The 288,358-nt window shown below is 37.4% G+C and overlaps 23 protein-coding genes and 2 pseudogenes across 30 annotated transcripts; 15 read left to right on the top strand and 10 right to left on the bottom strand.

The window, feature by feature from the left end:
- Positions 1-1,934: 1,934 nt before the first annotated feature.
- On the top strand, positions 1,935-2,903 carry LOC135739278 (trace amine-associated receptor 13c-like). Its single transcript, XM_065257512.1, has one exon. It carries the CDS (start codon positions 1,935-1,937, stop codon positions 2,901-2,903), a length of 969 nt encoding a protein of 322 aa, XP_065113584.1.
- Positions 2,904-12,979: 10,076 nt separating this feature from the next.
- On the top strand, positions 12,980-13,933 carry LOC135746931 (trace amine-associated receptor 13c-like). The gene has a single exon (XM_065265566.1). It carries the CDS (start codon positions 12,980-12,982, stop codon positions 13,931-13,933), a length of 954 nt encoding a protein of 317 aa, XP_065121638.1.
- A 7,067-nt stretch (positions 13,934-21,000) lies between these two features.
- Positions 21,001-21,969, top strand: LOC135739287 (trace amine-associated receptor 13c-like). The gene has a single exon (XM_073815924.1). It carries the CDS (start codon positions 21,001-21,003, stop codon positions 21,967-21,969), a length of 969 nt encoding a protein of 322 aa, XP_073672025.1.
- A 3,781-nt stretch (positions 21,970-25,750) lies between these two features.
- LOC135739291 (trace amine-associated receptor 13c-like) lies at positions 25,751-26,746 on the top strand. Its single transcript, XM_065257520.1, has one exon. The coding sequence runs from the start codon at positions 25,751-25,753 to the stop codon at positions 26,744-26,746; it is 996 nt and encodes a 331-aa protein (XP_065113592.1).
- Positions 26,747-33,056: 6,310 nt separating this feature from the next.
- LOC135739301 (uncharacterized) lies at positions 33,057-44,932 on the top strand (annotated as a pseudogene).
- A 4,250-nt stretch (positions 44,933-49,182) lies between these two features.
- Positions 49,183-50,151, top strand: LOC141282893 (trace amine-associated receptor 13c-like). The gene has a single exon (XM_073815975.1). It carries the CDS (start codon positions 49,183-49,185, stop codon positions 50,149-50,151), a length of 969 nt encoding a protein of 322 aa, XP_073672076.1.
- Positions 50,152-51,208: 1,057 nt separating this feature from the next.
- Positions 51,209-51,324, bottom strand: LOC135747047 (5S ribosomal RNA; annotated as a pseudogene).
- Positions 51,325-79,177: 27,853 nt separating this feature from the next.
- Positions 79,178-80,188, top strand: LOC135739304 (trace amine-associated receptor 13c-like). Its single transcript, XM_065257526.2, has one exon. It carries the CDS (start codon positions 79,178-79,180, stop codon positions 80,186-80,188), a length of 1,011 nt encoding a protein of 336 aa, XP_065113598.1.
- A 15,116-nt stretch (positions 80,189-95,304) lies between these two features.
- On the top strand, positions 95,305-96,295 carry LOC135739309 (trace amine-associated receptor 13c-like). The gene has a single exon (XM_065257532.2). It carries the CDS (start codon positions 95,327-95,329, stop codon positions 96,293-96,295), a length of 969 nt encoding a protein of 322 aa, XP_065113604.1. The 5' UTR covers positions 95,305-95,326.
- Positions 96,296-99,833: 3,538 nt separating this feature from the next.
- LOC135739318 (trace amine-associated receptor 13c-like) lies at positions 99,834-100,884 on the top strand. Its single transcript, XM_065257539.2, has one exon. The coding sequence runs from the start codon at positions 99,883-99,885 to the stop codon at positions 100,882-100,884; it is 1,002 nt and encodes a 333-aa protein (XP_065113611.1). The 5' UTR covers positions 99,834-99,882.
- Positions 100,885-105,886: 5,002 nt separating this feature from the next.
- LOC135739325 (trace amine-associated receptor 13c-like) lies at positions 105,887-106,888 on the top strand. The gene has a single exon (XM_065257553.2). The coding sequence runs from the start codon at positions 105,887-105,889 to the stop codon at positions 106,886-106,888; it is 1,002 nt and encodes a 333-aa protein (XP_065113625.1).
- Positions 106,889-110,295: 3,407 nt separating this feature from the next.
- LOC135739332 (trace amine-associated receptor 13c-like) lies at positions 110,296-111,291 on the bottom strand. The gene has a single exon (XM_065257564.1). It carries the CDS (start codon positions 111,289-111,291, stop codon positions 110,296-110,298), a length of 996 nt encoding a protein of 331 aa, XP_065113636.1.
- An 8,682-nt stretch (positions 111,292-119,973) lies between these two features.
- LOC135739338 (uncharacterized) lies at positions 119,974-123,170 on the top strand. Its single transcript, XM_065257576.2, has 4 exons — positions 119,974-120,052; positions 120,427-120,964; positions 121,213-121,319; positions 121,416-123,170. The coding sequence occupies exons 1-4, from the start codon at positions 120,043-120,045 to the stop codon at positions 122,063-122,065; spliced, it is 1,305 nt and encodes a 434-aa protein (XP_065113648.2). The 5' UTR covers positions 119,974-120,042; the 3' UTR covers positions 122,066-123,170.
- A 4,089-nt stretch (positions 123,171-127,259) lies between these two features.
- Positions 127,260-129,058, bottom strand: LOC135739346 (GTPase IMAP family member 9-like). The gene is made up of 2 exons (XM_065257590.2): positions 128,728-129,058; positions 127,260-128,589 (listed from the first exon to the last, which is right to left on the bottom strand). The coding sequence occupies exons 1-2, from the start codon at positions 128,780-128,782 to the stop codon at positions 127,820-127,822; spliced, it is 825 nt and encodes a 274-aa protein (XP_065113662.1). The 5' UTR covers positions 128,783-129,058; the 3' UTR covers positions 127,260-127,819.
- A 5,995-nt stretch (positions 129,059-135,053) lies between these two features.
- Positions 135,054-137,411, bottom strand: LOC135739354 (GTPase IMAP family member 9-like). Its single transcript, XM_065257601.1, has 2 exons — positions 137,272-137,411; positions 135,054-137,128 (listed from the first exon to the last, which is right to left on the bottom strand). Exons 1-2 carry the CDS (start codon positions 137,324-137,326, stop codon positions 136,374-136,376), a joined length of 810 nt encoding a protein of 269 aa, XP_065113673.1. The 5' UTR covers positions 137,327-137,411; the 3' UTR covers positions 135,054-136,373.
- Positions 137,412-140,868: 3,457 nt separating this feature from the next.
- LOC135739364 (GTPase IMAP family member 7-like) lies at positions 140,869-142,336 on the bottom strand. The gene is made up of 3 exons (XM_065257614.2): positions 142,147-142,336; positions 142,010-142,054; positions 140,869-141,880 (listed from the first exon to the last, which is right to left on the bottom strand). The coding sequence occupies exons 1-3, from the start codon at positions 142,196-142,198 to the stop codon at positions 141,105-141,107; spliced, it is 873 nt and encodes a 290-aa protein (XP_065113686.1). The 5' UTR covers positions 142,199-142,336; the 3' UTR covers positions 140,869-141,104.
- A 2,152-nt stretch (positions 142,337-144,488) lies between these two features.
- On the bottom strand, positions 144,489-145,871 carry LOC135739371 (GTPase IMAP family member 7). The gene is made up of 2 exons (XM_065257626.1): positions 145,734-145,871; positions 144,489-145,626 (listed from the first exon to the last, which is right to left on the bottom strand). Exons 1-2 carry the CDS (start codon positions 145,789-145,791, stop codon positions 144,866-144,868), a joined length of 819 nt encoding a protein of 272 aa, XP_065113698.1. The 5' UTR covers positions 145,792-145,871; the 3' UTR covers positions 144,489-144,865.
- Positions 145,872-147,237: 1,366 nt separating this feature from the next.
- Positions 147,238-163,738, top strand: LOC135743635 (GTPase IMAP family member 8-like). 3 transcript variants are annotated; one of them, XM_065261417.2, is made up of 8 exons: positions 147,238-147,338; positions 147,515-148,097; positions 148,244-148,290; positions 150,612-151,176; positions 151,578-151,633; positions 152,973-153,546; positions 153,661-153,725; positions 162,857-163,738. In XM_065261417.2, exons 1-8 carry the CDS (start codon positions 147,329-147,331, stop codon positions 163,531-163,533), a joined length of 2,577 nt encoding a protein of 858 aa, XP_065117489.1. In that variant the 5' UTR covers positions 147,238-147,328; the 3' UTR covers positions 163,534-163,738. The 3 variants fall into 3 exon arrangements, with proteins under 3 accessions (XP_065117489.1, XP_065117483.1, XP_065117495.1); XM_065261411.1 differs by lacking the exon at positions 162,857-163,738 and adding an exon at positions 153,841-154,718; XM_065261423.1 differs by lacking the exon at positions 162,857-163,738 and adding an exon at positions 153,841-154,718 and having other exon boundaries at positions 147,252-147,338; positions 147,518-148,097.
- On the top strand, positions 156,140-162,582 carry LOC135746542 (GTPase IMAP family member 8-like). The gene is made up of 8 exons (XM_065265153.1): positions 156,140-156,240; positions 156,967-157,552; positions 157,766-157,821; positions 159,014-159,590; positions 159,679-159,752; positions 160,303-160,882; positions 160,997-161,052; positions 162,005-162,582. Exons 1-8 carry the CDS (start codon positions 156,231-156,233, stop codon positions 162,580-162,582), a joined length of 2,517 nt encoding a protein of 838 aa, XP_065121225.1. The 5' UTR covers positions 156,140-156,230.
- A 1,447-nt stretch (positions 163,739-165,185) lies between the features above and the next one.
- pcna (proliferating cell nuclear antigen) lies at positions 165,186-167,966 on the bottom strand. Its single transcript, XM_065261448.1, has 6 exons — positions 167,482-167,966; positions 166,537-166,634; positions 166,319-166,386; positions 166,030-166,224; positions 165,746-165,869; positions 165,186-165,652 (listed from the first exon to the last, which is right to left on the bottom strand). The coding sequence occupies exons 1-6, from the start codon at positions 167,700-167,702 to the stop codon at positions 165,576-165,578; spliced, it is 783 nt and encodes a 260-aa protein (XP_065117520.1). The 5' UTR covers positions 167,703-167,966; the 3' UTR covers positions 165,186-165,575.
- A 571-nt stretch (positions 167,967-168,537) lies between these two features.
- On the top strand, positions 168,538-175,923 carry trim69 (tripartite motif containing 69). 2 transcript variants are annotated; one of them, XM_065261431.2, is made up of 6 exons: positions 168,538-171,765; positions 171,865-171,960; positions 172,203-172,436; positions 172,973-172,995; positions 173,095-173,210; positions 174,429-175,921. In XM_065261431.2, the coding sequence occupies exons 1-6, from the start codon at positions 171,238-171,240 to the stop codon at positions 174,971-174,973; spliced, it is 1,542 nt and encodes a 513-aa protein (XP_065117503.1). In that variant the 5' UTR covers positions 168,538-171,237; the 3' UTR covers positions 174,974-175,921. The 2 variants fall into 2 exon arrangements, with proteins under 2 accessions (XP_065117503.1, XP_065117509.1); XM_065261437.2 differs by having other exon boundaries at positions 171,019-171,765; positions 173,092-173,210; positions 174,429-175,923.
- Positions 175,924-176,762: 839 nt separating this feature from the next.
- bmp1b (bone morphogenetic protein 1b) lies at positions 176,763-207,791 on the bottom strand. Of its 2 annotated transcripts, none has more exons than XM_065261459.2 (20): positions 207,580-207,791; positions 203,002-203,106; positions 201,435-201,584; positions 199,042-199,159; positions 195,490-195,668; positions 195,241-195,346; positions 190,741-190,865; positions 190,268-190,383; positions 187,993-188,095; positions 186,868-186,984; positions 186,531-186,676; positions 184,399-184,594; positions 183,891-184,016; positions 180,734-180,897; positions 180,168-180,348; positions 179,273-179,398; positions 178,584-178,711; positions 177,989-178,202; positions 177,650-177,900; positions 176,763-177,452 (listed from the first exon to the last, which is right to left on the bottom strand). In XM_065261459.2, exons 1-20 carry the CDS (start codon positions 207,707-207,709, stop codon positions 177,318-177,320), a joined length of 2,916 nt encoding a protein of 971 aa, XP_065117531.1. In that variant the 5' UTR covers positions 207,710-207,791; the 3' UTR covers positions 176,763-177,317. The 2 variants fall into 2 exon arrangements, with proteins under 2 accessions (XP_065117531.1, XP_065117539.1); XM_065261467.2 differs by having other exon boundaries at positions 180,734-180,894.
- A 3,066-nt stretch (positions 207,792-210,857) lies between these two features.
- npffr1l1 (neuropeptide FF receptor 1 like 1) lies at positions 210,858-214,042 on the bottom strand. The gene is made up of 3 exons (XM_065261485.1): positions 213,771-214,042; positions 212,587-212,686; positions 210,858-211,627 (listed from the first exon to the last, which is right to left on the bottom strand). The coding sequence occupies exons 1-3, from the start codon at positions 213,937-213,939 to the stop codon at positions 210,859-210,861; spliced, it is 1,038 nt and encodes a 345-aa protein (XP_065117557.1). The 5' UTR covers positions 213,940-214,042; the 3' UTR covers position 210,858.
- A 1,631-nt stretch (positions 214,043-215,673) lies between these two features.
- antxr1b (ANTXR cell adhesion molecule 1b) lies at positions 215,674-249,625 on the top strand. Its single transcript, XM_065261476.2, has 18 exons — positions 215,674-216,240; positions 223,608-223,679; positions 224,369-224,440; positions 224,982-225,063; positions 225,993-226,026; positions 227,929-228,008; positions 228,571-228,639; positions 228,757-228,837; positions 229,414-229,474; positions 231,147-231,245; positions 234,410-234,479; positions 234,912-234,990; positions 237,277-237,372; positions 237,638-237,682; positions 240,702-240,797; positions 240,888-241,055; positions 244,653-244,733; positions 245,894-249,625. The coding sequence occupies exons 1-18, from the start codon at positions 216,086-216,088 to the stop codon at positions 246,296-246,298; spliced, it is 1,845 nt and encodes a 614-aa protein (XP_065117548.1). The 5' UTR covers positions 215,674-216,085; the 3' UTR covers positions 246,299-249,625.
- Positions 249,626-255,197: 5,572 nt separating this feature from the next.
- aak1b (AP2 associated kinase 1b) lies at positions 255,198-286,179 on the bottom strand. Of its 4 annotated transcripts, none has more exons than XM_065261499.2 (21): positions 285,260-286,179; positions 282,693-282,811; positions 282,437-282,545; positions 280,156-280,298; positions 279,798-279,919; positions 279,485-279,566; positions 278,902-279,034; positions 278,225-278,328; positions 278,004-278,089; positions 277,752-277,918; positions 275,614-275,690; positions 274,945-275,250; positions 271,919-272,094; positions 271,581-271,795; positions 271,415-271,492; positions 270,106-270,165; positions 269,718-269,822; positions 269,155-269,256; positions 268,701-268,814; positions 268,468-268,572; positions 255,198-256,599 (listed from the first exon to the last, which is right to left on the bottom strand). In XM_065261499.2, the coding sequence occupies exons 1-21, from the start codon at positions 285,423-285,425 to the stop codon at positions 255,938-255,940; spliced, it is 3,231 nt and encodes a 1,076-aa protein (XP_065117571.1). In that variant the 5' UTR covers positions 285,426-286,179; the 3' UTR covers positions 255,198-255,937. The 4 variants fall into 4 exon arrangements, with proteins under 4 accessions (XP_065117571.1, XP_065117590.1, XP_065117593.1 ...); XM_065261526.2 differs by lacking the exon at positions 255,198-256,599 and adding an exon at positions 261,281-265,970; XM_065261518.2 differs by lacking the exon at positions 269,718-269,822.
- Positions 286,180-288,358: the final 2,179 nt, after the last annotated feature.

Raw genomic sequence — 288,358 nt, 5'->3', positions numbered from 1 at the left:
AGGCACAAGCCAACATTATAGTGAAGCCGTCTGATTACGTCATAATTTTTTAATTATTATATACGGTAATACCGTATACCGGGGTAAAATAGGGAGGCGGTTTGATGGTATCAAAATTTGGATACCGCCCAAGCCTATTATACACTTTATACACTCTTTGAGTGATCCCTGTATTTAATATGGTCTGGGCTAAGCCCCGAATGTCCTTCAATGCTGGATACGCCTCTGCTTAAGCATATAACTAACTTAATGATTCTTTAATTGATTTATTAAAATAATTTATGAATGACAGGCAACACTGGCTGTGACAAGGCAATCTTTATTTGAACGAATCATGTCATTTATTTATTTATGTAAAGTGTGAAATAAAACCAGCGCACTTTAAAGAGAGACGCACTTACGTCTCTCTCTCTTGCTCGCTCTGTCTCTCTCGCTCTCTCTGCAAGTGTAACTGTGTTACTATGGTTACCAATGTTTATAGTAGCGGATTAATTTCTAACTGTAATCAAACTGACTGGAACTACCTGTGCATTAAACGGTTTTGATGCACACCTTCCAGCCAATCAGAATCAAGTATTTAAAGAGACCATGGTATAAGGGATCTTTAAGGTATGTGTATGAATGCACGCAGATAATGTAATGCATAGGTAAAATAATACAATGTATAGTGTTATAAATCTACATACATAAAAAGAAAATATAAAGGTCTTTGGAGGATTTAAGATGCTGATGACAGTAATGATCAAAGTCTTGTGAAGAGTTACGGTAGATAACATTAAGCCTGAACATTAACAAACCCAGGCACAGATCAATTGAAACAGTCCAAGTCCAATAGAAACAGAAACAATTCCTCACGTCCTCACGACCCTTTTCTTTAAAAAACAGAAGATTTTAAAAGTTCTGTCTAAAAGGATGAGTTGACGAAAAACAACTTACGGTAGCTTTGCCGGCGGCTCATCGGCGGCTAATCTAAAGTACTACAATACTTTAGACCAATTCGGCCTTTGAAAACTTTTGCAAACTAACTCATATGACATTGCACTAGACCCCGCTACATCCATCATCTTGAAAACAGCGGACTTTAGAGACGTGACAGAGATAAGGTTTGTGGCTACTAGTGGTGTGGAGGAAACAGTTGTTATTTTAGTGTGCAAACAAAATTTAAAAGCGACAGCTCAACTTCAAATATTTATTTTAATAAGATAGTTATCTATCATTTTCTATGTAAACATGCTCTAGATGGACGTGTTTGACCATACGCCTGCGTCTCGCGTCTTTTGCAGCGTCTTGCGTGCGGCTCATCAATGGCATTTTACAGCAGTGGACCAATCAGAGGTCCCCAAAGGCAGGGCAAGTGTTGCAAGCATTTGTTTATCGTAGAAAATTGACATGGCTCCCTCACAAATCTGTTCTTTGTTTTCTTGATGTTCGTGCTAAACTTTGTTTGCAATGGTAGATCCGAAACTTTTCCTCATTTATTGTAAATTTGTGAATGTCCTGTAAATGACGTGAAGCAGTGGTGCCCTGGCTGCCTAGTAACCATTTGTACAGCGCACAGGTATGTGTTGAATGCATCTATCTGTGCATAAGCACGTTTGAATATACTGAAGCGGTGCGGACATGTGCGTATGCGAGACGGACGCAGAAAGAAAGTATACACGGAGACGGACTCATGTGTCAGCCAAGGTACCAAAACAACCAAAACATGAACATTATGACAATTTTGGTTGCAGTCTAGAGTCATGCTTAGAGGGGTTTGCATCTGAGCTCATAATTTACAAACATATAAAAAGGAAAATGTTAAAAAAGGTTGAAAAACAATGTTGCATCAGAATGGGTGGTGAATGGGTTGGTCAGTCTGATTCAGATACTGTATAAAAGTACAGAACAGTAAGGAGATCAAATCAAACTCTTAACAGGAGGAGACTTTACTCATGGCCTATAAGACAGAAAATCCTGAGACTCAATACTGCTTTCCTGACATTAACTCATCATGCATCAAGACAAAACGCTCCACACATGAATACAATATCATGTATGTGTTTTTTTCATTGCTGTCAGTATGGACTGTGATTCTGAATCTGCTGGTGATCATCTCCATCTCTCACTTCAAGAAGCTTCACACTCCAACCAACATGCTCATTCTCTCTCTGGCTGTGACCGACCTGCTCGTAGGACTTATTGGCATGCCCTTGGAGGCAATTAAGTTGATTGAAACATGCTGGTACTTTGGAAACACTATCTGTAGACTGTTTTTAACAATCATGGGATTGCTCCTCAATACATCTCTGGGTAATTTAGCTTTAATAGCTGTTGACCGTTATGTGGCTGTGTGTCACCCTCTGCTGTACCCACAGAAAATAACAACGACCAGAACAATAATTATTATCTGTGTTTGCTGGTTCTGCTCTTCAGCTTATAACATTTCAATTATTATAACTACCTCACAAAGAAAATTCACATGTTATGGAGAATGTACAATTATCATTACTTTTGCCTTGACAATCATTGACTTGTTCCTGTCTTTCCTGTTTCCTTGTACCATCATTATAACTTTATATTTGAAAATCTTCTATGTCGCACATCATCAAGTGAAAGTTATAAACTCTCTGATGAGGAGTGGAAAACATCTAACAGAAGGTTCAGTGAGGAGGAAATCTGAGAGTAAAGCCGCTCTGACATTAGGAATCATTGTGATGGTATATCTGTTTTGCTGGATTCCCTTTTTTATTTTAACTCTAATACCAAACACAAGCATGACATCTGTTATAGCCTATTTTATATTATGGATGTTGTATATTAATTCAGCTCTGAATCCTCTCATCTACGCTATATTTTACCCCTGGTTTAGAAAATCAGTTAAACACATCTTAAATCTATCCAAAATATTTAAGCCTGCATAACTTCTATTGGTCTTGTTCATTATAATAATAATAAAGCTTTTAGATTTACTAGCATGGTTCAAATCAGTCAATGGGGTTCAACAAAAAATATTACGCTTACATTTGGCAGGGCTTAAAAGAGTGGTTTGCCATATTATTATTAAATGTATAGTTCAGTGGTAGAGCATTGCATTAATGTATAAGGGGATGTTTGGGCACATCCATGCAAATTTCAACCTTATTATGAAAGTAAAGTTTTTAACTCACAGCTTTTATCCATAATGAAATCTCAGAATATTAGTTGGTTTAATTACCCATGCAAAGTTCCTGCTACAGTTTTTCAAAGCATTTTACATATACATATATATACATATATATATATATATATATATATATATATATATATATATATATATATATATATATATATATATATATATATACATATATATATATATATACATATACATATATATATATATATATATATATATATATATATATATATATATATATATATATATATATACATATATATATATATATACATATACATATACATATATATATATATATATATATATATATATATATATATATATATATATATATATATATATATATATATATATATATATATATATATATATATATATATATATATATATATATATATATTTCAGTTAATTAAGTGTAAATTTCAGAATTGTCACATTCATAATGTTGCTTTTTCCTCAATAATGCATATACAAAAATTAAAATAAACATGAAATTTTATCTTTGAAGATCCATCCTTTTTTCATTTGCTAGGTATAACTGCATCTGGTTGCCTTTTACACAGAAATTCACAGAATTATGATTAAGAATTATGTCTGCCAAAAGGTAGTGTCCGTTTTTTTCATCATCTAAAAAAGAAAACATGAGTATAGACTGATATTTTTCTGCTAGGGTTAAAAAAACAAAGTTCAATATTGGTATCAGCGCTCTTGGATGTAAACTTAAGTGCAATGATGTCACATCGCGTGGATGAGTAACACACACTTACAACATTTCATATAAACTATGAAAACAATAATTTTCTATGAAGCGATCTCTCTCCTCCCATTAATAGTATGCGAAACCACCATGGAATTGCAGGTAAGCACTGCAGTTTTTACATTTGGACACTTGATAATTTATTTTCGCGTGACGTGACTAATAAAACACGTTGTGAGATATCGCCATTGATATATTTATAAGCAGCATGTAAAAAACATCTCTCTGACACTTATAAAAAACTGTTTTATGTTGTAGTGACAAGAATGAAGTCCAATAAGTGCTCGTACCGCAAAATTGGAGAACAGTATATAAATTCATTTTTATTAACTTTTACCTCGCACCAAAACAATAACAACACAAAAGACATTAAATATAAATAAGAAAACAAGTAATAGTTTTTCATGACATCAAATACTGCTGTTGATCTCAGTTTTGAACATCAAACACAGATAGGGCTACATCAGAGCTAGGGAATCCCTGTAAGAGGTGTAGCCAAGATCAGGCGCTGGTCAGTGGGGTGAGTGAACACTGATGTCTGATGTCTGGTGCGTTTGGGTCTTGTCCGAATCCTTCTAAGCAAACATTCAAATAGGGGCTATCTTTAATATTCGACTGTAAGGTTTAACTTTCCTAATATTGTAGGGGATGAATCTACAAGAGCGGGTGGTGCTGCCAACATGCTCCGTGAAGCTAAGCTGATCATCAATGACCACTCCCAGGTTTCTGGCTGTCCTGGATGGTGTGATGTCGAGGAACCTACCTGAATGGAAAGGTTGTGATGAATCTTTGGTTCAGATGATATGACAAGCAGTTCTGTCTTCGCAAGGTTAAGCTGGAGATGGTGATCCTTCATCCAGGTTTAGATGTCCCTCAGGCATGCTGAGATGCGGGCAGAAACCGTGGGATTATCAGGGTGGAATGACAAGCAGAGTTGAGTGTCATCCGCGTGGCAGTGGTAGGAAAAGCCATATTTTCGAATGACAGAACGGTTCTGTCATGTATATCGAGAAGAGCAGTGGTCCGGCACGGAGCCTTGAGGTACCCCGGTATCGAGACATTGGGGTTCCGATACGTCACCTCTCCAGGATACCCTAAATGACCAACCTAAGAGGTACGGCTTAACCATAAAAGCGCTGTGTCAGAGACCCCCATAGACATGAGGGTCAACAGGAAGATGTGGTGATTGACCATGTCAAAAGCGGAAGATAGATCCAGTAAGATCAGCACAGATGATTTGGAGGCTGCCCTTGCCTGCCTTAGGGCTTCAATGAGTGAGAGCAGCACAGTCTTCAGCACAACTGGATTAGTGTTGTAGTCAAGACCACCTAAACCGAGACCAAATCATGACCAAGACCAAGACAGGCCGAGACCGAGACAAGACCAAGACTTTAAAGGTTTGAGACCAAGTCAAGACCAAGACCAAGACAGGCCGAGACCAGGTCAAGACCAAGACCATTGCAAGTCACTGCATTAAAACACTTATGATAAAATGTGTAATATGCAAATGATTAGGCACTTCTTGTCTGTTTGTGTGTGTGTGTGTGTGTGTGTGCGCGCGTGTGTGTGTGTGTGTGTGTGTGTGTGTGTGTGTGTGTATGCCATCAGAGAAGTTGATCAAACAATCAAAGGCATTGCAGATATGTGGGAATTTATCTTTGTCTATAAGCAAATAAAAGTGAACAAACACTAAAGAGCTGAAATCAACTTAACCATTTAATCTGAACTGTCTTTCCATGGCTTGCCATCTACTTAACACAATGCAGGTGTTTTTAGTAATAAAATTAGAAAACTGTCATTTGGAGAAACTAAAACAATCCTTAAACAATGGAAACATCATATGCCAAACCTGAATAAACTGCATAAAATTAATGATAAAAATTAAATTTTTGATGTGCCATCAGTTGTGGTCTTGAAATAAAATTCCGAATCCTCTTTGTCTGAGACCGAGACAAGACCGAACAAAAATGCGGTCGATTCCAAGACGAGACCAAAACCTTTAAAAATTGGTCTTGAGACTGAGACTGGTCTCGAGAACTACAGTACAACACTACAGTGGATTGACCACTTTTGAAACCAAACTGATTGATATCCAGGAGGTTATTTTGTTTGAAGAAGAGGAGAGCTGGTCAAACACCACACGTTTAAGAGTCTTAGCAATGAAGGGAAGAAGAGAAACATGTCTGTAGTTCTCTAGCATAGCAGGATTGAGAATGGATTTCTTCAGCAGTGGGGTTATCCAGGGTTCTTTAAATGCTGCGGGGAAGGTACCAGTGGAAAGACATGAATTAAAAATGTGGGTGAGAGCAGGGATAACCAATGGAGAGATGGCCTGAAGGAGATGGGTGGGTATGGGTTCTAGCGGGCAGGTAGGCGGATGGTTAGAAGCAAAGACCTTGACCTTGAAAGACCTTTAAAACGTCCGCTTCTTAAAGTCGCAATGAAATTGAAATGAAAAACTATATATGTATTTTTAATAGTGTGGTATTATTAACAAATGACTTATCTGTGAGCTTCATTATTTTTTAAAAATTCGTGTGTGCTCGTAATCTTTAATCAAAAATGCAAATCTCCTCCCCTCCTCAAAACGATCTCTCTTCACTTCCGGTCAAAAGTATGGCAGGTGGGCGGGGTCCGGGAGAAGATCGCAGTGATTAGCAATTGGCAACACGACCCAACTTCAAACGATCCAATCAGATCTCGATGGACAAATTCAAATCCAGCCCTGCCTTATTTCATCTCAAAAGCCGTTTCATTCGGATATACGTCACCACGGGGAAAATAAGGCAATCGCTACTTCCGTTTCATGGCGACTTTAAAGGAGAGTAGGGGGAAGCGAGCATGCCTCAGAGGTTTGAGCATGCACAAGAAGTGGAGGCTAGGAGAACTGACTGCTGTTATTTATTTGCAGCGATTAGTAAACAACAACATGACCCAACTTCCAACGATCCAATCAATTCTCGATAGACAAAGTCCAGCCCTAACTTTTTCATTACAGAAGCGTTTGACTCTGATTATGTCATCACGTGGAAAATAAGTCAATCACTTCTTCCATTTCATGGCGACTTTAGCGCTTCTAAATATCAGTTCACTAAAGAACGATGCATTTTTAGTTAATAATCTCATCACCACTAAAAAACCTGGGGTCTCATTTATAAAGCACAGGTTGTGAGTCGGGCAAACTACCAAAACACACTTTTAGCCAATCAGCAGTAAGGTGCATGTCTACTAAACGACATCATTGCCTGGGTTGCGTATGTGTGGGGCGGTCTATCAAAAGAAGGTCCATATAGATTCTATTGGGGTAGGTGGGTGTTTGATTAGGTGATTTCACATGTCAACATTGGCTTTCAGAGATCATGGACCCTGCCTTTAAACCTCAAGAAATCTGCATATGTTTGTGTCATTATGTTAATCAAACAACAGAAGACACAATGAAAATCACTTCTTTAGCTTTTAAAAGATTAATTATATTTCATTTATAGAATGAAGACGACAGTAGCTGCGTTTACATGGACATTTGTAATCGGTTTAAATGTTCAATCGGAATAAAATTGCTCCATGTAAACACCCCAATCGGACTAAAAAGACCCAAGCCTATTACGTAAAAATATAATCCGCTTGATAGGGATGGTTTACACCTTTTGTAATCCGCTCAAAAGGACATGTAAACACTTGATCGGATGGATAACTGAAACTGGGACGCTCTGCGCATGTGCAATCTTCTTCTTCTTTTCTTTTTTAACTCTTTCCCCGCCATTGACGAGATATCTCGTCAATTAAGAGAAAACGCTTCCCCGCCAATGACGAGATTTTCCGTCTTTCCGCAATACCGCTATTATCCACCAGGTGCCCTTCCAAACTTTTTAAAACCGGAAGTATTGCCCTATGGCAAGCTGCTGCATGTCCGTGTCTGTTTTAAAGATCGCTCTGAATGGGATCTCTATGAAAAGTCTGTCACAAAAATGGATTTATCTTATTTTTTGCAAAAACCTACCCATATTCAAAAGCTGATTGCAAAAGAAACACTAAAGGTAGGATGAAACGTTTTTTTTTTGTTTGTTTGAAAGCAGAGGGTCTGTTCTTTCATTTGGTATATTGTATGTTTATATATTTATAGGAGAACATTTTCTGGAAGGCATTAAACTTTGGTGAAAATCATGAAAAACGCTGGCGCTGGCTGGCAACTTTTTTTAAAAACGCTGGCGGTGAAAGAGTTAATGGCGGTTGGCAAACCCACTGAAAGGTTTCTGCCACCTACAGGATGGGAGTGTGAACCATATGCAACATGTGCAATTACGTAGAATTGCCGTAATGACGTGTGACGCAAATAACTCGAGTTTTGTTGAAGGAAGTCACATGAAGTGATTGTCTTGTCTATCTTAAAATGTTCCTATTCTCCTTACAATCCCCCATAAAGTGATACGAGACAGTGTTGTGCGGTCAGTCCATTATTTATACTTTTATCCACAAACGCGTGTGTTTGGACTCGCTCTCACAAACAGTCTCTGCAGCACCGGATGAAGTAAAATACGCTTTTTGGGCACAAGTTAATGGGTGTTTTTGCTGCTGCTTGATAATCAAGAAGCACAAAGTTTCGTGGGCTCGTCGTTTATTGATTATGACCTGAAATAGATGCACAATGATTTTAGGAGGATGATTTGTATGCGTATCTTGAAACAGCGCAAAACTATATTTTATTTGAACTAAGGAAACACATAGATGCATCATATAGTGTAGTTATTAACAGGACCCTCAAGAACCTGTATACATTTTTAATAGCAAAGGATATCAAATATAATAACTGGCCTTCAGAGCATACTCAGGGTTCCTACAGGTTTCTTCAAGTTAAATTCAAGTCTTTTTAAGACCTTTTTAAGACCATTTGTATAAAAAATTAATACCCATTTCACGTCCCTACCAGCAAAGAAAAATTAAAATACTTAAACTTGTGTTCATTTATTTTTCCGATGTAAAATGGGTAAAAAGATGATAAGCCAAGCAAGTGTGAAAATTTTTTTTCAGTAGGCCACAAGAAAGTTTGCCAAACAATGTTAAGTTGTTAAGGAATTTCTGAGATTTTCTTTGATTTTTCCCGCTTCTCATTTGCCTGTTGCTGTGTTGTGTTGCAGTCTATGGTTGTGGTGATCTTCATTTACTGAAGGTATCACGTGTTCGCAGTATTTTGTACTGTGACCCGGGACTGTGTTGCGATCTCAATTATTGGATCCGCCACTCTTTATTTATACTACTTTATTAAACAAACAGAGATGCAAACACATGTATGTTCAAAAAAGAGAAAGGTGATCTAAGCCCTCACACCCAGGCAAATATCCAGATACTTAGGCTACATTGCCACAGACCCCTGCCATCCCTACCAACCTAGGTATATACTGTAGAGAAAAATGAAATTCGAAAATCAAAAGACGCCGACATTAATTTGGAATATTCAATTTCATTTTTTATGTTAAACCAAAACTCTTATTGAACTATCTAGCACTTCTTCTTGCTTTACTCCTTCTTCCTCTTCTTCCTGGCCACCTCCTGCAACGTATCCAGGGCCTTCCATCTGGCTGCATTCATTTATATTAATTTCACATTATATTTCATAAATCCAACCATAAATGAACAAAGCTGACAATGTTTGTCAAAGCATCACAAAACACTTTACTGTTTTTGCACTGACATATGAAGCAATACTTGTGTAGATGACCCCTTTTATCAAACTCTTTTGAATACAATAATATGTATAGTATATTAATGATAGAAAGTGCAGGTCTAGAGATTATAAATGTAATCGGTGTGTTATGGTTTATGTAGTTTTCTTTCCTTTTTTAGATAGAGCAGAAGCAGTAAAAGTGCCTCTTTTAATTCCTCTCTTGCAGATTAAAAGAGCTTAATCCACTTATTATTTTAGATTCAAAAGTCTACTTGCTGTCCCAGTGACTGGTGACTTTATATTAGAGCTTTGCGTTTTTTTTATATCTAGAGTCAGCTTGAGCTTTGCTCGTGCAATGGGCTTAATTAACATTCACATTGCTTTTTTGCTACCATCTTTGTGATCTTTGAGCAAACTTTTTAGATATAAAAAGATGGTTCATTAATAAGAATATTATTAAACAAAGGGACGGAGAAAGAAAGTGCAGCGCGTGGTCGTGACTTTCAAACCAAGCCAGTTGTTATCGCAATAGAAACGGAGGCACGCAGCTTGAAACTGCACGTGAACATTAGCGCTGACTGACTCTGATCACGGCCGTTTTCCTATCGACTCGGGTTTTACACATAATGTTAATCGGACCCGGTCCTCCGGGAAAACCTCTATGCATACAACTCTGCTCAAGTTCAGAAACATGTGACGCTGAACTCGCTTCATGTTGCACCCAATTCATCGAAAAACAGAGAGCATGTGAACGTACAGCAGACTCATCGGGAGAGACACGATGTGCTCGCAACCAAAATGCCATTAATAATAAAAAGGCGCAGGCGCCGAAAAGCGATGTGTTTGCATCCCTGATTTAATCAAAATGTGGTTGACAAAGAAACTTTTAAGGAAAAATACAATATGGAGAAGTTACATACAGCACAATTTTTAAGACCCAGACATCAAAATTTAAGACCTCCCTTTTTGACCCAACACAGGGCTGAAACCAAACATTTTTTAGAGTGTAACTGATTTCTTAGATGGATAATTTCTAAAAAAAAAAAAAAAAAACTTAATTTAAGGACATCTATGGTTTGGTATCTTTGAATATGTGGATTGCATGGGTTGTTACCAACTTTATGGCCAAAGCTGACACTACACTGTCAGAAAAAAATGGTCAGATATGTACCACTCCAGCTGTTACTGGGGCTATACCCTACCAAAAAGTACAGATTTGCACCTAAACAGTACATCATATCATTAGTACATAATTAGTACAAATTAATACATCAAACACAGATACTGTATAGTATATATTGGTACATACTGGAACATATTATGACCTTTTAAAAGGGTACTGCCCCAGTGAGAGCTGAGGTGCAAGTTTCACCATAACAGTGTATAGTAAATGCTAATTTCTATTATATGCTCTTCTACAGCACCAGCTCATCTGAAAAAACATTTGTTTTTTACACAAAGCATAAAATGAATTACATAGGAAATACAAAACACTAGGGCTGTAATGATTAATCGTGCAATTGTGCGTTTTTATCAATGAATTTATTTGAATGAATTACGGTGAAATCCCGGCACACCCCAAAGCCAGGGGGCGCTCTCGTGCAGAAACTCCCTTTGTGCAACAGAAGAAGTAGCATTACAAACGCTTTTCCAAACAATGTCAATAGGAATATTTATATCCTTGTTCTTCAAATTGTTTCAGGTATTTTCATGATAATAAAGAATATTTTGAATGATTTTGTTTAAAGAGTTTTGTTTTTTTAAAATGCACGTTATAAACGACTCCGACTCATAATGATTTTAGACTGATAAGCACGTCTTACTGACCAAATGCCGCAGTACACGCACAAGCTGTGCATGAAACACAGAATCGATTCAAAATCGATTCTGAATTTAAAATCGATTCTGAATCGATTTCAAAGGCATTTTTTATGGGACAGTGATTAATTGTTACAGCCCTACAAAACACGTTATCATGTATTAGAAGAGTTGGCAGTAATATCGGTTGGGAAGCCTGAAGTCTGCGCATCACACGCTCCTTATGATGCGACAGAGGTTAGGTTCGTGCCTACTAGTGGTGTTGAGGAAACGGTTGTTATTTTAGCGTGAGAACAAAATTTTAACGGAAAAATAATGGAATCGATTAAAAATATTGATCGACTAATTATCAGCATAAACGCAGTTGATTGTGTCAATCAATCGCGACAGCTTAACATCAAAATATTTTAATCTATCTTTTTCTATGTAAACATGCTTTAGATAGACGTGTTTGACCATACGCCTGCGTCTTGCGTCTTTTGCAGTGTCTTGCACATTAACTCTTTCACCGCCATTGACAAGATATCTCGTCAATTAAGATAAAACGCTTCCCCGCCAATGACGAGATTTTCCGTCTTTCCGCAATACCGCTATTATCCACCAGGTGGCGCAACTTATACAACCCGGAAGTAGCGCCTCATGTGAAAGAGAAAGAACTCCGTGTATGTTTTAAAGATCGCTCTGCATCTGATCTCTATCAAAAGTCCTTCACAAAAATGGAATTATCTCAGCTTTTTGATCAAAATTGGGTGTTTTTGAAGAAACCTTCCCATGTTTGAGAGGTGATTACAAGAGAACTAATGAAGGTAGGATGAAACTTTTTTGTTGTTGTTTGAAAGCAGAGGGTCTGTTCTTTCATCTGATATATTGTTTGTTTATATATTTAAAGAAGAACATTTTCTGGAAGCCATTAAACTTTTGTGAAAATCATGAAAAATGCTGGCCCTGGCTGGCAACTTAAAAAAAAAATGCTGGCGGGGAAAGAGTTAAAGAATATTAACTTTTATGTGCGGCTCAATAGCATTTTACAGCAGTGGACCAATTAAAAGTCCCTAAAGGCAGGGCAAGTGTTGCAAGCTTTTGTTTATAGTAGTCCGAAACTTTTCCTCATTTATCCTACATTTGTGAATGCCCTGTAAAAGCAGTGGTGCCCTGGCTGCCTAGTAACCATTTGTACAGTATACCATTTGCATCTATCTGTGCATAAGCACGCTTGAATATACGGAAAGCGGTGCGGACATGTGCGTATGCGAGCCGGATGCAGAAAAAAGTATACCTGGATACGAACTCATGTGCCAGCCAAGGTACCAAAACAACCTGAACATTATGCACATTATCAAAAAATTATCGCATTTGCGACACTTTTAGTCGCAGTCTAGAGTCATGCTTTGAGGGGTTTGCATCTGAGCTTATCATTTCCAAACAAATAAAAAGGAAAATGTAAAAAAAGGCTTAATAATGTCAGTTGAAAAGCAATGTTGCATCACAGTGGGTGGTAAATGGGTTGAGTCAGTCTGATTCAGATACTGTATAAAAGTACAGAACAGCAAGGAGATCAAACTCTTAACAGGAGGAGACTTTACTCATGGCCTATAAGACTCAATACTGCTTTCCTGACATTAACTCATCATGCATCAAGACAATACGCTCCACACATGAATACAATATCATGTATGTGTTTTTTTCAGTGCTGTCCGTATGGACTGTGTTTCTGAATCTGCTGGTGATCATCTCCATCTCTCACTTCAAGAAGCTTCACACTCCAACCAACATGCTCATTTTCTCTCTGGCTGTGGCCGACCTGCTCATAGGACTTATTGGCATGCCTTTGGAGGCGATAAGGTTGATTGAAACATGTTGGTACTTCGGAGACACTATCTGTAGACTGTTTTTAACAATCATGGGATTGCTCCTCAATACATCTCTAGGAAATTTAGTTTTAATAGCTGTTGACCGTTATGTGGCTGTGTGTCACCCTCTGCTGTACCCACAGAAAATAACAATGACAAGAACAATAATTATTATCTGTGTTTGCTGGTTCTGCTCTTCAGCTTATAACATTTCAGTTGTTATAACTACCTCACAAAGAAAATACACATGTTATGGAGAATGTACAATTACCATTACTTTTGCCTTGAAAACCATTGACCTATTCCTGTCTTTCCTGAATCCTTGTACTGTCATTATAACGTTATATTTTAAAATCTTCTATGTCGCACATCAGCAAGTGAAAGTTATAAACTCTCTGATGAGGAGTGGAAAACATCTAACAGAAGGTTCAGTGAGGAGGAAATCTGAGAGCAAAGCCGCTCTGACATTAGGATTCGTTGTGACGGTTTATCTGTTTTGCTGGATTCCCTTTTTTATTTTAACTCTTACACCAAACACAAGAATGACTTCTGTTATAGCCTATTTTATATTATGGATGTTATATATTAATTCAGCTCTGAATCCTCTCATCTATGCTATATTTTACCCTTGGTTTAGAACGTCAGTTAAACACATCCTAAATCTATCCAAAATATTTAAGCCAGCATAACATCTTTTTGTCTTGCTCATTATAATAATAAGTAAGGTTCTGGATTTACTAGCATTGATCAAATCAGTCAATAGGGTTCAACAAAAAAAATATTACGCTTACATTTGGCAGGGCTTAAAAGAGTGGTTTGTCATATTTCTAATTAATGTATAGTTCAGTGGTAGAGCATTGCATTAATGTATAAGGTCATGTTTGGGCACTTCCATGCAAATGTCAACCTTATTATGAAAAGTAAAGTTTTTAACTCAAAACTTTTATCCATACTGAAATCTCAGAATATGTGTTGGTTTAATTACCCATGCAAAGTCTCTGCTTCAGTTTTATAATATTTTTTTTCAGTTAATCAAGTGTAAATTTCAGAATTGTCACATCCATAATGTTGCTTCTTGCTCATTAATGCACATACAAAGATTTAAATAAAATAAACATGAAATGTTCTTTGAAGATCCATCCTTTCTTCATTTGCTGGGTATAACTGCATCTGATTTCCTTTTACACACCATTTCACAGAATTATGATTATGAATTATGTCTCCCAAAAGCTTGTGTTTGTTTTTTTGTCACATCCAGAATGTTTGCCTCATCTAAAAAAGATAACATGAGTATAGACTGATATTTTTCTTTCTATTTATAGATAGATATTTTTCTATCATCGAGGGTTTAAGACAACAAAGATCAATATATTGATATTAAAGGCATTCTCTGTAAATTTATATTTGAAGTTTTAAAGGGACAGTAAGTATGATTTTAAGTGTTTCATTAATCAAAATCAATGTGTTTATTCATAAATATGTCGTCATTGACAACATGACCTCTGCCAATGATCTGACTTTACTTTTTAAGCTTAGAATTTCTTCTCTTTACTTACATTGAACGGGTAAGTCCAAGGAGGCTTCCACGTCGTTCATTCATATTGATAAACTATAATAGCAGAGAGGGACAAAAAGCACTAGCCTACCAACGCGTTTCCAACAACACATTTTCCTTCAGAACACGTGAACCAGCTGAAACCGACAAGGAGATCAGTGAGAACATAACGGCTACCATAGTTGCAACACGCATTTGGAAAAGCATGGCGCTAGAAAGCAATATTCGTTTTAATTCAAAATACAATTTCACCACTCATTTTCTTTTGCATTGTACATATTATGATGACCTAAGAGAATCTTTGTTTCTGGAAGTTACACAACAAATTTCTGAAATATTTTGGTATGATGATGAACAAAAATTACTATGTTTGTTTAATTATGATGACGTATTTAAGTTTGCAAATTTTGTTTCAAAGGCTTGGAAAAGACGACAAGCTAGCCTGTTTAATTAGATTTAATTGTAAGTGAGGTAATGGCAGAAGAGATGGATTTTTAGCCAATTCTTTAAGACAGCTACAGAGTAAGCAGATCGTGTCGCGACCAGCAGATCATTCCACAGTTGTGGAACAGCTCCAGCGAAGGTACGTGTCACAAGGTGACGATCTTTTAGGGGCGGAACCAAAGTTGGTTTGGTTCCGCCCGGAAGGTTTCCGCCCGGACCGGAAAGGAAGAACACCGGACTTCCGGTAGCGCCGTAAGAGGGAAAATCGGCGAATTGGATGCACCTGTGCCTAGTTAAGAAGAGCGGTTGGCGATTGGAGGACACGCTAAACAGGGCAGTACTTAAGACCAGTTGTAATCACAGTTTGGGAAGCTTTTGGTGTGTGTTGAAGCGCTGTGTTGTGCTCGTCTGGTGCGTTGCTGGTGGCTGTCTAAACTCTCTCTCTCTCAGGCTGAAGTTGCATGGTTGTGAAGACATCGTGAACCTTAAAGGTTGAAAAGTGAACGGAGCACGTTGTAAACTGAGACAAAGTTAAAGGAGTCGAAAAACGGCGTTGATGTGAGTACCAAGATTTAATTGGAAACGTATTGTATACTGACCTGCCTTTATACTAGATACCTCCAGGAGAAGGAGGGCGGCCCTACCCCTAGGATAGCGTGGTGGGTGAGCCGAAGGAACACATACCGAAGCAGTCACAACGACGACACTATCAACTAGGCCGTATTATTCATCGTCAGATCCGATCAAAGCGAAGTGGAGGAAGACGGGCGTCCTTTGTGTACACTTGTGTGGTGGGTGAGTCCTTGTGCTGTGGAAACTTTTATTTTGAGGTGGTGCTGTATATTGCTGTGGATTGCTGTGTATTGCTGTGTGTCTTGTCAGACAAACCCCCGCCTTCACACACTTTGTCGAGGGAGGACGAAGAAGCTGCCGGTCCTAAACTCAGTACATCATATGTTGTGAACGTGCTTCAGGTCTAAAGAAACGGTGCGGTGAAGAGCAGAAGAACTGGCAGGTGTGTGAGTACGATCAGGGGCCATCATTGTTGATGTTTTCAACTGTATGGTAATTGTTGTTGCAGAGAGAGAGGTGTAGGAACTCCACCGTCCCGAGGCCTCTACAAAGGGGCGCCCCTGTCCAGTGTTCGATTGCCTAACGGTAGTGAGGAGAGGGCAGCACTCGGCCCGGCGAGACGGTGTGACGTTTCACCCCTCTGTAACCATCGAGCTAGTCGAGAGGGTTCGCCCCCGACGCCCCGTAGGAACTACTTACCCCATCTGACACATCGCAAAGACAAATTGTCGTAAGTCCGCCACCTTTGTTATAATTAAGTACCAACCTCTTAGGCCCGTTGATTGAAAGAGACGGAGAACGCACCGTACCCGATCGGCACGGGAGGAGCAACACGAGAAGGAACTGAGTGAAACCTGTACTTATGGTACGCTGTGTCCAGTAGAGAGGTGAGAGCCATTCAAATTGAATTAACTGTGCCTTGATGTCCCATTCACTGCCTGCGGAGAGAGAAAGAGAGAGAGTGAATGACCTAAGAAGGAACTAAGTGGATCCGGTAACTTACCGTGAGCTGTAGTCAGCGAAGAGGTGAGAACGAACCCAGTCTAATTAACTGTGCCTCTGTGTCTCAGCTGCTGCCTGTGGAGAAATAGAGAGAAAGAGTGAGCACCGCGAAAACGAGCCGTGTGGATCCTGTAACTTACCGTGAGCTGTAGTCAGCGAAGAGGTGAGTACGAACCCAGTCTAATTAACTGTGCCTCTGTGTCTCAGCTGCTGCCTGTGAAGAAATAGAGAGAAAGAGTGAGCACCACGAAACAAGCCGTGTGGATCCTGTAACTTACCGTGAGCTGTAGTCAGCGAAGAGGTGAGAACGAACCCAGTCTAATTAACTGTGCCTCTGTGTCCCAGCTGCTGCCTGTGGAGAAATAGAGAGAAAGAGTGAGCACCACGAGAACGAGCCGTGTGGATCCTGTAACTTACCATGAGCTGTAGTCAGCGAAGAGGTGAGAACGAACCCAGTCTAATTGACTGTGCCTCTGTGTCTCAGCTGCTGCCTGTGGGGAAATAGAGAGAAAGAGTGAGCACCACGAAACCGAGTGGTGTGGATCCTGTACTTACCGTGGGCTGTAGCCGGCGACGAGGTGAGAGTAAACCAGGTCCCATTTAACTGCGTCTCTGTGTCCGTATTGTTGCCTGTAGAGGAAGAGAGAGGAAGAGTGAGGGACACGACAAGGAACTGTGTGAGCACGAGTGGAGAAGACTTCATAAGGAGAGCCAAGGTATGCAAAAAGGACATTAATTCCCACACTCATCTTGCTTTGATTTCTGCCTCCAGGAGGAAGAAGGAGGGCGCCACGGATAGTTAAGACCAGGCCGGAGCCTGAGTCCCACGCCCCCTGGTCTACAGTGTCCCGGACCCCCCGTCGCCCCCCTACTCCCTGTCATTCTCTTGGCCGTGGCCTACCTGGAGGGCAGAGCCAGATATATTAGTTTTAATTCCCCCCCTTTCCCATTCCCCAAGTTATTTTAAATATTTAAATAAATAAAGATTGTTTTATACGTACCTGTCCTCGTTGTTCTCTGGTCATTGGGTTGGCTTTGGGGACCTCCTCGAGGTGGAAGTTGAGAAGGGGCGTGGCTTTAGCCAAATAGCAGCCAGCCTCTGGGTGTGACATACGCAATAGTGTTTTTTCCCCTTTTTGAAAAGGCACCACAAGCCATCACTCGGTGACAGAGCGCAGGGATCCAGAGGGTACGTAAGGCTGTATAAGCAAGTAAAGGTAAGGGGTTGCTGACCCAGTGGTGGTTTTAAAGGCAAGGAGCAGAGCTTAAATTTGATGCAAGCTGCTATAGGGGGCTAAGTGACGTGCACACTCTTTGGCTCATTGAAGACCACTCTTGCCGCTGCATTCTGAATCATCTGTAGGGGTTTGGTTGTTCAGGCTGGAAGTCCAGCCTGTAGCGCATTGCACTAGTCCAGCATGGACATGACAAGAGCTTGAACTAGGACCTGCGTAGCATGCTCATTTGGAAAAGGTCTAACTTTCCTAATAATGTAGAGGATGAATCTACATGAGCGGGTGGTGCTGCCAACATGCTCTGTGAAGCTAAGCTGATCATCAATGACCATTCCCGGGTTTCTGGCTGTCCTGGACGGTGTGATGTCGAGGAACCTACCTGAATCGAAAGGTTGTGATGAATCTTTGGTTCAGATAATATGACAAGCAGTTCTGTTTTCGCAAGGTTAAGCTGGAGATGGTGATCCTTCATCCAGAATGAGATGTCCCTCAGGCATAATGAGATGCGGGCAGGAACCATGGGATTGTTAGGGTCAAATGACAAGTGCAGTTGAGTGTCATCCACATAGCAGTGGTAGAAAAAGCCATGTTTTTAAATGACATAACCCAAAGATGTCATGTATATTGAGAGGAGCAGTGGTCCAAGCACAGAGCCTTGAGGTATGCCGATATGAGACATTGGGGTTCGAAGATGTCACATCTACAGGACACCCTAAATGACCTACCTGAGAGATACGACGTGAACCATAGAAGCGCCGTGTCAAAGACGCCTATAGCCATGAGGGTTGACAGGAGGATGTGTTGGTTGACCATGTCAAAAGCATCAGATAGATCTAGTAAGATCAGCACAGAACATTTGGAGATCAAACTCACATCAGGAAGAGACTTTACTCATGGCCTATGAGACAGAAGATCATGAGACTCAGTACTGCTTTCCTGCCATTAACTCATCATGCATCAAGACAAAACGCTCCACACATGAAAACAAAATCATGTATGTGTTTTTCTCATTGCTGTCAGTATGGACTGTGTTTCTGAATCTGCAGGTGATCATCTCCATCTCTAACTACAACAAGCTTCACACTCCAACCAACATGCTAATTCTCTCTCTGGCTGTGTCTGACCTGCTCGTAGGACTTATTGGCATGCCCTTGGAGCAGCGCAGTCTCAGTGGTTTGCTATCCAGGCGGTTATTTTGTGTGAAGAAAGAGGAGAGCTGGTCAAACAACATGTGTTCAAGACTCTTGGCAATGAAGCGAAGAAAAGAAACTGGTCTGTAGTTCTCTAGCAAAGCAGGATTGGTGTGGGTTTCTTCAGCAGTGGGGTTATCCAGGCCTCGTTAAATGCTGCGAGGAAAGTACCAGCGGAAAGAGATTAAATGAAAATGTGGGTGAGAGCAGGGATAAACGATGAAGAGATGGCTTGAAGGAGATGAGTGGGTATGGGATCTAGCGGGCAGGTAGTTGGATGGTTAGAAGCAAAGACCTTGACCTTGAAAGACCTTGGAAACATTCGCTTCAAAAAGGAGAGAAGGCCGGAAGCGAGCATGCCTCAGAGCAGGGAACTACACTAACCTTTTCCACTGGTGGCACTTGCGCTACTAACTTTTTCAGTTACTGTCCCAAAACATGATTTGGTCAAACTAATTAGTTATATTAAGCCACTCCGTATAATAATGAACAATAATGAAACCGTACTGCATACAGATGTGCTTTTTATTTTACTTGCCATCTTTTAAACCACATGCCTTCTTGTTTTAACGTTGCTGTGTTTCCCACAGATCTGAAATTTACTTGTGGTGGTAGCCGGTGAAAAGGGCAATAACTAATAATGTGTGACACAACACAATACTTTGATTTACTGAACATTAATATTAATTTCACATTATATTTCATTAATCTAACCACCCCAAACTTTCTTTGCCATAAACAAAGCTGACACTGTTTGTCAAAGCACCACGAAAACACTTATTGTTTTTGCACTGATATATGAAGCAATTAGATGACCCCTTTTATCAAACTCAATATAATACAATACTATGTTTAGTATATTAATAGACAGTGCAGGACTATTGATTATAAATGTGACTGATGTTCTAATGGTCATAATTTCTATTAGATAGGCACTTTTACTGCTTTCTATTTCTCTCTTGCCGATTAAAAAAGCTTAATCCACTCATTATTTCAGGTTTAAAAGTCTACTTTCTGTCCCAAGGACAGGTAATGTAAAACTTTACATTACAGCTTTGCGTATTTTATATCTTGATTTAGCTTGAGCTTTGCTCGTTCAGTGCAATGGGCTTGGCATTAGCATTGCTTTATTGCTACCATCTCTGTGCAAACCTTTTAGATTTTAGAAAAGATGTGGTTTATTAATAAGATTATAAAAAAAAAATGGGACGCTGAAACTGCACTCGAGCTTTAGCACGGAAGCGATCACGGCCATTCTCCGATCGACTCGGATTTTACACACACTATTAATCAGACTTGGGACGTTAAGTAATTAAACTAGGACCGACCCCGACTGACCATTTAAAATATAAACCAGGAACCGTACAGGTCCTGAGTCTTCAGTGACAAACTCTAATGGTAAAACTCTGCTCAAGTTCAGAAACATGGAAGGATACAATGTGACATTGAGCTTGCTTTGCGTAAATTCGCCCCATTAAAAATTAGGTTTTGCAATGGCATTTCAAAAGGTCGCACATGCGACCATTTTGGTCGCAGTGTAGTCCCCTGCCTCAGAGGTTTGAGCTTGCGCAAGAAGTGGCGTCTAGGAGAACTGACTGCTTGCCATATATAATTGAGCTAATCATTTTCAAATATCTAAAAAGGAAAATTATCCACAGTGTTGCATCAGTGAATGGGTTGGGTAGATCTTGACAATGTATAAATGAAAGAACATTAAGGAGATCAGATCAAACTCCTATCAGGAGGATACTTCACTCATGGCCTATGAGACAGAAGATCATGAGACTCAATACTGCTTTCCTGCCATTAACTCATCATGCATCAAGACAAAACGCTCCACACATGAATACAATATCATGTATGTGTTTTTTTCAGTGCTGTCAGTATGGACTGTGTTTCTGAATCTGCTGGTGATCATCTCCATCTCTCACTTCAAGAAGCTTCACACTCCAACCAACATGCTCATTCTCTCTCTGGCTGTAGCCGACCTGCTTGTGGGACTCATTATCATGCCCTTGGAGGCGATTAGGTTGATTGAAACATGTTGGTACTTTGGAAACACTATCTGTAGACTGTTTATATTAATCTTAGGTTTGCTCCTCAATACATCTCTGAGTAATTTAGTTTTTATAGCTGTTGACCGATATGTGGCTGTGTGTCACCCTCTGCTGTACCCACAGAAAATAACAATGACTAGAACAATAATTATTATCTGTGTTTCCTGGTTCTGCTCTTCAGCTTATAACATTTCAATTATTATAACTACCTCACAAAGAAAATACAAATGTTATGGAGAATGTACAATTATCGTTACTTTCGCCTGGACAATCATTGACCTGTTTGTGTCTTTTCTGCTTCCTTGTACCATCATTATATCCTTATATTTGAGAATCTTTTATGTTGCACATCATCAAGTGAAGGTTATAAACTCTCTGATGAGGAGTGGAAAACATCTAACAGAAGCTTCAGTGAGAAGGAAATCTGAGAGCAAAGCCGCTCTGACATTAGGAATCATTGTGACGGTTTATCTGTTTTGCTGGATTCCCTATTTTGTTTTAACTCTAACACCAAACACAAGAATGACTTCTGTTATAGCCTATTTTATATTATGGATGATGTATATTAATTCAGGTCTGAATCCTCTCATCTATGCTATATTTTACCCCTGGTTTAGAACGTCAGTTAAACACATCCTAAATCTATCCAAAATATTTAAACCAGCATAACGTCTATTGGTGTTGTTCATCATAATAAAAATTAGGGTTTGTCATATTAGTAAAAAGTAATCACCGCTATGTGAAGGGAGGTTTGGCAGCTGATTTGTAGTTAACATTGTATAAATTATATTATAATGTTAGCTCAGTGTAATTTATGATACGCTTTAGCTATAATTTGAACTAAGGTAATCTACTTGCTGTTTATTTTGTTTGTTATCAGAAATAAAGACTTTTTTGTTATTGATTCTTTGCAGAGTTTACAGGAAGTTATGTTTGTTCCACGAAAGCTGTTTGTTTATGGTATTACTGCTGAAACTATAGTTTAGTGGTAGAGAATTGCATTAATGTATAAGGTCATGTTTGGGCCATTCCATGCAAATGTGAACCTAATTATGAAAAGTAAAGTTTTTAACCATACTGAAATTATGTCAATATTTTGTGGTTTAATTACCCATGCAAAGTCTTTGTTACAGTTTTTAAAACATTTTTTCCAATTCAATTCAATTCAATTCAATTTTATTTATATAGCGCTTTTCACAAAAGTCAATTGTTTCAAAGCAGCTTTACATAAATAGAAGCAGTGAAAAGCACAGAAAACGACAGATAGCACAACAGAATACATGATAGCATGAGCAGTTAAATTTGCTGCGGCTATGACTCAATATTATAATTGCACGTATTACTAAAGCAACGTATAGAAGAGGAAGCTAGGTAAAGCCCAAAAAGGCTGCCTCCCCGGGGTGAAAAACCCCCTAGGAGAAAAAAAAAAACATTAAACATTAAATGTTCTTTGTAGAGCCATTCTTTCTTCATTTGCTGGGTATAATTGCATCTGGTTTGTGCCAGAGAGAACCCACATACTGATACTAATGTAAACATGTACCTTGTAATGCCAACTGTGTAAATATTTATGGAAACTGCAGGCCAAAAATGTAAAAAAAAAAAACGTAAGTACTGAGATTTTTAGTATTAAATCCATCATAATCAATATTGCAGATAGATGAAACAAGCAAACATGCACACTCACTACTCAGGCACGATGATACAATTCTATAAAATGTTTAGATAAATTAATAACTAAGTTGATGAATTATTTTAATGAGTTATTATTATGTGCACATTTCTCAAATGAACGTGCAAGACAAGACACTGACCTGCATGAATAGCAACTATTGCATCAGTCTGTCAATCTACTTACATGTGAGTTTGTTTCACACTTTTAATGAAACTTTGGAGAATTTAATGCAGCAGGTAGGTGTTAACAGGACCCTCAAGACCCTGCAGACATTTTGAATAGCAAAGCATAACAAATATAATTGCCCTTCAGAGTTTACTGTAATTGATTTCTCAGATGGTTATTTCTGTCTTGATCCTATCAGTATAAGAAAAAAAGAGGTCAAAATGAGCAAAGATATTATTACTGCGTCTAGGGCAAATCAGCCCACGTAACCTATCTTTCTATGTGGCCAATTTTTATTATTGATCAAAATCCAGCCTCATTGCCTTCTTGAAATTAAGAAAATAATTTAAATCAGATTAACAACATGCAGGGGGCTCCACTAGCAATTTTGGGCCCCATGAAAGAATACAAGGATGGGCGCCCTACTACACCCATTTTGCACCAAAAATACAAGCCAACTTAGCTTTCCAAAATCTTTGTCTGCAATTTAATAAAACTATTTAGTCTTTAGGCAGAAATCTGAAATTTCTGTAGCTACAGTATAAGATGATTTATTGTGCAGTTATATATTTAAAAGAAAAATACAGTACAGTAATCAAATATTCAGAAAAAAATGCAACCTTCATTAAACAAAGATTAAACATACGTGATATGGTGTATATGAACCTTAACCAAAAATCTGTAGCTTAATTTTCTAAATAAATTTGATCCTGTCTGTGAAAATCGAGCTAAAGTATTTGTGGTGTACTGTTTTCAACATAAAATCACCATACATAATGTAAAGAACATTCTGTGAAAATATAAACGTATTATCTTTAACCTCCTAAGACCCGAGTTTTGGTTTGTCTTTTTTCATATTTCTACCATTTTGGGGTTAGGAAGAACCAATAAATATCATATCCATTTTTTTTTCTTAAAACATAAAGCAGTGTATTTGTCCATGTTTGTGTACAACAGGTTCCAGTTACACATAATCAAGTATTATGGTGCAAACATAAAAAAATTGATGTCCACATATGTGGACATCCAGGTTTTAGGAGGTTAAATTCTGAACAAAAATGTAAATTAAAAAAGTCTTGTATCATGGCCTTGTATCGGGATACGTATCGTATCGGGAAAATGTTGGCGATACACAGCCCTAATATTTACCCATCAGTTATGTATGTAAGCTTATGTGGTAGTTCTGTGGACAATATATGCTAACAGTTGTTTATAACTTTCTTACAGGTCTGAATCACTCTCATCAGTACAAAACCATGAAGTTAAAAAACATATTCACACTTTTTTGGACTTTAAATATTTAAAATTAACATTACGTATATTTACTAACTGCTGAATCAATATGCTAAATATGAACGGAATATGAGAATTAATGTGAATTACTGCAAAAAAAAAAATACTTCACATTGTCACAACACAAACCAAGAAAGGACTTTTTTAAGACAGCCAGAATGGTAGGGTGGACATTTCGGTAGCTTGATTTTGCGAGCCACAGCAGGTTTTGTCTGGAAGGGATACAGCAATCGCCGAAACATTTAGGATTAGATGTGGAGGTGGTTTGGAATAGTATTATGATGAAAACAGTGGTCCTGAATAGATGGGATAAGGCTACAGCCTTAATCCCATGAAATGTTGTGTTTAAGGTTAAGTTTGGGTGTAGGATTAGTATAAAACAGTATGTGCCGAGATTTTGTTTGCTGTATCCCTTCTAGCTACAACCGCAGGCATGGCAGCCCAAAAAAACGGGTGAAATAGTAATATTAATGTCATTTGAGGTTTAGATGCAGGTCAGAAATCAATAGGCAAGAGTGGACTGTAGGTCTAACATCTAAGATCATTTTGACTTGATTACAATAGGCAGCATTTTTTTAAATGGCCCTTATTTGTGTTCATGCTCTGTCAAAAGACTGTTAAAGGTTACTACTAACTGTGTAATTTTTGTTGCGGTCTTTATGTCAAACAGGCCAGGTATTGAATAAAATTGATGCTAATGTCGGATAAAGAGTCGGGATGTGTGTTATCACTGGGTGTGCGGATTATCAAACAGGATCGTGCATGACTCCGCAACAGCGAACTGTAGCCTAACGTTAAACATGCCACAAACTTGCACAAAACATTAAAGCTACAATGAAAGATGCGAATGAAGCTATGTAGTTAAACGCATTTAAAAAATATACATTTTAGAACAAACATAAAAAAGAAATAGGCTTTAAATATAAGGAAAAGACAGCATGAAAATGATAAAATGCATGTTAATTCATATTCTACATTAAAGTAATATGTACATTTAACCACCATGGGCGCCCCCGGTGCCACAGTGGGAAAATATCCTACAAGGAAACACTGTATTTTGACCTAAATAGTGTGCATGCATGGTGATTTCTATTATGAGCACCTTGCCCATCGGAAAAAACATGGTAGACATAAAAAATTAGGCAGAGAATTTACAGTATTTAGATTTTTTTAAAACTTCAGCATAAAATGTATCACAAGGGAAACAAAAAACACGTCATCATGTATCAGATAGCTGGGCGGTAGTGTGGGCTGGGAAGCCTCAACCTATAACTATAAAGGACTAAAACCAAAAGCATATTCCACACTTAAGAACTCATGGCCCATTTGACAGAAGATCATGAGACTCAATACTGCTTTCCTGCGATTAATTCTTCATGTATCAAGGGAAAACGCTCCACACATGAATACAATTTCATGTATGTGTTTTTTTCATTGCAGTCGGGATGTACTGTGTTTCTGAATCTGCTGGTTATCATCTCCATCTCTCACTTCAAGAAGCTTCACACTCCAACCAACTTGCTCATTCTCTCTCTGGCTGTGGCCGACCTGCTTATAGGACTTATTGTCATGCCCTTGGAGGCCATCAAACTTATTGAGACGTGTTGGTACTTTGGAGACAATTTATGTGAATTGTATTCAATGTTTATTGGACTGCTTCTCTCAGCATCGCTGAGTCATTTAATTTTAATCGCTGTTGATCGCTATGTCGCTGTGTGTTACCCTTTGCATTACCCACAGAAAATAACTACCACTAAAACCATAATGAGCATCTGTATCTGCTGGTTTTGTTCTACAGCTTATAATATTGCCCTTATTAGAAGCAGTAGACATTCTGACTTACACAAAACAGATGTGTGTTATGGAGAGTGTACTTTTACAGTTAGTTATGCATGGAAAGTCACTGATCTGATCATGTCCCTGCTGTTTCCTTGTACTGTAATCATAACTTTATATATGAGGATTTTCTATGTCGTACATCAGCAAGTGAAAGTTATAAACTCTCAGTTAAAGGGTGGAAAGCATATAATGAAAGGTTCACTGAAGAGAAAATCTGAGGGCAAAGCGGCTCTGACATTAGGACTCATTGTCATGGTTTATCTGCTTTGCTGGATTCCGTACTTCATTTTGTTTCCAATAGAAAACACAGAAATGGTTTCTACCACGTTAGTTTTATTATGGATTATATATTCAAACTCTGCTGTAAATCCTCTAATCTATGCTTTATTCTACCCCTGGTTTAAAATGTCAGTTAAACTTATCATAACTCTTAAAATATTTCAACCAGCATCCTCTCTCGTGGACATTTTTTAGATTATCAGTCATAATTTTTGTAGGGAGGAGGGTTGGTTTTAGTTTTAGTTGAATTTTATAATAAATAGGGTACCCAAAGCCCTTTATCATGTTATATACTTTTCCTTTTAATGGATAGATGCATGTGTTTGTAAACATATCATAAATATAAATATATAAGGAAAACTGTTGTACCATTTAAGCCCACCTTTTTTTCATTTAAAAGGTCAGATTTAACAGTCTCCAATCTAAGAGAGCAGTACATACTAATATACTGATATACTGTACTGTTATACCCACAGTGGGATTGAATGTATTTTTTGGCAAGTTTTACACTTTACATAAATAGTTCTGTGGAGGTTTATCAATTCTTCATACAGCTAGTGGGGGCAGTTGTGGTCTCACGATTAAAAAGTCTTGTTACCCAAAGGTTGCGAATTTGATTTTTAATGCCGACATGAAACGACGTGCTCACAACCAAGACTCACTGGATGGGTTAAATTCCAATATGGGTTAAAATACTTGGTAATTAAATCCCTTTAAAAAGGAGCAAAGGTTTTAACAGCACTCCACATGTATACATTTCTTAAATTACACATAATAACTATAATTGGGCCCAAGTAAATAAGCTAACTTTTACAATTTACACTTAAGGGGGTACTACACCTGGCGAGAAACGGCACGTCGCGCCATGTATCTAAAATCAAACAAATTTTTTATGATTGTACACACACCAGGGGTGTCCGACGATTGGCTGTCCGCTGTGACTCTGGACGCTGCTCTAATCCCTGACACACTACAAAGTGCCATTAACGTTGTATACCATTAAATAAGATTATATTTGTGTCCCAAATCATTACGTTTAACGTAGGCTGCCAATGCATATTTTGCAACTAAAAGTATACTCTGTCTGACAGATAAGTTTGCGCTATTGAATATACGTCTGGTGTGCGTAACCTGCAAGTTGTCCCACATCTTACAGACAGGTTTAATAAAAAAAAATTTTCATTGCATGCATATTAGGGCCCTGACATTAAACTGACATTAACTCATTAACTCCGCAAACTCTTCATTTTTTAATCATTGCGCAGAGACTTAGATAACTCTGCTGATTTTGGGAATCCATTTGTGATTTTTACATCATTTAAAATGTTAAAGTGTCAAGTTTTTGTGTGTCCACTCTCAATAAAAAAGAATGTTGTGCTTTTCCCAAAATAAAAATAAAATAAACAAATGAATGTTTTTTTCTCTCTCCCTCTGTGAAGTCCTTTCAAAAACGCGTCACAAAATAACTGTAACGTAATGAATAATTGTCATACAAACAAATGAAACATGTTTGCATAATGCTTGGGATGCCTACTCTTAAATGATGTAAGGGAAAACGAAAACAAATATTTTCATTCAGTTTAAACTGTATTAATTGCATTACTCTTTTTACTTAAAAACTGTTTTTAATAAAATTGTATTAGCAAGACATTGAATCTGTTAAAATCATGTAATTTTTGTATTAGAGTACTGTGTGTTTACTAGGGCTGGGTATCGATTAAGATGTTCCAGATCGATTCGATTTCGATTCACAAGCTATCGTATCAATTCGATTCTTGGGTCAGTTTTTATACTCGATTTTCGATTCAAATCAATGAATATAATTTAATAAAAAAAATATATAAATATATATATATTAATAAAAAAGAACAGTGAACAGCAGTTTACAAGTTGGTAATTAATAAAAAGAAATTAAAACACTATCGTCGTCATCTTGCTTGCAAAGTCTAAAATGCTTCCATACCTCTGACTTTTTATGTGAAGGTGGCATCAAAGTAGATGAAGCACCTGAAACTGCCATTTTAAGCACTGAATGAATGAATGACAGGCTCGCCTCTCGCTTCTTGGTTACATCGCGCAAGGCAAAAAAGAGGGTGACATCTAGTGAAGAAGACTAGTAATTAGATTAACATTAATCTTATGTTCAATCTTTGTGGAAATACATATTTTTAAAAAAATGATTTAGCTCTTTGAGAATCGATTTTGAATCAACCGCGTAAAAAAAACAATTAATCGAAAAATCTTTTGTTTTACACCAGTTGATTTACTACTACGGAGCCACTTTCCTCCTCTTAAAGCACGTGGGCACTCCAGAGCGTCTTTCATTGCTAAGTAACCTAAGCATTGCTTGACGTTGTGACAAGCACCCACCGGCAGAGAAAGAATTTGGCAGCTTCAAACATGCATGTTTGTTAAGAACTGTATATTTGTTCCTTGTTTACGTTTTCATATTTCAAAATATATGTATGCATTATATATAAGACCTATATGCATCAATGTGCGCTTGCACATACGTGCATGCACACCCCCTCACACACACAATCTATAACCAATTGGTGCGTTACCATTGCGGTGGTAAAACACTGCCACTGTCACAGCCCTAGCTCTGGGTAGATTTGAGGAGCTCAGATGCAAAACCTGCTGATAACCATCTCTGCTGACGCCACCCCGCTGGGCGAGTACCAAAAGCAGTACATGTGCTGCCCTAAGTAGCTTTTTGCTTCAGAGCAGAGCAGTTGTCTGCAGGCTAAAAAAGCTTCTTGTGTTTGGAAGAACCTTTGACTATCCCATGAGCCCCCGAGAGAGAAGTAATCTAAAGAAGAAGGAGAGCCGCTGATTCATTCAAAAATGTCAGAAAGTGGCCTTTTTTCAAATGCAAATACATATAATAAACATATGTCCCTTGTGGTAAAATTGGAAAACCACAAAAGACGTTGGGTGCTTTGAGGCTGCCAAAAACGCATGTCTGTAATCAGCCCCTTAGAGGGTTTTCCATCTGAGCTCATTTAGAAACATCAAAAAGGAAAAAAGCCAAATAATATCCATTGAAAAACCATGTTGCATCAGAGTGGGTGGTGAATGGGTTGAGTCAGACTAATTCAGAAACTGTATAAATGAAAGAACGTTAAAGAGATCAGATCAAACTTCTATCTCCTATCAAACTCCAGTAGGAAACTTCATTCATGGCCTATAAGACAGATGATCACCAGACTCAATACTGCTTTCCTGCCATTAACTCATCATGCATCAGGACAAAACGCTCCACACATGAATACAAAATCATCTATGTATGTGTTTTTTTCATTGCTGTCAGTATGGACTGTGTTTCTGAATCTGCTGGTGATCATCTCCATCTCTCACTTCAAGAAGCTTCACACTCCAACCAACATGCTCATTCTCTCTCTGGCTGTGGCTGACCTGCTCGTAGGACTTATTATCATGCCCTTGGAGGCGATTAGGTTTATTGAAACATGTTGGTACTTTGGAGACACTATCTGCAGACTGTTTCTATTAATCATGGGGCTGCTTATCTGTACATCTCTGATTAATTTAGTTTTAATAGCTGTTGACCGTTATGTGGCTGTGTGTCACCCTCTGCTGTACCCACAGAAAATAACAACGACTAGAACAATAATTATTATCTGTGTTTCCTGGATCTATTCTTCAGCTTATAACATTTCAGTTCTTATTAATACCTCAGAAAAAAATTTCACATGTTTTGGAGAATGTACAGTTATCATTACTTTTGTCTGGACAATCACTGACCTGTTCCTGTTTTTTCTGCTTCCTTGTACCTTTATTATAACTTTATATTTGAGAATCTTCTATGTTGCATATCAGCAAGTGAAAGTTATAAACTCTCTGATGAGGAGTGAAAAACATCTAACAGAAGGTTCAGTGAGGAGGAAATCTGAGAGCAAAGCCGCTCTGACATTAGGAATCATTGTGATGGTTTATCTGTTTTGCTTGATTCCCTATTATAGTTTATCTCTAACACCAAACACAAGCATGACTTCTGCTATAGCCTATTTTATGTTATGGATGTTGTATATTAATTCAGCTCTGAATCCTCTCATCTATGCAATATTTTACCCCTGGTTTAGAACATCAGTTAAACACATCCTACATCTATCCATATTTAAGCCAGCATAACTGCTACTGTATTGGTCTTGTTCATTATAATAATAATTAAGGTTCTGATTTACTAGCATTGTTTGAATCGGTTAATGATGTAATCGCTTTGAATAAAAGCATCTGGCAACTGCGTTAATGTTTATGGAAACCACAGACCAAATACATAAATTATAGGCTACATGTGTTAAGGTGTATACTAATAATAAAAAAAGAATTCTATGAAAAATGACTTATTTAGCTTAATTAGTAACAAAGATGATAACTGACTGTTGGCTAACTGAATATTTCTCACATGAACATGCAAGACATGACACTGACCTGCATGAAAAGCAACTATTGCACAAGTCTGTCAATCAGGGTTCTTGCAGGTTTCAGCAAGTTAAATTTAAGACCTTTAAAGACCATTATGAGTAAAATTTAAGACCAACACAACACATTCCTAGAAGCATTCGAATGATCTCATAAATTCTCAAAACGTTCTACTGTTATTGATTCAGTTATAGAAAAATATAAAATAAACACGGTATTAAAACAGATAATCAAAATACATGGAAATACATTATGCTTAATTATTGCCCTATTAGACTGCAGGTGTTGGCGCAGACAAATTCTACCCATAGCCCTTTATGAAGAGACTTCTGACAATGGAAGCCCAAAAAAAGCTCGGCCGTCATGTGATTCATAGAGACTTTAGTTAGTTTATGGAAGCTCATAGTGAGCCATTGAAATACATTGAGTTAGAGGCAAAGCTGTGATGTTTCTTAATTAAAAGTCAAGAAATACATTGATTTACCATATTTATATATCACACGAATATGTGCAAGTAGTTTTTTATAAAATTCTATAAACAATGTTTTTTGACAAATAAAATCCACTAATATCAGATAACTTAGTATGGTCAGCTGCTGGTTTGTGACTGGTTTTACACTGCCTCATACAACTTTAAAGCTTTAAAGTACATAAGCTTATAGGGGCAGTTTCCCTGACAGGGATTAGAGACTAGTTCTGACTAGTTACACTGAAAACAACTTGCCCGGACATATCTTAAAATACATCAAAATGCACAAAAGTAATGTTTTTAGTAAGGCATGTTTGTTTAAACTAGTTATATTTCCTAATAAAACTAATGTCTAGCCCTGGCTTAAGCTAATCCCTGTCTTGGAAACCATCCCCATAATGTTTATGTGACAGAAGACCAGACCACCAAATGCAAAACACTATAGAGACCGAAGGGAACCCGATTCGCGATCCCTTCGCGGAGTTGGTACAAGCTGTCCGTTTGTCGTTACTTCCATCACCACCCAGTCACCCTCCTGCCGTACCCGAAGATATCCTTCACTCAGCCTGACTTTACTTCCTCAAAACCCTGCCGCCTCTTCAGGTGCCTCTGCAAATCCCATGGCTCGACCAGCGACATACTTAGATGAGTCGGAGGATTACAGCGGATTTCTACTGCAGGTATCTCTGTATTTCCAAATGCAATCTCATCTATTTTCCAATCATAATGCACAAGTGTCATTTATAGTTTCCTTGCTGTCTGGACGAGCACTCATTTGGGCTCAATCCATATCGAATTCTAATTCTGCAGTAATCCAATCTCTATCCAGTTTTCTCCAGCATTTTAAGAAAGTGTTTGGCCAAACTATGTCCAATCTCTCCGTCCATGATTCTTTCTTCAATTTACGCCAAGGATAATTATCTGTGAGTACTTATGCTTTACAATTCCGAACCCTAGCAGCTGCAAGCGGAGGGAATGAAACTGCCCTTGTCACAGCTTTTCGTCACGAATTAAACCCTCATGTCCGACAGCTCATTGTGGTTTATGAAGACTCCATGGGTTTAGAAACCCTCATTCAAAAAACCATCCGTGTCTTTCAGCTTCTGACAGCCTGTGACGAAGTGACTGCCGCTGAAAATCCTCCGCCTCCAATATCACCCCCGGATCCTCCAGCACCTGAACCCATGCAAGTGGATTCCACACATCTCTTCCTCTCTGAACGACAACGATGTATTCGCAACAAGCTGTCTATATTGTGTTGGAGAATAACATCATCGCGACTGTTCCGGTTCGACCACCTCGCCCAACAGTAAGCTCAGTTCAGCTTACCCCAAACGTTGAAGCTTGAAATCACCCTCCTGTACTCCTGTTTACCTCTTGTATTTGTGTCCCAGCGAAAGCTCTTATTGACTTGGGATCAGCAGGGAACTTCCTTTCCTCTTTCAAAAACTGAACATACAAAGACGCAGATACCCACAAGATTTAACAGTGCACACCATCCAAGGCAAACCGTTGGGCAAAGGTCACATTCGGTACTACACACCCAATTTAACCCTTTGTGTTGGATGTCTTTATGTTGAAGAAATATTATTTATGGTGCTAGAGGAATACACTGCAGAGTTCATCCTGGGATGCCCCTGGCTTGTGAAACATCTACCCAGCATCGGCTGGCGCAGTGGAGAAATCGTCGCCTGGGGTTAGAAGTGTTTTCAATCCTGCTTTTTACCCGTCCAAAGGACTCTCCATCCTTTTCATTCTTCTTCATTCGAATCAGTGTCTTCTCTCCCAGTCGGATCTAAAATGGTTGAAAGCCCTCCGGTTTCCAAAGAGGTGGAGATACCTGAAGAATATCGGGCATTCCAGAATGTCTTCAGCAAGCAACTGGCTACTCAACTTCCCCCACAACGGCAATGGGACTGTGCTATCAACCTGCTACCTGGAGCCTCACTACCCAAAAGATTCATCTACCCCCTGTCCATTCCTGAACAGAAGGCCATGGAGGAGTAAGTGGAGGAAGCTTTTAACCAGCAGTTCATTCGACCATCTACATCACCTGCCGCTTCAAGTTTTTTCTTTGTGGCCAAAAAGAATGGAGGCTTGAGACCCTGTATTGATTATCGTCATCTCAACTCTCAGACTGTAAAATTCTGATACCCCCTTCCTCTGGTTTCTGCTGCCTTGGAAAAGCTACAAGGAGCCCGCATATTCTCGAAATTGGACTTAAGAAGTGCAAACTATTTAATCTGCATCTGTTGAGGTGACGAATGGAAAACTGCCTTTGTGACTCCCTCTAGCCACTATGAATACCAGGTCATGCCCTTTGGATTATCCAACTCACCCTCCGTGTTCCAGGGATACATGAACGAGATCTTTTGTGAGTACCTGAATAAATTCGTCATCGTCTACAAAGATGATATATTGATCTACTCAAATACTCTTACCCAACACCAACATCATGTAAGTCTTGTTTTGGAGAAGTTACGAGAGCATAACTGTACCTTAAGCTTGAAATGTGAGTTCCATACTTCTATCCAGTTTTTGGGGTACATCGTCGATCAACAGGGTGTACAAATGGACCAGAGGAAGGTGGACATCATTCATAACTGGCTCTTGCCCATCACTGTAAAGTACTGTAGTACATGATTAATTCATACTATACATATTCATACTACTTAGCACCTATAATTTTATCAGTCAATAAGTAGGTACTTCATCTAATACAGTACCAGCACAGTATGTGGTTTAGGATGCAGTCCACGAGTGAGTGCAGTCTTTAGTTATTCCGAGCAACTGTAAACTTCTGTCATCACAATGGAAGGCCTGTCTCTTCCCCCATTTAATAAGACAATGGAAAAACACAAATGATGTTGGGTGCTTTTAGGCTGCCAAAAATGCATGTCTGTTATCAGCCTCTTAGAAGGTTTTGCATCTGAGCTCATTTACAAACATCTAAAAAGAAAAAAGGAAAAAAAGGAAAATAATATCCACTGAAAAACAATGTTGCATCAGAGTGGGTGGTGAATGGGTTGAGTCAGACTGATTCAGAAACTGTATAAATGAAAGAACAGTAAAGAGATCAGATCAAACTCTTATCAGGAGGAGACTTTACTCATGGCCTTTAAGACAGAAGATCATGAGACTCAATACTGCTTTCCTGCCATTAACTCATCATGCATCAAGACAAAACGCTCCACACATGAATATAATATCATGTATGTGTTTTTTTCATTGCTGTCAGCATGTACTGTGTTTCTGAATCTGCTGGTGATCATCTCCATCTCTCACTTCAAGAAGCTTCACACTCCAACCAACATGCTCATTCTCTCTTTGGCTGTGGCCGACCTGCTCGTAGGACTTACTATTATGCCCTTGGAGGCAATTAGGTTTATTGAAACATGTTGGTACTTTGGAGACCCTCTCTGTAGACTGCTTCTATTAATCATGGGATTGCTCATCTGTACATCTCTGATTAATTTAGTTTTAATAGCTGTTGACCGTTATGTGGCTGTGTGTCACCCTCTGCTGTACCCACAGAAAATAACAACAACTAGAACAATAACTATTATCTGTGTTTCCTGGATCTATTCTTCAGCTTATAACATTTCACTTATTATTAATACCTCAGAAAAAAAATTCACATGTTACGGAGAATGTACAATTATCATTACTTTTGTCTGGTCAACCGCTGACCTGTTCCTGTTTTTTCTGCTTCCTTGTACCATCATTTTAACTTTATATTTGAGAATCTTTTATGTTGCACATCATCAAGTGAAAGTTATAAACTCTCTGATGAGGAGTGGAAAACATCTAACAGAAGGTTCAGTGAGGAGGAAATCTGAGAGCAAAGCCGCTCTGACATTAGGAATCATTGTGACGGTTTATCTGTTTTGCTTGATTCCCTATTATAGTTTATCTCTAGCACCAAACACAAGCATGACTTCTGCTATAGCCTATTTTATGTTATGGATGATGTATATTAATTCAGGTCTTAATCCTCTCATCTATGCTATATTTTACCCCTGGTTTAGAACATCAGTTAAACACATCCTAAATCTATCCAAAATATTTAAGCCAGCATAACTTCTGCTGGTCTTGTTCATTATAATAATAATTAAGGTTCTGATTTACTAGCATTGTTTGAATCGGTCAATGATGGGGATCAACACAATATATTATGCATACATTTGATAGGGCTTAAGAGAGTGGTTTGCTGTTTCAATGTATTGGTAGTAAATGCATTCTTTGTGAATCTATATTTCAAGTTTTACATGTTAAATTCATAATGATGGGATCGCTCGGTTCGAACGGAGGCAACACACATACTGATAATAATGTATAATGTACCCTGTACTGCAATGTAATCACTTTGAATAAAAGCGTCTGCCATCTGTGTAAATGTTTATGGAAACTGCAAGCCAAAAATATAAATTATAGGCTACATGTGTTAAGGTGTAAACTATAAAAAAAAACATACAATGTGTAGTCTTAAATACACCAGAACCATCAGCAGTTTAATGTTTAGATAAAACAAGCAAACATGCACACTTACTACTCAGGCATAACAATGTCATTCCATAAAAAATGTCTTATTTAGCTTGATTAGTAACTAAGTTGATTTTTTATTTATAATGAATTATTTTTATGTGCATAATTGACTGTTGGCTAACTGAACATTTCTCACATTGACGAGCAGAGCTTTTCACTCCAAGTTGAATATTTTCGAACGCTGGTTTTCAGCGCGGAAAAAAACCCGCTAGCTGCTTGCTTATTTGAAAAACGCCATTGGAATCAATTGAAAACATGCGCCGACCACAGGCGTAAAAGCTTTGGTGTGTCCAGCCCCTTACACTGCCTCATACGACTTAAAAGCTTTAAAGTCTATAAGCAAAACAACTTGCACTGACATGTCTTAAAATACATTAAAATACACACAAGTAATGTTTTTAGGAAGACATGTTTGTTAAAACTAGTTAGATTTCGTAATTAAACTAAGGCCAAGTCCTGGCTTAAGATAATCCCTGTCGGGAAACCACCCCATAATGTTTATGGATGTTTACAATGTACAACTGACTGTGTGTTGTGTATATATTTTGTGCCCGTTTCATTTATGAATACAAAGAACAAAAGATCACTTACAACTACTGTTAATCCCTAAAAAGCTTTAATATATGCATTCTATTAATACAAGTTATTAATAAATTAATTTATTGCATTTAATTGAATAAACCAGAAGAAGCACAGAGCCAAAAACACTCCACCCATACATTTTATGCATAAATATGCACTATATACAGCCGTCACGTTTAATAGCCTCTCTAATTACACAATAATGAATGACTCTGCATTAAGAAAATGAAATGTACCATTTAAAGGCTGTTCATGGTTTGTTCAACGTTTTCCACTAAGAGGATGTAGCCTCCGGAGGTCGCACTAGGCTGCATACGTCATAAAGACTATCTTATTTCAGAATATTAACTTTGAAATTACCTATTGATTTTTATTCTTAGTTAATCGTAAATTGTTGTTATATGCTTATGACTTGCGAATGTAATTCTCAGTTAACTTAAATAATCTAGGCTTGTGACGTATGCAACAGCCTGTATATGGGATCCCCAGAGGCTACAGCCTTCGGATTGAAAAACGGCCTCAAGGGCTCTGATTCTACCGCTATTTATTTTAAGGAGCATTTCACCCGTAGAAACATTAATCTTTATTGAAAGTGCATCATATTTGTAGTTGAAATGTAACATACATTTCGAAATTGGTGCCTATTAGACAGAGAAAAGGGGTGTTTGTAGTCTCACCCCCTCAACAAAGATATTGGACTTCCTGCTTTCAATGATGCAAAATTATGATTTTTACATCATTGAAAGAAGGAAGTGCAACAGTGAAATTTGTATTTCTCGTGTCTCTGCGGCAACTGAGGAAATGATGCACGACCATTCAAAAACATGACTGGGATTCTAACTATACAAAGCTTAATGCAAATGGGTGAAGTGTTTCTTTAACCGTAACTGCTCAACCATTTGCGCGATCAAAAAAAGTTTGAAATGTTCCTAATAGGGCTGTCACGGGGCTCCAGACTAAGATTTGAGAGAGGTGGCAACCCATAAGTTGTACTGGGTCACTGGGTGGTGTAAAAACATGTTTAATGCATTACTAAATTCATTACAAATATAGATAATTTTCTTCTTTATATTAAATATTTTTTTAACTTTACCATACTCTTAACACATATTTGCCTTACTGAAAACCATTAAACTTACAATCAACTTTTTCTTACTTTGTTGTAAGAGCTTTAGGCTACTTAAACACAGACTTGAGTAAAGAAATCACATTCGTATGCTGTAATCACTACAAAATGTCTCCATATCATTTGGCCAGGACTTGAAATTTCGCCTTTGTTTTTGTGGGTTAAAAATGACCCAATGTTGGGTTGTTGTTATGCAACCATGGGTTATAATAACCAAAAAGTTGGGTTTAACAACACAGCATTGGGTAAATTTTAACCCAGCATGGAGTCATTTTTAACCCAGCACATTTTCTGTCCAATATTTACCCATTATGGGTTAAAAAATAACCCAGCTGTTTTTAGAGTGTACTACTATTCTTGCGTAGTAGGGCGGTGTTATGCAAATGTTCCCGGCAGTGTGACATCAGACTGCAGGGGTGTGTTTGAATAAGCCTTTTTTAGGAAGGCCTGGATGAGGCTTAGGCATGTTGCGATATACTGTGTAACCGCTGAAACGTGGTGCTTGTAAACGTGGTAACTTGATTTTTGCTTGTAATAAAATTATTTAGTTTTGTTACAGAGCAGACACTAAACAATAAATGTGTCTGCTGCCCGAATTCAGTGATAACTGAACGCGCATCACATCACAAAGCACCAGGTGTACATATTTGATTTATTACTGTCAGAGTGTGTGAGGTGAGCTGACTGACAATGATGATGGCGTTTAGCAACTCGTTTTGTTGTTGTGAACTTCATTAAAGGGGGGGTTCAATGGTATTTCAAGCATTCTGACTTATTAACACAGTTATAGAGTTGTTTCCTCATGCTAAACGTAGGCAAAGTGTCAAAAAAGCGTGTGGACGTGTTACAGAGTATTTCTGTGCCGAATGCACTTCGCCGGGGTTCGTACAAGTTTTGGAAAGCTTTTTTCGATTACTGGTCCAACTGACGTATCAGGGGTTTTCTAAACGTATCACTTCTTTATATGGGCACTTCCCCCGGAAAACCCCGCCCACCCGTCAATCAGCGGGAGACGCTAGAACTTACAAACATTCACATCACGTGACAGCTTTGTTTAATTTCAAAACTCAACAATGGCACGAATGAAGAAGTGTGTTTTTGGATGTAAGGAGAAGAAATCCAGCCTTATGAAAACAATGGATATAGTTTATTATCTGGAGTAGCAGCGAGTTTTGCGTGTGTGTTTGATGCACTGGATTTCCCCAACCGGGTCACGAGTTGCATGCGGTAAGTAAGACTTTGGTCTTATTTTGTAAATATGCGCGTGCATATTATATAAATGACACGAACATGTATAGTGTTGCATAACTCGTACTCGCTCCACCCGCAGTAGTAACTCCTCCTTCATTTTTTCGTACGTTATCGGAAAGATTCGGTAAAGCTCATCTTTCTTTTATAAATCTGATTAAACTAAAGACTCTTCGGAGATATAAAGGATGTCCTACTACTCTATAGGTACTCCAGATTAACATCAGAAATGCAGAAACAGCGTGTTACGTGAGCTTTAAGAATAAATAATAAACCAATCATTCAAGCAGCGCTTTGTGCACACTGGTTGAAGCACTTCATTAAAATAATTGTTGTTCTTATACTGAAACATGATGGGTAGATTAAGGAGCTCAGATGCAAAACCTGCTAAATGCCACCTCGGATGCCCTCAGCACGCATTATATTTTCATTTCAAACTTGCTTAATTCTGGCCTAAGGCCATTTTGAAATATCTGTTTATTGGCAGAATCCATTAAGAGTGCAATAAAAAAGTTAATTTACAAGAAAACATGTCAGAACATCTGACATCTGAACAAACAAAATAATATCCATTCATAAATAATAATCCATAATAAATGTTGCATCAGAGTGGGTGGTGAATGGGTGTCATTCTGATCCTGACAATGTATAAATGAAAGAACAGTTAGGAGATCAGATCAAACTCCTATCCGGAGGAAACTTTTGTCATGGCCTATGAGACAGAAGATCATGAGACTCAATACTGCTTCCCTGCCATTAACTCATCGTGCATCAAGACAAAACGCCCCACACATGAATACAATATCATGTATGTGTTTTTTTTATTGCTGTCAGTATGGAGTGTGTTTCTGAATCTGCTGGTGATCATCTCCATCTCTCACTTCAAGAAGCTTCACACTCCAACCAACATGCTCATTCTCTCTCTGGCTGTGGCCGACCTGCTCGTAGGACTTATTATCATGCCCTTGGAGGCGATTACATTGATTGAAACATGTTGGTACTTTGGAGACACTATCTGTAGACTGTTTTTATTAATCATCGCATTACTCCTTATTACATCTCTGAGTAATTTAGTTTTAATAGCTGTTGACCGTTATGTGGCTGTGTGTCACCCTCTGCTGTACCCACAGAAAATAAAAATGACTAGAACAATAACTATTATCTGTGTTTCCTGGTTCTGCTCTTTAAATGTACTGGCATAGTTCGAATTGATCAACGTGGTTCAACACGAGATGCAAACATGCACACTTACTCTTCAGACACAATGATACCATTCTATAAAAATGTCTTATTTAACTTGATTAGTAACTAAAAAGATTAAATATTTTATTGAATTATTTTTATGTGCATAATTGACTGTTGGCTAACTGAACATTTCTCACATAAACGTGCAAGACACTGACCTTCATGAAGAGCAACTATTGCATCAGTCTGTCAATCTTCTTCCATGTGAGTTTGTTTCACACTTTTAATGAATCTTTGGTGGATAAGATGCAGCATATAGGTGTTAACAGGACCCTCAAGACCATGCAGACATTTTGAATAGCAAAGCATAACAAATATAATTGGCCTTTAGAGTTTACTGTAATTGATTTCTTGGATGGTTCATTTCTGTCTTAATCCTGTCAGTTTAGGAGTAAATAACCAAAAGGTTGCAAATTAGCAAAGATATTGTTACTGCATCTAAGAAGAATCAGTCCACCTTACCTTTCTTTCTAGAAAAAGATTTTTTATTATTAAGATCAAAATCCAGCCTCATTGCTCTGTCAAACTGACAACATGTATAAGACAATAAGCATTAAAAATTAAGATTAGAAGTAGATAATGAGCCATTATGTTCCAGACTCAGAAAGGTTTGCCAGCCTAAAGCAGATGCGAAAAAACACAAAGTAAAACACATCTATAAGTTAGCAAATATTTATCCCAGGCATGAAAAGAGAAAGAAAATCTATTCTTTCTGTCTAAATGTAAAATTTACAACGAATTGTCAACCTTTGTGTGAACAGTTTAGACACAAGCATTCATGTGCAGAAAATACACTGAACCTGTATCTTCATTGGCCTAATGTAAATAAAATTACTTTACACAATTATTATACACATAACTTGTATCTGTCTGTCTGTCTGTACTTGTTTTTTAATATGTAGCTGTCACTGGGGCTTTGCCCTTTCAAAAAGGTACAGATTTGACCTAAATCAGTGTTTCCACTACAATCGTTCTACTAGACACTAATCGATTTACCTCAATTATCTTGTTTTTGCAATCGAAATGTGCAAAAAAAAAAAAAAATCGAAATTGAAAAACTATTAATAGGGCCCTATTTTAACGATCTGAAACGCAAGTGTGAAGCGCAACGCGCAAGTGAGGTTGTGGGCGGATCTTGGGCACTGTTGCTATTTTCCCAGCGTGAGAAATAACTCTTGCGCTGGGCGCAAATCAATAAGGGGTTGGTCTGAAGTAAGTTCATTATTCATAGGTGTGGTTTGGGCGTAACGTCAAATAAACCAATCAGAACGTTATCCAACATTCCCTTTAAACGCAAGGGCGCAAGTTCCATGGCGGGTTGCTATTATTATGACGGATTTACCAGGCGCACGCCAGGAGCGGTTTACAGCCGAGGAGATCAACGTTCTTGTTAGAGCAGTCAAAGACAGATAAGTTGTTTTGTATGGGGATAGGAGAAACCCGCCCAAATCAGCGTCGGTCAAACAGGCGTGAGAGGAAATAGCCACAGTCTCATCAGCTGGCATACCCATCGTTGCGCCAAGCGCTACAATGATGTCAGGAGACAAGGAAATCCCAAGCTTGCCAGCATAAATCGGGCACGCCATGTAACGGGAGGTGGATCTGCCTCAGGACCTGACGCCAGCAGAGGACATCGCTGCGTCCCCCTCACCGCTGAAAGGGTTTGGGGGCTTTGAAATCGGACCTAAGAAACGCAAGGTCCAACCCCAAAGTACACTTACAAATCAAGTTCACATACATTAAGGTTTCTTATGAAAACATTTTAATTATTATTTACATAAAATAAACGTAATACAGCCACACAACAAACTTATGAAAATATTTTAATCGTTATTTGCATGAGAATTTTTTAACGCAGCCACACAATAAATAAAAACTATCACCACAATGCTCACCACTATGATTCCCCTTATCTCATGTATTAATATTTTTAAGTGTACAATTTATGATTTGCAAAAATAAACAGTTGCATCTGTGTAGATTAGATGCAAAGTGTATTCGCGTTGTGCACGCTATACATTATGGTCAAGCATGCGCCCTTAAAATAGCATAATGAACAACGCGCAACGCGCCACTGACTTTAAACTTTTTTTCTCTGGTCAGTGGCGCAATTGTTTTTTGAAACTGCAAAATAGCATCAGGGATGGTTTGCGCCGGAACGTGCCTCTTTTTTTGCGCTGAACCGCCCAGGGAGCGCAAGTTCATTTCCTAGTTTGCCGACGTGCGTCTGTGGAAGGAAAAACCCGCTGTGCACCGGAGCAAAATACGAATGATACATGCGTCACTGACAAAGTCAATTGCGCTGGGTGCAAGATAGGGCCCCTAATGTCTAAATAACATGCTAGTGGGACTGTTTCTTTATCATCAAGTGTTATTTTTCTAGTTGTTCACCTCACTTTCTGAATCGTTGATACACTGTTGTAATTATATCCAAAAAGCATATAAAGGGCAATTTTCCTGTCGTCACCTCCAGCTTCGATCTGTGACGCACTTTCAGCAAGGACACTTCTTTTGCAGAAGCATGTAGTTCTTCAGCCAGTCAATAATGATCAGTGATATCTAATGCGGGGATTCAGAGTGTTACGGCAGTCAGTTGCAGTTTACATTTTACAGTTTCTTGCCAGAATTTAAGATTACATTTTAGTCTCTTCATTAAAAAACGGCCTCTGGTCTCCTTCCCTGTGTATACCAAGTTAGCAGCATTGCAATGCAAATCTTGGATCCTTCACTAGAGAGGTCTTTGCTTTCAGTATGCTAAATGTATTAGCATTTTCTGTATCGGAGCCTATCAGATCCTCTGCGGATGCCATTTCTTGCGTTACCAGCCAGCCTAGTCTCACATGATGTTAAAAATCTCACGTGTTTGCTTGGCATTGAGCATTGTTGCGATCATGGCTAGTTTAACTTCTGTGCGATCGTTTCATTTTTTTCTACTGCTTTATGTGTTTTGCACAGGCGCTGCAGATACGTGCAGACAAGCAAATTCAACAAACCTTAAGTTTTATCTTGGGTTATCTTGGGTTTATGGGTTAAAATCTCTTGCACATGAATTAAGTCTCTTGAAATAAAACAACAAAGAACTAAATCATTGTTACAAAATCAGTCTTTTGATGCAATGTACGTTATTTACAGCAATAATCTGACATTAAACAGATAATTTAGTACTCAACCTCCCACGTGACATCATCAACTATATTGTTGAACAACCATGGTTCAAAAGACGAATGTGTGACAAAGATGCTATGATTTGGAAAACAATGGTTTTGACAAGGTAGTTAGTTTCTCCAACTATGCATCTTCTTATGGTGGTTCAACAGTGAGTTACGTCGTTGTTCGAGAAACAAACCCCTGTGCAGTTTCATTTCAAATTCGCTTAATCTCGGCCTAAGGTTTGTAGGAAGAATCAATTAAGCGTCTAACAAAAAAAAATGCTCATTTACATGAAAACATGACATACTTAGAGGGATTTAAATTTGAGCTCATCATTTACAAATATCTAAAAATAAATATGTTTAAAAAGGTCAAAATAATATACACAATGTTGCATCAGAGTGGGTGGTGAATGGGTTGAGTCAGTCTGGCAATGTATAAATGAAAGAACAGTAAAGAGAATCAGATCAGATCAAACTCTTTACAAGAGGAGACTTTACTCATGGCCTATGAGACAGAAGATCCTAAGACTCAATACTGCTTTCCTGCCATTAACTCATCGTGCATCAAGACAAAACTCTCATCCCGTGAAAACAAAATCATGTATGTGTTTTTTTCATTGCTGTCAGTATGGACTGTGTTTCTGAATCTGCTGGTGATCATCTCCATCTCTCACTTCAAGAAGCTTCACACCCCAACCAACATGCTCATTCTCTCTCTGGCTGTGACCGACCTGCTCGTAGGACTTATTGTCATGCCCTTGGAGGCAATAAGGTTTATTGAAACATGTTGGTACTTTGGAGACACTATCTGTAGACTGTTTATATTAATCATGGGATTGCTCATCTCTACATCTCTGAGTAATTTAGTTTTAATAGCTGTTGACCGTTATGTGGCTGTGTGTCACCCTCTGCTGTACCCACAGAAAATGACAATGACTAGAACAATAATTATGATCTATGTTTCCTGGTTCTGGTCTTCAGCTTATAACATTTCAGTTTTTATAACTACCTCACAAAGAAAATACATGTGTTACGGTGAATGTACATTTATGTATACTTTTGCCTGGACAATCACTGACCTGTTCCTGTTTTTCCTGTTTCCTTGTACCTTCATTATAACTTTATATTTGAGAATCTTTTATGTAGCATATCATCAAGTGAAAGTTATAAACTCTCTGATGAGGAGTGGAAAACATCTAACAGAAGGTTCAGTGAGGAGGAAATCTGAGAGCAAAGCCGCTCTGACATTAGGAATCATTGTGACGGTTTATCTGTGTTGCTGGATTCCCTATTTTATTTTGTCTCTAATACCAAACACAAGCATGACTTCTGTTATAGCCTATTTTATGTTATGGATGGTGTATATTAATTCAGGTCTGAATCCTCTTATCTATGCTATATTTTACCCCTGGTTTAGAGCATCAGTTAAACACATCCTAAATCTATCCAAAATATTTAAGGCAGCATAACTACTATTGGTCTTGTTCATTATAACAATAATAATAATTAAGGTTCTGGATTTCCTAGCATTGTTCGAATCAGTCAATGATGGGGTTCAACACAAGAAATAACACTTAAATTTGGCCATTTTTGTCACATTTATAACACATGAATCATCTAAAATAGAAAACATGAGACTGACTTTTTTCTGATGTCTGAACTTTAGAAAAACATAGAGTTGGTTTAATATATTGGTAATAAAGACATTCTCTGTGAATTTATTTTTATGTTTTAACTACAAATGTCACAGCCATAATGCTGGGATTGCTCGGTTCGAACTGAGGCAACACACATACTGGTAACAATGTATAATATATCTTGTAATGCACAAAGTCGCTTTGGAAAAAGGTGTCTGCTAACTGTGCAAATGTTTATAGAAATTGCAGGCCAAATATATAAATTATAAGTTAAATCTGTAAATATGTATACTAATAAAAACAACACAAGTACTTAGATTTTTTGTATCATACCATCAGAATCAACATTGCAGTTATATATGAAACAAGCAAACATGCACACTTACTACTCAGACACAATGATACAATAAAAAAAAACTTATTAAGTTTGATTATAATAATTTTTATAATTTGTTACATTTATATAGTGCTTTTCTGCAGCACTCAAAGCGCTTTACATATGAATGGGGGATTCTTCTCAATCACCTCCAATGTGCAACATCCAGCTGGATAATGCGACGGCAGCCATACTGCACCAGAACACCCACCACACACTAGGGCTGTCACTTTTTATTCGATATTCGAATATGCATTCGAACATGACGTGAAATATCCGTATTCGAACTATAAATAAACCATCTGATTTTTTAAATGCCATGTGTAGTGCATTTTTTACAGTAACACCTCGTAATAGGAAGGAGGCTGAGAGTGAGACCGACGGCAACTGTGCGCAAGAGAGGGAATCAAATGGGACCAAAATGAACCTCATGTGCATGTCAAGATAGAATTATAGTTTGTATATAAAATGACATATTGTTTATAAGGTTAAATATTATAGCAGAATAAAAAGCTTGTGTTAATACGTTCGCATTATGAAATTAGCATGTATGAAGATATTTTCATAATTTTTACAACGCATTGTAAACTTTATATTAAACAACAACAGCATTTGTCTTGTAAACGGATTTGAAATTATCATGTGCTGACTGTTGCGCGTCACATTGACGACAAGTGAGATCTGCTTAAAGCGGTAAGTTTAATTTCATCTCAAGTAGGGTTTGTGCTCTCTATCATTGAAAACGGGCAAGCAAACAGCACGCGCAGGGTTAATGTACTTGTGAATGACGGCTCACAAACGCGCGGGATAGGCTTTGTATGTGTGCCTGTTGTCAATGACAGTTCTGGTCACAAACACGCGCAAGCGCGGGATATGTGTGCTTGTCAATTACGGGCATTAAATCCGCGGAATTCCGCGGAGTTTTCTGCCGAAATCTGCGGGCGCGAATTCCGTTTGCGTCTGCCTATATACTCCAGCTGCTATTTAAGTTGTCACGTTATTGTTTGTAACTGTTCTGAATCTTTTTTTTATACACATATATATATATATATATATATATATATATATATATATATATATATATATATATATATATATATATATATATATATAAAAGTTTGTTATTCATAAGTTGATAACCTGCTGTTTCAAACATTAAAGGTGCTCTAAGCGAATTGAAGCGTTTTAGACCATAAAACATTTTTTGTTACATACCGGAAACATCTCCTCACTATCTGCTTGCTGCCTGTCCGCTGATCAAACTGTAAAAAAACGCGATCTCTGTAGAAAGCCCAGGCTTCACAAACGGCAATATCAACAAATGGCCAAACCTAGCATCACATAACAAAACAAAGTATTCCAGCCAATAAACGACAAAAAGGATTTGGGGGTGGGGGTTGGGCGCGTTCATGAAAGCACGGAAGGGAGGGGGAGGGGGAGGAGTTAGCTACGCTCCGTCTGTTTGAAAACAGTTTCAAACGTCAACAATAACTAACGTCTCGCAGATTCGCTTAGAGAGCCTTTAAGTAAAAAGTAATCCAGACAACCCTGTTTATGACTGTCACTGTTAATAATGTTGTGATTGAATCTCCATTACGGTGGGTTTTTGATGCGGGTTGGGGGGGTGCCTAGATATTCGAATATATTCGGATACATTGCATGATATTCGAAATCCGTTCGAATTTGATTTTTTCTCAAAAGTGACAGCCCTACCACACACCAGCTTATTAGTGGAGAGGAGACAGAGTGATATAGCTCTCGATGATTTGTATATATGGGGATGATTAGTAGTCCAATGGGCAAGTTTGGCTAGGATGCCGGGGCACACCCCTACTCTTTATAGAATGACATCCTGGGATTTTTAATGACCACAGAGAGTCAGGACCTCTGTTTATCGTCTCATCTGAAAGACGGTGTCCCCATCACTATACTGGGGTGTAAGGACCCACACAGACCACAGGGTGAGCACCCCCTGCTGGTCTCACTAACACCTCTACCAGCAGCAACCTGGTTTTCTCAGGAGGTCTCCCATTCAAGTAGGTAGGTAGGTAGGTAGGTAAACTTTATTATCCCTCAGGGGGAAATTTGTTGTACAGCCAGCAGTAAAACACATAATCACACAACAAGCAAACAACCGCACTCACCCACAAAACCTTAATAAATAATTACCTAAAATTATTTAAAAAACCAATGGCAGCAGGTACAAAAGAATTTTTAAATCTGTTTGTACGACAAAGGGGCACATAGTATCTGCGTGTAGATGGGAGCAGTTTAAAAGCCTTCTGCAAAGGATGGCTCAAATCCATGGTAATTAACTCTGCCTTCCTCAGTGTCCGAGTTATGTACACATTAATTAACACATTAACATGATTGCTGGCAAGTACTGACCAGCCTCAACCCTACTTAGCTTCAGTGGGCAAGCTGTCTTGGGCTACAGGGTGATATGGCTGCTGGCGATTAATAATGAAGTTGAGGAATAATTTTTTATGAGTTATTTTTATTTCTCACATGAACATTCAAGATATAACACTGGCCTTCATGAAGAGCAACTATTGCATCAGTTTGTCAATCTACTTGCATGTGCATTTGTTTCACACTTTTAATGATGCTTTGGTGGATTAGCGGAAAAAAAACGTGTTGAGTGCTGTGAGTCAACTTCCTCTAACTTAGCTAGCTACAGCCAGTCAAAAGATAGCATGGCAGATGTAGGAGACATTTTAGTCTCTTCATTAAAAAACGGCCTCTGGTCTCCTTCCCTGTGTATACCAAGTTAGCAGCATTGCTATGCACAGCTTGGAGCCTTCACTAGAGAGGGTCTTTGCTTTCAGTATGCTAAATGTATTAGCATTTTCTGTATCGGACCCTATCAGATCCACTGCGAATGCCATTTCGTTGCGTTAGCAGCCAGCCTTGTCCGTGTGACGTTAAAAAGCCCAGGTGTTTGCTTGCCATCAAGCATTGTTGCAATCATGGCTAGTTTAACTTCTGTGCGATCGCTTCATTTTTTATGCCAAGTTTTACACATTAAATGAACAGTTTAGTGGAGCCTTATCAATTCCACATATGGGAAGTGGGGATAGCTGTGGTCTTATGATTAAAAAGTCTGACTTGTAACTCAAAGGTTGCAGATTTGATTGCTGGCAAGGAAAGACCGTAGAGCTTATGACCAAGACTCACTGGATGGGTTAAAATCTCTTGCACATGAATTAAATCTCTTGAAATAAAACAACAAAGAACTAAATCACTGTAACAAAATCAGTCTTTTGATGCAATGCACGTTATTAACAGCAATAATCTGACATTAAACAGATTATTAGTACTCCACCTCCCATGTGACATTATCAACTATATTGTTGAACAACCATGGTTCGAACGACGAATGTGTGACAAAGTTGCTATGCTTTTGGAGAACGTTGGTTTTGACAAGGTAGTTCATTTCTCCAACTATGCATCTTACTATGGTGGTTCAACAGTGAGTTACCCTGTTGTTCGGGAAACAAACCCCTGTGCAGTTTAGTTTCAAATTCGCGTAATCTCGGCCTCAGGTTTGTAGGAAGAATCAATTAAGCGTCTAACAAAAAAAAATGCACATTTACATGAAAACATGACGTACTTAGAGGGATTTAAATTTGAGCTCATCATTTACAAATATCTAAAAAGAAAAATGTTTAAAAAGGTCAAAATAATATTCACAATGTTGCATCAGAGTGGGTGGTGAATGGGTTGAGTCAGTCTGACAATGTATAAATGAAAGAACAATAAAGAGAATCAGATCAGATCACACTCTTAACAAGAGGAGACTTTACTCATGGCCTATGAGACAGAAGATCCTGAGACTCAATACTGCTTTCCTGCCATTAACTCATCGTGCATCAAGACAAAACTCTCAACACCTGAATACAATATCGTGTATGTGTTTTTTTCAGTGCTGTCAGTATGGACTGTGTTTCTGAATCTGCTGGTGATCATCTCCATCTCTCACTTCAAGAAGCTTCACACTCCAACCAACATGCTCATTCTCTCTCTGGCTGTGGCCGACCTGCTCGTAGGACTTATTATCATGCCCTTGGAGGCGATAAGGTTTATTGAAACATGTTGGTACTTTGGAGACACTATCTGTAGACTGTTTATATTAATCATGGGATTGCTCCTCTCTACATCTTTGAGTAATTTAGTTTTAATAGCTGTTGACCGTTATGTGGCTGTGTGTCACCCTCTGCTGTACCCACAGAAAATAACAATGACTAGAACAGTAATTATGATCCATGTTTCCTGGTTCTGGTCTTTAGCTTATAGCATTTCAGTTTTTATAACTACCTCACAAAGAAAATACACATGTTATGGAGAATGTTCATTTATGTATACTTTTGCCTTGAAAATCACTGACCTGTTACTGTCTTTCCTGCTTCCTTGTATCAACATTATAACTTTATATTTGAGAATCTTCTATGTCGCACATCATCAAGTGAAAGTTATAAACTCTCTGATGAGGAGTGGAAAACATCTAACAGAAGGTTCAATGAGGAGGAAATCTGAGAGCAAAGCCGCTCTGACATTAGGAATCATTGTGATGGTTTATCTGTTTTGCTGGATTCCCTATTACAGCTTAACTCTAACACCAAACACAAGCATGACTTCTGTTATAGCCTACATTATGTTATGGATGATGTATATTAATTCAGGTCTGAATCCTCTCATCTATGCTATATTTTACCCCTGGTTTAGAGCGTCAGTTAAACACATCCTAAATCTATCCAAAATATTTAAGGCAGCATAACTTCTATTGGTCTTGTTCATTATAATAATAATTAAGGTTCTGGATTTCCTAGCATTGTTCAAATCAGTCAATGATGGGGTTCAGCACAAGATATTACACTTACATTTGGCAATTTTTTTGTCACATTTATGACACATGAATGTTTCCCTCATCTAAAATAGAAAACAGTATAGACTGACATTTTTCTAATGTCTGCACTTTGGAAAAACATACAGTTGGGTTAAAATATTGGTAATAAATGCATTCTCTGTGAATTTATATTTCATGTTTTAACTACAAATGTCACATCCATAATGCTGGAATTGCTCTGTTCAAACTGATGCAACACACATACTGATAATAATGTATAATGTACCTTGTAATGCACAAAGTCGCTTTGGGTAAAAGTGTCTGGTAACTGTGCAAATGTTTATAGAAATTGCAGGCCAAATATATAAATTATAAGTTAAATCTGTAAATATGTATACTAATAAAAACAACACAAGTACTGAGATTTTTAGTATCATACCATCAGAATCAACATTGCAGTTGTATATGAAACAAGCCAACATGCACACTTACTACTCAGACACAATGATACAATTCTAAAAAAGTCTTAAGTTTGATTATAATAATTTTTATAATTTGTTACATTTATATAGTGCTTTTCTGCAGCGCTCAAAGCGCTTTACATATGAATGGGTGAATCTCCTCAACCACCACCAATGTGCATCATCCAGCTGAATAATGCGACGGCAGCCATATTGCGCCAGAATGCCCACTACACACCAGCTTATTAGTGGAGAGGAGACAGAGTGAAATAGTCGATGATTTGTATATATGGGGATGATTAGTAGGCCAATGGGCAAGTTTGGCCAGGATGCCGGGGAACACCCCTACTCTTTATAGAATGACATTCTGGGATTTTTAATGACCACAGAGAGTCAGGACCTCGGTTTAAGGTCTCATCCAAAAGACGGTGCCTTTTGACAGAATAGTGTCCCCATCACTATTCTGGGGTGTAAGGACCCACACAGACCACAGGGTGAGCACCCCCTGCTGGTCTCACTAACACCTCTACCAGCAGCACCTGGTTTTCTCAGGAGGTCTCCCATCCAAGTACTGACCAGGCTCAACCCTACTTAGCTTCAGTGGGCAAGCTTTCTTGGGCTACAGGGTGATATGGCTGCTGGCGATTAATAACTAAGTTGAGGAATTATTTTTTATGAGTTATTTTTATTTCTCACATGAACATTCAAGATATGACACTGGCCTTCATGAAGAGCAACTATTGCATCAGTCTGTCAATCAAATCAAATCAAATCACTTTTATTGTCACATCATCATAGCACATGTGCCTTGGTGAGTGAAATTCTTGGGAGCGTGCTCCAGAAATTGCAGAATTAGTTAACATATAACCAAAAAGAAAACAGGTAAAAAATGTGCAATATGCACATACAAATAGTCAGTCCACACGGTGTACTATTAGACATACATACAGTTAGCACTACACATTATACACAGAATGTACACAAAATGTACACAGAATTATACATTATACACAGAATGTACGCTTGCATTATGTAGACATAATTACGCATGAAAATGAAATTCTGCTTAGGTGCAACAGAGTGTACTTGAGCTGGACACAGAAATGTTATGTCCAGTCTACTTGCATGAGCATTTGTTTCACACTTTAAATTTTGCTTTGGTGGATTAGCGGAAAAAAAACGTGTTGAGTGCTGTGAGTCAACCTCCTCTAACTTAGCTAGCACAGCCAGTCAAAAGATAGCATGGCAGATGTAGGAGACACCACACGAGCTGCTCTTTATGTTAGAAACAAAAAATAGCAACTCAATAAGAACAGAGCACGTACACGTACACAGCAGAACGGCGTCTGTGCCAGGACCGGTTGTTTTCTGAACTGAGATCTGTTTAAGTTTCACAACAACTTATTTCAGTTACTTAAGAGTTATAAAAACAGCATTTAAACATGATTTATTAAAGTATAGTCTCACAATCTCATCTGATGGTAATAAAAGCTAGTTTTTAAAGTGCAAAGTACTGACAAGAATGTTCATCTGACAGGAAGTTTCATAAGGTATGTTCGTGTACCATATTTTTCCACTGGCAGCGCAACTAACATGGCAGTAGGGGTGGCACGGTTCATGAAAAAAATCCAAACCGTTTGTCTCGGTTCGGAGCGCGTGTGTGCCGTACAGTTCAACGGTTCATGGCATGCGCAATGTAGCCTCATGCCCTGTATGTGACCCCAGATAGCATGTTTCCCTTTCGCGAATAGCGCGAAAGAAGAGGTGACTGCTGTGGAGAGTGAGTGCTGAGGTGACTGCTGTGGAGAGTGAGTGCTGCCGGTCATGTTACGTGTAGAAATGGCAAGAGGGAGAGAAAAGGAAGTCTGCCCGGAGTTGGAGGATGCCCCAGCGTCGTATAAGTTTGGTGTGTGGAAACATTTTTTATTTCATGTTACCTATGATGACAGCGGAAATAAAACAATAGATAGAACTGCAGGCTATGGGTTGAATGTGTTCAAGCAGCCACAGGAGATCGCCTTCTCTCCGACCATTTAATCTGAGGTAATGAACACTGTTTTACGTCTTTTCGTATTCAGCGCTATTTTTAGCCTTTCGTTGATAAAACGAAAGCGGCTGATTTCCGCATAGTTTCATTTTGCTAGCGTGTGAGAGTTGCGCGATCTTATTTCATAAACTGCCCCTTAAAGTAATCAGGACAGAAGTAGTCAAAATTGGACAAAAGAGACGGATTTAAATATAACAGGTGTACACGTTATGTTTCTCTCTCGTCCACATATACTCTCTGCAGTAAATAAGCAGCCTCTCAGTAATAAATCTTAGAGCTACACTGAAGTTGGCATTTTGATAAATGCAAGTTATCTTTGTGTGCTAAAAAGGCACATGAGTTCATGTAGATGGCAATACACATTCTCTTTTTTGCCAAATAAATGAAAAGCATGTTGAAATCATCAATGTCTTCCCTCTTGCTGTATCAAAATCTCACCTGGCTTTCCTCAGGGATGGTCCCAATAATGTGCTTAAAGTCAAATTCAGTTTGTGCATGATTACATGATATAACTTTTTTAATAATGTATCCTAAATTATGGATAATTAATACATTAATAAGATAATACATTTCTGGAGTGTTAAAAATTAAAAGAAAAAATCACAACAAGAACTGTACTGAACCGAGAACCGTGACCATAGAACCGTGATACGAACCGAACCGAGGGTTTTGTGAACCGTGCCATCCCTACATGGCAGGGCATCTCCGAGTTCAAGGTCAGATATTATTTTTCATAAAAGTCTAGTCTAAAAATGTCATAGCATTTTTTTGTGCTAAAAAGGAAGTAAAAATAGATAATCTAATTGAATCCTGTTCTTAAAATCAAAACTAATTTTATCGACTTGAGAATTTGGAGAATCGTGACACCCCTAGATTAATGTGAGACAAAATTGAAATTAGGGATGCCAATTATGCAATTCCCAATATTCGAAGATCGTTTAAATTAATGATTAATCAATCGAATAATCATTAACTGTAATAGTGCAATAAGCCTTTTCTGCAGTGGCATTTAGCCAATGACATGACAGTGTGCGCAAAATGCCTAACGTCTAAATAACATGCTAGTGGGATTGTAAAATGAGTCAATGTAGTTGGTATTTTGATAAAATCATCAATTTAAACTCAACAGTCGCATAAAAGTCCATGTCAAAATAAAGGTTTCTTTATCATCAAGTGTTATTTTTCTAGTCGTTCACCTCGCTTTCCGAATCGTTGATACACTGTTTGTTGTAATCATATCTAAGAAGCATATGAAGGGCAATTTTCCTCTCGTCACCTCCAGCTTAGATCTGTGATGCACTTTCAGCAAAGACACTTATTTTGGAGATGACAACCTTCCATTGCATGTAGTGCGTCAGCCAGTCAATAATGATCAGTGAAATCTATTGCGGACATTCAGAGTGTTACGACAGTCGGTTACATTTTACATTTTACAGTTTCTTGCCAGAATTTAAGATTACATTTTAGTCTCTTCATTAAAAAACGGCATCTGGTCTCCTTCCCTGTGTATACCAAGTTAGCAGGATTGCTATGCACAGCTTGGAGCCTTCACTAGAGAGGGTCTTTGCTTTCAGTATGCTAAATGTATTAGCATTTTCTGTATCGGACCCTATCAGATCCACTGCGGATGCCATTTCGTTGCGTTAGCAGCCAGCCTTGTCCGCGCATGACGTTAAAAAGCCCAGGTGTTTGCTTGGCATCGAGCATTGTTGCAATCATGGCTAGTTTAACTTCTGTGCGATCGCTTCATTTTTTTATGCCAAGTTTTACACATTAAATGAACAGTTTAGTGGAGCCTTATCAATTCCACATATGAGAAGTGGGGATAGCTGTGGTCTTAAGATTAAAAAGTCTGACTTGTAACTCAAAGGTTGCAGATTCAATTGCTGGCAAGGAAAGACTGTAGAGCTTATGACCAAGACTCACTGGATGGGTTAAAATCTCTTGCACATGAATTAAATCTCTTGAAATAAAACAACAAAGAACTAAATCACTGTAACAAAATCAGTCTTTTGATGCAATGTACGTTATTAACAGCAATAATCTGACATTAAACAGATTATTTAAGTACTCCATCTCCCACGTGACATAATCAACTATATTGTTGAACAACCATGGTTCGAACGACGAATGTGTGACAAAGTTGCTATGCTGTTGGAAAATGTTGGTTTTGACAAGGTAGTTAGTTTCTCCAACTATGCATCTTACTATGGTGGTTCAACAGTGAGTTACGCTGTTGTTCGGGAAACAAACCCCTGTGCAGTTTAGTTTCAAATTCGCGTAATCTCGGCCTAAGGTTTGTAGGAAGAATCAATTAAGCGTCTAACAAAAAATAGCATTTTCATGAAAACATGTCATACTTAGAGGGATTTAAATGTGAGCTCATTTACAAATATCTAAAAAGAAAAATGTTTAAAAAGGTCAAAATAATATTCACAATGTTGCATCAGAGTGGGTGGTGAATGGGTTGAGTCAGTCTGACAATGTATAAATGAAAGAACAGTAAAGAGAATCAGATCAGATCACACTCTTAACAAGAGGAGACTTTATTCATGGCCTATGAGACAGAAGATCCTGAGACTCAATACTGCTTTCCTGCCATTAACTCATCATGCATCAAGACAAAACTCTCAACACCTGAATACAATATCGTGTATGTGTTTTTTTCATTGCTGTCAGTATGGACTGTGTTTATGAATCTGCTGGTGATCATCTCCATCTCTCACTTCAAGAAGCTTCACACTCCAACCAACATGCTCATTCTCTCTCTGGCTGTGGCCGACCTGCTCGTAGGACTTATTGTCATGCCCTTGGAGGCGATAAGGTTTATTGAAACATGTTGGTACTTTGGAGACACTATCTGTAGACTGTTTATAATAATCATGGGATTGCTCGTCTCTACATCTCTGAGTATTTTAGTTTTAATAGCTGTTGACCGTTATGTGGCTGTGTGTCACCCTCTGCTGTACCCACAGAAAATAACAATGACAAGAACAATAATTATGATCCATGTTTCCTGGTTCTGGTCTTTAGCTTATTACATTTCAGTTTTTATAACTACCTCACAAAGAAAATACACATGTTATGGAGAATGTTCATTTATGTATACTTTTGCCTTGAAAATCACTGACCTGTTACTGTCTTTCCTGCTTCCTTGTATCACCATTATAACTTTATATTTGAGAATCTTCTATGTCGCACATCAGCAAGTGAAAGTTATAAACTCTCTGATGAGGAGTGGAAAACATCTAACAGAAGGTTCAGTGAGGAGGAAATCTGAGAGTAAAGCCGCTCTGACATTAGGAATCATTATGACGGTTTATCTGTTTTGCTGGATTCCCTATTACAGCTTAACTCTAACACCAAACACAAGCATGACTTCTATTATAGCCTATATTATGTTATGGATGTTGTATCTTAATTCAGGTCTGAATCCTCTCATCTATGCTATATTTTACCCCTGGTTTAGAGCGTCAGTTAAACACATACTAAATCTATCCAAAATATTTAAGGCAGCATAACTTCTATTGGTCTTGTTCATTATAATAATAATTAAGGTTCTAGATTTCCTAGCATTGTTCAAATCAGTCAATGATGGGGTTCAGCACAAGATATTACACTTACATTTGGCAATTTTTTTTGTCACATTTAGAACACATGAATAAGTTTCCCTCATCTAAAATAGAAAACATGAGTATAGACTGACATTTTTCTAATGTCTGAACTTTAGAAAAACATACAGTTGGGTTAAAATATTGGTAATAAATGCATTCTCTGTGAATTTATATTTCATGTTTTAACTACATAATGCTGGGATTGCTCTGTTCAAACTGAGGCAACACACATACTGATAATAATGTATAATATACCTTGTACTGCACTGTAAGTCGCTTTGGATAAAAGTGTCTGCTAACTGTGCAAATGTTTATAGAAACTGCAGGCCAAATATATAAATTATAAGTTAAATCTGTAAATATGTATACTAATAAAAACAAAAGTACTACATAGTATCAAACCTTCAGAATCAACATTGCAGTTATAGATGAAACAAGCAAACATGCACACTTAATACTCAAGCAATGATACAATTCTATAAAATGTCTTATAAAAAAATTCATCAACTTATTTATTAATCAAACTAAATGAGTTATTTTTATTCCTTATTTCTCACATGAACGTGCAAGACACGACACAGACCTGCATGTCAATCTACTTCCATGTGAGTTTGTTTCACACTTTTAATGATGCTTTGGTGAATTAGATGCAGCATATTAACAGGACCCTCAAGAACCTGCACACATTTTGAATAGCAAAGCATAACAAAATACATTTAACCTTCAGAGTTTACTGTAATTGATTTATCAGATGGTTATTTCTGTCTTGATCCTATCAGTATAGGAGAACATAACCAAAAGTTCAAAGAGCAAGATATTGTTACTGTGTCTAGGACGAATCTGCCCATGTTACCTTTCTTTCTAGGAGCAGGGCTCCAGACTAACTTTTTCACTAGGAGCACAGTGGCCCCCAACTGAAAATTTTAGGGGCGCAAACAGAAAATGTAGGTGCACACACCGTAAATCAACATGCTAACCAAATAATCACATTTCTACTAATTTCCACTGTATTACTAATAAATACTTTGATGATAGATGCAGAAAGTACCATGTGCCGTTTCAAATTCAGTGTCACATCATAAAAAATTTACTGGTTGCACATATGCAACTGGATGTAAAATTCAGTGGCACTCTCAAATTTTGGTGGCAAAACAGTCTGGAGCCCTGAGAAGGCCAATTTTTATTATTAAGATCAAAAACCAGCCTCATTGCTCTCATGAAATTAAGAAATTCATTTATATTAGATTGACAACATGCAGGGGCGATATTAGCAATTTTAGGCCCTATGTAAGAATACGAGTTTGGGCCCCCTACCACACCCATTTCACGCCAAAAATACAAGCCAACCTAGCTATCCAAAATCTTTGTCTGCAATTTAATAATACAGACCTATTACTTTTGCTATTGCTTTTGACCACTATTATTAGTCTTTAGTCATGTCTATAGCTATAAGATGATTTATTGTGCAATTGTTCAGAAAAAATTCAACTTTTATTAAACAAAGATTAAAAATACATGATATGGTGTATTGAACCTTAACCAAAAATCTTTAGCTTCATATAATAAGTAATTGTGACCCTACCTGTGAAAACCCAGCTGAAGTATTTGTGGTTTACTGTTTTCTACATAAAATCACCATACATAATGTAAAGAACATTCTGTGAAAAATAAACGTATTATCTTTAATATCAACTTAATATCGACTAAGTTTATGTCAGCAATTGAAATCATAATGAAGATGCAACAGTAAGAAGCACAATAGAAGAAATTCCCCTCATTGTCTGAACTATTATTTGTGGTTTAAACACAACACGAGATGAGTGTGGTCAACTTATCAATACTTAGTGTTTGTTAACAGATGCCATTACTCAGTCACGTGTTGATTGTGAAAGCAACACAAAGGAATGCCTTCCCATGCGTGTGATCCTGCGTTGAATAAACTAAGGGGGCGTGCACACCAACGCTTTTACGCCCGCGGCCGGCGCATGTTTTCAATTGTTTCCAATGGAAGCTCGCCGTTTTTCAAATAAGCCAGCAGCTAGCGGGTTTTTTCTGCGCTGAAAACCGGCGCTCGCCGTTTTTTCCGCGCTCGGCGCTGAGCGTCGAGAGTTGAAAGAGATTCAACTTTGGGAGAAAAGCTCCGCTCGTCAATGTCAGTTCTCACGCGGCCATCCAATCACAGTGGAGGTGGTGCGGGACAAGTATCACAGCAACCAACCATCTCACAGATGACGTATCAGAGCTACCAAAGCGCTTAGCTGAATAAAGCTGGCATTCGGCGTCCTCAAGGCGTTTTCAGCCGCGTTTAAAAGTTTTGGTGTGTCCAGCCCCTTACTGTGCAGAGATATACGCAAATAAACGAGGTTTTACATGTTCTGTTTGCAATCATGTCTTATATGAGATTACCACAAAGCATGTTAAATATGAGGCATTGTGTGTTTGTGTGCACATATGGCCATCGCGTCACACTGTCTGACGGAAGCACAAAAAAAACACTCGCGTATGGAGAGAACTTTTAGTTACAGCCGTGAGTAAACAAGGATTTAGATGTCATGTTTCTTGCATTTAGAATAAAAAACAGCACTTGAATGCAGAGATCAGGGATTGTGTGTCCACTGAGTGAGGGGTTGAGTAATGCATATGGATCATCTCTGTTTTTCTACTTCAATGGAGCGTGGTGATCTCAGCTCATTACAGATAATGAGGTAACAGGAGAAAGACGGTACCTCTCCTCCTCCTCCTACAGTTTACACCAAATGAGAATATTTGTTTTCACTTACATCATTTAAAAGTAGACATTCCAAGCATTATATGGACATTTATGTGTTGTTTGTGTGATACTGTAGATTTCAGCAAGTTACAGTTTATTTTTCTGACGCGTTGCTGAAAGGACTTCACTGAGGGAGAGAGAACAGAACGTGTGTTTATTTTCTTAATTTTGTGAAAAGCACAACATTTTGTTTTTATTGGGAGTGGACAAAAAAAGAGCGCATGCTGGTGACGTTGCACTAACATGTGACGCAGCCACCGAAGTTTCAATGTCATCATTATGCAGTCTACATGCTTGTTGTACCCAAGTTTAAACGATCCATGTCACACAGTGTGATAAGGTAATGATCTTATAGTGCAAAAATCCTGCAGTGTATTCCTGGCTTTAGACGCGTTTTCCCTGTGTTTTTGCTGATTTTACACTGTACATTAAATCTGCCTTTTGCCACTCAGTGGGCATAACCGCAGTCACTTTCGCCAAAGGCATCAAGTAAGTAAATGTGTACTGGCATTTCTAACAAAACACACTGGACTCGTATTGAATCTAAAGATTTGGACTGGAGTGTGATTAAATGCATTGCATGGTAAGTCAATACCAAGTAGGAATTTAAAACATTAATGTGTTCTTAATCTTTTTACTTCCCCGCATGGCACATTGTCTTTTCTGCTCCAGACGGAGAGCTTGTTCAAAAACCATATCATGTCAATGTGTGTTAAACTCAACGGAGTTGCACAGACTTACCGACAAATGAAATGAAATTAAAGTATTTATATAAATTAAAGGGCTCTCGCTGCACAATAATGGGTGCATCCCAACTTGAAGGCTGCGTCCTCCGCAGGACATATTTAAAGGTCAATGACCTCCTGCGCAGCAACGAAAGCTTTCCCATTTCCTGTAAAAATTAAGGATCCATCAGATGGATCTGTAGTTAACTGTAGTATAATAAAAGTGTATATTTTGCAAATTTAAGGTCTTTGGCACTGTTTTACTATTATGATATTTTAATGATGTGAATTAAAATTATTGCTGCCATACTGTGCATGTTGCTTTTTAAGTATATTTCTGCTGCGGTTGTTAAATTTGATATAGTGTTGGGTAGTTTAATCTGCATCAATGCATCATATTCTCTAAAATCAAATAGTATAACTCTTGCTCTATATTTGTTTTAACAAGTGAAACGTCTCTGCTGTTGTGTCCCGCTGACAGGCGTGGTGGGCGGGAACAGGTGGTGACGTAACTTCCTCATTTTGCATCTCAGCTCATCATGTACAAACATCTAAAATCAAAAATGTTAAAAAACCAAAATAACATCCATTGAAAAACAATGTTGCATCAGAGTGGGTGGTGAATGGGTTGAGTCAGTCTGACAATGTATAAATGAAAGAACAGTAAAAAGAATCAGATCAGATCAAACTCCTATAAGGAGGAGACTTTACTCATGGCCTATGAGACAGAAGATCATGAGACTCAATACTGCTTTCCTGCCATTAACTCATCATGCATCAAGACAAAACGCTCCAAACATGAATACAATATCATGTATGTGTTTTTTTCATTGCTGTCAGTATGGACTGTGTTTCTGAATCTGCTGGTGATCATCTCCATCTCTCACTTCAAGAAGCTTCACACTCCAACCAACATGCTCATTCTCTCTCTGGCTGTGGCCGACCTGCTCGTAGGACTTACTATCATGCCCTTGGAGGCAATTAGGTTTATTGAAACATGTTGGTACTTTGGAGACACTATCTGCAGACTGTTTATTTTAATCATGGGATTGCTCATCTGTACATCTCTGAGTAATTTAGTTTTAATAGCTGTTGACCGTTGTGTGGCTGTGTGTCACCCTTTACTGTACCAACAGAAAATAACAATGACAAGAACAATAATTATGATCTATGTTTCCTGGTTCTGGTCTTCAGCTTATAACATTTCAGTTTTTATAACTACCTCACAAAGTAATTTTTTATGTTATGGAGAATGTACATTTATGTATACTTTTGCCTTGACAATCATTGACCTGTTCCTGTCTTTCCTGCTTCCTTGTATCGTCATTATAACTTTATATTTGAGAATCTTCTATGTCGCCCATCAGCAAGTGAAAGTTATAAACTCTCTGATGAGGAGTGGAAAACATCTAACAGAAGGTTCAGTGAGGAGGAAATCTGAAAGCAAAGCCGCTCGGACATTAGGAATCATTGTGACGGTTTATCTGTTTTGCTGGATTCCCTATTATAGCTTAACTCTAACACCAAACACTAGAATGACTTCTATTATAGCCTATGTTATGTTATGGATGTTGTATATTAATTCAGGTGTGAATCCTCTCATCTATGCAATATTTTACCCCTGGTTTAGAACATCAGTTAAACACATCCTAAATCTATCCAAAATATTTAAGGCAGCATAAGTTCTACTGGTCTTGTTCATTATAATATTAATAAAGGTTCTGGATTTACAAGTGTTGTTCAAATCAGTCAATGATGGGGTTTTAACACAAAATATAACACTTACGATTTGGCCATTTTTTTGTCAAATTTTTTACGCATAAATGTTTCCCTCATGTAAAATAGAAAACATGTATAGAGTGATATTGTTCTGATGTCTGGACCTTAGAAAAACAAAGTTGGTTTGATATACTAAATTTTAAGTTAGATCTGTAAATGTGTATGCAAACATCCACACTTAATGCTCAGGCACAATGATACCACTCTATAAAATGTCTTATTTAGTTTGATTAATAACTAAGTTGATTAATTATTTTTATAAGTTATTTTTATTTCTCACATGAACGTGCCAAACATGACACTGACCTGCATGAAGAGCAACTATTGCATCAGTCTGTCAATCTACTTGAGTTTGTTTTACACTTTTAATGATGCTTTGGTGGATTAGATGCAGCATATAGGTGTTAACCTGACCCTCAAGAACCTGCACACATTTTGAATAGCAAAGCATACCAAATATAATTAACCTTCAGAGTTTACTGTAATTGATTTCTCAGCTGTATTTCTGTCTTGATCCTGTCAGTATAGACCTTTTGCGTGTTTGAGACGACGTTTATTGTGTGCGGAGCCCAACTGGTGGCAGAAAGTGACAGCTCCGCAATAGGGGTGTGAAGTGTTTTAGCATTAAACTGTGATTTTTAAGGATCCGGTGTTCTGTAGAAGTCTGTTTCCCCTATATTTCTCTTAAGTGTAATGTTTCTTATAACTTTTTCACCAAGTTACGTTTATTTTTTAAATAAACGAAAAGTTTAAATGGCTTGGCTACTGATATGTGTGCATGTATGTAATGTATATGTATTGTTCTTTATTGGTAAATCAATTATTTTTACAGTATGAATCGCTGAAGTACTTATAAGAGCAATACTATCATGTATTCTGTATGTATCATTTCTTTGAATATTTCATCATTTCCTGTTTGCAATTTCTTCCTTATATTTTTAGCCTACGTGTTTGTTCTAAAACTATGATGTTTACTTACAAATAAATTTGAATAGGCCTGTTTATATATTATTAACACTTTACATCGTGTGTGTGTGTGTGTGTGTGTGCTATGTTTATATATTTATTAGTAAACATCACAAACAGGAAGAAGACATAGGCTAAGATAGAAGGTAAAAAGAAGTAATAGAAAATGAAAATAAAAATATGAAAACTTTAATAAATGGTAATATTGATAACAATCTTTAATCTTTCGAAATAAATTATAAACGTAATGTGATAAAACGCTATAAGAGACACATAGAGGGAACAGAGAAGTTGGAGAGCACGGTGGGGTTATGAGCCCGTGCGTTGCTCTCGTACTCCTCTGATGAGTCGGAGAACGAAGGGGGGTTATGAGCCCGCTCGTATCTCCGGCGCTCATCTAAAGACCTAGAGATGGAAGTGGAATTCGCTCTTTCTGTGATTGTGTTCGTGCCGACTGAAAAGTCGGCAGAACAGAAAAATGAAATAAAGGATTCCCCAGCCGGCCCTCCTCCGGTGGGGGGGTGGTGCCTTCACCATCTCCCGAAGAGCAATCCCCTCCATCTCTAGGTCGCCCGTCTCAGGGCCGCTTCAATCTCCTCTTTCCACCCTTCGAAGCGGGCTGAGCGGGCGGGGCAGGCTGCTGACGACCGGTTCCTCGCTTCTTAGAAGAGCCCCGGGGAGGAACGGAGGCGGCCGCCGCAGGACGCCATCGGCGAGGAGCAGGCTGAGGCGTCGACGTGGACGGGGCAGGCGCAAGATGCTTCAGACCTGACATGATCTGAGCGATGGCCTCAGTCTGCTTATTGGCCGCGGAGAATTGCTGCGCAAACTCCTCGACCGTCTCGCCGAACAGGCCGGTCTGGGAAACCGGAGCATTTAGGAGCCGGGTCTTATCAGCATCCTTCATGTCTGCCAGACACAGCCAGAGATGGCGTTCCTGGACTACCAGGGTAGACATCGCACGCCCGACGACCCGTGCGGTGACCTTGGTCGCACGAAGCGCCAGATCAGTAGCCGCATGGAGTTCAGAGAACTCCGCCGAGTCGTGACCTCCCGCGTGCAGGTCCCTCAGAGCCTTAGCCTGGTGAACCTGCAGCAATGCCATCGCATGCAGGGCTGAAGCTGCCTCCCCACAGGCTTTGTAAGCAACACCGGTTAACGCGGAAGACTGCTTACAGGCCCGTGAGGGGAGAGTAGGCTGGTCCCGCCAGGAGGAAGCGACACCGGCCGGACACAATTGCATCGCGACCGGCCGCCCCACTGACGGGATACCAGTATACCCCCTGGCATCTCCACCCTCGAGAGAGGTGAGGGGTGAAGGCTGAAACAGCCGGTTCCGGGTTCCGAAGGCGGGAGCGGGTCTGGATCGACGTCCGAGGCTGACAACCCCCCTCCGACGTTACGTATACATGCATGCATACATTACATATTCTATTAAAATATTCTGTTATAATTTCATAAGTATACCTTATAAAAACCTTATGGTTTTACTACAGAAGAAGTGCAACCATGTTTTTGTCTACGAATACTATAGTAATCATGGTAAATTTAGTACGGGATGTAGTGTACTTAGTTGTTATTGAACTCTATTGAACGTTATTGTTTGGCCAACGTAAAAATGAACACAGGGTAAGTGTCTGGTTGGCCAGCGAGAGTTTTTATTTTTGCACAGTACGAAGCACAATAGAAGAACTTCCCCTCATTGTCTGAACTATTATTTGTGGTTTAAACACAACAGGAGATGAGTATGGTCAACTTATCAATACTTAGTGTTTGTTAACAGATGCCATTACTCAGTCACGTGTTGATTGTGAAAGCAACACAAAGGAATGCCTTCCCATGCGTGTGATGCTGCGTTGAATAAACTTACTGTGCAGAGATATACGCAAATAAACAAGGTTTTACATGTGCTCACGTCTTTTATGAGATTACTACAAAGCATGTTAAATATGAGTCATTGTGTGTTTGTGTGCACATTTGGCCATCACGTCACACTGTCTGACAGAAGCACAAATAAAACACTCGAGTATGGAGAGAACTTTTAGTTACAGCCGTGAGTAAACAAGGATTTAGATGTCATGTTTCTTGCATTTAGAAAAAAAAACATCACTTGAATGCAAAGATCAGGGGTTGTGTGTCCACTGACTGTGGGGTTGAGTAATGCATATGGATCATCTCTGTTTTTCTACTTCAATGGAGCGGGGCGTGGTGATCTCAGCTCATTACAGATAATGAGGTAACAGGAGAAAGACGGTACCTCTCCTCCTCCTCATACAGTTTACACCAAATGAGAATATTTGTTTTCACTTACATCATTTAAAAGTAGACATTCCAAGCATTATATAGACATTTATGTTTTGTTTATGTGATAGATTTCGGCAAGTTACAGTTTATTTTTCTGACGTGTTGCTAAAAGGACTTCACTGAGGGAGAGAGAACAGAACGTGTGTTTATTTTCTTAAAGGACAAGTTCGGTATTTTAGACTTAAAGCCCTGTTTTCAGATTGTTTATGGTCAAATAGAATGGTTTTGACTGAAATTTCGACATTTTCGGCTGCCCTGAGAATTTTCGCGTGTTTGTGTTTCAGCTCAGACCTCTACAATGGGTTTATAGGTGCACTGGAACAATCCTTCCTAAAATGCATTAAACTTTCGTTTACAAAGACGTGAAACTCACCGAGTGGTCAGGGGTGTTCACTGATATGCTCACACAAAAATCGCTGCAAAAGATGCTTTCCAACAGCTGTTTTAGCATTCGTTGTTAACTTGTGGACCTATTTCCCCAAACGCCTCACACCCGTACATTCTTCCGCTTAGAGCTTGAATAATAAACACTCCAGCCCAGGTGGTGGCGCTAATCCGCCTTTGCCAATTGCAAGAATAGAAACAAAGTTCCCGGCGCGGAGTAATACCGTACCTCACAGGACGTCTAATACAGTCAATGGAGTTGGTAAAAACTACGATAAAACCTGTTGGAATGCGTCTTTTGGAGCGATTTTTGTGTGAGCATACCAGTGAACACCCCTGACCACTCGGTGAGTTTCACGTCTTTGTAAACGAAAGTTTAATGCATTTTAGGAAGGATTGTTCCAGTGCACCTATAAACCCATTGTAGAGGTCTGAGCTGAAACACAAACACGCGAAAATTCTCAGGGCAGCCGAAAATGTCGAAATTTCAGTCAAAACCATTCTATTTGACCATAAACAATCTGAAAACAGGGCTTTAAGTCTAAAATACCGAACTTGTCCTTTAATTTTGCGAAAAGCACAACATTTTGTTTTTATTGGGAGTGGACAAAAAAAGAGCGCATGCTGGTGACGTTGCACTAACATGTGACGCAGCCACCGAAAGTTTCAATGTCATCATTATGCAGTCTACATGCTTGTCGTACCCAAGTTTAAACGATCCATGTCACACAGTGTGATAAGGTAATGATCTTATAGTGCAAAAATCCTGCAGTGTATTCCTGGCTTTAGACGCGTTTTCCCTGTGTTTTTGCTGATTTTACACTGTACACTAAATCTGCCTTTTGCCACTCAGTGGGCATAACCGCAGTCACATTCGCCAAAGGCATCAAGTAAGTAGCATCAAAAGCTCAAAACTCACACAAGACATTTGCTGTAAGTAGTGCTGCACAATTAATCGCATCGCAATCGCGATGTCAGCCTGTGCGATTATATGACAGCAAAATGTTGCAATTATATTAAATAAATAAATGTGTGGACTTGTTAACACAAACCTTCTGATAACAGTTTGATGATTTTTCTTGCTGTTTAAAAAAAGAAAGAAAAACGAACAGAAAAGGCAGTGAACGTGTGGCATGCACGTGTGTGGCGTGCGTTGTTACTTGTGTGTCCGCAGGACGGAAATAACAGAGCGAAGATGGATGCAGAGGAGATTGACAGTGATCTGGTAGCTGAAAAAAAACTCTACGTCTGTTGTATGGCAGTATTTTGGATTTAGGATTACTGACACTGAGCAGATGCTACATCACGTGGCAATACGAAAACATTTCTAGTTTTACAAATACACATTATCCCTAAACTGTGTGTGGATTTTCCTTAAAACCAATCAAGTTGACTCATGATACCATTTATAATAATCGCAATCGCACATCGCAATATTAGCATCAATAACAGCAATGGGAAAAATTACCCAAATTGTGCAGCCCTACTGTAATGTTAGCTTAGCAGCCTTTAGACTACATTTTTATCTTGCTATACATTAATTTGTTATTAAAACACATTTGAAAAGATTTTGATTATGATGCGTACTGGCATTTGTAACAAAACACACTGGACTCGTATTGAAACTAAACATTTGGACTGGAGTGTGATTAAATGCATTGCATGGTAAGTCAATACCAAGTAGGAATTTAAAACATTAATGTGTTCTTAATCTTTTCACTTCCCCGCATGGCACATCTTTTCTGCTCCAGACGGAGAGCTTGTTCAAAAACAATATCATGTCAATGTGTGTTAAACTCAACGGAGTTGCACAGACTTACCGACAAATGAAATGAAATTAAAGTATTTATATAAATTAAAAGGCTCTCGGGGCACAATAATGGGTGCATCCCAACTTGAAGGCTGCGTCCTCCGCAGGACATATTTAAAGGTCAATGACCTCCTACGCAGCAACGAAGGCTTTCCCATTTCCTGTAAAAATGAAGGATCCATCAGATGGATCTGTAGTTAACTGTAGTATAATAAAAGTGTATTTTGCAAATTTAAGGTCCATGTCACTGTTTTACTATTTTGGTATTTTAATAATGTAAATTAAAATTATTGCTGCCATACCAGGGAACTACACTAACATTTGACTGGTGGCACTTGCGCTACCAACTTTTTCAGTTACTGGCGCAAAATATGATTTGGTCGCACATATTTTTTCAAGTTATATTAAGGCGCTCTGGATAATAATGAACAATAATGAAACTGTATTGCAGATATGCTTTTTATTTTACTTGCCATCTTTTAAACCACATGCCTTCTTGTTTTCTTAAACGTTGCAGTGTTTCCCACAGATCTGAAATTTACTTGGTGGTGGTAGCCGGTGAAAAGGGCAATTATTACCCACTGACAAATTATGGTCTACTATACATGTGACGAAGAACTAATAATGTGTGACACAACACAATACTTTGATTTATTGAAAATTAATATTAATTTCACATTATATTTCATCAATCTAACCACCCCAAACTTTCTTTGCCATTAACAAAGCTGACACTGTTTGTCAAAGCACCACGAAAAGACTTACTGTTTTTGCACTGATATATGAAGCAATTAGACCCCTTTTATCAAACTCAATATAATACAATACTATGTATACTATATTAATAGACAGTGCAGGTCTATTATAAATGTAACTGATGTTATGACTAATGTTATAATGGTAATAATTTCTATTAGATAGAGCAGAAGCAGTAAAAGTGCCTATCTTTCTATTTCTCTCTTGCCGATTTAAAAAGCTTAATCCACTCATTATTTCAGATTTAAAAGTCTACTTGCTGTCCCGGTGAGAAACTTTACATTGCTTTGCTCGTTCAGTGCAATTGGCTTGACATTAGCATTGCTTTTTGCTACAATCTCTGTCCAAACTTAATATGGATATGGTTTCAGAAAAGATATGGTTTATTAATAATAAGATTATTAAAAAAATGTGAGAAAGAAAATGCAGCGCGTGGTCGTAACAAGAACCATCGCCATAGAAACCGAAGGCATGCTGAAACTGCACTTGAGCTTTAGCGCGGTAGCGCTCATGGCCGTTTTCCGATCGACTCGGGTTATAAACACAACATTAATCATACTTGAGACCCAAAGTAATTAAACTAGGACCTAACCGGACCCGACAGACCATTAAAAATATAAACCCGGAACCATACGGTAACGGGTCCCGTGCCTCAGTGAAGAAAGACCTCTGCTCAAGTTCAGAAACATGGAAGACACTGCGCTTGCGTCGCGTCCCATCCAATTCATTGAGAAACAGCTGAGCACGCAAACGCTGATAAGGAGAGACACGACGTGTCACGCAAAATGAAGCCAATGTGTTGATGCGGCTCAGAGCACGTTATAAAACGTATTCTTAAAATCCACATTTCTGTTTTAATAAATGCTCATAGTAAATCATAGCATATTGTCTAAAACATTAGGTAGCACATTTGCGACCCATTAAAAATTAGGGTCGCAACGGCAGTTCAAAAAGTCGCATATGCGACCATTTTGGTCACAGTGTAGCTCCCTGCATACTGTGCTTGTTGCTTTTTTAGTATATTTCTACGGTCGTTAAATTTGATATAGAGTTGGGTAGTTTAATCTGCATCAATGCATCATATTCTCTAAAATAAAATAGTATAAATCTTGCTCTATGTGTGTTTTAACAAGCAAAACGTCTCTGCTGTTGTGTCCCGCTGACAGGCGTGGTGGGTGGGAACAGGAGGTGACGTACTTCCTCGTTTTTGCAGCTCAGCTCATCATGTACAAATATCTAAAATCAAAAATGTTAAAAAAACCAAAATAACATCCATTGAAAAACAATGTTGCATCAGAGTGGGTGGTGAATGGGTTGAGTCAGTCTGACCTTGTATAAATGAAAGAACAGTAAAAAGAATCAGATCAGATCAAACTCCTATCAGGAGGAGACTTTACTCATGGCCTATGAGACAGAAGATCATGAGACTCAATACTGCTTTCCTGCCATTAACTCATCATGCATCAAGACAAAACGCTCCGAACATGAGTACAATATCATGTATGTGTTTTTTTCATTGCTGTCAGTATGGACTGTGTTTCTGAATCTGCTGGTGATCATCTCCATCTCTCACTTCAAGAAGCTTCACACTCCAACCAACATGCTCATTCTCTCTCTGGCTGTGGCCGACCTGCTTATAGGACTTATTGTCATGCCCTTGGAGGCATTTAAGTTAATTGAAACATGTTGGTACTTTGGATACACTATCTGTAGGCTGTTTATATCAATCATGGGATTTCTCCTTTTTACATCTCTAAGTAATTTAGTTTTAATAGCTGTTGACCGTTATGTGGCTGTGTGTCACCCTCTGCTGTACCCACAGAAAATAACAATGACTAGAACAATAACTATGATCTGTGTTTCCTGGTTCTACTCTTCAGCTTATAACATTTTAATTATTATAACTACCTTAAAAAGTAAATACACATGTTATGGAGAATGTACATTTATCATTACTTTTGCCTTGACAATCATTGACCTGTTCCTGTCTTTCCTGTTTCCTTGTATTGTCATTATAACTTTATATTTGAGAATCTTCTATGTCGCAAATCATCAAGTGAAAGTTATAAACTCTCTGATGAGGAGTGGAAAACATCTAACAGAAGGTTCAGTGAGTAGGAAATCTGAGAGCAAAGCCGCTCTGACATTAGGAATCATTGTGACGGTTTATCTGTTTTGCTGGATTCCTTATTATATCTTAACTCTAACACCAAACACAAGAATGACTTCTGCTACAGCCTATTTTATGTTATGGATGTTGTATATTAATTCAGGTGTGAATCCTCTCATCTATGCAATATTTTACCCCTGGTTTAGAACGTCAGTTAAACACATCCTAAATCTATCCAAAATATTTAAGGCAGCATAAGTTCTACTGGTCTTGTTCATTATAATATTAATAAAGGCTCTGGATTTACTAGTGTTGTTCAAATCAGTCAATGATGGCGTTCAACACAAAATATTACACTTACGATTTGGCAATTTTTTGTCAAATTTATAATGCTTAAATGTTTCCCTCATGTAAAATAGAAAACATGAGTATAGAGTGATATTGTTCTGATATCTGGACCTTAGAAAAACAAAGTTGGTTTGATATACTAGTAATAAATGCATTTTCTGTGAATTTATATTTCATGTTTTAACTAGAAATATCACATCCATAATGCTAGGACTGCTCGATTTGAACAAAGGCAACACACATACTGTTACTAATGTAAAATGTACCTTGTAATGCACAAAATCGCTTTGGACAAAAGTGTCTGCTAACTGTGTAAGTGTTTATGGAAACTGCAGGACAAATATATAAATTATAAGTTAGATCTGTAAATGTGTATGCAAACATGCACACTTAATACTCAGGCACAATGATACCATTCTATACAATGTCTTATTTAGTTTGATTAATAACTAAGTTGATTTTATTTCTCACATGAACGTGCAACACATGACACTGACCTGCATGAAGAGCAACTATTGCATCAGTCTGTCAATCTACTTGCATGTGAGTTTGTTTCACACTTTTAATGATGCTTTGGTGGATTAGATGCAGCATATAGGTGTTAACCTGACCCCCAAGAACCTGCACACATTTTGAATAGCAAAGCATAACAAATATAATTAACCCTTAGAGTTTAATGTAATTGATTTCTCAGCTGGTTATTTCTGTCTTGATCCTGTCAGTATAGGAGAACATAACCAAAAGGTCAAATGAGCAAAGATATTGTTACTGCATCTAGTACGAATCAGGCCACGATACCTTTCTTTCTAGGAGGCCTCTCATGAAATTAAGAAATTCATTTATATTAGATAGACAACATGCAGGGGTACTAGCAATTTTAGGCCCTATGAAAGAATACGAGCCTCCGTTTATGGAGGTATTTATACTCGCACAGACTGGGTGTCGGCGTGATGAGACGTCATGCTCGGCTAGATTCACCTGGAACTCGTGCTTCTTGGGTTGCGGAGCGGCGCGCAAAGTTATTTGACGTGCACACCGCCAAGCAAAATGGGGTCTCGCGCACTCGACCTGCACTACCGCCCACTCAGCATTGATGTCATTTTTGCAGCGCGCACCCCTGTGCTCTTGTGAACACTTCGAGTAAACAAGGCTTAAAGCTACATTGAAGTTGGCAGTTTGATAAATGCAAGTTAATTCTTTAGTTTATTCTTTGTATGCTTCAAGTTCAATCTTTGTGTGCTAAAAAGGCACATAAGTTCCTGTAGAGATAGCAATACACATTCTCTTTTTTTGCCAAATAAAACAAATGACTCGTTACAAGTAGGGGTGTGACGGTCATTATATAACCGTGAGACCGACGGTTATAGTTGAACACTGTCATTAGAACTCTATAACCGCCAAAACCGTGTTATTAAAATATATATATAAAAAAATTATCATAAAGAATTTTTAAATACTAATTAAAAACAACTGTTAACAGTCTGTGTTATACGCCCCCTCGCGTTCTCACGCAGTGAAAAATACAGAGCGGAGCAGACACTGACAACGCGCTGACATACAGGACAGACCAGGTTTACTTTTCGGTTACTTTTGAGATTTAACATATTAAACAAAGTCTTACCTTTCAAATCATATCTTCCTTCTAGTTAATTTATAGCATCAAATAAACATGAATGACCATGAGAAGGAATGTTGTTTTAACCGCGGAAAGGCGTCAGTACACTCCGCTTTTCAATTTCAAATCCTCCCATGCTAATCTACTAACTCTCTTGAACGCACATTCACTGCTAGTTGTCTTGGTGTTATTTTTAAAGAAACGTAGAGCAAGTAGCTAATCAGTGTCTAGTTTATTCAAACGCCGGGTGAGCACTGTGCAGCGCGTCTGCGGAGAGCGTTTGCTGCGCTTGGCCATTGTGCTTTTACACCGGCTGCGTTTAATAACAATCTCAAGTTCACATTACTTTCTTTTACCTGCATTTATGAGCAAAACCTCTTCAATATGCTTTTAATCCACATTGTTTTCGTGCTGTTCTGGTCCGTGTAATGACAGATATTACAGACATAAAAAGCCCAATGCACAAATCTGTTTCTCTGTAGATTATTAAAATAGATGATAGATAGAGGATTCATTTATGCTGGGCAGAGAGTGACAGCGCAGTCTTCTGGCAACAGTGTGTTTTTTAAATATTTCATTGCTTTCTGTTAAATCGTTCAAAGTTATTACTGTTTAAAACACACTTGGCATCACATTCATGATTTTATGGTAAAATGACACTTTCCTGTCAATCCACGAGTATTTAAACGAGCAAAACGCCCCCCACCGACGGTTATGTGACGAACCGTCACATTTGACTCACGTCATAACCGTCATCACCAATTCTGAAACCGGCACAGCCCTAGTTACAAGTTTATATTCTACTAGGGCTGTGCGATTTTGGCAAAACATCTAATTGCAATGTTTTTGATCAACATTATCGATGCAGGCTCCTCTAATGGGGCTTTCACAAATAATGTGGTGTGCGCTGCACTATGAAACCCATTCATTTTAATGGCTTGCGGCGTGCGAGGGCGGTTTGTTGTTGCGTCGAACAAAGTGCAAGCGCAGTGGTCAAAGTTCAAAATAGTTTAACTTTTGCACTGCGCTCTGTGACGATCACCCCCGCACGTCCATTAGAAACGGGGCATCCAAACAAGCAAATCAAAATCAAAATGGACGAAAAGCTTATACTGTGTGTTTCGGAATTCCCGGAGCTTTATAATACAGGTTTATGATCCTACAGAGACATCGGAAGCAAAGCTGTGTCATGAAAACACGTAGCAATTCAAGTTGGTATGTCAGGTGTGTTTTAGGTCCGGTAGCTTGTTGTAGTTAGGCAGCTTAAAGTTACGTGAAATGGAGACGGGCAACACCAATCTCTGTATTCCTTATCCACTATTTAACACAAATATAAACACTGTAGGGCTGTCAAAATGGCTGAACAAGTACATTCGAAATTCGTCCTTGAAAAATAATAAAATTCGAATTATATTCGAATTATAAAGACCTACTTTATCTTGGAGAAAATACTCCTAAAAGCCCACAAGAGGGCGCAGCACAAAGCCCCAATAATATAATCATGCACAGCATATTTTTTGTTAAAACGAATGTTATAAACACTACTAATGAAATCAAAATTAACCAGTATAGTTGTGCACCTGTAAATGTACAAAACGAATGCCATACATAGACAATGCATATTAATATAGGGCATTTTATATAAGTAGATAAATTAACGTGTTTCTAATAAAGTATGAAAACGAATTAATCTTTATTTAAGCCAAAATAAGTGGGAAAGATCATTAGTCATTTAAATTTTGTCAAGCTTAAACGCTATTCACAACAACTTATATTATATTTTGTGTGTTCCTTGGTTGAAAATATGTAGAAATATATGCGAGTAATAAAGTACAGAACAGAAATGTTTAACTTACGCGCAGAGTGAAGCCGTTAATAAAGCAGACTCTCCGTAATTAATAGAGGACGTGCTGAAACAGTCAAGTTGGCAGATGATCACCATGTTTATATTTCACGCAGATAATGTTGATGAAAAACTTGCATATCAAATGTCCAGGTGAAAGTCAAGTTTCCAGTCAGTTAAAATAAAGCCAACGCGGCGTTACATTGCAACTCTCTCATATGCGGTGTGGACTCTGTATATGCACATATGGTTTTAATGTTGCTAAACAAGCAGCTGTATTATGGCACTTTCGTGTTGATCAGTTACGTAAACTTTAAAACTGCATTTAGAAGCAGACGACAATAACCCATCTCAGTTAGTTTCACTTTGCGGTTGAATTCCAGTTGATGCTCCAAAAACCAAAGCGGCATCACACAGCCCTTTTAATATGTATTCTGTCCGACTCGTAATCCCCACTGTCTTTTCTTGCTATTTTTCAAATGAATAACGCTGGCTTGCTCCGCATAGTTGGCTGAGCCGCTCTGTATAACAATCCGCGTCAGTTATGCATTATCACGTTGCGTGAGCTTCCTGACACAGGTAAAATTCGAATGCAAAGTTTTATGTTCGAATATGCATATTTTTTTTACATTCGACGAATATTTGAAATTCGAATTAAAATTTGACAGCCCTAAAACACTGTAGTAATTTATTGAAAACCCTGCCTACTTTGGTCTGGCCATCAGAGCACAAATCGCTTGGCTTCGTTCAACCCAGCAGCGAGCACAGCGCACACCACATCCTTTAAATACGTTTACAAACTGTACATTTTCGTGATGCCATTATCACACTCTGCGTGTTTCTGTTGTTGTTTTAAGGTGGGCGTTTACACAGTTGACTATGGCAGTGCTGATTGGAGAAAACGCTTACTCAGTTGAAGCCCGTTCGTAGCCTGGGCCACACTTATACAGCAGAACCTCTCTGATAGGCAGATGGGAGAAACAGTGAGGAAGCAGCTAGCAGATGGCCTCGCGAGGATCAATCAGAGCCTGCTCCCCGGCAAGTATAAAGTGTGGAGCTACCAGATCATACTGTACCCAAGGATGATGTGGCCTCTGAAGATGAACTAAGTTCCCCCCTCGGTGGCAGATTAGATGGATGGGCTGGTAAACTCATTCATCAGGATGTGGTTGGGTCTGCCGAGATGCCTATCAGATGTAGGCCTCTTTGGCAGGAACACACTACAGTTTCACTGCGATCCATTGGCCTAGGATATAAGCAGGAGAAGGCTCGGATGGTGCTGGAGCTGAAGGAATCCACTGACCAACTAGTGAGAGCAGCTGGCCCTACCATACAAACAGGGAGGAAGTGGAAAGCCCAGGAAGAAATGGACATGGCAATTAGCAGGCTGAAACATCATGAAGTAGTTGGCAGAGTCCAGGAGGGACGAGCAGGCCTTGGAAGGAGCAAGACCTCCCTCTTCTGGTCAAAGGCCTCCAAGGAAGAGCGGAGAGCCATGGTGGTGGCAGAAGTGACAAGGACCGAGCAGGAGCGCCTTAACATCAAGGCGGTGTCTCAGAGTTGGCAAGCACGTTGGATGTCATGGGAAAGTGTCACGGACAGGCATTTGTCATGGTCTGATCTGTGAAAGATCCCCCAAGCCAGGCTCAGTTTCCTGATTAGATCCACCTATGACACCCTACCTTGTCCCAGAAACCTCCACCAATGGTTCGGCACCGAGGAACTTTGTCCCCTTTGCAGCACAAGCAACGCAAGCCTCCAACACATCCTGTCGGGCTGCAAGACGGCATTTTCTCAAGGCCGCTACATGTGGCGACACGATCTTGTGTTGAACAAATTAGCAGAGGTGGCAGAGTCATGCAGACAGGAGGCCAATAGGAGACCTTCCGTGCCAACGAGTAGATCCATCCAGTTCGCAAGGGCCGGAGAAAGAATCAACCAACCTTACCAGAGAGCAACATCTGGAGTTCTCTTATCTGGCAGGGAGTGGAACATGAGGGTTGATCTGGGGAGGCAGCTTCAATTCCTCAGAAAGATCACAGAAACTTTGCTCCGGCCAGACCTCATCCTGTGGTCAAAGCCAACTAAGACCATCTTGTTGGTGGAGCTCACCGTCCCATGGGAGAAGGGAATGGAGGCTGCTAATGAGCAGAAACGTGCCAAGTATGCAGACCTGGTAGAAGACTGTAGAGAGGCTGAGTGGAAAGCCACCACGTATCCTGTTGAAGTAGGATGCAGGGGCTTTGTAGGGTTCTCAACGGTTCGCCTGCTCTGCGAGATGGGATGTACAGGAGCAGGGTGTTGAAAAGCCATTAAAGAACTGGCAGAGGAGGCAGAGAGGGGCAGCTTTTGGCTGTGGCTAAGGAGGAAGCATAGGAGTTGGGGGCCAAGAAACACCTAGGGCATCAGCAGGGGGTGGCAGGGAGTGATCCCTGCTATTGCTCCGCCACCAGGAGATGTACTGGGGTTAAAGGAGCGAAACATCCATGACTGGTGGTCCCCAGCTGATGACCCGTTTTATGCCCTAAAGAGGTGGAGCACAACTGCACAAAGGCACCGGTGGAAGTGCGTCAGGCAGCAATGCCCAGCAGGTCGACCATCAGCCTGTTTTTTGATAAGAAGGTACACACACTCAATTGGTTAGTAAGACTGCGACACAAAAAGGACAATCACGCGTTTGCCATCAGACAAACTTGCATTGTATGCTTGATAATGCAGTATTTTGCGACTAGCAAATCACAACGTTTCAAATTGCGATTGGGATTTCAGCCCTATATTGTACAATAAAAAATATGTACATTTAACCACCATGGGCACCCCCTTCCCCCACAGCTGGAAAAAGAGTTCATGTATGTCCCAATAAGACCTTTTGAAAGGGTATTGTCCCATAGTGCTGTGTTCAAAATATCAATACATCATCGTGAACGCCTGACGATGTGTGCATCGATACAGCACCTTCCGTATTGCAGTGTTTCCCATACATTGATTTACTCGTGGCGCATCGCCACGGAATCAGCACTGGCCGCCACAAATAGATTTTTCATGATCCCCATTTACACTTATATTTTACTGTTTAAAAACGTCTTAATTCATTGTTGCAAGCACCCAGCGCGCCACCTCCCTTTCTCTAATGTTGCATGCAGCGCGCGCCGACCTCTCTCACATAACAGTGAAAAGGTGGCGGTGTTTTCAATGTCCGTTCCTCCGTATACTTTCTTTTTCGCGTAAACGTCAACAGTCACAGATTTTACTGACAGAGAAGACGACTGATCGAGTTTACCAGACTTGACGAAAGGTAAGCATTAATGTGTTTCCCACACACACACACGTTCTCTCCCTCTCTATGATGTGGTATGCCTGCGCACGTGTTTTGTAGTAACTTTGTGTAACAGTTACTGTGTATTCTCTCATATTTCTGAATTTGCACACAATTGTCTGCGCTATACGCGACAATAAAACTCACATTTAAATAAAAAAAGGGCTCATAACAAGACATTGATGAGAAGAGCAACAGCAGTAAGACTTCAATGTAAATGTATGGTGATTTATAGAACAGCTGTAAATATACACATACATTTCATAATTTCCTGTTATTTTGTGGGTTTCTTTCAAATATAAAAGCCCTTAAGAATTTACTTGCATTCTATGCGAAAAAACAAGTCAGTGGCAAGTCAGTTCCTGAATACCACGACACAAACTTTAAAAAGTCAAATTCACATCTCATGTTGATATCAGGAAGCAAGGTAACGTGCACATGACGTCGAGAGAGGTGACCAACTGCGCAATCAAGTTACCCCTCCCACTTCTGAATGTTTTACTGAGATTTCTAATCCCATCCGAATTGACCATCAATATTACAGACGTCCTGTGATAAAATTACATTACGCCATCTACAACCGTAAAACTAATCCCATCCGAATAGGGCTATAGTCTACTCATTTTATGTCTGACAACAGAACTGATAATATGTAAAAATAGCAATCAGTTGTGTTAAAATGCAATATAACGTGAAAGATCAAAGAGTAGAAGTTAAACATATTTCAGGTGCCAAAACTCAATCAAACGCAAACACGTGATGACGTCACATATATGCTAATTAGCGTGTGATGTCATCACCGCCACAAGTCTCTCAAAATCCTGTGGGAAACACTGGTATCGATTCAGATACACTTTTAAAAGTAGCGTGACAAATCGCTGATTATCCGTGATTCATTGGAAACGACTCGCGGAGTACGTAGAGTGAAAGGTAGCGGGGTATACTTTCACTTTCTGTGTCCGTCTCGCGGGCGCACGAGTATGCACAACTTGCACGCTGCATACTCTCCGTCTCTCTCTCTCTCTCTCTCTCTCTCTCTCTCTCTCTCTCTCTCTCTCTCTCTCTCTCTCATGCATGTGCGTATTAAAAATCAATGAGTTCAGTACAAAAGGGCAGATATCTAAGCTCAGGGGTCACCAACCCTGCTCCTGGAGAGCTACCGTCCTGCAGATTTTAGCTCCAACCCCAATCAAACACAGCTGAAGCAGCTAATGAAGGTGTTCAGGGTTTCTTGATAATTACAGACAGGTGTGTTGGAGCTGTGTTGGAACTAAAGTCTTCATGACAGTATCTCTCCAGGAGCAGGGTTGGTGACACCTGTCTTAGCCTATACTACTGCAAAGGGCTTTATTAGCCGCTCTTTTATAAAACAGTACTAACGCATTTGAGAAGAAACACGACAGAGCTGCATGTGAAAAGTGTACTGTACGTCTAGAGAAGAGATACAGAGCTAATTCAAACTATAGCTGTCACATTAATGATCTGATTTCTATTAAATAATATTAAGTCTTACTGCATGTTTATACATATATTCATAGATTTAGAAAAATTAAATGAGAGACAATAATGTCTAGATTAAGGCACTATCTTTGTAAAACTGCTTTGAAAAAAAGTTAAGTACTAACTTAATTTTAAGTATTTCTATTTTTTTTACTCCAAAAACTAATAAATGAATTGCAAAAACACAACTGTTACAACACTGCTTATTCAATGTACAATCATCAGATAATAATAATGTTACTAAATTCTGGATAAAAATGTAATTCAAAATATTCTTGTATCGTGATGTGCATTGTATCGTAGATGAATCGGGATACGTATCGTATCGGGAAATTGTTGGCAGACACAGCCCTACTGTCCCAGTGACAGCTGGGGTGCATATTTTGACAATTTTTTGGTCAAAGCCATTTATTGGAGCTATTAAAAACAGGCAGAGAATTTACAGTATTTAGAAAAAAAAATTTACACAAGCATAAAATGAATCACATAGGAAATTAAATACACGTCATTATGTGTCAGAAAAGTGGGAGGAAGTGTGGGCTGGGAAGCCTGATCCTGAAACTACATAAAAGGACTTAAACCAGAAGCAAATTCCAAACTGAAGAACTCATGGCCTATAAGACAGAGGATCATAAGACTGAATACTGCTTTCCTGCCATTAACTCATCATGCATCAAGACAAAACGCTCCACACATGAATACAATATCATGTATGTGTTTTTTTCATTGCTGTCAGCATGTACTGTGTTTCTGAATCTGCTGGTGATCATCTCCATCTCTCACTTCAAGAAGCTTCACACTCCAACCAACTTGCTCATTCTCTCTCTGGCTGTGGCCGACCTGCTCGTAGGACTTATTGTCATGCCTTTAGAGGCCAGCAAACTAATTGAGACGTGTTGGTACTTTGGAGACAATTTCTGTGGATTGTATTCAATTTTCGTTGGACTGCTCCTTGCAGCATCACTGAGTCATTTAATTTTAATCGCTGTTGATCGCTATGTGGCTGTGTGTCAACCTTTGCATTACCCACGGACAATAACTACAACTAAAACCATAATGAGCATCTGTATCTGCTGGTTTTGTTCAACAGCTTATAATACTGCCCTTATTAGCAGCAGTAGACATTCTGACTTACACAAAACAAATGTGTGTTATGGAGTGTGCACTTTTACAGTTAGCTATGCATGGAGAGTCACTGATCTGGTTGTGTCCCTGTTGCTTCCTTGTACTGTAATCATAACTTTATATATGAGGATTTTCTATGTCGCACATCAACAGGTGAAAGTTATAAACTCTCTGTTAAAGGGTGGAAAACATGTAATGAAAGGTTCACTGAGAAGAAAAACTGAGAGCAAAGTGGCTCTGACATTAGGAATCATTGTCACAGTTTATCTGCTTTGCTGGATTCCGTACTTCATTTTGTTTCCAATAGAAAACACAGAAATGATTTCTACCACATCCGTTCTATTATGGATGTTATACATAAACTCTGCTGTAAATCCTATAATCTATGCTTTATTTTACCCCTGGTTTAAAATGTCAGTTAAACACATCATAACTCTGAAAATATTTCAACCAGCATCCTCTCTAATAGACATTTTTACAGATTATCAGTCATAATTTTTGTAGAAAGGAGGGTTGGTTTTAGTTGTATTTTTTAACAAATAAAACTTACAGAGTACTCTCACACAGATATTTTTTCTGAAATGTTTTGCACTGTTAATTTCACCATTCATAAAACACTGAACTAAAGCTAAAAAAAAACACTCATCATAATAGACATGAGACTAGCTCTTTTCTTTTTCATTTGAAGGTCAGATATAACAGTTCTCAATGTATGAGAGAAGAACATACTAATAAACTGATATTACTAACATCCGCAGTCCGTCTTGAATGTTTTTATGGCAAGTTTTACACATTAAAAGAACAGTTCACTGGGGGTTATCGATTCTGCATATAGCAAGTGGGGGCAGTTGTGGCCTCATGATTACAAAGTCTGACTTGTAACCCAAAGATTGCAGATTCGATTGTTGGCAGAAAATGACCAGGACTTACTAGATGGAGGATGCAGTGAGTATTTTAAAATTGGTTAAAATACTTGGCAATCCAATCCCTTTTGAAAGAAGCAAGGTGTTAACAGCGCTGTGTACATTTCTTAACACATAATACCTACACTTGGGCCTAAGTAAATGGCTAGCTTTTACAAAAAACAGCCTTATTCAAACTGCATTCTATGAAAGATAGCTACAGCTTAATAAGTAAGAATTGTATATACACTGTATTTTTTTCTTATAGACATGTTAAATAAATAAAAAATATAATTGCATGCCTTTGCCATGAAGTAAACTATAGTACACAGAATAGCAGTTTGTCACTGACTCATTGGAGGCTTTAGCCATCTTTTAACCTTAAATTACTATTTTTACTAAGCCACTATTTTTACTTTAATTGTATAAGCAAAACATTGCATCAGTTTGCAATCATGTAGTTATTGTATCAGCCTACTGTATGTTTAACTGTGCTTGTTTTACACCAGTAGTTTTTTTTAACTACTAAGGATGTCACATTTGTTGCAAAACCCTGCGTGAGGTACAGGTGTTAAAGGAATAGTTAACCTAAAACTGGAAATTCACTCATCATTTGCTCACTCTAATGTTGTAACAAACCTTTATAAATTTATTTGGTCTGATAAACATGAAGAAAGATATTTTCAAAAACCGTTCATGAGCCCCATTCACTTCCATAATATAATTTTTTCCTACTATGAAAGTGAACTAGGGATGGGCACGAGTACTCGATTGATCGATCACAAAAACGATGATCATGTGGGTTTATTTATTTATTGTGGTTATGGCAGCATATTGATGTCTGGTTAGCGTTACAAGCGCCTGTAGACTGGGTCTGGAGATGCGTGTTTGACGTCGTGTTGAGCTACACAGATCGGCGTATGACATAACATTACCATGCATGATTAAAAAACAAACAGATAATTCAGCATAACATAAATCTGTACATAACTTAGTTGAAGTCTTGCATTTTGTGCAGATATATGTTGTATAATCCATTTATGTTGTATAAAAGCTTAATATTATGTAGAGTGCGTCATATAGAAAGCGCTTCAGTTTGTGTTTATTATTACCCTTTGGTTTCACTTCATCACGCAGATTTTCCTGTTAGAGGTTTCTGTTAAAAACATTTAATTAATTAAGAATCTAATATGTGTTCATTGTTCTGTCATAGTTTCTTCAAAATTAAGATTTATTTGAGTGTTTTTAATAAAAATATTTTCATTTTCACCATGACGTATACGCCCCGCCCCTTTGATTGCCCCGCCCCCAGTTAATTGAGTACTCGTTCTTCAGACCTATGGATTAATCGAAATGAAAAAATGAAATAAATGCCCATCCCTAAAGTTAACGGTGCTTATAATTCCTCAAAATTTATCTTTAATTTATACAGGTTTGTAATAACATGAGATTAAGAAAAAGTCAGAATTTTAAGTGAACTATCCCTTTAAAAAATAACTAAAAGGTGCACTGTAAAAAAAAGCAGCATGAGGTTAAAACAACTTGGTTTTGCAAGTCAATTAAACGTATTATTTTAAGTTTTGAAATTAAAAAAAGTTGACATAACTTTAAAAAAATATATTTTTATAATTAGTTAATTTAAAGTAACATAAAAATATATGGTGATCTGATAAAAATGCTGCACGTTTTTTACAATGTGCATTGTGTAACTGTTAGAAGAATCTTTTGAGAGAAATGCAATAATATACATAAGTACAGTATATTATCATTGATGTATAAAGACTTTACAGCTGTATTGTTTTTATGACCTTAAAATGAGACGTTCTTATCTACAGAGCGACAAACAGAGCGTGTTTCGTCTCGTCTTTGTGAAACGACGAAATGTCCTATGGCAGCTACCATATGTGACCAGTCACGGAAAGTAGGGACACAAGTCGGATCTGGGCATTTTGAGTTATTCACAGATTCTGAAAGTGCAGTTTCTAAGCTTTCCAACGATGTGTAACACATGGAAATCTGATAAGATTTGGAGAAGTTGTGGCCATTTGAATATAGGAACTCAGAAATACTCAAACCGAGAAAATCGAGACGAAAGGGACTCTTCTTTTCAGCTGGGGGAGACAATAGGGCTCATTTACATCTCATTTAGCTAAGCCATGCCCCCTGTAAAACCATTTTTGAGATGTTCTAGCATCATATGTAGTATTTTATGACCAAATGACAACCCGCAAAAATAAACATGACTCTTTTACCTTTGTGGGGATCACAAGTCGAATCCAGTCTGTTTCAGATTATCCAATGACCATATTTGTCCACAAATGCGTATAATCCGTGAAATATAGATTGTTTACATCAGATTTCGCATGAATGTCTGGTAATACAATATAATATATATTCTGAAGACTATTTAAATCGTAACATTCCGTTAAACACATGAACACTCCGTTAAACACATGAACCCGCCTTCAAAGTTTGTATTTAAAATAGGGAAGTAAGTTAGTATAATAGATCATCCAAACAGCGCCGTCGAAAACGTGACATCCTTTAGAGAGGTTACCAATGGCTCGCTCGTTTCTCCATCAGCCAATGACTTCATGGAAAATATTGATAGACAAAACATGTAGCCAATTATATGAAGAATACAACTATATCTGTGTAACTTCTGTGTGTTTGGACTCATGCTGCGCTGCAAGAACTGACATACAGATGACGTCAAAGTACCGCGAGAGCGAGTCGAAATTAAACTACTCCGTAAGATTTCTTGAAGAGCTCTCGCGGTACTTTGACGTCATCCGACTGCGGCGCCGCAGTCAGTGACGCGGCTGACGTACGATGCGGCTGACTGTTATTTGTTCCGCCCCAGCTTCTTTTATTTTTCTTTTGTTTTGTGCGCCCGAGCTTTACAGTCTGGGGAGACGCAGGCTATAAGTTTGAAAAAAAAAAACTTAGCAAACATGTCTGAGGAACAGGGCAGCGCGTCACTACTAGGGTTGGGTACCGAAACGCGGTGCCATTATGGCACCGGAACCTACATGGGCGGTACCTACCGGACCGAATCAGAACACAGATTTCGGTGCCTCATTTCGGTGCCTCTTTAATGCATGAACAGTTGACTGAAGTATTTTGCTCTCTGTAGCGCAAAAAGCATAATCACACAAGCACAGCACAATCGCTAGTTAAATTATAGTACACTCATATTAGGGTTGGGCGATGTCGACCAATTTGGCATCGTACGATGTTTAATGTGAAACATCGCGATGGACGATGGCATCGTCGTCGGTGGGCGGGGCGTAAATAATTAATTTATAACGAATTAATTAATTGTATCGTTTCCACTACCTGACCCGCATGATCTTTGTTTTAACCAAACCCATAACCATAAATAAAGATAAGTTACACAGAAATTAACACCTGTCAATCACTTTTCCGCGGGACTCTGGCATGAAGTAGGCAGCACAGTGATCTGCGTCGTTATAATGGCGTCGCCGTCGACAAACTTGGTCGTTAAAAAAGGTACAAATTCACCTATCTGGCAGTACTTTGGCTTTAGACCTAATGAAAGAGGACAGCCACGAGACACGTCTGAAGTGGTGTGCAGGATTTGCGGTCAAGTTATCCGCGCAAAAGATGCGCAGACGACAAATTTACATGACCATTTGCGTGTGCACCATCCCGCACAATACAGTTCATTGCCAGTGTCATCATCACGCACAACTGAACTTCGCAGGAACCAACCAACCCTATCTGAGGCTTTCGCTAAAGTTACTAAGTACAAGCGTGACAGCGAAAGATGGAAGCAGTGTACTGATGCTGTGACCCGCTACCTAGCAAAAGAAATGGTTTCTTTTAATACGGTAGAGAAGAGCGCGTTTAAGGCCATGCTGCAAATATTTGACAAGCAGTATGAGCTGCCAGGTCGGAAGTTCTTCTCGAAGACCGCAGTCCCAAAGTTGTACAACGACATCAGAGCAAATATTTTAGCAGAGCTGGATGATGTGGAATATTTGGCACTGACAACTGACATGTGGTCCAGCTGCAACATGATGCCTTACATGTCAGTGACCGCACATTATGTCAGCAAAGAGTGGACACTAAAATCGAAATGCCTACAAACAAGCTTCATGCCAGAAAGCCATACAGCCGACAACCTGGAAGAGGCATTGCAGGAAAGTGTACACGAATGGAAAATAGAAGAAAAGAAAATTTCCTGCATAACTACTGATAATGGGGCAAACGTTGTTGCTGCCATCAGACAGTTAAAATGGCCTTGGTTAAGTTGCTTTGGCCACAATCTGAACATTGCTATAAACAACTCACTCAAGAAGCAGCAAGCCAGCACTGATCGGGCTTTCGGGGTTTGCCGGGCAGTCAACACTGCTTTTTCCCACAGCTGGTGGAGGAGACGAGAGCTAAGCAAAGCACAAGAGGAGCTAAAACTCCCTCATCACTCCTTGATCACGGTAATCTTTAAAAATCTTTAATAAGTTTTCAATTAAACCATAAATGTGCATACAAAAATGCAAGCATGCGATCAGACAGACGCACAATCCACGTATCATTCGTTCAATTAATGTATAATTAATAATTATCATAATTTCGTTACAAAACTAAAACAAAAAACAACGATTTGACATTGGTATTTTCGATTCTATGCATAAATTATTATCATATCAATATATTAGGACTACCAATATCAAACTCATTCCGTACCCATTATTCTTATTACCATTTTTAATTTGTGCATAGAAATGAAATTATGAATATCAAGTCGTTGTTTGTTTTTCGTTTGGGTTTCGTAAACAAGTTTCTTAATTGAAAATTAAGAAAACGAATGATGCACGGATTTTACATAGCCTATAACTTATATTTTAAGCTGATTTGATGTTGTGTGCTCACCACATTGAAGGCGATGTACCTTTTTTGTCAGCCTGGTTAGCAAAACGATCTTAAAAGCTGGACGAATAGCATATATATTTTTTTCGGACAGGACTGTGCAACACGATGGGGCTCCAAACAGCGAATGGTGGAGAGAATTCTGGAGCAGGTTCAAGCCATCAAACGAGTGTTTGCTCAGGATAAAAGCCGCCGCCCGCTCCCGCAACTTACATGGCAGGACATAAGTGTTCTGGAAGCAGTTAATAGTGGATTGAAGCCAGTGGCAGAGTTTACAGATATTCTTTCTGGAGAAAACTATGTCACGGTTTCCTCACTTTTGCCGATGTTGGCACACCTGGAAAGTGTGCTGGAGAGCTCGGAGCAAGATGCGAAACTTACAGCCGACCTGAAGCGTGTCATCTTGGAGCAGATGGAAGGCAAATATAGAAATGATGCCACCCTGAGTATGATGCGCAAAGCTGCCTTGCTTGACCCCAGATACAGAGGGGATCACATGAAACCACCTGAGCTAAGTGCCACAAAAACTGAACTGGTTGCAGAAATGGCGGCAGCAGCAGCAACTCGCGCAAGCCCATCATTCGACCCCGCACGAGAAAGAGAAGAGGCAGAGGAATCAGGTGCTGGCACCGCGCCTAAGAAGAAAAAGGGACTGGGCAGCCTTCTTGGTAAAAGAGCAGCTACAGCAGTGCTCACCGCTGATCAAAAGAGTGAAGCTGAGATGTCACTGTATCTACAGGAAATGGTTATTGACGGAGAAGAAGACCCACTAACTTGGTGGAAAGCTAACCAAGGACGGTTTCCTCTTATGGCCAACATCGCTCGTAAATATTTGTGCATATGTGCTACCAGTGCTCCATCTGAACGTGTGTTCAGCACAGCGGGTAATGTTGTTACTCCACTTCGCAGCTTATTAAAGCCAGAAAAGGTGAACATGTTAGTATTTCTGGCCAGAAACCTTGATATTTAAAGTTGTTTTTTTTTCCCAACCTCTGTTCGTCATGGTAAAACCATGAAAAAGCAGATTTTTTTTCTGCTGTTTTTGTATGCCTCATTTAGTTATTATGTAAACGAACTAGTTCGTTTAATTCGTTTGGCGTTTACTGTATAAAGTGTGTACTCTTTTGAATATAAGTTGACTGTGAACAACTTACTTGTTATTTCCTCATAAGTATACAAAAATAAAGACGCGGAAATTGAAAGCATGCATTAAGTGTGTGTTTTCGCGAGCGGGATGCTGCGAGAGGCTGCAGTGTTTTTATTTTGGGGGGGTGGGCGGGGTATCGCGATGCCGACTCTGCATCGTCATGTCTATCGGCCATCGGCGATGGACGATGCCATCGTCTATCGGTCCAACCCTAACTCATATGGTGTAAATAATTTCCTGACTTACTAAATTCACGGGAATGTGAAAGTCGGAAAGCTTGATATAATACATAGGATTCAAGTTTGATTTCTTCGCTTAACTTAGGTGAGTTTGTTCATATTTTACATTATTGTAGCTTTATATTGATAAAAAAATGTAAACCAATCATGTGTTTTGAAAAATCTAAGGGTCTTAGATTTATTTATGTTATAGGGCCGGTAAAATGTTTTCCGTCTATTCGTTTTTGTTAAATGTTTTGTTTAATATAAGCAAGTCATTTTACTAATTTATTGTTGTTCTGTTTTAATAAAAAAAAATGAACAAATAAGCATTCGCAGTAATGAAAAATTATGTCAATTAAATTTTACATTTATTTGTGTTTTAACACAGATACCATCCGTTGACTTCGTTTTATTAATAAACAAGCAATATAAGCAAGTTTGTAATTGGAGCTACTATTTTATTGGAGTTGAGTTTTTCGTCAAGAGTAATAATGAACAAACATTAAAAAAATAGTTTATTAATAAATGTAAATATTAAATAATCTAATGTTAAAGATTAAATGTAGCCAACTTTTGAACTTTGCCAAATAAATTTTCATTTAAAATACGCGCTGTGTTTAATAAGTTTAAAATGTGAAAAAATCCTCATCTGCACATCCCTAATAATACAAAACGAACAAATTTTGTAAAAACATAACGTTATGTCCAGGTTATTTTTATATTCTGACTTTAAAGAACAATTTGGAAAATGAGATCCTCTGAGGAGCGCGTGAATGCCGCAATTGATCTGACGGCAGCTTATTTTGCTAATATGGTAACATTTCTTCATTTCTTCATTTGCTAAAACGTATTACCTCACTAATGTTTTATTAGTACTTCGGCTTATATCGGCCTGAGATGGACCGCGGCAGTCACGGGTGTCAAGTTCATCGGAGACAAGCAGAAAGCGTCAAAACGTGAATGGTTTCACAAGCCGAGAAAATATTTGGGGTGAATGCCAAATGCCGTTTTGCGTCAAGGCACTTCACGAAGAGGATGTCACATGAACAGTCGATCCAAATAAAAAGAAAAAGACGCTGTATTTTATTGCTCTATTTGCCAAGTGTGTTTAATTAGCCACACTATGAGACACAATTGCGCAACTTTCTCTAGAGTTCAAGAGATCTGATCTACGAAGGGAATAATAATAATAATAATAAGTTTAATTTATATAGCGCCTTTCCATAGCTCAAGTACGCTTCACAATAACAGTTAGGAGTAAACAGGAAATACATACAGTAGCAGACAATAGACAATAGGGAGGATCACTTTCGATTAGAACTCGCCCTTTATCTTTTTGTGAGCGGCAGCCGCTTTAACCAATCATTGAACAGATTATTAACAACCAATCATAGAACATTTTTCTGAGCTCAAAGTGGAGTGTTGAGAAGATTTTATTTAATTCACAAATCAAAAATCTTACAAAGAAGAAATCAAGAATGCAGGTCTTAAAAGATGATGGTGCTTTAGGCAAATCATTAATAAACAAATTATGACAAACAGATAAGAATTTTCATTGTGTTTTATGCTGTACTTTCATCTACCATCTTTTTGTGACTCTTTTTTTCAAAGTATCGCTTTAGGCACCGTTTAGGCACCAGAACCGTTTTAAAAGTATCGATTTGGCACCGGTATCGAAAAAAACCCAAACAATACCCATCCCTAGTCACTACAGTCACGTGACTTCACGCTCGAGCCGGAAGAGAAGACAATGCTGAATAAAGTCGTAATTCTGCTATTTTTGGACCAAACTGTCTTTTCGATGCATCAACACAATCTTACTGACCCACTGATGTCACATGGACTACTTTGATGATGTTTTTATTAACTTTCTGGACATGGAAACCATACATAGATTTTCAATGAAGGGGAAAGCTCTCGGACTAAATCTAACGATAAAACATCTTAAACTGGGTTCCGAAGATGAACGGAGGTCTTCCAAATTTAGAACGACATAAGGGTGAGTTATTAATTACATTATTTTCATTTTTGGGCGAACTATCCTTATTAAGTAGTCACGCTGTTCCCTTTGGGGGCGGAGGCGAAAACACAAGCTTATACAGTATGTAAATATACACACAGACAATGACGCCCCCCGCTGCACGCTAGAATCTCCGGAAAAACAAGCCTATTTTAACCGCAAAATGTACGCTTTTAAATATACAAAAACTGCTATCTCAAACATGGAGAGGCTTCTTCGTGATCTCAACTAACAGATTCTGCAATAAAACGAAAATCACAAATTTCGAAAAAAAAACTTTGTTTCTCATTTTCTCGAAACTTGTGCTGCCGACTTGAGTCCCTGGTTTCCGTGACGGGTCACATATGCGTTTTCAAAATGAGGGATGAGCTGCTGGTTGCAATTCACAATCTCACCAAGAGATGCCGCTACAATGTCAAGCTCATTGACATTAGGTTAGATGTCCAAATATCAGTTGGACAGCTGTGGTTAGAAGCATAGTTCCTAGTTAGTATAACATGTAGACTTAGATTGATCATGTTTTTGAACAAAATAAGCAAGCAAAATGTAGTGCATTCTATATCCGCCATTCTAAATATATACAAAATTCAATTTCATGTCTTTTAAACAGAATTAAAGCACTGTTTAAAGAGAAATCCCTTGGATGAGTGACGTAGAAGGACACGTGCGAAGGAGTGAAATATTGTGAAATTAAACAACAGAGAACTAAAACACAACAACAAAATCTTTAGATTTTTAGTTGCAATGTACATAGGCTTGTTGCGATATTATGTGTAACCAGTGATACAACGTGCTTTAGCCTTTCACTGATTAGATCACTTGCCCACCGCGGCACCGTCATTCACCGTCATTTTGATATTTTTCTTGTAATTAAATAATTTAGTTTCTTTAGAGCTAAATGTGTCTGAATGCGCATCACATCACACAGAAGCAGGTGTCAGATTTCATTTATTACTGTCAGAGTGTGTGAGGTGAACTGACTGACAATGACAATGGTAGAAGCCGCATGCGAGGTGAGACCAAAACAGCACACATTGCCTTCTGTGTTTAAACGTTAATAAACTGATCTTCTTGGAAAAAACCTGAAGATAGTGGCATAGACTATAAAAAGTAACCCAGTGTTCTAAGCTATTTTATGTTCAAAGTGCACAGTAATGTTGGTACATGTAGTATAATAATGCAAGTGCTCTTAAGTGAAATGTTGATTTTGGCAGAGGTTAAAAACTACTAAGATTTTTATTTTTGTAAAAAAGCCTGTTGTGTTAGGTGTTTGTAACCTAATAAATAATTTTATTTTATTTAAATTTAACAGTAGCCTTTTTGTCTGCATAAAAATACACACACACAAAACGTTTAGAAACCGTGGACCTAAAAAAGTGACACGCACCGAACCGTGAGTAATTTGAACCCGTTACACCCCAGTTGATATACTGTTTGTTGTAATCATATCCAAGCAGCATATGAAGGGCAATTTTCCTGTTGTCACCTCCAGCTTAGATCTGCAACGCACTTTCAGCAAAGACACTTATTTTGGAGATGACAATCTTCCATTAGAAATCCCGAAACGGTACACTTGGCTAGCATGTAGTGCCTCAGCCAGTCAATAATGATCAGTGATATCTGTTGCAGGCATTCAGAGTGTTATGACAGTCAGTTACAGTGTACATTTTACAGCTTCTTGCCCAAATGTAAGATTACATTTAAATCTCTTCATTACCCTCAGGGGTCCAAAAACGCGGGGACGCGTTTTGACCTGTTTTCTCCTTATCATAGCAGAATCAACTTAAAATACTCCATCATTAATAATCATACACTTACGTGTTTGACATCATTTGAAACTGTGAAGGGTCTTCTTTAATATGTGTACATTCACAATAACAACAGATCTTTGTGTTTTTGTCAAATACTTAAAATAAACAGGGTGCGCATCCAGACATTTCTGTCTCCGCCAGCTGTCTCTCAAAACACGTTACACAAATCAGTTGAAACTCCGCGAATACTCGTCATACAAACCTGATACACATATCCAAAGAAATCCTGAAATGTTGTTTTTTAAACAAGCTAATTATAATCGAAAATAAATAATGCCTGTTTATATAATCTGCATTGAAGTAAAGAGAGTACAGTTTTTCCTGGCTGACTTCATTATCTTTAATGCGGTCACACCCACAGGCGGTACACGCTGTTGACATGGTAATGAGGAGCAGCTCAACACAATAACAAACCGACGAAGTAAAGTTTGATCAGATTTAAAGACTTTACCACATGTTTGGATTATAAACTTTATACACACACGTGAGGAAGATCTTCATTTATGTCTGGACATTGAGAAAGAGAAGCCAGGGCTCCAGACTAACTTTTTTCACTAGGAGCACAGTGGCCCCAACTGAAAATTTTAGGGGCACACACCGTAAAGCAACATACTAACCAAATATTCAAATTTCTACTAATTTCCACTGTATTACTAATAAATACTTGATGATAGATGCAGAAATTACAATGTTCTGTTTCAAATTCAGGGTCACATTTTACTGTGCACTTTTGGAAAAAAGGTCAAATTTACTGGTTGCTCATGTGCGACTGGATGTAAAATTCAGTGGCACACTCTCAAATTTTAGGGGCAAAATCCCACCATTTGGGGGCAGTCTGGAGCCCTGGAAGCGTTTATCTTTAACGTTACCTAAGAAGAAGAACAATGGAGGACGCACTGGAGGAGGATATTTGAAGTAAGTAACAGTTACTTTATACCATTTATATTTGCTATCATGTAACATGGCTTGTGCAGTTCAGCCTACATAAGCAACCTCAGCAGACTGCACGCTTCGGATTGAAAACTTTCGCATTGTTTACAAACGAGGACGTGTGATTTCACATAATGGCAGATTTCATGCTGTACAGTGTTAAACACAGTTATTTACTTATGTCCTTCATGGCAACTTTCAGTAAACCTGCACTGCTGTATCTTTTAAGTGTGTGCTGTAATATGATTCCATGTTTACATGCTTATTTACAAACGAGTACGCGTGACCTCCCGTAATGGCGGATATCTGTGACATGTTGTACAATGTACAGTGTTAGACACAGTTATTTACTTTCGTATCCTTCATGGCAACTTTGAGTAATGCTGCACTGCGGGATCTGCTGTAATATGATTCCATATTCTTTACATGCAAGGCAATTCCATAAATTGCCTTTACACGTGACACCGTTTTTATGAGCATCTCCGTGTACGCGGCGCGAGCTCGCGCACATGGACGCCATATGCGATGTGTTTTTAAACTTCATACTCACTTACAGAAACGCGTTATAAACAGAAGCTAGACGATAAGGGGATGGGCATCTGAAAACAGTCATCTGAAAACAGATTTTTTTATATAACTAATTACTGCATATGTTTATCTGAGATGTTCTGAATTTAGTTTATGTACATGATAGTTTATCTGAATGTAGTGCTATCATTTACCCATCAGTTATGTATGTAAGGGTTTTTATGTGGACAATTTATGCTAACAGCTGTTCATAACTCTCTTACAGGTCTGCATCCCTCTCATCAGTACAAAACTATGAAGTGAAAAAACACTTTTTGGACATATAGTTATATGGTAACATGAGCCACATGAAGTTTACAGCTCTGTTGTTTATCAGTTTCTTATAAATTAAGAGTTTGTTTCCAAATAAACTGAATATGTCCTACTGAGCTTAATTTTTTATTTTGATTATATTGTTAACTTCTTAAACCTCAAATAAACATGTATACATTTATTTGTCCTCACATTCTTTACTGTAGTTTCCTCTCACATTCCTGCCTCATTATGCAGCTCATTATGCAGCTCATTGTTTGCTAGCTGTCAATCAATCCTTCTCGCATACGGCCCCTCTAAACAAAAAGTGTCTTACAATTTCTAAATCAATATATTGTTTTATGTGAATGAGTAGGCAGGATGATTTTCACATCATTTTAAAGAAAAAACTCTAGACTACTAGATTCTGTTTAGAAAAGTCTTGTTAAAACATGTTTAGTATGGGTTTTGTGGACTTATATCAGTGTTTTAAAAATTTTGCTTTTTTTAAAAACCACGCATAAACATTTTTCTCTCAAAAATACAAACATGTACATACATGTACCTCATATAATATTTTAGCCCAGTTTGTGCTGAACGCGGTGTTATGAGACACTTGCCATTAATATGTTTTAAAGCAACTGGAAAAAGACCAAATGTAAGAGCATGTCAGAACCTCTGACAGTGTCCCAAAATGGTCGGATCCCAGAGGGTTAAAAAACAGCCTTTGGTCTCCTCCCCTGTGTATAGCAAGTTAGCAGCATTGCTATGCAAAGCTTGGAGTCTTCACTAGAGAGTGTCTTTGCTGTCAGTATGCTAAATGTATTTGCATTTTCTGTATCGGACCCTCAGATCCACTGGGGTTGCCATTTTGTTGCGTTAGCAGCCAGCCTCGTCTCGCATGACATTAAAAAGCCCAGGTGTTTGCTTGGCATCGAGCATTGTTGTGATCATGACTAGTTTCTGTGTGATCGCTTCATTTTTTTCTACGGCTGTATGTGTTTTGCGCAGGCACCGCACACATGTGCATGACCTTGCTTATTTGACAATCGTTAAGTTTATCAATTTTATTTTTATCGACAATTAATCTTAGATCGATTGATTGTTAACATTCCTAATTGAAATTACAAATTTCTATTTTTTCTGGGTTACAAATACTGGACCTCTGGCGCTTCATCGGTTATTTGCTAATGGAACTTATGGGAGCTCCCTGACGAGAAGTCCGCTGAGACTGTAACATCTCTCAAGCCGGTCATCATAAAGCCATCGCGTAGTTCACGTAGCCGGAGGAGGAAGAAAATAACAAGTGTCAACCACTCCTTGAGACCAGGAGAACATTCCCGAGCAAACCATTGTTGTCCAGGACGATGTTGTGTGTAATCCTGTAATCCTGACTGTCACCACATCTGAGTCAGTACATGAGTCGATTGTCACTCCAGCATGTCCATCTGAAGGCCGGATTAACCGGTTAACCTCCAGTTTAGCGGATACCTCAGTGTTTTTGTCCAGTGAATCTCGCGAGCCCAGTGAATCTCCCGAGTCCTGTGAATCTCCCGAGCCCTGTGACTCTCCCGAGCCCTGTGACTCTCCCGAGCCCTGTGACTCTCCCGAGCCCTGTGACTCTCCCGAGCCCTGTGACTCTCCCGAGCCCTGTGACTCTCCCGAGCCCTGTGACTCTCCCGAGCCCTGTGACTCTCCCGAGCCCTGTGACTCTCCCGAGCCCTGTGACTCTCCCGAGTCCTGTGAATCTCCCGAGTCCTGTGAATCTCCCGAGTCCTGTGAATCTCCCGAGCCCTGTGAATCTCCCGAGCCCTGTGAATCTCCCGAGCCCTGTGAATTCTCCAAATGGCTCTGGAGGTATATCCTGTTTCATGTGAAGATTCATAAACCCATAAAACAGTCATGTGAATCCCCAGAACTAAGTGAATCACCAAAGTCTCCTGGATCACGTGAGTTTTCTGCACTTTCTGCTTCGGCTAGGAAGTTTGAACCTGAATCCTCTGTAACGTCTGTTTTAGCCAAACCATATGAATGTGAGTCCCTTGTGCTTTTTGTGTTTACCAAGCTAATCAAATCTGCGTTTCCTGAAGTTTTTGCCCAGACTATAAAATCTGTTTCTGATTTTCCTGAGTTCCCTGTTAAAGCTGAGATGGTCACTTCCGAGTCCCCTGTGTTCAGTAGGTTATCATAGAGCTTCATAGACTCTCAACCCTTGCTAAAATGACTGTTCAGAATCCACAAAGACTTTTTGCCCTCACAAAAATGGCCACACATGATTCCAAAAGTCTCTCCGCTTGGCCCAAGATGGCCAATTTTGAACTCTCTGTCCTGCCGAAAATGGCCAATTATGAACTTTATGCCTGGCCCAAGATGGCTATTCCTGAGCTCCATGAACTCTCGGCCTGGCCCAAATTGCCAATGACTGAACTGTGTGTTTATTCTGTGTGGTCTGTCTTGCCAGCCTCTCTCTCCTCTGTCTCTGTTCACAGGCCCAGAATTACCCCAGCACCACTATGGGTTGCAGCTCCATCCTGGTCTCTAGTCCTGCTCTGCCGGCCCCGCCGTGGTCCCAGCCTCCGCCCGCGGCCCCGCCTTGGCCTTGAGAGTGAGAGTACATAATAATATACTGATATACTTAACACTTATACCCACACTGGCAGTACATCTTAAATGTTTTTATGGCAAGCTTTACACATTAAATGAACAGTTCAGTGGAGGCTTAGCAATTCTGCATATGGAAAGTGGGGACAGCTGTGGTATTATGATTACAAAGTCTATTGTTGCATCAGAGTGGGTGGTGAATGGGTTGGTCAGTCTGACAATGTATAAATAAAAGAACAGTAAAAAGAATCATATCAGATCAAACTCGTATTAGGAGGAGACTATACTCATGGCCTATGAGACAGAGGATTCTGAGACTCAATACTGCTTTCCTGCCATTAACTCATCATGCATCAAGACAAAACGCTCCACACATGATTACAATATCATGTATGTGTTTTTTTCATTGCTGTCAGTATGGACTGTGTTTCTGAATCTGCTAGTGATCATCTCCATCTCTCACTTCAAGAAGCTTCACAATCCAACCAACATGCTCATTCTCTCTCTGGCTGTGGCCGACCTGCTCGTAGGACTTATTGTCATGCCATTGGAGGCGATTAGGCTGATTGAAACATGTTGGTTCTTTGGAGACACTATCTGTAGACTGTTTATATTAATCATGGGATTGCTCCTCTCTGCATCTCTAAGTAATTTAGTTTTAATAGCTGTTGACCGTTATGTGGCTGTGTGTCACCCTCTGCTGTACCCACAGAAAATAACAATGACAAGAACAATAATTATTATCTGTGTATCCTGGTTCTACTCTTCAGCTTATAACATTTCAGTTATTATAACTACCTCACAAAGAAAATACACATGTTATGGAGAATGTACATTTATGATTACTTTTGCCTTGACAATCATTGACCTGTTTCTGTCTTTCCTATTTCCTTGTACCTTCATTATAACTTTATATTTGAGAATCTTCTATGTCGCACATCATCAAGTGAAAGTTATAAACTCTCTGATGAGGAGTGGAAAACATCTAACAGAAGGTTCAGTGAGGAGGAAATCTGAGAGTAAAGCCGCTCTGACATTAGGAATCATTGTGACGGTTTATCTGCTTTGCTGGATTCCCTTTTTTATTTTAACTCTAATACCAAACACAAGCATGACTTCTGCTATAGCCTATTTTATGTTATGGATGTTGTATATTAATTCAGGTGTGAATCCTCTCATCTATGCAATATTTTACCCCTGGTTTAGAGCGTCAGTTAAACACATCCTAAATCTATCCAAAATATTTATACCAGCATAACTTCAATTGGTCTTGTTTATTATAATAATAATTAAGGTTCTGGATTTACTAGCATTGTTCAAATCAGTCAATGATGGGGTTCAACCCAAAATATTACACTAGAAAAACAAAGTTAGTTTGAAATACTAGCAATAAATGCATTCTCTGAGAATTTATATTCATGTTTTAACTACAAATGTCACATTCATAATGCTGGGATTGCCCGGTTTGAACAAAGGTAAAACATGCACTGTTACTAATGTACAATGTACATTTTAATGCACAAAGTAGCTTTGGATAAAAGTATCTGCTAACTGTGTAAATGTTTATGGAAACTGGGGGCCAAATATATAAATAATAAGTTAGATCTGTAAATGTGTATGCAAACATGCACACTTACTACTCAGGCACAATGATATCTTTCTATAAATTGTCTTATTTAGTTTGAATAATAATTAAGTTGATGATTTTTTTATTTGAGTTATTTTTATTTCTAATTTCTCACATGAACATGCAAGACATGACACTGACCTGCATGAAGAGCAACTATTGCATCAGTCTGTCAATCTACTTACATGTGAGTTTGTTTCACACTTTTAATGAAGTTTTGGTGGATTAGATGCAGCACATAGGTGTTAACAGGACTCTCAAAACCCTGCACAGATTTTGAATAGCAAAGGATAACAAAATATTATGAGCAAAGATATTGTTACTGCGTCTAGGACGAATCAGCCCACGTTACCTTTCTTTCTAGAAGGCCAATTTTTATTATTGAGATCAAAAACCAGCCTCATTGCTCTCATGAAATTAATAAATGCATTTCTATTAGATTGACAACATGAAGGCAATACTAGCAATTTTAGGCCCTAGGCCCTATGTAAGAAAACAAGTTTGGGCCCCCTACCACACCCATTTCGCACCAAAAATACAAGCCAACTTAGCTATCCAAAATCTTTGTCTGCATTTTAATAATACAAACCTTTTTACTTCATTACTTTTGCTATTGCTTTTGACTATTATTAGTCTTTAGTCAATGACCTGCCATGTCTGAAGCTATAATATGATTTATTGTGCAATTGTAAATGTAAAAGAAAAATACAGTACAGTAATTATGTATGTAATAATTAAGTAATTGTGACCCTGCCTGTGAAAACCCATTTAACATATACATTTATCCAGATTGAGTTAAAAAACAGCCTTATTCGAACTTCCTGCTATGAAAGATAGCTAGAGCTTAATAAGTAAAAATTGTATGTACACTGTATTTTTTGCATGCCTTTGCCATGAAGTAAACCACAGTACACAGTATAGCAGTTTGTCACTGAGTTTGTTTACATGCACAGTCTTACGCCGATTATGCTTAATAAACTAATAACACGTGGGGTCAATGTAAACGTGTAAAACGTTTTTCTTTAATCAAGAAAAAGCCCATAAACGGCGTAAGCAAAAACCGATCGGCACAGGTAGAGTTTTGCTCATTACCCTGATTTCGCGTGGCATGTAAACACCCTTAACTGGCTTTCTCACGGTTTTGTCCATGTGCGCCTGTGAAAGATAAATGTCAGACGCGGAAGCGCAAAGTAACGCATAAAAGTCTCTGCTCTACTAAAGCAGTTGGCAGAGAAACTGCAAAAATAAAAACTTAAAAAAATAATTTATAGGTTCTGAAGACACGAAACGAGATAAACCAATATAGCTTAAAGCGCAAGTGATTTCAATGTTAAGTCAATGTGAAGACGCGTTGACGCATTCCCATTTATAAGCCCCCTGTCACACACTGATTAACTCTTTCACCGCCAGCGTTTTAAAAAAAAAGTTGCCAGCCATCGCCAGCGTTTTTCATGATTTTCACCAAAGTTTAATGCCTTCCAGAAAATGTTCTTCTTTAAATATATAAACATACAATATACCAAATGAAAGAACAGACCCTCTGCTTTCAAACAAAAAAAACGTTTTATCCTACCTTCAGTGGTTCTTTTGTAATCAGCTTTTGAATATGGGTAGGTTTCTGCAAAAACACCACAATTTGAGCAAAAAGCAGAGATAATTCAATTTTTGTGACGGACTTTTCATAGAGATCCCATTCAGAGCGATTTTTAAAACAGACACGGACATGCAGCCGCTTGCCATAGGGCAATACTTCCGGTTTTAAAAGGTTGCGGAAGGGCGCCACCTGGTGGATAATAGCGGTATTGCGGAAAGACGAAAAATCTCGTCGTTGGCGGGGAAGCGTTTTCTCTTAATTGACGAGATATCTCGTCAATGGCGGTGAAAGAGTTAACCAATGGGAATATTCTGTCACCGCAACATCCTTAAATGTACGTTGTTTACAGCAATAATCTGATATTAAATCGAATCGATCTGAACAGATTAATTAGTACTCCACTCCCTACATGTCTTTACATCATTAACTATATTGTTGAACCAACATGGCTAAAACAACAAATGTGCAACAAATTACTATGCTTTTCGGGAAACAGTCGTGACAAGCTAGTTAGTTTGTCCAACTATTGTGGTTCAGCAGCGAGCTATGTCGTTGTTAAAGTCCTGCACACAGGCGAGTGAACTGGTGGAATAATGGCGCTTCTCTTTATACAACCTCGTAAATATGGATAGGTTTCTTCAAAAATACACAAATTTAAGCAAAAAGCTGAAATAATTGCAAATACACTTCTCAATCCAAAGGCTGCAGCCCGCGGAGCTTGCATTGCAGACTGCATACGTCATCAAGCCTGGTTTATTTAAGTTAACTGAGCATTACATTCACAAGTCATAAAATGTACGATTAACTAAGAATAATAAAACCTTGGAAGGCTGTAGGCTTCGGATTGAGAAACGGCAAATATCAACGTGTCATTTGGGGATGTAGGTGATGAAAATCTCCTTAATAGTAGTTAAAAAGTGTCCCAGGAGATAAAAAAGATTAGCATGTTTTGTCGCTGATGTGGAAGCACAAGACAATCAGTTATTTAAAGCAGTAGCATGCTATTTTATTTCAGTCTTACACTTTTTTTTCCTATCATGACTGATGACATTGCAAATATTCAAAGAAGAGTGTTAAGCCAAGGTTTAGGAATACACATTGTGAAAGTCCAATTATAAAATCCCAGGATTAACCCCTGTTTAACTCTTTCCCCGCCAATGACGAGTCTTCTCGTAAATTAAGAGAAAACATTTCCCTGCCAATAACGCTTTCCTGATGAGTTTTAATGGTAATCTGTAATTCCGCTATTATCCACTTATAAAATTATAAAAAAAACTAAAGCAAAAACAAAATTTTCAACATTTAAAACTCTGTGTTTGTTTTGATAACCATTCTGAATTTGATCTTTTACAAAAAACAATTATTTCAGCTTTTTGCTCAAATGTGTGTATTTTTTAAGAAGCCTATCCATATTTAAGAGGTTATAAAAAGAAAACAAATAAAGAATTAATGCAGGAGGTGACATGTATTAAAAATGTGTTTATTACATCGCGCTAAATAAGGTTTTGCAGCCACCCACTATGCAGCAGGGGTGGTAGATGGGCTGGTCTAATCCAGACACTGTATAAATTAAAAGGACAGTAAGGAGATCAGATCAAACTCCTATCAGGAGGATACTATACTAATGGCCTATGAGACAGAAGATCATGAGACTCAATACTGCTTTCCTGCCATTAACTCATCGTGCATCAAGACAAAACGCTCCACAAATGAATACAATATCATGTATGTGTTTTTTTCATTGCTGTCAGTATGGACTGTGTTTATGAATCTGCTGGTGATCATCTCAGTTTCTCACTACAAGAAGCTTCACACCCCAACCAACATGCTCATTCTCTCTCTGGCTGTGACCGACCTGCTCGTAGGACTTATAATTATGCCCTTGGAAGCCATCAGGTTGATTGAGACATGTTGGTACTTTGGAGACACTTTCTGTAGACTTTTTTTAATAATCATGGGATTGCTCCTCTTTACATCTCTAAGCAATTTAGTTTTAATAGCTGTTGACCGTTATGTGGCTGTGTGTCACCCTCTGCTGTACACACAGAAAATAACAACAACTAAAACATTAATTATTATCTGCCTTTGCTGGTTATGCTCTTTAGTTTATAACATTGCTATAGTAGCAAGTATCTCACAGAGAACAGATGTGTGTTATGGTGAATGCATTGTTATGCTTAGTTTTGAAGGGAGAGCTGTCGATTTATTCTTTTCCTTCGTATTTCCTTGTTCCCTGCTCATAATTTTGCACTTGAGGATATTTTATGTTGCACATCAGCAAGTGAAAGTTATAAACTCTCTGCTGAAGAGAGGAAAAGATCTAACAGAAGGTTCAGTGAAGAGGAAATCTGAGCACAAAGCCGCACTGACATTAGGAATTATTGTGGCAATTCATTTGCTTTGCTGGATTCCCTATTATATCTTAACTTTAACAGAAAACACATTTATCTCACCCACTGTAGCACAATTTCTAGTATGGGTCTTGTATGTTAACTCATGCCTGAATCCGGTAATTTATGCTTTATTTTACTCCTGGTTTAGAACGTCTGTTAAACACATATTAACTCTCAGAATATTTCAGCAAGCAAACTATCGAGACAACATATTCTCAGATCATCATTCATGATTTGTTTTTTCTACCTAATTTGGGCTTCTACTGTGCAATTCTTAAAACATATTAGATGTTTTACAATAAGATGGCAATTTTATGTTCTACAGTGTCAGCATGAAATATCAGTTTTGGATTTCTAAAGCAATCAAAATTATTTGATAGTAAAAAAAAAGAAATCCTGCAATGCAATGTATGAGCCCAAAAGAGCCCCGATCTTAGCATCATCAGATCAGTCTGGGATAGTGCTGCACAATTAATCGCATCGCAATCGCAATCGCGATGTCAGCCTGTGCAATTATATGACAGCAAAATGTTGCAATTATATTAAATAAATAAATGTGTGGACTTGTTAACACAAACTTTCTGATAACAGTTTGATGATTTTCCTTGCTGTTTAAAAAAAAAGAAAGAAAAATGAACAAAAAAGGCAGTGCACGTGTGGCATGCACGTGTGTGGTGTGCTTCGTCACTTATACCAGAGCGAAGATGGATGCAGAGGAGGTTGACAGTGATCTGGTAGCTAAAAAAAAACTCTATGTCTGTTGTATGGCGGTATTTTGGATTTAGGATTACTGACACTGAGCAGTTGCTACATCACGTGGCAATACGAAAAAATTTCTAGTTTTACAAATACAAATTTTAGCTAAACTGTGTATGGATTTTCTTTAAAACCCATCAAGTTGACTCATGATACCATTTAGTATAATCGCAATCGCACATCGCAATTTTAGCATCAATAACCGCAATGGGAAAAATTACCCAAATCGTGCAGCCCTAGTCTGGGATTAAGTAAAGAGACAGAAGCAGCTTTCTGCCAGTCACAAAAAACTGTGTGCAAGTGTGTATGGGGGAACTGGTTCTGTTTACAAGACAAACGGTAGTGATGTACATTTTTGGATTCACTTTGTAAAAAAAAGATTTATATTCATATAATAAATTCAAATTCAAATACAGTAATAATTTCTGAAAACATACATTTAACAGCATTTGTCACACATATTTGTACAATACTGTGAAAGGTGAATGCAGTTTTAATATTTATTTCTAGTAAATTAGTTTATTTATAACAAATTTTGATCTGAGTTTGCTGTGTTCCTCTGTCAATGTTAGGATGCTAAAGGATATACAGTTCAGGTTTAGTCAAAAGAAGCCCCTGAGATCAAGAAAGCGAAGCCATGGTTGTTAAATGGCAATTATGAATTAAACTCACGAGTATCAATACTAACCCATCTCCTATCTATTTGGGGTATAAAATGAACCCCATGCCTATACAATTTTCTCGTTTAACATTTTGCTCACCAGTCATAGCATCTTATTCTACCTGCCATATTCCCACTAAAACACTAAGGGGCAGTTTCCAGGACAGGGTTTAGATTAATCCAAGACTAGGGGCCCTATCTTGCACCCAGCGCAATTGACTTTGTCAGTGACGCATGTATCATTCGTATCTTGCACCGGCGCACAACGGGTTTTTCCCTCCACAGACGCTCGTTGGCAAACTAGGGAATGAAATGGCGCTCCCTGGGCGGTTCAGCACAAAAAAGGAGGCGTGTTCCGGCGCAAACCATCCCTGATGCTATTTTGCAGTTTCAAAAAACAATTGCGCCACTGACCAGAAAAAAATAGTCTAAAGTCATTGGCGCGTTGTGCGTTGTTTATTATGCTATTTTAAGGGCGCATGCTTGACCATAATGTATAACGTGCACAACGCGCACACACTTTGCTTATCTAATCTACACAGATGCAACAGTTATTTTTGCAAATCATAAATTGTTACAATAAAAAATATTAACACATGAGATAAGTGAAATCATTGTGGTGAGCATTGTGGTGATAGTTTGTATTTATTTCGTGTGGCTGCATTAAAAAATTATCATGCAAATAACGATTAAAATTTTTCATAAGTTTGTTGTGTGGCTGTATTAAGTTTATTTTATGTAAATAATAATTAAAATGTTTTCATAAGAAACCTTAATGTATATGAACTTGATTTGTAAGTGTACTTTGGGGTTGGACTGCTTGTGTTTCTTGGCTTTCAGCGGTGAGGGTGGACGCAGCGATGTCCTCTGCTGGCGCCAGGTCCTGTTTAGAGGCAGATCCACCTCCCGTTACACGGCGTGCCCAATTTATGCTGGTAAGCTTGCAGCTATTTCCTCCAATGCCTGTTTAACCAACGCTGATTTGGGCAGGATTCTCCCATCCCCATACAAAACAAATTCTCTGCCTTTGACTGCTCTTACAAGAACGTTGGTTTCCTCTGCTGTGAACTGCTCCTGGCGTGGGCCTGGTAAATCCGGGTAACACTTTAGTATAGGGACCAATTCTCACTTTTAACTAGTGTCTTATTAGCTTACATATTAGCGATTTATTAGTGCTTATAAACGACATATTAATGCCTTGTTCTGCATGACCATATTTTACATCCCTTAACCCAATCCAATACCTAAACCTAACGTCTACAACAACTACCTTATAAGCTATTAATTAGCAGTAAATTGGAGTTTACTAAGGCAAATGTCATAATTAATAATCAATAAGTGTTCCCCATACTAAAGTGTTACCTAAATCCGTCATAATAATAGCAACCCGCCATGGAACTTGCGCACTTGCGTTTAAAGGGAATGTTGGATGACGTTCTGATTGGTTTATTTGACGTTACGGCCAAACCACACCTATGAATAAAGAACCTACTTCAGACCAACCCCTTATTGATTTGCGCCTGGTGCAAGAGTTATTTCTCCCGCCGGGAAAATAGCAACAGCTCCCAAGATCCACCCACAAAGTCACTTGCGCTTTGCGCTTCGCACTTGCATTTCAGATCGTTAAACTAGGGCCCTAGGTGTCAGTTATACAACTACATTTAAGCAGTTTTTACAAACTTTATACAAACATGGCTTTTAATAAACATTACTGGTGTGCATCTTGAGACAAAAAAATGGCACTGATATATGTTCAGATATGTCATTGCAAAAGGTTTTTAAATAAGGCAGCTCAAACATGGATTTTGGGACTAGGATAAGCCCTGTCTGAGAAACCACATCAGTTGGAATATAAATTTGCTTCTCATCTTATAACACTGTTATTGTAAATAATAATGATTATTTTTAAAATTCAAATAAACAGAGTTGTGTTATGTAACGTGTGCTTATATGATGACTTTCATTTGGTGAGACACTGCCCTGATCTTGTCCTTTGGGCACGTTATGTTATCAATTTACTCATAAAAACTGGAAAAGGTGCAAAAGTAAAAACATTAAATAAAACATCTGAGAACAAGGCTGTGTTAACACAATAATAACATTATTGTGACAGTCAATCTCCTTTGATGTATTCTCTTCTATGTTGTTTCTCTATTAAAAAACACAGTCACCACCGCCATCATGTGGACATTTCTAACATGGATGTATACCAATTCAGGTTTTACCCCTGGTTTCAAAAGTCGTTTAAAACACATTTCGTGTAGGCTTGTTTATTTTATAATTTTTTCACAAAGAAAGACGTAAACGTCATGTTCTATTGATTTTAATGCAATTTGCGCATGAAACAAAACCCTTGGGGGGGGGATTATTTATAAATGAGTCAACAACGCAAATCAAGGAATGAACTTATTTCTCTATTTAAGACAGCCAGTCTGGCAGGGCAGTAATAGCGATACAGCAAACGCCGAAAAGTTTATAGGATTAGATTTCGAAGTAAGATTATGATGAAAACAGCGGTCCTGGCTTTTTTTCTATAAATTGGGCGCATGCTACTGTCGCCTGCCTGTTGTCCCCCAGCTGGCTCTGCTAAACAATGCAGATGTTAGTTGGACAACAGGTGCATTCTATTTGTAATTAACCCTCTTATATGGCGTGGGTATAAAAGATCGGTGGCGCCTGAGTCTCGCTCTCTCTATATTTTTTCTGCATTATATATATATCATTTTCCCCTTTTAAATAGATCTTCTTTTTTAATTGTTTGTGTCAGAGTTTATGCATATTTAGTTACCACACGCACGTGTTTTCCCCTTAGACATATATTGTTTAATAATAGTTTCTTTGATTTGTAAATAAATTGGTTTATTGTTTGAACCATTTGTTGTTTGCCTCTTCTATGTTGCGGTATATGAGCCAGCCGTAACAGCTACATAATTGCTGTTAGGGTTTACATTCAAATAATTTATCTTCATAAGAATTAACGTTATGCTCTGGCTCTGACTCGATTGTTAGAGGCTCATTACCTAATGCCATCTTCAGACTAGGGCTGATGTGACTGGAGGTTGATATCAGAGCATTGGTTTATAATCTTTGGACAGATCAGGCCTTAACTTACAATCTTAACGAAAAAGTTGTCAATCATTCTTTTCCTCTTCTCTTATCATCCGCAGCTGCATCCACTCTGTTTATCTGACGGACCAAGGCTGCTCACCTCTCTGTCTGACTGGAGCGCACACGCATGTTTAAACGTACACACACGTTCATCTGGACCACGGCTTTTTCCCTCGAACCGGTGCAACCTGAGATTTTTTTAAGTAGCACAAGTTTTCGAAATGCAAAAAATGCTGGCGGGCAACTTTTTTTAAAACGGCTGGCAGTGAATGAGTTAAGTATGAACAGTGTGAAACATTCTAATTGTGCAAGAGTGCTGCAGACAGCGAAAATACCTTTAAAAAATGGTGCAGCCTAATCACAGTAGAAGCTTTTAGCATAATGCACAATGACACATCAGAGCTATTTTGGGAATTCATGATATTAGGTGGTTTTCATTTCACGGCTAATCAGTGTTTTATATTATCATTATTAGATTATTATCAGATCGAAACAGCACAGTTCTCCAAACTATGTATATATATCGCTGTACTGTGTATTAATGCAGGAGGTCTGTATTAAAAATGTGTTTATTACATCTCGCTAAACAAGGTTTGCATCCCATTATGCAGCATGGGTGGAAGATGGGCTGGTCTAATCCAGACACTGTATAAATTAAAAGGGCAGTAAGGAGATCAGATCAAACCTCCTATTAGGAGGAGACTTTACTCATGGCCTATGAGAAAGAAGATCATGAGACTCAATACTGCTTTCCTGCCATTAACTCATCATGCATCAAGACAAAACGCTCCACACATGAATACAATATCATGTATGTGTTTTTTTCATTGCTGTCAGTATGGACTGTGTTTATGAATCTGCTTGTGATCATCTCCATCTCTCACTTCAAGAAGCTTCACACTCCAACCAACATGCTCATTCTCTCTCTGGCTGTGACCGACCTGCTCATAGGACTTATTATCATGCCCTTGGAAACCATCAGGCTGATTGAGACATGTTGGTATTTTGGAGACACTTACTGTAGACTTTTTGTAATAATCATGGGATTGCTCCTCTTTACATCTCTAAGCAATTTAGTTTTAATAGCTGTTGACCGTTATGTGGCTGTGTGTCACCCTCTGCTGTACACACAGAAAATAACAACAACTAAAACATTAATTATTATCTGCCTTTGCTGGTTATGCTCTTTAGTTTATAACATTGCCATAGTAGTATGTATCTCACCGAGAACCGAGTGTTATGGTGAATGCATTGTTATGGTGAATAGTTTTGAAGGGAGAGCTGTCGATTTATTCTTATCCTTCGTATTTCCTTGTTCCCTGCTCATAATTTTGCACTTGAGGATATTTTATGTTGCACATCAGCAAGTGAAAGTTATAAACTCTCTGCTGAAGAGAGGAAAAGATCTAACAGAAGGTTCAGTGAGGAGGAAATCTGAGCACAAAGCCGCACTGACATTAGGAATCATTGTGGCAATTCATTTGCTTTGCTGGATTCCCTACTATATCTTAACTTTAACAGAAAACACATTTATCTCACCCACTGTAGCACAATTTCTAATATGGGTCTTGTATGTTAACTCATGCTTGAATCCGGTAATTTATGCTTTATTTTATTCCTGGTTTAGAAAGTCTGTTAAACACATATTAACTCTCAGAATATTTATGCAGGCAAACTCTCGAGACAACATATTCTCAGATCATCATTCATGATTTGTTTTCTTCTACATAATTTGGGCTTCTACTGTGCAATTCTTAAAACATATTAGATGTTATATAATAAGATATTAATTTTGATGATCTACTGTGTCAGCATGAAACATCAGTTTTGGATTTCCAAAGCAATAGAAATTATTTGTTAGTAAAAAAAAGAAATCCGGCAATGTATGAGCCCCAAAGAGCCCCGATCTTAGCATCATCAGATCAGTCTGGAATTAAGTAAAGAGACAGAAGCAGCTTTCTGCCAGATACCAAAAACTGTGTGCATGTGTGTATGGGGGTACTGCTTCTGTTTACAAGACAAAGGGTAGTGATGTGCATTTTTGATTCACTTTAAAAAAAATCATATTATAATTTCTGAAAACATACATTTAACAGCATTTGTCAAACATATGTTTACAATACTGTGAAAAAGTTAAAGTGAATGCATTTTTAATATTTATATCTAGTTCTCTTTTTCACAAATTAGTTTGTTATTTATTTATTACAAATTTTGAGCTGAGTTTCCTGTGTTCCTCTGTCAATGTTAGAATGTTAAAGGATATACAGTTCAGGTTTAGTCAAAAGAAGACCCTGAGATCAAGAAAGCGGAGCCGTATAAAATTAAACCCGTCTATGCAATTTTCTCATTAACATTTTTGCCATATTACCACTTAACACTAAGGGGTGGTTTCCCGGACAGGGTTTAGATTAATCCAAGACTATTTCTAAGTTATGTATAACTAACTACATTTAAGCCGTTTTTACAAACTTGGCTTTTAATAAACATTACTGATCTGCATCTTGCGACAAAACAATGGCACTGATATGTTCAGATATGTCAGTGCAAGAGGTTTTTAATTTAAAGCAGCTCAAACATGTATTTTGGGACTAGGATAAGCCCTGTCTGAGAAACCACAACAATATGAGTTTTGACTTTGATGGTTTTGCTCCTCATCTTACAACACTGCTATTGTAATTAACAATGATTGTTTTTACAATTCAAACAAAACAGAGTTGCGTTATGTAAAGTGTGCTTATATGATGAATTTCATTTGGTGAGACACTGCCCTGATCTTGTCTTTTGGGCACTTTATGTTATCAATTCACTCATAAAAACTGGAAAAAGTGCAAAACATTAAATAAAAAATCTGAGAACAAGGCTTTGTTAACACAATACTAACATTATTGTGACAGTCAATCTCCTTTGATGTATTCTCGTCTATATTGTTTCTTTATTACAAAACACAGTCACCACTGCCATCATGTGGACATTTCTAACATGGACGTATGCCAATTCAGGTTTTACCCCTGGTTTCAAAAGAGATTAAACTTATCCTAACTCTTACAATATAGAGCACTGTCAGAAAAAAGGTACAAAACTGTACCTTTTTTGTCGCTGGGGTGGTATCCCAAGGTACTGTTTTGTACCTTTACAGGTATTTAAACATAATACAATGTTGTACCTTTTGGGGTACATTACTGTTCCTTAAGGATCTATTTTGTACCTTTAAAGGTACAGTTAACTGTTTTGTCCCCCTAATATTTAACAGGTACAAAACTGTTCCTTAAGGTACACAATTGGTCCTTAGAGTATAATATTGTACCCCATAAGGTACAACATTTCAATGTGTTTTACTCCCATAAAGGTTCAAAAAGGTAACTTTATACCTTTTTTTCTGACAGTGAGCCCAGCATCTCCGGTGGACATTTTTAACAGTAAAACCTTTTTCACTTTTATGTCCTTTTATGTCCTTTTTTCATACTTTTATGATTGTTAACAAACAAGCAGTTTTGAACTAGGAAAGTGATGAAATTTCAGCTACTAAATATTCTGAGGCCGACAGAGAAAATTTAGGTTAAAACACTAGTACCTAATCAGATCACTTTCACATGGCCCCATGCATTATATTAGCTATGCAACGCATGTAGTTTTGAGAAAAACTACAAAATTCAGTCTGAGATTTCTGAGGTTATCTTCTCTGCAAATAATATATGTGTTTGACAAATGAATTAATTTCACACCCACAAAGTGAATACGTGTAATAACTTTTTTAACATTAATCACTATTTAGTTATGTATTTTATACATACTACTGGTATGTGATTTAAACTAAAGGTTTGTATATTAATTTGATGTGTAAACAAGTGTAGCATGCAGAACTACATTCACATATTTTCCTGAGTCTGTGTATGTGCAAATAATAATAAAATCCCCCAAGTTACACCCAGCCCTATTGTTCCTTATTGATTCATAAATATTATGCAAATAATCTATAATAATTATCTAAACATTTTTATTTATAAATTCCATAATATTAAAAGAGGAGGTAATTATAAAACAACAATAGTGTTTTTCCTCAATTTTTTTATATTACATGTTGCTGCCACTTAATGTACTGTCAATATTATGTAGCTTATTGATTATATTAAATAAAATAAAATGCATATATCTAAAAAGACATTTAGTGTTTTGACATTTAGTGTAAAAAACAATGTGTGTCATTGATAATCTATAATGATGAAACTATCATTTCCCATGACTTTCAGGAGAGTGAAAAGTAGGCCTCCATATTTAACACAGAATAACTTTTGTTTAGGACCATATAAATTACAAGTTGTCCAACTATCCTGATTTGTTTGATTATAGTGACTCTGCCCACGCAATACAAAACATCTTTCTGTTGTTCTGGTTAGAGTTACTATCTTTGGAACAAAACCCACCACATTTATATTTACATAATTTCCTTAGTGACAAAACACAGACAAAGGATTTAAAATCATTTATTTTTTGACCAAACCATATGTGGTCATTTGCCAAGTTCAGAAACATTCCCAAAGTAAGGGCTGCTAACAGGATAAAGAGAAAGGGAGAAAATAGTTTTAAGTTTAGTTGAAAAATATACAGTTTTACATTTCCTTAAAATAGTTTTGTTTAAATTAAAGAAACTTTAAAATAAGGTTTAATTTGGCAAGTCAACTACATTAGTGAGCCTTAACTAACAACGATCAATACTTATACAACATTTATTTATCTCAGCATGCCAATTTGAACATTTGGTATAACAGTAAATATTTAACATCAAATGATCTCTTAACATTAGTTAATGCACAATGAACTAACATGAATAAATAATTGTATAGGTATAATTTAAGATTAACAAATATTAATACATGCTGCAAAATACGTTCATTGTTATTTCATGTTAGCCAATACATCAACTAATGTTACAATAAATCTTTATGAGTTATCAAATAACCATTTTAGCATAAAAATGTTACATTTCCTCTTAGTCGTTTGTGCTTAACCAGGTAAATAAATTTGACAGTATGGTTTTGGTTCTTCAAATAGTAACACTTACAAATATAGATGGACTTTTGAAAAGAGATGTGGTCTACATTATAGTAATGAAGTAAAATGATCATTTTTCTTCTAGGAACAGATTAAAGTATTCTGATGAAGGTTGAAATATTTTCAGAGTTAAAATGTATTTTGCTGATATTCTAAACCAGCGATAAAACATTGCATAGATAATAGGGTTCATACAGGAATTCGTGCACAATACCCAATACATTATATTAATTACAAGAGAGTCACTTGTTTCTTGGCCAAGAATAAGAGCAGCTATATAGTACGGTATCCAACACAGAATATAAACCATTACAACAATGCCTAAGGTTTTTGCTGCTTTTTTTTCTGACATGGCCTTTTTGTCTGAGACCGAATTTAAATGCTGTGCCTGCTGTCTTGCCACAAAGCAGATTTTCATATATAAAGAAATGATTACAGAACAAGGTGTCACTAAAGTAACTAAAACATCTGTTATTATATATCCCAACTTAATATAAAGTATACATTCTCCAACACACCTGTGGTTTTTCTCTGGAGAGATAAAAGACTCATACAAGAGAATAAAACAATATACAAAAGAAAATAACCAGTTTACAATAATGGCAATAACAGCTCTATTAATATTTAACCTTGTTGGGTATCGCAAAGGGTCATTCACAGCAATGTAACGATCCACAGAAACAATAATCAAGTTGCCAAGAGACGCTGTGACGACCACATAGAAAATAAGAGGAAATATTGCACAAAATATTTCTCCAAAATACCAGCACGGCTCAATTAATTTGATGCCCTGTACTGGCATGAGAATGAGTCCCACAAGCAGATCAGCAATAGCCAGAGACAGAATGAGCACATTGGTTGGAGTGTGAAGCTGCTTGAAGTGAGAGATGGAGATGATCACCAGCAGATTCAGAAACACAGTGAAGACTGATGTTACAGAAATAAAAGCGTACACAAAAATGTACTCAGCCTCAGATTTGATATTTCTGGTACATGACAAATTATTGTTTGGAAAGCAGTATTGAATTGTTTGATTGTCCGCATTTGCCTCTCCCAAATTAGACATTTCCACAGTGGCTCAATCTTGAAGAGTATACTTCATCAACACATGCTTCATCTGCGTGAGGATGCTTGTCAGTTTGGCCTCCTAGTTCTCATCACTGACTTGTTTACTTTTATACCTTTGTAAAACGCAGTAACCACCCCATTCAACGCAAGTTGTCATAAGTCAGCTTTAAGCCCACCCCCAAGATAAATATTCAAAGAGCTGATTAATCTAATCGATACAGTAATCAATAAGTGAATCCAACAAACCTTAAGTATAGTAAGTATTTTAAACTTACATTTTGCACATTATAATGTTTAGACTGATACTTGATTTTGTTTTAAATAATAATTTGATGAAAAAACTAAAGCTATCAAATTAGTTCACATGCCCAAATTCCACTGAAACCTTAATGCATATTAACATTAGCTGGAAGTAGTGTTTTTTTTCCTTAAAAAAAACCTTTCCACATTGTCTTTATTTAAATAGTATCATTTAAAGTCGCAATGAAAGTAAAATAAAAAAACTGTAATTTGTTTTGTAATGTTGTGGTATTTTTTACAAATTATTTGTCTGTGAGCTTCATTAATTTTAAAAAATTCATGTGCCCCCATAATCTTTAATCAAAAATGCGAATCTCCTTCCCTCCTAAAAATGATCTCTTTTTACTTCCGGTCATAATGTATTGAAGGTGGGTGGGGTCCGGGAGAATATCGCTGCGATTAGCAATTAGCAACACGACCCAACTTCAAATGATCCAATCAGATCTCGATGGACAAATTCAAATACAGCCCTGCCTTATTTTATTTCAGAGGCCGGTTTTAATCGGATACATGTCACCACGGGAAAAATAAGGCAATTGATACTTCCGTTTCATGGCGACTTTAAGGAAATGAATGAGTTCCTGGAATAAATAAGCTCATACCTATCCCAGTAACCAAAACAGTGGACAGCTATCACTGCAGCACCCAGGGAGCAATTTGGCAAAGGGTTCCTTGCACAGACAACCTACCACCAGTGACATTCAAATAGACGACCTTTGGGTCACAAACCCGACTCTTTAACCATTAGGCTATGATTGCCCTACCATTTTACCGAAATGGAAATCAAAATTATGCAAAAATGACAATAAGACATATCCAACACAAGTGCATAAACACATTGCAAAACTTTGAAACTGCATATAAAGCAGTATACCGTAAAACTTCAAATAATAGCCGGGTCCCAAATAGACGCCTGTCTCTTTTAGACGCCTGGTGTGACGACAGGTTTGGGTAAATAAACGCCTGTCTCAAATAAAGGCCTGGTCTGTTTTTTAGTTTCGGGTTGTATTTAATCTTCTAAAACCCGTCAGATAGTCTGTTTAAGACAGTTCTATGGTGCAGATTACACACGCTAAAGTTTTGATTACCTGTAGATGTCACGTGACAGACGCAGTCGTTCCGTTACTCATCACTATGACAACACAACGAGCTTCGTCGCCAGGATTGAGGTGATGATGACAGTAGCGAAGAGGCAATCGGGAGTCGGGACTTTTCCCTTTGGGCCAGTAGTGTTTTGAGGCCGCTGATAATAGCCGGGCTTTCAGTCTTTTGTCATGCATGCACTCCCGCCACACATTGTATTTCTCGCGCGGAAACACTATTTATCATATTTAATATGCTGCAGCGCCAAAATGTATCTGGCCGCACTGCTCTCTCTCTCTCTATCAAGCCCGTCTTCCCTAGAGTTCTAGTCGAGCGAGCCAATACAAAAAAAGAGAAAGAGGCTACACAATAGCCAATCAGAAAATAGCACTGTTGTATCTAGGGGTGGCACGGTCCACAAAACCCTCGGTTCGGTTCGTATCACGGTTCAATGGTCACGGTTCACGGTTCAGTACGGTTCTTGTTGTTATTTTTTCTTTAAATTTTTAACACTCCAGAAATGTATTATCTTATTAATGTATTAATTATCCATAATTTAGGATACAGTATTAAAAAAAAGTTGTATCATGTAATCATGCACAAACTGAATTGGACTTTAACTCTTTCCCCGCCATTGACGAGATTTCTCGTCAATTAAGAGAAAACGCTTCCCCGCCAATGACGAGATATTCCGTCTTTCCGCAATACCGCTATTATCCACCAGGTGGCGCCCTTCCGCAACTTTTTAAAACCGGAAGTATTGCCCTATGCCAAGCTGCTGCATGTCCGTGTCTGTTTTAAAGATCGCTCTGAATCGGATCTCTATGAAAAGTCCGTCATAAAAATGGAATTATTTCTGCTTTTTGCTCAAAATATGGTGTTTTTGCAAAAACCTACCCATATTCAAAAGCTGATTGCAAAAGAACCACTAAAGGTAGGATGAAACGGTTTTTTTTGTTTGAAAGCAGAGGGTCTGTTCTTTCATTTGGTATATTGTATGTTTATATATTTAAAGAAGAACATTTTCTGGAAGGCATTAAACTTTGGTGAAAATCATGAAAAACGCTGGCGCTGGCTGGCAACTTTTTTTAAAAACGCTGGCGGTGAAAGAGTTAAGCACATTATTGGGACCATCCCTGAGGAAAGCCCGATGAGATTTTGATAGAGCAAGAGGGAAGACATTGATGATTTCAACATGCTTTTCATATATTTGGCAAAAAAGAGAATGTGTATTGGCATCTACATGAACTTTATGTGCATTTTTAGCACACAAAGATAACTTGCATTTATTAAAATGCCAACTTCAGTGTAGCTCTTAGATTTATCACTGAGAGGCTGCTTTAATACTGAGAGTTTATGTGGACGAGAGAGAAACATAACCTTAACACTTGTAATATTTAAATCCGTCTCTTTTGTCCACTTTTGACCACTTCTGTCCTGATTACTTTGAGGGGCAATTTATGAAATAAGATCGCGCAACTTTCACACGCTAGCAAAATGAAACTACGCGGAAATCAGCCGCTTTAATTTTATCAATGAAAGGCTAAAAATAGCGCTAAAGACGTAAAACAGTACCTCAGATTAGATAAATGGTCGGAGAGAAGGCGATCTCCTGTGGCTGTTAGAGCACATTCAACCCATAGACTGCAGTTCAATCTATTGTTTTATTTCCGCTGTCATCATAAGTAACATGAAATAAAAATATGTTTCCACACACCAAACTTATACGACGCTGGCGCATCTTCCAACTGCGGGCAGACTTCCTTTTCTCTCCCACTTGCCATTTCTACACGTAACATAACCTGCAGTACTTATACTCCAAACCAGTCACCTCTTCTTTCGCGCGAAAGGGAAACACGCTATCTGAGGTCACATACAGGGCATGAGACTACATTGCGCATGCCATGAACCGTTGAACCGTGCGGTACACACGCGCTCCGAACCGAGACAAGCGGACCGAACGGTTCGGATTTTTTTCATGGACCGTGCCACCCCTAGTTGTATCTGGGTAAGATTTCACGCAACAACCAATAAAAAAAACATATCCTTGTTTGCTATATTTATACTGCCAATAATTTAAGACTGTTGTTATTACACAAACTAATTTGTTAAACACATTCAAATTAAAAATAAAACGTAATATGTGGTAACCTCCTGATGTCATGCTGGAACAATTAAATTAAAAGCCTGTCTCTTATAGACGCCTGTCTCTTTTAGACGCCTGGTGTGATGATAGGTTTGGGAAAATAAAAGCCCGGGCTATTATTTGAAGTTTTACGGTATTTAAAAACCGTAAATGGTGGCTGAGGCAGCTGACTACAACTGTATATGATATTTACAACTAGTTACTGAAAATAAAACATCAAACAACTTTTTAACACCGGTAGCTGGACACCAAACAGATAATTTGGCTTTAGCCAATTTTGCTGCAAAATTAGGCAGATTAATAGCAGGGCACCTAAACGTTGTTGTAGAACTCGTGATGCCGCCTCTTGCAGCAGATCTCTCCCTCTGCAGCTGTACCTTGTTTACAAACAGCTTTAGTAAACCATTGCGGAATCACGCGAATTAAGCAGCCAGTACAACAGCGGGACGAGCCTATGTCTCGGTTCACCGTCCATGCGGTCACAACGATTGGGCTCATTTAATGTGATGAAAGAGTGATGATATTTGTTTGAGTGACAGAGTAAGCAGAGCTGCGCACGCACTTACAATGACGTGCGTGCCAAATGGAAGATCAATTAAAGGTGCCGTGTGTAATTTTTAAAAGAATCTCTTGACAAGAATGCTAAATAATATACAAAACTATATTATAAGGGGTGTATAAAGACCTTTTAATAAGGAACAATTATGTTTTTACTACCTAAGAATGGGACGTTTTTGTCTACACACACCGAGGGTCCCTTTATGTGGAAGTCGCCATTTTGTGCTGCCATGTTTCTACAGAAGCCCTTAATGTACAAACTTTTTTACTAAATTGTCTCAGTCAATGACATGTTTTTCTGGTGGCGGCTACTGTAGCATCTCTATGCGTTTCAAAAGCAAGGGAAGAGCAGTTGACTGAGCCATGGGTTGCAATTCGCAACCTCACCATTAGATGTCGCAAAAATTTACACACTGCACCTTTAAAAAAACGTATATAATTGTGCAGGCCGATGCAAGTGCGCAGCAGGCCTTGTACTTGACACATGTGTTCTTGATTGTAGCAATAAGGCCCAAGATACCAGTCATACAATAGCTACTACTGAATGGGTTTTTTTTGTCACGGTCTGTTCCTGTTACCCGTTTCTATAACCCACCACATTAATGTCTTCTCTCAATTTATCAAAAGATATCTAAATGCCCATTGTGGCACTAAAACGTTCCAGTCTAACACTAGCAACACTTTGTTTCCATATGTAGACATTGAATCTACATTGAGTATACAATGAAATTGCATTGCATCTACGGCCTGTGCATAATAAATATAATAAATAAATAAGGAAATTATAAAATCAATAAAAAGGAAAGATAAAAGAAAAATAAACAATATATACTACAATTGCACATGCTTTAGAGATTTTAAGAGTTCAGTGACCTAATGACCCAAGGATAAAAACTGTTTACCAGACTGTTTGTCCTGCTCTTAGTGCACTTGTACCGTCTTCCAGAGGGCATAAGGATGAACAGGTGCTGTCCTGGATGTGAGCGGTATGGGCAGTGATTGCCTTGCTAACTAAGACATGCTAACTAATTATAGCTAAAACCACAAAACTACTGTCACATGTGATTGTTTAGCATTTTATTATTCTAAAAAAGCTGTCATCACAAGGCACTACCACTAAGCACAAAAATCCCATCTTTCGCCATGTTCTTTATCTGCTGAGACAATGATGTCATGTAATAAAATGATGCTTATCTTTGTTTTACCCAAATTTTGGTAAAACTCTAAGCATTTTGGATGGGAAAGGATAATTAAGATTTTCCCAAGGGGAATAGATCTATGTAAGCATGGTTGCATCAGCTCAGTTTACCTCTGTTTACCTCACACCTTTCATTATTAGGCTTCAACAGCTTGTTTAATGAGACATCATTACAGATGACAAAAGCTTGTGAAAAGTGTTAATAGAGTCTCTGGTGATACATTTCATCAGAAAAACAACTTAGTTGGGTAGAAGTGCTGATTGGCCACAAAAGACTTGAGGACATTGAACCTTTGACCTGATGCATTTTTGTGACTGCTTTAACTTCAACAGGGCCTGTTAAAATAATGTTTTTTCTCCCATTTTAATGTACATAAAAACGAAACTTTGCTCTTACTTGTTTCTGTGGTCTTCGGAGCTGTGAATCACACTCTGAAAATCTGAAGATGGCTTTATTCGGAGACCACTGACTTGAATTTGAAGCTTTTTCTCTTTAGATCTCATGCAGGGCTTCTACTGCACCCCCTAAAAATGAAAAATAGTTATTAATACATTTGACAATCTAATTAAATCAATTTCCTTAACAATACTGGTTATAAAACAGCACTGTTTAACAGTATCTCCTCCATCTTCTGGAGTCAAAGCAAATACCTTTAACGATTACCAAATTACCCATTTCTTATTAAAATATATGTTTAATGTACTACATTTACTACATTTATCTAGGGTACATAATATTTATATATTTTCGCTAAAAACTTTTGACCATTTTAGGTCCTAGACACACATTTGGTTTCAATCCACACAGCTCCATTAATTAAGTTACAAAGCTTAACCCTGGTTTCATTAAAAAGTGTAGCAATCGTGTTTTTTGGCGATTTGTTAACTTATTCGTAAAACCAAAAACATGCTTATACTATGGTTCCTGTAGCAAAACCATAGTTAATTTGTGGTAACCATGATTTTTTGTGTGTACTTTAGTAGTGAAACCAGTGTTAATGTGGGATATATCACATTTATCACTTTATCACAGTTACTGACGAAATCATTAAAATATTAACTTTAAAACATTTACAATATCTTTTTAACATTAACTTCATGATTAATAAATTATTATTCATAATTTTACATAAAAGACCACCGTTGTTAATCCTCAGGTGCACATTTTACATGGAGCTCGTGACCAATGCAACGGTCATAAATACAGACATAAATTGACAAAATTCAGAAATTAACGTTATTAAAACATTTAGAGTAAAAGTACACACCATCGTTGACTTTAGATGTTGTGACAAAATGATTTTGTCCCGTGAAAAGCGATATTATTTAAACCGTAAACTCTGAGGCGATTTTCCCTCGCAAACGTTGTTCTCGCCCTCGCGCATGATGATGAACATAAACCTGGCGCGAGGCTAAACTAATCGATTACAATGCAATTCCACAAATGACCTTAAAGGTGCACTGTCGTCCTGTCCATGGAAAAAAAAGGTCTGCTTTTAATCTTACTAATCATACTTCATGTCATTAAAAAAACAAGATTTAAACAAATAAAACAAATAAAGTTTACACAATTATACCCTATGTTGTTTATTGTAATTTGTGGTAAAGGTCAATATCACTATAAAGTAGCTTTGAGAATGCAACATTTTTTATGACAGGGTTGACATTTTTAGCAAAATTTAGCATTTTATGAACACGTGATGTAGCTGCAGTTAGCTAACGTTAACTTAAGTGGTTCACTGTTGAAGCTGACTGTGCACTGTTTAAAATACATTATACACAAGTTTTATGTTAATTAATATTTCACAATGACAGGGGTGGACGTTTTCTTGACAACACGCAACTACAAACCCAATATGATGAAAATAAGGAAAAATAAGTGTAGATACTTACTGTGTGTTCGATATATGTTTTAACCTCCACTGAATGAAGACCAAATGGGGGACGGGATGTCACTGACTAAATCAGTTGGTTTCTTAAAGGGGCGTTTACCCCCAAAATGACAGGGTGAACAGCAATGTTAGGGACACGTGCAAAATGCTTAATATTATTTTGTAAATTATATATAAATTATAAAAATGACTTGTTTTGTCAAATAACTTGTTGAGGACAATAAGAAAAATCTAAAAGTTTTAGAATTTTATGTAATCTATTCACTTTTTACACTCACTACAGTTAGCTGAACAGTGTCTGGGACATGACAAAAATTGCATACATCCATTCAAAGAAAATTAAATAAAATGGGGAAAACACATTTCAAGAGACTTATCATTGAACTTGTATGTGTGTGTGAATATTTGGTCATTTATAATAAAACCTCAGATATTCATTATTTTGGATTATATTCACGATGACAGCAAAAGGCACTTTAAAGTGATATTGACTCAAAAACATGTTGGTTTATTATAACCATGTGTTTATTTGAAGGAAAACTGTGGTTAATTTTGAAAAGATTATTTTATTTTATTCTATATTAAAGAGTAACTGAACCCTAAACCAAAAATTGTACACCCTTAAAAAAATTGGTGCTAAATAGCACTTAAAGCTCGTAATCATATGGGAACCATTTTTAGTGCTATATAGCACCTAGATGGCACCCATGAAGAACCATACGTGGTAATATAGCACCCTAATAGCACCACATATTCTACAGAGCACTATATAATAATTATTTTGTTACATTTATATAGCGCTTTTCTGCAGCACTTAAAGCGCTTTACATATTCTCCTCAACCACCACCAATGTGCAGCATCCACCTGGATGATGCGACAGCAGCCATATTGCCCCAAAACGCCCACCACACACCAGCTTATTAGTGGAGAGGAGACAGAGTAATATAGCCAATTAGTATGAGGGGATGATTAGTAGGCCAACGGGTGAGTTGGATGCACACCCCTACTCTTTTTCGAAGGACATCCTGAGATTTTTAATGACCAAAGAGAGTCAGGACCTCGGTTTAACATCTCATCTGAAGGACGGTGCTTTTGACAGTATAAGGTCCCCATCACTATACTGGGGTGTTAGGACCCACACAGACCACAGGGTGAGCACCCCCTGCTGGTCTCACTAACACCTATATGGTTCTACATATATGTGCTACATAAAATCCCAGTGAACCAGTAAGCCAGTTTTAGTGCTAGCACTGTTTAAAAAAAAAAAAAAGGAAAATGTTTTATAAATAAAAACCCACATTTTTTTATTATGAGTTAAAATAAAATAAAATAATAATCAGCATACAGTATGTACACATGGAACAAAAACAGACTGATTTAAGGTAACTTTAAGTGTTGAGTGTGCCCTTATTCAAAGATGATTTACAGAGCTGTAAAAATGCCTTATGTGATCCACCCCTTCACTATAACAAATACACAATCATATCAGAGTTTCACTTTCATCTACTTCAGACGATATACTGCACTTTTTCAAGAGCTCTTCCAAGAAAAGCATTCATGTTGATTTCAGTATGTCAAAAGGTACGTTTTCTGATCGTTTACTGTGTTGTTCATGTACATTGCCATGCAGTGATCAAGAGTGAAAAATATGTAAAACAAAGCTGTGTTTCAGGCTAACAAACACTATCTGTACAAGATTACCTTACATGTACACTCAGCAAGCAGCAGGTGTTGTCATCAGAAAGTGGGTTAAATTACCAGCCAGTATTAAGTAATAAAATATGTTTTTGTTTTGAATGCTTTGTAAGTTTTGAGACATAAGTTTGCAGAATTTTAAATTAGTCAACTTTAAAATGTAAACTAAAATGGAGGGCATCCAAGTTGCTTACACACATGGGCTTAAATGTTCAGACTTATGGGGTCTTTTTTAAATGTTTATGTGGGCTTCATTACAGGGCATGAAAACCTTGAGCTTCATGAGGATGGCTATTTCACAATTTTCCTGCTGGGGACAGACAACAGACGTATGTGTTTGGTGGGGAATAAAATAGTTGATTATGAACATTTCACGCCAGGACCGGGCAGATTTGAAGAGGTATCACTGGAGATAGAGGGCAAGTGGTTTACTGTTCTGAATTACCAGGAGTTAACACAGATTCAGGAACGCATGGTTTCATACTCTGGTTCTCCATGTATGATGGTATTTGTCCTGCAGCCTGATCATGTTTCTCAGAGGGATATGGACATACTTAGAGCATTTCACCAGAGGTTTGGTAAAAAGATGGCAGAAAACACTGTGGTACTTCTGGTCAGTAATGAAAACCAGAAATCGGCAAAGCCAAAACATATAGATGAGAACCTGAAACGCATTCTGTATTACTGCCAAATGAAAGTGTGTCATTTTAACAGAAATATGAATCAAAGTGAACTAATCAAACAACTGAAGAAATGTTGGAAAAATGTTCCTGATGTGCAAAAAAACAAGGTTGAAAGGTAGGATCTGGCAACATCTCACACTCAAAAAATGTCTGGGTTATTTTTTTGACCCACGTTGGGTAAATATTGGACGAAACACATGCTGGGTTAAAAATTACTCAATGAGTTTAAATGACCCAATCTTGGTTTACAATAATCAAGCAGTTGGGTTAAAAAACCCAGTATTAGGTCAATTTGAACACAGCCGTGTTCTGTCCAATATTTACCCAACATTGGTGTCATATGTCACACTTCTTGAGCTGAAGCAAGATCTTAATATCTTTTCTGTTTTATTGCAGATCACATATGCCATATTTGGAAAAGAATGAGACTTTACAACCACAGAAGGCAATGCAACAAGAGCATAAATCAGGTTAAGTCCATTTTAATTTCAAAATCATCATAAGAAAAACAAAATATCTTTTCACATTTTACATACTCTTTTCTATTCCATTATATTATATTATAGAAGAAGATCAAACGGCTATCAATAAGAAAAACACCCTGACCATTTTGTTGCTGGGACAGACCGGAAGTGGGAAAAGCGCTACAGGAAACACCATACTAAGAAAACAACATTTTGAATCTTACGCCAGTTCTCTCCCAGTAACCGAGGCATGTCAGATGGCAGAGGAAACCATTTGTGGAATAAAGATCAGGGTCATAGACACTCCAGATTTTTTTGATGAGGCACTAAAAAACCAAGACAAACAGATAAAAAGGTGCAAAGAGCTCATTCAGCCTGGGCCTGATGCGTATGTACTGGTTATGGAGCTCGGTCGTTTCACGGATGGAGAGAGAGAGATAATTGACAATATACAGAGAACGTTTGGTGAGGACGTGGTGAGAGAAACCATTATTGTGTTCACTGGCAAAGAGAAGCTAAGAGGAAAAACATTATCAGAGTACATTGAAAATACGGACACCCACCTGCAGCAGCTTATACGCACCTGCGGGACGAGATGTCTTGCATTTAACAACAATGATCCCAATGATCGACAGTTTCAAAAACTTTTAGAAATGATTTTGGAAATGAAGAAACAAAATGGTAATACTGACATTTTGGAATACCCTACGTTTTATAAGACATCTGAGAAAAAAGACTGCAGAATCCAGTAAACAAAAAGGAGAGTACTTAAAGGTTACATATCACGAAAATCTGACTTTTATTATGTTTAAGTGCTATAATTGTGTCCCCAGTGCTGCTATCAACCTAGGGTCAACCCAGTAACTTAGTTTTGATAAACCACTCTCTGAAAGCATGTGAAAAAATAGGTCATTGAAATTTGGCCCCCTTGTGATGTCAGAAGGGGATAATACCACCCCTTAATCTGCACTATCCAACCAAGGCCCTGTCATTTAGTGTAGAGATCAGCTCATTTGCATTTATGGGACACACCCAAAAACAGCACATTTTTGCTCACACCTACAAAGTGGCAATTTTAACATGTTATAATAAATTATCTGTGGGGTATTTTACACTAGAACTTTACATACGTATTCTGAGGACACCAAAAACTTATTTGGCATCTTATAAAATTCTTGTGAAATGCCCCCTTTAAAGGAATGATACTGTCATCATTTACTCATATTCATGTTGTTCTAAAACTGTACGACTTTCCTTATTTTGCTGAATACAAAAGAAGATATATTGATAATTTATGGTATAAAGAAACTCATACATCAGGTTTAAAATAACATTTACGAGTTTACACGAACATTAATTTGTATATAAACGTATGTGTATTTGGCGTGCTGTCAGGGGATGGCTCCTAGCTGGGAATTTGACCCAAAGTACTCCTACTATTTACTGAGAAAGAAACCAACCAAGAGTGAGGTGATGCGGTGGGGAAGGGATGAAACTTGCCGCGGGGTGAGAAATGGCTTTATATACCAGCTTTCACTTGAACTGATAAGTTAAATTTCATCCTGGGCCACATCAGCATTACGGTTGCTCTCAAAGGGCCAGTTGTATTTGTAAGACTATATGAATCTATCAGTTCTTTTATTACATTGCATAATTACCTCTGCATAATAACTCAAGCTTTGAAAGTAGAAGGCCAGAACAAATATTAAAAAAGTATAAGTGCAACCTACATCCTATTAAATGTGGTAACAAAAACACATGTTGTATGTGAGCACACACTTTGATTTCTCTGTTATCCTTTATTGTGCAGGTAATATAATGAGAGGAATTTTCAGATACCAATAAAGAGCTTTACAACCTCCACCACATTATATATAGGCAGTGCATTTATAAAACAGATACCTGTCTCTCTTGCTGTCATCATTTCTTGGCCTCTTTTCAAAAAAGCTGTGATTTTTTTACCTGGCTTTGATTGACTGATTGACAGACATCCAAACTGAAAACAACTTGCACTGACATGTTTTTAAATACATCAGTGCCCTTCAGGGCCGTGCACAGACCTTTTCAGGGGCATGTGCTGAAACTGAAAAAGGGCACCCCCTCCAAATAAATATCACTTAATAATCATCTTAATAGCTTTATATTTATTCGCTATTAATGATTGAAAAAAATCACTATTAATGAATGAAAAATGACATTTTATGATAGCTTGGCATTATACAGTGCAAACGATATCTGCCCTTTTAAGTTGGCTTTAACAATTTACATCCTGGGTGTTTGTCTGTATTAGGCCTATTTGTAGTCATGTGTTTGTGAAGTGCTCTTGTGAACTCACTCTTATTTAATTGTAGAATATATTAATTTAAATTTTTTCCTCTGCTTACATAAAGTTACATTAAAATATGTTTGAAGAAAAAAAAAGGTATTCTGTTTGTTTTATAAGCTAATTTTTATTATTTGGTTAACATGTTTGTGTGATTGATATGTGATTGAGAAGAGGGGAAATAGGAGATTAAAGATCAAAATAGGAGATTATACTATACTATAGCCATACCATTAGCATATTCAACATGTATCTCTGCCTACCTGGCAAAAACTGTGCTGAGGACCAGGAACCTTGGTCTTTTGAAGGTGCAAATAACTGCATTACTAAAAAATATACTAAATACTAAGTAGACTTAACTCTATGCAGTTGATTTCAGAATAAAAAGTTATGAACCAAATAATCATACAACTCCCTTGACTAATTCAAGGCATAAGATAAATTATAATTTAAATATAAATTATATCCAGATTGCATACTGTAATGAGTGACAGGGCAATATAATGTACATAGTTGTATCCTTTACACGTTTTTCGTCTCTATCCAGTTTTCCCAACTGGGCATCTGATGTCTAGACCTTTCTAATCTGATATGTTTTTGATGTTAATGTAGGCTAGACATTTACCCGCGCGGGCGCGTCTTCTCGCGTGAGATGTGTTGACTTTAGTTTAATGATTGAGACGCGTCATGCAAAAAAAGCGGTAAAATCCCGACCGTGCATTCCGTATTGTTGTCACGGGTGCCCTTCACATGGGTGAACACTTGTTTAAAAACCGCTCGCGCTTTGTCAAAAACTCAATTTGGTCGCAGTTTGGAGCTCTTAGTGCCCCCTGATTGCCCACTCGACCAATCCCGTCTATGGATAATTCGGCTCTGCTCAAATTTATAAAACATGCGCCGTTATATACTAGTGTTTCTTTCGTAATGACACAGCATTGAACTCAAACAACAAGATACTTATTTACCGTTGCAAGACGTTCAGCTGCCTCTGACTGCTGTGGAACTTCAGCTCGCTGCACTCAGGGGGCGGAGTTAAGATGTTTGACAAACAGTTTGAGCGGATCCAAAAATATTTAGTTTTTTAATAATTTTATTTGATAAATATATTTGTAAAACACACAGACAGAGGTAAATGTTTAACAATAGCATTAATTTATATATATAAAATAATAATAATAAAACACCTCCAAAAAAGGGCACTTCGGCGAGTAAGGACAAAAAGGGCATGTGTTCTGCACAGGTTGAGCCCTATCTGTGCACGTGCCTGGTGCCCTTTGTATTGCCTCAAAATGCACAAAAGTATTGTTTTTAGGAAGTCATGTTTGTTAAAATAATTATATTTCCTAATTAAACTGAGGCCTAGTTCTGGTTTAAGCTAATCCCTGTCCGGGAAACCACCTGTTTTTGTTTTTGCTCAGAGTTAAAATGCAAGAAAACCGGTCTACATTTTTGTGGTGATCCAAATTCACATTCTGCTGGTAAACTGAGAACAAAAATGCAGTATCATTATTTATTATTAGCATCCCCTTTCTGAAAAACATTTCACAGATTTTCTTCCTTCTGAGAACTATTAAGAGAATGTTTTTAATTAGAGAGCACATTCACAGGTATACTGATCTTGGTTCAGCTGAGTGCAGATGTAATTCCAGTGGGCGCATGAAGCGACGCTCGTCACAGCATGTATGTAGCCTGTCATGTGTGTGATTTTCCGGAATCTGTGTATGCATTCACACATATGCCTTAAAGATCCAGTAAAGACATGTGATGTGTTCAAAGTCCTGCACTTGGTCCTGCAATTTTGCTTAAAATATGTGATTTCTCTCTCGAGAAACCATGCACATGCTTTTTCTTTTTATTATAAGATTATAAAGGAGTGCTTGATGCACCATTCTAGTATGCTGGTGAATGATCTCAGCTTCAGAGTGAATATTTGACAAGCCTGCTGATCTCTGCATCATTCCAGTTTGCTGACATTTCTCATCGTGAATGTTAAAGGAACAGTGTGTAGGATTGTGGCCAAAACTGGTCACAAAACTTGTGGCTAAAACTGGTAAGGCAATCACACAACTGGTGGCCAATACACAACATGAAAACATAAACATCAGTGGAGGGCTGCAACTCCACTTTTTAAATGACAATATCCTAGCTCGACCACTGTTGTGAGTGATAAGTATTTGAAATGAAAATGATTTCTTAATGTCTAGTGACATATCAGGGCCATTTTATGATTAATTGATATACATTTCTTACATACTGTTCCTTTAATGTGCATGTAAACCCCTCATTATAAAGAGCTGAACCATAATGTTGCATGGACATGCTTCTCCTCACTACGGCACGCCACTTACGGCATTGTTTCTGATTCTTGTTTACACAGAAAACTTTCTGGAAATTTTACAGCAATCCCAGAACATTTAGGGTTAGATTTACATAATGACATCCCTACCCAAACCTGACTCTAACCCCAACGCCAGGTGACAACTGTTTCATTTCGCGTACCTAACTCTCTAACCCCAACGCCAGGTGACAACTGTTTAATTTCGCGTAGACTGTTTAATTTCGCGTAATCTAACCCTAAACCGACGCGAAAATGGTAAGAAAATAGGAAAGAGAATGCAACGGACGTAATAGTATTGAAGTCCCCAGTTCGTCAAAAAATGACGCGAAAGGTATACCCTTCGCGTCAACATATGACGAATGGTCAAGTGTCGTCAAATATTGACGACATGGGGTGAGACTGTGTTAGCTCAGTTACTGGGATTTTCACGCACAACCATTTCTAGCGTTTACAACGAATGGTGTGAAAAGGGAAAAACATCCAGTATGCGGCAGTCCTGTGGGCGAAAATGCCTTGTTGATGCTAGAGGTCAGAGGAGAATGGGCCGACTGATTCAAGCTGAAAGAAAAGCAACTTTAACTGAAATAACCACTCGTTACAATTGAGGTATGCAGCAAAGCATTTGTGAAGCCACAACATGCACAACCTTGAGGCGGATGGGCTACAACAGCAGAAGACCCCACCGGGTACCACTCATCTCCACTACAAATAGGAAAAAGAGGCTACAATTTGCATGAGCTCTCCAAAATTGGACAGTTGAAAACTGGAAAAATGTTGCCTGGTCTGATGATTCTCGATTTCTGTTGAGACATTCATATGGTAGAGTCGAAATTTGGCATAAACAGAATGAGAACATGGATCCATCATGCCTTGTTACCACTGTGCAGGCTGGTGGTGTAATGGTGTGGGGTATGTTTTCTTGGCACACTTTATGCCCCTTAATTGGGCATCGTTGAATCAATGCCACATATAATTAAGGCAGTTCTGAAGGCGAAAGGGGGTCAAACACAGTATTAGTATGGTTTTCCTAATAATCCTGAAGGTGAGTGTATAAGCTCACAAAGTGATTGACGTGCCTGAATGTTTAGGCTCTTCCCGAAGCTACATTTAGAACTTCATTATTGTTTAAAAACAAAACACTTGGATTGATTTATGATGTTATCTGATGTGAAACTATAAGAAGCCATATTTGGCAGTGAATATTTAAGATATGTTCACAAGCAACATAGTTCTTTATTTTACAAATTATTTATTTGAGAAAGGTAAGAGTGTGTCTGATCATACATTTTAAAACAAATACATAGATCTTTTGTCATATATTCTTATTCATTATTTACATAAATAATGCAAATTTCAGTGTGAAAGACTGGTAATACATAAAGAATACATTTTCCTATTACAGACTACAAATGTATCATAGACAGTTTATCTTTGTTAAATGTGTAAATCTTTCATGCATCAATAGAGCATAGTAGCAACACAAGGTCATGGGTTTAAACATCTGGCAATGCAATGTAATGATAAAATGCATAGCTTGAATGTGCTGTAAACTAATTGCTTCAGACAAAATGCATAATCCAAATATTCTGTACTATTTAATTTATAAACATTTGTACAAGCTTGAATAACTTGGTGTAGTTTAACTGACTGCATTGAAAACAACAAACTAAAACAACTAAGGTAAACTTAGGCATACAAATTTAGGCATTTTGTTTCTGAATTTGATCATTTTTCAAAATTACTCTAATGATTTTAAAGAATGAAAATACATACATTTATTATGAAAACTTAATGTAAAATAATACAAGAGGCTGAATGTCACTCTGACACTGTTATATATAATATTTAGAACATTCGATCATCAAACCCAAGATTTTGGAAATAGTTCCCAAGCAATATTTGATGGAACAAAGGAATTCTAGCATCCAATATATCAAGAAAGTTAAAATCATACTCCAGAAGCTCGGCAAGCTCTCTGTTTATTTTTCTTCTTCGTTGTTGTTGTTGAATCAACTCTTCTGCTTCTTTATACATTTCTTGAGAAAAGCAACCTCCTCCATTGGCTGTCACCATCTCATCTATTTTCTCAATTAATATTTTCACCTGAGATCGATTCCTCATGTTAGTGGTATCAAAAACAACATATCTACTTCCACAGCTCTGGATGACTCTTCGGAGTTCATCGTGGCCTTTTTGGACATATTCTTGAATTGTTTCATCTTTGAGCAAATCTCCATGAGTGAAGACCACTATCATGTATTTTGAAGCTTCTTCACCAAAGAGCTCTTGTAAAGCCCGAACAGAATTTTGCTCCTCGTTTGTGAAACGGCCAATTTGGATCACCAGCAGGAACACATGAGGACCTGGTGCTGACACCTGAATGCATCTCACGATTTCTGGTTTGATCTTATCTAGCGATTTATTGGTGTCCAAGATGCCAGGGGTATCAATAACATAAATGTCTCTTCCGACATTCACCTTTTCTTTTCTGCATACATGAGTAACAGAATTTGCAGAAGGGGATGATTCAAAAGCTTTTCTACCGAGAATGCAGTTTCCAACTGCACTTTTCCCAACTCCAGTTTTTCCAATCATTACAATGCGAAGCGGTGTGTCTAGAATATCAAACAATTTTTCAAATAAATTATAGTTACTATAAGCTCATTGACTTGTATACAGAATATAATACTAAATAAGGTCATGAAATTTAATCAGTTTAGCAGAAACCTTGGAAAAAAACCAAATCAACTTACTTGGTTGATGTGCTATAGGACAATAACAACACAGACAATTTAGACGCGCAAACATTTTTTCTCCTGCAGCAGTTCACCTCAAATGCAACTGAATTTTTAGTCGGACAGCATTGTTGTACCTGCTGTGTTATCCACACCCCTTGCACTTTATTTTGTGAAATGCATTTTAGAAAACTAGCTTTTACTTTCACTTGTACCATCAGTATACTTTACACACAGGCAGATATAAAAATAAATGTTTCTTGTAACTAGTGGAGCAGCTTGAAATTCAACATCTTGATCGTTCATTAAATCTTAGACTAATGTGAACTATTCTTTCAACTCACAGTATTTTAATCATCACCTTAAATTTGTCAAAAGAGTTTCCTGTACAGATTGCAGTGGGGTTTTTACTAAAGGTGGATTACGCAGGATTTTCAAAAAAAAAAAATGCAAACTAAAAAAAACGTTAAGTAGGTGTCAGAAAAGAGCAATTTTTGAAAAGAAAGCAGGAAGTGTAAAAAGCAATTCATCAATACATTAAAAGGAAGTAAACGCGATAAAATTTAGATTCTGTGCTTTTTTGTCATTGTTTGCTTTTAATGTTGTGTACAATTAATTACATTTTGGAATTAACTTCCTTCATGTCGTTTTATTTATACACTGTAAAAAATATTTTCTGAATTTGTAAGTAAAGTTAGCATTAAATATGTTTTACAAACAATTGGTTTACAAACTCTGGGATGTTTGTGATTATCATCATTCAGAAAAGTGGTGCTTGTGTTTAGACTTGTGTTTTACGTGATTAAATCAGGAAGATTACATTAGTTTCCTAGATTTTTTAAGTAGCCTAAATCCTACTCCAATTTATTTCAGTGTAGGTTTCTCATTTTTTCAGCTTTCTTTTGCTTTTCAAAGGGCCGTCTACCTTTGCTACCGCCAGTGCTTTAAGTGGGCCGGTAGGCGCCAGTACTCAGTACCGCCACTTCCAAATATAGCTCTTGAGCGTATCACCACCTCTCCCTGCGCCCAGAACGTACGTTTAGCGTACCGGAACGCTCATTTGCACATCTGTTTAAATCAGAGGCTTAATTTAATCCTTTGGCTGCGCTGCCACTTTTCAAAGTGCCCTTCACAATGCACGCTTCCAAATTCGTCCCACCGAGAGCAGAGACTACATTACCCATACATCTTTGAGTTTACAAGTTAAAAGCGAATGCGTAGCTTTTGCTGTTGTCAATAGGCTTGTTCGACTTCATGCGGCGCCGCAAGAATCGACAGCCGGAAGATGTCACAGTATCGCGAGAGCGAGGCAAAATATGATTTCTTGAATCATTCTCGCGGTACTCTGACGTCATCCGGCTGTCGGTTCTAACGGCGTCCTAACAAGCATAGTGTTAACAATGTGGTTTGGAGAGGTGTGTGAAATGCGCAGCCATAGCTGCTCTGTTAAAATGAAAATACAATGAACACTTAACTCTTTCACCGCCAGCGTTTTTAAAAAAAGTTGCCAGCCAGCGCCAGCGTTTTTCATGATTTTCATCAAAGTTTAATGCCTTCCAGAAAATGTTCTTCTTTAAATATATAAACATACAATATACCAAATGAAAGAACAGACCCTCTGCTTTCAAACAAAAAAACCGTTTCATCCTACCTTCAGTGGTTCTTTTGTAATCAGCTTTTGAATATGGGTAGGTTTCTGCAAAAACACCACATTTTGAGCAAAAAGCAGAGATAATTCCATTTTTGTGATGGACTTTTCATAGAGATCCCATTCAGAGCGATCTTTAAAACAGACACGGACATGCAGCCGCTTGCCATAGGGCAATACTTCCGGTTTTAAAAAGTTGCGGTATTGCGGAAAGACGGAAAATCTCGTCATTGGCGGGGAAGCGTTTTCTCTTAATTGACGAGATATCTCATCAATGGCGGGGAAAGAGTTAATATGCCCTCCTGGTTTTAGACTCCGAGGAGTAAAAGAACAAGGTCAGAATGATATCGCTGCAGGTCAGATGCAAGCTTTTTCCAATACCCTTTAGGTACGTGACAGTCTCTGCTGTCGCGGCTGTCAGCTTGGTTCCCCTCGACGCAACTTCGGATTTCCTCAGACGATGTGCAGTGTAAAAACATTATTGAAATTGTATTATACATACTTGCTAAACTACAAGTGAACGAAATTTCAATGAATTTGAACGACGCGCACAGGAGTTTTACCACCCGCAAAATGGAAAACAATGGGACAAAATAAAGTGATGACTTTCGAGTTTCAAATGGCCAATATTTTGTTATTCTTGAACCCATAGACATGGTCTTGGTGTCCAGAGAGTATCTTTGCCCGACAGCAACAATATGTTATTAAAAAATAAATTACATCATTATGGATAAATGAGTGCCTGCAGAATATATATATTTGAGAATGCTTATCAGTACATTACTTTTTTGTTTCTTCAACTTTAAAGATAAATATTCTCCTTTAGAGATGGGCAATTTTCAGCAATAGCACATTATATTCAAAATTTTGAGCTCATAAAAAAGATTTTTCGCTTATTTAAATGACTTTTTTATGTTTTTATGCATGTTTAGTTTTGGGCCATTCACCGAAAGCTTGTAATTAGGAAATACACACAACACGCTTAAAGTATATTTTCTATATGTTAAAAATGTTGTAAAAATACGTATTCTTATATAATAAGAATAACAATATGATACATTTATATTGCGCTCAAAATGATTTAGAAATGGAAAGAGGAATTCTTCTCAACTACCACCAATAAAGTTTTAAAATTCTTCTTTAGAAAAACAGCATTTACGTGGACCGAACAAGAAAACGTATTTTTAACACTGTTAAAAATGATTCAGTGGCTTTGTAAATATCTCTAAAATAAATTATTAAAGTAACTTAATAAAATCTCTTAATGCAGTTGTGTGATTTTTTTTAGTTGGAAAATAAATTAATAAAAATAGAACAGATATTTTGTGTAAAATGTACATATGTTATTTGATGTATATATTATTAAGTTTTACATTTACAGATTATTTAAATCAATATATTTAAAAAGGTCAGAGTATATATTTAAGTTTTTAAAACTGTAATAATTGCATATTTCAAATTATTATTATTTCTATTTGACATAAAAATTTGTAAGTTTTACGCCTAACTTGAAATATGATTTACTTATATTTTCACATTGATATTATTTGAGTAAATGTAGGCAAAAAATAAATTAATAATAAGTAGAACAAATGTCAATTTTAAACAATCACATAGCCAACGGTTTTTAATCAGCAACAAAGAAACTGCGCATTTTGCCGATGACAAACACCTCAGAAACTCCTTGAATTTATGAATATTTACACTCACAATATGATTTTATTTCCTTACTACAAAAGTATAACATATTATACAAATTCTCAGTGAAATTTATTCAACACCATTGCATACTTTTTATCGTGTTTCATACCATGTAAAGGGAAACATGATAATATAAAAAGTAGCCTACTGTTCAGTAATGCAGAAAAGCGCAACACAACCATGTTAAAGCTATTAAAACGTTCAGATGCAAAAATGAAATAAATGTAAAATTAGATAAACTAGTTAATGATATTGCGTAAATGCGCTCGGTCTCTTCAAAGGTCTTCGCAAATTATTTTGTTATAAGACTCGATTATCATACATCACGTCTCTGTAAGTACACGGAAAAAATAAGACAAATGATGCGCGTTTGAATCAGATTTCTATGAAGAATATGTGTTTATGTAACTGGCAAAAGAAAAATTCGCCAACGAAATGTTTGCCAAAAAGTGTGCATTTGTATGACATCAAAGTCTATTGCCTAAACATCGACAATCGGTGTCATGTTACTTCAATATCATACAGTATACGCTCAGCATGAAGTCGAGCACACACATTGTCGTCAGTATGGCCTACATGAAACACGACTGCCCTGAGTATTTGTATTTCCTGCGTCCCCCACCGAACCTTCTGCGGGATCTCGCAGAATTTCGGAAGTGCTCGCGGCATTCTGCTCTCAGAGACGCGCATTTTTAAAGGCCACATCTGTACATCACAATGAATCTGGGAATACCAGATTATGCCAGTATCATACTGGTTCAGGCTATTGTATCCTAGGTATAGCTGGTGGATTAGCAGTGTAAAACTTTGTTAATGAAGCTTGGTTGATTAAAGAGTTAACTAGTTGACATAAACTCCTCTCACACAGATATTCCAAAAAATACACTGATAATATGTCTGGGAATTTGTCCCGGGATGGTTTGATCTCAGCTTCAAGAGCTAATATTAAAAATGTGAACATTGATCTGCACTTACTGTAAAATGTGCTTTCACAAGTTCACATTACCATGTAATCAATAGGGAATGAGCTAAAGCATATTTGGCGTGCTGTCTGAAGGATGGGGTGGAGGAGGGATGTTGCACGGGACAGAGGTGAGGCCCATTTCAAAAAGGAGGTTAAGTGAAAACTCTGAGTATGTTAACCCTGAAATGAAAGAAACTCAGAGTTTCCAATCTCGGGGTAAATCAACTCAGAGTTCAAGTTTTAACTCAGAGTTGGTTGAACCGCCTTATTGAAACGGGCCCCTAAAGTGTAAAGTCAATGGCGCGATATTGTTTTTATTATTTAACCTCCCGTTTGGGGTTAGGAAGAACCAATAAATATAACAACCAAATAATTTTCTTTGAACATGAAGCAGTGTAATTGTCCACGTTTTTGTACAACAGGTTCCAGTTACACAGAATTAAGTATTATGGTGCAAACAACAAAAAATGTGATGTCCACGTATATGGACACACAAGGTCTTAAGGGGATCGCACACCGGCCACGTCGCTCAGCGCTGCGCCGTTCTAAAAAAATCTAACACATTGTTTTCTATGAGTATACGCACACCGGCGCCACCAGCTGTTACTCAGGAAGTTGCTCAAATCCCTGTCGCGCCACACAGCGCCACTCACATAGTTTAACATTAATTAACATCATATTTGTCACAAATCATTAACGATTAACACTGGCTGCTAACGTATATTTTGCATTTTGAAGTAGAGGCTATCTGACGAAGCTTGCGATATTTAATGTGCACTTCCGGTTTACAAAACCTCCGAGTTGTCCTAGACGCGACTCGACGTAGCGCGACGCTGAGCTGCGCAGCTGGTGTGCGATCCCCTTTAGAAGGTTAAATGGCGTGTTAGTAATATGCACCTATAAACGGGACGACATCGCGCATTTGCTTTTTACACACATGGATGTGCAGCAAGCGTTTTTAAATATGAAAAAAATATGTATTTAAATGTCTCTGGGATGTAAATAAAGACAGATCACAGGACTTTAGAAGACATGAAGAGCTGCTTCACCTGTAGTAAGTATAGTTTACCTTGTTAGTATTTTTTTTTAAGTGCTAATATTAAGATTTTTTTAGACACTACCACACAGATTTATTAGATACTGTATAATGACCCTGTACCTTTGGATATGCTGAGATGAGAACCATTAAAAAAAAAAAATTTTTCAAAACGCACAGCTGAGTGCTGAAACGCCTCTCCTCACGTTTGTAAATTCGTATCTCCTGTTTGTTACAAATAAATTATTTTTACTTTTTTTAAACTTTTTTTGTTGCATATTCGTAAATTATTCTTATAAAAACTTTGTAAGATTACAGTGATCATGCATCATACTTTATCAGCAATTAAAACATAGTTTATTTTACTTATTACTCAATTACTGAAATAACGATGTTTAAAGAGAACCAATTACAAAATAACCATTTCAATAAATAAAACACAACGCAATATTTTAACATCAATATTAACCTGGTGGTCTTCTTCCTCTGGTTACAGTTTGCTTACAAACTCCACTATGTAAATGGGGAATTCGCAGGAAGAAGATGAAGACACAAGAGGAACATGATGCTAATCTACCCATGTGGGTGACTGATAATAGTGAGATAAATAATGAATGCAATGCTTTTTAGCAAAAGTGAAAATAAGATGTTTTACTATATTCATTTATTTAACTGATGATTTGTTTAGCAGGTGACTTACAAATGAGGAATTTTCACAAGCAATTTACAGTAACACAAGAGCTAACAATAACCTGCAGTACACAATTATTACAATATTTCCTTCATATTCTTTGGCTAAAATGCAGCATCTTTAGCACTGTGGCACATATTTCCTAAAGAAACTGTATATTATTATTTAAATTATTTACACAACTCCAAATGTAAAAAGGTATACATTTTACAACAGTGTTGTTTATAACATTTAATCAACAAAGTTATCTAAGATTAACCCATCATAATTTCAGCAACCGTTTGGAAGGACCCAAAAACAGTCAGTGATCCTAACCCTACAGTCACATTAGCTACAAAAGTGAATGACACTTGGGCGTTTCTTGGCTAGTTTCTAAAATCGGTATCAAAAGTCACTTTAGAGGTATTGTTAAGTTACAAGAACGGTGTTTTTGGATTTAAAAGTATTTATTTCTCAATAAGAGTAACAAAATATATGAGATAAAATGCCAAACTTATCAGATATATACATAAATACGCATTTTCCGCCATCTTGAATTATTTTCTCAGACTCGACCACAGACCTACGTCACGCTGCTCCTTCACTCCGATTGGCAGTCGCTTTGTCGCATCGCTCATCATTTGCATAAAATAGCCTGCTTTTCTATTTTGGCCCTGCCTTGCTCGCGCAGCGGCGAGCTCGTCGCTTGTCGCTGGCAAACGGCCACTTCCATTGAAAATGAATAGCAGACTGTCGCTCTGTCTCTGTCGCTTGTAGCTAATGTGACTGGGGGGTCAAGGGGAACCTGTCAGAGACTGTATGCTGCTCCAACTTAAATAAAATTTCCTACCATGGTGTAATAAAACATTAAATTATCACACTCTCAGGGCCGGCGTCAAGGGGGGGCATTCGCGGGCAGTGCCCCCCCAAACAGGTTGTTGTGCCCCCCCTAAAAAGTTTTTTATTAATTTAATATATATCAAGAATAATTAAAATAAATTAAACATTGAATGTTTCATGACTTGTTATGTAATCAAATGAGGAAAATATAGTTGGTATATGTTTTCTTTAATTAAAATAGACCAGTTTCTCTGATTGGATATATTGGTGCAAACACAGACTGGCTCAAACTCAGAGATTAGAGGTCGAGGTGGAATTTACAAATCTACAGGACACTGTTTTAATGTTTAATGTTTAAAAGTTTAATGTTCGTACACGCCGTCTTCAGCTATTTTAAAGGTAAGTTAGCGTTGTTTTAAATTACGTAAGCTTAAATGTGAACTGTGGCTATAGACCGTTAACAGCATTACGATGTGACTATGGTAAAGCTGCTTTTTTAAGCTAGGACGTGGTGTGCGCTGCGCTATGAAACCCATTCATTTCAATGGCTTGCGGCGCGCGAGGGCGGTTTGTTGTTGTGTCGAGCAAAGCGCAGCGGAGCTCAGCTTGCGCTCACGCCACAGTCAAAGTTCAATAGTCTTGCGCATAGTTTGTGGTCTTTTGCACTTTATACGGGAAATGAGCTGACAGTCTGTACCAGTTGTATGAGTGTGTGCTTGCACTGTATTTGTTGTTTTAATGTCTTGTTTTTGCAAGTTATTGTTGCTATTGCGTGCCCCCCCATTGGAAGCCAAGTGCTCCCCTGTTAGTCATGATCTGGCGCCGGCTCTGCACACTCTAAAATGTTAATGAGTCCGGCCTCAAGCAATGTTTGTTGGAAGGCAGGGATTTTATCATACTCCAGAAGCTCTGCCAACTCTCTCTCTATCTGCTGCTGTTGTTGTTGTTGTTTCATCAGTTCTTCTGCTTCTTCATACATTTCTTGAGTAAAGCAACCTCCTCCATTAGCTGCCACCATCTCATCTATTTTCTCAATTAATAATTTCACCTGAGATCGATTCCTCATGTTAGTGGCATCAAAAACAACATATCTGCTTCCACAGCTCTGGATGACTCTTCGGAGTTCATTGTGGCCTTTTTGGACATATTCTTGAATTGTTTCATCTTTGAGCAAATCTCCATGAGTGAAGACCACTATCATGTATTTTGAAGCTTCTTCACCAAAGAGCTCTTGTAAAGCCCGAACAGAATTTTGCTCCTCGTTTGTGAAACGGTAAATTTGGAACACCAGCAGGAACACATGAGGACCTGGTGCTGACACCTGAATGCACCTCACAATTTCTGGTTTGATCTCATCTAGCGATTTACTGGTGTGCAAAATGCCAGGCGTATCAATAACATAAATGTCTCTTCCGACATTCACCCTTTCCTTTCTGCATACATGAGTAACAGAATTTACAAAAGGGGATGATTCAAAAGCTTTTCTACCGAGAATGCAATTTCCAACTGCACTTTTCCCAACTCCAGTTTTTCCAATCAGTACAATGCGAAGTGGTATGTCTAGAATATCAAACAATTTTTCAAATAAATTATAGTTACTATAAGCTCATTGACTTGTATGTAGAATATAATACTAAATAAGGCCATGAACTTTAATCAGTTTAGCAGAAACCTTGCAAAAAAACAAAACAAAATCAACTTACTTGGTTGATGTACTATAGGACAATAACAACACAGACAATTTAGACAGCAAGTCATTTTTTCTCCTGCAGCAGTTTGGCTCAAATGCAACTGAATTTTTAGGCAGACCGCATTGTTGTATCCGCAGTGTTATCCATATCCCTTGTACTGTATTTTGTGCATTTTAGAAAACTATCTTTTACTTTCACTTGTATCAGCACACAGGCAGATATAAAAATAAGTGTTTCTCGTAACTAGTGGAGCAACTGGAAATTCAACATCCTGATCATTCATTGAATCTAAGACTGATGTGAACTATTCTTTCCACTCACAAAATTTTGATCATCACCTTAAATTTGTCAAAAGAGTTTACAGTACAGATTGCATTGGGGTTTTTACTAAAGGTGGATTAGGCAGGATTTTCAAAAAAAAAAAAAAAAAAAATGAAATCAAAAAACATTTAAAATGTGTCAGAAAGGAGCAATCTTTGAAAAGAAAGCAGGAAGTGTAAAAAGCAACACTGTAAAAAAATTCCGTAGAAATTGCAGCTGGGTTGCCGGTAATTTACCGTAGATTTACATTTATGTTTTTTACTGGCAACATTTTGTTCAAAGTTAAATGAAAATTAAACATTTACAAGTCTTTATCTTTACAGAGTAAAACTAAAAAACAGCATCAAGCAAAACATTCTGGGAAACAAAATCTGGACCAAAAAACAGAAAAAGGTTGATGATGATTTCTGGTTCCCAGAATGCTTTGCATGAGGCTGTTTTTGTATAGTTTTATTCTGTAAAGATAAAGACTTGTTAATATTTGAAATTTATTTAACTTTGAACAAACTCTTGCCAGTAAATAACATAAATGTAAATCTACAGTAAATTACCGGCAACCCAGCTGCAATAACATTGAAATTTCTACGGATTTTTTTTACAGTGAATTCATCATTTCATTAAAAGGAATAGCTTATTTTACATATTACTCAATTACTGAAATAATAACGTTTAAAGAGAACCAAAGCTTTACAAAATAACCATTTCAATAAATAAAACACGTAGTTTTAAATTGATGGGCTTCTTCCTCTGCTTTCTGTTTTTCTGCTTACAAACTACAAAATAGGGAATTCGTCTTGGCGCAAGCACAACTGACTTTTAAAGGGAATGAGAGATGAGACTCTTATTGGTTTATTGCATGTTACGCCAAAGACACACCCATTACTCATTAAAAGATTTTCTAACATCAATATTAAATTGGTGGTCTTCTTCCTCTGCTTACAGTTTTTTCGCTTACAAACTCCACCATGTAAATATGGAATTCACAGGAAGAAGATGAACACGATGGCCCTCATTTATCAAACGTGCGTACACCAAATTTCCAGCGTAAACCTGGCGTACACCCAAAACCACGGTGACTTTGAGATTTATCAATATGGACGTTGGCGTACGACACGCTCAAATCCTACGCCAGCTCAGGAGGTGGTGTACGCACATTTTGAGTTAGTGCAGAAATGCGCAAACAATTCCTAACACCACAAAACGCACTGACAAACTAAAATATATGATATATTATGACCCACTGTAAAAAACTAAAACATAGTAATTATATTATGCAACATGTACTTCAATGTTTAATTTGTGAGACTTTACCAAAGCATTTGATTTGTAGGCATATGTATTCCTTCAGTTGAGAGCCTGGGCGCTTTACCTGACGTTTCAGGGCAAAGCATGTGAGCGGAGCGGAGCCTTGAGCGGTGCGGTAATATTACCATCAAAGTGCCTTTCTAAAAATCCGCTCGCTCAGCACCGCTCGTTGAACCCAGAACGCCCTTTAATAATTTGCTAGTTCGAGAATCTGTAAAAACGTCTATCAATAAGTTATGGAAATCAAGCCTTATACATAAATGTAAAGTAAAAATCAAAGTAAAGATTGGACAGGAAGAAAACATTGAAAGGGAGTGCGAAGAGACTGTAAAAGTCAGCAAATATTCATCCTGGAATCTGAAGCGGCACATTGCAAGAAAGCACAAGGATGTGCTACGAAAACATGGTAATAATGCATCAAAAGGTAAGCTAGTTACATACTATTCGATGATAAATAAATACCTACACATGAATAGGTAAGGTAAAATGCTTGTGTTGAATGGAGCCATAAATCCAATCATGATGACATGCGGACAAAATCATGGCCACGAGTTATCTTTTATGCTACATTATGGACACTTCTTTTTCTTATTTAGTTTAAAGTAAATATTCAACAGTTTGTTCCTTGGAATTAATTATTATAATATTTCGTAATTACTATTACAATTATTATTACTTCAAATTATGAATTAGCCTAGTAAAACATGTGGATGTCGTGGAAACAAATTGTTAATTTGAATTATATCCGGAGCTCCGTATCAAACTGGATCTTAGCTAACAAACAACTGTATGTAAATACAGAAAAACACACTACAAAAGTTACTACATCATTTTAAAATATTATTTAAAAAAAACTTAACCGAACCATTAAGCAGACATATAATTTAGATGTAGGCAACATTAAATAATAATAATAATAATAATAATAATAATAAATAATTATTCTTCTAAATATCAATTAAGCGTCATTAATAATAAAAATAATAATAAGAATATTACAAAACGTCATGCAATTATTAATGTGTCTTTAATCCCGCTATTTAAACTCCCAAATAAAACAATTTTGTTTCTTTCCACTTCCCTGGTTTCTCCTCTTTGCCGTCTTCCATGTGTCAATGTCTTAAAATGAGGGGGTGGGAGAGGTGGAGACTTGAATTTATATGGGCGTGTTATTCTAATGACGATCGTTTTCAGCCGCTGCATTTATGAAGGGCAGATATTGCTTACACCTGAATTTCAGAGGTACGCACAGCTTCATAAATCAGGCGGTGAGAGGAGTGTAAGCATAATCTTACGCCAACATATACGCCCGTTTCTACGCAAGAATGATAAATGAGGGCCAATATGTTTTACCATATTTATTTATTTAACTGATTCATTTAGCAGGTGACTTACAAATGAGGAATTGTTACAAGCAATTTACAAGAGCAAACAATAACCTGAAGTATACAATTTTTACATTATAACCTTCATATTTACATTATAAAGGACATGAGCAAGAGGTAAAAACACAATCAACAGCACTGACAGAGATGTATTGCTCATTCCTGAAATGCAGCATCTTTAGGACAACTCCTACACTGTAAAAAAATTCCGTAGAATTTTCAATGTTATTGCAGCTGGGTTGCCGGTAATTTACCGTAGATTTACATTTATGTTATTTACTGGCAAGAGTTTGTTCAAAGTTAAATAAATTTCAAATATTAACAAGTCTTTATCTTTACAGAATAAAACTATACAATAACAGCCTCATGCAAAGTATTCTGGGAACCAGAAATCATCATCAACCTTTTACTGTTTTTTGGTCCAGATTTTGTTTCCCAGAATGTTTTGCTTGATGCTGTTTTTTAGTTTTACTCTGTAAAGATAAAGACTTGTAAATGTTTAATTTTCATTTAACTTTGAACAAAATGTTGCCAGTAAAAAACATAAATGTAAATCTACGGTAAATTACCGGCAACTCAGCTGCAATTTCTACGGAATTTTTTTACAGTGTAAAGACACTGTATATTATTTTTTAAATGATTAACACAAGTCCAAATGTAAAATGATATACATTTTACAACAGAATTGCTTATAACCTTTAATCAACAAAATTATCTAATCATAATTTCTTCAAAAAATTGGCTGGACTAAAAAAAAACACTGAGATCCTCAAGGGGAACCTGTCAGAGACTGTATGCTGCTTCAACTTAAATACAATTTCCTACCACTGTATATTAAAAAATTGAATTATCAACCTCTAAAATGTAAATGTCTTCGGCTGCAAGCAATATTTGTTGAAACAAAGGGATTTTATCATCCAAGATCTCAAGAAAGCTAAAGTCATACTCCAGAAGCTCTGCCTCCTCTCTCTCTATCTGCTGTTGTTTTTGTCGTTGTTTTATTTGTTTTTCTGCTTCTTCATACATTTCTTGAGTAAAGCAACCTCCCCCATTGGCTGCCACCATCTCATCGATTTTCTCAATTAATATTTTCACCTGAGATCGGTTAAACATGTTAGTGTTATCAAAAACAACATATCTACTTCCACAGCTCTGGACGACTCTCCTGAGTTCATCATGACCATTGTGAACATAGTCTTGAATTGTCTGACCTTTGAGCAAATCTCCATGGGTGAAGACCACTATCATGTATTTTGAAGCTTCTTCTCCAAAGATCTCTTGTAGAGCTCGAACAGAATTTTGCTCCTCAGCTGTGAAACGGCCAATTTGTATCACCAGCAGGAACACATGAGGACCTGGTGCTGACACCTGAATGCATCTCACGATTTCTCTTTTGATGTCGTCTTTCGGTTTCTTGGTGTCCAAGACTCCAGGTGTGTCAATCACATAAATGTTTCTTTGGTAATTCGCTTTTTCTTTTCTGCATTGATGAGTAACAGAGTTTGCAGAAGGCTCTGACTTGAAAGCTTCTCTTCCAAGAATGGTGTTTCCGACCGCACTTTTCCCAACTCCAGTTTTTCCAATCAGTACAATGCGAAGCGGCTTGCCTACTGTATCAAACAAAATTTAAATCAAAATATTAACAAGTAAATCAAGATAATATTGATCTGCTCTTCAAAAATAACATTTCCACTTTAAATGTTTTATTTTACAGAATAGTAGATTAAGGCATAAGAAACCTTGAAAGCGATCAGCTCCTGGCTTCACTTCTAAAGGGACGTTCTCTGCGACAAACACAGCAAAATATAAAATTGAAACATTCAGAAGTAGATCATATTAAATTACAAATCATATTAATTACAAAACAATCACTTACTTTGTTTTCTTGGACAACAACAACAACACAGGAGGTTCGGACACTCAGTCATTCTTTCTTCTACAGCAGAACTCGTCGCCTGCCAATGAATTTTTCCTCGACTGTACTACTGCACCAGAGGTTTGTTCGAGATCCACGCCTCTGGTCTATTTTGTGGATTTTACCAAACTAACTTTTACTTTCAGTTGTACAATCACCATACTTTACATACTGTAGGCAGACAGATAAACGCAAAAATGTTTCCTTCTAACAACCCTGTAATGAACTAACTGGAAATTCAACATCACTGAAGTGAACTAATCTTTCCCCCAAAACATTTATAATCTTTCCCTTAACAAGTAAATTTAATCGTTGTTGAATTAAATTTTTAATCCAGTTGATATGAAGAAGTCCATCACGGGTATACACTGTCTTAAACTTTAGGTCCTGTATTTTGGCCCTTAAGTCACATACGTTTTGAGCATGTGAAAATACACTGCAACAAAATTGGGATTATTTTTAATGAATAAATGTCACAAATAATAATCAAAATGTCAAAATACAACCCACTTCTTGAAATAATTAATATTTGTTTAGTTTGAATCGATCCAGCCTGAGGCAGAGTAAACCATTGTGTTATCTGTGAAACTATGTCTTCCTTCTGAGAAACATAAAATAAGCTGATCAAAAAAGTTTCCGGTACAGATTATTTCTAGCGGTGGGGTATTTCCGAAACCAACTAAAACTATGCATTGAATTCATTAGAAATATCACAACAATAACATGACATGGTTTTATAACAACATCAGCAAATGCATTATGCTACGTACACAGAAATGCGTATATCGCGATTCGCGTTCCTCGCTCTAGATTACTCGCGGGATTTAACTTTGTGTCATGCCTTCGCCCAAGTTGAAAAGTTAAAAATTGTTTGAAACCCCATAAATCTTGACACAGGACCTGTTTAACTTGCTGACATCAGCCCAGACCAGCACTGGTTTCCATTTTGGTTAATGCTGTTGTACTGTATGATATTACTGGTCTGCCATTGGTTTTGCTTATGGACAGAGAGACTCATGCTGTTTATCAGTTAAACAAAAAAGTCTTTGAGCAGAAAGTCTTACTTGTTAAACTAGAAAAAAATACCTGGCAGGGACAGCAGCACACAAGCATTCAATACATAGCATATGCTGATGAGCAGGAGAATTTTTGCTTGACAAGGCCAGCAGCAAACTTGAACTAAAATTCTTTGCAACACAAGTCTTCAACGGCACGTAAAGTTTATGTTAAAATATTTCCTCATATAGTTTGCATTGGGGAAAGTTGCAGCTGAGTTTTATTCACAATTGAATAACAAATACACTGTAAAAAATACTTTGCTGCCTTAAAACTTTTTGTTGATGCAACTGCTTTTGGAGAGTAATTTTTTGAATGAAGTGTTATTTTATGCATTTTTAGGTAAAGAGAAAGACTTAAGAGTGTTTAATGTCAGTTTATCTTATTGATTTAGAAGCGTTTGTGTTATATTTTATCAAATTGTTTGGTTACAATCGTGCAGAAGAGTGGCACTTGTGGTTAGGTTGTGGATGTGACATATTTCTCTCAATGAGCACTAACTGTGTTAATGCTAACATGTGCTTATGCTAATTAGTATGATGTAAAAACGTTTTATATAAAACAACAGAATTGAGTTATTCAGACTACACTACATTGAGTTATTCAAACTACACTAAATCGAGTTATTTAGACTACACTAAATTGAGTTGAGGCAACTTATAGTAGAGTATTGCCATTTACTTTAAATTGAGTTGGACTAACTCAATATATTTTTATTGTGTAAAGCAGTTTTTTATGAGTTAGGGGTACACATTCATATTGGATGGAAATCCTGCCCACAATTTTATTGAGTTAATCCAATTAATAATTTTTTTGAGTGAGCTCATTGTAAACCATTGACTTCCATAGTAGGAATAAAAATATGACGTAACTAAATGGGTACTGTCAACTGTTTTAGATCATTTTTCTAAATATCTCCTTCATCATTTATCACAATTCTTCCATAATATTTTTTCCTACAATAGAAATGGTTACGGCAGCTATATGCTTACCATCATTTATCAAAATATCTTTTTTGTGTTCTTTAAAATAAAAAACTCATACAGGTTTAGAACAACATTAGGATGAGTGTACAACTGATGTACTCTCAGCTATCCGCTATTTGTGCATTAAATGCTTTTTTATGTTAAACTTAAAAAATATATATTTTAGTTGCATTTAAGTTTATTCTTTTGACAAAGGATTTTTTTCATACAAAATGACTTTTATTGTAAGAGTCCACAGGACCAATAAACCACAGTAAACATTTTTGAGTTTAGACCACAAACATTTGGGACATTTGATAATACATTATTTAAGATGTGACCAAGACAAGAGAGAAATCTTTTACACATCATATCTGTTGTATAATTCCACATAATAACTAAAATCACTGTATATTGTTATTTAAAAAATCTACACAACTATAAATACATAAAGTGCATTTTACACAACATGACACTTCCATGCCAACAAATTACAACCCATCATATTTTCAAATTTAAACAATTAAGATGGATCAAAATCAGTTCAGATTAGTTCAGAGTTCAAGATTGTTTTTTTTTCACATGTTCCACATTATTTGTGTAAGTAAAATACAAAACATTTAAAAAATATGTGTTAAATGAATTGAAAATTTATCAAATTATAATGACTCATCGTCATTAAATCCCAAATTTTGGTGAAGGTGCCCAAGTAATATTTGTTGAAACAAACGGACTTTATCTTCAAGGTTCTCAATAAAGCTAAAATCATACTCTAGAAGCTCTGCCAAATCTCTCTCTATCTGCTGTTGTTGAATCAGTTCTTCTGCTTCTTCATACATTTCTTGAGTAAAGCAACCTCCCCCGTTGGCTGCCACCATCTCATCAATTTTCTCTATTAATTCTTTCACCTGGCCTTGATTTTTCATCTTTGTGTTATCAAAAACCACATATCTACTTCCACAGCTCTGGATGACTCTTCTAAGGTCTTTGTGACCACTTTGGACATATTGTTTTATTGTTTGATCCTTAAGTGCATCACCATGAGTGAAGACCACTATCATGTATTTTGAAGCTTCTTCTCCAAAGATCTCTTGTAGAGCTCGAACAGAATTTTGCTCCTCGGTTGTGAAACGGCCAATTTGGATCACCAGCAGGAACGCATGAGGACCTGGTGCTGACACCTGGATGCATCTCACGATTTCTCTTTTGATGTCATCCATTGGTTCACTGGTGTCCAAGACTCCAGGCGTGTCAATCACATAAATGTCTCTTTGGTCATTCGCCTTTTCTTTTCTGCACTGATGAGTAACAGATTTTGCAGAAGGGGATGATGCGAAAGCGTTTTTACCGAGAATGGTGTTTCCGACTGCACTTTTCCCAACTCCAGTTTTTCCAATCAGTACAATGCGAAGTGGCGTGTCTAGAATATCAAACACAGCAAAGTATACCAAGTAAATCATACTTAATTGAAGTAATGTACAAAAATAATGTTAGAAAACATAAAAATGTATTGAATAAGCCAGTTACCTTGTTTTCTTACTGAAGAAAAACAGCAGGGAAACAGACGCTTCAAATATTTGCTCATTCTTCCTTCTCTAAGAAGTCAGCTGAACTGCCACTGAATGTTTGGTGTGACTGCATTATTGTACCAGCATTGCTGTGCATGTGATTTATTGCATTCGTAAAAAACTTGCTTTTACTTTCACTTGATCACCACGTCTAATCAGTTTCAGGAAAATACGATTGCATTCATTAACATTCACCTAAATAAGTGCAGCCTGCAAGTATATAAGCAATTTTTTTCGACCCTCGTAAATGTTTTTTGATACTTCATTATAGTTGAATTACAGTAAAATTTAATTAGGTACACTTTATCTGAGTGTTTCCTGGTTTCCTTCCATCTATTTCAATTTTAGTTGTTGATTAAATCACGTATTAATGCTGACACACCACAGACAAAGAATGTAGATATACATATACAGTACATACAATATTAAAGTAAGTTACGGTGTTCATAGGAAACTTTGAATCTTAGATGATATTTAAGGTGATACACATAAAAGGAAGACATGCAACCAGGAAAAGCTTGTATTTCACAAAAATGTCACGACACCACATTCTTTATCATAGTCTTGATCGCCACAGTTCATCACCACAGTAATGACATTGTAAAAATGGTAACACCTGTAAAATGTTAAACTTAAATTTTTCCAACTTAGGGGAACATTTAAAGGTGAAAAACTTAAAAAAATACTTTTTAAAATTGGTAACACCTAAAAAATGTAAGTTTTTCGAAGTTGAAAGCACTTGAATTTTTTTAGGTGTTACTAAAGTATTTTTTTTTTAAAGTTAATCCAACTTTCACTTTTTATTGTGTAGTGACAATGATTGAATGGGTTAAGTTGTATGAACTGTATGAAAGAATGTTTTGCAGACATCAATTTCTTGAAAGCTGCAATAAAAAAAAATATGATTTAAAGCTAAACTATGTCAGCATTTCTGTTTAGATGCAATAAATTATGCAGGTGATATGTCAGATTTTGAGACAGGTCAAGCTGTTGGATTAACCTAGAAAATGTCAATTTTAACCCAACAATGGGTTAAAAATAACCCAAAATTACAACCCAAGGTGCTGGGCTTTTCGACCAAACGCTGGGTTGAAAAAATCCAGCATTTTTAAAGTAAATAAAGCAATATTCCTTTTCTATCAATGTGATCCTTATATGTTTGTTCTGTCCTGGTTTATCTCATCCCCCCTCCTCCCTCAGCACCACCTGCCTAGATCTGCTATGGGGGTTCTCTTGCAGCAGCATATAAATATTATTCCTATCCTCTGTAATTATGAGGATGTTTCATCAAAAGCCTTTAATCATGCATGCATGCAACAACAGCAGCCGTGTACAGATTAAGAACCTGCAACAAAGATAAATACTGCAGCTGTTACCTACACAATAAGTGACTTGACGTGTTTTACGAGACATGGCCAAGCCCATTTTCTCCTGCATTAAAGACAAGTTGATTTTCACTTTCATTTACTTAGGATCTCTCCTGTGTAAAGGGCTGGAGAAAAGTGTTATGATTTTTACTGTGCTCATCAATTATTTGTGAAACCAGAATTCAGCATGTCACAAAGTAAGTTTATTTTTGTAATGTTTTTGTAAGTTACTTGTATGCTTTCCTTTTCTGTGTTTCAGTATTTTTATAGATTTTTTTTTATAAATTAAGTTAATTGATCCCTCTCCAGCTTAGGAAAATGGAGCCATAACATTGCATCACATGTGAATTATTTTTTTTTAAATTTGTTATAGCAGAGTATGCAAATGTCCATCAATCTCGTAAAGACATCATTATGGTGCTGCTGGGAATAAACAGCGAAGACAAGTGTATGATAGGCAATGCAATTGTCCAAGAAGATTGCTTTGATGCTGAAAATGAAACGCGGGCAAGGCTGAAAGAAGTAGATGATCAATCAATCTTCGTTATCAACACTCCAGATAAATTAGAGTGGCTGACCTCAAAATCAAAAGACACCCGAGAAGAGCTGAAGCTATCATATCCAGGTCCACGTGTGTTTCTTTTGGTACTAAAGGGGGACATGCGGACACAAAAAGAAGCAGAGTTGTTCCGCCTAATGAAAGTGAGATTTGGAGAGACAATGGTAGAAAACACAATCGTTGTGCTGGTTAGTGACAGAGAGGAAAGTTTAGAGCTAAATGAGCGAGCTGATGAGAAACTCAAAAAACTTCTGGATGAGTGCAGAAATAGAGTTTGTGTTCATAAGAAGAATCAAGGCATAAATGATACAGAGCTCATCAAACAGATAATGAGAACATGGGATGAAATGCAGAAGAGAAATCAAGAATCAACCAACACTGCATCTGGGGATGACAAGTAAGATATATGACACACACAAACATTTACCTGTATTGTGACCTTCAAGTGAAACATTTTTGAGAAACAAGACTTTGACCTGAAATTTCTTTCTCTCTCTCTTGTAAAGCTATAACTAAACCTGTAATGTCATTTTACTTCTGTAGCATGAATGAGACAATTGAAAAGACGAAGCACACAGATGAAAATAAAGGTACATCTTATAGATTTTGCCCTTCATTTTAGGGATGTAACGATTAAATTGCGTGTCTCATAAAAATGCCTGTCTGAAATCAATTCTGAATCGCAAGGCTGCGATTCTTTGTTTCATGCACAGGCATTTGGTCAGTAAGAAGTCCTTATCAATCTAAAATCATTGAGTCGGAGTCATTTATAACATGCATTTAAAAAAGCAACACTCGTTAAATATAAATCATTCAAAATATTCTTTATTATCATGAAAATACCTGAAACTAATTCCTGTAGACATTTCCTGGAACAGCGTTTGTAATGCTACTTCTTCTGTGGAACAAAGGGAGTTTCTGCATGAGAGCGCCCCCTGGCTTTGGGATGTGCCGGGATTTTACCGTAATTCATTCAAATTCATTCATTGAGAAAACCCGCATTTGTACGGTTAATCGTTACACCCCTACTTTCTGTATTATTTAAAAGAAAAAAACAATGTGTTAATAATTTTATCTGCCGGTTAAGTCAGAGTACACTAAAGTAGTTTACTGTAAACACTAACAACGTTAGAAAACATTTAAGGTTAGGCTAACCATAACCAGTTCAACCAATGTTTTGGCTGCAGGTTTTTGTCACAGTGGGATATTAAATGTTTTCCATGCAACCTTACAGATGTGTTTCCTCCAGGCTTTACATCTTTATGCTTCCTTAAAGCCCTGCCCCTTTTTACTTTATCTAACATAAACATTAAGAGTTGAAGAGTTTACACTTGGCATTAACATGCCAGGTGTAAACGATGTTCAAAACGTTTGGAGCTCGTCCACTTTCGACCACTTTCAACCACATCCAGAGGTAGTCGAAACCACTTTCGATCGGATGGCTTTGGAGTTGCGGAACGCACATGTGGTTGAATGTGTTCGAACAACCACATGCGACCACCTTTTCTTCGCCCATTTATCTAATCTGAGGTATTAAACACAAGTTTTACGTCTTTTTTTGACTTCTGGCGTGAACACGTGAAGAGCGCTATTTTTAGCCTTTCATTGATAAAACTAAAGCGGCTGATCTCCGTAGTTTCGTTTTGAAAGCGTGTGAAAGTTGCGCAATCCTATTTCATCAATTGCGCTGAAAATTCAGAGAAAGCTCTTACATACACACGTACAAAACTCTGTGCAGCCTGTTTACTTGCTAAACAAGCAGTGGACTCCGACATAATATTAGCTGGCATCCATATAAACTCATAATTACTCCCGCTCGCGTTTGAATGACAGCAGAGAGACTCGCCCACCGTCTCACAGACCACCCCCTCACAGTATTCAGGACAGAAGCGGTCGAAAGTGGGCAAAAGAGACGGATTTAAATACCAGGTGTAAACGTAATGTGTCTCTCTCGTCCACTTGTGATCCGATCGATGAAAACACATCTTAATACCAAGTGTAAACAGCCCCAAAGAGATTGCTATACATACAGATATAGAGGTGCAGGGATGACATATTTTTGTAGCCAAAACCCAAAAATATTTTTAGCATTTTCTTCCTAACACAGTGTTTTTTTGAATGTGGTTTTGGTTAAACACCTGACGGACAGGGATTGGCCTAAACCAGGACTATAGGCCTTAGTTAAATGAGGATATTTAAGTCATTTATAAAAGCATAATTTATAAATAAACATTACTGGTGTGCATCTTGAGACACAACACTTGCACTGATAAATTTTAAGATATGTCAGAGCAAGTTGTTTTAGATCAAGACAACACTAACATTTAAGTTAGTCTGGGACTAGGCTCAAGCCCTGTCTGGGAAACCGCCCCTACATGATTTACTCACCATCAAGTCATCCTTGATGTATATGATCATCTTTTTTCTGACAAACACAATTGAAGTTATTTTAGAAAATGTCCTGGCTCTTCCAAGCTTTGTAATGGTAGCAAATGGTGCTTCCGATTTGAATCCAATAAATATCGACTATCCTTCACAGAAGTAATTAACACGGCTATTGGGGGTTAACAAAGGCCTTCAGAGGGCAATGTGATTTTGTAAGAAAGATATTGATATTTAAAACTTAACAAACTATAGCTTTCGGTAAAGGCCGACGCATATTCACGATAGAGTGCGCTTTTAGCGTATTAAGTATGATGTATAGTACGAGACATAGTGAAGATGAGACGATAGAGACGAAGCACTACATCATACAGTGTAAGCTGGAAATGAACTTTTTTGTGAACACGCTTCGGTTGTTACCGAAATATGTTTTCATTTGTGAAGATTATCTTGATGGACTAAATGTGTCATAATAATTAAAATATGTAAATAGTATTTTATACTTCAACATTTTGTGAATTCATCACAGTGGAATATGACTGTCCATCAGCCGGTGAAAACATCACAGTGTTGTTGCTGGGAAAGAACAACGACGACAAATGTCTGATAGGAAACATTATCCTTGGAGAAAAACAATTCAAGTCAAAAGACTGTGAGAGTAATAGAGGAAGAGTAGCAGATAAGAGTGTTGTTATCATCAAAACTCCAGACTCTCTCCATTCAGATCCACCTGCAGCACACAGTATGGAGGAGATGAACCCATCATACACAGATCCTCGAATATTCCTCTTGGTAGTGCAGGAAAATGAAGCCTTTCAAGAAGAAACAATAACCCAGCTAAAGGAAAGGTTTGGAGAGAAAATGGTAGAAAACACAATCGTTGTGCTGGTAAGTAACAAAGAGGAAAGTTTTAAAGAGGCATATGAGCAAGCTGATGAGAACCTCAAAAAATTTTTGACCGAGTTTGAAAAGAAAGTTTGGGTTAACAAGAATAATGAAAGCATGAAGTATCCTGAGCTGACCGAAAAGCTGATGGAGATATGTGATCAAAAAAAGACACAGGATCATGAATCAACCAACTCTGGTGATAACAAGTAAGACATGACACACACACACACACACACACACACACACACACACACACACGTAATGACTTCTATGCTGTACAAACTGCATATTATATCCCCTTTTCCCTAACCCTCATAGGAAACGTTATGATAGTTTGGATTTTCAAATAAACATGATTAAATTTTTTATAAGCTGTTTTCTAATACGCAAGGGCATACATACTCCTTGAACATTGGGGGGGACCAAAACATTCAGGGCTATATGTATTAAAAACATCAAATATGGGGGGGGGCAATTTGGGTGTTTCTAATTACTGGGGAGGACATGTCCCCCTCAATGACTATTGAGGTTACAGCCTTGGTCATGGGGACCAAATTTCTTTCTTTTGTAAAACTAACGGAAACTGTATGTCATTCTACTCTTTTAGCGTGTATGAGGATGTTAATGACACTTCACTGATGAAGCAGGCAGATGAAAACAAAGGTATTTTAAAGATTTTGCACTGTATCATCTAAATTAAAGAATGTGAAAAAATGTGTCAAAATGTTTATCATAACCTGCTAGTAAGGTCACTGGTATAAATGGCCTTAACGCTTAAAGGCGGAGTGCACAATGTTTGAAAAACTCTTGGAAAAGGGAGTCGGGCCGACTACCAAAACACACTTGTAGCCAATCAGCAATAAGGTGCGTGTCTACTAACCGACATCCTTGCCTGGGTTGCGTGTGTGTGGGGCGGGTCTATCAGCAGAAGGTCCAGATTCTATTCGGGTAAGGGCATGTATGTTTAGGTGATTTCAAATATCAACATTGGCTTTCAAATGTGCACTACGCCTTTAAGCCAAATGTATACTTCTGCATCAATTGTATGCCATAGGCTACACAGAAAGGTGGTGATTAGCCTAACCGGAGGTTAGCCTAACTAAAAGCTCTCAAAAAATTTAGCAACGCATCAGATCTATTGCAGGCTGCAAGGGCTGTGATTGGTCTGCTAGAACCCCTCTCGTCAGATAAAAATGGACGCATTTCGTTATTCGGTGCCGTGATGAAGACAGAAATATTATAACAGTGCCTATAACAGTTTTATACACTGCTGTCACATTATTTGAGCTGTTTCCGTATAAACAGCGAGTCGTGTTGATAGAGTTTAGGGGAATCTTCTAAATGTGAAGTTTAAAACGAATTTGCGATTAAGGTGTGTGACAAAAACACTCACACACGGCTGTTAGTGCGGTACCATTAATCGCATTATTTTTATCAAAATATTGTGTTTACATGAGGTAAAGTATTATCGCAATATTACCAAAATCCCATTATAATCGCATTACGAGGGTGCATGTAAACGTGGTAATAATGCAGTAGTATAAATCTGTAATACACAGATATATGAATCGCACTTTATCCTGTTATACAACATTTAAGTTTAAGTTAACCATTAGCAATTCCAGCAATGTGCAGCTGTTATTTTTTGTCACAGTGGGTATGAAATATGCAACCACACAGGTGTGTTTACCCCAGGCTAATGTGTTAGGAATTAAGAGAATGTTATGATGTTAAGCTCTTCATCAAACTTGCATCTTTCACATCACTTTCAACAAACTTGACCCATACTTAATCCCAGCACTGTAATGGTAAAGGATCTGGGCTGCTAGATCAAAGGTTGCCTGAATCATTTTAAACAGGGTGGCCAGTAAACTAATTTCAAGGGAAACATTCGCTATAAGAAATATCTGAATTGTAATCATGTCCTGCAATGTTCTATAAATATCCTAGTAACATAACATTTGTGATTTTAACACTTTGAATATTTTTTATTTCATCACAGGGGAAAATGTTCAAGCACCTTCAGGTCAATACATGACTGTGGTGTTGCTGGGAAAGAACAACAAATGCAAATGTCTGATAGGAAACATCATCCTTGAAAAAGAGGCATTTCATGTACAAATTGATGCATGTGAGAAAATTATGGGAAAAGTAGAAGATGAGAATGTTGTCATAATTAAAACTCCATACCCTTTCGACTCAGATCCAATGACAGACAGAATAGAGCTGATGAAGCCATCATACGCAGGATCTCATGTATTTCTCCTGGTATTGAAAGAAAATAAGGCATCTTTAAAAGAGATAGACATGTTTAACCAGCTGAAGCAGAGATTTGGAGAACAAATGGTGCAAAACACAATTGTGTTGTGTAACACTGAAACAAAGCTGTCTGCAAGTTTAAAGGAAATAACTTTTAAAAATGAATTTCATAAACAGCTTCTAGATGAGTGTGAAAACAGAGTTTGCTTTTATAACAAACAGACAACAAAAGGTGAACTGGTCAAACATTTAAAGTACCACATAAAGGAAATTATGGAGAAGAATCAGGCTTCTCAATCTGCACAAGGTGGCACAAGGTAGGTGATATAATGTATAGTTGTTATGAACAGGAATTAAACTATATATTAAAAAAATATATATATATATAATATAGATCTTATATATATAATTTACTCTTTTGCTTCCTGTAGGACATACAGTAACATTTCTTATTTAAATATTCCCGAAGAGCCAATTCAAACACAAAACGTATCAGGTAATTTATTAAAAAAAATATATATTTTAAAGAAAATGTAATTTTGAAATAACAAATTTAATCATGACGTCTTAGATAAAGAACCATTGTTGTAATTAATGTTGCACACTATCAGTTTATCAGCAACCGGCAGCAATGAATGTTATGGACAGCAGCTTCATGACCATTGTGCTTTTGGGACAGACAGGAAGTGGAAAGAGCGCAACAGGAAACACCATCCTGGGACAGCAACAGTTTGAGTCTCGTGCCAGTTCCGTGGCGATAACAAAGTCTTGCGATGTAAAAGACGAAACAGTCTGTCACATGAAGATCAGGCTCATAGACACCCCAGATTTCTTTAATGAAGATCTTAAGAATCAAGACGAACAGTTACGTGTTTGCAAAGAGCTCATTCAGCACAGGCCTGTTGTGTATTTGTTGGTTATGCATCTGGGTCGTTTCACAGATGGAGAGAGAGAGGTTCTGCCACGCTTGAAGAAAGAGTTTGGTGAGGACGTGACTTCAAAAACTGTTATTCTTTTCACTGGAAAAGAGAAATTGAATGATAAAACTTTGTCAGATTATATCAATGGAAGTGATCAGGAACTTCAACAGCTGATCAGAACCTGTGGCTCAAGATGTGTTGCATTTGACAACATCAAGAAAAACCATCAACAGGTGAAGGAACTTATTGACATCATTGTGAAAATGCAGACAGATGGAAACATTCCTGGGATGATGCCACACCATCCTAACATTAAACAAATCAACATCCCACAAAAGATAAAGGATGCAGAATGCAGAATCCTGTAAAGCAAAATGTGTGTGGATGTTAAATTATTTAATTCTTTACCATCTACTAAACACCTACATACATGAAATAATCATATAATATAAAGATAAATGTGCATGTCAATTTTAGGAATGCTGGTAGTTATGCTACAATAAACCATACATGTTATCTCTTAATATTTACTGTAAATTTCTTTGAGAATAAAAGATAAATAGTGGCTATTAAAGTTTGAATCTTTTTATTGCCTTTACATTTACAAGATTGAAATAAAAATAAAAAACTTTTAAACTTGCATTACCTGATCAATTAAAAGCCTGGGCAACTTAACCCTGGCCATTTTAGTTTCTTCTTAAGACATTTACTCTCAGTGCTAGGAAATATCTGATAACCGATATTAAAATATTTTGAGAAAACACAAATTTAACTTCCTAAGACCCAGGATTTGGTTGGTCTTTTTTTTTCAGATTTCTTAAAGCTATTTTGGGGTTAGGAAGAACCAATAAATATAATAACCAAATATTTTTCTAAGAACATGAAGCAATGTATTTGTTCATGTTTGTGTACAACAGGTTCCAGTTACACAGAATTAACTTTTATGGTGCAAACATGTCTTAGTAGGTTAAAACGTTTATCTTGTTTTTAACCAAGCGGCAAATACCTATAGCCTACAACAACTTGTGGTTCATTGGCTCCCTCTAGTGGCAAAGCATGAAATATTGAATCCAAACTACATAACTAAACACAAAAATATTTTGTAAGATTAAATTAAGCACAGTTAAAACTCACAGCAAATAAATGAATAAAAACAAGTATTGGGTTTTAAGGCCAAAATCAATCCTGATCAGCTGCTTTCGAAACAGTCATGCGTCCCAAATCCCAATCTGCATACTATCTATCCTAAATAGTATTTGAAATTAGAATTGGTGTCCCAAATCATACTATGTTAAAATGAGTATCCATAAAGTTCCTAGATACCCGGATTGTCCACTGTTTTAGGCGAAAATACGAAGTGTAGATCAATGGACACGCAAACGGGTGATATTACCCACAACTCACCGCAAGAGGGCGGAGTTTAGTTTGCTCTACACAAAATTAATAAATTAAATAATGATGCGTCACTGAATCAATAAATTAATCTACAGACTCAGAGTAAACTTTACATGGCAAATCATGAATAAAGACATGCTTAAATGAAGAAAAAAAAATGTGTTGTATTTTAATGTTTCTTAATGCAGTGGTTCTCAAACTGGGGTTTGTGGCCCTCTGGGGGGTACCAGAGGTGCCACAGTTTTTTTGACATTTTATAAAACACATAAATGTATCATAAATTCTGTGTAATTAAATATCAGAAAAAATGTGTTACTGCAATAGGTCAACGGCCCCGCCATATTGGTCCAGGTGAGTGAGTGCCCCATAAACACACACAATGGAGGAGCTGTGCTATTTCAGGATAAAAGGCACGATAACAATATTACTTACAATCGCTATTATTAGAAACACAACTCATTAAAATGATTTAAAAATAAACAAGTGCAGTGAAGGTTCAGAACCTGCAACAATCTTGACAAACTTGTTGATGTTCAAAACACTTAAGGCGTTTTACCAGACGTGGCCAAGCCCATTTTCTCCTAGAAGAGTTGATTTTCACTTTCATTTAGGCTACTTAGGATCTGTTTTCAATCGTATCATGATTTTTCTGTGTAAATAATTTATTTGTGAAACCAGAATTCAACATGTCACAAAGTAAGTATTGTGTGATTATTGTATGCTTTACTTTTTTATAATTACTTTCTGTTTTCTTGTGAATTAAGTTAATGGCTCAAAGTAATTATGATAAGCATGAGCGTCACTAGACCCCTTTTACTGGGTCTTTTACTTATTATTGTGCTGCACACTTCTGCACGCAGCAGGCTTATAAGAAAAGGTGATAGAAAAAGTAACAGTGGGCATTGGCCCTTTTTGTGTATTCCCAGATATTTCTAAAACTTATTGTAGAAGTAATAACATTACATTTTTTAAGACTTAAAGGCATAGTTCACCCGTATTATGTTGTTCTTAATCTCTTTCTGATTTTCTTTTTTCTGATGAACACAAAAGAAGATATTCTGATAAATGATGATAAGCACACAGCTGATAGTAACCATTGACTTTCATAGTAGGAATAAAAAATACAATGGAATTCAATGAGTACCATCATCTGTGTGATTATCATCATTTATTAAAATAGCTTTTTTATTATTTATCACAATACTTCCATAATATTTTTCAAGTCAATGGTTCCAATCAGCTGTGTGCTTATCATCATTTATCAAAATATCTTATTTTAGGTCCATTAAAATAAAAAACACACAAGTTTAGAACAACATTAGGGTGAGAAAATGATGACAGAATTTATATTTTTGGGTGAGCTATCCCTAAACTCCATCATATCGCATCACAGGAAAATTATTATTTTGTTTTTTGTTATAGCAGAGTATGCAAATGTCCATCAATCTTGTAAAGACATCATTATGGTGCTGCTGGGCATAAACAGCGAAGACAAGTGTACGATAGGCAATGCAATTGTCCAAGAAGATTGCTTTGATGCTGAAAATGAAATGCGGGCAAAGCTGAAACAAGTAGATGATCAATTAGTCTACGTTATCAACACTCCAGATAAATTAGAGTGGCTGAACTCAAAATCAAAAGACCCCAGAGAAGAGCTGAAGCCATCATATCCAGGTCCACGTGTGTTTCTCTTGGTACTGCAGGAGGACAAGCTGACACAAAAAGAAGCAGAGTTGTTTCGCCAACTGAAAGTGAGATTTGGAGAGACAATGGTAGAAAACACAATCATTGTGCTGATTAGTGAAAGAGGGGAAAGTTTTAAAGAGCTATATGAGCGAGCTGATGAGAAACTCAAAAAACTTGTGGATGAGTGCAGAAATAGAGTTTGTGTTCACAAGAAAGATAAAGGCATAAATAATACTGAGCTCATCAAACAGATAATGGAGATATGTGATCAAATGCAGAAGCTGGATCACGAATCAACCAACACTGCATCTGATGATGACAAGTAAGACACACACGTGCACACACACAGGTTTTAATGTTTAATGGGAACTTTCCATAGACATAATGACTTCGATGTTGTACAAACTGTATATTCAATTCCTTTGCCCAATCCCTAAACCTAACCCTCTGTGTTGTAAAATTTGAGACTTGCATTTTTAACCTGAATTTCTGTTATAAAACTAACTAGACCTGTACTGTCCTTTTACTCTTTAAGCCTGTATAAGAATGTTGCCAACACTGAACTGATGAAGCAGATGGATGAAAACAAAGGTATAACCTAAGGATTTTTCCTTTCTCTATCATTTAAATTATAGAATGTGACAGTCAGTGCTTATAGTTTTGTGGTTAGTGCACCGACAGTCGATACAGGATATCACCACGGTGCTCACGGCGACCCGAGTTTAATTTCCGTCTCTGAGGTCCTTTGCTAAAAGCACAAAAAGCCTCAGAAAAAAATATCTTTATAAATTAAGAATGTGACAAAATCACACACTATACAGTGAAATAAATGGCCTTAACGCTAATGCTCAATTTATATTTCTGCATGCCCTCCAATAATTAAAACGACCAAATTGTCCCCCCCAACATTTGACGTTTTAACAGGGCTTCAGATGTGCGCCTAAATGGTCGCATTGGCAACAAGAAATATTAATTTGCGAGTGCTGTTTTTGCTATTATTGGCGACAATGGCAATTTACACATTGTGTTTAATTAGGGATCGACCGATATGGATTTTTCAGTGCCGATGCCGATTTTTGTTTCATCAGCCTTAGCCGATTTGTTTCATCAGCGGTCAGCCGATATATCGGTCTTTCACTAATTTTAATGTTTGCATGCTATAACTTTTAATGTGCACATTCTGCATGCTTCAGAAGCCTATTACATCCTTTGTTGTGCTAGCGTAATAAAATGAGACACAGCACGTGAAGTTTCACAGAGTCAAGGGCTTGAACAAACTGTTGCTAGTAAATAACATAATACATAATTAAACGAGGACTAGGCCGTGGTTATATTAGGACATTTAAGTAGTTTTTACAAACATAGAAAAATTTATTCTGATGTGCATCTTGAGACAAAACAATGGCACTGATATATCTTAAGACACTTTTTAAAATAATTTTATTTTGGGACTAGAAAACCGCCCCATTATCTTTAGACAATTATTTTAATAGTAAAAACATTCACAAAATAGCCCCCTATAAACCTTTCTAAGACTCAGTCATTATTTATCCAAAAACAACAGCCAATAGCAAGTCTCCAAATAAACAGCCATATTTAATCCCAGCAGTGTAATGGTTAATGATCTGGGCTGCTAAATCATAGGTTGCTGGGTTAACGTCAAACAGGATAACCTGTAAACTGATTTTCAAGGGGAACTGTCACTAAGTTAATGTAAATTGTATTCATGTCTGCAAATATAAAGAAGGTTTTTCTGATTTTAACGCTCTTTAATTCACCACAGAGGAAAATGTCCAGGCATCTTCAGGTGACTACATCACAATGGTGTTGCTGGGAAAGAACAACAAATGCAAATGTCTGATAGGAAACATCATTTTTGGGAAAGAAAAATTTCATTCAGAAGAAGTCACTTGTGAGACAAACATGGGGAAAGTGGCCAATGAAAGTGTTTCTATCATCAAAACTCCATACCCTTTCAATTCAGATCCAATGATTGACAGCATAGAGCTGTTGAAGCCATCATACGCAGGTCCTCGTGTATTCCTCTTGATACTGAAAGAAAATAAAGTGTCTCCTGAAGAGAAAGAGATGTTTACCCAACTGAAGCAAAGGTTTGGGGAACAAATGGTGGGAAATACAATTGTGTTATGTAACAAAGAAATGAAGCTGTCTTCAGGATCAATGGACAAATCTAGTGTGACCTTCAAACGTGTCTCTCATAAACAGCTTCTAGAAGAGTGTGGTAACAGATTTTACCTTTACAACAAACAAACAACAAAAAATGAACTTGTCAAACAACTGATGTACTACACAAAGATAATTATGGAGAAGAATCGGGCTTCTCAATCTGTAGAAGAAAGGTAGGAGATATATATTTATATATATGAAAAGGAATTAAATTAATTATTAAATCAATCAATCATAAATTTGCTCTTTTGTATCCTATAGGACATACAATAATATTTCTCCTGCAAATATTTATATGAAGACCATGCTAACACCAGCACTAAATATAATATCAGGTAAAACATTTTTTTTATCTCAAATGTATTAAGAACATGTAGTTGTCAGATTTTGAAGTAATAAAATTAATCATGTCTTCTAATTCTAATTATTTACCTTAAGAACCATTGTTCTAATTAATACCCGCGATAACCTGCATGAGCCCATGGCAGACTACTCCGACCTTACAGAGATCTCATTCAATGGTATTAGTCATCAAACATTGACTAGACTTTTAAAAGCAGAAATATCTAACAAATCCCTTAAGTTGCAGAAAAAAGTAAAATCAAAGCAGATGGATACATCCCTGTATGGTTTCGCGCTCGGTTTCGATTGCCTGTGTTTTTATCAATTTCCTATTGTTGCAATCATATTGTGCCGGGTCTAGTTAGTTCACAGTTTGTTAACCATAAGCATTTTAACAAAATTTAACAATTTAACAAAAAATTTTTACTTCATGTACTGTGAGTTGATGTGATTGCTTCCATTGTTTTCCTCATTTGTAAGTTGCTTGATATTGCCATCACATTGCATCACATGTGAATTGTTATTTTGTTTTTTATGTTATAGCAGAGGAAATAGTTCAGCAATCTCGTAAAGTCATCACAATGGTACTGGTGGGAATAAACAGCGAAGACAAGTGTATGATAGGCAATGCAATTCTCCAAGAAGATTGCTTTGATGCTGAAAAAGAAATGGATATATGGCTGAAACAAGGAGATGATCAATCAATCTGCATTATCAACACCCCAGATCATTTTCATTTGCTGACTCCAAAATCAAAAGCGACGAGAGAAGAGCTGAACCCATCATATGCAGGTCCACGGGTGTTTCTCTTGGTACTGCAGGAGGTCACGCGGACACAAACAGAAGTAGGGATGTTCAAACAACTAAAAGCGAGATTTGGAGAGACAATGGTGGAAAACACAGTCATTGTGCTGGTTAGTCATAGAGATGAAAGTTTAGGGCTATATGAGCGAGCTGATGAGAAACTCAAACAACTTCTGCATGAGTGCAGAAAGAGAGTTTGTATACACAAGAAGAATAAAGGGATAAATGATACTGAGCTCATCAAACAGATAATGAGAACATGGGATGAAATGCAGAAGCAGGATTATGAATCAACCAGCATTGCATCTGATGATGACAAGTAAGACATATGAGACACACACAATGCAAACATTAGACAAATATTTAACTGTGTTGTGATAATTTGCAAAAAGTATATATTCTTTCTTGCTATAACTAAACTTTTTTCATTTAGCATGTCTGAAATGATTGAAGACACTGAACCGATGGAGCAGGAGCTTAAGTGTACAGGTATTTTACAGATATTGCCATTCCTCTATCATCTAAGAGAATGAGATCATGTTTCATTTCTTATTTATTTGTAAGCACTATGGCAATTGACAGGTGGATCTGGGTTGCTAAAACAAAGGTTGCCAGATCAATACCAAACAAACATTCACAAACAGGGAATTAAGGGGGAACTGTTACTGCTAGTAAATGTATTATTAGCGATAACAGTGTTATCAGTAAACAGTAAAGTTTTTGACCGATAGGAGCATTTACTTATTAAAGCAGCTACAATCTGACTTTTTCCATGTTTATGTGCTATAATTGGGTCCCCAGTGCTTCTATCAACCTAGAAAACGTGCAAAAGAACACCGCAGTAACTTTGTTTTGATTAACATTTTTTGCAAGCATGTGAAAAATTTGGTTATTCAGACTTCGCCTGTTTTGTGAGGTAGGTTAGGACAATTAAAATAATACCGCCCCTTAATCTGAACTATCCAACCACGGCACCGCCACTGAGTGCAGAGACAGAAAGAGAGAGAGAAAATAATTGACAGCACAATTGAATTTCAATTGCAACAAACCACCATCATTGCGAACAGTGTTTGCATTTCATCAGCCCATTTGCATTTTAAAGGACACATCTAAAAATGGTACATTTTTGCTAAGACTACAAAATATCAATTTTGTCCTGTTATAATAAATTAACTGTGTGGTATTTTGAGCTAAAACTTCACATGAGCACTTTGGGAACACCAAAGACTTATTTTACATCTTTATAATGTAACCCATTTAAATGTAATCTATTAAGGCAACATAACACAATTCCTGCACTTACCAAACTTATTTTAAGTTGTCCACAGATTCAGATATTGGTTCCACCACACATCCCTGAAATTATAAGCTTATACAAGAATACGGAAGTGTTTTGATTGGTTTTATGTTATTAACACTTGCATTATTTATTTCATAACAGAGGAAAATGTTCGGGCATCTTCAGGTCAATACACGACTGTCATGTTGCTGGGAAAGAGCAACAAATGCAAATGTCTGATAGGAAACATCATCATTGAAACAGAGCCATTTCGTCAAGAAATCATCAAATGTGAGATAAATATGGGGAAAGTAGAAGATGAGAATGTTGTCATCATCAAAACTCCATACCCTTTCAACTCAGATCCAATAACAGACAGCATAGAGATGTTGAATCCATCATATACAGGATCTCATGTTTTCCTCCTGGTATTGAAAGAAAATAAGGTGTCTTCAAAGGAGTTAGAGATGTTTAACCAACTGAAGCAGAGGTTTGGAGAACAAATGGTGGAAAACACAATTGTGTTGTGTAACACTGAAACAAAGATGTCTGCAAGTTTAAAGGAAATAACTTTTAAAAATGACTCTCATAAACAGCTTCTAGAAGAGTGTGGAAACAGAGTTTGCTTTTATAACAAACAGACAACAAAAGGTGAATTGGTCAAACATTTAAAGGGCCACATAAAGGAAATTATGGAGAAGAATCAGGCTTCTCAATCTGAACAAGGTGGCACAAGGTAGGAGATATAGTGTATAGCTTTTATGAACAGGAATTAAACAAATATGGATATATATAATTTACCCTTTTGCTTCCTGTAGTAGGACATACAGTAATATTTCTTATTTAAATAATCCTGAAAAGCCAATGCAAACACAAAAAGTATCAGGTAATGTATTTTTTTATATATATAAAAAACTGTTTTGAAGAAAATGTAATATTGAAATAACAAAATCATGTCTTTTTTTAATCAATAAGCTAAAGAACAATTGTTTTATAAATGTTGTGCACTATTAGTTTATCAGCAGCCGGCAGCAATGACTGTTATAGACAGCAGCTTCATGACCATTGTGCTTTTGGGACGGACAGGAAGTGGAAAGAGCGCAACAGGAAACACCATCCTGGGACAGCAACAGTTTGAGTCTCGTGCCAGTTCCATGCCGACAACAAAGTCTTGCAATATAAAAGAAGAAACAGTCTGTCACATGAAGATCAGGCTCATAGACACTCCAGATTTCTTTAATGAAGATCTTAAGAATCAAGACGAACAGTTACGCGTTTGCAAAGAGCTCATTCAGCACAGGCCTGTTGTGTATTTGTTGGTTATGCATCTGGGTCGTTTCACAGATGGAGTGAGAGAGGTTCTGCCACGCTTGAAGAAAGAGTTTGGTGAGGATGTGACTTCAAAAACTGTGATTCTTTTTACCGGAAAAGAGAAATTGAATGACAAAACTTTGACAGAATATATCAATGGAAGTGATCAGAAACTTCAACAGCTGATCAGAACCTGTGGCTCAAGATGTATTGCATTTGACAACAACAAGAAAAACCATCAACAGGTGAAGGAACTTATAGAGATCATTGTGAACATGCAGACAGATGGAAACATTCCTGGGATGATGCCACACCATCCTAACATTAAACAAATCAACATCCCACAAAAGATAAAGGATGCAGAATGCAGAATCTTGTAAAGGCAAAAACGTGTGTGGATGTTAAATTACTCAATCCTTTCCCATCTATTATACATTAAATAAATATAATTTAATTATAAATGTATACATGTCAGTTTTAAGTATGTTTATAGTTGTGCTACAGATAAACTATACATGTTACCCCTTAATATTTACTGTAAACTTCTCGGGAAATAAAAGAATGGTTTATACATAATTTTTAATCTTCAATTGCCATTAATTCACAAATTTCAAATAAAAATAACATTTAAACTTGCATTACCTGATCAATTAAAGTCTGGGACACTAAACCCAGACCATTTAAGTTTCTACTTAAGACACTGACTCTCAGTGATAGGAAAGATAGGAAATCTTTTACCCAACTTTTATCTTGTTTTTATGTATACCGATATGCGGTGCATTGGCTCCCTCTGGTGGCAAAACAATGCCATCAAAGTAAATGTGGCCTTTAGTACTACAATTTACTCACTTATTACGTCATAATAATATAAAATTTTAATAGACTTCCTTACTTGTAGCAGTATGTTTCATTTACTCTGGTAAACTTCTACTATTTTGCCACTATAACAATTTTAAACTCATTAGCAGAACATTTGCTTACCTTCTTCTTGAAGCACTCTCGATCTCTCATTCGTTTATATTGAAATGGGGACTGCAGCGTTTGAAAATAAATGTCGCCACCTAGCGCACTGGATGAATTCATTTTACAAGTCTGAAACCCTGACATTATCCTTAATATTTAATATGTAAACTACTCTAAAAATAAAATATAAACAACAATTAAACTGGAAACATAAAGGGACAGTTTCCCAGACATGATTTAGATTAATCCAGGACTAGGCCTTAGTTATATTAGGAAATCAAGTAATAAAAAAACAATACTGGTATGCATTCTTGAGACAAAACAATGGCACTGCTATATGTTAACATGTCAGTGCAAGGTATTTTAAAATTTATTTAGATCAATCATGCATTTTTATCTGGGACTATGGTAAGGCCTGTCCAGGAAATCACCTCAATGCTTAAGTGAAATATTGCACTTATTAAAAATGAACTACATACAGTCTATAGAAATGTTGCTTGGTAACCATGTATATACCCACCTGAAAATACTAGATATACTAGAAGTGGTTTTAAAATCAGTTTGCTGACTGATCTGAAAATGTAAATTAAAAAATCCAACACATTTACGGGTAAATCTAGTGGCAAAAGCATTAAATAACCAAAATAAATTAAAACCAGTTTAAGCTGGTCATTTATAAACCAGTCATCAAGATCTGGACATCTGGATGATGACACAAAGACACGACATCTACGATATAATTTTACACTTTAACTTCCCTGACCAATCTGGGCCACTAAACTCTTACCATTACAGGATCTTTTTTTATTTAAGATATTTGATATCAGTGCTACTACTTTATCAGCATATGAAATATTTTGAATAATTTAAGTATGATTTTAAAAGTTTTAATTATACTGCAAATACAAATCTACTGTAGTGCAATGGCACCCTCTAGCGGCAAGGTCATAAAATATATTAAATTAAGCACAGTCAAATATTTAAATCCCATATATAAAAGACTTCTGGGATTTAAAGATTTGATGGTGGCTTAATTAGGCAACATGTCATCTGAGACACAACAAGGACCATCATTACAAAAAGATTTATTAATGGGCGAGAATGAACAAAGTCCAATTTAAGATATTTACAGACAATTATCTACAGACTGAAATGAGCCGTTAAATGGAGGGAGAGGGAAATACACAGAAAAAACAAAACCAAACTGAAGTCAAGTCTGTACATGCTCCTGTGAGCACTCCAGATTCACTCCACAGTGCCTGGTAAAGTTGAGGACCAAAGTACTGTAAGTGCACCCGTGATATCTGCCATTCATGTGAAACGGCCACACAGATGGTCACACGAATCCATTGAAGTGGAAACCACAGCAGACACTGAGGAGTACAATGCATTTTTCCAAAAGATCTATCCAAAACATTTCTGGTACGCGAGAAAGAACCCTGATGGTGTGTGTTTGGACTTATGAAGACTCTTCGTCGATCTTGGGGGCCAGATAGTATTTGACGTGTCCCATGTCTGCAATTTTGTACTCAACCACTGTTGGAGACAAAACAGCATGTTTCAGTTTTCATCTTGAGGGTAGTAATTTATTTATTAAGAAGACAGGAAAGAGAGAATCAATTTTTATACCAAGTGGGATATCTGCGGACATGCTCAGCGTGACCGTCTTGGACAGTGGAGTGGCTTTGGTGAAAAAGTTCAGGTAGTTCAGGGCAAAAATGAGCTGCACTGGCTCATTCATCTCAATCGTCACCTGTTTGAAAGACAACAGTGCCGGTTAGTCACGTTTACTGAATACACAACTCAATCTGATCGGAAAATTAACTTATGTAGATTAAATTAAGTAATTCCAATGTATGTAGGTTAAGTCTGATTCGGTTCTGATATCTGTAACGCAAACTAATTAAACCTACCGCTTCGTCCTCCTTGTCGACGTTGCTGGTCTGTGAGAGCTTAATGTTGCCCGTGCCCAGCTCACCGCTGGCAGAGAACTTCACTCCATCCTTGGCGCAGGAGATCATAACAGCGTCACCGATCTGCGACAGATCCCTGCAGATTCTGGCAAACTCACCGGAAGGCATCTTCACCACACAGCTGTATTCCTGCTCCTAAAGAGCAAAAAAATAAGGGGTGGTTATTGAAAAGTATGCATAAATAAATATTTCTTCAATAAGGATGAGTGTAAATGCGAAAGTCTCTTACAGGAATCCCAAGCTGCTCCACATCCAAGTCCATCAACTTCATCTCATAATCGGACACCTTCTCTTGGTCTATAAACAAGGACAATGTAAACATCTCAAAAAGCAGTCTGGTATGATGAAAATATTACTTTTATAGTGTGCATAGTCTATATACTATTCTTAATACACGCATTGCTTATACATAAAGTCTTAAAAAAGTAAAATGAGTAACAAACTCACTGAGAGTTTCAAAGACCAGGGCCAAAGAGTCAGCATTGTCTTCTGCCCGAAGTGTGATGATGTCTTCATTTCCAGCACACTTCAGAATCTTTGACATGCTAGAAAACAAAAATAGTATGCATCAAGTATGCATGCAGAACAAGTGATCAGAAATATAAAACTGTTGCAAACATAGCAATATTGTGTCACTATTTTTCAAATCAAAACTATTTACAGACAATACAAATTTTATTCTTAGATTAATATATCCTGTAAATATATGATTTCTTTGTTGGTTCATGTAAGATATTCATGTAAGCGAATGATGACAAAACTAATCTAATCTCTTGAGTGATGATAACCATTTATTCCCTGAAGTACAAACAGTAAAGTTGTAAAGCATATTTTATTCACAAAAATTTGTGTAAATGTAAAACTCCAGTGTCATTCTGACACCCGGCTCTTTCGCGCCATCTTCAACGCGCGTAAATGACGTCACAAGCAGCAGTGCGGGAAGAACACAGGAACTTTGCGCGCCAAATACAGACCTGAATAGCATTATTTGCGCCATGTGGATGTACTAAAAAACGTAAAATATGCTTTATCCCTTTCAAACCTTAAGTATTTACTCATGCAGTCGAAAACTAACCATGGTTTTAATACAGCAACTACAATATTTGTACAATAACCATAACAACCACATTTAGCATTGTTTCACTACCATAGTTTATCCATGATTAACTAACGTTATGGCAATAATGGTTATCAATATAACGTTACTATAAAAAAATACATGCCTTCTAAAATAGTAATATAATAAAACCATGGTTATTTTGCAAAGAGGCGCGGGCATGCACGGGCTTGTTTGACTTTTAACGTTACAAGACTTTACAATGCAACTGCAAACCCTGTAATGATTAAAAACAATTTTTAAACGAATTACCATCATATTTATTTTTAACATACCTGCTCAAGTTGACACCCATTGCGAGGTTTCTGTCGCAGCGGTAAGAGTCGAACCCATCGCTCCGGAGCGTGAGCTGCACCAGAGACACATGAGACGAGTCCATACTCTGCAGAGAGATACCCGATGAGCTGACATCCCAACAGGCCTCGGTGATAAGGTCTTTCAGGGCCTCCAGAACCTTCTTAAGGATTGATCCTTGAACGAGACGTGCCTCAAACATTTTGTTTCTAATAGGGACAAAAAGTAACCTTGCTAATTCCTGTTACGACACAAGCGCGGCCTAGTTTCAAGCTTTAAATCGCCTGCAGAGACGCAGTAATAAAGTTCAGAAGAACGATGTTTGAATGTACAAAGACCCTAAAAGAAACGATGTTTGAGCAGCTGTGCGTCCCGTCTCGAGGCTCGAAGTGCAACTGCGCGCTCTTTTGCGGGTACTTTCATAAACTGACCGACTCTTTTCTACGTCATTTCCTCTTACGTGTTGACTCCGCCTACAAACGCTGAAAGAGGGCGCTAGAAGGGATTGTGGCTAGAAGGGATAAAGCTACGGACAAAATCTCGCCGGATAAGGGCTGTTTTAGGGTGCGTTCCACTCCAGTTTTAGACACACACTCGCGAACTTCCCTAAGCACTTCCCCTCGGGGGAATCCCTGTCGCCATTTTGAAGTGCGTTCCACTTCGTCAAGTGGACGAGGGAAGTTTGTATGGACAGACCCTCGCTCCCTCGATTTTGACCGAGGGAGCGAGTCTGCTTCATATGTACACTTCATGCAGCTTCATATCCCACAATCCAACACGATTGTGACGTCACTTCAGCAACTCGCGCTTTGCACATGGAGGGGGCGGTCTCCACTTTCCATGTGATCAAGGGCTTAGGGCGATCCATTTGAACCCACTTCAAGTGTTCTAGCAGTAGTGGGCACTCGTACAACGTAAGCAATGACGTACATCCGAGTGAACGAGACTGAGGGAAGTTAGCGAGGGAAGTTCATAAAAAAACGAACTGGAACGCAGGGCAGATCCGAATCCTACACCCAAACCTAACCTATAACCTCTAGTCAGAACAGCGCATATGCAAGAATTTTAATACGTAAAGAAATCAAGTATTTCTTAAAATTGTTTATCTATTCAGTTTTATTGTTTATCTATGCAACAAACATTTGGAATTTAAGTGTGATAATTCTGAAACAACTGATAATTTATGATTGCGTTTTAATTACTTTTTTGTTATAACATCCCTAATAAAATGCTTTTTAATGGAATTTTTTATACACAAATTTAAGTACTTGCAAGTTAAAACCTACGTTTTGTGGATTTTACATATTGAGTTTATTTCTTATACAAAAGCTTTCAATGTGATGCAATTCATTTGTGTGAATGAATAAATAAATGTGATGAATAAAATTAATTTATTGAATGTGATTCATAAAAATAAACTCTAGCCATTAGTTTTATTTTAATTTCTTGTTTATATCTATATATAATGCTTACTTAAAAATATCCGCCCCAAATCAGTTCAATACTTATTTTAATTAAAATATTATTTTAGCACCAATAAGTATATTGTAAATCACCTATATAGTCCTAATAAATTATATTTTTATGCATTATACATACACATTCTTAAACCATGTAGTCTTCCCCTTGATTTAAATAAGACAAAAGCTAAAACAACTAAAAAAGGTAACTAAAACATGTTTGATTGTTTTGATTATAATACACATCTGCCAAGTTATGTGAAGCTCTAGTATATTTTATTCGATAGAAATTGTAAGTTTGAATTTGTGAGACTTTTTGGGAATATTATTGTGGACAAAAAGTTGGGGTGGTGCTTGAATTGCTGAGAACCCCTGCCCTAAACTGTGAAACTGCACCTATTGACCAAAAGAGGGCGCCATTCCCTACAGCCAAAAACGCAGCTGAACCAAAATATTGCTTGAAACTGTGTGAAGTTGGGAAATATATTGGTATGAGAAGCAGCAAGATTAAAGTAGACACTACTTATTATTCACCTTAAGGAGTCGATGAAGTCGTCACACAAGGTATGATGCTTAGGGGTAGCTAACCAATAAACTTAATTAAATGCATAGACATGAAATGTAGTCTCAATTAAATATGAAGCCATTAAAACAACATATTCTAAATATCAATTTAATGTGTTGTTTAAAATAACTGTAGATAATAGATCTGGCACATCAACAACCCTTTCTCCATTCAATTTTCCAGATAAATATAAAACAATTTCCTGCATAGCTGGAAGCTGCTTATTTGATTAGTGGCCTGGAAAAACAATATCCAATGTGTTCTATATAATGTATTCATTCACGGCATGTTTTAATAGATACAGAGTTGTGTAAAAACAATAGAGAGCTTATTCAGCCGTGATGTCTGTGGAATGGGATTAAATGCTGACTCATGACCTGAAACTGTGCATGAACTTGTGTGTGTATGTTTGGGGAGGAGGTCGGGCTGCGTGCTGTTGATTGACAGCCAATGTGCACAAATCAGATTTCCATTTACAACACAGCAGAGAGGTTTACTCATTCTGTCGGTGTCATTGGAGGCGGATTCCTCCACCGCAGGATTCACAAGTTGAGTGCCAATGCGGTTCCCAATTTGGCCCCAAAACGTCTGATCCACCCATCAGAATTGAGGTGGAATTTCCCAATGCTAGTAAACATCTGCCAAACAGTCTCGGATTTAAAAGCCCCTATCGTGATTGCCAAGTTTCCTGCAAAGAGTTTGATACTACCACTGACCCAAACCAGATTTTCAGAGGAGTTTCCCTTAAAGCTTCGCCCGTGCGATTCTCACGAGAGACGCTCCACTATCTGAATGTGTTTATTCAGATTATATCCGTGTAGTCGATTATTCTCTAATTATAAATGCTCTTTGTTTTATTTCTGGAAACTTAGAACCGTGTAGCAGGATATATGAAATTATATTTGAACAATACTAAACGAACAGGAAGGAAGCCTAGGCCAAACAATCTGGGAGAATGTGGGAGGGACTCAAACTCCATCTCTTTCTTTTCTGTTTGCAATCCCTTGAGAAAACACAAGCTAAGCACTCTGCTCTGCTGCAGGCATGCGCAGACCTAAACGATTTGATAAACATCTGTCTCAGCAGACAATAAAACATCATTTCAAGTTAGTGCCATTTTAAATGAGACTTTCTTTTACCTATAAAACCATTCACTTTACCACCAACAGATATACTTACACCAAGATGTACAACAGAAGATAAAAGTCAAGACATGCAAAATAATGTACATATTTATTAAAACAAAAAATATCCCTTTCTATTTAGAAATCATGTTTTACATTAATAGAGTTAAATTCTCGTAACTCTGAAAAGAAAAGTGAGTGAAAGTAGGGCACATCTGGTTTCACTCACGAAGTCACACGAAGGGCATTAAAAAGTTTTGGACATGTGTACAGTAATGTCTGTATTGCACCCTGTAGTACAAGCTTTCTCTATAAATAAACTCTGAGATTTGTAGGCTGTTGGATCTCTGGGTGTAGGTCTGACGTCAAGTTAAAAGAGAGCAGGGGGCTGTGCAACCCCGGCCAACTTTCTGCAAGATCAACCCAGAAACAAGATCCGCCCTCTCAGCTGCCCTATTCATTCTCGGAGTCAACAGGAAAGAGCCAAAGAACCAGACAGGACGAGAAGAGAAAAGAGTAACGCCACAAGAAGATCAAAGAAAAAGAGGGGGCTTGTGTGCAAGAAGGGCACTCCACTCCAAAGAAGACATGTCTAACAGTCTTCCCACACCCATCAAAATGGAAAATCAAAAACTGAGGGCTGAAATCAATCCTCGGGTGTCCAAGAGCTCCGCGCAGCGCCTAAGCAGAGACCTTACCTGTTCTATCTGCCTGGATCTCTTCAAATGCCCCGTCTCCTTACCCTGCGACCATACTTTCTGCGAGGCCTGCATTACCAGTTACTGGAGCGGTCCTCGGAGCAAAGGGACGGGGGGATTTGGTTCCTGTCCTCAATGCCGGAAAGTCTTTCCCAGACAGAGCTACCGTCCCAACCGCATTGTGGCCAATATCGTGGAGAGCTACTGCCAGGGGATAGAGGAGAGCGAGGGTCGGCTGGCCAGTGGACGGGTGATGGTCGAGACCGTGCCCCCTAACCCGCTCTGCAGCAGACATAGAGAAGAGCTGAAGCTTTTTTGCGAGGAAGACCAGGAGCTGGTGTGTCTGGTGTGCGGGATCTCTCAGGACCACAGATCTCACACGCTGGTGTGCGTGGAGGATGCAGAAAAGAGATATCGGGTAAGAGTAATCAAACATCGTAAACAACTTCTCCAGCTCAGCAAGTGTTTGCATTCAAAGGAATTTGAGGGAAAAGATCACTGTTGTTGTCTTGAACAGGTTTCTCTTAGTAATGGTGCAAGTGCCCTTCAAGTTGAACTCAACACCGCTCTGGATTGTGAAAGAGTGACTGAAAGTGAGGTGAAGAAACTGAAGGTAAGAGAACTGTCACAACAAGTCAGGCAAATGTTTCTTCAAGTGTCATTTCAAATCATATACACAATGTTGCAACAAAGCCTTCAGTAACTATTCACTTGCAATTATTATGAGATTAGGAGCATCAAAGTTTGATTTCACCCACATTGATCTTTGATGCATCCTGTTCCATGTTAAGCTTTAAGTTCACCTCCTCCGTATACTGTACTCACAATGTACACGTGTGCTGTTTTCGAGTGCAGGACCACACGGCGGATCTTAAGCAGCGAATTGAAGCGCAGTTTAGTGAACTCCATCAGTTCCTGTACCAGGAGGAGAAACTCCTGCAGGTGAAGCTGAAGACGGAGGAACGCAGAGAGCTGATCAGACTGGACGAGCACAAGGCCCTGCTCAGTGTGGAGATCTCCCGTCTGCGCAGGGCTATAAGCGACATCGAGGACAAACTCAGCGAGCAGGATCCTTACACGCTTCTCAGGGTGAGCAACCAGCCATGCGTTATGCACACAATAAATACTTTGTGGAGTGGTTTCCCGGACTGAGATTAGATTAAGCCAAGACTAGACTGAGTTTAATAAGGACATATAACAAACATGCCTTACTAAAAACATTACGTGTGTGCATTTTGAGGCAAAACAAAGATATGTATTTTAAGATATTTTGTCAGTGCAAGTTGTTTTCAGTTTGGACAGCTCTTACATTTATTTCTAGTCTAATCCCTGTCCTCCCCTGTATTGTAAGAATTGCATAAGATTATCCTAAAAAGCTCTGACAGGGTTAACTGGTAACAAAAAGTCTGTAATCGCATGGGTCGACACAGGATGCAATCTAATGATCTCATCCGTGCAATAGGAAGATAATGCTGTTAGCGCAGCACGAGGGGATTTTCCAGATTCGAGGATGAAGTAGGGAGGTGTAGCTTAAGTTTCAAACACTGATCTCATCCGGAAAAACTTTCCAAACCGAGCCAACTTAATCAATCTGCCTTTTGTTTTGTGTTTGTTTTTCCTCGCAGAGTATAAAGGGCCTGCTGCAAAGGTGAGAGAGTATGGATCTGTTGCATTTGATATTTTTATTGCTTCATCATGGGTAAGCACTTCAGTGTTTTCATGTCTGGCTTTGTGTTGTTTCAAGCAGACAGCCACCGAAGTTTGAGAAGCCCCCGCTGACGCCGCCCAGTCTGTGTGAGGGACGGTTCGCCGGGCCCCTTCAATACAGAGTTTGGAAGTCTCTAAAGGGAAGCATCTATCCAGGTTAGGCCTTGACACAGATCTACTAAGTGCTCGATTGTACAGCTTGCACACATTTTCGATAGGGATGCATCAATATATCGGCCTATAATCCAATTTTTCCCACTATTGGACATCGGGCAATTGTTTAAAAACAGCCAATAATCCGGGCAAATTATATCCTGGCAATCAAAAGGGGGCAGAATAACGCATTTATTTACCAATTATCAGTTATCTCCGAGTGATGCATGGTGACTCGCTGCCAAGATGTCTATGGCAGGCACCACCAATTATTGGCTTCAAAAAAGCTCTTCACAAACCTATGGGTGACGGACCCTACGTCCATATTTTTTACAGTCTATGATCAGAACTCATACTGTGTGGTTATTTTGAAGTGGGTGACATTGGCAAAAACTATAGGTATCTATCGGTATCAGTAGGCGACATCATTCTATGGGCCTTTTTACACCATAGACTGTAAAAAAAGATGGACGGCACACGTTTGCTCTCTTCCATTGGTGAAAAGTGAAGCCGCCAGTGTCCAGATACGGCGCTGACATTTTGGGTCTTGAGTCTGCGCAGTAGCGATTTTGGGACCAGTCCTGCGCAGTAGTGAGCAGTTCCCGTCTGAAGAGTAAAAACGCAAAAGTCTGCTCACGGTGGCTCTCGTCACGCACGTGTTTACGTCACAGTCATACGCCAGTTCAGGAACATAACAACAAACACGTCGGATAATTTCCATACGTCGGACCTTCAAGTTGCCATAGCAGCTCTGATAAATATACAAGAGTCTTTCCAGCAGTTGTACGAAATATTCACAGCTAGTATTTCTGATCAGAGAAGGCGCATTAATTACCTCTATCAAATTGTTCATGCACCAATTTGTCAGAGGCAAACCAGAGGGCTTTTGACGAGACCTAGGAAAACAAGGAAGAGGGTTGTACGTAGGCGCGCACTTGGTGGTGTTGTGTTTCAGTGCCTCACATTGCCACCTAGCCGCCTGGAGTGCATACTACATCAAATATCACACTTTTGCGTCACCATATGCATGCAGATTTCCCCCTCAAAACCCTCGTATAAACACGGAATAAAAAGTGATAAAGCAACGCCACTTTTGCGTTTTCTTTTCAGATCGTTTCCGTTTAAACGTAGCCTAAGAAATCGAATATCGGTAGGCATGGATATTTATTTTAATCCAGATTATGTAATGCACTCATTAACGATTCCCTCTTTTACTTTTAGTTCCCTCAGCCATAACCTTCAACTCCAAGACGGCCAATCCCTGGTTGAGTCTTACATCTTCGCTTACCTGTGTGCGCTATCAGACCTTTAACAATACTGTAGAGGACAACCCACAACGCTTCAACGCCGCCCTGTCTCTGCTGGGCAATCAGGGCTTCACAAAGGGTCGCCATTATTGGGAAGTGGAAGTGTACAGCAGCACAGTGTGGACGGTCGGAGTCGCTCGTGAATCCGTCTCGAGAAAGGGCGTCATCAACACGATGCCCGCCAACGGCTTCTGGACGCTCTCGCTGTCGTATGGAGTTCAGTATATGGCGGGAACTTCCCCTCCAACATTACTGTCCCTGGAGGAGCCGCTGGCGAAGATCGGGGTGTATCTGGACTTTAAGAGAGGCCTGGTGTCCTTTTATGATGCTGGGAGCATGACGCACCTCTATACCTTTAAAGACACTTTCAATGAGACCCTCTACCCTTACTTTAATCTTGGATTCTTGGACAAGGTGCACGAGAATGAGCCTCTTAAAGTGTTTCTTCCTAAGATCTAAAATATTCATATTTTATTATAATCCTCTAGGCTGGACCTAGCTAGTCGTGATACATGTATGTGTAGCCAAGCAATTCATTTTAAAGAGTAATGTCATTTAATAAACCACACTGTTCTGTGGTTTGATTAGAGCAGTGGTTCTCAAATGTTTTGCCGTGCAACACTCCGCCCCCTTGTTGGGTGCATCCCAAAATAAATTATGACATAAATCAAACTCGGGATTTAAACTTAAGAAAAATTATACAATGTAGTGTTGTTTTAATGTATTTTATAAAATGTAAAAATAACATGGCCACCCAGCACCATCTCATCCCCCCTGTTTGAGAACCACTGGGTTGAGGCTCATGGAAAATGAAACCAAAACTACAAAATGGTTGAAACCATGGCCCTTTTTCATACTTAAAACTGCTGTAGGTATTTTGTAAAGCCAGATATAAGTGGTCTCTACTAGATAAAACCACATACCTGCAAGGAAGTGGTTCCCAGCTAATGGGAAATGAAGTAGGAATATAGTTTGGCAAAATATTTGCCGAAAAACTTAATGCAATTTGTTTACTGCAGCCTTACATAAAGCTACTACATATAAGAAAATAGTATTTAAGCTAAATAAACTGATGGAAAACGTTTTAAGTATATTTAAGTATGTTATGCACAGGTAAATAACACCAGAAAGCACCTGTATTTATATAATGATGGGCACTCTAATATCCTACAAGCCTCACGATTTTTTATTTATTACACATGTAAACTGTCAAAAATGAATAAAAAAAGAACAAAATTAGTTTTTTCATTGTTTCTACGGTTTGATAAAGATAAAAACAATAATTCCCACCTTACAATAGTTGTAGTTACCAGCAGTGACCACATGGAGGTGCTGTTACTCTTCTGATGGAAGCTGATTAAACACTTTGAATAAATCACACAGTTCAGTTTTCTGGGAACAAATAACGAGTTTCCTAATTCCTAATATGATTGAAAATAATTTTACATAAAAAATCTTATTTTGTCACGAAGAAATATTTACAAAACAATGAAGGATTTTATAATCTTATCGTTTTTCATCACACATCCTGTAATAAATGAATAAATATGGCGAGTACTCACAGTGTGACTGACTACTGTAAAATCATCGTTTGCAGTGGGTTAAATATAGAAATCCCACGAGTACCTTATATTATTTATATTTATAAATAGGCAGTTTTGGGCATGAATGTCGATTTGTTCGTGTGTTTTAGTCACGCTCAGTGCACGCTACAATACAAAGTCTTCAGCCTTTGGAGGTCGCATGTGTAGGCTGCATACGTCATCAATGCTTTATTATTTAAAAAATATTAACAATTATAAAGTTTACTGTTATTCTAAGTTAATCGTAAATTGTTGTAATATGCTCATGACTTGCGAATTTACTGCTCAGTAATAAAAATAAACCAGGCTTGATGACGTATTGCACATGCGACCTCCGGAGGCTGCTGCCTTCTGATTGAGAAACGGCCAACATGTTCACGTATCTGTTGTGCATATCACTGCGCAACACCTGCCGTTTGTCATAGGCACTATATTTTCTCGCGGAAGGATGGCGCTTAATTAATTTACCAAATAAAAAAATGCAACATTTTAATAATAATAATAATAATAATAATAAGAATGCAGACTTTGTGGCTCAAATATATTTGTTACATTACTAAATTAATAATTATTCAAACATTGTTCATTTTGTTGTAAATATTATTGTTAATTTTAAATGTTATATTGCTATCACATCACATCACATCAAGAGAAAAAAACTCTGCTTCATCTCAAACAATGTTTATTAGTTTATTAACACGTTTGTTTTCCCATTTATCAACTTCAGATGAACAATTTCTAGTCATAATTTAAATCAAAGCAGTCTGAATAAACATTTACAACTCTCACGCAAGGAAATGTGCTGGGATTGCTTTTACCAAATATATAATTACTGTCATAATATATACAGTACAATACCAAACGTCATTACCATTGTGATTTATGAATTTACTTTTATAATAAAATAGTCAAAATTTTAGATGCTGGCATTGGAGACATCCATCTAATACATCTTTGATGCAAATCATTGCACAATCACTCCATACTGAGAATGTATAGCCAGTCAGATTTTTCATTTCAAAGAGTTTTCAATGGATGGTTTGGGGAACAATCGGCTGCCGTATCCTTCCATCAAAAGCTTGTTCTCTCTGCTTACTATAGCTGAAGGCTATATAAGGGTTCGGCACCACTACATTTCCACTTATGGGGGGAAATAAGGAGGGCCCCAGATGGCATCAGGCAAATTGAAAATATTGGAGCCGCAAGGTTGCCTTTGATGTTCATTTACTTGTATGCAAGGTGTCCTGAAACTTAGTGCTTGTGAAACGAACATGAAAACCTTTCTTGTTGATGGTGTCGTCCGAATGAAATTTGATGACGATGGCATCGCCGGCTGAAAAGATCTCCTCTGGTGGCTAAAACAGATATGCAAGAACATATAGTTATTAAAACAAATATGTTTGGTCTTGAATGCTGATTGGTTGATAGTTAGGTTATATTCACAAACAGCATCTTCTCTTTGAATATTGCACAGCAAAACTTTATATGCAGAACCAGATCCCTTGTCAATCTTTAAAATTATAGCATATGTTTGGAAGTGTTCATGCTTTACCCCAGAACCACAGTAGCGGCCCAGCCTTGGTGCTTTGACATCAGCCCCATCAAACAACTCGACGTAGTCATAGCCGCAGTCAGCTTCCTCTTCGATCTCAAAGGTGTTGAAGATGATCGAAACCCCGTAGCCTTTCTCCGCAGAAATCACCCATTGGCAATCTGACGCTCCGGGGTAATTGTTGTCGCCGAATGCAGCGTGGGAATATAGGTCCATGGTCTTTATTTCCGCCTTTAAACTACCACCACACTCTGAGAACAAGCACACAGAGGAGTTTTAGGATTAAACAAAATCATAATTTTTATAATGTCCGTTCAGATGATACAGTGGGAGAAATACCTGCTGAATGAGAAGCCTTAAAACCTCTCTTCTGTACCGAGCTATCCGAGAAGAATCGCAGGAACATACTGTTGCCGCTGGAAATCACCGGTGAAGGTTTCTTACCGCCACAAAAGCGCCCAAAACTTGGTGCCCTGCTGTTTTGGCCATCATATATCTCCAAGTGGTCATAGGCACATTCCTCATGTGCTTCCATGGCAATCTCAACGAAAGCCTGTAAGACAGAGTACAAATAATATAATAATAATAATAAAATCTGGCTGGAACTACTTACAATGATGGTACTGTACTGTATGTCAACATAGCAGCTACTGTTGTAGTTAAAGGATTGTCCTACAATTTTAAAGTCGCCATGAAACGGAAGTAGCGGTTGCTTATTTGGTGACGTATATCCGAGTGAAACCAGCTTCTGAAAAAAGGAAAAGCTGGATTTGAATTTGTCCATCGAGATCTGATCGGATAATTTGAATTGGGTCGTGTTGCTAATTGCTAATCGCAGCGATCTTCTACCAGACCCCGCCCACCTGCCAGTTTTTCATTATATTTTCATGGCGACTTTAAAGACTAAAGATCTCATGGTGAATGATTTTAGTACGAGTTTAATGCGGTGGCCCGGTGTAGTGGACAGCGTCCAGGTGCAGGCTTTCTTGCTGGGGTATTTATCAGGCCAGTTTGGACTCGTGATGATACCAGAGACACTGGTAATGACCTGGTCACAGCCCACTGAAAGCACAAATACAATACAAATATATTAATTCATTCTTTAACACTTCAATAAAGTGGTATTTCTGATGGATTTCTGAGGATTTAGCAGATTTGAAGTGAAAGTATTTGATGGATACTACATGCTGAGAGCATTCGGTTAATATAATTTTCTCATTTTTGAGTTTTAGCGGCATATAGCAGCTTTTGAATATATATCCTTTTTTTAAATTCTGTTCACATCCAGGTTTTCTTCTTGTTAAATCAATCAAAAAAATCAAAAAGTTCCCAAAAAATGTGAACAGACAAAAACTTTTTATGCCTAAAGTACGTTTACTTAAAGGGTTTTGTCAGAGTAAATTACATTCTGCTAGGCACTGCCATTAAGGAAATGGCACTGTACCTGAGCAAGTACTTAAAGTTAAGGAACACAAAGCCGTGACCATTTTTTATATTGACATTTTTTGCCAAAGGCAAATGGTTTGTCAATGTCAAAAACGTAATTGTGTTTCAGATTAACCAAAATACTAAATGTTCTCAAATTCAAACATCACTGATTTCTGATGAGGAAAAATGCCAAACCTTCTTTGCAGTCGTGTTTGTTGCTGTGCAATACAAAGCCGCTTCGACACTGACAGCTGTAACTCCCAAAAGTGTTTACACACTCATGTTGGCAGCCTCCATTTTCCCGTGAACACTCATCCACATCTGCCAGAGACAGAGAAAACATAATTTATGTTATTTAAATTTACGTAATTTGTACAATCATTGTAGTTTCATTCTTACCTTGAAATGTAATGTTTGCTAACTGTGACTGTCCTAAAACTGTATTTTAATACGTCATAAGCATGATTTCTGCGTTAAGACTCCATCATTGTTTAGCGAACTCTAGCGGTGAAAATTACATATTGTCTTGCCCGGTTAGCTTCCATTGCATTAAAGGTGCAGTGTGTAAATTTTAGTGGCATCTAGTGGTGAGGTTGCGAATTGCAACCAACGGCTCAGTCCACTGCCCAACCCTCGCTTTTGAAATGCATAAAGAAGCTACGATAGCCACCACCGGACAAACATTTAATCTTCAAAGACAACTTTGTAAACATGTTTGTCCGTTAAGGGCTTCTGTAGAAACATGGCGGCACAAAATGGCGACTTCTATGTAAGGGGACCCTTGGTGTATGTTGATAAAAACGTCTCTTTCTAAGGTTACAAAAACATAACGGTTCATTTTAAAAGGTCTTTATACACCACTGATAATATAGTTTTGTATATTAATTTGCATTTCTTTCAAGAGATCCTTCTAAAAATTACACACTGCACCTTTAATAGAAATACAGTATTTGTTTACCCATTAAAGGATATTAAAGTCCTCACATAGATGGTGTTACTATGGCTTTTTAAACACCAAGATGCTGCTGTAAATATGCATGTAGCCTTTGGTAATTCGCAGATAGTAACTTGTAGGATTGTTCTTGCTCACCAGAAAAGAAGTAAGCTCTGAAGCCTCTCTTGGACACAGTATTGTCTGATTTGAACTCGACACGCATGCTGTTGGCCTGTGACGTGATCGCCTCTGGTTTCTCTGTGCCACAGAATTTCCCATGAAGCTTTGCGTCATTGGACAAACCACTTCGCACCTCAACATAGTCATACTTGCAAACCTAAGAGCAGGAAGGGAAACAATGAAAAAATCCAGTTAAATAGCCAAAACTGCATAACCAAAATGAAAATTGGCATTGTTATTATTGTTAAAAAATAATCTGCTCCTGATTCTTGCTTCTAAGTTTCTCTGAAACACAGACATTATTACACCTTTATAGCTTTCAAATGACAAGGTAACCTGTAGTAAGTGAGCATGTTTATAAATTTGTGCCATGTGCTACATAAAAAGCCACTAGCATCATAATGGATTACAGCCATAGTAGACTTATGATTATCTTGGGTCTGCATTATACAATTATATTGTATTATAATTATATATATTCTTTTCAGCCTCTTACATCAAATCATAATGGCAACTGAATAATTTTGCATTTTATATCTCACATCATTGCCTTCGATCTCAAAGGCGTCGAGAAGCAGCGTGATTCGATATTGCGCGGGTGCAATGAGCTGCCACACGCAGTTCTTGTTCGGGGGGTATTCCTGTGGCCATCCTGGACTTGTGAAGGAACCGTTAAGATTGGTCATGAATCCACCACAGGCAGCTGCTGGGGATCAAATAAAGGAGCTGTATAACGCAACTGCACTCTTAAATATAAAGTCATAGAAGAACCATCTTGGGTCTTAAAAGAACCATTTCTTAGCTTTTATATGGCGTTGAAGGTTCTTTATGGAACCATATAGCCCGAAAAGGGCCGTTTCATGCAGCACAAATTGGTTAAGAGATTACAATTTGAACTATAATTTAAAATGCAATACCGAACATCTCAATGTGTAGTTTAATCAGATCATCAAGCTCATGGGTTCCCAGGTAACATACAAGCTAACAGAAGTGTTTACTTTGAATATTCAGATAAAAGCGTCTGGCAAATGCATATACTGTACCATTTTAAGCATGTCTTGGATACATTTTATTTATTAAAAATGTAACCCTACATTCATACATGGAGGACTAAAAAAATGTCAAGAAATGGTCCCAAGTTGTCACTGGTGTAGTACCCTTTTAAAAAGTCCCAATATGTACAATTTAGGCACAGATGTGTATGCATTTGGTGCCAATGTGTAACCATGAGGTACCTTTGACATACTAATATGCACTCTTTGGTACCTCTGAGGTACTAATATTAACTTTTTAGATACAACTTTTTGAAAGGGTACCAACCCGGTGACAGCTAGGGACTATTTTTGAGCTATTTTTGATTATTGACTATTTTTCTGACAGTGTACAGCCAAGCAATAGATAGCCCATAAAGCAGACATGCACACTTCCTTTCATTCATTTTAAAGCGATAGCCTACGTAGCACGCACGTCATATACGTAATATATTGTAGTAGAAAAATTATCTTTATGTTTACACAGTATATCATGTATAGTTTAAACTTAATTCCTAAGAAATCCAACCTGACAGCTTAAATTATAGATCTACCACTGCAAATCAGAGTATGGTAAAAACATTCAGAGATTTTTTTATATATTTACTCAATAACTGTTTTTGTTTATTTTTAACTGGAAGAGTTACGGATTGCAGCTATAATATTTACCATTGCTAAAAAACCATCAAACTCGGCTATGGATTTAAAGGAAATTGAAACATGGCATGTTATAAAATTATTTAATGTACATTACACCTATTATCAATATTATCCGTTGTACAGAAACACACTTTGGCTTTGGAAATGTAGGTCTAAAGAATCATAAACTGCAATGAGAAAGCTGAAAGCTTGGCTTAATGAATCTGCTTTTCAAGTATGCCTTTCATCACTCCTTCTTCCCAGAACAAATGAGGTTTCTCTACCATTGTACAGCAACCTTATCAAAGTGCATATATCTATAGAGAGGAGAGATCACATGATCTTGTTTTTTCTTGTTAGAGATAAAATGCACCTGTGAGTGTTGTGCACAGAATCATTCATTTTCTTAAGACTGTAGCACCTGCACCAAAATAACAGCTTGGGTGATGGACTGACTCACCAGCAATCTGAGGCTTACGCACTTAAGAGAATGAATCACAACGTGTGTCCTTTCACTTTCAGTACATACAGTAAATATTTCCATTTGGGCGAATACACTTTTTAAAGAGTTTATGTGTTCCCTGGAAATCAAATCAATGACTAATAGCACTGGCAGAGCAAGGCGATCTCATTCATTTCCATTGAACGAGTGATAGTGACCATTGGCGACATGAAGTGGGAATGTCCAGCTATTCAACTTTGTACAAATGATGAGCGACTTTCGGGAGTGACTACTAATAGCAGTAAAGCAGTTATCTGTCTCTCATCAGTAATAGAAAGGAGGGTTACTCGTTTGTTTATGATTGATTATATTACAAACAAAATAAGGGAATGCCTCCTATACCCTTCTGACATCACAGGGGAAGCCAAATTTCAATTACCTATTTTTTCACATGCTTGCAGAGAATGGTTTACCAAAACTTAGCTACTACTGGGTTGATCTTTTTCACATTTTCCAGGTTGATAAAAGCACTGGGAACCCAATTATAGAGACAGAGCGCAGCGCGTCATAACCTGAAAACCACGCCCACCGGGGGGGAAAACAATCCAACCGTCTCCATTGAGTTTGTATTGCGAGAAGCCGCCTCCTTGTCATTTCTGGCTTATAACAAAAAAACGAATAATGGCTAAAAGCTGCTGTGTGACAATATGTACAGCTAACAAGCCAAAGAACCCAGAAATACGTTTTTATAAGCTGTTGAGCCGGTAAACCCAGCTTTTAAGGAGAAAAAAGTGGATCGCCGACTACATTTCCCCCTAGTGGACGCAGTTCTATTAATATGAGTACTATGAAAAGTTGCCTGTTTCCACTTTTGTGTCTTTAAACGCTCGTTTTTTGGGGTCGACAGCTTATAAAAACTTATTTACAGATTAAACTTAAAAACAAAATAATACTTAAAAGCTGCTGTGTGACAAGGTGTACATCTAACAAGCCAAAAAACCCAGAAATAAGTTTTTATAAGCTGTCCACCTCAAAAAACGAGCGTTTAAAGACACAAAACTGGAAACAGGCAACTTTTCATAGTACTTCTATTAGTAGATCTGCATCCATTAGGGGGAAACGTAGTTGGCGATCCACTTTTTTCTCCTTAAATGCTGGGTTTTACGGCTCGACAGCTTATAAAAACTTATTTCTGGGTTCTTTGGCTTGTTAGCTGTACATATTGTCACACAGCAGCTTTTAGCCATTATTCGGTTTTTGTTATAAGCCAGAAATGACAAGGAGGCAGCCTCTCGCAATACAAAGTCAATGGAGACGGTTGGATTGTTTCCCCCCCGGTGGGCGTGGTTTTCAAATTTGCATAACTGCGCTCTGTCTCTAGCACTTAAACATGGAAAACGTCAGATGTCCCCTTTAAAGTGATTTAATCCTTTTTTTATCTTCTACAATTTTGCTCAATTTCCTAACCCCAAAGATGAGCAACAAAAATGTTGAAAACTATTAATAAAACCACTACAAAATTTCTACATAAATGTGTAAAAAGAACTATGTTTTTTTTGCATGTACATGTGCAAGCATTTGACTCACCTGTACAGCTCCGGCGATCGGGGGAAAGCTCAAACCCGGGTTCACAAGCGCAGTAGAAACTACCTAGCGTGTTGACACAACGTTGCTCGCAAAACCCCTTATCAGGTCGGGAACATTCGTCAATCTCTGATGAGGGTCATAAAAGGAGTGATCAGGATCAAGGAAATTACTTTGACAATAAACATTCAAAAGGAAAACTTCAGCCTGATCTCATGAGAATTTGTATATATTTTACGAGTTGGCTAAATTCGTAAAAAGTTATCATGCAAAAATGTACGATTATCACAAAAAAAACATGACTCCACCCCTAACCCCAGCGTCACATGGGCAAAGGTAAATCGTACAAAAACATACAAATGTGGTACGAATTGATATGAATTTGCCACCTCTTAAAATACATTTTACGAATTGGCATGAGATACCGTTGAATAAACCGATGTTTGTGTGTCAAAGTTAGATTCATGTTTGTGTCAGGTAAGGCAATCAAGATTTTAATTGTGAGCGTCACCTTTGAAGAAACTGGCCGAAAATCCAGCTTTGTTTACCGAGCCATCAGAGACGAACTTCATCCACAGTTGATTGGAGCTGCTCTTGATGTCGTCTGGTTTTTCGTACCCACAGAAGTGACCCAGGAGAGGACTGCTCTCTGAATCTCCATCTCTCACTTCCAGATAGTCATAGGCACAGTTATCATGTTTCTCAATCTGGGTGTGAAATCAAGACTGATTCAATGAGGAGTCAATTAATAATGTCAACTCTGAAAACTGTGTAAATGAATGGTTGTGATGTACAGTTTGACAAGATGAGCAATTCAAAAATCTTTTTAAGAAACTTGTTTTAAAAGCATGCATCAGGTTTTTTTCAATGCACATAGTGCATTATGTTAATTTTCTGCAATAAAAAAATTACATTTGCAACATTTTTATGAAAGTTACCGAGCCCCTAAGGTGACATTGGAGTAAAAAAGTTTAGTTTAGTTTCATGTGCTCACGTGAAACTTTCATGTGCTCACGCAAAACCTTCATGTGCAGAATTTTTTTTAAGTTTAGTTTCGCGCGCGCGATAGTTTCACGTGAGCACACGAAACTAAACTTTAAAAAAGAATTCTGCACATGAAAGTTTCACGTGATCACATTAAAGTTTCACGTGAGCACATGAAAGTTTCATGTGAGCAAGGGGACATTTTTCTCCATGTTCCCTTAGGGGCTCCGTAGAAAGTTAAGACTAAATAAACCTAAAAAAATGTTAAATGGTGTAACCACAATTGTAAGGAGCCCCTAAGGGGACATAGAGAAAAAATTAAGTTTAGTTTCATGTGCTCACGTGAAACTTTCATGTGCTCACGCGAAACCGTCAAAAAAAAAAAAATCTGCACATGAAAGTTTCACGTTAGCACATGAAACTAAACTTTAGATTTTTTTTACTCCAATGTCACCTTAGGGGCTCGGTACAATTGCGCCAAAGAATGAGAAATATTTAATATTTTATCCACCTTGATGGCATGTAAGCAAAAAAAATGTATTAGTTATTTCTAAATGTACATTTTAATGCGTTTTTGTAATAACATACGATATGCTGAAAACAGCTCTGTTTTCTAAATAATCTTTGACAAATGATGTAAAAATGTATGTAAAAATCATATTACACTAAACTAGATAATTATATTTTATTCCACATTTTTTATGAATATATTTAGATTTTCACCAATTTGACACCACATTGACATTTTTGTAATTATCCCCCAAATGTTCTTTCAAATTTCAATAAAACCAGAAATTTTAGACCTCAAAAAATAGAATGTATGCAAATAATATGCAAATGCATTTTGAAATTTTAACCCTTTTACATTTAATTGAACCATATGGACAAAAAATAATTAATGTCACGTCATTGACCAATACATTAAATATTTGATTTTTATTAATGACATAGACTGTAAAAAATATAGACGTAGTGTCTGTGAAGTCACCCATATGTTTGTTAAGAGCTCTTTGAAGCCAATAGTTGGCGAAGCCTGCCATCGCCATCTTGGCAGTGCATCACTGGGATAACCGAAAATGGGTAAAGAGGCGGGACGTGGGTGAAGCTGAGGTGACTGGTTGCTGAAACCACGCCTGCCTAGCTTGACTGTAGTGACAGCAGTGGCTGTTCACCCGTCACGCAAGTTGCCACGCCCTTAATTATGCTGAACTTTAATGCTTAATATAATTTAAACAGACGAGTTACAAAAAAATCACCCCCTCACAGTTGTTAAGGATCCTCTTGAAAATGAAATGCTACATCTCAAGAGGCTATCCAAAATAAAAGAATAAATGGGTTGTCATGAAGGGCAAAATTAGCTATGTGGACCAAAACCACTTTTTGTACCAGGCTGTAAACCTATAATTTTCTGCTGTAAAGTTGGGCATTTTAACATGGGGCTCTATGGGATCCCTTTTGGAGCCAGCCTCTAGTGGCCAGTCGATGAATTGCAGTTTAAGTCACTTCCATGTTGGCTTTATTAGAGAGATCGTAAGTTTGCCTCTCGGGCGTAAAAAGATACCTTTTATTGAATGTCACAGAGTCGCGTCTAGTTAGGACACGGCAAAACATGGCAATAGCAGACAAAACCACCTAGATTCATTAGATAGTATACATCACCTCAAATGACTGAAAGCTGAGGCCCACGTGGAAACCCTGAGGCACCATAATCTTCCATATACACAATTTATTGGGCCGATAGTCGTCGGGGTAATTGGGCGATTCGATCTGTCCACTGTCTCTTTCCACCTCTCCTCCACAAATAGCTGAAAACGTCCAAAGAACATTGCACATAAACGGCACATCTGTTTTTGAGGAGCAAAGCCTCACGTGGAGCAAATCATGAACTTACGAAGAGAGTGAAGAAACTGGGGTCAGAACAATTGAAGCTGATGTGAGATACAAGAGTAAACGCTTTAGCTAAGAAGAGCAGTGAAGTCTGTTGATGCAGCGCTACCTTCATAGATGGCAGAAAAGCCTTTTCCAACCCAATTACTACTGCTGCGAAATTCAATCCAGAGTCGACTGTCAGTGGACACAATGGCTTCAGGAAGCTGGTCTCCACAAAAACGGCCTACAGAAAAATATAATTCAAGCATATTGAGTTTTTTTTCAGAACTTATACACTGTAAAAAATACATTTACATTTTTAAAGGGACACTCCCTTTGGTAACTTTCAATAGCAGGGGACTATTTACGGGCACTGCGTCATATCATTACGCCTTCTGCAGCCATGTTACAGCAGCAAAGTCCTTGATTATTACGCCAGTATAAGAGCATAATTCCTAGCCATATCTGCCCAGAAAATCCCAACTTTATTCCGTCGGAATTTTCCGTCGGTCTTAGTACATGATGTAACTACAAAAGAATCAAGTTTAAAATAGGAAATATCAAAACTCTTTGGTTATTTTTTTGTGCGATGCTAATGGTCTAATCCAGTGGGTCTTAACGTTATTCCTGGAGGCCCACTGCCCTGCATGTTTTGAATGTCTCTTTTATCTGGCAGACTCAGTTCAGTTCATTGAGATCTCTTCTAATGAGCTGATGATTTGAATCAGGTGTGTTAAATAAGGGAGACATACAAAATGTGCAGGGCAGTGGGCCTCCAGGAATAACGTTAAGAACCACTGGTCTAATCAGATTCAATGGATTATGCTAAGCTATGCTAAAAGTGCTACCGCTAGATGCATAGATCAGTTAAATGGATTCCAAAACAGTAAAAATCAAATGTTTAAATCTAGGGGAGCTGGAAAATGAGCATATTTTCAAAAAAAGTGGAGTGTCCCTTTAAGTATAATCAATTTAAATTAACAAATAATTTCAATTTAGATTTTTTATCTTGACTAGTAATGAGCTCCTGTAACTAACAAAACAAAATTTTCAAAGAAATTTAAAAACTTAAAAAAACTTAAAATACAGAAAAAAGTAGTTCATAGCGAAGTGAGGTTAGTATCCATAATTTAGTATTATGCATGGTTGCCATTCCTTTTTACAAAACGTATTGCGTGAATATGTTATGCCAGTAAGAAATTCATTAAAATGCAGAAATACTGAAATATAAAGATTTTTAAAAAGTGAGAACCTATCAAGGGTGCATTTCTCCAATATCCATCACGGATCTCGATGTGGTCGTACCAGCACAGGTGACTTCTGTACAAATCCATTGAAGTAAAATTAAGAATGATCTAACAAATAAACAAAAACAAAGGAAAACGTAAAATGAGGCAGTCAACAGTATAAATCCTATTTAATAGATTTTTAAAAAGATGTATATTTCCCCAGAGAAGAGGTGCAAAAATACACATAATTATAGTTGGGTCATTCTCAGAAAAACAAGAAATGCATGTGCCCTTATGACTTATTCATATATCTGCCTGCAAAAACCCAGCTGAGGGCATTTTTTTGTGTTTGACTGTTTTCTACATAAAATCTAAATACATAAAATAACATAAAATCGAAGAACATTTTGTGTGTGAAAATATAACCGTGATATTTTTACATTGTTCCCACACGTTGGTTAACTTCAAATTCAAGGACCTTTCAAGAACTTTCCAGGTCCAATACCCTCAAATTCAAGGACTAAAACCATTTTTACCTTCACAAACATACAAAAAGTGCTAGACATGCTAAACATCTCAGTCCCATAGAAAATCCTCTTTTAGAAATGTCAGCCAGAAAACGGCCCAATCTGAAAAACTGATGCTTATGACATCACAGGCATCTAACTGCCCCTCAACTTTAAAATAATTGGCTACATTTTTTGAGTGGCAGCAAAGTCAACCAATCAGTAATGAGACTGCAAGTTAAGCCAGTAGGGGGAGCCAAATAGGTGCAAAACCACTTGTTTAAAATCCCCCACCCTAATAGAGCTATCTGAGAGAGGTTTTTAGGAAGCTTCTAAGGCATTACAGACCCGAACAAAAAAAAATTTGTCTACATGTCACATCACAGAACAAGGATAAATACCCCGTTCAATCATTCTATGTCACCTTTAAAACAAATTTGTGAAAATAACACATCTTGTGTCTAGTTAAGGACAACACATTAGATAACACATCTATTTGTTATTTTCTGAAGAACACACTTATGTGTTATTTTAACATCTTGTGTTGTCCCTTCTATTTTTCTGAATTTAACATCAACACAAAATGACACATAATGTGTTAAATAGGATAACACAAAACAATGTGTTAAAATTAACAGATCCTTTCTTAGAGTGTGTATTGTTACAGTTTTCATCTGTCAAACACAATTATGCAAAAAAGCATTTTTTGTATTATATCAAAATTCGCAAACAGAAAATATAAACATTCAAAACGAATAGCTTTTAGGATGTCATCCTACACTTCACAGGATATAATATGGATTGTATCCAGAAAACTTAACAAAATAGATTCAAGGACTTTTAATGACCTGCATCTATGCATGTTCATTTTCAAAAACTTTTCAGGGCCTTTACATTTTTCACAAACTTTTAAGGATTTCAAGGACCTATGTTATTAATATTGACTGCGTACGGTCATGTCAAAAATTGAAATCAATATAAAAATCACTAAGTGAAATAAGCAGTGGCGGCCGGCCAGTGACTTGTCTTTCGAAGGGCGCAAATTCAAAATATGTGTTCGTTGCGTCATGTGAACCATGTGAATCATGCGTCATGTCAAAATACGTGCCTGCTGCAGATGGATCGTACAGGTTTATGATCAAAGAGACACTCACGTTTACAAAAAAATGTACTTAACACTAAAATTTGATTATGAGATTAAGCGAGTATCTGGCAAACGCGAGCGTCTTTTTTATAAACCCCTTAGAAGCGTCTGTAGCAGGCATGTATTTTGACATCACGCGTGATACACATAAGTTTACATATTTTGACATGACAAGCCACACACGACAACATAAATACATGTTGTGATGAGTTTCTCAAAAAAGAAGTCACTTGCTGGAATTGGAAATAAATCAAACTTTGATGCTCCTAATCTCATCATTAGATTTTGAGACTATAGCCTGGATTCAATATGGCCGCCTCTGTGATGGAAGTCCTGCTTTCTAATTAAAACAACCAATCATCAATCGATAAAGACAGTTAATGTGAGGTTTAAATGTTGGTCAGAAATGTTTAATATTTAATTGTGATTTTTTTTGTCTCAGGATAGATATAGATATCTGCCGTCCCCCATTCAAGTAGATAGGACTTGAACGAGATGTTGCAACCCTAGTGGCATGACTTCTCTCTGTAGTCCAAACCAAATCATATTAAAGTACGCAGCAAATTGAATTACTTAAACCACAGACGGTATCCTGCATCAACACTGTAGTCCTAGTAACAGGTGCAATTTGCATATGTGTTTTTATACCTTCTCACCAGGCGTGACAGATATCCTCCATATGCAATGAAGATATGCAGCATATCCGTTCGGAAACCCAGGGGAGGAGAAGTTTCCAGTGCTGTCTTGAAGGCTCTCTCCACATCCTGTGGACGAAACCACATTGAGAGAAACTGACAGATGCTTGACCTGGAAACCGGATTCTCTGAATGGAAAACAGTAGCAGTTCTGCAGATGTTAAGGTTAGTTTAAAAGCAACCAGCTTTGTTTTAAAGTACGAAATCACTCCAGCTGAGGTTAAAGAGATTAAAGGAGATGATTGCAAAAACAACTGTTGGGATTTACAGGAACACCATGATCGTATTACAGATATGTCATTTCATTTCTCCACCGAAAGAGGAAATCTAAAAACCTGGTTGGTTCTTCAAACGAATGCTCGAGCCACGATGCAAAACAATGGCTGCTAGAGCACAGATGTGCTCGGGATCTGAAGGGCCACTTACTTGGACACTTGTAGAGTTTTTGTGTTTGAGCGATGTCTCCTTTGCTCAATCTCGTACGCTGTCCGATGGGTGGACGGACTCCATCGACGTCGTACTTCGGCAGCATGGTATCAAGATAGATGCCCCTATTTTTCAGACATAAAAGCAACAACTGAAGTAAAGTAAAATCTTAAAAGGCTTTCAGAAATGCTAAGATACAGGGTTATGAAAGCGATGTGTCCTTTGGGGCCACTCTACAAGTTTGTACTTATTGAGTCTCAGTATCATCCAGTTCCCATGGCAACAGCACTCAGAATGGGAAGAAGGAGATTTATTCACCCAAACTTGAAAATTCTGTCATTTTTTCCTCACCATCATGTCCTTTTAAACACATAAACTATGTTTTTTCCATCCACATCTTTGATTGAATATTAATGATGATAATAATAAAACAGCATCAACTTTTTTCAAAATTCTTCTTATCTTCTACATAAAAATTGAACTCCTGTACAAGGTTTTACTGACACGAGAGTGACTGCGTAATGATAGGATTTTAAGCTTTGGATAAAAGCTTTGCCTTTGACTCCCTGGAGCCCACCCTTGCATGCCAGAGAACAACGGCACTCCAGTCCTGCAATTATCCAGGACTAAAAGCCGGAAAGAGCTTTATTTGTTCTGGCCCAATTCCAGAACCCCCCGACCGTACAGTGGCGAAGGTAAAACCGCACAATGTGAATATTTCTGGATGTGAGGCCGGTAGGAGAGGAGCCGCTTTGTCAGCACTTAAAATAACAATCATCATGTAATCTTTCTTTCCCACACTTCTTAGTGGTACAAACGGTTTCTCATGCAATTTACGTTACTCTGCTGTAACTCGACCAAACCCAGACCGAGCTTCTGAGAAGTTATATATAGAAATATTAGACCTTAACTGCATTCATTGCAGGACAGTACGAGGTCTCAAATAACTTTAATTTAAAGGGATAGTTCGGCCAAAAATGATATTAAACCCATGATTTACTCACCCTCAAGCTGTCCGAGTTGCATATGTCCATCGTTTTTCAGACAAACACATTTTGGGATATTTTAGAAAATGTTTTAGATCTTTCAGTTGATTTAATGTAATGTTACGGGGTCCACCAATAGTCCACGACCTTCAAGTTCAAAAAAAGTGCGTCCATCCTTCACAAATTAAATCCAAACGGCTCCAGGATGATAAACAAAGGTCTTCTGAGGGTAATCCGCGCGGTGTTGTTGTAGAAATATCCATATTTAAAACTTTATTAACGAAAATAACTACCTTCCGGTAGCCCCGCCATCTTAGACTCCTCTGTATTCAGGAGAGAGTATTAGCGTAGTGTACGCACTTTTCTTAGTGACGTATGACAAATTCGGAGGGCGGGGGCACAGAGGAGCAGCAGATTAGCCTCTGTAGGCTGCGTAAGCTCTCATCCTGAATGCAGACGCGACTAAGATGGCGGCGCTACCGGAAGGTAGTTATTTACGTTAATAAAGTTTTAAATATGGATATTTCTACAACACCGCGCGGATTACCCACAGAAGACCTTTGTTTATCATCCTGGAGCCGTTTGGATTTAATTTGTGAAGGATGGACGCCCTTTTTTTGCGGACTTGAAGGTCGTGGACTATGGGTGGACCCCTTTAATCAACTGAAAGATCTAAAACATTTTCTAAAATATCCGAAAATGTGTTTGTCTGAAAAAAAACGATGGACATATGCAACTCAGACAGCTTGGGGGGGAGTAAATCATGGGTTTAATATCATTTTTGGCCGAACTATCCCTTTAACATTCAAAAAGTTTCATCACATCTAAAGGCAACTAGGTTCTGGTGGTCACCCAGATTTGGAACTGGACCTTCAGTCACCCAAATCCAAAACCATAATAGCACCACCACAATGTAAATGATTGAGTGCATTGTGTTTAATCTGTTGCATAAATATACAGGGTTCCCGCAACATGTTCGACTGGTGGATTATTACCATGATGTGTAGTTATTTATGATCACTGTAGCAGCATTTCTAAAAATATATATTTGCTAATAAACCATTCAGATTGAAACCAGTTTGCAGATTCGTAAAAGGGATAGTTCACCCAAAAATGAAAATTCTGTCATCATTTATTCACTCTCATATTTTTACAAACCTGTATAAATTTCCTTGCTCTGATGAACATGAAGGAAGATATTTTGAGGAATGTTGGTAACCAAACTGATCATGAGCTCCATTTACTTCCATAGTAGGAATAAAGAATACCATCGTAGTGAATGGGGCTCATGAATGGTTTGGTTACAAAGATTCCTCCAAATTTCTTCCTTCGTGTTCATTAAAATTTATACAGGTTTGTAACAATATGAGAGTGAGTAAACTGTGAATTTTCATTTTTGGGTGAACTACTGTATCCCTTTAAACATTCAACAGATTCACATAATAATCCTCATTATCATTTGACATCATAAAACCAATAGCTGGCAGACCGGGACAAGTGGATGGGTCAGCTGGTCTTTCAGCCTGACCAGCATAAAAAGTGACCACAACACAGCTAAACCATGTTGCTAAAGCAGCTAAAACCAAGCTTAGATGTTTTTTCAGATGCTTTTATCCAAAGCGACCTACAGTTCAAGTATATGTAATCCTTGGGAATTGAACCCATGACCTTTACAGTTTTTTTTTTTGATCATGGGAACCCTTACGTTATAATTATAGTAATATGACCTCACCACTCACAAAGGCAGAAAATGGCCAATAATTTATGACCAATAATAATGCTGGATAATTTATTCTGATAAATATTCAATGGATGGTGATTATTTTTCTGTATACCACACACCTGACCTGTCAAATGTCTTAAAAATAGGCACCAGAGCAATGTTTGTGGTAACTGTGGTATAAGAGAAATAATTGACTCTGGTCCTTTAAATTATGTGAGGAATAATTGATGAAGGGCCATTGAATTATTCGAAAATAATGCACACCCAAGGTGGTAATGTCTTCGCCTTTATGCTGCGTTCACACCAGCCCCGGTAGAGGCATCAAGCGAGAGTGATTTCAATGTTAAGTCAATGTGAAGATGCGTTGACGAGCGTCTGGAGGTCTTGCGTCCCGAAAGAGGTGTTTAGCGTGGCGCGGTAGACACGATTCCGCCTCATTTACGCATTCCGCCTCATTCACGCGAATGGCGCGAATTGAGCATTGGCGCTGGAAACACGAGAGTTGAAAAATTTGGCGCACCACGTTAACCAATCAGGAGCTTGCTATAGTAGTGATGTGATTAGAGGAAGGGAGCGGAGTCGCAGTAGGCCCTCCCATGACGTGAATTTCCGCGTGAATGCCTCAATGACTAGAATTTCACGTGCGGCTTTCATGCACGAATGAGGCGAGTAAACTCAAAATATTCAAGCGACAAACTAGACGCGGTAGACACGAATTTGACGCCTCAAACACGGCTGGTTACACTGCGGATGTGCATTATTTTCAAATAATTCAAAGGACCGGAGTCAATTATTCCGCTTATCCAACGATTACCACAAACATTGCTCTGGTGCCTATTTTTAAGACATTTAAAAGGTTAGGTGTGCGGTTTACAGAAAAATAATCAACACCCATGGAACATTTCTCAGCCAATCAGAATAAATCATTCAACAGGCATGGTTTAATTGAAAATAATGCACAGGCGGTGTGCAGTACTTTCTTAAAATTCAACGGCTCCTTGTCAATTATTCATAACATATTGCAGTTAATATTACTTGCAAGCTCTTGATCAGAGAGCTCTCTACCCAAACAAAAACTGCTCTTGAACTTTGCCTCACTGCAGCATCTGGCTGCATTTCCACTTTAAAGCCACTAACAGCAGGTTAGTCAGCAGTGAAAGTGCCAAGTCTTCAGAATCCATTCCACCCCATCAGCTCAACAATAACTTTACGATTGGGACCCTGGCAGACACAGTGACATTTGTCATTAGTATGAAATGCAACAATCCCCAGTGAAATAGCCTGACCTACATATTTTGTGGTGTTAATAATCACACATTTCATATAAAACTTGATTTTGGGGACTTTTTTAATGGCTTTTAGCAAAGATAATTATTACAAACAGAGGAAATTCCATTGTGCTTTTAATATGGCTCTGATGATGGAAGTCCCGCCTTCCAGTTAAAAGAACCAATCACCATTTGATAAAGACTGACAATTGTCTAAGGGAGGGGCTCTGTACAGAGTTGCGTAAGGTGCTTGCCCACCTGTGCGCATGTGCGGTAGCTGAAATGGCCTCGAATGAAAGTGATTTTAGCATAATTTAAGCCTAAGAAACAAAAGTTATGGTACAGTTGATGTCAGATTTAATTGTTCGTTGTGGACAGACATGCATGAACTGAAAGAAAGTCTTAAATTGGTCTTTAAATACTAATAATCATAAAATCAGTGTTTATATATCACACAATTGTAATAAATATAATATAATAAACTGTAATCACATATAATTTACAATAAATATTGACTTCAAACCTGGAAAAGGTGTTTCTCGCATAATGCATGATGCTATCAAAGTCGTAAACCTCGCCCAAGGAATCTACATCATCAGACTCCATCTTTATGAAGTTGTACTCCTGACCTGTAAAATACAACAGGTAAACCAATAACAGACCCCTTTACATTCTCAAAAATATCTGGCAGTTTACAAAAGACTTTAAAACGTATCCCTGAATATTCCAAGCACAATTCAGAAAGCCCACTAAGCCAAGAGAGTTATTGTACCTGGCTGAATGTTTTCTCTAAATATGTCAACATGTTCGTCTCGGTCAGGTCGCGTGTGCTCATGCCAGAAGCCAATGACGTGTCCGAGTTCGTGCACCACGATGCCAAACTTGTCACAATTTTTCCCAATAGAGATGGCCTGTGGACCTCCCCCTCTCCTTCCTACGAATGAACAGCATCTACAAAAGAGCAAAACAGTGGTAAGAAGAAAAATGTTTTACATTCTGTAAACAATTTTTTATGCACTTTTTCACACAGGACCATGTGGGTTTGGATTTTGTTTTCTCTTCATAATACAACCCCAAAACAGAAAAAGTTGGGACACTATAGAAATTGTGAATAAAAAAGTAATGGAATAATTTACAAATCTCATAAACTTATATTTTATTCACAGTAGAATATAGATAACATATCAAATGTTGAAAGTAAGATATTTTGAAATGTCATGCCAAATATTGGCTCATTTTGGATTTCATGAGAGCTACACATTCCAAAAAAAGTTGGGACAGGTAGCAATAATAGGCCAGAAAATTTAAATGTACATATAAGGAACAGTTGAAAGACCAACTTGCAACTTATTAGGTCAATTGGCAACATGATTGGGTATAAAAAAGAGCCTCTCAGAGTGGCAGTGTCTCTCAGTGGTCAAGATGGGCAAAGAATCACCAATTCCCCCAATGCTGCGGTGAAAAATAGTTTTCTGAGCTTCTCAGAGAAAAATTGCAATGAGATTGAAGTTATCATCATCTACAGTGCATAATATAATCCAAAGATTCAGAGAATCTGGAACAATCTCTGTGCGTAAGGGTAAAGACCGGAAAACCATACCGGATGCCCGTGATCTTCGGGCCCTAAGACAGCACTGCATCACATACAGGAATGCTACTGTAATGGATATCACAACATGGGCTCTGGAATACTTCCAGAAAACATTGTCAGTAAACACAATCCACCGTGTCATTCGCTGTTGCCAGCTAAAACTCTGTAGGTCAAAAAAGACGCCATATCTAAACATGATCCAGAAGCACAGGGGTTTTCCCTGGGCGAGGCTAATTTAAAATGGACTTTGGCAAAGTGGAAAACTGTTCTGTGGTCCAACGAATCAAAATTTGAAGTTCTTTTTGAAAAACTGGGATGCCATTTCATCCGGACTAAAGAGGACAATGACAACCCAAGTTGTTATTAGTGCTAAGTTCAGAAGACTGCATCTCTGATGGTTTGGGGTTGCATGACTGTGTGTGGCATGGTCAGCTTACACATCTGGAAAGGCACCATCAATGCCGAAAGGTTTATCCAAGTTCTAGATACATATGATCCCATTCAGACGTCGTCTCTTTCAGGGAAGACCTTGCATTTTCCAACATGACAATGCCAGACCACATACTGCATCAATTACAACATCAAGACTGCGTAGAAGAAGGATCTGAGTACTGAAATGGCCAGCCTGCAGTCCAGATCTTTCACCCAAAGAAAAGATTTGGTGCATCATAAAGAGGAAGATGCGACAAAGAAGACCTAAGACAGTTGAGCAACTAGAAGTCTGTATTAGACAAGAATAGGACAACATTCCTATTCCTAAACATTGGTCCTCCTCCAGCTGTTCCTTATATGTACATTTAACTTTTCTGGCCTCTTATTGCTACCTGTCCCAACTTTTTTTGGAATGTGTAGCTCTCATGAAATCCAAAATGAGCCAATATTTGGCATGACATTTCAAAATATCTTACTTTCTACATTTGATATGTTATCTATATTCTATTGTGAATAAAATATAAGTTTATGAGATTTGTAAATTATTCCATTCCTTTTTTATTCACAATTTATACTATGTCCCAACTTTTTCTGTTTTGGGGTTGTAAAAACCTTCATTTCAAAACTGCATGTTGTGTTTGTTTGATTAATATTTAAATTTCTTTCATGATCTGAAACATTAAAGTGTGACAAACATGCAAAAAATCGTGGAAGGTGACCAACACTTTTTCACACCACTGCAAAATTATAAAACATTTGGAAGTAACCAACTGCACAAAATATAATGCTTAAACAGTAACAAATAAAATGTTTTAATGTTCACGTCAGGCTTTTAAAAGTCACACTGGTTGCAAAATTTTATTTTAAATCTTTCCCCGCCAGCATTTTTAAAATAAGTTGACGGTCAGCGCTATAGCATTTTCTTTAGGATATTCACAAAAGTTTAATGCCTTCCAGAAAATGTTCTTCTTTAAATGCACAAACATACAAATATCAAATGAAAGTACAGACCCTCTGCTTTCAAACAAAAAAAGTTTTATCCTATCTTGATTTGTTCTCGTTTTATCACCTCTCAAATATACCAAAATTTGAGCAAAAAGCTAAGATTATAGCATTTTTAAAGGACTTTTGTTAGAGGTCAGTTTTAGAAAGATGATCAAAGCATACACACAGTTTTTACTGTTTTTGGATCAGTGGATGCTTCAGTGTTATATAAGTTGGGTAAGAGCAGCACCTGGTGGACAATAGCGGAAATATGGATTGCTGTAAAAACTTGTTATTGGGAAACCTTTCACTTAATTGACAAGATAACTCGTCAATGGCGGGGAAAAAGTTAATAGCCAAACACGCAAATGAGTCATTTGTAATCAAATCAAATTTGCCTCAGACTAAAGTTCAGACATTTTGAATTGACCTTTAGAAATGCAATGGCCATCTCTGACAAGCAACGGTAGGGTCATACTGTGTAGAGGACAGTAGGATCTTTCTTTAACCAAACAAATTTGATGTACAATTTATCAAAGTTCGACAAGCCTGCATTCAATCCACTGAACACACACAATAGAGTGAATGCGGTCAATAAGATCCTGAGGTCAGGCTCGGCTCCAACTCGAAAAACGGCTTTGTGACAAGGGCATCTGAAATTAGGATGGTTTTATTCACGAGCTGCACATGGCCTGCTCTTCTTATTGTTGTTTAATGACAAAGTTTTGATTCGCAACAAAGTCTTCATCAGCAATCCCACACACACACTTATGAATATGCATCATTTAGTTTTGTAAGTTTATTTTCTGAAGAAGAATTGAAGAAATGTCGTAGTGCAAAGCATGCTATATAGACCACCCCGAAGGCAAATTGCATTCCCAAGTTTAATACTCCAAACTGAGGGTTCATTGAAATCCTAACCCTGTCTCTAAGTATGAGCAACAGCATAATAAAGCAGCAAATAATGCTTTGAAAAGCTTTTGGTACATGACCTGAGCACACAAGCAGATCAGGATTGTAACCCAGATACACAGTCCTATAAAGGCTCAAATAAAAAAACGTTAGAGGAGAACATCAGTACAACAGTCACAAACAACCTTCATGCAGCGACGCTACCTGCTGAGAGCAGCTTTGTTCTAAAAGAAAACTGTGTTTGTGCAGTTGGTGCATATAAAAAAACGCTAAGAATTTTAAATTCTGGTAAAGAGCTGCTATTCATGTGCATTACGAAACTGAGGGACAAAATTGAATCATGAATATTTATGGAGGTTTATAACAGTGAGTTATCTACCTATTGAGATGTGAACTTCAACTTACCCACATGGCCGGATGGTAAAGACAATGTAGCTTTCCTCTGTGCTTCTGTCGACAAAGGTCACGCAGGTATATTTCTCCCAGTGTCGCATAGCTTGCTTGAAAACGGCTCGCTGGCTGCCTACAGGGGTTGGAATCGGTAAAGACCTGGAGTTATTGAACTGACCGACAACAAAACTACTCGGCCCCAAAGAAATATTACACTTTCAGTCGTTACTGTTTTAATAAAACATTTAAGTACAGAGTATTTATAAGTAATAGGGATGCACCGATACCACTTTTTAAGGATCAAGTACGAGTACCGATATTTTTTCCCTGGTACTCGACGATACGGATACCGATGTTGTTGTACTGTTTTTTCATGTGGCAATTTTCTAGGAACAACACAATGAGACTAATGAATAGTGATGCACCGATGTATCGGCCACCGATATTTATCGGCCGATTTTTGATGGATTTGAAACCATCGGCATATCGGCAATAGCACGAGAAAGGCAGATACCGATTGTTTATTAATTAACTGCATAAAGAAATCCATTATATGCCTCTCTTATTATGTTGGTTAGTTGAATGTTAATTAGATCCAATCCATGTTGAGTTAAAAATAATTTGATGCAGAAATAAACTAGCTAATAGACCAACTGTATAGTATTGTATACAAGTGTTTAATATCGGTACCGGCCAGAAGTTGTCTGTTTAAATCGGTATCGGCCCAAAAAATCCTATTGGTGCATCCCTACTAATGAACATATCAGCATCTTTATTTTTAACAACTTCAACACATATTATAAAAAACAAATCTTATCATCACAAAATTTCACAGTGTCCAATAACCTCCAAAGGGAAAACCAAGGCTAAAGTAATCACAGACAAGAAGACAATCAAAATTGTCATAAAGTGTCATAAAGTACATTACGTGAGGTATCGGTCTTTGGTATCGGGGTTTTTTACGAGTACGAGTAGCTTGGTATCGGTCCCGATACTGGTATCGGTGCATCCCTTATAATTAACAATATGTATTTACTATAGGGTTAGGGTTTGGTTTAGGGTTAGTTGCATGTAGTAATGCACAACTTACTTGTATTACTATATCAATTGTATGTTATGTGTGTAACAAAGTCACTTTAAAACAGAGTTAGCATTAGTGTTAAGCTGTTTAGGTTTTATTTGGAGTAAGTATGGGGAAAATTACTATACCTTTGATGGAGATATAGCATACAAACATTCAATATACTGTAATATTATATAATATATTATAGTAAACAATTGAGGAGCTCAAATGTGAAAGTCGCTAAACGGCACCTTCGTCAATTATGAGATAATGGTGTTGAATATATTATAAGTTCATCAAATACCTTTGCTTCAGAAATACTGATTTATTAGCAGTTAATCTGCTAAATGCCACATCAATTTCTCAGCAAAGTCCTCTAAATGCACGGAAGATGAATTGGAAAAATGTCAGCACACGAAACAACGACCGTGGATCACATGCAAACTTCCATTGTGTTCATTGTGAGTAACTGAATACAACCCGCATGTGGCAGTGACATGATCACAGCGCCCCCTAATGTGTGGTTCTGTTTCTTCATTTTTACGTTTTGAATTCTGACTTTCTTCATTGGCAATATCTTTAGTGATTTTGCAACAGTCTTGTCCAATGATTTTTTAGAAGTAGATGTTTTGTTTTAGTAAAAAACTTTGCAGCGAAAGACACATTTGTTTACAGGGACAATAAGAAGGATTTACCCCCATCTAGTGGTGAAATTGTATTTTGCATTCAAACGAACAGTGCTCTCTAGCACCTCGCCTTTCCAAATGCGTATTGCAACTACGTTGGTATCCATTATGTAATCAGTTATCTCCTTGTCAGTTTCATCTGGTTCACGTGTTCTGAATGAATTGGAAGGATAGTGCTGTTTGTCCCTCTCTGCTATAACAGTTTATCAAAAAATTAAGCCTCCTTGGACTTACGCGTTCAATGGAAGTAAAAAGAAGAAATTCTAATCTTAAAAAGTCAGATCACTGGCAGAGGACATATTTATAAATAAAAGACAATGATTTTGATTAATAAAACACTTAAAACCCTACTCACTGTCCCTTTAATACCAATGAAATGACTAAAGTGACATTTGTGAAAATAAGGCATTTCAGTTATGGTACCTACTAATAACCTGTTCATTGCCATTAAAGTGAAATGATTGGGCCTTTCCATGTCAGATGTACTTTAAGGGTTTTTGCGTCTAAACTCCTCCATTCAACACACTACTGTACAGAACAATGCATAAAGAACATCAGTAATATAAGCTTAAAAAAGTGTGAATAAACAATGCTGCTTTATGTGCATACAATAAAAAAATGATATTTAAAAAATGTGTAAAAAACAGTTAATGCCTTACCGCTAAAGTTGCCACTAATAACATATGGGATGATGCCATCTGGCCAGACTCTCTCAGGCCTTGCTGTGGCTGCTCTCCTTCTTCGTAAGAGGCTTCGAATGGCCAAAACTGGCTCTCCATCTGCACTGCTATTGGTCGAGGATCTGTTAGCTGGGTCAAAGACAATACTTTAGACAATACTGAAGGTCTATTAAAAAAAAACACTGATTTAAAGTAGCTTGTATAGTTTCACATATGGTTTCATATATGTGACCCTGTCTGTGAAATCCAGAATAAAGTTTCAGAATCTGATACTGTAATGAGATTAGGATCGTCAAAGTTTAATTTCAATCACTGACATGACTTTACTCAGTCAATATTAAATATAGCAAGAATATTTTCAAAAAAAAATTTTACATGCTAAATATTTTAGCATATTTTTATGTAGAAAACACAAAAATTACTTTACCTGGGTTTTCACAGGTTTGGTCACATATACTAAAACTGTTTAAGTTTAAGTATTTGTTTTGATTATGTAACAAATACTATTATTGCATGGTAGCTTTGAAGGTATAGTTCACCCAAAAATTTTAATTCTGTCATCATTTTCTCATCCTCATGCTATTTTAAACCTGTATGAATTTCTTTTCTCTGATGAACACAAATGAAGATGTTTTGATAAATGATTGTAAGCACACAGCTGTTTATAACCATTGACTTCCATAGTAGGAAAACAAATATTATGGAAGTATTGATGAAGTAAAGAAGATATTTTGATAATTGGTGGCAAAACAGTTGACAGTATCCATTGAATTCCATCATATTTATTTTTCCTACTATGGAATGTTTTTCCTACTATGCTTAACATCATTAACGGAACATTCACACGGGGCGTTAGCGTTAACGCTTGATGGAAGGCATGCCTGAAACGTGGCCAACAGCCAATCACAGTGGCTGCAACACATGCTCCAGTCTTCCATAAACGTAATTGGCTGGCTCTGCCTAGGTTATTTGCATAAGGCGATCTGATTGGCTGACGCACACATTGCCGCTTGAAAAGTTGAGAAATGTTCAACTTCCTCCGCGAGCAACGGCACGGATGTGCCCCCAAGGGATCCACAATTCAGTTCGACAACGCATGACGTCACCCATTAAAAGTGAATGGGAAGCGGTAACCCTTACGCCCCGTGTGAATCTAACATTGGTGTTCAACAGAAAAAGGAAAGTCATACATGAGGATGAGAAAATGATGACATAATTTTCAGTTTTGAGTAAAAAATGTCCCTTTAAAGCACCACTATGTAGTTTTTTTACCTTTAAATAATGTCTCTAAAATTATTTCAGTGATAATACAACTTTTAACTGGACAAATTGTACTGTTGCTGCAACCTGAGCAGCCTCCTAGCTGCTACAAGCACACTCTGAAAGTGGCGGTGGAGGGTAGGAAACACAGCCCCGCCCCGCCCCTCCCCCTGCCTGCAGAAGAGTGTCTGATACCAGGCACTGTTGCGCTTTTCAACCACATGGGGGAGCTGTAAGTCATTTTTACATGGAAACTACATAGTGTTGCTTTAATAATCATACTCACCTGATTCAGAGAGGTTAGATGAGGCTTTCAGTGCAGCATTAATGAAGTTCAACTTAAGCAAACGCAAGTCCTCTTCATCTAGAGCAATATCCCCCAGAAAAGCAGCTTTAAAATAAAAATGGCATTATTTCACTTATCATAATGAACTTGTAATAAAACCTGAAATTAACTCTTAAGCTAAAGGCTTTTCTCTTTAATACAGTTTTCCCACAATTTCACACGATAGAAAAGAAGAGTTTTGTTAAATATCTGTTGCTAGAAGTCAAGTGGCAAAAGCAAACCACTGATACATTTAACCCTTTCTAGAGTGATGGCAAAATATCTCACCTTTATCATATTACCATTCAACCCGATTGAGAGGTCTTGATAATTATGTGTACAGAAATGGTGGTCAGGGTCACATTGGTGCAAGGCCAGGAGAGTCACTTAAATAACTGTCTGGGGTCACACCTGCAACGTTTATGTTTCCAGCGTAGAATTTTAATAGACTTTCAGCCCAGGCAGGAGATACTAAAATATATCCACAAACCAGCATTGAAAATCCAGGCTCGGCTTACTTTGCCCCAGGGCCTGGCTAATGAACAAAATGCGGTGCGTGCACAAGCCATTAATAATAACAACATACAGGTGTCTTTTCATCTGCAACAATTAAGCGGCGCTTGTAAAACTGTAACTATGGGCTTAATGCAGCATGAAATAAAAGAATTATTATATACTACGCTGCCTTTTCAATTAACTTGTTTTTCACAGGTGCTTTTCATTTAGTAAAACTTCACTGCATGACCAGATGCTTTGGGTTGAATTAAAGGTGCAATGTGTAACTTTTAGGAGGAGGAACTCTTGATAGAAATGCAATATAATATACATAACTATATTATCAGTGCTGTATAAAGACCTTACAAAATGAACTGTATTGTTTTTATTACCGTAGAAAGAGCCACCTACATATACAGAGGGTCCACTTACATGGAATTCGCTGTCATGTTTCTAGATTAGCCCTAAATGGACAAACTGATCTCAGGGTCTGCTTCGTATCTGCTGTCTCAGATGACGACATGTTTGTCTTCATCTTTTTGGTCTCTACGCGTTTTGAATTTGAGGGGTGAGCTGTGGACTGAGCTGGTGGTTGCAGTTCGCAATTTCACCACGAGATGCCGCTAAAAAACCCACACTGGACCTTTAAAGTTATTTACCTCACACTAGGGCACCTTAATGTCTTTAAAGATAGATGAATGTCAAATATCAAGTCCATGTTAAAGCATTCTCATACTTTTTAAACAAAAAAAATCTATCATATCTGCATGTGCTAGCCAAGCATCTGCCATTAAATATATATATATATATATATATATATATATATATATATATATATATATATATATATATATATATATATATAGCCATTTTTAAGGGTACACATGCCTGAACACTTTAATTAATTACTAATAATTTTCACTTCCAATTCCAATTCGTACAAGAATTTTAACTACCTAAAGTTATTTCATCCAGTAAGGAATGTCACCTAGCGGCATATTTAATCGTTTTAAACTCTTTCACATAAAGGAACAGTTATTTTTACCCCCACATGTTCTCAGCCTAAAACATTTGCTAAACAAAAAAATAAAGGCCTGCATGTCTGAGCACAATGTCCCTTTTAATAATGTTTATCAGCTGTAACCATGCATATAAAGAGATAGATACAGTATGTTCAAAACTTTAATTTAATACTAATTAAATTCTTTTATTTTTCTGACAAGAAAAGAATTTAATTAGTATTAAATTAAAGTTTAATAACGACACACCAATTTTAACATGTTAGCCCCACATTAAAATGATTAGTCTGCCCATGACCATGTGTCACCATAAGCATTTTCCAAGCTGTTGTGCAAACAAGAAGTACTAAAAATGTTTTAAAGTTTTAAAACATCAAAACACATTGATAGAAAATGTTTTAGGTTTTAGATACTGCCTCGACAGAATCTGTCCTCGTAGTCATAAAAATAAAAAACAGCATAACTGTTACATATAAATGTTTACAAATATAATAAAGTAATAGGTAACCCCCAAAATGAAAATTAGCCCATGTTTTACTCACAGTCAAGCCCTATTAGGTGTATATAACTTTCTACTTTCAGCCAAATACAGTCAGAGTTATATTAAATAATGTCCTGGCTCTTTTCAGCTTAATGCCATTGGATAGTGCCCATTTTTAATGCTTATTTTTTTTAAATAAATATTTTCCCATATTTTACTCGCCCTCGAACAGGTGTATATGACTTTCTTCCTCCAAACAGCTCTTTTCTCAGCTTTATAATGGCATTGAATAGTGCCTCATTTTTAAAGCTCCAAAAAGCACATCCATCTATTAAAAACTAATCCATACAGTGATTAAAAGTCATTGTAATGTTGAGCCTTCCACCTGACCTCAACTTTCCCGTCAACAGACGTATGGCTGTAGTTTATAAAGTTTGAAATATAAAAACTTTCCTTAAAAAACATTGTTTCACCTCGGAAGACATTTAATAACAACATGGTTTGTTTTTGATAGATGGATGTGTACTGTCCAATGCCATTATAAAGCTGAGAAAATAATATCATTTTAAGGGATAGTTCACCCAAAAATGAAAAATGTTCTCACCCCCATGTTGTTTTAAACCTGTATGAATTTATTTTCCTCATGAACACAAAATAAGTTATTTTGATAAATGATGGGAAGAACACGGCTGCTTTAACCATTGACTTTCATAGTAGAAAAACAAATATTATGAAAGTATTGTGATAAACGATGAAGATGATATTTTAATAAATGATGGTAAGCACACAGCTGACGGTACCAATTGAATTCCATCATATTTGTTTTTCCTACTATGGAAGTCAATGGATACAACAGCTGTGTACTTACCATCATTTATCAAAATATTTTCTTTTGTAATCATCAAAAAAAGAAATTCATATAGGTTTAGAACAACACGAGGATGGGAAATGATGACCGAATAACTATCCCTTTAATATAACTTGAACTCTGTTTGGCTGGAGGAAGAAAGTCATACACCTGCTGGAGGGTAAGGGTTGTTATTTTTGGATGAACTCGTCTTTTAAAAATAAATAAATATTTGTTATGCATGTTATTGTTGACATCACTGGTATGACCAAAGTATTATAACACCCAGCTTTAATCAACCAGGTCACGTTTCCAAGCAGATACACTTCCGTAAAGCTAGAAACATGTTTCATGTGATCTGCAGTTTAACTCATCTAAATCACAGATATCTGAATTATACTCCATCTGGTCTGGTTCAAATGAACGCAACACAATTCAACCCAACTTCAGTGTTAAGCGACCCTGTTAGATCCATTAATAAGCTCGGTTTAACACGGTTGAGTTAACATACAGTCCCGGGGGACCTGCAACATTTACTCTGAATGTGATTTTTTATTCCTCAAACCCCCTCAGACATTTCACTTTCTAGTATAATGAATGCATGTTTCACTTCTGGCCCACCTGAACTTTAAATTTAAAAAGACATCCGCCATCCAGACCATTTCCTGTCTAAGGTTTCTGCTAAAGAAATGCAATAAAACGTCCTTAATATTTATAACGTTGCCATTGTATTTAGTCGTTTTTTGTTATCAACATGAACAGATGCTGCTGCAAAAAAGCAGCTGTCGTCTTTTTTCAATACTCTTTTTTATTATCATCAAATGAAATTGTGTAACTGTGGTTGGGCCAAATCACATTCTTGTTTAGACGGACAGGTTATAATGGGGTCTACAGCATGCTATGAGGATAATAAAGAATCATCCAAAAACTGACAGCTATATTACACTAGACTAGTCTGACTAATTTAACATAAAAACATTTGTGTGTTTTTTCTACATAGCTTGCTCAAAGACTTGAGCAGGTGGAAATGGCATTGATGGGCCAGCATAAAAGTCACCTTTTTCAATTTGCAAGCAAACAAGTTGTTTAGCCTAGATTAAATTCCTCTTTTTTTTTTAAAGAAATAATAAAAACACATAGCGGTTACGTAACAGGGTTCTGTTTTCCTTTCAAAGCATATATTAAAATGCTTTTTGTTTCGATTTGCACGGCACGGTTTGACCATGGTGAAATTTAAACAATAGATATTAAATTCAGTTATAAGAGCCCAGACAATTATTCCACTCCCTATTCAGTGGCCAGCTGTCTATCGCCGTTACAAAGATTTGCCCACTGAATAGGAGCTTTGTGTGTGCAGGACATTAGTTTAAACATATACAGGCCATCAAAACTTGGTTAGATAACTTGAAGGGCAACCTATAAGTTTGCTTGAGGATGCAGGCTTCTGGATCTCATCAAAATCTCAGTTCTCATGTTGTCTTGCAGTACATGGCCAAACAAAACTAAACTAAACTACACACTACAACACAATGCACAACAGGACAGCACCACCATCACACACATTCACACAAAACAAGCAATAAGCATTTCAACACCTTTAACAAAACAAAATGCAAGGGTTGTAACAAAGCATTAAACACTGAATTAAACATGATTTGCATATGCATTCATATAATGTATTGTATAGGCTATATTACCAGCTTTGCAGGGGTCCTTGTAGTCGAGCGCATCACTTTCTTCAGGACCCGTCTGATAGTCTGTTTCCACTTCGATCGTTAATAAAAGACGAAGACTGAAGACAAGCGAACACGTCCATAGGGATCTCATGACGGGAATGAGCGCGGATGTGGAGCCGGGGCCGGCAGAGAGCCTGTGATGGGATTTTGGAAGTAGTTGGGAAAAGGGGAGCAAACGGGAAGGCGGGTTTAGAGGAGCGACGCTTTGCTCTCTTCAATGTCTTTATTCTAGTCCAGTGATTCGCTAACATACCCGGGCCCCGGGCCAGCATCCAGCTTGCAAACATCACAGATCGGAGGTCAGTGCACTCGGTGCGCTCTCAGCCCCGCTGTGCGTGTGTGCGTGTGTGCGCGCGCGTATCCAGTCGAAAATTAACATGTTTTTCGCGTATTTGTTATCATTGGCAAAGCCATGAGTATTTTTCCGTTTCATTAATGATTTACTGATGCATTCACAATTAATTGAATTAAGACACCAAACAGACATCCGACAGCTACAGCAGCGTGTATGTGCTTACAGGCATTATGAATTGTTTCTGTTAGGAAATACACTTGTAAACGTAAAAATCCTTTTTGGGAAACTGACTGGGCACAGTAAAAGCAGAGTAAGATGTCATGTACTTTAGCAGATGGCTTTTACTGGAAACAATACACTACACATTATACCTGAACCTGAAACCATTAAAACCAAAGCCACTGGGTGGTACCATTTCAGTAAAACCCGTTTCAAAAACATTTTGAAATGCACAAAAAAAATGACAATATTTATTGTAATATGAGATTATCTGGGTTTTGCCATCAAAATGTTTGATGGAGCAATACAATAAATTTGTTACACCAATAAATTACAATAAATAAATACAAACATTTTCAAAAAAAAAAAAAAAAAAAAACTTTCACGTTTCACATGAAAAATTTACGTTTAAATAAATAATTGCTTTTCAACTACGATTTAAATCTGAATTTATGTACATTCTTAAAGAAAACATAACAGTAAAAATTGGTTGTTACACTTTTGAAGTGAAGCTTAAAACACTTGCAGTGTTTTTTTTTTTTACAAAAAAACCTGTTGTCGTCACACAAGAAATAACAACACAACATACTGAGCCATCACTTCACAATGGTTTCATACATTTTAGCATTACACTTCACAAAATAGCTGCTAAAGTATATCCACATCCATAATATAATTCCTGTGTTTTTTCTTTACAATGTACCCATTTACAAGCAGAACAATAGTACTCTGAAAAACGCCTTGGCTAAAATTAGTGTGAATTAAAAAGGTAAATAAATGTTTTAGCATTTTTGCTCTTCTGCTTAAAGGGATGGTTCACCCCCAAAATGAAAATTTGCCAATTACTCTCCCTCAAACCTTGCTAGGTGTATATGGCTTTCTTATTTCAGCCAAACAGTCAGAGTTAAATTAAATAATATCCTGGCTCTTTTCTTGATAATGGCATTGGATAGTGCCCCATTTCATTGCCGGCCGGTGAGGGACGTGAATTATGTGTTCAGAGGGTCATGTGTGTTGCTCGTCTTGTCAAAATATGTGTTTTTTGCATTATGTGAACCATGTGCATCATGCATCTTGTCAAATATGTGCCTGGTGCACATGCGTTGAAAAGGTTTATGATAAAAAAGATGCACGTTCACGAAAAATACTCGCAAGACACTGAAATACTAATTTCTGATCACATGATTACTTGTTTGATATCACACGTGAAGATGCATCATCATGCATAAGTTTACATGACATGCCAAACACATATTTTGAAATAAAAAGTCACACACGATGGGCTACATACATGTTGTGACGAGCTTCGCATTGTGCGCCCTCAAAAAAAAGTCACCGGCAACCACTGCCCCATTTTAAAATCTCCAAAATGCGCATCCACCCATCCAAAAAATCCATACAGGTACTAAATGTTGTCACGGATTTGCCAGGTCCTTCCACTCACATCCCTCATTATCACCGATCACCATCACCTGAGTTTTGAATTGCTGCACCTGTCACCCCTCATCACGACTGCACTACCAATACCAGCCACAAACACACAGACACTGTCCGGTCTCGTCAAACGATAACCACAGTTACGTTTCAGAGATACTCACTACCTCTTGTTTCTTTCAGAGTTCCCTGATCATCATCATCATCGTCATCATTATCTTTATTGGAATATCCCCCATCAGTGTGTCTGTGGCTCACCCATGGATTCCCTCACGTTTACCATCACTATTTGCCACTCCTTATTCAATAAACTCATTTACATCTGTTTCCGTTGTCTTCTGTCCACTGACAGATGTCTTCTGAGGTAAAGCGATGGGTTTTTGTAACATTGTGTCTGAGGTTAGCATTTCACTTGACCTAAACTCTTTTGTGAACACACATACGGCTGTACACTGTAAAAAAAAATTGCAGCATTTTTGTCAAATCAACATATTTTTAAGTTATTTTAACTTTAAGTTATGTCAACGTTTCACAAGCCAAAATTTAAAATACTAGGTTGAATTGACTTGCAAGTTGTTTTATCTTCATTCTGCTTTTTACAGTGTTGTTTATAAAGCTTAAAATATAAATGTTTTCCAAGAAAACCCCTTCGCTTTACCTCAGAAGACATTTAAATATGGATTAGTTTTTGGTAGGTTGAAGTGCATTTTGGAGGTTTAAAAATGGGGCACTATCCAAAGCTAAAAGTGCCAATATATTATTGAATAGCTCTGATTCTGTAAAAACAGAAAGTAACCAGGATTGCTTGAGGATGGGTAAAATATGGGTTAATAATTATATTTTTAGTTGAACTATTCCTTTAAGAATCTGAATAAAAAATAAGGTGAAATATAATTTGTGTTACAAACATGGCGCACGGCATACAAGGCACTTGTTGGGCCTTTAGCAATAAACCGCAATGCAGAAGCACAACATTTTCCAGATTGTCTCTGTAGACTGCATTTTCAGTAACCAAATCAAGTATTACGCATCTTTTTTGACAGTCATTGGTCTAACAACACAAATCTACAGTGTTTTGGACTTCATATCCTCTAAGCCTGTTTGATTTACATTTATGCATTTCGCAGACGCTTTATCCAAAAATACAGTGCATTATAAATTATTATACATTAATTCAATCAGTACATGTTCCCTAGGAATTTAACCAACCACCGTTTGCTTTGAAGGACATGAATGGAATTTCTAGAAAGACAGATTTTCCGTTTTTCATCAAGGCTTACTCTGTAAGTAATTTAATTTATGTCCTGCAGAACAATATCTTGAATCCCTTGACCCATCGTTCTGGGCATTACCGTTATAAAGTGCCCCTTCTGCCTGTTAGGGGCTTCCGTGTTCCCAGCCGATACCTTATTGGGGCGAATGAACGCAAAGTACGCCCGGCGCATTTCTGAAACTAAAGAGTTGCAGGAGGCGCAGGCCACCGCAGACTGAAAACCCCTGCGGAAGTTTACATTGAAGAAGCCATATATGATCGGATTAATGCCACTGTTAAAAAATGCCAACCAGTGTGCTACTGGGAACAGATAGCTGCTCAGGAAGTCAATCTGTGGCCGGTCCAAGTCCTGATAATCTGTAAGAAGCATTAAAGTCCAGAGAGGCAACCATGACACCATGAAGAGTACGGTGACTATGATGAGCATCTTTATGACCTTAATTCTTTTCTTGGAACGACTCCGATTCTTACGCAGGTTCTTGGAGAGCTTGGTCGCTATGCAGCCATACATGATACTTAGAAGACCTAGCGGGGCCAGGTACACATAGATGAAGATGACAGTGGTGTAGACTCGTCTCATCTCTTCTTTGGGCCAGTCTTCAAAACACACAAATACTGGGTAGATTTGGTTATCTTGGAGCATGCAGATGCCATCAAGAGGTTTGACCGTCGACCTTACTGCTGATGGAAAGATGATGGCAAAAGCAAGGAGCCAGATGAAGATGATGGCGAAGAATGCAGAGACTGGCCTCAGACGATGGTGGAAAGGGTAAACGATGCCTGTAAACCTGCATTGTGAGACACACTATAAATGCTAATATACTCTTTATTTGTTATGCATATAATATTTAGAAACATTCAGAAACTTACACTAACGTTATTATCATTGATTCTAGAATTGAGACAGATGTAAAAGGTATTGAAATACCGTATACAACTTTTGAGCAAATTAGGAAAATTCATATTCATATTTAAGTTAAATTTTTTTTTTAAACTTAGACACTCAGCCTCTAAAATTATTTATCTACACATCTGCTGAAAATATTGTCAGTGTTTTCCCTTTAAAACAATTTTTTATTTGAATGCCATTTAAATGGCATGACATTCAAAATCTATGGATCTGTAAAAATGACTTGCTGTGCTCTGCATAATTTCAACAAATTCCTGAATATTACATGCATATAACAATATATAACAGAAACATCATCAAGGGATGCTTTCTCAGAATGACCATGAACAGAAAACATGTTTTGTTTTCCATGAAAAAAAAAATATATGTAAAGGTGCTGTTAGTTTTAAATATAATTTATAACTCTTTAAAGACCATATATCGCTTCTTATTACTTATTCATGTATCTGAGTACATTATAGATCAGGGGTCTCCAAACTTTTTGTGAGCAAGGGCTACCACAATGGATTAAACAATCTACTTTTTTATGTACTCAAAACTTTTTTGTTTTACTTGTTGATTTTATTTTATTTTACTTGTTGATATGTTTTATCATTGTTTAAAGTGTTAAAAGAAGTCAAGCTAATATAAAACATATGTAATAAATAAATATTAAAATTGAGGCTATTAATAGAATGTGTTCTGGCAGGCAATTCACTCCGTTCGGGCAACCTGGTGCCTGTGGGCACCATGTTGGAGACCACTGATATAGAGCTCACAGCTTATTTAGGTATACACTTACACATCACATACACCATTTAAGAGAGAAGTTTATTTAATTTAATGACTGACAATTACCTGTCTACTGCTATGGCAACCAAAGTGAAGACAGAGGCAGACACTGACATACCCTGGACCAAGTTACTCATCTTGCATGTGAGCTGGTTAAAAGGCCAACCTGTAAATTTGAAAATAAAAGAGTGACATGAAATAAAAATCTGAATCCAAAAAGCTTTACAATATATCAAATTATATATGACGACTTATGGGTCAAGTCATTTTTTACAGGGTATGAACATACGATCGGGTGGGTTTGTTCCTGTTTAACCCAACCATGAGTTAACCCAACAACTTAGCATTTTTAGAAAAATTCTGATAACAGTGATGATATTAATGTATGATTATGATGATCGTATACAGGTGCTGGTCATATAATTAGAATATCATCAAAATCCATAATCCTCTCCAGGATGTAGTTATCCCTATTGCTTATACACTTTTATCTAACACATCTTTTCCTTCCCTTCGCCCTTCTATTAATGTGTTTGGACACAGAGCTCTGTGCACTTTGGGATTGTTTTTAACTATGAAAAGTGCTTTACAAATAAATAATATTAATAATAATAATAATAATTATTATTATTATTATGAACAGCCAGCCTCTTTTGCAATGACCTTTTGTGTCTAGGCCTTCTTTTGCAATGTGTCAACGGTCATCTTTTGGACAACTCTCAAGTCAGCAGTCTTCCCCATGATTGTGTAGCCTACAGAACTAGACTGATAGTCTCTCAGAGAGACCATTTAAAGGCCTTTGCAGGTGTTTTGAGTTAATTAGCTGATTGGAGTGTGGCACCAGGTGTCTTCAATATTGAATTTTCAAAAAAATAAACATTTGAAATATATTGGTCTGTGTGTAATGAATGAATATAATATACAAGTTTCACTTTTTGTATGGAATTAGTGAAATAAATCAACTTTTTGATGATATTCTAATTATATGACCAGTACCTGTAGATGCTTGTGATCCTGATGAATATGAGAACAGTGATATTAATCAATGGGATGATGCTAATAAATATTATGACATCATATTTGATGTTTAAAAGATGGCAGTGCCGATTGATATGATAATGTTATGCAATGATATAAAATATGATACCAACGATACTGATGCCAATAGTGATGGTAATATCAACCACAAAAAACTTAAGATGATGTTGGTGATATAGATAAACACTTATAATTATCATCCACCCACCCACCCGATATGAGGCTGTCAATCAGTGTGGTGGGCACACAGAACACACCCACCAGTAAGTCACTGATGGCCAAGTTTAGGATGAAGAGGTTTGTGACAGTTCGCATTTTGCGATTCCTGAGGACAACCAGGCAGACGAGCCCGTTTCCAACAATACACAGAAGCAGCACCATCAGGTAGGAGAGGATGTAGCTCACGGTTATCCCTGTGGAGTGGATGTAATATGGCACGCGGGTGCAGTTGTCCAAACTGAGGTTGGTGCTAGAGAGGTTTCTGTCCATTTTAAACTTAAAAAGAGAAACAACCTGATTAAAACTTTTATTACCACAGTTTACCAAAATATCAAGGTTAGTAAAGGCATGGTATAGATTTGGGGTAACTACATGTTGCATTTTGGTCACTTCTGTAGAAATTACAGTATTACTGTCTGACAGTTTACCAGTAACTTACTGTAGATTTAAATTTAAAAATATATTTAAAGCATTCTGGGAATAAGTTACTGGTAAACAGCTGCATAACTACCGCACATTTGTCACAGTGTTTTGGTAAACCATTCATTTTTATAAGGATACATATATAAAATAATAAATAGAATACCTCAAATTGATTATCCTACTGTGGTATGGTGATATAGGTGTACCAAGCGAAACAATTAAACTATATAAAAATATAAAATTACATTAAACTGTTATATAAAAGTCAAACAAAAGTAAACTGTATTTGAAAGGATGATGAATCAAAACAAGTCTATTTTAGTGTCTCTTTCATTTATTTGTTTGTCTTAAGTGTTTACTAACAGCCGTACATACTTGATTTAGGATTCAAAACTTTTAAATGAAGTCGGTAAAACACACTCACATGTAAGCGTCAATGTTGAGAATTACGCAAAGACCTTTCAATAAATACAAATTTAAGGATTGCAGGCACGAAAGCTCACCTGTTTTTATTAAGACACCAAACGCGAGTGTTTGAAATAAATCCACACTTGTGATGCGCAGATGTTTCTTTATTCCTGTATACTGCAATACGCAGCATCCACCTGCATGCGCGCGCCAGTACAGTCCGTCAGAGCGCGCCGCCTCTGTGATCCAGCCATATGTCCGGTGACGTCAACAAAGTTTTCATCTCGTGATATTTTGTATTAAGAGCACAAGTACACTTACATCTACTCTTCTCTAGTTTAGTAAACGGGCTGCCTTTCAAAGACATGCGTCACTGTGCATAATAATGTAATTTATGCATCTTCTCCTTCTTTCTTGATCAGTATCTTGACAGTATCACAGTTGGTCATAATTACTTTCCTTTCTGTTTAATGATCTAAATTTACAATAATGCATTTGCCATTTTTATCCAAAGAGATGTAGTATACACTGACTGCATTTAAATCAGTATTTGTTTAACTGTGATTCAAACCCATGACCTTTGCATCACCAAACAGTGCAGTATTTATGTTAAACCGTTTGGTGCTCTTAATTTCCTATTATATGGATTTAAAAAAAATAGTAAAGGATCTATCAGCATTTATTTAAATAGTTTCAGAAGAACCTGCCAAGAATAATAACACTATTTTACTAAAGGATACTAGCAATCCATTTAAAATCTGCTTTTTATAATGTGTGTTTCTGTGTAATGACATCCATGACCTTCAGTATGTCAAAAGGACTTCAGCTTTTTTTCCTAGCATATAAACAATGGTTGCAAAATCCTTTGCTTGGAGTCATTTCATGTGTTACCACACTGTGGCGGTAGAGGAGAAAATACCAAGAGCAAAAAGTGACTTAGCTGGAAAGATGGTAAAACAGTGAAAGAAACAAAGGGACCCAGAAGAGAGAGAGAGAGATTTGGAGTAAAAACATTTTGAAAGTTTTCCCAAATCCTATCCCCCTTCCTATTCACCATAAACCCCCATTTGCACACAGAGCCAAACAAAAGAAACACCTCATGATCATATCTTCCTAAGTTTTCAAACTATCCCCTCTGCACCTTCAACACGTTTTAAGGGGGCCAGCACTAGCCTGACATTTATTTGTGGTATACTTGCAGTATTAGTTAAAAAAGTGTGTCTTTTGTGAGGGAGTGACTGAACGCCTCCTGATTCAGGCCAGTTTAACTCAGTCTTGGGATCTGACTGCAGCTCTGGGAATCTGCCACAGGCATGCCTTTCCTTTGAGGCCAGACCTTCTCCAGCCTGGATGGATCAGACAGCGAGGAGGCTGCTGAGCAAAACGTCCCCACCACCACTACAGTTGGATGTCTCACATTGTGGCTCTGTTTGGAAACACCACTGAAGTTTGAAACTGCATCTGCCGAACTTGAACAATGTGCATCGGTTGGCGTGGGGGTGCGAGGATGCTGATAGGCTTGTGTGGACTATTTGTCCTGAAGGTCACCGGCTGTGCTGGACAGACCTATGAACGCTGGGAGGCCGGTTCCTCGTGCTACGGAGGATTTGATCTCTACTTTGTGCTGGACAAGTGAGTTTTGAATTTCAGATCTGTAGCCTTTACAATGGTAGGAACCTGAAGTTTGAGTTATTATAGTTCAGGGTCATTTTAGTTACCATGCACAAAGCATCATTTAGCCCTACTACGCTCTTTAAGGTACAAATCATGAGTGACATATAAGGTTTTCAGTGCCACTGTTTATCCAATGCTACCTGAAAATTTTAATTTATCTGAGCGTTTGTGTCATTCTTAAAATCCATAATGGTTAATTTTATCATTAGTGGCTTTGCATCTTGCATCACCTGAGCAATTTTGTAGAAAAATTGAGAAGATCAAAGATCAAATTATTCATTGCATCTGCCGGTCGTGTTACTCATTTTATAAACACTTAAAGTCTTTTAATAGAAATGTGCTGCCATCTGAACCTTTGTTCTTCTGTTTTCATTCGCTACGTGGAACGCGTATGGAACCATTTATCATGAAAGCAGTAACTCTGAAGGCAAAGAGCCCAGAAATAGACTGGCAAAGTTACAAAGAAAGACATCAGCCTGCACTTACAGTACACCTGATGTCATTTGTTGACATCACTTTGTGCTGAACACAAATTAAGACATTTTAAAAATAATTTGTAACCAAACACATCAGGGGTACCATTTACTTCCATAGTATTATTTATTCCTACTGTGGAAGACATTGGTGTCCCATATCGGCTTGGTAACAGACGTTCTTCAAAATATCTTCGTAAGTAAATTATACAGGAACAACTTGAGGGTGAGAAAATGAACGACTATCAATTTAAATCATGTTGAACTATGTGAACTATCCCATTAAACTGTGAATCAACTCAATCAAATGTATTTTGTCTTCCTGCACTGGCAAATTATTTATGCTTATACAACGGCGTCTGTTGAATGCTTTATTTTGATTGGTTGAGAAATGTTCCATGGGTGTGCATTTATTTTATTTTTTTTAATAAATGCACACCTGACCTTTCAAATGTCTTAAGGCACCAGAGCAATGTCTATGGTAACTGCGGTATAAGTGGAACAACTGAATCCGTCCTTTGAATTATATGAAAATAATGCACACCCATGGCGCATTACTTGGGTGTGCATTATTTTCGAATAATTCAATGACCCATCATCAATTTTTCCTTAAAGGAGCATTTCACCCGTAGAAACTTTAAAGGGATAGTTCGGCCAAAAACGATATTAAACCCATGATTTACTCACCCTCAAGCTGTCCGAGTTGCATATGTCCATCGTTTTTCAGACAAACACATTTTCGGATATTTTATAAAATGTTTTAGATCTTTCATTTGATTAAATGTAATGTTACGGGGTCCACTCATAGTCCACGACCTTCAAGTCCAAAAAAAGTGCGTCCATCCTTCACAAATTAAATCCAAACGGCTCCAGGATGATAAACAAAGGTCTTCTGAGGGTAATCCGCGCGGTGTTGTTGTAGAAATATCCATATTTAAAACTTTATTAACGAAAGTAAATACCTTCCGGTAGCGCCGCCATCTTAGTCGCGTCCGCATTCAGGATGAGAGCTTACGCAGCCTACGGAGGCTACTCTGCTGCTGCTCTGTGCCCCCGCCCTCCGAATTTGTCATACGTCACTAAGAAAAGTGCGTACACTACGCTAATACTCTCTCCTGAATACAGAGGAGTCTAAGATGGCGGCGCTACCAAAAGGTATTTATTTACATTAATAAAGTTTTAAATATGGATATTTCTACAACAACACCGCACGGATTACCCTCAGAAGACCTTTGTTTATCATCCTGGAGCCGTTTGGATTTAATTTGTGAAGGATGGACGCAGTTTTTTTGGACTTGAAGGTCGTGGACTAGGGGTGGACCCCTTAACATTACATTTAATCAACTGAAAGATCTAAAATATTTTCTAAAATATCCGAAAATGTGTTTGTCTGAAAAACGATGGACATATGCAACTCGGACAGCTTGGGGGTGAGTAAATCATGGGTTTAATATCGTTTTTGGCCGAACTATCCCTTTAATCTTTATTGAAAGTGTGTCATATTTGTAGTCAAAATGTAGAATTTGGTGCCTATTTGACCAAGAAAAGGGGTGTTTGTAGTCTCACTCCCTTAACACAGATATTGCACTTCCTTCTTTCAATGATGCAAAATGATGATTTTTACATCATTGAAAGAAAGAAGTGCAACACTGAAATCTGTATTTTTCCTGTCTCAGCGACAACTGAGAAAATGATGCACGACCATTCAAAAACATGACTGGGGTTCTAACTATACAAAGCTTAATGCAAATGGGTGAAGTGTCCCTTTAAATAATAAACTCCACCAATAAAGGTACTGTACAAAAGCTGTAATTGGGGCAATACCCTTTCAAAAAGTACACACAATAAAAATGGCTGGGTAATTTTTCACCCATTTTGGGTAAATATTGGACAGAACACACCGCTGGGTAAATATGACAGAATGCTGATGTCAGCCCAATATTGGGTAAAAAAACAGACATTTTTAAGTGCATTTGTACCTAAAGACTGCATATTTACCTCAAAGCTACATACAGTATTTAAATGCATTAAATATATATAAATTTAATCGGCTTGCAAGATTCTGCGAGACTCTGTGGGACAATTGCCAGATGCCGCGAGAGAAAACGTGCATTCTTAAAGGCCACATCTGAACTGGTACCAAATATATACATATCGGTACTTATACAGTAAGGACCCTTGACAGCTTTTCTACCTTTATTTCAGAGAGTGGATCTTATAAATATCATTTACTTGATAGTTTTACTGTAAAAAAAAAAAAAAGAAACAACAAGGGACTCTATCTTTAGAGTTTGTCTGGTTTTGGTTCAGTATGTAAAGTGAAAGAACAAACACTGCCATCTGACATTATTTAGGGCCGTTCTGCAAAAAAAAAAAACGAGAACCCAGACGATTCATCCTGGGTGTCAGAAAGTGATGGCACCAAAGTGGTCAGGAGTGTTTGGGTTTTGCGTGCGCTGAACCTTTTCACCAGCAGGGCCAGATGTTCCAAAACCTCAGAGTTCACCAGAGACTCACAGAAATATCTGGACACAAATGATAGAGGGAAGAAAAGAAGGGGGATGGGGTGTAACATGGTATTATTTGGTTTCGTCTATTCTATTCTTTTCTTTAAATTTGCATTTAAAAGCATTGATAAACTCAAATATTAATTGGCTAAACAAAATATGCAAGCAAATCTTTGCGTGTGAATAGAATAAGCCTTTTTGTGCATAACAAAAGAAGTGTTTTAAAGGAAGGTTGGATGTTCTTTATCTGTTGATGTGATGATTGGCTCACAATACAAGTTTCATTTTCTTGTTGATGATGATAAAAAGCGGACTCGGGACTATGCATGTCATCAATATCTGACCTTTTTTATTCGTCTCATAATATCACCCAGATAATAAGCATCTGGATTGTGTTTACTGAAGTATTGTTTCTGTGTTTTAGAAAAATCTGCACACAAACAGCATATTTTTTATTATTTCTTATATAACATGTTGCTTGCGGAAGCACATTATATTAATAGCATTGGCGGCTCGTGACTGCTCTTCCGAGCGGCGCAATTTCAAAAGAAGTGTTTGGAGTGTCATCTGTGTTGCTCGTGTTTTCAAAATATGTGTTTGTTGCTTTATGCGAACCATGTGCATCACATGTTGTCGTCAAAATAAGTGCCTTGTGCACACGCATCAAAACCGTTTATGGTAAAATAGACGCTCACGTTCACAAAATACACGCAAGACACTTCCTTAACTCTGATTACGCATGAGATTATTTGAGTATCTGGCAAACGCGAGCGTCTCTTTTATCATAAACCCTTTAGACGCATCGGCAGCAGGCACTTATTTTGACAAAACACGTGATGCACACAGGTTCACTCAACGCGCCGAATACATATTTTGTAATTACGAACCACAGACATGATGGGCTACATACATGTTATCACGAACTTTGCATTGTGCGCCCTCGAAAAAAGAAGTCACCGGCAGCCACTGATTAATAGCTTCAATTTTAATATTTATTTATTACATATTTTTTATATTAGCTTGGCTTCTTTATGTATGTTAACATTTTAAACTATGATAAAACATATCAACAAGTAAAATAAAATAAAATCAACAAGTAAAAGTTTTGAGTAGACTATCAAAAAGTAGCCCAAATTGTTTTATCTATTGTGGTAGCGCTTGTTCGCCAAAAGGTTGAAGACCCCTGCCTTAGTGTTATAACAGGCTATTAAAATATAAAAATACATAAATTGCTCTCTGTTAGCATACTTATATGTGACCCTGTTGGTGAAATCTATAATCTTATAAGCACACTGTAAAAAATACTTTGCTGCCTTAAATTTTTTTGTTGAATCAACTCAGATTTACAAGTCATTTCAACTTACTATTATTTATCTTGACTAGAGATTAGTTGTTATAACTACAGGTGAGTTGTTATAACTAAAAAAATTAAGTTGATTTTTCTCAACTAAGTTGTGACAACTCATCTTTGTTGACAAGACTTGTAAATTTGAGTTGATTCAACAAAAAAATTTAAGGCAGCAAAGTATTTTTTACAGTGAAAGGTTTGATTTCATTCATTGGTTTCAATCTTTGACATGGTATTACTCAGTCGATTTTAAAAATATTAAGATTATATTTTCACACAATGATCTTTATATTATATAGGATGATTATATGTAAAAATAAATCAGCTTGGTTTTCACATTGGGTCACATATCTAAATAAATAGTATGTAAAGCTGTGTCACATGACCACACTGTAAAATAACTGTTTACGTAACTTATAAAATCAAATTGATTTTAAAGTACTATAAAAATATAAGTTGATTTGACAAAAATGCTGCATATTTTTTAGAGTGGAAACAGGTCACATTTACCATTATAGAAATAAATTTGAATCCCATTTTGTGTAAATGTCAATAAATCTTGCGTTCTTGAGATATCACAAAACCACATAAACAATTATAAAAGTCTTGGTCTGAGTTTGGGTCTGAAAATCTTAGCACGTATCTGGGTTTCAGCTTACGGTTTCAGACGAGACCGCAGCATATTTTATATGTATTAATCGTAATAATTCACCTTAACCAAAGGTCGACACGTGAATGCTAGAAAAACATTCAGCGTTTCCTCTTTCTCAGTTTATTTAAATGGGCATCTTTCTTTTTTTTGACAAAAAGGAATCTTAAAGGGAAAAATTTAAATTCTCCCATCATTTATTCACCCTCAAGTTGTTTCAAACTTGAAAATGTCTTTGTTCTGCTGAACACAAATTAAGATGTTTGTAAATAAAACAGGAGCACCATTGACTGCAGAAAAGCAAAATAATGTGAAACTCAATGATGCTTAAAATATTTTCTTTTGTGTTTAGTAGAACAAAGAAATGTATACAGATTTGTAACAACATGATTTTAGGTGAATTATCCCTTTAAATGTATTGGCTTCAATTTCAAACACCCATTTCCAAATCTGTGCAAAAGTTCAAATATTTCTGTCGATTGTCTTTGAGAGTAAAGTCATGTCTGCATTCTAATAAAAAGGTAAATCAACATCTGCTTAACTTATCAAGACTGAATTAGCAGCACTGTTGTGTTTGTGGGGGTGGAGGAAAATTATACGGGCTTTGGACGGGTTCGACGTCCCTTACGTAAGTCTAACATTCTTTTTCGATTTGTCTCCACCGCAGTGGTCGAGCCAGATGAGCTTTTACACAAACTCAGCTCTTAAAGACGGCACTAAACAAAGACTCTAAGATATTAGTGCCCATACCACAATTTGCAAGTACGAATCCTGACATGATCATTATCTAGGACTAGTGTGAAAATTTCACTATGAAAACCATCAAAGTAAGATCAGCATAATTCCAGTGTGGATTCAAGCCATTATGTGAACATTTAAAGGTTTTGATTTCCCTAAAACTGCCTCTGGTTTCTATACATTGTTATAATATATAGAAATATAGAACATATAGAAACTTTAGCTGTACTTGAAAATAAGTGTTGTTGTATTGGATAAACATATCAAACCAATAAGCATCTCAAGATATTTTAGCTTGAGTTATTTATAAGATGTCTGTATTATGAATCTTTCGAATATGTATTGCAAAAAAGCATTTGTTTGCACATGCACCAGCTTGGGTTTAATATTGATATATTTCATTTATTCATCGTTTAAACACTGGCAGATAAAATGGTTCAGCTGTCACCTTTGCACCTAAAGAGTTCATATAAGTACCTCAGAGGTATATACTGGTACACATATCTGTACCAAAACTGTACACATTAGGACCTTTTTAAATAGCACTTGCCCCAGTGACAGCTTGGGACCATTTTTCTGACAGCCTATGCAAAAACCCTCATACATTTTAAGTGGGGGTTATAAAAACAAATACTATTTAAAGAATTAAACACAACTGCAGATGACGTTCAGTGCTAATTCATGTAGGGGAGAACCGGGGCGAAAGTAACGTGGGACGAAAGTAACAAAGTGATTTTCTCAAAGCCTAAACTTCATTTACATTCCAAACTATGACAACATCTTTAGCACACAACCCTTGGCAGAGCTGAAAAATATAGCATTATTTCGTCATCGTTTTGCACGTGCAGGTCCAGAAAGCTGTTTTTGACCATGATAAGTCAATTCCTAAATTGGTTATTTTTTCTTATAACGCGTTGTGTTTCTAGTTTCATGTGTTATACTGATCAATCTACAGGTTATTTAGTGCTGTAACACATCCTAAAATTGTGACGTATAAGTAAGTAATTGTGAATAAAAGTAAATCGGGTTTAAAGGTCAGGAGTTCCTGTCTGGATTAAAGTAACTCTTGTTAATTTTGTCCCACTGCTAATACTGTTGCATTATTTAAAATTTATATTACGTTCATTTAATTTAATTTCATTTTCATAGTGTTCACACTGTTGAAAAAAGTTTATTCTTAACAAGTTTGTACTGTCGAACTGCTTTTGAAACATTTGATGAAACTGAAATTTAAAATGAAAATGTAATTTCATAATTTTTTGCAAAGATAAACAACAAAATATTTTGCAGTTACATATTAACAAGGTTACAGTCATGCATATTTACTAAAAACAAGCGAAACGCAAAAATCTATCGTTTTCTGTTTTGTTACTTTTCTCCCAGCTGACAGGGTCGAAAGTAACAATTAGCTACGTGAAATTATACTGAAGTCGTTTTACATTTGTTCAAAATTCTACCTGGTATTGATAGACAACACTTGTGAGTTATTGATCAAAGTAAAAATATATCTCTGTCTAAAACATTATCGTTTAAAATTTTGTTTTTCTGAAAAATTTTACTTTTGCCCCTGCTCTCCCCTATGACTAAAGTCTTTACATCTTCATCCTCAGATCTGGAAGTGTCCAGCACCACTGGAATGAGATCTACTATTTTGTTGATCATCTTGCACACAAGTTCATCAGGTATGTATTCACTTTTATATTTTATTGTCACCTAACATGTACAAATGAACTCCGTTTTTTAATTTTTCAGAAATCTTGTTTTTTGGTTATGCATTCCAATTAATATCAATTCAACTGCAGTTGGTTTGTTTTGATGTAAACCTTCATAACTTAAAAAATACAGCTAAGTAGCACCATAAAATAAAAATAATAACAATATAACATAATAATAAACATGTTTTGACAAAAATGTTAAAAACAGAATTATGTCGTTTTCCATCAAAACTCTTCAATTGTTCTTTGTCCTAAGCATCTGATGTCATATAAGCAGCATTTCTCTAGAAACAGTTTTCTTCTCAAATAAGAATTAAATAATAAATAAAAGACATAAACATAAAAAGAGCACTTGGGGCTTTATTGGTAACTCAAAGTTTTAGGAAGCTAGTCTGTATCATTTTTACTTGGGTAAGAATTAAAGTTGGCACTATAAAAAGGACATCAAGTAACTATAATAGAAACATAGCAAAGGCTAGAAATCCTGAGAATGCAACAGTAAAAATTGAATTTTTTAGGCTCTATTAATGTCATCCAGGTAAAAAAAATAGATTTAATCAATAGGTAGAATCTATATGTTTATCCTGGGATCAAACCTCCATGAATGATCTTTGGGTTGCCAACACAAAGCTTGACCTGTTTCTCTTTTTCTTCAGTCCGCAGCTCCGAATGTCCTTCATAGTGTTTTCAACAGAGGGAAGGATCCTAATGAGACTGACAGAGGACAGGTAAGACATCACACCCCATGATTTAAAACTTCACTTATCACTGACTTTTGTTTTGTAGATATTGAAACAAAACTGCTGCTGGCTGTTAATATAGTGAAAGAGCTAAACACTTCAGACCATTTGCTTCTGCATAAAGAAATGCAAGAGAAATATTTGAGTTACAATCTCTGATATTGGATTGCAGACTTTGGTGTAATGGCAAATCATTTGGTAAGTGTTGAGATGTCTTCTTAAGTAAGTTGAAGATCGGTCAGTTTAGGGGACATATCTAATATGATGGAGACCTGATGCCTCGTGTTTCAGGTTTTTTTATTGTCCCTAGCTGTGACTAGAGCAGAACCCTTTAAAAAAGTCCAAATGTGTAGCATACAAATACTAATATGAACTCTTTATGTGCAAATGTGTACTTTTTGAAAGGGTACCACCCCACTGACAGCTAGGGACAATTTATTTCTGACCGTTTAAAAGACCATTAGATCTGATGGCCAACAGTAGCATTAATTAAACTCATTTGTGGTCTGTAATGTGTGCATACGATCAGGGATCAGATCCGCGCCGGGCTGGAGGAGCTTCAGGGAGTGTTGCCAGGTGGAGACACATTCATGCACAAAGGCTTTCAAAGGGTAAGAAGTCGCTTACAGCAAAGTCCATGCGCATTGTCCATGTAAAGTCCCATATTAAATGTGTTTTCAGTTTGTCACACCACAGAAAAATGTGTTATAAAACACGCAGCCAAATTAATGATTATAAAAACATAAAATGTTGGAAAAACTGAGAGGATTCTCTGCTCTCAAACGCTGGGGCCGTGATTGCTGTCGCCACTGAAACCACACCCACTCGCGGGAAAGCTGCCATCTCTAACCCTAACCCTCAACTGTACATTACTGCTGCAACCTTAAAGAGTAACTAAACCCTAAACCAACTTTTTTTAGTTAATGATCTGTAAGAATGGGGCTTTATTAGTGCTGTTCATTGATTTTAGTACGTTTTTTGACATTTGGGTATAAAGTGTTTCAATACTACAATATATGGTGTAAAAACGTCTGAGTGCTGCCCTCTTCAGGTTGAACGGTGGCTACTGCAGTTGAATTTTCCTATTGGATGTTGGGTCCAAAAAATTACTTGTGATGTAAGCAGATTCAAGCTCACCACGCCCTTGTTACGATCTCACCACACACTTGGTACGAGCTTTAGTTCGTCCCCTCTATCTCCGTTGGGATCTGCCCACTTTTCTTACATTTTTCAAATATTGCCAGTGGGTGGAGTCACGCTCTGACCAGGGGTTTAGTTACCCTTTAATGCACACTCGTGATTGTGTTAGGGGCGGGGCCTTGCACTGTGGCACCAGCGCATCATCAAGCCACCGTTTAGCCCCGCCCAAATAATCCTGAACCCAGATAAAACTGTGGAAGAGTAAAAATGTTGAACTCCACAATTCAGTACTACACAGTTCACAGTTTTTGTAAACGTGTTTCAGCAATACAGTACATTTCAAACATTTATGATGTGTTTAGAAACAATTCTCTGAAATGACACTTTTATTGTTATCCAGGCTAGTGAGCAGATCTACTATGGCACAGGTGATGGTAAGTGGGTGAGATTTTGCATGAATCAGGCACCTCTGCACTCTTAAAAAAAAAAGGTGCTGTGAAGGTTCTTCACAACGATGCCATAAAACAACAATTTTTGGTTCCTCAAAGAACCATTAAGTCGAAGCTGAAGTTTCACCTACCAAAGTACCTTCTTTTGGTGCTTTTCCATTGTATATCCCACGGTTTCCACTGGGTGCAGCACGTAGTACCAGATACTTTTTTTAGTACCACCTCAGACGGGGTTCCAAGCGACCCGAGCTGATACCAAAACGTGACGTGAAAACACTGTAGATTGGTCTGAGAGAATCGTCACTACCAGCGTCATCGCTATAATGTAAACGATTAGCTTTACCTTCATGCTAGCTTGCGCTGTCTCAGGCAAACATGTTGTCATCTGTGCTCTGTTATAAGTTCCCAAACTCCTTTTTAGCGATGAAAAACATCCACAGGTTGAGAATCGGGAAGACCATAAATTTTTTTTCCAGACTTGCAGTTTGTGGCGGCACATTCGCGATGCTCACGGTCGCATATATGCTTAAAGGACAAGTTCGGTATTTTAGACTTAAAGCCCTGTTTTCAGCTTGTTTATGGTGAAATAGAATGGTTTTGACTGAAATTTCGACATTTTCGGCTGCCCTGAGAATTTTCGCGTGTTTGTGTTTCAGCTCAGACCTCTACAATGGGTTTAATGGTGCACTGGAACAATCCTTCCTAAAATGCATTAAACTTTCGTTTACAAAGACGTGAAACTCACCGAGTGGTCAGGGGTGTTCACTAGTATGCTCACACAAAAATCACTCCAAAAGACGCATTCCAACAGGTTTTATCATAGTTTTTACCAACTCCATTGACTTGTATTAGTTGTGCTGTGAGGTACGGTATTACTCCGCGCCGGGAACTTTGTTTCTATTCTTGCAATTGGCAAAGGCGGATTAGCGCCACCACCTGGGCTGGAGTGTCTATTATTCAAGCTCTAAGCGGAAGAATGTACGGGTGTGAGGCGTTTGGAAAAATAGGTCCACAAGTTAACAACGAATGCTAAAACAGCTGTTGGAAAGCATCTTTTGTAGCGATTTTTGTGTGAGCATATCAGTGAACACCCCTGACCACTCGGTGAGTTTCACGTCTTTGTAAACGAAAGTTTAATGGATTTTAGGAAGGATTGTTCCAGTGCACCATTAAACCCATTGTAGAGGTCTGAGCTGGAACACAAACACGCGAAAATTCTCAGGGCAGACAAAAATGTCGAAATTTCAGTCAAAACCATTCTATTTCACCATAAACAATCTGAAAACAGGGCTTTAAGTGTAAAATACCGAACTTGTCCTTTAAATGCAAATTAAATGAGGCTCAGCAGAGCGGAGCGCGTCGACTGACGCCACGGGTGTTTGTACCGAATCTGTCATGTGAGACAGAGGTAGTGATAAACGCGATGTGCAAACATCTATTTGTGGTGGTCAATTTAAAATTTGTGGCGGACTGAGAAATAAATAAATGTATGGGAATGTACAATGACGCTCTCCCATATATGATGTCACAGCAGTAGGCAGCGCAAATATAACGACACGCCTATAATCCCTCACACTCCGAAGTGATACTAAACTAGATGGAAAAGTTAACCGAGCCAAAGTGAGGTGAGCTGACCCAACCTGACCCAAACCAAACTGTGGGGTACTATGCAATGGAAAGTTAAAGGTTATTTTATGGCATCATTAGGCACCATTATTTTTATAACTGTGATGATGACAATGAATGACATTTCAAACTTTTCACACATTGATTTTAAGGACCATGAAAAATCATGTCAGTTCCTGGATTTTCGTCTTCATATCGAGAGAGTTCTTGGCAGTATTGGACTCCCTAAAGCTTTAACTATTGAATATTTTTCCCTCTTAGGATATCGCACAGCGAGTGTCATCATTGCTCTAACAGATGGAGAATTGCGCGAGAATGAATTTGACTTGGCAGCCAGAGAGGTGAGACCTTAGATCCGGTTACTGAACTGAGATATTTTCCACTTCTTTCTTCTTTCAAAGATCAATTTTAATTTACCTGTGGAGACAGATGCTATTTATACTGAAAATACCTGCACGAGCATGTTATTTCTCTCAAAAGAGTCTACATCATCTGTTTACTGTGAACACAGCGTCCATTTAAAAATGTATTTACTTCATTGCCAGTGTCAAAACGTTTACGTCGAGCAGCTTTTCAGATTTTCTGTATGCACCCCACTGAATTGCATTGTAAAACCTTTTAATCAGCATGAATTTTAAAAACATATTGGCTAGATGAAACAACATGAAAATGATCGAGCGAATAACTCAATAAGATGCTTGCCAATCCCAGATTATTTAGTCCTCCTCTCACAAAAACTTGACCTTATCAGTTATAAATGTTCAAAGAACACATATTTTACAGATTGCGTCACATGGCACTTTTAACCCAATTCTGGTTTTGTTTCAGACTTGACATTTAATAAGCTAATATATATGCAACCCAACACTCCTTTATGACCTCTCTTTTTGATATGAATTGCAGGCCGGACGCTCGCGGCAGCTGGGAGCTTCTGTCTATTGTGTTGGAGTGAAGGACTTTAATGAAACCCAGGTAAGGTAGCACCAACCTAGGGGTCAAAATTGTTTATACCGATGATCAGTTGTTTATGAAAAAATGATATTTTGTAAATGTTTAATGAATAAGATCACATGACGATTGTCTGTACAGCTGGCGACGATAGCTGACAGTAAAGACCATGTTTTTCCGGTGTATGATGGGTTTGAAGCCCTGCAAGGAGTCCTTGATTCGGTGAGTGGTGAGACTGAAATAAATCGCATTCGATTGCATCCAAAATTGCCTACTTCCATACTATACAGTAGGTGAAAATAAGAAATTCATTGTATTCGTAGTACAGCAGCCGAAATGTACTCAGATGACCTACTACTGCTGGCTCGATTTTTAAGCGTGCATTTGATGGAAATTTATTCCTAATGATCTAATTGGGGTTTAAGTTATTTTGACTACATCATAGGTCAAAGGAAAATGAGAACATGGCAGATGCAGCATGTCTGATATGTGTTCAAAACACACCCACACATACTATATACAGGGTACTGATTTAACAATAAAGTTAATCTTCATCTATGTACTGTCACAGTACACAATACTAGTAGTGAGCTGCCTATGTAGGCAACATTTGATGACATCACAGTGTGACAGCATAATTCTGCTGCTCCCTCTTAGATCTTTATTATTAATTACTGTATTTTTTATTTTATTCAGATTCTAATGGAGCATAAGTGTAATTTTGGATCAAAGGAGATAATATATATATAAATAATAAAACAGCACATGTAAAGATAAAAATGTATTTTCTTGCCTCAGATCCTGAAGAAGTCGTGCATCGAGATCCTTGCGGTGGAACCGTCAAGCATTTGTGCCGGAGGTAAAACTAACATCAGCCCAGATGCCGAGGTCTCGTCCAGCGTTTAGTTTTATTTATTTCGTTTTATATGGTCTGAACAAAAGAAAAAAAAAGATTAAATTTGATTCCTATTTCCCCAACTGAAACCATTCCCATGTGTGTTTTAAAATCTAATGCAGAATAGATTTTTTATTTCTCTTTTTCATTTTTCATGAAGATATTTTGTAAATTTCCTACTGAAAATATATAAAAATGTATTTATAAAATGTTGCTAAGGACTCATTTAGAAAACTTTTAAAGATTCCAGATTTTCAAATAGTTGTAAACCATGCATCAATGGAAAGCTTATTTATTCAGTTATTTTATAAAAATTTTATTATTTTATTTTTATAATTTTTATTCTTTTATTAAATTTACCCTTATGACTCCAGGTTTTTGTGCTCCAGGGTCACATTTTTGGTATACAGAGAACCTTTTGTGCAATAGAAAGGATCTGCGGATGTTAAGGGGTTCTTTATTATGGAACCATACAGCCTGACAAGGACCTTTTTGGGAACCTTTACTTTTAAAGGTGTTTCAGAGCAGTGTTGGAAACTAGACCACTATAATGTGTCGTTCACACCAGCCGCGGTAGAGGCGGCAAAAAGTTGGACATCTGAATATTTTGAGATTACTCGCTTCATTTGTGCGTGAAATTCTAGTCATTCGAGACATTCGCGTGGAAATTCATTTCATGGGAGGGGCTTCTGCGACTCCGCTCGCTCCCCATAATCATGTCACTACTAGAGCAAGCTCCTGATTGGTTACCGCGGTGCGAATATCCGCCAAAGTTCAGATTTTTCAACTTGCGTGTTGTCATTCCCACCGCGCCATTCGCGTGCACAGTGCCTATTTGCGTCTTTGCATTTATGTAACAAGTAAATCACTCGTGCTTGCTGCCTCTTTCACGTCTGGTGTGAATGCCACATTATGCTACGTATACACCAAATGCGTTGCTCGCTCTAGATTCCTCAGGGATTTAACTTTGTGTCATGCAAATTTTTCGCTTGAGTTAAATGTTTTCAACTTGCGCGAAGGCGCGTTTAAGGCGAATAGCGCATGTTTTCACGGCAATCGTGCTGCCCAATTCACGTCATTCGCATCGCCCCCCGCATTAACTACTTGCGCAAATCATTGAACTCGCGTTTGGTGTGTCCCCCATTACACTATTTAAAATAAAGGTGCTTCATGAAGCCATCGAAAAAAATTGCCAGTGGGGTAAGAAAAGTTGTGTTTAAGAAAAAAGTTAAAGAAGAGGTTTCCTGGAAAGGGCTTATCCTAGTCCCAGACTAAAATGCATTTTTGTTTTAAATGTAATTTAATTTTTACATATTTTGTTGACATTGTTTTGTCTGAAGATGCACATCTGTAGTATTTTTTGTAAGGTATGTTTGTAAAAATTTCTTAAATGACCTAATATTAATAAGGCCTAGTGCTGGATTAACCTAAACCCTGTCCGGGAAACCGCCCCAAGATTTTTCTTTCTTTTTTGCTTGTTTTATGCACAAATTTGATATTTTAAATTTGACTTATTTTCTTAGGTTATTTTGCTCATAAAGAAAATGCTTCCTGTTTGTTCTTAAAACAAGACAAAAATAGTCATTTTTGCATTGTGTACATCACTAATCTCTATCTTTCTCCAAAAACTCCTCAGAATCCTTCGAGGTGGTCGTCAAAGGCAACGGATTCCTTCACGCTCGTGATGTGAACCGAATTCTTTGCAGCTTCCGCATCAACAACACCATCACCGTGAGTAAGTGAAACCATGCACAGATTCATTTCTGATCTTTTCATCGCCAGCTGCCAGCTGACAGTTTGATTAATAGATGAACCTCTGTTAACAACACATGCCAAACATTCACCGTCTTCAATAAGGTACAATAGTAATGTATGGGAGTATGTTATTAGATTGACACCAGGATCTGAATCTGTCTTGGCCTGTTAATACACAGATTCGCTGAACCTGCCATATGGACGTATGTTTGAGATTCGCCAAGAGTTGTGTTTGAACATGTGGCGAGGCAGGCAGCTCGGGTTTTGTCTTTTGTGATGCTAAAGAGGCCAATTGAATCCAAATGTCAGAACGGCTGTTGTGTATTTCAGAATGGGATGTGATCGCGCTTGAAAAGATTGGCCGCAGCACTTGTAAATCACAAGATTTTCCTTCAACACAAACCACATGTGCACACATCCACACACCACTAGAGAAGAAAGTGAGAGGCGATGAAAGATATTATCAGGAATTATTTCTCTCAAGAAATTATAGATATTTTTCATTGATTCTATATGTCTTCAGTTTAATATTACAGCATGTGTGGGCTATAAACGCTGAATTGAACATATATTGTGAAGCTAAAGAATACACAACTGGTACATTGGGTAACTAATAAAAGGCTTTAATGCTCAGAGATTGAAATACAAATTGGTAGAAATCGACACTCTGTGGTTATGATGCTCAAATCATTTCTGAGATCACTTTTTTCTTTTTATCTCAGTTAATGTTTTACTTTTTTTTAAATCAGGTGACAGGGGAGAATGCAGACCTCATTGGTTGCCTACGCCAGACTTAGTACTCTTCAAAATCTTATTCTTGGAGAAAATAACAAAATATTTTTTTATTTCAGCATCAGTATTATTTGAATGGCAAAAATATCCAATAAACCTTTGGCTCTTGGATGTTCTCATCCCATTTTCAGATATATGTGTTAAGTGTGAAAAATAATAATTGGTCAGTTTTGTTCTTTGTGTGCTGTAAATATTAATTATTCAGCTCTTTACTCCTATACCTCCTGTCTTTGCAAAAAATAATCACTACCACAATTATTACCACAATTATATATAAAAATGATTCAGTCAATTTACTCAAATTTTTTAAGATAAGTAGTTTCAATCAATTTATTTATTGAATAAATGCAAGCTACATTTAAACAAAAGATAACATGAAATTAGCTTTTGCGTGCTGTTTAAAGCATTAAGATTCGTGTTTCCAGACCCAACCCTCAACATCTGTCTTAATTTTGCCGCTAGGTGATAAGTAGCGAGCAAAACTAAAATAATTATCTTACTCAAGAGAATATTTCAACTACATTACCTTTGCATTTTGATCATTTTTTCATATTATTAGTTGAATCTGATATGCTTTGATTATATTATAATCAATCTTTATTTGAGATCAAAGCATATCGGATCATGTTTCTCAGGTTCAACCATTTAAACACATTATGATAATGCAAATTAGGATGTGGCATCGTTATTCTTATAAAATAATGTCCCAATGTGAAACGTTACCAATTCTAATAACACATTTAACTAACTTTTTGGTGTAAAATATACTAGATTATCCCTCATAATTTCTACATAGTAATATTAACATTTATTGAGAACTAGATTTTTCTAAGTAAAATGATGATAAATACACAATTAATTAATGTACAAAATGATCTGTGTGGGAATAGTAAGTTGTATTATATATTTTCTTGTATTATTAAACTGTTGTATAGTCTAAAATATATAGCCTATCTAAAAATAATTAAGTAAATCTTAATCAAACACTTTAGCGCATTAAACTTAAGCGTATAAAATCCATTAAACTAAAACATTCAAGTAAAATTAACTTTAAGGGAAAAGAGAAAGAAAAAACATTTTTACCTTGTCTTTGTTGAATAATGGTAGTCTACCCACATTCACAAACATACAAAAAGTGCAAAACATGCTAAACATCTCAGTCTCATAGAAATTCCTCTTTTAGAAATGTCAGCCAGAAAACGGCCCAATCTGAAAAACTGATGCTTATGACATCACAGGCATCTAACTGCCACTCCACTTTAAAATAATTGGCTACATTTTTTGAGTGGCAGCAAAGGCAGCCAATCAGTAATGAGATTGCAAGTTAAACCAGTAGGGGGAGCCAAATAGGTGCAAAACCACTTGTTTAAAATCCCCCACCCTAATAGAGCTATCTGAGAGAGGTTTTAGGAAGCTTCTAAGGCATTACAGACCCAAACAACAAACTTTTTGTCTACATGTCACATCACAGAACAAGGATAAATACTCCGTTCAATCATTCTATGTCACCTTTAAATTTATTTGCACATGTTATAAGAAATACCCACACTCCTTTGCACCTGAATATTTCGATTTGTTTTTTCACAGAATAAGAACTGATAAGAACATTAACTACTTAAATATTTGTTAATAAAATGTTATTAAGGTTTAAGCTCTTATATTATTGATGTTGTTTTGTTGTAAATGATAATTTTGTGAAGTCACCGTTCAGGTAATCAGTGTTTCCTTACATGAACCCTGTTCAGAACATTTTATTGTATTTCTATCCACATTACTGACAATTCATGTCAAAAACCAAGTTTTGTGTGAAGTTTATTCAATGAATTTTGTGTTATAATGCCATTAATAACACTAAGAGTAACTAAGTTCATAGAACTATGTTAAAGAAAATAACACACAGTAAATACAATCTACCATACAACAGTAAATAAGATTTATTTAATATTTTTAGGACAGCAATGCTTCAACATTCAAAAAAAGTAATAGACTTTAACTAAACGAAAATAAAAATAATTAAGTGACATTTACTTAATTTTTTAACAAATTATTTTTATGCATTATTAAGTAGATTTTATTTGATTTTAGTAGGTAAGTTGTACTTTAAAAAAGCGATACATTTTACTTTAAGAAAGTTCATGCAAATTGTTAAAAGGATTTTTTAAAGTACATTTTACAAGTTGTTTTTTTAGTGCAGGCAGCATTTTTTTGTATGTGCAAAATATTATTTCTTTATCATTTTGATTTTAGTGTGAAATTTGACTCAGGCTGAACATGCAAGATATTAAAAATAATATTAAATGATTTTAAACAACATCCACATGCAACTGCATTTTAACCGTTTTGTCTTTCCAGTGAAGAGACCTCTGGTAGTTAAGGACACGTACCTGCTCTGCCCAGCGCCTGTACTGAAGGAGAAAGGAACGTAAGTGCTGCTGGAAACCTTTTCTCCTGCAGAAGTCAGAGAATGGAAAGAGAAACACACAAGCCAAGAATCAAATATAGGACAAAAAAATACACCCAAGTTTCTTCTTCTGCTTGCAGTCACACTTTCCAGCTGAAACCATCAACATGTGTTGCTACTGTAGTCCAGAAATATTGTGTTAGTTTAATTTGAAACTTCTGCCGATTTAAATCATATATCCGTCTCTGAATCACTTTTATGATTATTTATTGAACTGTTAATGTAGCTCAACTGGTTGGGCATCACATCCCATTAAACACATGATGTGGCCCTGTCTATGAATTCCAGGCTAGTCTCAATCTAAATATGAGATTTAAGTTTGATTTCACATCGATTTCAATCTTTGTCATGATCTTACTCAGCCATTGTTGCATCTCTCTCTCTCGTCCACAGATCTGCCACTCTCCATGTCAGTATGAACAACGGCCTGAGTTTTATCTCCAGTTCTGTGACCATCACAACCGTGACCTGCGTGAGTACAGTACTGTAACTCAGTTGGAAGAGTGTTGCATTAGCAACTAATGATTGAAAGATGAATACTTTTCATCCACTCTCGTCGCTTTATATCAAAGCATCGGCTAAATGTATGAATGTACAGTGCTTAACAAATGTGCGTAAAACCTCATCCCAGAAAATATCAATAAAATTGGCAGACAGGCTTCCGGGATCGCTCCTGGAAAGAGAACCTAGTAATATTGCAGTAAAAAACACGGAAAGTGTGTGAACAATGCCGTAAGGGTGTGCCGTAGCAACCCAGTCTCACAGCAAGACTGAAATTTTTATTAATTTATTCATGTTTGATTTCCGCTGGTTTTCGTGTCTATGGAGACAAATGTCTTTTTTGTCCTTCCCAGCACGAAACTGGGATTCTGGAATTCTATCAATGGCTGTTCGTGTCTGTGGCACGACTTTCTTTATCGTGCATTTTATATTTTGTTTCCTCATCGTTGTTTTTATTTTTAGAATCACTTTCTGCGACTTCCTAACCCAAACCCCAACTCTAACCCCAACTCCAGGCGAGAATAGTTTTAAAAGCGGACGAAAAACATGTAGAAACCAATGCATAAAATTACATTCTAACGCAAACCCCGAATCTAACCCTAACCATTGATAGAAATTCGAGCTGGGAAGGACGAAAAAGACATTTGTCTCCAGAGACACGAAAAACAGCGTCATCAAATTCGTGTCATCAAATACAAGTAAATTAATAAAAAAATTTTTTACTATAACACGACTTGCCGTGAAACAGTGTTGGCCGTAGTGAAGATGCACGTGTCATTGCAACAATAAGTTATGGTTTAGCTCTTTAGAACTAGGGTTTTAAATGCACATCAACATTCATGACGAGAAATGTCTGCAAACTTGACTGAAGCATAGATCAGGGTGCTTGTAACAAAAAAGCATGCGCATGGGTTCTGTAGAGAGAAATAACAGATAATAAGCAAACTTCAGACTCTGCAGGAAAAACTACCAAGTGCAGGAGTTTAAACGCATCATGTGTCTTTAAAGCAACACTATGTAGTTTTTTTACCTTTAAATAATGTCTCTAAAATTATTTCTGTGATAGAACAACTTTTAACTGAACAAATTGTACTGTTGCTGCAACCTGAGCAGCCTCCTAGCTGCTACAAGCACACTCTGAAAGTGGCGGAGAAGGGGAAGAGCACACAGCCCCGCCCCTCCCCCTACCTGCAGAAGAGTGTCTGATACCAGGCACTGTTGCGCTTTTCAACCACATGGGGGAGCTGTAAGTCATTTTTACATGGAAACTACATAGTGTTGCTTTAAGGGATCTTTACGGCATCTGTGTGAATGCACACAAATTTTCTGGAAAATCATTGGCAGTGTGAATGAACCAAAAATCAAATGATCCCAGACGAATCCCGGATGCATTTGCAATGTATTTTTGGTAATGTCTGTGTGAAAATGGCTTAAGTGTATGCGTAATTCTCAGGAAATTCCTAATCTTAATTTTTTTAAGCAATGTATAATACACTGTAAAAAGTGAAAAGTTGGGATCAAGTTTATAAATTACTTAAATTGGTAACACCTACTAAATTGTTATGAGTTGAAGTATTTTTTTAAAATTTGATCCAACTTTTTACTTTTTACAGTGTAGGGATGCACCAATATTTCCAACTATAATCGCAATTTTTCCAACTATCGGATGATTGTTTAAAAGCAGCTGATGATCAGGGCACATTATATCCTGATTATATTCCAAAACGGGTGAAAAAACGCATCAGAAATCATACTTTATGATAATCTTGAATTGGGTGACAATGATAACAGTTACGCTCTCCATTTCTAGGATTTCAGAACAAAATAATTTTGTAATTTACTATATCGGTATATAACCTAATCGAGTATCTGATTTTGTATCTATGCATTCCTAATATATAATTTTTTAAATTCCTTTCTTACATTGTGCTGACATCTAATCTAATCTGTCCTGTTACTGATATATTTTCATATCATCTCCGACATTGGTGTTGTGAGATTTTCCCATGTGTTTGATCTCACTCAGCTAAACTGTGAATATATAAAGCAACAGTTCCCGGCATCATCACTCAAGATCAAGAAAATGTTTCAGTGTTATTTACAGCAATTATTACTCTGATTCTTTCACTAAACCACACAATCCTCAGTGGAATCACATCCAGCAAAGTGGGATTGTGGCATCTGGAACGTTATTACAATCTTATTTACTTTGGATCATAATCCTCATCTGGGTCTCTGTATTTTCTCTCGTTCTCAGACTGATGGAACCTTCTTGGCCATAGCGCTGCTCATACTTATGCTGCTGATCGCCATGGCGATACTTTGGTGGTTTTGGCCCCTCTGCTGTACCGTGGTAAGTTTGACACTGCAGCGCAGTCCTTTTTCAGACATTAATCCAACCCGAACCCAAAATCCAGACATCAGAGTGCTGAGCTTGTCAACTGGTTATTGAGTCCAGCAAAGTCTTTTCTGAAATTCAAAGAAGTTCGAAATTCTGAGCCATGGAAAAAGCATGAGGCTTAAAAATGCATTAGTATCTAATTTCCATTCCCATCAGAGATGATACTTACTATATTCTGAGCTCTAAAAACAAATTCTTTTCATTTTCTTCACAACAGATTGTCCACGAGCCACCACCACCACCTGTGATGGAAGACAGTTCGGTGAGAGACATATTTGAAAAATCTTAACAATCTTAAAAAAATAAAAGTGCTAGATGATGCTTTTGAATTTTTGGCTGTATGGTTTCATAAAAAAAAAACTTGAATATCTGTTTCACACTAATTTTCTTTAGACTGTTAACTCATTCCTGCCAGCCTTTTTTTTTTTAAAGTTGCCCACCAAAATTTTTTGTGATTTTCAAAAAAGTTTTACAAAATGCCTTCCAAGAAAAAATATATAAACATATATCAAATGAAAGAAGAGATCCTCTTCTTTTATACAAACAAACAAAATGGAAAAAAAACGTTTTATCTTCTCTTCATTTGTTCTCTTTTTATAACTTCTTAAACGACTAGTTCACCCCTAAATGAGAATGTCCTAATCCATTACTCACCTCAATGCCATCCAAGATATCCATGTCTTTCTTTCTTCAGTGAAAAATAAATGAAAGTTTTTGAGCATCCAACTGAGTTGGTTGCCATCTTGGATGGCATTGGGATGAGTAAATGATTAGGACATCTTCATTTTGAGATGAACTCATCCTTTAAATATGTGTTGGTTTCTTTAAAAATACCGAATTTTGAGCAAAAGCTGTAATAATTGCATTTTTTTAAAAATAATTTTGGTAGAGATCAAATTTAGAACGATGATCAAAACATACACGGAGTTTAAAATTTTGCTAAATTAGTATTTGCTTCAGTTTTTTATAAATTGGGGAAGATTGGGCCATCTAGTGGATAATAGTGGAATTACAGATAACCATAAAAAAACTCGTCAGGAAAGCATCATTGTTAGGGAAATGTTTTCTCTTAATTGACGAGATAACTCGTCAATGGCGGGGAAAGAGTTAAGAGGTTTTAAAAACTTTTCACTGAATGGTTCTTTGGGAAACCAACAATGGTTCTTCAATTGCATTATGTGAAAAACCCTTTGTAGCCCCTTTATTATTAAGAGTGCATGACAATAGTTAAAATAGTTCAAGCAAAGGGGTCCATGGTGGTCTTACAGGCCGTTCTCCAATTACTATTTAAAGCCTCCCTGTAGTAAACATTTTTTACTTAAAACTCATCTCTGAGCATCATAAAAGCATATGTAAAAGTTTTTCCTGTGACAGTCATTTCTTCATGCTTTAAAATAGCTTGAATGTAACACTACACCTTATTTAATATACATGGGTCTGAATATGCAAATTAGTACCCGCTTCTACTCAATCGCACAGCTCGGACCATAGACATGAATATGCAAATTAGCCTACACTCTTTTGCACCACCTCGGAGCATAGATACTGTATATATGTAAATCTATGCTATATTCGGCAGTGTCAGACACATAACTGTTAAGTCTGGTTTCACACAATGCATACGTGAACTGATGCCAAGCTGAAAATGACAAAAAACAGATGTCAGCAGATAATCAAGTTCTTGAATTTAATCCAACAATGACAAATCGAAATAATTTAATTTAACCTTTTAAGGGGAAAATTACGCCAAAGTATATAAGAACAGTTCCACTTCCAGGAAATATTTGTGCTTACTCTTTTAATTGATTAATTCAGAGAACAATCTGTTGTATACTTTAACCTGACACTTTTTACATTCCAAGTCTCCAATTGTCTTCAGATCCTTCAAAACAGGAAATTCCGAAAGCTTCAGGCAGGTTGTGTAGGGTTTACGGTAAAACCGATCCTGAATTCCTGCTCTCATAACTCATTATTTCCAAAGTTTATATCTAGTATAACTCAGGACCAATCTGTTCTCGTTTAATATATTTGTGCACAACAATTCAAATCTTTCACACTTTATACTAAAGACTGCACTGCATAAATTTGCCATATAAGGTTCTTCACAAAATAAAAATCTGTTTCTTTCTGGCGTTGCCTTTGGGTAGTGTGATGTCATTGTAAGTGTTGCAGTCAGGAGCATGTGATTGACATAATCTCCTGCTTGGAAAAGGTTGTTGTTATTATACAGTATATGTAATGCACAAATAATGAATTTCTTTCATGAAACACTTTTACTGTACACAAACATTTCTTTTTTACTTTTTCCATAGAAAAAGACAGATTGTTGAGCAGTAAAAATCCCCACTTTCAATGTTTAGAAATATATATTTGACTAGTACATTTACACTCACCTAAAGGATTATTAGGAACACCATGCTAATACTGTGTTTGATCCCCTTTCACCCTCAGAACTGCCTTAATTCTATGTGGCATTGATTCAATAAGGTGCTGAAAGCATTCTTTAGAAATGTTGGCCCATATTGATAGGATAGCATCTTGCAGTTAATGGATATTTGTGGGATGCACATCCAGGGCATGAAGCTCCCGTTGCACCAAATCCCAAAGATGCTCTATTGGGTTGAGATATGGTGACTGTGGGGGCCATTTTAGTACAGTGAACTCGTTGTCATGTTCAAGAAACCAATTTGAAACGATTCGAGCTTTGTGACATGGTGCATTATCCTGCTGGAAGTAGCAATCAGAGGATGGGTAAATGGTGGTCATAAAGGGATGGACATGGTCAGAAACAATGCTCAGGTAGGCCGTGGCATTTAAACGATGCCAAATTGGCACTAAGGGGCATAAAGTGTGCCAAGAAAACATCCCCCACACAATTACACCATTGCGTTAATGAGAAATTGAACAGGTGTTCCTAATAATCCTTTAGGTGAGTGTATACAGGCACGTACTATTCTGATGATGAAATTTCCGCACTGTATGCTGACCTTTGCATACGGATATAAAGTGAAGTACACAGGCTTTTAGATTTTTAAATGCAATCAAATTGGTTTTACAGGTAATTTACATTTTTTTACTCATCGATCAAGCAATTTCAACATATTTTTCATAAGTTCCAGCAACTCACCTGGTCAAAATTATAATTTGTAACGTAAGAAGTTGCATGATGCCATAAGTTGAAATAAATTATCATTTGAGGGTATTATTTTGAGATTGCACATAGTACACAACTTCAAATTATCTTATTAATGCGTAAAAACATGTTTTCTCTCACTCTAAAGGATGAAGAGGATGACGGCTATCCAAAGAAAAAGTGGCCGACAGTGGACGCGTCATATTATGGTGGCAGAGGAGTTGGCGGCATTAAAAGAATGGAAGTAAGAGGGAATATCCTTCTTGGAAACGGAAAGTATAGCTTCCATCTCTCCGGTGCACTAGAATGATACGTGTGTGTGCCACAACTCCAGGTGCGCTGGGGAGATAAGGGGTCCACTGAAGAAGGAGCCAAACTGGAGAAAGCCAAGAATGCTCGAGTGCAGATGCCAGAGCAGGAGTTTGAGTTTCCATGCACACGGACCCTGAACAACGGCATGCGGAAGCCCATCTACCCTCAGAAGTGGTACTCGCCGATCAAGGTAGACCTGTTTACATTTCTGTGCTGTCAGAGATAGCAGGTATAATAAAACGGGATCAATAAAGCCAATCGGTTTAATTTCCGGGGGATTTGGATTGCCACATGACAGACTTGCAAGGCTCACACCTAAATTTGGACGTAATTTGGTCTTTTGAAAAGATGTTGAATACAACACCACCAAACTGGCTGGCATCAGCATGCAAATAAAACCAGAAGATTACTTGCAAATAACTGCAGTTGTATGTTTCAAACAAAGATGGCGATAGAGAGGCAAAAATTACAGATTGCAGCTTTAAGTATCTAAAGTGTCCAAAGTGCTTTTTGGGGCCACTGTATGTTTTATGGCACTTTTCCATTGCATAGTAAGCTGACCCGACCCAAACCAAACCGTGGGGTACTATGCAATGGAAAAGTGCCATTAGAGATCACACCGAGCTTTTTAACCAGCAACTTACTTGAGCTCCATTATGCTGGGAAACAGCACTGAGACTGGAAATTCAAGGCTGACTAGAGAAAAGTGAAGAAACCCAGAAAGTTTTGTGATCCATACCCAAGTTTTAAAAACATGTTGCATAACAGATACGGATGATGACCCAATGCAGTGCTTAACATTTGCGAACAACAGAGATGTGGCCAGTTAACCAGACAGCTCATGATCAGACGCCCTGTGCTGTCGTGTGGCTTCGGCCGGTCCGGGAAACCGTTGTGCATTGTTTCGTAATGTCTTTGTCAGCTGGAAGGGAAGAGTTAATTTATACCAGACCCTGAACTGATTTGACCCAGTAGAGAGGAGCTTTGCAGCGCTGGTCTTTTTCCCAACAAAACAAACGTCTTTTCTTCTTCTCGTCCACCTTCTTTGCTCTGGATTATTTTGGGTGATGGTTTACTCTGAGAGCATAGACCTAACGTAAAAGGATTACCATAGCTACCGTCTATTGTTTGAAGCATTATTTAAGTCAAAAACTCCTATGTGACTTTTTTTGTATTCAAAATTTTCAAGCAATTATTATAAATTGTCGGAAACAGCGCTAGCCTATTATATTGGTGTATATTATATACACCAACGTTCAATAAACGTATTATTTGCAAGTCTCAGAACACATCACCCAAGTAATATAATTCATTATATAAATTGTATCCGTTCATTTAGCTTGTATTTAGCTGCTTGGCGACCACAAATAGCCTACAAAATAATGAACTTTATTATTAGAGCAGGTGTACAAAAGCAGGTGTGCTTTGAATGCAGTCCAACCAATTAAAATTGAAGAGTGGTAAAACAATTTATTTCCAAAGAATCAAACTCAAATTGAATGTATAAATGTTGTATAAAGGTCACAGTAATTTCTTCATGCTTTAAAACAGCTTGACTTTAACTCTACACCCTTGCCTCATTTAGTATACGCAGATCTATGAATTTGTGAAAAGTCCCCGCCTCCACTCTTTTGCACCACCTCGGACCATAGATCTATACGTAAACAGATGCTACATTCGGCAGTTTCAGACACATAACTGCTAAGTTCAGTTGCACACAATGCACATGTGAACTGCAGGAGGCGTGTACGGTAGAGGTCTTCATGGGTCCTCTTACAGTAGATCTGAAAACCCGATGTCCGATCGAGTTCGGGTCGAAAAGTTTCACATGCGCTTCAGACACGGGTCGGGTACAATAATAGCGACATCGGTTCTCGGGTAATTTAAAATGAATGTGTTTTTGCTGAACGGACCGAGAAGACCCGAACTCTCTCGCGTGTGTGTCAATGTCCTTTTCAAACCTCTCATCTGTTTGCCAAGAGCGCTCGCGACATTGTGTGGCTTGCGGTAGGTTAATCTTCGTTGAGGCAGACATGTCAATAAATTTTAAATGTACATTTTAGCGGTTACCTTGGTGACGTCATCAAATAACAAAGTAAAACGAATGGAGCAGCTCGCCAAATTGGTTGCGAGGCCATCGGAGTCTGTCTGACAGCTGCGTGTGGGTCTGCAGAATGCACACACGTCAGTGCCGTTTACATTCGGGGTCCAGTTGGGTTTAAAAAATTGCCACTAGTTCGGGTCGGACTCGGGTCTACACTCTAAAAAACAAACGGTGCTATATAGCACCAAAACAGTTGCTTTGGATCGTAACGATAGAAGAACCATTTTTAGTGCCATATAGCACAGGTGAAGAACCAGTGAAGCACCAGTAAAGCACCAGTGAAGCACCTGTGTAGAACCATATAGTGCTATGTAGAACCATATGTGGTGCTATATGGCCCCTATATGGTTCTACACTGGTGCTTCACTGGTGCTTCACTGGTTCTTCACCGGTGCTATATGGCACTAAAAATGGTTCTTCTATCGTTACGATCCAAAGCAATTGTTTTGGTGCTATATAGCACCGTTTGTTTTTTTAGAGTGTAGTTTTCTCGGGTCTAATTTTCTCGGGATTGTCTCGGGTCGGTCTCACTTTTAAAAAATATTATTTATGCACGTCTGGTTCGGGTATACAGTGATTTGGGTCATTTCGGGTCGGGTACATTTCCTTGGACCCTAGAAGACCTGTAGTGCGTCCAATCCCAAACTGTGGTCCGCGGACCACTAGTGGTCCATGAGGGTACTGCAGGTGGTCCGTGTAAAGCCAAAATAAGAATATGTATATTTTAAGAATATGCAGTCTTGTGCCTGAACAAGTTAATTGAACGAAAGTTCATAAACTCGTTCATATTTTGGACGAACGTGAACGTATTTTGAGCTAAAACTTCACATACGCACTCTGACACCAAAGACTTATTTTAAATCTCATAATATGACTTCTTTAACAGGTCAGCACTTACCCTGTATGTTTAAGCATGCACAAAAGCAGAGCTAAAGCAGCAAGGCTGTGATCATTTAAATTATTCTAACATAACATCTATGGCTTGAACTACTGATCCACGCGTTCAACTGTGTTAATATGATTGGTCACATGTTTGTGACCAAGGTGATTTGAAACGGAGAATGTCTTCATTTTATAAAAAAATACTCAGCAATGGTGTTAAAGCAACACCAAAGAGTTTTTTTTACCTTAAAATAACGTTTCCAAAAACGTTTCAGGGGTTCATCCACTCAAAACAGGGTGAATGGTACTTTCACATTCGCTTTGCAGCCCTCTATCGGCCAAAACCGCACTAAAGAAGTTTCCAACCGTCGAGTAGTGGTCCTGTAGTTCGAGTGAAAACTACAAAAACTTGCTTTACGGCAGACCTACAATCCAATCAGAGCCAGCTATGCTGCAGTATTTACGACAGTGGTAATGAAAAATTACGCTTCTAACCTGTAGGGGGAGCAAAGAGCAATAAGTCTTTACTGTTGCTTTAAATGATGAATTAATAAAAATATTGAAGAAACACCACATAGGCATATGAACAACAATAAAAACCTGATTTTCCTCGCAGTGGGATTTAAAAAAATCCTTATTCTATCTTTTAAATAGGCTACATTATTTATTAACAGTGAGTAAATCTTTTCTTAACCTTATCTTAAAAGGAGATTTTTACATTTGGATGAACTATTCCTTTTAAGATCACTTTTTATTGTTGTAAAATATATTTTGATCTTCTTGCACGTTTGGATGTTTCAGGGTAAACTGGACGCGCTGTGGGTGTGGCTTAGGAGAGGATACGACCGTGTATCAGTGATGCGGCCTCAACCTGGAGATAAGGTGAAACACAAACGCACATATGCCTTTTAATATGAAATATTATGATGTAGTAATATTTTATGAGCATGAAGGTACTTGAGACTGGTACAGGGTAAAGTGTTTCTGTAGCTCCATAGGTAGAGCATTGCATTAGTTGTGCAATGGGTCATCATGTGTTCAAATCTCTAGCAAACACACTGATAGATTAAATGCACTGTAAGTCCCACTGGTATTAAAGATCTGCCAAATGCATAAAACGGCTGAATGTCACCATAACTATTATATGGTATAGCAATATACAGTAGCACAGCCCAGCATAGCTTAAAAATACATTTTCAACTTCAAAATCACATATTCAGTCAATAAAACGATTAAAGTGTTGCAGTTTTTATTTCCACAATAGGCAATAGCAAAAAATTTGCAAGTGTGTGTCAGAATCTGTTCTTCTTAAATGTTGCAGGCAGAAACGCATGAGAAACTTTTAAACAGATGGAAAGCAAGCCAGCTGTTAATAATAACAGCAGTCAGAAACAGACAGAGTGGAAGCTAGTCAAGACCCTGGCATGGGTTCAGACCAACAGGACCAGTCTGCTAATATTGCTCCTACCTAAAAGAATGCAGCCCGATCTGCTGAAAGCATTAAGGGGAGATGATAACCGCCCTCCTTTTTCGCTTTTAAGAATGCAAAGGGGGGAGTTGATATGCTGTGGTAAACAAAAGAGAAAAAAAACTAACAAAGATGTTTGGAAAAAAATCCGGTGACCTTCAAAACAAAATCGGTAGGATTCGTTTTTAGGCAAACAAAATTTGATGCTTCTGTGGAATAACTCACAGTTATAAATTTTCATCTCACAAATGAAGTCTTCGGGTTTTTTTTTATTGCACATCCTGTGGAAAAAAGACTAGAAGCATGAAGCAGAAACTTTTAAAGGGGCCACGTGCCGAGAAAGCTTGTTTTTCTTGATGTTTCGAAATGCAAAGTTTGACTAAGGTTCACTCCAAAATATTATTCGCATATTTCTGTAGCTCGGTCAAAACATTGCGTCAGCAGGAAATAAAAGGCTGTTTGAATAAAAAATTAAAAGCTTCAATGCTCTTTGAATGTTCCTTTTGTAGTCTGTCATTTTGAAATATTTATGAATAACTTTATTATGCTTTACAATTTTTGATTCTCTCTCCAGGGTCGCTGTATGAAGTTCACCCTCATGAAATCCTGCCCGGCCCCTCAATACCCACATTACAACAACCCCTCGACTCACATCTACAGCCTTCCCCACAGCAGATGCCCCCCTGTCCCACAGGGCACCCTGCCGCCCACTCCACGCTGCTCCGCCCACTCTCCGACCTCCACCCTCCCACCACTGCCTTCCACCCCGCCCCCGTCATCTATCACCCCTCCCCCTTACACTCCACCTCCAACCAATCTGAGCATCAGTGTGACTTTACCCCCTCCCTCTCCACCACCACCAGCACCCTCATCCTCCAGCACCCTGCCTCCACCCCCTCTTGCTGCTCCGCCCGGACGAGCCCCGCCTCCTTCTCGTCCACCACCACGCCCAGGTGTTGATGTTCCTGACCTTCCCTAAAGAGGAACCGCAGTTGTTCCATTAGGGACGAGCTGCACCAAGACTTTTCAATAATGAAAAGTGTGAATCGAGGCATTCGGCATGTATCTGACATTGTGTCAACCTAACGCTGATGGATGTCATAGATATGAAAGACCTAGCGACTGTTGCTAATTTCCACCACCATATTCAAGCACATCCATCATTTCAGAAGACAATGCACAAATGCAAGAAAAAGACTTTTATCACGATTTAGTACTTTTATTCAGTTTAATCTTGTTATTTAGTAAAAAACAATTCTCATCCTTTTTTATATCTTTTTCTGGTTTGTACATCCATGTTACTTTTGACTGTATGTGCACTTCATTGTTACCCTTTCTAAAGCCTGATTCGGACCACCAATGACTAGCTCATTTATTTTAATGGAAGCTTGGCGACTTCCGGGACACGACCAAAACCAAGTGTTGGCGACAGGAAGGGGACGTGTCAAAAGTTTAACTTTACGACTTTTCGTCAATCACGTTATCTGTCTCTCATCAGTTATGCTACGTTCACACTAGACTTTGAGCATGCGAGTATTTGTCGGACGTTGCTGCAGGGAGTGGACGGGCAGTAGCTCATCAGTATGATATTTGGTTTCGTCCATTTGTGCTTCTTTAGGTCAGAGATCACCAGACTTGAACTTTGCTACGCAGCGACCTGCAACATATCGCCACACAAGCTTGCGTTTCCGGTCTGATGCTTTCTCATGCGTATGAATGGAAGACGAAAAGTCTAGTGTGACCGCAGTGGATGGCACTTGTTTGTTTATGACCACCAAAATTAGGAACACCTCCTAAGGACCACATTGACAGAAACTTGAGGAAAAAACTCTTTAACCCCTTAGCATTCCTGAAAAACTCCTTAAAATGACACAAATTGTAACTGCTGTGTTGATTGTATCTTAAAAGGGTTTACATCATTCGAATCACAAGAATCTCAGCTTTCCAAAGATATATGACATGTTTAGGTATTTGTTTTTGAGTTTTCATGAAGTTTCTGTCAAATAATGTAGTGTTCGTCCCATGGGACATTGGAACGTTAGGGGGTTAATATGTATATATGGTTGCTTTGCAAACATTGAGTTTATATTATAGTTACAGTTTGATCATTTTAATTTCAAGCACTTTTTGAATTTTGTTTGAAAGTTTCTTGTGGTTATTAAGGATGTTCAATGTCAATCTGGAGATCCCTTGAACGATGAGCATGTTTGTACACGCTTTAAATAAATTTCTACTTCTGCGTCATATGTTTGGTACATCATAAGCCAATTCTACACTTTTGCGTATCAGACCCTAATAAATAATATCATTCTCTAATGGCGTCTGATTCACACACAAATAAGACAACCTCTTGAAAATCATCCACACTTTTCATAATAAAAGGAAATCTTCAACTCGAGCAGCGACTCACATGCGTTCATGTGAAAATCAAATCTAATTCACAGAACTGATGCTAAATGAAAAACTCTATGTAACTTGTTTTTAACATCCACCATGTTACATATTTACACAGATAATCCAGAAGAATTGACCCTTAAGATAATAAGATGATTTAAGGAAAGCTGGAGGATGACATACCTAAAATTTTAGCATTTTGTATGGATGGCCTACCCCAGAGCACCCCAATCTGATCACGGCTCTCTTCTATAAGCGGGAGAATGTTATCATTGCAAAGTGGTCATGCTAATGTCTTGGGTTTATTTCACAAGACTTATGGATATGCTGTTTGATTTATAATTATTAGATTTTTTAAGCTGTTCCTCAATTTGTGTGTTTCCCATTTGAATGGTTACTGCTTGCGCTGGGACCTAAAGGCTTTAGCTTCAATTTTGATTAAATTATTTTCGAAACGGTTGCATATTATATCGTTGATTTATCCATCGAATGCATAGTGCAGTCCCTTTTGTCTTGCTCTCTCAGATATTTCACCTGTTGGCCAAAAATTACTAATTATCTCCTTGGGAATGTCTGACACAAGTGCATACACTGTACTAGACACGAAAGCTTGACAGGCATAGCAACAGTAACTAAGAAGGGCGGGGCTTAGTGAAGGGTCAAATCATTTATTAGCAAACACCTTGTATACAACTAATGCCCAACAAATTTTTACACTATCACCATTTACTTTTATTCATTAAAGCTTTCATTGTTCATTCATGTACGTATGTACTACAATGTACTATATAATGTTAACAGACACACTATAAAAAATAAAGGTGCTTCAGAACCACTTTGTGGGCTAGATGGTATTTTATATACGAGGAAGCTTTCGGGTTTTTTAAACAGAAAGATTATATAAATGAGTTTATTAGTAAATGTTTGTTTAAGAAAAAAGTTTGTAATTTTACTGATACAAATTTTAAAAACTTCATGTAATCTGAAAACACGAAATCCGAAAACCTGATTATGAAACGTGGGTATAATATTAGCACCATCAAGTCTCGGTAATTTTAAATGAATATGTTGTTGCCGAACAGATCCGAGAGGACCCGACTATCTCGCGTGTGCGTGCATCGAGTCCTTTTCCAACCCCTCCTCAAGAGCACTTGCGACATCGTGTGGCTGGTGGTAGGTTAATTTTCGTTCGGACAGACCTGTCAGTCAATTTTCAATGCGCATTTTAGCGGATACATTTGTGTCGTCAAAAGATAATAAAGGAAAATAAATGGAGCAGTGGGCCAAGTTGGTTGCGAGGTCACCGGGTTTCTTTATGTCTGACTGATGCGTGCAGGGATGCAGACTGCTGTGCACACATGTTGGTGCAGTTTGCATTCGGTTCCAGTTTGGGTTTGCCAATGGGTCGGACTTAGGTTTGTCTCAGGTCGGGTATTTCTTAAAAAAAAAAATGATGCATGTCGGGTTCGGGTATAAAGTGATTTGGGTCATATCGGTTGGAGTACATTTAAACAAGAGAGAAGACTTCTAACTCAAATTCCGGCCTTCATGTAGCGATTAGAAATCTTCTTCGCATCGTCTTATTGATTATAGCTGTTATCTGATTTAATCCCTACAGTATATTTCAAACGCCCAACTTCTAACGTTAAGCACACAAGGGTGACAATGGATATAAATGCTATGCATTTACAAACCCTGTCTTGTCAATTTGCAGAAAATTAATCTCTCATCATACGCTCTTATAAATAGGCCTACGACAAAATCATTTCACCTAGCATGGATCCGGTGTTCATCAGCAAGGCTTTGTGGCCGTGTTTGTTATGATCTGAAATATGTTTTTCAATAGCGGACAGACCTGCAGCCAATGGCATCAGCAGCACCTGCTGTTAAGAGTCAAGGATACTACACACTATGTTTACATTAATGCGTTTATCCTTTAAAACGCGTTACTTTTGCTACGTTTACGCCTTTCATCTACACTACATCACCGTTTTCGACCCTCATAAACGGATTCGTTCGCAAACGCTGAAGACCCCGTTTTAGTTTGAGAACTCAGACGTTGCTCTGAGTGTAAATGAACATAGACGGAGTCTTATGTAAACGAACAGCTGATGTTAACGTGACAGCGCATCATTTTCAAAGTAAAAATTATTTTATTCATGTAAATGTTGGTTTGTTACGGAGGTTTTGCCAAAAATAGTAAACATCTACCAACCAGCTATTATAAACGCTATATCGGATAGTTTTAACATGTATCCTTATATATAATGTTTGTTTTATATGAATGTTTGAGTATTGTTGGGTTTAATGTGTTTATGTTTTGTTTAAATTTAGTTAGCTTATGAAAGATAGACTGTAATTTTAAATGCCATATAGGCGTTGCAAAGGCCAATATGAAGGGAGAATTGTAATGGGTCAGACATTATTTTCCAGTTTAATGTAAGTTTTGTTTGCTACTTTAAAATGAATTTCGTTTCAGATAATTTGTCTCTTAATTTTAATCGATGTTTTGTTGATAAGTTTTGTGAATATAAATTAATAAAAACAATAAACTCAACGTCATTAATATAATGCTCGTTTAGGCGCTTGGCTTTTGGCTATTTGTGTGTTGCTAGCGGAGGACGTGCACGGACCTCGCACACTTTTAAAAATTAATTCAATAAGCATTTCTGGTAAAGGCTAAAGCAATACTTCACCTCTTACTATGTTTGATTGAAGTTTGAATTTGCTGATTTATTTTTGCTTCAAGTTCGCTACTGTTCAGTACTGTTCACTTGAATGCTTTCTTTTTAAATCATAAAGACCTTTCTGTTTAGTTATAAAATAAAAATTAACCTATTAATCATATTAATATGTTGTAGGGGGGAGCTAGAACAGTATAAGTGTTTATGTTTTGTTTAAATTTAGTTTGCTTACGAAAGATAGACTGTAATTTTAAATGCCATATAGGCGTTGTAAAGGCTAATATGAAGGGAGAATTGTAATGGGTCAGAAATTATTTTCCAGTTTAATGTAAGTTTTGTTTGCTACTTTAAAATGAATTTCGTTTCAGATAATTTGTCTCTTAATTTGAATCGATGTTTTGTTGATAAGTTTTGTGAATATAAATTAATAAAAACAATAAACTCATCGTCATTAATATATAATGCTCTTTTAGGCGTTGCGCTTTTAGCTATTTGTGTGTTGCTAGCGGAGGACGTGCACGGACCTCGCACACTTTTAAAAATTAATGCAATAAGCATTTCTGGTAGGCTAAATTAATACTTCACCTCTTACTATGTTTGATTGAAGTTTGCATTTGCTAAAATTAATTTTTTGCTTCAAGTTCGCTACTGTTTAGTACTGTTCACTTGAATGCTTTCTTTTTAAATCATAAAGACATTTCTGTTTAGTTATAAAATAAAAATTAACCTATTAATCATATTAATATGTTGTAGGGGGTAGATAGAACAGTATAAGACTTTCCCAAACACATTTTTATAGGTTAAAAAATAGTGTCTGTTGTAGTGTCCGGCAAAGGATCTAGCTATGAATTTTTGTCAATATCGCACACCCCTAGGCTGCGTAAACGTGCAGGTAAGCTTTTATTAGAGTAATAAGTTATTTTACACTTTTATGCGCATGCCCAGTTACATGATTGGTCATGTTTCATGCGTTTATGGTGGTGTATAGTGTGGATGAAGATTCTTTTTAAAATGCCAGTATAAACGAGGATCGTTTTCATTTTAAAATGCCGTTTTAAAACGCAAATGCTCTAATGTAAACATGGCCAAACCCAACGAAATAGCTGTTCTGTAGCAGCTTTTATATACTCCAATTCATTCCTGATTGTGTTAACCCCTTATGAGAAGGTCTGACAGCCTTTCCTGTTTCACTTTTTTTTAAACATTTCAGACCTGCAACATTATATGGCTCACTAACTTACCATCTCGAGATTAATTGTGTCAGTATTTTGTGAAAAACTGTGATTTTTTTTATGAATTGCTGTATACAATAAATAGAGGTATTAACAAGAGCTTAGACTCCCATTTGAAATGTTAGAATGCAGAATGGAAAATTCCATGCTGTGCTGGTATGATCCCAAATGTGCCAACATTCACAAGAGCTACTGGCCACAAAGTACCGCAAACCATTAATAGTAGTGTGTGTCATTTAATGTTTCTACTTTTTAAGAGACTAGTAGTGCATCTAATAAAGAGCTTATACAAATAAGACTATACCAGTCAAAAGGAAAAAAACACTTGATTTCCAAGCAAAAGATTTTAAATACTTGGAATTACTTAGAGAAAAATATGTGTGTGTATATTTGTATCAATTTTATTACAAATAAAAAAATCGTAAATGTTAAACAAATTACTTGCACGGAAAAATAAAATGAAAACAGAATACATGAGAACTTCAATACTGTTTAAAAGCATCTTGGAATGAGACTGCTTAATAAAGTGGCAGTACATTTCTGTGGCCACATAAAACAACTTTTTAAGCTTTTGATATTATTATAAAATGTGGTAAAAAACACTTTAATAAAAAAGTGACACTAAACTATTGACTAGTAGTTTTGATCTCTAAAGTTAATGTGCGTTCACAAACTACTTGGGAAAAAACAACTCAAGCAAATGGGTGATTTTCGCAAAATGTGTCATGAAACATTTGATAAAAAAAAGTAAATGCAAAGTAAGAGTATCAAAATAAGAAGCATACAGTTACAAACATCTCTTCATGTACTATTTTTCACATGATTTCAAATGACATCATACAAACCAATTTAGTTGTTTTTTTCACATTTAAGGGAAACTTTTCATTACCGCAACGTGTCCATGACTGGATATGGGTTCTCTGACATGGAAATATTTATAATTAAAAAATCTAAAAAATAAAAAGCTTCAGTGCATGTTATACTATAAACATTTACAGTAAAGAAACATGTCGTATTTGGTGATCATTGGTAAATGTAGAGACAATAATAAGGAATATAAATGTGTCCAAGACCAATTTTCTCATCCTCCGCAACAATTTTCAATCATTGTTTAAGCCCTCAAGGAACTAACTTTTTTTTAATTGTTGGAAAGGACATAATTGACTGTGACACTCAAGATGGCTACCAGGTAAGCAGTTCTTATTTTTTCTCTCCAGATAAAAGTTGAAATTTTGTTTGTCATAGTACCTAGACAACTTTTTAGTTCTCATTACCGAAACATGAGTTTGTTAATGCATATATTTAATGTAATATCATGTTGCGGTCATGATAATTTTTTATAATGATAATCTAAAAAATTTAAATAATTCTATAGGAAATATTTTTAGATCCTCTAAAAATAATGGTTATAGTAAGTTCAGACCTTAGTCATATATGTGCATAAAAATAGCTTTAACCCTTGTGTGGTGTTCGGGTCTGTGGGACCCGTTTTTAATGTTTACTTAAAGAAAAAATATGCAATTAATTGTTGTTTCAACCTCAGATTCATTGGCCTTGGCTCATTTTCTATAAAGAACATAAAAATAAACAACTTTATAATGACTGTACACTGTACACCCCCCTACACATTTATATTACATATGTGGTGTTCGGGTCCACTGGACCCGGGGGTAATAAGAGAGTGAAAATTGAATGTGCTATGTAACTTCACTTTGTTATTCTCCTATCTGGGACTCCTGTGAGTTCATGAGTGTGTTTTTATATATGTCTGTACATATGTGATGGATTCATGGCAGAGTTTTGTCCTTATGCCCTTGCTGTAACAGCGCAAAGATACAACATGTTATATATCAAGCATGAACACTTGACTGCCCCCACTGTCCCAAAAACTTTACCTTTTGTCTAAAAGGAACAATTCTACATTTTACTATTATATTCCTTACAAAATATAACCATGGTTGTATTATAGTAAAAGTGTAGTAATCATGGTAAATTGGTGTATTGATTGCCATTCCTTGCCTGAACACATGAGTTTACCACAAAACCTATGGTTTGTGTGTGTTTGTGTGTGTATGAGTGTGTGAGAAAGAGTGAGAAATAGAGAAAGTATAATTTCATATCCAAGCATTTTCATCATTTTAGGTTGTAGCCAAAAGCAACATATTGTACTGCAGTGTGTGTGGACATAAGATAGACAGGAAGACACAGTATACGTCTATAAAATGCAAGAAATGCATATGCAACACAGCTACACAGTAAAAATCTGCTTCTTATGTGTTGTGTAGGCTGACATGAACAGGTTATGTGTTCAGTGTAGATAATGTGTTATGATACCGCATCTTTTCAGATGAGGCTTGTGCTGTGTAGACGGACACAAATGTGTACAATTTCAAACTAAGTTCAAACAATTAAATGTCAAAGTGATGAAAAACATATTTGAGATGAAAAAGTGATGAAAATACTTGTTTTATATAAACATCTGGGGGAGAATAGAACTTTCTTCTCTTATTTCATATTATCACAAAAACGAATGGCACTTTAATCTATAAATAGTCCTGTACCAGTGGTAAATGACAAATATTAACCATAAATTATGTCTATATTACTTGCAATAAGGCTAAAGTAATCATCTATAAACAGTTATATATAAATTAGTATGACTGCATTGATTTAAGATACGAATAATACAGTGGGTCCACTAGACCCACAAACATTGTCTAAGTAACAGAAATATGAACACCACACGAGGGTTAAGGGCTTTTTAAAAATTCTGATGCTGGACACCTTCTAAATCTGGATTTCGTGAGAATCACCCAAATGAGTTAAGATTCAATTCATTTTGTGAAGATGCAAATATTCAAGAAATGTCACCAGTTAGAAACAATGTGATTACTCACCTGATCTTCTCAACTGACTTTGAAGCAGACAAAAGATACACTGCAAAAAGTGAAAGTTGGATCACAAAAAGTACTTTAACTGGTATGAAAAAATGCAGTTTTTTCAACTTACTTTATTTTCTCAATTTAAGTGAAACATTTGAGCAATCAATACCAATTTTTTAAGCTAATTAAACTTTCACTTCTTACAGTGTAGACAGATTGCTTTAAAGGGATACTTCACCCAAAAATAAAAATTATGCCATCATTTACTCACTCTCATGTTGTTACAAACCCCCATTCAGGAAAAAAGAATACTATGGAAGCAAATGGTGTGGTGTTCATCAAAACAATGAAATTTATGTGGGTTTGTAACAATATGACATTGATTAATGATGACAGAATTTTCAAGTTGAAAAGCTTACATTATTTAGGTGTTAACAAATGAAATAAATCATTCAAAGTGAGAAGTAATGTTTAAAAGTAGATCCAACTTACTAGACCAAGCACCGCAGAAAAAGGGCACTTTCTCCCGAGAAAAATCAATTAAGAGTTGAAATCAATCTGGTAGCAAACAGCTGGTGTCCTAATGCTTTTGTCCCATAAGTAGCTTTCATGTCAAGTACACATCGAATAGGAGCTGCCAGGATTAATTTACACTCAAGTCTTCTAGTCGTTTCTGCACATTGAGCTAAGACAATGAAACATATTTTTATTCGTTTTAAATGGATTTTGCCATGTGTATTATAGAAATGAATGAAAAAAGCTGCAACAAACTATTTCAACAAAGTAGACTGGTAACAGTTATATATCAAGGCATTTTTTTGCATCACACTACAGTGTAGACTTATGATCTTTCCAGTCCTGTTCAGGAAGGTCTACAGTACCTTGGGTTCACGGCTACGTTTTTATCCAATTTAATGTTTCATATTGATCCAAAACTTCTTTCAGCAACAAAGCTTCGGATGTTCTGCCTGGTTTCAAGTTTAAACTTTGACAAACTTCATACCTCTGGTTAGTGTCCGATTATTTGCTGTTCCCCTAAAACACTAAATATGTAAACAGACTCTAACAAACATAATACATCTGTCAGTTTCCTTCATTTTCACATTTGCATGAGTGAATTTATACTGCACTCGATGATAAGAAGATAAGAAATAATTTACTACTTATGATATAAAAATGTATACGTATAAATCATTATGCATAGTGTCGAACACAATGAATGAATAAATGTTGATTATAGACCTATATAAACAATAAAAATAACAGCGCTCTACAAGCCACTGTGGACGAAGGAACGCAAAAGTGCAGTGGAGATGCGGGGCGAGGTAGTCTACGAGATCTCACGAACGACTCCACCGGTTCTGCTTTCACGAGATGACGACCAGCACCAGGATCAGCAGAAGCACTTGGTCTGCATTTTCAGTCTTTAAGGCTTTCCCAGCGGGGCCCGTGGTTGGAACGGGGCTGCCAGGAAGGGGTCCATCACCGTTCTAACACCTACCGTCCAGGAGTGAAGGGGTCCGACGGGGACGGAGCTCACGGCCGCCTGCTGGCCCACGCTGGATACCACGCGATGGGCAGCGATAGGCTGCTGGGGCATCGGAGCCTCATGCTGAAAGCGAATTTGACCGTGCACGGGTGGAGGTTGTGGCAAGGTGGACTCGTTGCCATTTGAGCACATCGTCACATGGTTGTGAACCTGCATGAACGGCTGTGAATGTTGAGGATGTGGTGGACCGGTCTGATCTTTCCTCCTGGAGAAAGGTGCCTGAAGAAAGATGTCGGCTTGCGGATGGGCTCTGTGTTGAGGAAACGGTGCACTGGTGAAAATGTCTCTGCCATCTCGCCCACATCCAGGAAAAGGGGCATTTGAGAAGACATCTGGGGAGAAAGATGAGTGTTCTTGTCCTGTTGCTAGTGAAATATTGTTAAGTTTGGAGTCGAGGAGTAGAAGCTCTGAGCCACTGCTTGCATGGAGAGCCTCGTCTTGTTCTGCCGAACTTTTCCAGGTATCTTCGGCAACCTCGGAGTTCTGGACATTGTTGGATTGTGGGTCCAAACCGTAGCCATTCAAATCAGGCAGATCGTCTGCAGAAGAGAAGTAAACAAGTGAAAGGGGGTATTATCAGGGCTATAATGGATCACAGACATATTCCAACAAGCTCCCTGACTAATCCGATCAGATCGTGAATCCAAAGTTACAGTACACACGTCATAAGCACAAGCATGCTAATCCTGTACTTTAAAGTCAGCATTAAAACAGAAGTCAATTCAATCGACCAATTTGGTCCTCCTGGTATTCTCTGTCTTCCAGGAATCTACTTTGTGTTTCAATGCTGCTGATTTTTTTTAAAGAAAAGTTAATGTTTGCTGGACAACAAGCAATACATCTCCGGGCAGTGTTTTATCAAATGTACAACATATCATGGGTTCCAATCATCAAACAAATAGAGGAGACGTGTCATTGATTTGTGTTTATCCTCACATACTGAAAACTGAGTTACTAAGACTATAGTAAGTAGTACAGTAATAAAACTGCACTTACTATAATCGTGAGGAACTGAGAAAGAATAAGACAGACATGGATAAACCAAAGCATGGACGATAACATCTTACCTGGAGAAAATACAGCTGGATCAGACAGCCCCCAAACATTTTTTTCAACGGAATTTAAAGAGTAAAGAAGCTTCCAGGACATTGAAAATATGATTGGCGAACAATGATGATCTGAGTACAACCACCATACCGCAAAAAAATTAAATAAAAAATAAAGCTGAAAGCAAAATGCATTTCATAGATTACTAACATCTACCAGTGATGCCTCTTTGTTGACAAGATCAAATGACACTTTATTCCTAAGGTCCTGAAGATTAAATATTATATATAAATATTATATTGTATCATTTATTAAAGAGCATCAATGGTCCGATTTCCTTTGATGTGTAAGTGTGTATTAGTATGTTAACGACATGCAAAAGGTACAAACCCCAAAGTAAATCATGACGCAAGTTATCGTCTCCAGCATAAATCTCTTTTCTTGAACTACAACAAACACACCGATTGTAGGCAACAGTTTACTTCCTGGGATTGGTAATGTATTAAAGACCGACATTATCATAATTCCTCACAGTTAACTCCTGTTAGCATTGCATTTTGACCGAATCTTTCAAACATGGTAAGGCACATTTCCGGCTAACGTCAGAGGTATTCCAGAGGTGTAAAGAGTAGCTGAAAGCCATACTTGAGTAAAAGTACAAATTCCTTACTGTAAAAATTACTCCACTACAAGTTACAAGTCACCAATTTAAATACGACTTGAGTAAAAGTATTAAAGTAACCCAATTTAAAAGTACTCAAGTATTTTTACTCGTACTGAATGTTGGCTCAAAGATGCACTAGTCCTCAACACAAAGAGACATGATTGTAGGTCTGGGCAGTGAAAACTAAGAAAGTTTATTTATGAGGTTTTATTTCCTAATATAGAAAAGAAATCAAACACCTCAAAATTTTGACCTGGCAGAACAAACACAGATTAAACATAGTCATAGTCTTCTTTTGACCAAAATTTTATTTAGTTTTAGTCATATTTTTGTCATCTGAATTGATTTAGTTTTTTGTCTAATTTTATTCATCTAAATGCCATAAGATTTTAGTCTAGAAATCTAAATTACATTTAATTTAAACCCATTTAATTTTAGTCTAGTGTCATTGTGTACTTGAATGTGCCATGCTGAAAAATATATAGCCTAACTTTGTGATATAAATATATGGTAACAATTTACAGTGGGGTTCATTGGTTAATATTAGTTAGCTACATTGGTTAACATGAACTGATAATGAGCTGCACTTATACAGCATTTATTCATCTTTGTTAATATAATTTCAACAATTACTAATACTTTATTAAAATCTTGTTAACATTAGTTAATGCAATCTGAACTAACATGAACAAACAATTAAAGCTTACATTTTTATTAACTAACATTAACAAAGATGAATAAATGATGTAACAAATGTATTGCTCATGGTTTGTTCAAGTTGGTTAATACATTAACTACTGTTAACTAATGAACCTTGTTGTAAAATGTTACCAAATATTCTTATATAGGCCTATCCTAAAAAAGATATAATTTTAATATTTAGAAAATTCCAGTAAACTAAAATTACACTAACAGAAATATGATAATGCATATTAAAAACGTGAAGTTGTTCATTTGAAAGATTAATTGAAAACACATGTAGTACGTAACACCATCTCACATAAAGTGCACTACATTTCTTCCGTCATGCATCCCTCTTTACTGTAAATACATTACAGCATACTTGATTAAATGTGAGGACAGTAAAATTGTACACTTATTATCAATCTTATAATGTACTCAAGTTACTCGGGCAATCAGTACAGGACCTCGCTGGTTTATTTTGGCTTATATAGTAAGTTATATCAAGTTATGTACCAGCTCAGGTTAGCTGATAAGGTAGCATCAGAGTATATAAACATTTGTGCTTGCCTTTGAGTTGCGGGACGACCCTCCTGCAATCTCGCATCACTTTTGTTTTGATTGTAGCATCACATGTTTAAAAAATGGTCCCTTGACTGAAGCAAATGTGATATGCATCCATATGTTTGCTCTTTATCTCTTCTCTCAGACCAGACGCGAACTTTTCTCTACAGTTTATGACATACGCAGCACGCAGATGTCCCGCTACGGTGGCTCAATGCAAGCCATTCAGCGTTTGACATCAAAGTACCGCGAGACCAGACTTCTCCATATGCATTTGATTCGCTCTCGCAGTACTTTGATTTCATACGGTTGCTCTGCGCAGAGCCAAATGAAGTCCCTCAGTTGTGTGTGTGCGTGTAACCTCGCGACCACAGATTCTATCCATCATCACCCTCTGACACTTTCGTCTCGTTTTTTTTTGACGAATAAACAATGTAGCGAGTAACGTTAAGTGTCATTTCAAATGTAGTGGAGTAAAGAGTACAAATACCCAATCAAAAATGTAATTGAGTAGAGAGTAAAAGTTGCCTATATTTTTGATACTCAGTACAAGTACAAAGTAGCCCAAAAAATACTTAAGTACAGTAACGAAGTACATTTACTTGAGTACTTTACACCTCTGAGGTATTCAGGGCAATCACAATGTATGTACAGATTAGCTGGCCAATCAGGGACAGAGCTTTTCAAGTCGATGAGTTTTGTACAAAATCCAAGTTTCAGGATGAGAGTGAAATCTGGAGCTACAAAAATGTACAGTATGTGGAAAAGAATGTGTTTTTTTACCATAAACCAAGCAAACACATTGTATTATACCAAATACACAAAATAACGGGTTTTTTAAGCAATGAAATAGGTGCATTATATTGTATCATTTATTAATTGTATTGTATTGTATCTGTTGGCTATTATTATTTATTGAATATTATAAAAAAAAATCTTTTATACAGTAGTGGCTAAAAGTGATGTCCAACTTTTTAAAAATTGACATTTTCACTCTTCACTCAAATAGCTTATTAAAGATGCATTAAAATTGTTGTACGCATGATGCAATGATTTGCTTGAAGTAAAACTATAACTCAGCTTTAAGAAAAATTTAAGGAGGCTTCGCAAAATTATATACAAATTATAAACGCATAGCCCAGGACAATGAGTACATATTATTACCACAAAGGAGGATCAAGAGATATTGATAAAATTATTGTCAATGTATGCTTTACTACTTGTCACAACATTTTTGTGTATAAAATTTTTATTCAAATATTTTATAAAAAATTACTGTATGTATGTTCAAGGTTATAAAGACAACACAGAACATACGTGTGAGCATTTTGTTTTTCCATGCATTTTTCATATATTTAGATAAATCCTAGATTCCCCAAAAGGCTGTGGTTGCCTTTTAGACAAATTATAAAAAATAATACAAATGAAATAATCTATATTATAAACTATATATGGCATACAAATACTTTAAAAGTCAAGTGTTTGTACATTTTGTACCAAATATCTCATATTCTGATAACTTACCGTAATCTAACCTGAGGTGGCATTAAATGGACACTCCACTTTTTTTAAAATATGCTCATTTTCCAGCTCCCCTAGAATTAAACATTAGATTTTTACTGTTTTGGAATCCATTCAGCTGATCTTCGGGTCTGGCCCTACCACTTTTAGCATAGCTTAGCATAATCCATTGAATCTGATTGGACCATTAGCATCACACTAAAAAATAACCAAAGAGTTTCGATATTTTTCCTATTTAAAACTTGACTTTTCTCTAGTTACATCGTGTACTAAGATGACAGAAAATTAAAAGTTGTGATTTTCTAGGCTGATATGGCTAGGAACTATACTCTCATTGTGGCGTAATAATCAAGGACTTTGCTACCGTAACATGGCTGCAGGAGGCACAATGATATTACGCACTGCCCGAAAATAGTACTTTGCTATTGAAAGTTACCAAGGGGACTATTTTCAGGTGCTGCGTAATATCATTGCGCCTCCTGCATCGAAAATATCGAAACTCTTTGGTTATTTTTGAGCGCGATGCTGATGGTCTAATCAGATTCAATGGATTATGCTAAGCTATACTAAAAGTGGTAACGGCAGACCCAGAGATCAGCTGAATGGATTCCAAAACGGTAAAAATCAAATGTTTAAATCTAGGGGACCTGGAAAATGAGCATATTCAAGAGTGTCCCTTTAAAACCAAATATTGTACAGATTCTTCCCCGGACATAACCTTTGGTAAACAATCTATAACAATAATATACATCGTATATAATAATATATATCGTGTTTTATATTTAAAAGATATTATTTGGGTTATTATAAGATGGGTTGAGTGTGTTTGCACAGACAAATAATAAACATAAGCCCAATATACATTCACATTTACATGTTTATTTAACGCCCCTTTCTTTGTTTACTGGTTTTCACAAAAATAGAAGGTGCACATGAACCCATCACTGTTCTAACACTGGGTTGAGGGTGTTTGCTACAAAGACCAATGAAGTCTGGGGATAAACATGATCATAAATATTTTTTTCTCTGAACAAAAACAGCACGTAAAATCTTTGATTCTGCACAACAACACAAGTCGAACGTTACCCACGGGGCAAAGATCTCGGCTGAGAACAACAAGATGAAGCGTTAGGATTGCATAGGTTAACATGAGATTCTGCGGGCGGCTGTACAGAAGAGAGGCGGGATACAGAAGGATCAACGACAGATCTGTCCTTTGTTCTGTGGTTTCCCATCTTTGCCTCGTAAAAACCACAAAAGCCATCACTGCAACATGAGCTCTCAGTTTTGATCTTTTCATTGGCGAATTTGCTACATATTTTTTCTTTTTGTTAATGTGGTTAAGGGGTGAGCAGTCTTATCACAATACGTATCATTTTGTGCCATCGTAACTAAATATGATGATATAGCAAATGAACGAAACAAAACCAGCTTTACATTGTGCAGCAGGAGTTAAAAACATAAAACATAAAAAAAAACATAAAACTAACAAACAAAAATGTCTGATTTTGATTGGACGAGCCAAATTTACATAAAAGTCAGATTTTTTTCTTATAACTGATAATAAACTCATCTCATGAATCATTCGAAATTAATCTGTGCTGTATTTTTAATAATCACCGATTATAGCATAAAGCAGTCTTGCTCAAATACTCAACGGTTGTCATAGTACAAAATCTACTCAACGATCACACTATCAACCCCTACTGCAATCACTTCAATGTATCATTCCAAGAACGAACAAGAACAAATTAACGTAGCTCATTTCAATAAAATGTACAGATTCAGAGGATAAATCGGTGCTTTCGTTCTAAAATAAGATTTATTTTTACCTGATTACAGAACGTTTGATTTATTAGCAGCTCAGTTGCCGCTGATATTACGCAAATTTTGTACAATATTACGAGGACATTTTTCACGCACTCGTTCAAGTAACGTAATATCGAAATTACACTATATTCCTTCAGGGAAGGAAACAACACGTGTTTGAACCATAGGTTTCTGCTGAGCTGCCAGCCGATTCACCATGTCAACAACCTCATCACTTTCAGCAACTAAGACTAACTATTTATTAACTCTACGCTCACATATACGCACTCACACACACACACACATGTACAGTACTGATATGAAGATTGGCCACAGACACGTCTGAACTTGATATTCATAAACACGCCATGCTTCGATAATGCACGTGAAGACATGGTTAAAAAAAACGGGAATGGTATATGCACAGCGTTCTTATAAGTAATTTCGTGGGTGTAATACAGCTCAATAAAGTTCATCTCAATGGACAGCATTCAGGATTAAATAACCAACTTTATATGACAGAGAAAATGGTTACAGGAAGGCACTTACAACTGAACAAAATGGTGCCAGTTCACAGACATCATATTTCATTATGACAACAAAAAGAATGAAGTGAATAAACAATGTTTTTAAGCAAGACTAATACGCTACGGTCAAATAAACGTGTATTATTTACAACTTGCTCTTGGGCTCTGTTTACACCTGGTATTAAGATGCGTTTTGGTTGATAGGATCACAAGTGGAAGGGAGAGACACATTCCCGTTCACACCTACAGAGTTCCCACACCTTAGTAAACTTCAAATTTAAGGACCTTTCAAGGACTTTCCAGGTCCAATATCCTCAAATTCAAGGACTAATTATGGGGACACATTTCAAGTGAGAGCAAGGTTACATCGTGTTACCTTTAAAGATACTTTGTTACAGTTCCCTTTTGAGGGAACTCGCGCTGCGTCACTGCGGTGAGACTTTGGAGACGCCTCCAGGGGTGAGTGCATCTGAATGTGTATATCAAATTCAACCAATGGGGAGGCTTAACGACAAAGAAAGGGTGACGCGGGAGCCAGCAAGTATATCGCTATCTTAAATATTGCCAAAGACGGCGTTACAGGGAAGCAGGAAGTATGGCAAGTGAGACGCAGCGTCTCGTTCCCTTCTCATGGAACAACAGTTACATACGTAACCCGAGACGTTTTCATGTGTCAAACACAATTATGCAAAAAAGCATTTTGGTATGAATCAGCATCCGCATACAGAAGATGTGAGCATTTAACATTTTTGATATTATCCTACTTTTTTTTTCAATAAAACTTAATAAAAATAAAAAAATTTCCCCCAGATACACAAACTTTAAAGGATTTCAAGACTTTAAAGGTTTTATTGATGGAAGCCTAAAGCTTCGGATATACTGCACAATTTTTGGCTATCCCAGACGACAGATTGCCATCGTAAAACAATCGTCGCAATTTCTGTGATCGTGGCTCTTCATCGGTGGTCCTATGTCGTACAGTGAGAGAGGTTCAAAGACAGGCGGGACAAATACCACAACAGCCAACCGGCGCATTGTACAATGATTGATAAACAGGACAGAAGTATCATAGCAACCAAAGAGCCTAGCTTTGGCAAGTGCCCACACTTGGCATGTGCCCACAGTTGGCATCCGCCTGGCGTTTTCAGCCACGTTTAAATGCTTTGGTCTACATGCCCCCTAAAGGCCACAAAGAACACTGTAGGTTCACGCTCGAAGTCAGAACCGATGGAAAAATATTGAGCATCGTCCACTTGTGATTCGGTTTAGTCTGGTTAAGTATAATATATGCGCGCCCTTAATACCATGTGTAAACAGGGCCCTATACCTACTACAAAACATGAACTGTGTATTTTAATGTTTACTGCCTGGCTGTCTATTGTAAGTGTCTTTCTGTAACAGTTAATTTTTTTGTTTTCTTGACATTATACCACAAATGCCATTGATTGAAATAAAACCCAGAAAATCCTTTGAAGATTTGAGATTGTAGCGCATGTTACAACCAGTTGATGATAAAAATCAGAGGAAAGGGCAACAAAAACAAATCCAGCCTTTTTGCACCTACTTTTCAATCGCACATAGTCGTGCGAAGCATTTCACAGGGAGATCTGAAGATTGTCCTTTGTCTTACTTTAGTCTGTTCATCGATCGTGACCTGGCCATTAAAAGATGAAACCAACGATTTCGCAAACACAGCTCAACACAGAACGAAGAGATAGTTTTTTTTCTTAAATAAGTTTCATATGATACACGTATCTGCATTTATATATGGATACTCGTTTCATACATTCATTCTCTAAAACTCTATTCATATTCACATATAATCTTAACTGTATATGAAATATTTCTTTTAAATTACTCTCATAATGTAGACTACGGGTCAGGATGCACGTTTCTGAAGGAACTGGAGTAGACGCTTTATACACAGGAGCAAATCAGGAACGAATCACTTTTGTAGGGATGGAGTCAGATACTGCAGATATACAACAATTTACATCGTTTTCAGCCAACGTACAACATCAATAGAGCTATTTACATGGAAATAACAATGAACAGGGTGGTAGGAAGGGAATGGGAAGAGTAAACGGGTGTCGTCGATGAGAAAGAAGAACTTTGTAACGTACTTTAGGAAGAAAAAGAGCTTGGGTTTTTTTTGAGAATTTTTTTTTACAATGATATACTTGAAATATTAAGATCTTCCTATACTCTGCAGTCTGTCTGGTTAAGGTATACGTGTTACACAGAGCAAAGGCTGTGGGTTTGAATCCCGGGAATACACATACTGATTAAATGTAAGTCGCTTTGGATAAAAGCGTCTGCCAAATGCAATACACGTAAAACGTAAATTCTTGCGATCTGTGCTTGCCGGTCGGTAAATATTGTGTTGAAAAATTCCCCTCTATGTAAACATTTGCTTCTCTTTGTACTTTAATCTCTGTTTGCAAGTCTTTAAAAGCATTGTGTGTTTAATCTGGAGACGAACTTCATCTGTGTTACAGAAGACACAGTTAAGATTGTTTCCGAAGCCGAGCTGCAGAGGACAAAAGGAGGATTTTCACAAATATCTACTCTTTGAAGCTCACACTGGATTTTGCTATCACCCGCTTGCAAATAAAACGTATGAAAGCTGCGTGTGCGTCTCCACCGAAAAAAATTTGCTTTTTTTATGAAACTCATCAGGAACGTAAACTGTAAGGTGCGAGAAAGGGGACGTTGAATACGTCTAAATCAAAAAAGCAATGATGATGATGATGATAGACAAGATGGACATTACTGGCAGGAAAAGAATGTAAAACATATGATGTAAGGAAGAAACTGAAGTAAGAGGGTGATGACGAAATATGAAATCAAAGTGAAGGGATAACTTCATATGATTTACAAAAGAAATGGACCATGAAAGAGGATTGAGGAGAAAACTTCAAAGAGCAGGAGAGATTTGTGATTCAAGGCAGAAGACTGCAGTGGCCACGTCGTCTTCGGCGCAGCAGAAATATCGATAAGGTCTAGAGGTCGATGAGCTGGTCCACCAGCATCAGGGAGCGGGCCAGGTTGGGCAGGCTGGACTCGGAGCTGCCACTGTTACTGCGAGAGTGACCTCCTAAAAGAGGCCAGACGGACAGGGAGGTTGGGGCGGGGGAAAGGGGAGGAGAGCCGTGACGAAAGCAGGAAAGATCGAGGAAAGGGGAGAAGAAGAAAAGGAGAGAGGGAGAGAAATACAAACGGGTAAGTGAAACGTTAGAAAGTTGTTAGAAACCACCTGCATTGTCAAAAGAGGTCAATTGGATTTTACGAATCAAGAACAAATAAACAGATCTTTTTGAATTGTATGACAAAGTTTGTATGACATTCTTTGTGGATTTTAACGTCTTTAATTAGAAAAAATTAAGACATAAATATGTGACCCTGGATCACAAAACCATAAGGGTCATTTTTTTATTTATACATAATGTGCAAGTTGAATAAATAAGCTTTCCATAGATGTATGATTTGTCAGGACTAAGCCAAGATCAAAATCTGGAATCTGAGTGTGCAAAAAATCTAAATATTGAGAAAATCGCCTTTAAAGTTGTCCAAATGAAGTCCTTAGCAATACATATTGCTAATGATAAATAAAAATTTTATATATATATATATATATATATATATATATATATATATATATATATATATATATATATTTTTTTTTTTTTAATCTTCATGGAAAATGATCTTTATTTAATACCTGATCATTTGACCCATCAGGGTTTCCCGTAGCACTTTGCAGTTCAGGCGGCCCGCCTAAACTGGGAAACCCTACCGCCTTAACTAGGTAAAATAGCTGCACAAAAGGCCGTCAAATGCATCTCAGAGAATAGCACAGAGACGCTTCACACTGTAAACCGGCACACGCGCCACGCGCTCGAAATAGTCCATTAACTGTCTGGAGGATAGCCAGTTGATAAAACGCGTGTCTGTGAGAACTGTAAGTGGACTTATGTTTTGGGTTTATTTAAGCCTGCTATTGTATTAGTCTATAGTTCTTGCACTAGCTGGTGGTTTTTGTTGTTTGAGCAACCTGCTAGCTCGTGCCTGTTGATTCGATATAATTGTTGCTCACGTTATTTATGTGCATTATTTACATGCTACAGTAGTTACACTCCTTTAAGATAATGTAATTAATAGTGGGAAATAATCAGTTTTTACAATCTTCGCGTTAACCATCATCGTTCGCCAGACGTTCACTTCATCACGCAGCTATTCCCATTAGAGGTTTCTGTTAAAAACATTTAAATTCATTAATAATCTAGTATGTGTTCATTTTCTGTCATAGTTTCTTCAAAATGAAGTTTTATTTTAGTGTTTTAAATAAAAATATTTCCATTTTCATCATGACGCGTATGCCTGCCCCTTTGATTGCCACGACCACCCGCCAACCCTATCACCTTAACTAACAAATTTTCTGCGGGAAACCCTGCCCATGCAACGTATTGTTGGCTATTGCAACAAATATACCTGTGCAACTTAACTCTTTCCCCGCCACTGAGGACTTATCTCGTCAATTAAGAGAAAATTTTTCCCTGCCAATGATGATTCCCTGACGACTTTTTACGGTAATCTATAATTCTGCTATTATCCACTAGGTGATGCTCTTACCCAACTTCTAAAAAACTGAATCATCAAGTAATTGAAAAACATAGGAAACTCTTGTGTTTGTTTTGCTTGTCGTTCTGGATCTGATCTCTAAAAAAGTAATTTACAAAAATGCATTTATTTCAGCTTTTTGCTCAAAATTCTACTCATATATGAAAGGTAATAAAAAAGAACAAATGAAGATAGGATGAAAGTTTTTCTCTTTTTTGTTTATTTATTTATTTGAAAGCAGAGGGTATGTTCTTTCATTTGATATATTAGAATGTTTATATATTTATAGAAAAAATAGAAAATTAGAAAATTTAAATAGTAAATAGAAACTTTACTGGAATGTATTTTGCGAAACATTCGTGAAAAAAAATGCTGGCAGGCAACTTTAAAAGCTACACTGGCAGGGAAAGGGTTAAGTGGTCCAGGGTCACATAGGATTTAAAATTTATAATTTTTTTTATAGTTTGACTGTTTGGAAACATGGCAGAACATTCCACAAAAAAAAAAAATACTACTGAATTTACAGCACCATAACAAAAGAAATCATGCATCGGTTAAGTTGTGAGCTTATGGTCAGAATCACATGTTATGGCAGAGATTAAAGTGCAAGTGTCAACATGATAAAAGAAAATAAAAATAAAAAATAATAAAATAAAATAAAAAACAATAACACTTGACGCCTTTGCTAACAGCACGCGACAAAATGCAACGCGGTCGGTCTGAGTATGCATGACTCCTACAAGTCTTTTTGATTATTCAGAAAAATCTCACAAATCTTTAAGGAACCATTTTGCAATTATCTATAATTACTCTACAATTCGTATTCCAGTCATATGTGTACAAGATGACTTCCAGTTAAACATGTGTTTGCCAAAACAATGCATTCAAAATGTGCTAGTCACAAGTCAGATCTTGTGACATGCTTCACTTAAGCAAGAGTGAGTAGAAAGGTGTTTGTGTTTCTCAAACATTACCTTGGGAGTTTTTGGAGACGAGTACCGGTATGGGGTCAAATTCATCGTCATTGGCTGTTTCAGAGGCCGGAGGTTCAAAGCCAGACATCAAACAGGAGTCTGCAGCTAAAAGGAGGAGATGGTGGGAAAAATACAGTGGTGTTACCAATAATGCTTAAAACCATTTCCCCTGTTCTTTCTATTCTTAATAAGGTCACCTTAGTTATAAACAGCAGTAGAATGACTGATTGTACCTGGTGGTGTGTTCTGGGAGGGGCCTCCTGAGACAGGTGCGAAATCGTCCAGACAGGAGGCGGGGCCAGTGGAAAGAGAACAGCCAAGCAGAGAGTCTTCTGCAATCAATGGATCTGTAGTGTGGTGGGAGGAGTCAAAGAGAAACATCACATGAAAAGGCTGTAGATATGCTAACACAATACACAGCACATGAACATATTAGTATACACAATGTAACTTATAGCCGTGGGTGATACAGTAATACAGATTTGTGACAAATATCTTACAGTTTAACTAAAGCTGCAATCACATTTTTGTTGTGCTGAAATATGCGTCTTAAACACGCAGAGGAACTTTTCGTGAGGTGGAAGCAACACACCTTTGGTCAATATTATTTACTGCTAAATAAAAGCAACACCTCAAAAACCATTATGTAGATTTGCACCATAGCTGTGGAAAATGCTAATACTTCACCTGCTAGCGTTGCAGATGGCGGCTCTGTCTCTGCAGAGTACAGCTGTGACCGAGGAGGATCCAAACCAGGAATCAGTGAGTCCAAACACACTTCTGTATTGGCTGGGAAATAAAGATAAAAGAAATTAACTGCCCACTTCTAGAAAAATAAAAAAATTTGACTGACATACAAAGCGGCCCATTGTACTTCTTAAGTATTTATGTACCAAGTTTATCTGAAACAAATTATACCACAATAAGAGATTGTGTAAAATAATTGCATTTTATTTTTACGCAGACAGTCTGGTTGATGGTGTGCTGTTTTGTCAGGACCACAATAAGTGTAAATCAGGTCTGTGTTAAAAGTGTGGCTTCAAACCTAATAGCAAACATTAGTGACCAACATTGCCTGCAGCTTGCTTATCTCAAAATTAAAATAATTTTGATTTTCCCTCCGGTTAAATTTTTATCACATGTAACGTAATGATTGGCTGAATTTACATTAATTTAAAAGTAATGTCATCTGAAAATTCAGTTTAGTATGTGCATGCAGTGACAGAAAGACAGACGGTTAGAGCCGTTACCATCTCTTGTGTCATCTATGGAGCTGCCGAAAGGGTCGGCCATGGACAGCAAATCGGGCAGCATGAGAGAGGTATCTGGAGATTTTAGGCCCTCGATAAGCTTTTCTGTATATTAGCCAGCAAAAACAGTTCAGGTTAGTCAGAAATCACGAGAGTGGACAACAGAGGGTTTTTGAAAGCGAGGTTGGTGCTTGAAAAGAAAGAAAACAGCTACTCAGGAATTATTAAATTGGTCACAACAACGCTGGAGAAAGCAGGAGATCTTAGCAACGCAAGCGGAATAAATAAGCATGCATACAATGAGCATTAATCATATTAAATCTTAATTTGGTTATTTTAATAATGCAATTCATTGACCACAGGGTTATGCATGGTTGGCATGCATTACCTGGCACAGCCAGCAGACCAGCACCTGGTTCCAAACCCATAATGTCAACGGGTCTTTCAGCTGTGTGACATAAGAGAAACAAGCAAGACATCATGAAAAAGATGAGGTGAACAGGTACAAAAGACATTAGAAGTCATTTATGACGGGCTTTGGCGAATTGACTTTGACAGACAGCTCAGCGGAGGCACTAAAGGTAATTGATGAAAAGATGTTTGCGACATGAATGACTCGTTTGAGGTAACTATCTTAATAGGAGCCTCCTGCTGGGACTGGTGACCACCTATAGTTATCTCACAAGTGCCGAGCACGCTGAAGTGGGCAATGATTTGTAAGGAACTTCAGATACACCAAAGTACAAAATTTGAACATTAAGAAGCAGATAAAAAAGCGTAGTTGGAATCGTCTTTGGGATGCTTTTGGACTAATTCTGAATAGCCATTAGGCTTGTTTTGTCACACGGATCTGGCAACCCTGACAGGAAAATCACGGAAGTAAAAGAACGCTGGTTCTCATCCTGCGTAACAATCAAGGACTTTGCTGCCGTACGATGGCTAAACGAGCGCCTAAAAATAGTCCCCTTGGTTACTTCGGGCACTGCGTAATATCATTGCACCTCCTGCAGCCATGTTACGACACCAAAGTCCTTGATTATTACGCCAGAATGAGAGTATAGAAAATAGCAACTTTTAATTTTCCGTCGGTCTTAGTACACGATGTAACTACAGAAGAGTCAAGTTTTAAATAGGAAAAATATCGAAACACTTTGGTTATTTTTAAGGCGCGATGCTAAATGGGTTAATCAGATTCAATGGATTATGCTAAGCTATGCTAAAAGTGGTACCGCCAGACCCGGAGATCGGCTGAATAAATTCCAAAACGGTAAAAATCAAATGTTCAATTCTAGGGGAGCTGGAAAATGTGCGTATTTTCAAAAAAAAGAGAAGCTTCCCTTTAAGGATTAAAATATCAAAATCAAAAAGGTAATATTAGTAAAACTCTGTAGTAGTGTGTGGCTTTTGTACTTTTTTTTAAAGTACACTTCTACATCTAAAAACCCTAATTTAGTGCCTTATTTAGCTATAATAAGTGAAACAATCGAATTGAGTAAATATTTACTTCTTTATTCGATTAATCGGAAAAAATAATCGTCCGATTAATCGCTTATGAAAATAACGGTAGGTTGCAGCCCTAGTCTGTAAATGGCCCATATATTTTATTCATGCACGTCGACTAACATTATACGCAAGTGGTGGGTTGGTAAAAAATTACACCACCTTGTTAAATGATCAAGACTTTAAGATGCACCTACCAGCAGATAAGGGAGCGGGTTCTGCAGCCTCCAGCCCAGGAATAAGACTTTCAGTGACAATAAGAGGTTCCACGGGTTCTGCCACCACCAAAACAACACAAGTTCACAATTACACCGCTGCACTATACAATCACAAAATTATCAAAATATGTGCAAGCTCAGTTACCGTCAACTAGTTTGGTGAAGTCTTTGTTGAGCAGGTCCTCAGCTGTGAGTTTGGAGAAATTGTCGTCGCCAAAGGGATTCCAGGAGGGTTGATCTGGGGGGCTGGTCAAGCTAGCGGCTGAATCCTGAGGGTTAGATACATTGCCCTGCTGGACAGGCTGGTATACACTCTGTTGAGAAGACTGGGGCGAGTTTGATGGGGTGGTGCTAGCTGACCTAAATTTGTAAGAGAAGTGTAGGGATTTGAGCAAATATTGGTAATGCAAAAAGCACAGTGGCAGTGTGCTGGGATGTCGCAAACTTTATATTGATTAGTTATTGATAGGTTAAATTTCTCACTTGGATTTGTTTAGGCTGGCCTCTGCTGTGGCTGCCTGCAGCTGTTGAGTGGACTGACTGACCGGCACTCCGAACATAGCGCTGTGAGTGACATCACTTTGGATGCGCCTATGCCCCGCCTTCTGGGCTGTCCTTGGAGAAGAGGGAGGGGTTTGGGATTGGCCAGGGGCTGCAGGCTGAAGGTCAGAAGACAACAAGGAGAATCAGGTAAAAGCTTATGAAATGCTAAAAGTAAAGACAAAGGATGGTGTGCAAATGTTTAGATGCAGTGAAATGCCATCAACTAAATGATTAAACTTAAAAACATTTTTAAAAAACAACAAAATGATTTTGTATAGCAGACTTGGACTTTGTTCATTGTGGCATCAAAAACTAATTAATGCAAAATCTTTTTAAAATCTTACTATAAAAAATCTTATATTTGCAAATCACGTGTTTAGTATGAAGTCAGATAAGATATCAGCTTTATGAGTTCAGCGCCGTGAGAAAGTAAAAAGATTTTTGTTTTCTATCCAACGTTCCACTGTAAAACTTTCTAATGTCTCTTTGGAATTAATGCATGAATTATTTTCAAGCGATACTCCAGCCAAATATCAAAATTATCCCATGATTACCCTAAAGCAATCTGAGATACACATGTTCATCTTTCAAACAAACACATTTGAAGTTATTTAAGTAAATTAAGTAAAGTTCTCTTCCAAGCTTCATAACAATAGAAAACCATGATCAGGAAGCAACTTCTAACTTTAAACCCCAATAAAGTGCATCCATCCTCCACACGACTCCCGGAAGTCATTAAAGGTCTTCTGCCAATAATCAATATGACTTTGTAAGAAAATATCCATATTTTAAACTTTATAAACTGTAATAAGTAGCTTCCGGTAACAACGCCATTTTGGACTCATGAGCATTTTACCGTAGTGAATGCGCATTGCCTTTGCACATTGACTTTTGTAAATCACATGAGCCCAAGATGGCGTATGGACGATTTTTTTTTTTTTTTTTTGATTAATCGTGTAATTTTTTTCATGGAAGTTAAGAATTGATTCTCACAGGCCACAAATAGATTTTTTTCCCCAACTTTATTTCTGCCAACATTGAATGTAAGATTAACGTTAAATCTAATTACTAGTCTTCTCCACTAGATGTCACTCTTTTTTTGCCTTGCGCGATGTTAGCAAGGAGCGAGAGGCGAGCCTGTCATTCAATCAGTCTTTATTCAAATATATTCTTATATAATATAATATTCTATATAATCTATGTTCATTGAGTTGAATTGAGAATCGAGTATAAAAATCGAGCCGAGAATCGGAATCAAAAATCGGATCGAGAATCGAAATCGTTTCGATAGCTTGTGAATCGAAACCGAATCAATCTGGAACATCTGAATCAAAACCCAGCCCTACTTAAAGGACAAGTTCGGTATTTTAGACTTAAAGCCCTGTTTTCAGATTGTTTATGGTGAAATAGAATGGTTTTGACTGAAATTTCGACATTTGCGGCGGTCCTGAGAATTTTCGCATGTTTGTGTTTCATCTCAGACCTCTACAATGGGTTTATAGGTGCACTGGAACAATCCTTCCTAAAATGCATTAAACTTTCGTTTACAAAGACGTGAAACTCACCGAGTGGTCAGGGGTGTTCACTGATATGCTCACACAAAAATCGCTGCAAAAGACGCATTCCAACAGCTGTTTTAGCATTCGTTGTTAACTTGTGGACCTATTTTCCCAAACGCCTCACACCCGTACATTCTTCCGCTTAGAGCTTGAATAATAAACACTCCAGCCCAGGTGGTGGCGCTAATCCGCCATTGCCAATTGCAAGAATAGAAACAAAGTTCCCGGCGCGGAGTAATACCGTACCTCACAGCACATCTAATACATGTCAATGGAGTTGGTAAAAACTACGATAAAACCTGTTGGAATGTGTCTTTTGGAGCGATTTTTGGGTGAGCATACCAGTGAACACCCCTGACCACTCGGTGAGTTTCACGTCTTTGTAAACGAAAGTTTAATGCATTTTAGTAAGGATTGTTCCAGTGCACCTATAAACCCATTGTAGAGGTCTGAGATGAAACACAAACACGCGAAAATTCTCAGGACAGCCGCAAATGTCGAAATTTCAGTCAAAACCATTCTATTTCACCATAAACAATCTGAAAACAGGGCTTTAAGTCTAAAATACCGAACTTGTCCTTTAAGAGTGAGTAAATCATGAGGTTATTTTGATATTTGGGTGGAGTATCGCTTTAACAACACTACCTGCATTTCTGTTACCCTTCAAAATGTCGCAATTTTGCATAAACTCCCATATATTGCAAAAAAATTCAAACAAGGAATATATGGAAATGTTTTTTTTTTTTAATTTATAGGTCACCTGACATGCATAAATTGCAGTTGATTATTCTTTAAATATGGCAGGGTATGTTGGATCGGAGGACAAGACAGAGGAGGTGTGGTCAACTTCATGTGGGGTCACAAGATCCAACAATCGCATGACATCAAAATACCACAAGAGCAATTCGGGAGTCGACTGCTCTGTATGCTTTCAAATCGCTCCCTGCTGTATTTTCATGTCATACAGTACACATGTAGGTCCGAATGACTTTTTGTGAGAGGACAAAATTATGTTTTACTCGCATAACATCTGTAAGCGTAATGTTGTCAATTCACAAAAGTTTTTCCTTGAAGTTTAGCGCAAATCTGTATGAGAAACATAGCTATAGTCTGATCAATTTGACTGAATTTCATCAGTTGTAAAGTGCCAACATGAACATTCAGTCCTCAAGTCTGGATTATATCACAGCAAAACAAAATCAAAATCAGAATTAGAAACGTTGCCCCATCACCATCAAAATAAAAAAGCATGTTGTGACCGATCAAAAAAATAAATAAATAAATCAAGGGTGTATGTAAAATGAAAGATGAGCACCACAGTCCTTGCATGAGGTGAATGAATAATGATACAGCCGGTTCTTTGAAGCAAAGGGAACAGGGCAACATGCACTGGATGGGGGCGTTTACCCTCTCTTCAGCTTTTTCTTGGCTAGTCTGAAGCGCTGCTTGCTGGGCATTGGGTGGAACCGCTGCAGGCTCCGCCTGTGCAGGAGGTGGTGCACCAGACGGCTGAACGGCAGTGTGTTGCCCGGGAACAGGCTGCTGAACCACTGATGCTTGTTTACGACGTGCACTCCGCGCAGGTGCGGTGGGCGGAGCCGGGCTGGATGGGGGAGGAGTTGCTGTGGCTTTCAGAGGGGCGGGACTGCTGGCTGCAGCTGGAACGCTTCCTCCCGCTACGGCTGCAGTCGAGACTGAGATCGGCTGCATGGGCTGTCACATAGACAGGTACCAGACAACTAGGCTATGAATTGCAACCGTGACCTTCGCACTGCAGACCATGGTGCATAGATTTTGCTACGTTAAAATATTTTTTACAAAAAAAAACATTCACTACATAAAATGGCCTACTTTTCATTTTCCCACACATTATACTGATTACAAAAATTCATTCTAGTTATTTGCAACCAGTGACATTGCGTAGGCTGAAATTTTTGTAGTCAATAGCCAAAATAAAACATTTCCTGTTCTGCAACAGATAAAAACTTCCCACAAAAATGCTGAATCGAGTCATGGGGGTTTGGCTCAGCTGTTACAGATCCTCATTAGAGCAGCGAGAGAGAAACAGACACGTACCGTTTTCTGCTGAGGGACAGGAGGCGCTTTCTGAGACTGCAGCGCTGCGGCCGGCTGAGCCAGGTTAACACTGACGGCTGAGAGAGACAGGGGACAGAGGTGGGGGGTCAGGTGCATTTTGGGAACTTTCCGAAAAACAATCAAAGCATATGTTAATGCACAGACAGGGTTCCCACTCTAAGCCAAAGGTGAAATTTCCTAGCCCTCGTTAATCAAACGAACGTAGAAACCAGCTATATCAGAGTGAAAAAATCTGCGTATGCTCACGTATGAGATTCATTAAACTTTCTTATGTGGCCAATTACAAGTCACAAAATATTTTTCTTTTCAGACGGACTGCAAAACAAACTCTCCTCCTCTTGTGCGCGCCGGCGTGTCCAAAACAATGCAATATGGGCAGTATTCCGAGCAACGACTCATCCACAGAGTATTTCCTCATTAGGAAATATGTTTTTAAATGTGTTTTAAAAAGTTTGAAAGCACTGTCGGACGCTTTGTGGTGATGACATTAATGTGGAGAGATCATAGTTTAGTTTGCTTGTATTTCTAGTCAAAGCTTTTATTCTTCAAAATGAGTTACAAATTAAAACAAGTTAAAATCTTGGACAAATCTTGGACTATTCTGGACGTCATAAAATTTGGTTAAACGCAAAGCCTATTATTTGCGATGATGCATAAGTCTATGGGAAAAATTAATGGGCTTTTTGGGACTCTTAAAAAAATTAAAGTGCTTTACAATGCCATAACAGAACCTTTATTGTTTAAAAATAAAGAACCTTCAACATCCAAAGAACCTTTCTGTTTAAAAAAAAAAGTTATTTGTGATCAAAAAGGTTCTTAAAATGATAAAAAATTAAAAAAGGGTTCTTTGTAGAACCAAATATGGTTGTTCTATGGCAGGGCTGTCAAAACCATTACACATACAAACTAGACAACTAGGCCACATAAGTAAAGAACAAATTTTACCTACTTGAATAAGTCCTCCTAAAGTGAACATGAACACAGTAATAAATAAAACCATTAACCTTTCTTTGCTAATGAACATTTTGAACACTAATGATCAGGGTTCCCACACCTTAGTTCACTTCAAATTCAAGGACCTTTCAAGGACTTTCCAGGTCCAATACCCTCAAATTCAAGGACCAAATGTGGGGACACATTTCAAGTTGAGAGCAAGGTTACATTGTGTTACCTTTTAAGATACATTGTTACAGTTCCCTTTTGAGGGAACTCGCGCTGCGTCACTGCGATGACAATTTGGGGATGTCTCCAAGGGTAAGTGCATCTGAATGTGTATATCAAATTCAACCAATGGTGAGGCTTAACGACAAAGACAAGTTTACGCGGGAGCCAGGAAATATATCGCTATCTGAAATATTGCCAAAGACGGCAATACAGGGACACAGGAAGTATGGCAAGGGAGATGCAGCTTCTCGTTCCCTTCTCAGTGAACAATAGTTACATATGTAACCAGAGACGTTTTCATTTGTCAAACACATCGATGCAAAAAAGCATTTTGGTATGAATCAACATTCGCATACAGAAGATATAAGCATTTAAAGCGAAGTTTAGCACGTGTGCTTAAAAAGTCTAGAATTTAATGATATTATCCTACACTACACAGGGAATAATATGGATTTTCGCCCCAGAAAAGTTCTTGCATAAAATAGATTCAAGCACTTTCAATGACCTGTATCTATCTATTTATATTTTCAAAAACTTTCCAGGGCTTTGAATTTTTCCCCCAGATTCACAAACTTTCAAGGATTTTAAGGACCAGTGGGAACCCTGAATGATGAGTAGTCAATTAGCTTAGGAAAAAAATGCTACAGACCATACTTTTAATATTTTTTATGTTACTTTAACTTAACGAATTAAGTTAAACAATTTTAACTTGTTTTTATAAGTTATGTCAACTGACATTGGCAAAACAAAATTGTTTTAACTTCATGCTTCATTTTTTTTACAGTTTAGATCAATTTGATTTCCTTTCATAAGCAGTTTTCATCATTAGACGAGTGCACGCATACTGTACAAGCACTGCCAGATTTTTGAAACCCCGCATACATTGTACGCATAGGTCGTGCATGTGCCCATAGGAGAATGTAGTATATAAATGTGAGGTGTATTGTTTGTACCTATAGGCTGGGTGGCTCCAGCAGGCAGGTTGGCTCTTTTGCGTGGTGTAAGGGCAGCAGGCTGGATTGGCAAGATGCCCCCTAGTGCCTGAGGCTGGGACTGTGCCGCTTTGGGCCGCTGGCGGGGAGTGATGGAGGTTTCAGTGGTGGGAATGGGGTCTGTAAGTCTATGAGACAAAAACACAAATCTTACAGCCACCTCAAACACAGCAACCGATTCGACAACACAGCATTAAATCTCTGGACACGTACCTCGCCTTGGTTTGCGTCTGGCTCTTTTTCGCCGCCGCTTCACTTGCTCGGATTGGCTCAGGAAGTTTTGCAGGAATGGGAGAATTCTGTAGAGAAATTTATGATTTCAAGCATTCCTGAATGCTGATTCACAAAACCACCAATTTAACAACCAATCCCTTGATTCCAGAAGTAGAAGCATGAGGCGAGAGCGACCTCAGATGAGAGAAAGTGAGACTAACCTTGACGTTTTGGACAGGGCAGTCCCGCCGAGCCAGTTTGAAAGCAAAGAAAGACACCTGATAAATGTCAGGCCTCTTATCAGGGTCCGGTTCCAGCATGTAGCCTGAAATATCACCACCAAAAAAGAGAAGGAGAGTGAAAGAAAGACAGATTGAATGTGCTGCCACATGATGGAGGAAAAACCAGAGAGGGGTGTTTTTCGACAGGTATTAACTTTAAAGAACAGTTCACCAAAAAATCTGTATTGTGTCACAATTTACTAATCCCTACTGCTGTTCCAACTTATAAGACTTTTTCTCTTCTGTGGAAAAAAAGGAGCTATCCAAGAATATCCTGGCCTGTCTTTGCAACTAATAAAAGTAAACGGAGACGGGTGCTGTCTTTTAAAACTGCACAATAGCTTTTTGTTGTGAACAGACCAACATGTTCAATGTTGTTGTTGTCGGTTACCTAATTCCATAATTTTATCCATCAATCACTTTTATTACACAGACAAGAGCATCCAGGATATTTCCTAAAAAGTTTATTATATTCTTTCACAGTGATTTAGAACGACAAGACAGTGAGTGAATTTTTGGGTGAACTGTTCCTTTAAAATCCAGACCCACAGCCAGACTAAACAGCGTTGAGACGCGTGGCACGGGGGAGACAGGCACATGAAGTGAGAGCTACTCACGGATAAGCCGGTGCATTTCTTGGGAATAGCGGGAATTGTCTGGAATTGTGAAGCTGCCGTCACATATGGCAACTTGACTCTCGCCGAAAGGCAGCGTGAAGAAACAGAGCTTGTACAGCAGACACCCCATGGCCTGAAAGAAAATTGCATGCCATTACAAAGTACACTAACAAATATTATTTAATTGGGCAATTTTAGTAATAGAACAACCTTGAATAAACGTAATAAAAATCAAAAATTTGACTCTTTTACATCTATACAGACCGATTTGTATGGACCATTTAAGTAATAGAGCGACCTTGAATAAGCTTATTGAAACACTTAACTTTTACTTTCACCTTTTGTACATCAATACCAACCCATGTAGTTTCTAAAAACTTCTGAGAAATACTAAGAAACTTTTTAAAGGACCTGAAGTTCTTTTAATCGTCTTTACATTTTAAGTTTCAAGGCTTTCGGCCCCTTACCTTACCTCTGACTTTTAAAAAAAGATTAGTATGGGGCGGTTTCCCAAGCAGGACATATCCTAGTCTCAAACTTAAATGCATGTTTAAGCTGCTGGGTTATTGATATCTTTGCTTACCCAGATATCTGCTTTGGTGGTGATGATTTTGCCATTATACAGATTCACCATTTCTGGAGCACGATAGGATAAAGTTGTGTATCTAAACAAAACACAGATTCACATTTTTCACGCTGCATCAGTACCACTCCTATTCTTTTATAGAAATACATACTATATATTCCTGATCTATATCATTTATATCTTACTTTGATTTGGGATAAACATTGAATAAATATATAAAGACTGTAGCATGAAAACAAAAGTGAAACAGGCAATACATAACGCCGAAAAATGTTGTAACACAAACTATAAAAACAGAGGAGAGAGATACTTTTTGATTTCATCTTCCACAATAGTCACTCCTTCAATTTGAGGGTTTTGAAACTTCATAGTGGCGCTGCCAAAATCACACAGAACATAGTGTCCTCGATCATGGAGAAGGATATTTTCCACCTGCAAAAACAAGAGAGACATCACATCTCTAATGGTTTCAAGAGGGTACTAAACCATGTGACACAGACATCCGGATGTTCAAGTGTTCCTCTGAACAGAAACACTGGATCAATCACACATCACTGCTAAGTGCGCCTCATTCCTGATTTTCTTGGACAATAATGTCCGTTTCTTGGAACAGCAGTGTGCAAGATGAATTTAGAAAATATGAAAACAGTAAAAGTGAGAAAAATAACCTTGAGATCGCGATGGATTATGGGAGTTTTGTATTGGTGCAGACGTGCGACGGCCTCGCAAGTATCGCAGAAGATCTGCAGAGCTTCCTGTTCACTGAAACCAGTCTGTAAGCGCTGATTCATCAGATTCACCACCTGACCACCTGCTCACACGAAATCAATAAAACACCAAAAAAATATGAACAAAACTGGATAAATTAACAAAAATGTTAATTACATTTCTGACTTTTATAGATGGTGGTTTATTTTGTATTTAAAACATTCATGACATTTTATAAAATACATTGATTTATCATAAATTATGTTAAATTAAACCTGAGAAAAAGAGGGAAAAAGAAGAAGAGAAAAGATGAAAGTTTAAGATTTTTTTGTCATGATTTTGTTTTTTTTGGAGGGGGCATGACAAAAAACTTTGAGTACCACTGGTATAGAGTTATAAAGTTATAAATAACTCTAATGCAGGATTTACACCAGAAGTGGTAGACGCTGCAAGCGCAAGTGATTTACATGTTAAGTCAATACAAAGACACGATTAGGCATCCTGCGCGAAATTGAGCATTGACAGGTGATCCGCGCGAGTTCAAAAATATGGCTTTAGCGGATTTTTCGCACCGCGTTAACCAATCAGGAACTTGCTGTAGTAGTGAAGTGATTACAGGATGCGAGCGGAGTGGCGGAGTCGCAGAAGCCCCTTCATGAAGCGAATTTCAACCGCGAATGTCTCGAATGACTAGAATTTTACATGCAGCTTTCATGTGCAAAGCAGCGAGTGAACTCAAATGTTCAAGCATCCATTTATGCGCGAATAGCGCGTTTTTGCCTTCTCTACCGCGGCTGGTGGGAATGCACCATAAAGATGCGTTCACACCAGACACGGAAAAAGCGGCAAGCGCAAGTGATTTACAAATTAAGTCAATGCAAAGCCGCGAATAGGCCTCCTGCGCGAATGGCGACGCGGATGGCGCATTCCGCGCAAATTAAGCATTGACACGTGATCCGCGTGAGTTCGAAAATCTGGCTTTGGCGGATTTCCGGGCTGTGTTAACCAATCAGGAGCTTGCTCTAGCAGTGAGGTGATTACAGGAAGCGAGTAGATGCAAAAAAAAAAAAAACAACAATGGAGGACAATCATCATTGCTATACGAGGCATCTTCGTACTTTTACAGAAATAAAAAGGATCTGGTTTGGAAGAAAGTTAGTGAGGAGGTCAAACAATAAAATTTACTCAATTTGAGCTATATAAGCCTCTCCCATGATGCAAATTTACATGTGAATGTCTTGAATGACTAGAAATTCATGCGCAACTTTCACACGCGAATAAAGCTTTCATGTGCTAACTATGTGCAAATAGTGCGTTTTTGCCACCTCTTCCACGTCTGGTGTGAAACAAAATTTAACCAGTGGTTTTTCAAAAACTTTTTGTCATGCTGTCATCTTTCTATAACAGTTTATTATGTAGTGTAAAATTGTTATTGATGGGTTGTTTGGCGGCGTCATTAACTGCTTGCACGCGCAACCAAGAGGCGTGCCTTGTGTTGCAGGTTAGTGTTGTAGGCAAGTAGCTGTGTCTGTAAGTCAAAATGCCAAGTAGTTGTTGTGTGGATAATAGTACCAACAGAGCAGTGCTGGGTGCCTGATGTTAACATACCAGTAGATGTGACTATTACGTTACTAGCCTAACATTATAATTCATACATGTATTACAGTGACACTGCACAAATAAAGACAGAAAAACAGCTCAACAATCGGGCTTTCTGCCACCTGGATGCGCACGCACCCTGTAATGTTTGTAAACCGGCAACCCGTCTTTAGAAAGATGCGGGGTATGTGGGGTTTTTGTAATATTTACATATTTTTTATCTCAGTACTCAAAAGTCAATAGACATGTATGTCACCATCAATAAATGTTTCATTCCCTGTAAAAGCCATCACATATCGTGTGTCAAGATACATATACCCAATGCTAAAAATAGAAATCAACATCAACAGATCAATCCTACAGCTACAATAATTCCCATCATGAACTTATGGTCATAATACAAAATGGAGATCATCGTCTGCATAAGTTTTATGCAGTGTCTGGAATTCTAGTGTCTGGAATTTAAACTCAAACTAATTTGGGATCTGTCTTTGTTTAATGAGCGCCCCAATGTGGACTACTAACAAAAGTGCAGTAAAAAAATGGTGTAACTCAGTGTTACTCCCATCCTAAGATATTTTAGGTTTAGTGGCCTATATAAAACACCTGATTTAACTAATCATCTTATTAGGGTAACATTACCTCTGCAGAAGTCCATGAGGATAAACACCTCCCAAACATCTCCACCCCCAACAGCTGTGATGCTGGAGTCCAGGAACCCCACAATATTCTTATGACCATTCAGATCTCTCTGTTAAAGAATTCACACAGGACAAAGGAAAGTGAATGGGTGACTGAACCAGAGAAAATATTAAAAATAGTTTTGCTACTTCTAAATGCCCAAAAAACATCCCAGCTGATACTTCAGTTTTCCTCATGTAATGGAGTGTTTGCTCACCATGATCTGGATCTCAAGCTTGCAGACCTGCAGATCATGCTCATTGTTGACATACATCCTCTTCAGGGCACAGCGCACCCCCTGACTTGTGCGTACCAGGAACACGATAGCGAACCCACCTTCAGAGGCAAACAAACATAAGACATTATCTTAAGACAAGACAAGGCCTTCACAAAGTGTTAAAACGTCCATGTTTTAACTATGACACATTACTACCCCCTCGTGGAGGAAAGCCTAAATTAAATTGACAAAGGGACCAAAGATTTATGTGGGGACAAGTATCTTAAAAAGACTTAGAGGAAAGCACTTTTATCGCTGGGGCCCCTGTAAGCAACCACCTAGAAACCACCAAAAACACTGATACCCAATCATCATAGGACAAATCAAGTACATATTATGCAATGTGTCATATTACTTATTTTAAGTTAACCTCCCTAAACGTCTCCATACATAGTCCACATTTCAGTCACATTAAAATATGGTTTAACATAGAAATTTGTGAAGTTTATGGTATGGATATGGATGTGACATTTCTTTGTGATGGGTGACAATATTGAAAGATGCACTAACTATAATAATAAAAAAAATGTTTGAAAACTTAAAAAGATATCTATCATTGATATTTTAGCCACCAATTCTATATAAATCTGAGATATAAGTATGATTAAAAAATTTGGTAAACGTTTTGGTAAGGTTGATCTTTATATACAGGTTGATTATTATATACAGCTCATGATATTACAGTCCATGTATAAGCATATGTTAGCAATGCCTCAGATTCAATGCATTGGCATAATGCAAAGTGGGATGTTGTTCTATAAAGTGGGCACAGGGGAAGCTGGCAGGGCAAAAGTAGGACACAAGTATGTGACTTTAACTCTGAAGTCTAGCTCTGTTAAAACAGACAATTTCAACAGAGTAAACATGACTTTCTTTCTGCAACGCAGACTATAATGTGTTTTATATGTTTTTATATTGTGGAGCTGGGAAGTGTGCAAAAACAAAATTATAAAGAGGAAAATGACATCTGACAATCCGTTTCATTCATGACAAACATGCATTCTGTTTACTCTTCTTTGTGTTATTAGGGTGTTTCTTAAACGTGTAAGATAAACAATGGACATGCATGCTTTACAACAAAGAAAATAGACAGATTATTTAACATATGAACCTTTTGAGACTTAAGTTAGTTTATAATTATTATATGATATAGGGCTGTCACAATTATAAAATTTGGCTGACAGTTAATTGCCTAATAAATTTTGATGATTGTGACGATTAATTGACTGTTTTATTGCTTTGACATTTAATTCTCATACATTTTGTTTGTTCATGAAATAATTTTTATACATTGTTGTGATTATTTAAATTAAATCTTTTGCACAGCAGTGAATATTAATAGTCATAACACATATTTAAAAGTAATTATTTAATGATAATAGTTTATAGACGGTTTTTTCGGACGCACGTGATACACGTCTGGATCCGAACTTTACTTCCGGTTTTGTTTTTTTAATGATCTGACTAGTTGCTAAACTGATCTCTTGAACAAATTCCTCGTCGAAAATAACAAATGTTTTGGTCTCCTAGGTAATCTATGTGTTGTTGTTTTTTTGCTTGTTATATAAATAAACTACGTTTAAAGTACTTCGTTGTTATTTATTATTAGCGGAGTTTACCGGAAGTTATGTGCAGACCGCGAAAGGGGCTTGTTTATGTTGTTACTGCTGAAACCGTCTATACTGCTTATAAAAGTTTTGCAGCATTTCTTTAAATGCTGTTTTTTCCACTGTATTAAATGGCTTTGCAATGTATCGCATTACACTGTCAGTTAAGGTACGCCATCTGATACGGTCTCATTTATTCAGGCGCTACAGCTCCCCCTTGTGTTTTTTAGAGAGATGTGCAATCATTGCGGTGATCTGAAATCATCGCAATGAGGTCAAACAATTACGTTCAGACGATTATTTAATCATTATGAAGTATATAGTTTTAAATGTGAATATTTTTCTTTCAAAATCGTAGCGGTTATTCTAAGTGGTCTTTATTAACACCCTGAACCATGTGGATTACGTCTGAATGGATGCACTATTTTGGGATTCAAAGTCCCAGTTTACTACCATTATAAAGCTTGGAAGAAGAATGAAATTTTTTATTATAACTCTAATTGTGTTCGTCTGAAAAAATAAAGATAATCATACATCAAGGATGGCTAGAGGGTGAGTAAATCATGGGGTAATTTTCATTATTTGCTGGAGTGAACCTTAATAATTTTTATGGATTGATTTGATTCAGTGATTACAACTTCAGTGGGTTCCAAATATCCAAATTTGGAGCAGACAAATAAACTAACTACTCTGAAAGTATTTCATCATATCACAGTTTTAATGTTCATTATTGGGTGATTTAGTGGCTAAAGACAATGGGAAAACAATTGTGCCCCTGAACCATAAATTCGGGTTACTCCAGGAGACTGTATCTTAATCACCCAGTTCTGTACAGACTTGAATTGGGTGATTAATCAAAACAAACAAGATGACAGTTAATGAAAAAACACCTTCACATACCTTCTGCTAAAGTCTCTTCAACAGTCACCTGGTGTTTACCCACAGTAAAAGCCCGCCCGATGAAGTTCCCCCCAACACCACTGCTGGACCCAGAACCTCCAGCTGCTCCTCCAGAACCAGGTCCAGAACCCACCAGTTCTCTCCGGGAGTCAAAAAACTTCTTCATTGTGTATCAGAAATCTTCTACTTTGACTCTCAGATCAGCAAATCAATAATCAAGTGGGCTGTTCTGGTGCCTGAGGTTCAGATCAGATGTGACTGTCAAACATGGACTCACAGCCCAAATCAGGTGCCAATCACAGTTTAAATAAACCGTGTATGCAAAGTAGACAGACGGTATGTGCACTAAATTAAAGCAACTTTTTTGACTATGATCAGACACAAAACATATATTAGAGAATCAGATGCTCTGATATGATTGATGTGTGTTTGATGTCAATAACGGACGATATCAAGGTATAATAATTAAATCCAGCTAAAAACATCAACAGCAAAAAGATATACAGATATGATTGTTTTGATGGATGAAAGTCAAACCCTCCATCATCAACTAGCTGTGCAGTCGTTAAAATAACTGACTTAGCACAATAAAAACTGAGGTCATGCGTTTAATATTTAAACAAATGGCTCTTCCAACACTAAATGCTCAAAGTCATTTAAATTAATCTCTTATTTGGTAAAAATATATTAATAATTTAAATTCAGCACAGCTAAGCGCTAACGTTAGCATCCCTGCTAAATACGCGCAAACTGGAGAAACGTTTCATCCGCGCGGCGCTGTCGGAACCCTGCCGGTTAACGGTTACCGTGTGCGGTTTGATTTAAGCAGAAAAACACAATTCAGTCCGTTATAAAGGTGTTATTCATGGCGAGTCCGTCTGCGGCTTCGGATGCTGCAGATGCGCCAGCTAACCGGAAACAACACCGGAAGCGTGAAGCTGTCCACGAGCGCAACGAAAATGACAATAAAAGTCATTTATTTTGAAATGCTTAATAAAGTGTATAGCGGTCTAAACGCCACAAATGTTGCCTTCGAACCGTCATGACAGTTAAAACGACTTGCTAAACATAATAGATTAACAATGGTATGAAAAACAATTCAATTCTTTACCTTTTCATCATCATTTTTGAATTATAAAATATAAATGCAGCAATATATGTGTCCATCAGTATAACATACTGTATTTTGTCTTTAATTTAAGGAGAAGTTCTGATGTAATTATTTTGCATCCAGATTTTATGACCCCCTGACAGGGCATAAAGATAATCACTTTTGAGTTATAAAATATAAATACAGCAATATATGTGTCAATCAGTATAAAATGCTGTACTTTGTCTTTAATTTAATTAAAAAGAAAGGTCTGATGTAATTATTTTGCATCCAGATTTTATGACCCCCTTGACAGGTCATAGAGATCATCGATTCTGAATTATATAATATATATGCAGTTATATACGGTATGTGTCCATTAGTATAACATGCTGTAATTTGTCTTTAGCTATTTAAAGGTGCAGTGTGTAATTTTTAGAAGGATCTTTTGAGAGAAATGCAAAATAATATAAAAAACTTTATTATCAGGGGTGTATAAAGACCTTTCATAACTAAGCCATTGGTTGCAATTCGCAACCTCACCACTAGATGCCGCTTAAATTTACACACTGCACCTTTAAAACAAAAAACCTGATATAAATATTTTGCATACAGTTTTATTGACCCTTGCTAAACTACACTGAGCATGTTTGTGTATGACCACATGCAAACCTATAGCAAATGAGCCAGAGTGGCATGTAGTAAACCAGTGAAATGGCCTTTGGGGGAATTACTGCTGTGGATGAATTCCCCCCCACCTATAACACTCTTCGAGGGGACAGACATTTTGTAGTGGGTTCTGAAACCACAGGCCTGTCCAAATACCTACATCTAAGCCCTTGCACTTGATCTAGTTGATGTGTCTACAAGGCATATTTCTTGTATTTAAATGCATGATCTCTGAAAGCCAATGTTGACATTTGAAATCACCTAAACAAACACACCTCTACCCCAATAGAATCTGAGCTTTTTTTGATAGACCCGCCCCACATATGCAACCCAGGCAACGATGTTGGTTAGTAGACACGCCCCTTACTGCTGATTGGCTACAAGTGTGTTTTGGTACTCGGCCTGACTCCCTTTTCCAAAGTGTTTTTCAAAAGTCATGCACCCCACCTTTAACTCAAATGTGTAGAACTTTTGATTTCCCATTGTGACACACTTGCAGTGTCAGAAAAATCCAACTTCATACAGTTTTATTTATAAACCGAGCTTTATTTGCACATTTAGATTTTTTGTACTTTGCTTTTTAAATAAGACACAATATATGAATGAGGTGACAAAAAGTAACAAATGTTTTACAAAATACACAAACTCGTCATTGCACCAGTGAAATGTGTAACTCCTTGTTTCACTACCAATTACACGATTTGGTAACTTGTACAGAAGGTTATAGTTTTCAGACCTGGAACAATCTTAAGCACTTTGTCACATGCATGCACCCTAAAGTGCCAAGGCCACAATTCTTGCAGGCCCCATTTACATTATAGTGCACACATTCAGTCTTACAAAGCATCATAATAATAGCTGTACCCTGAAATGCAGCTAGATGCCCATCCAGAATAGCCCCACTCTTATAAGTAGCCTATTTTAGTAAAGCAAAACTCCTTAAAAAAAACAGGTGCTTCATGATTCCATAAAAGAACCATTTTTTGCTAAATGGCAATATAAAAAACCTTTAACATCCAATATGTTTTATGGAACTTGGCCTTTGTAGCACCAAGGTATTCTGAATGTACCTAGAGTATTGTATAAATATTGTATTACAAGAATATGGTATGACTTTTATTGATCCATGATACCATACTCTCTTGAAAAAATAAAGTCGCTTCATGACGCCGTAGGAGAACCATTTTTGACTGAACCGTACCATAAGGAACCTTTAACCCTTTTTGTTTCAAAAAAGGTTATTTGTGGTAAAAATGTTATATAGACTACAAAAATGTTTGACAGAAACATTTCTTTAAAAAACCTTTGAATGAATGGTTTGAGGAACCATTAATAGTTCT

The sequence above is a fragment of the Paramisgurnus dabryanus genome, chromosome 10, assembly GCF_030506205.2.
Source record: "Paramisgurnus dabryanus chromosome 10, PD_genome_1.1, whole genome shotgun sequence".
Taxonomy (NCBI): domain Eukaryota; kingdom Metazoa; phylum Chordata; class Actinopteri; order Cypriniformes; family Cobitidae; genus Paramisgurnus; species Paramisgurnus dabryanus.
Note: the sequence above shows the minus strand (reverse complement) of the source record. Positions and strands in the feature narration are given on the sequence as shown.

What these genes read in the sequence shown, in the direction of transcription:
- LOC135739309 (XM_065257532.2), top strand. Translation starts at nt 95,327, where the DNA reads ATGGCCTATGAGACAGAGGATTCTGAGACTCAATACTGCTTTCCTGCC.
- npffr1l1 (XM_065261485.1), bottom strand. Translation starts at nt 213,939, where the DNA reads ATGGTGCTGCTTCTGTGTATTGTTGGAAACGGGCTCGTCTGCCTGGTT. An exon ending in GATTGACAGCCTCATATCGG is followed by an intron (nt 212,687 to 213,770) that starts GTGGGTGGGTGG and finishes TCAAATTTACAG; the next exon opens with GTTGGCCTTTTAACCAGCTC. An exon ending in GTTGCCATAGCAGTAGACAG is followed by an intron (nt 211,628 to 212,586) that starts GTAATTGTCAGT and finishes CTCACAATGCAG; the next exon opens with GTTTACAGGCATCGTTTACC.
- LOC135739371 (XM_065257626.1), bottom strand. Translation starts at nt 145,791, where the DNA reads ATGAGCAAATATTTGAAGCGTCTGTTTCCCTGCTGTTTTTCTTCAGTA. An exon ending in TTCTTCAGTAAGAAAACAAG is followed by an intron (nt 145,627 to 145,733) that starts GTAACTGGCTTA and finishes TTGATATTCTAG; the next exon opens with ACACGCCACTTCGCATTGTA.
- LOC135739354 (XM_065257601.1), bottom strand. Translation starts at nt 137,326, where the DNA reads ATGACTTGCTGTCTAAATTGTCTGTGTTGTTATTGTCCTATAGTACAT. An exon ending in TCCTATAGTACATCAACCAA is followed by an intron (nt 137,129 to 137,271) that starts GTAAGTTGATTT and finishes TTGATATTCTAG; the next exon opens with ACATACCACTTCGCATTGTA.
- trim69 (XM_065261437.2), top strand. Translation starts at nt 171,238, where the DNA reads ATGTCTAACAGTCTTCCCACACCCATCAAAATGGAAAATCAAAAACTG. An exon ending in GTGAGGTGAAGAAACTGAAG is followed by an intron (nt 171,961 to 172,202) that starts GTAAGAGAACTG and finishes TTTCGAGTGCAG; the next exon opens with GACCACACGGCGGATCTTAA. An exon ending in ATCCTTACACGCTTCTCAGG is followed by an intron (nt 172,437 to 172,972) that starts GTGAGCAACCAG and finishes TTTTCCTCGCAG; the next exon opens with AGTATAAAGGGCCTGCTGCA.
- LOC135739304 (XM_065257526.2), top strand. Translation starts at nt 79,178, where the DNA reads ATGGCCTATAAGACAGAGGATCATAAGACTGAATACTGCTTTCCTGCC.
- pcna (XM_065261448.1), bottom strand. Translation starts at nt 167,702, where the DNA reads ATGTTTGAGGCACGTCTCGTTCAAGGATCAATCCTTAAGAAGGTTCTG. An exon ending in CCTGGTCTTTGAAACTCTCA is followed by an intron (nt 166,387 to 166,536) that starts GTGAGTTTGTTA and finishes CCTTGTTTATAG; the next exon opens with ACCAAGAGAAGGTGTCCGAT. An exon ending in TCGACAAGGAGGACGAAGCG is followed by an intron (nt 165,870 to 166,029) that starts GTAGGTTTAATT and finishes TCTTTCAAACAG; the next exon opens with GTGACGATTGAGATGAATGA.
- LOC141282893 (XM_073815975.1), top strand. Translation starts at nt 49,183, where the DNA reads ATGGCCTATGAGACAGAAGATCCTGAGACTCAATACTGCTTTCCTGCC.
- antxr1b (XM_065261476.2), top strand. Translation starts at nt 216,086, where the DNA reads ATGTGCATCGGTTGGCGTGGGGGTGCGAGGATGCTGATAGGCTTGTGT. An exon ending in TGCACAAAGGCTTTCAAAGG is followed by an intron (nt 225,064 to 225,992) that starts GTAAGAAGTCGC and finishes ATTGTTATCCAG; the next exon opens with GCTAGTGAGCAGATCTACTA. An exon ending in CCATCACAACCGTGACCTGC is followed by an intron (nt 234,991 to 237,276) that starts GTGAGTACAGTA and finishes TCTCGTTCTCAG; the next exon opens with ACTGATGGAACCTTCTTGGC.
- LOC135739325 (XM_065257553.2), top strand. Translation starts at nt 105,887, where the DNA reads ATGGCCTATGAGAAAGAAGATCATGAGACTCAATACTGCTTTCCTGCC.
- LOC135739346 (XM_065257590.2), bottom strand. Translation starts at nt 128,782, where the DNA reads ATGTTTGCGCGTCTAAATTGTCTGTGTTGTTATTGTCCTATAGCACAT. An exon ending in TCCTATAGCACATCAACCAA is followed by an intron (nt 128,590 to 128,727) that starts GTAAGTTGATTT and finishes TTGATATTCTAG; the next exon opens with ACACACCGCTTCGCATTGTA.
- LOC135739318 (XM_065257539.2), top strand. Translation starts at nt 99,883, where the DNA reads ATGGCCTATGAGACAGAAGATCATGAGACTCAATACTGCTTTCCTGCC.
- bmp1b (XM_065261459.2), bottom strand. Translation starts at nt 207,709, where the DNA reads ATGAGATCCCTATGGACGTGTTCGCTTGTCTTCAGTCTTCGTCTTTTA. An exon ending in AAAACTCTACAAGTGTCCAA is followed by an intron (nt 190,384 to 190,740) that starts GTAAGTGGCCCT and finishes TTTCGTCCACAG; the next exon opens with GATGTGGAGAGAGCCTTCAA. An exon ending in CTTTTCTGCCATCTATGAAG is followed by an intron (nt 186,677 to 186,867) that starts GTAGCGCTGCAT and finishes GGACGTTTTCAG; the next exon opens with CTATTTGTGGAGGAGAGGTG.
- LOC135739278 (XM_065257512.1), top strand. Translation starts at nt 1,935, where the DNA reads ATGGCCTATAAGACAGAAAATCCTGAGACTCAATACTGCTTTCCTGAC.
- LOC135739287 (XM_073815924.1), top strand. Translation starts at nt 21,001, where the DNA reads ATGGCCTATGAGACAGAAGATCATGAGACTCAATACTGCTTTCCTGCC.
- LOC135739291 (XM_065257520.1), top strand. Translation starts at nt 25,751, where the DNA reads ATGGCCCATTTGACAGAAGATCATGAGACTCAATACTGCTTTCCTGCG.
- aak1b (XM_065261499.2), bottom strand. Translation starts at nt 285,425, where the DNA reads ATGAAGAAGTTTTTTGACTCCCGGAGAGAACTGGTGGGTTCTGGACCT. An exon ending in CAGACGCAAACCAAGGCGAG is followed by an intron (nt 277,919 to 278,003) that starts GTACGTGTCCAG and finishes TTTGTCTCATAG; the next exon opens with ACTTACAGACCCCATTCCCA. An exon ending in CATAGATGACACAAGAGATG is followed by an intron (nt 269,257 to 269,717) that starts GTAACGGCTCTA and finishes TTTATTTCCCAG; the next exon opens with CCAATACAGAAGTGTGTTTG.
- LOC135743635 (XM_065261417.2), top strand. An exon ending in TCTGCACAAGGTGGCACAAG is followed by an intron (nt 153,547 to 153,660) that starts GTAGGTGATATA and finishes TGCTTCCTGTAG; the next exon opens with GACATACAGTAACATTTCTT. An exon ending in TCAAACACAAAACGTATCAG is followed by an intron (nt 153,726 to 162,856) that starts GTAATTTATTAA and finishes GTGCACTATTAG; the next exon opens with TTTATCAGCAGCCGGCAGCA.
- LOC135746931 (XM_065265566.1), top strand. Translation starts at nt 12,980, where the DNA reads ATGGCCTATAAGACTCAATACTGCTTTCCTGACATTAACTCATCATGC.
- LOC135746542 (XM_065265153.1), top strand. An exon ending in TCTCAATCTGTAGAAGAAAG is followed by an intron (nt 159,591 to 159,678) that starts GTAGGAGATATA and finishes TGTATCCTATAG; the next exon opens with GACATACAATAATATTTCTC. An exon ending in AGCACTAAATATAATATCAG is followed by an intron (nt 159,753 to 160,302) that starts GTAAAACATTTT and finishes TTTATGTTATAG; the next exon opens with CAGAGGAAATAGTTCAGCAA.
- LOC135739338 (XM_065257576.2), top strand. An exon ending in CAAAAAAACAAGGTTGAAAG is followed by an intron (nt 120,965 to 121,212) that starts GTAGGATCTGGC and finishes CTTGAGCTGAAG; the next exon opens with CAAGATCTTAATATCTTTTC. An exon ending in GCAACAAGAGCATAAATCAG is followed by an intron (nt 121,320 to 121,415) that starts GTTAAGTCCATT and finishes ATTATATTATAG; the next exon opens with AAGAAGATCAAACGGCTATC.
- LOC135739364 (XM_065257614.2), bottom strand. Translation starts at nt 142,198, where the DNA reads ATGACTGAGTGTCCGAACCTCCTGTGTTGTTGTTGTTGTCCAAGAAAA. An exon ending in TTGTTGTCCAAGAAAACAAA is followed by an intron (nt 142,055 to 142,146) that starts GTAAGTGATTGT and finishes TGTTTGTCGCAG; the next exon opens with AGAACGTCCCTTTAGAAGTG. An exon ending in AGGAGCTGATCGCTTTCAAG is followed by an intron (nt 141,881 to 142,009) that starts GTTTCTTATGCC and finishes TGTTTGATACAG; the next exon opens with TAGGCAAGCCGCTTCGCATT.
- LOC135739332 (XM_065257564.1), bottom strand. Translation starts at nt 111,291, where the DNA reads ATGTCTAATTTGGGAGAGGCAAATGCGGACAATCAAACAATTCAATAC.